Source organism: Monodon monoceros, unplaced genomic scaffold (genome assembly GCF_005190385.1).
Source record: "Monodon monoceros isolate NGI ecotype Baffin Bay Population unplaced genomic scaffold, NGI_Narwhal_1 Super_Scaffold_3, whole genome shotgun sequence".
Classification (NCBI taxonomy): domain Eukaryota; kingdom Metazoa; phylum Chordata; class Mammalia; order Artiodactyla; family Monodontidae; genus Monodon; species Monodon monoceros.
In genome coordinates, this window is record NW_021703780.1 from 16,588,461 (window position 1) to 16,867,673 (window position 279,213).

At 41.2% G+C, this 279,213-nt stretch overlaps 1 protein-coding gene across 2 annotated transcripts; it reads right to left on the bottom strand.

Moving 5' to 3' along the window:
* Window positions 1-28,252: 28,252 nt before the first annotated feature.
* Window positions 28,253-141,420, bottom strand: MBOAT1 (membrane bound O-acyltransferase domain containing 1). Of its 2 annotated transcripts, none has more exons than XM_029243732.1 (13): window positions 141,120-141,420; window positions 85,501-85,646; window positions 84,538-84,615; window positions 80,731-80,826; window positions 58,730-58,785; window positions 56,636-56,690; window positions 54,990-55,173; window positions 52,884-53,076; window positions 48,146-48,249; window positions 46,110-46,174; window positions 43,895-44,027; window positions 41,190-41,341; window positions 28,253-29,650 (listed from the first exon to the last, which is right to left on the bottom strand). In XM_029243732.1, exons 1-13 carry the CDS (start codon window positions 141,213-141,215, stop codon window positions 29,491-29,493), a joined length of 1,518 nt encoding a protein of 505 aa, XP_029099565.1. In that variant the 5' UTR covers window positions 141,216-141,420; the 3' UTR covers window positions 28,253-29,490. The 2 variants fall into 2 exon arrangements, with proteins under 2 accessions (XP_029099565.1, XP_029099566.1); XM_029243733.1 differs by lacking the exon at window positions 141,120-141,420 and adding an exon at window positions 138,365-138,415.
* Between the last annotated feature and the right edge of the window lie 137,793 nt (window positions 141,421-279,213).

Sequence of the window (279,213 nt, forward strand, 5' to 3'; positions counted from 1 at the left end):
ATGCCTCTGAGCTCAGTTATTGGTTAATTATTTTTATCTTTTGGTGATAACATGTTTTATTAATTTTTCTTTGAATTATTTTTAATTAAATTTTTAATTTTCATACCATTTTTAAAGGTTACTTTCCATTTACAATTATTTCAGAATATTGGCTATATTCCCTGTGTTGTACAATACATCCTTGAGCCTATCTTACACCCAGTAGTTTGTACCTCCCCCTCCTCCACCCCTATATTGCCCCTCCCCCTCCACTGGTAACCACTAGTTCTCTATATCTGTGTCTGCTTCTTTCTTATTATATTCACTAGTTTGTTGTATTTTTTAGATTCCACACGTGATATCATACAGTATTCATCTTTCTCTGTCTGACTTATTTCACTTAGCATAATAACCACCAAGTCCATCCATGTTGCTGCAAATGGCAAAGTTTTGTTCTTTTTTATGGCTGAGTACTATTCCATTGTATATGTATACACATTGTTGTGGTGTATAGTTTTATAGTAGCCTCATATGATCCTTTATATTTCTGTGATATCTGTTGTAATATCTCATTTTTCATTTATAATTTTGTTTATCTGGATCCTCCTTTTTCTTTGGGAAGTCTAGCTAAAAGTGTGTCAAATTTTTGTTAGATTTCAAGGAGCCAACTCTTGGTTTGGTTAATCTTTTTTGTTTGTTTTTCTATTCTCTATATCATTTATTTCTGCTCTTTTATTATTTCCTTCTGCTAACTTTGGGCTGAGTTTGTTCCTTTTCTCTAAGTCATAGAATTAAGTTGTTTATTTGGGATCTTTTTTCTTAATATAGGCATTTATTTTTATAAATTTCCCTCTTAGAAATGCATTTGCTGCATCCAAAACGTCTTGGTATGTTGTGTTTCCATTTTTGTTTGTCTCAAGATACTATTTTATTTCCCCTTTAATTTCTTTGACCTATTTGTGGCTCAAGAAAGTGTTAATTTCCATGTATTCATGAATGCTCCAGTTTTGCTCAGTTATTGATTTCTAGTTTCATACCATTGAAGTCAGAGAAGACACTGGGTATGAGTTCAGTCTTCTTGAACTTGCTAAGATTTATTTTGTGGCATAACATATGGTCTATCTAGAAAATGTTCCATGTGTACCTGAGAAGAATATGTATTCTTCTGTCATCTGATAGAATGTTCTGTATTGTCTGTTAGGTCCATTTGGTCTATACTGTTGTTCAAATGCACTGTTTTCTTATTGACTTTCTGTCCGGATGATCTGTACATTGTTGAGAGTGGGATATTAAAGTCCCCAACTATTGTATTACTGTTTATTTCTCCTTTTAGCTCTGTTAGTTTTTATGTACGTTATGTGTTTAGGTGCTCTGAAATTGGGTACATGAATATTTACAGTTACTATATCTTCTTGATGTATTGACCCCTTTATCATTATATAATGATGTTCTTTGTTTTTTCTCACTATTTTTAGTTTAAAGTCTATTTTGTCTTATAACTACACCTGCCTTTTTTTTTATTGCTATTTGCTTGAAATATCTTTTTCCATCCCTTTACTCTCAGTCTATGTGTGTCTTTAAGGCTAAAATGTGTCTCTTATAGACGACATATTGTTAGATCTTGTTTTTTAATCCATTTAGCTACTCTGTGTCTTTTGATTGGAGAATTTTGTCCATTTACATTTAAAGTAACTATTGATAGGTAAGGACTGTAGATCCATTGTTCCTTTTTTCTTGTCCTGCTGCTTTTTTTGTGTGTGTGTTGATATCTTTTGGTATCAGTATGTTTTGACTTTTTTGTGTAGTTACTACAAGTTTTCCCTTATGGTTATCATGAGTCCACATGAATAGTCTCTTCTTTCAGACTTTGCAGGTTTGCTTTGGCAGAGAGTTCTTAAAATTATAACACCCTATTTTAAACTGATAACAACTTCAGTAACATTCCTATGCTTTACACTTTTCCTCACACTTTATGTTATTGATGTTATAATTTGCATATTTTTTATATTTTGTAAATAATACCGATTATTGTGTTTATGGTAATTTTTACTACATTTCTTAACTTTTAAAAGAGTTGTAAGTGAATTACATACCACCATTACTGTATTACAGAATCCAACTCTGACTATATATTTACTATAACTAGTGACTTGTACACTATGTTCTTATGTTTTTTTGATGTTAATTATTATGCTTTTACTTCCACTCTAAGAACTCCCTTTAGCATTTCTTGTAAGGCAGGTCTAGCGGTGAGGAACTTCCTCAGTTTTTGTTTGTTCAGGAAAGCTTTATCTCTCCATTTCTGAAGGACAACTTTGCTGGGTATAGAATTCTTGGTTGACAAGGTTTTTTTCTTTCAATGTTTTGATATATCATCCCATTCTCTCCAGGCCTGAAATGTTTCTGTTAAGAAATCCTCTAATAGTTGTATGGTAGTTCCCTTGTATGTAACTTCTCTCTTTTCTCTTGCTTCTTTCAAAATTCTTCGTCTCTGACTTTTGACAGTTTATTTATAATGTGTCTCAATGTAGCCCTATTCTTGTTCAACCTATGGGGCGTCTTTTTGGCCTCTTGGATCTAGATTTCTATTTCTCTTCTCATGTTTGTGAAGTTTTCAGCCATTACTGCTTTAAATATACTTTCTTTCCCTATCTCTATCTCTTCTCCTTCTGGAATTTCCAAAATGCAAATATCATTCCTTTTCATTCTGTCCCATAAGCCTGTAGGCTTTCTCCACCCTTTTTCTTTCTGTTTACTTTTTGCTCCTCTGACTGAATAATTTCAAGTGCTATACATTGCTGATTCTTTCTTCTACATGGTCAAGTCTGCTTTTGAAGCTCCCTATTGAATTCTTAAGTCCCATTATTGTACTTTTCAACTTCAGGATTTCTGTGTGTCTGTTCTTATAGTTTCTGTTTCTTTGTTGAACTTCTTGTTTTGTTCATGCATTGTTTTTCTAATTTCTTTCAGTTGTCTGTGTTATTGTACACTAAACTTCTTTAAGAGGATTATTCTGAATTCTTTTTCTGACAGTTCATAGATCTGCACATATTTAGAGTCAGTTATTAGACGTTTATTAGTTACATTGGTGGTGTCATATTTACCTGATTTTTCATGATCTTTTATTCCTTACATGGTATTTGCATGTTTGAGTAAGTGGTCTCTTCTTTTGGGCTTTGCAAGTTTGCTTTGGCAGAGATAGTTCTTCAACAGTCAGCTCAGTTTGGGCTTCTGGACGTGTCTGCTGCTAATGTCCTTGGGCACATGGGGCCTGCTATTAGGGTCTATTTTTGTGAGACAACTGTTCAAGCTCTGAGATCAGGGGTGGGAGGTGCCACTTGCTGTCAACAACTGTATAGAACTGCTGGCTTGGTTCCCTGCCAAAGTGAGCCTGTAGGATGGACTTTGCAGTTGCCTGAATTCTCTCATCAGACTTACTGGATGGCCAGAACTGGATACTATACTCAGCAGTATGTGGGGCTATGAATTAGCTTCCCTGTCCTGGTAGGGCAAGAGGATGGGCTCCAGAGCTTTCACAACTCATTGTTTGGGGACCCAAATCATGCAAGAGCATGCATTGAATATCCTGGTCAGGTGAGGTCATTGGCTTTACTCTGCAGACAGGGAAAACCACAAGCTGTGCTGTCTGTTCAGAGTCCACTGTAAGCACAGATGTTGAATGGGCTTCAGCTACCCATGTGTTCTGGGCAAGGTTCCCTGGTCAGGTAAGCTGAAGTTTGTATTCAGCAATATATGGGGCTATGAATCACTTTCCCTGTCTGGGTGCAGCAAGAGAAGCAGCTCCAAATCCACTAAGGCTCTTGGTCTGTGATGTTGACTCAAACTGATCCATGCCCCAAGTTTCTTGTCTGAACAGGGCCACTGGCTTGCCTCTGGGGGCAATCACCACTGCTTACCTGTTTCTCAGCTCAAGCATTGCTGGGTTATACAGCAGCTTCCAGGTATTTTCATGGAGCCCTTCCTGTCAGATGGAGCTGGGAACCATACTCCACAATAGGTGGGGCTGTGAATTAACTCCCCTGCCTTGGTGTAGCAGGTGACAACTCCATGCCTGGTACTGGCTTTGCTTTGAGGGTGATCAGCTCCCCCTGCCTTCCTCTCAGCTTAAGCATTGCTGGGTTATGCATCTTCCAGGTCTGCAGCCCTTCATGTCAGATGCGGCTAAGAGTCAAGTTTTGTAGCAGATGAGGTTTGGACTTAGCTCTCCTGCCTGGGAAGGATTGGAGGGCCCACTTCAGGCAATTGTCAAATTTTTCCAAATACTCTTTCTGGTCAAGAGGGGCCAGGAGCCATGCTTATTCCACAGTGGGTTTGGCTATGACTCAGCAATTCTGCCTGGGCAGAGGCAGACCAGGCTGTAAGCCCGGCAAAACTCCTTATTTGAAGACCTGAATGAGGCAGTCCTGAAACCCGCTGAGTTCCCTGGTCAGATTATGCCCCTGATTTGGTTCTGCAGATGAGCAAATCCACTGGTTGGGACTACCACTGGGCTCTGCAGGTAGGAACTTTGTCTGCCAAGATCTGAATGCTGTTTGTTGGAAAACCCCTCCCAGTAGTTGAGCCCAGCAGACTCCCTTACAATCTCTATAGGGCAAAGCCGGACTAGGCTCCCACAAAGCAACCCACAATGCTATATGTCACCATGGTCTGTCTTTTCCCAGTGGAGGAACCATAGGCTCAGGGAAGACCTCTCAGCATGGTGCTGCAATGGCCTGGAAGAGGGGCAATGTGTTCAGCTTGTAGCCATTCCTCTTGCCCTTCTAATGTTTTGGTCTCTGTTGCAGAGGTTGCTTCAAACTCACACCCATATTCTAGAATTCTCAGTGGTATCTTGTCTGTGAATAGTTGTTAGTTATTGCTCTTGTGATAGGGAGCAAAGTCAGAAATGACCTACATCACCACCTTAGTGATGTCACTCCAGGCACTGTCTACTTCTGTGTCCACATTAGGTTTATACATTCTTGCATTATTGTGTTGTACTTCTGACACAGTGTGATGGTGGAGTTCTGTGGTTATAAATTAATCCTGGTTGGTTTTCTTCTAGTTGCATTCAGATCATTTACTGTTTCTGAAACCAAAATTATATTACATATATTTATAGATACCATTGCTTATTAAACTGACTAATCTGGCTTTTTATGTTAAATTTTAACATCATTCAGATAAATGAACAGAATGTAAAGGTACAGCTCAATTATCACAAAGTGAACATCTGTGTAACCACCATGTAGATCAAGAAATAGAGTGTTGCCCACTCTTTTGAAGGACCCCTAGTGCCCCCTCCATCTTTCTCAAAAATAATTACCATGACTTTTAATAATATACTTTGGGTTTTTCTATTTTTTGAACTTTTTATAAAATGGGATTCTATAATATGTATTTTGTGTCTAGCTATTTTTTAATTAAAAAATTTTTATTGAAATACAGTTGATTTACAATGTTGTGCTAATTTCAGGTGTACAGCAAAGTGGTTCAGTTATACATACATATATGCGGGATCTTAGTTCCCTGACCAGGGATCGAACCCGCATGCCCTGTATTGGAAGCACAGAATCTTAACCACTGGACTGCTAGGAAAGTCCCTGTGTCTAGCTATTTTCATTTTCTTTTGCTTTTCTGTTTATTATCACAGAAATACTTTTGTATATAGATCTTGTATTACCTGACTTTGCTAACCATCTTTATTGATCCTAAAATTTATCTGTATGTATTTTCTAAAGGTTTTCTGTTTATAAAGTTATAGCATCTGCATTTAATAAAAGATTTACTTCTTTTCAACGCTTACATCTTTCATTTCTTTATATTGCCTTATTGCATAGACTAAGAACTCCTGTACACCTTTTCCTATCTCCAATTTCAAAAGGAAAGCCTTCAACATTTCACTACTAAATATGACAATTGCTATAGGCTTTTATATGTTTATTAGTTACTTCCTTTCTATTTCTAATTTCTCAAGACTTTTGAGAGGGTTGAGCACTGGAATGATATACTTTTTTCATTTTTTCTGGTTTTAATGAGAATTAATTGATTCCATGGCAACCCATGGAATGGGAGAAAATATTTGCAAATCATATATCTGATAAGGAGTTTTTATGCTATTGAGTTGTATGAGTCCTTTATATATTTGGATATTAACCTCTTCTTCAATTTCTTTCATTAATGTCTTAGAGTTTTCACTGTACAGGTCTTTCACTTCCTTGGTTAAATTTATTCCTAGTATTTTATTCTTTCTGATGCAATTGTAAATGGGACTGTTTTCTTAAACAGTCCCATTTGCAACTGATAGCTCATTATTAGTGTATAGAAACACCACTTTTTTATACATTGATTTTGAATCCTTCAACGTTATTGTATTTATTAGTTCTAAGAGCTTTTTTGGTGGAGTCTTTAGGGTTTTCTATATATAATATTATGTTATCTGCAAATAGTGATAGTTTCACTTCTGCCTTTCTGATTTGGATGATTTTATTTATTTTCCTTACCTAACTGCTCTGGCTAGAACTTCCAATACTAAGTTTAATAAAAGTGGTGAGAGTAGGCATCTTTATCTTGTTCCAGATGTTAGAGGAAAGCTTTCAGCTTTTCACCATTGAGTATGATGTTAACTGTGGGCTTGTCATATATGGCCTTTATGACATGGAGGTACGTTCCCTCTATACTCTCTTTGTTGGGAGTTTTTTTTATAAATGGATATTAAATTTTGTCAAATTTATTTTTGCACTTATTGAGATGATCATGACTTTTATCCTTCATTTTGTTAACATGTTTCATGTTGACCAATTTGTAGATGTTAAACCTTCCTTGCAGCCCTGGGATAAATCCCATCTGATCATGATGTCTGATTCTTTAATGAACAATATTATTGAATTAGGTTTGCTAATATTTTGTTGAGGATTTTTGCATCCATGTTCATCAGGGATATTGGCCTGTAATTTTCTTGTGGTGTCCCCTTCTAGTTTTGGTGTCAGGATAATGATGGTCTTGTAAAATGCATTTGGAAGTGTTCCCTCCTCTTTTTCTGGAAGAGTTTGAGAAGGGCTGGTATTAATTCTTCTTCTTCTTAAATTAATTATTCTTAAATAAGAATTTAATTCTTCTTAAATTCTTCTAAATCGTTGGTAGAATTCACCAGTGAAGGCTTCTGGACCTGGACTTCTGTTTGTTGGGAGGTTTTTCATCACGGATTCAAACTCCTTACTACTAACCAGCCTGTTCAGATTTTCTCTTTCTCCCTGACTGAGTCTTGGCTGGTTGTATGTTTCTAGCAATTTATCCATTTCTTCTAGATTGTCCAGTTTGTTGGTGTGTAATTTTCATAGCAGTCTCTTATGATCCTTTGTATTTGTGTGGCATTGCCAAGGCTTTTTTTTTTTTTTTTTTTTTTTTTTTTGCGGTACGCGGGCCTCTCACCGCTGTGGCCTCTCCTGCCGCGGAGCACAGGCTCCGGACGCGCAGGCCCAGCGGCCACGGCCCACGGGCCCAGCCGCTCTGCGGCATGCGGGACCCTCCCGGACCGGGCCACGAACCCGTGTCCCCTTGATTGGCAAGCGGACTCTCAACCACTGCGCCACCAGGGAAGCCCGCCAAGGCTTTTAAAAATCATGAGCAGATAATGGAATGTTTCCAATTGTTTTTTATGCATCTGTTAACATGATCACTATCGTTTTTCTCCTTCATTCTGTAAGAATGTTAATCACACTGCTTATTTATTGAATACTGGACCAAGCCAGCATTCCAAAATATAACAATATGAGCAAGACTTATTACCTTTTTATATACTGTTCAATGCACTTTGTTAGTATTTTGTTTAGAATTTTTTGAGTGGATTCAACTATAGTTTTTCCTATAATGTTTGTCATGTTTTGGTATCAAGATTATTTAAGCATTGGGAATTATCTTTTTTTTTTTCCTTTCCTAATCTCTGAAAGAGTTTTTAAAGTTTACTATTCACTCTTTTTTAAAAGTTTGGCAGAATTCACGGGTGGGACTTCTGAGCCTACCTAAAGTCTTCTTTATGGGAAGCTTGTTAATTACAGACACAATTTATTTAATAGTTATAACATTGTTCTGATATTTCTATTTCTTCTTGGGTTCATTTTAGTCAGTCACCACTAATATGTTGAGGAGTGTATCAATTTTATCTAACTTACCTAACTTTAATAAGTTTAAAGCTGTTCATAATATACATAAAATCTTGCAGCAGTGTTGTTTCCTTTTTGATTCCTGACATTAGCTGTGTTTTCTGCCTGTTCTTTCAATCAGTTCCTACTAGAGTTTATGAATTATATTAGTCCTTTCCAAGAACCAACTTTCAGCTTTATTGATTATTTATTTATTTATGGCTGTGTTGGGTCTTCGTTTCTGTGTGAGGGCTTTCTCTAGTTGCGGCAAGCAGGGGCCACTCTTCATTAGAGTACGCCGGCCTCTCACTATCGCGGCCTCTCGTTGTGGAGCACAGGCTCCAGACGCACAGGCTCAGTAGTTGTGGCTTACGGGCCTAGTTGCTCTGCGGCATGTGGGATCTTCCCAGACCAGGGCTCGAACCCGTGTCCCCTGCATTGGCAGGCAGATTCTCAACCACTGCGCCACCAGGGAAGCCCTGATCTTCTTTTTTTGATTGTTTTCTATTTCATTAATTTTTTTTCTCTTACTATTTCCTTCTTTCTACTTTTGGGGAGAGTTTATTTAAGCTTTTCTTATTCTAACTTCTTGAAATTAATGCTTAGCTCATTTATTTTCAGATCTTATTCTTTACAAATACACACATTTAAAGCTATCAACTTTAAGCCTGGCTTTCACTGCAACCCACCCATCTGTTTTATCAGCAGTAGTACCTTTGTAGCTTTGTATGCATAAGCCTGTATTTTATCACTTATTTAAAAAATATTGGATCTATTTTTATTTACATCACATAATTCTCTAAACTCTTTTAAGCTATATGCATATAGTAATTTAATAAAATGGGGGTGGGGGGCTTTCAATTTCCCATTGTCTAGAGGACAGAGGAGAAATATGTACACACCTGCCTGTGCTTTTCATTCGATGCCACCTTCCATCTTCACTCTCCTACCTGAATTTCACCAGCTCTTGGAGTTCTTTCTCAGCAAGATTTTCTGATCTCTCCTTTCTCTGAACTCTTAAAGTATTTGATATCCATCTTACTCATTGTGACACTTGCTAATAAGTGTCTTACAGTGTTACTTGTTTCAAGTGTGTATGTATTTTAAATTAGCCTATTGTGATAGGTAGAGATTCTAGATCTTTAAATGTATTTTGTGTCTCCCTTCCCACATCGCATCGTGCTAGGCATGGGACTCACAGTCCTAATGACGCCAGATGCAGGAAGAGCAGGTGTAACTGATGAGGGTGCAGTGCCCTTCCCCATGCTCTCGGCACCTTTCCTGGGAGTGCAGCAGCTGCTTGTTGCAATCCCCCTGCATCTCTGCTGAGGACCATCCTTCCCTGCTGAGCATGCCTGGCCTGCTTGCAGGACCTGCCATGCCACTAAGGAGTTGTCCCAGTGACAAATGAGAGTTGGTCCATGAATACTTCAGTTTCCTGTTCTTGGGTGGGACAACTCTGGGGTGTGCTCTCCACCATCTCCCGGGGTCCCCAGCAGTCTGAGCCCCAGTTGCCCACAGTGGTAATCTACTAATGAGTGCACCCTGTATTAGCTTCTGTCTCTATCCTGTCTCACTTCCCCATTCCAAATCCTTCCTGGTATCACTTCCCAAACAAACTACTGCTACTCAACATGAAATCCTCATCTCAGGGAAGGTCTGCTTCTGGGAAGACACACTGCAAGACCATCTGTGGCCTTTCTGCCTTTCTAAAGGGATCATTCTCAGAGATGAACAAGGCTTCAAAAACAAATTCTAACTACAGTTTATTCAAGCTAATAGCACAAGAAGAGTTTTTGACACAATTCGTGAAAAGAGCTTACACAGTTTGGCGACACCAGACCTAAGCCCAAGAGGGCAGCGCAGGGTTCCAGTGCCAACCCTGTCTCTCACTGCATGTGTGACCACAGGAAAGTTACTCAATTTTTTCAGCTCTCAGGTTCCTAACGTAAAAATGGATAGTAACAACTGGTTCCACTAACCTCACTTTCTTGGTTTGGGAAACAAAGGAGAGAATGTATGGGAATGGGTTTTATGAACTGCCAATTACAAATAAAACATGGGGTGAAATGGAATATCACTTCTTTTCACGAGGGACTGAAACTACTCCAGTAATGTTTAGGAAACTAATTACAAGAAAGAAAGAGAGGGAAGGAGGGAGGGAGGGAGGAAAAAACAAATTTGTCCCAAAGATATGTTGGTTTCTAATATCAATATTTTTCCCTATGATAGTGAGGCATAAACTTGATTTGTGAATTTTTTTTTAATTTTTATTTTTTGGCCATGCAGCATGTGGGATCTTAGTTCCCCAACCAGGGATCAAACCTGCATCCCCTGCAGTGGAAGCGTGGAGTCTTAACCACTGGACCGCCAGGGAAGTCCCAATTTGTGAATTTGATCCAAGTGCCTTGTCTTGTTGAGAAACAAATGAGCTGGGAAGGGGAGACCTAGAAAGAAAGATCCACTTACTGCATTGCTCATCCTTTGGCCCTAGTAATCTTGGGCCAAAAGAGGAAGATGCCCATGACTTACTCACCTGGGTGAACAGACCTGTTGGACATACAGGGGAGATTTAAATATTTGCTAAAATATTTACCTGTTTCTTTCTAAATTAAGAAACTTGCCTAACTGCCCCCACTATAATACTGGAATATCAAGGATGAAAGATCGTACGTAAAATGCTTTTATTTTCCTTTTGAAATTGACCACCTAGAACGTATTACTCAGGCAACAAAATACTCCAAAGTTATAGGTCAAAAAATAAGTTAGCTCAGCCCAGCACTCCCACTGGCTGGGGAGCTTTACTCCTAGAAATAGAGAGACCCACAAGAGTGTCAAGAAAAATATCAAATCGTAGGTTGTTAGAAACCAAAGCAACCTTGCTGTCACCTTTTACAGATACTCACCTTTTACAGATGAGGAAGTTGACATCCAAAGAGCTTATATAGCCCCATATCACAGTGACTTGATTGTCTCTCCATGGTCACACAGCGAGTAAGAAGCAGAAACCTGGCTTAAACAAAGCTATTTCGCCTCCAACATCTGTGCTTCTTTGAGTCCACACAACCTCCTGTTTTTGTTTTCAGATAAGGAGAGGACAGAGCAGTATTTGACTCTACCGGAACAGTCATTAAAATCTGACCTCTGTGACTGTCATAAAGTCATAAATGACTGTCATTCACGGTTTAAAAGGAACACCAGAGGTTAAAGTGGCAATTGCTACATATTCAGAGAGTGAGTGAATGAATGAATGAAGGACTGAAGGAAGATCTGAAGAACAAATGAATGGACATTTGGATTTGTAAAGCAATATGAGTTGCCGGCAATTACCATAAATGTCCACAAGATGTCACTACTTCACACCACTTCAGAAGAGCCATCCACATTCAAGTCAAGAATGTTTTTGATCTTTGGACACAGAGGTGATTTATCTCTTATATTTGAAAGCAGCTCTGTCATTTCTAATGTCTTTTGACTGCTTCCTTGTTTTCTCTTACATCTACCTCGAGAGAGATTGCAAAAATGTAGACTTTAACTAAGGCCTGAGACTTACCCTGCTTATGCTGGGAAACATTAAGAAGTCACCCACACAAGGGGTTCCCAGGCTGCTCCAGGGCCGGAGACCTTGCACGAAGCCCTTTGCTCAGTTGCAAAGCTCCTGTCGGCACTTTCTTGTAATTCTACCATGCTCAGTGCGTCAGACTCATGGAAACAGTGATTCAGCAGCATCCAAAAGACGGGTTTTACAGTGTGATTTTTCTTGAAATATTACTCACACTTTTCCCTTACCAGGAGTGAAGTTCCAATGACTGTAGTGAGTTTATATGTGTCATATATGCGTTTAATACATATGCACAGACCACACTCATAATTCAGGTCCGGGATGTCTTGTGCTCGTTGGAGTTTTTTCCCAGGTATAATTAGAATCCAGTTTGCAAATCATTGTTTCAAGTTTTTACAAGTTTTTAAAAGACCACAATTATGTTAACCACGCTCACAATTTCCACTTCAGCTATACTGAGCATTGACAAACCTGAAGTTTAATTTAAATACTTTATTCATACGAGATCTATTGGTGCAGAATGTGCTTGTGGATTTTTTAAAGGTCCCAGCAACTTTTGAAGTTTACGTACTTTAATAGTGTTCTCTACTGAGATTCTTTCTCCTAATCTTTTTTTTTCTTTGTTTTTTTCTTTTTGGCCACCCTGAGAAGGCAGGGAACTCATTCTGTTAGAACGCTTTCTGCTTGGTAGCTTTCAGACGAGGGTTCCACGTTATAAAGAAAAGCGCTGCTTTGCCTTACAGGCTCATATTTCCTTCACATACACATCCTACTTACTGAGAGGCTCAATGGAGTCACGCAACAGGCAGTGGGTTAACAGGCTCAGAGACGCAGGCTTCAGCCTCCATGGGTTGTAGGGATAAGTCAAAGTAATTTCTTACTAATAATAATTTAAAGAGCTAAAGTTAGCAATTAATTTACCTTTTAAAAAATTAACTAAGTTATGAGCCCATGTTCAAGCCCACCCCCAGTATGTCCTCCCTGATTTTCATTCTTCGATGGGCTCACTGGAGCAGAAGAGGAAGGGATGTTGGATTTTATGACTCAAGGACATGCTCACACTGTAAAGTTGAATAAAAAATAGAATTCCGAACTCCATAGGAAGTCTTAGGCTTTTGTACAAATAAGTACCTATAAGAATATGAAAAACATTTTTAACTACAAAAAAACTAGAAATATAATAACATGTCAACAGGTACTGGGATTATAGATGCTTTATTCTTGAATTTTAAAATTTTCTGGAAGGAATATTTTTAACAAAGCAACAACCAGTGTCCAACCATTAGGGGGTGTTTTTCAAAACTATGCCACATTCATCCACAGAATACGATGCAGCCATTAAAAACAACTTTTAGGAAGTTTCTGCAATAACATGGAGAAATGTTCATGATATTTCTGAAAAGCTGGATCTGGGGGACAGAATTTGAAAGGCTGTATACAAAGAAGATAACAATGGCTGCCTCTAGGGAAGAAACAGGAGCACTGAGGACAGACCTAGGAAGGAGAATTATTTTTCTCTGTATATTTTTTCACAATGATCAGATTGGCACAAAACGATGGTCTGGTAATACCAAGTCTGATGTGACTGTGAACCAAGAACTGTTATACCCTGCAGGGCTATGGGAAAATTCCTATAACTGGTTGGAGAACAATAACACATAGACAGGCAATAATCCATTTCCTAGGATTCCTGCAATTCCATTTCCCTGTATCTACCTTATCAGCCATGTGTGCACGGAGAAATACAAAAGGATGTGCACTCCAGCTTGGTTTATTACCATGGAAACACTGAGGACGGCCTGAAGTTCTGGATGAGCTGAACTGTGTCCTCCCTAAATTCTTATATAAAGTTCTAACTCCAGTACCCCAGAATGTGACTGACTGTATTTGGAAACAGGGACTTGAAAGAGGTAATTAAGTTAAAATGTAGTTATTGTGGGTAGGCTCTAATCCAATGATTGTCGTCCTTGTAAGAGGAGATTAGAACACAGATATGTACCAGAGAAGCCCATATGAAGATCGAGGGAGAAGACGGCCATCTGCCGGGGAGGGAGAGAGGCTTCAGAAGACACCAACGCTGCCAACACCTCGATCTCGAACTTCTGGCCTCCAGACTGTGAGACAATAACTTTCTTTTGTTTAAGCCACCTAGTCTGTGGGACTTTGTGATGGCAGCCCAAGCAGCTGAAGACAAAGTCCATTAGCAAGGGATGGATAAATGAAGCCTTGGTTATGCAGACAACAGAAACTTAAATTACTCCAAGTTGTAAAAGATGAAGATCTCAGCAACACGGAGCCCAGTGAGTGGACACCCCCCAGGGACTTGGTTCCAGCAACACTGATCTTACCGCACCTGAACCCCAGTGGCCGGAAGAGCTTGGTCCAGCACCCCATGCAAGGGGAAACTTGGATGTGCAAGGACAAGGGACCGTGGAGCCTTTGGTCATGATTAGGGCTGGTCTCTAAACACAGGGGCCAGGGCTGCAACTCCAACCTGCCTCCCCAAGTTGCCCCCTCACCCCAGGGAAACAATACTGCCAGAGGGAGTAGAATCTATTCCTTCCCTCATTTGTTCAACTAACAGTTGGCTCTAGTCCCCATGTGAGTCAGTGCCTTGATAAGTATGAAGGTATAAAGATAAACACAACTCGTAGTGGTCAGGCAGCTGGCAGTCTGGTTGGGGAGAGACAAATGAAATCACATCACTTGGGACACAAGGTGGTGTTGGGCATCTCGGAGCAGAATCCAGAGGCCAGTGGAGGAAGCTGGCACAGTGAAAGCAGCATCTTATATGCTCTGTTTTCTCTGCTAGAAAGGCATGTCTCTCTTGCTCTGGGAAGTGCCGGCTCAGAAAAGGTAGGTCTTCAGGCAGTGACAATAAAAGGTACAAAGGCACGGAGTCACCAATGCCCCAGGCTGCCAGGACGGGGCTCTAAGTGGGGCAGCTGCATCGCGGGGCAGAAACCAGGCTGGTTCGGGTCAGAAGGGAAGGGGTGGGTTTTCTGCTGTTGACAGCAGGAGGCAACAGAAGGTTTTATGAAGAGGACCTAGGCCTGATGGGCCATCCAGGAAGGTTCTCTGGCAGCAGCTTGGAGAAGGACGGGACGGAGAAAGGGGCTGGTGACCAGGCAGGAAACTTGTCCCAGCTTCTGAGGCTTTTCTGCGCCAGTGAACACAGAGAGGGTTGCACCCCGGGACTGCAGCTGGAAATGCTGACACGTTGTTTTGCCTGTGAAACACAAGACAATGGACAGAAGGCCCGGAATGAATGGACGATTGTTGCTGGCAACTGCTTGGACCGTGTATATTTGTATGTCAAAAGTGCTTATTCCAGATGAATTTGTTTTGAGAACAAAAGAGGCCACTTGGTCCTTAGGGCTATGTGGATCCAGAAAGGCAGAGAAGAAGGCGCTGTACAGTCCAGAAAAGTGCTCCCCACCTGCCTCCACTGGCTGGATCACCCGTTCGGGAAAAACCACGAGGCGGCCTAGCAGCTGACATCATGCCACGACATGTGGGGGCCAACTGGTCCCCAGGGCGTGCAGATGTCCAGGTCCGAGGAAGCACACCCAGGGCTCACCTGTACTACCGCAGGCCTTACAGGGGCGTGCTAGTCCGAAGGATCCTCGTAGAAAACTTTAGAGGGCTCCTCTTAGCCCCATTCGTCCCATGAAGTTCAGGCCGCTGGGTGTCTGCCAGAAGCATACGTACCTGTGGGACGTACAGACTCTGCTGGAACAAGAGAATTAGTTCTACCCTCAACTCTGCTACAGAAGAGCAATGTGGTGGTGCCTTGGCAAGTCATGAAACCCCCCGCGAGTTACCTCAGATGTAATAATTATAATACTAAGCCAGGAGCTCCCATCCCAGGAGTGAGATAAGAGTACTGCTTCCTGGGCATAACTAACTCAACCAGAATATCTGCGGAGTGGGACCCTGGACTCTGTAGCCAAGTATCTGTCTAGTCCCTGAATATCCCCCAAGTCTCTCGCTTTCTAAGACACTTGACTGTCTAAGTACAGGGATGAGAGGAAGCATAGCACCCCCCCCACCCTATGGCCAATATTTTGATCAGTCATTTGGGGGATTCTCATAGGAGGCTTCGATCACTCCTGGGCTTATCTCGCTCCAATCTCTAGTGGCGACTGCATTTTTCTCTCTTAGTCTGTCCTCTTCTCTCCCCCCAGTGCCAGCCCAAACTGGAGCCAAGGTCCATCCCCACCTTCTTTAAGATGGAAGGTATCTCTAGCTATGGCAGTAAGAGGAACCTTCCAGAACAGCCCAGCAATTCTACCCCTTCCTATTCTTAAAAGTCACCCTGACCTCTGGGAATTCCCTTCTCAGGTCCCCAGATTCTGCAGCCTCATTCTTCTCCCAAGTAGGTACGGTGAATTCCCCCAACTTTCTGTTCATTTTTCCAGCAAAGCAGTTTGCTCCCACAAAATACATCAGGTCCCAAAAGTCTAGGCCCACCTGTGCATATTTCAAATTGGGCTGAGCATCATGTTAAACAAAAGGTCTTATGGCAGCACAGGCACTGACTGAAGCTTCAACATGCCATCTCTTGACCAGAGTCGAATGATTTGGTGTGGTTACACCCCACCAGTTTGCTCTTTCCCTCCAACCCACAGAAGGTAAGAGCAGAGGAAGGTTTCCATTACCTTCCATGGATAGGATTTCTGCTCCTCCCCTTAGATGGCAGTCAGCGTTTTGTCCACAGCAAATCTATCCCTCCTGCCCCTACCCCCTGCCTATTTAACAAGCTCCCCAAGGGACAGGGTCAGCCCACCTGCATTTGGAAACCACTGGACCAGGTGTCTTACAGAGTTACTTTCAGCTTTAAAATGCTTTGTTAAAGGGCTTCTGCCCCAGGAGGCAAGATGGACTTCAGAGTTAGCCGGACCAGGATCCAAGCCACAGCTCTAACAAGCTGGGTGACCTTGGGCAACTTACTTAGTCTCTGAGCCCTGGCTTCCACATTTGCAGAAAGAGGATATTAATAGCAAGTTCCCAGACTGTATTAAGTAATGTATGTGAAAGGAATTGCCAGTAACTGCTAGTTTTCTTCCTCTCAGCATGTGGGAGGTAGCCTTACATAAATTTATCTATTTTTTTGCTCTTTTTAATTGAAGTATACTTGATTTATAATGTGTTAATTTCTGCTGTATAGCAAAGTGATTCATATATATGTATACACACACACATATACATTCTTTTTTAATATTCTTTTCCATTATGGTTTATCATGGGATACTGAATATAGTCCTCTGTGACATACAGTAGGACCTTGTTGTTTATCCATTCTATATATAAAAGCTTACATCTGCCCAACCTCCCACTCCATCCCTCCCCTAACCCCCTCCCCTTGGCAACCACAAGTCTGTTCTCTATGTCTGCGAGTCTCTTTCTGTTTCATAGATAGGTTCATTTGTGTCATATTTTAGATTCCACATATAAGTGATATCATATGGTATTTGTCTCTTTCTGACTTCACTTAGTATGATAATCTCTAGTTGCATCCATGTTACTGCAAATGGCATTATTTCATTCATTTTTTATGGCTGAGTAGTATTCCACTGTATATATGTACCACATCTTCCTTATCCATTCATCTGTCAATGGACATTTAGGTTGTTTCCATGTCTTAGCTATTGTGCATAGTGCTGCTATGAATATAGGATGCATGTATCTTTTTGAATTAGAGTTTTGTCTGGATATATGCCCATAAGTAGGATTGCTGGATCATATGGTAATTCTATTTTTAGTTTTCTGAGGAACCTCCACACTGTTTTCCATAGTGACTCTACTAACTTACATTCCCACCAACAGTGCAGGAGGGTTCCCTTTTCTCCACATCCTATCCAGCATTTGCTGTTTGTAGAGTTCTTAATCATGGCCATTCTGACCGGTGTGAGGTGGTACCTCATTGTAGTTTTGATTTGCATTTCTCTAATAATTAGTGATGTTGAGCATCTTTTCAGGTGCCTATTAGCCATTTGTATTTCTTCTTTGGAGAAATGTCTATTTAGGTCTTCTGCCCATTTTTTGATTGGGTCGTTTGTTTTTTTGTTGTTGTTGAGTTGTATGAGCTGTTTGTGTATTTTGGAAATTAAGCCCTTGTCGGTTACATCAACTGCAAATATTTTCTCCCATTCTGTAGGTTGTCTTTTTATTTTGTTTATGGTTTCCTTTGCTATGAAAAAGCTTGTAAGCTTGATTAGGTCCCATTTGTTTATTTTTGTTTCTATTCCCTTTGGAGACTGACCTACGAAAACATTGGTATGATTTATGTCAGAGAATGTTTTGCCTACATTCTCTTCTAGAAGTTTTATGGTGTCATGTCTTATGTTTAAGTCTTTAAGCCATTTTGCATTTATTTTTGTGTCTGGTGAAAGGGTGTGTTCTAACTTCACTGATTTACATGTGGCTGTCCAACTTTTCCAACACTGCTTGCTGAAGAGACTTTTTCCCATCATATAGGATTGCCTCATTTGTCAAAGAGTAACTGACCATAAGGGTATGGGTTTATTTCTGGACTCTCTATTCTGTTCCATTGATCCATATGTCTGTTTTTGTGCCAATACCATGCTGTTTTGATTACTGTAGCTTTGTAGTATTGTCTAAAGTCTGGGAGGGTTATGCCTCCTGCTTTATTCTTTCTCTTCAGGATTGCTTTGGTAATTCTGTGTCTTTTATAGTTCCACATAAATTTTAGGATTATTTGTTCTAGTTCTGTAAAAAATGTCATGGGTAATTTGATAGGGATTGCATTAAATCTGTATATTGCTTTGGGTAGTATGGCCATTTTAACAATACTAATTCTTCCAATCCAAGAGCATGGGATTTCTTTCCATTTCTTTGAATCATCTTCAGTTTCCTTTATTGTTTTACAGTTTTCAGCATATAAGTCTTTCACCTCCTTTGTCAGGTTTATTTCTAAGTATTTTATTTTTGGGGGTGTGATTTTAAAAGGTATTGGGTTTTTTTTTTTACATTTCCTTTCTGATATTTCATTGCTAGTGTAAAGAAATGCAACTGATTTCTGTATGTTAATCTTGTATCCTGTTTCCTTGCTGAATTTGTTTCAGTTCTAGTAGTTTTTGTGTGGAATCTTTAGGGTTTTCTATATATAGTATCATGTCATCTGCATATAATGACAATTTTACCTCTTCCCTTCCAATTTGGATACCTTTTCTTTCTTTTTCTGATTGCTGTGGCTAGGACTTCCAATACTATGTTGAATAGAAGAGGTTAGAGTGGGCATCTTTGTCTTGTTCCAGATTTTAGTGGGAAGACTTTCAGCTTTTCACCATGAGTATTATCTTGGCTGTGGGTTTGTCATAAATAGCTCATGTTATGTTGAGATATGTTCCCTCTATACCCAGTTTGGTAAGAATTTCTATCATGAGTGGATGTTGAATTTTGTCAAATGCTTTTTCTGCAACTATTGAGATGATCATGTGGTTTTTGTCTTTTCTTTTGTCTATGGTGTATCATGTTGATTGATTTGCATATGTGAACCATCCTTGTGAACATGGGATGAATTCCACTTGGTTGTGACATATGACCTTTTTTATGTGTTATTGGATTCAGTTTGCTAATATTTTGCTGAGAATTTTTGCATCTATATTCATCAAAGATATTGGCATGTAATTTTCGTTTTTGGTGGTGTCTTTGTCTGGTTGTGGTATTAGGTTGATGGTGGTTTCATAGAATGTCTTTGGGAGTGTTCCCTCCTCTTCAGTTTTTTGGAAGAGTTTGAGAAGGATCAATATAAGTTCTTCGTGTGTTTGGTATAATTCTTCTGTGAAGCCATCTGGTCCTCGACTTTGGTCTGTAGGGAGTTTTTAAATTACAGATTCTATTTCACTCCTAGTGATTGGTCTGTTCAAATTATCTATTTCTTCTTGATTCAATTTTGGTGAACTCTATGTTTCTAGAAACTTCTCCATTTCTGCTAGGTTGTTGAATATGTTGGCATATAATTGTTCATCGTATTCCCTTATGATTTTTTGTATTTCTGCAGTATCAGTTGTTATGTCTCCTTTTTCATTTCTTATTTTGTTTATTTGGGTTCTCTCCATTTCTTGGTGAGCCTGGCTAGAGGTTTGTCAATCTTGTTTACCGTTTCAGAGAACCAGCTCTTGGTTTTATTGATTTTTCTCTATTGCTTTTTTAATCTCTATTTTATTTACTTCCTCTCTAATCTTTATTATTTCCTCCCTTCTGCTGACTTTAGGTTTTGTTTGTTCTTCTTTTTCTAATTCTCTTAGGTGGTAAGTTAGGTTGTTTATTTGAGATTTTTGTTCTTTGAGGAAGGCCTGTATTGCTATGAACTTCCCTCTAAGAACCGCTTTTGCTGCATCCTATAGATTTTGTATGGCTGTGTTTTCATTGTCATTTGTCTCAAGGTATTTTTTAATTTCCTCTTTGATTTCATTGTTGACCATTGGTTTTTAGTAGCATGTTGTTTAGTCTCCATGTAATCATTTTTTTCTCATTTCATTTTCTGTGGTTGATTTCTAGTTTCATGCCGTTGTGGTCTGAAAAGATGCTTAATTTCTGGACTCATATTTGTTGAGGCTTGTTTTGTGCCCTAGTACGTGCTCAATCCTAGAGAATGTCCCATGTGCATTTGAAAAGAATGTGTATTCTGGTTTGGGTTTTTTTTTTTTGGATGTAGTGTCCTGAAAATATCAAGTCTAACTGTTCTATTGTATCATTTAGGATCTCTGTTGCTTTATTGAATTTCTGTCTAGAAGATCTGTCCATTGATGTGAGTGGGGTGTTAAAGTCTCCTACTGTTATGGTATTCCTATCAATTGCTCCCTTTATGTCTGTTAGTATTTGTTTTATATATTTGGGTGCTTCTATATTAGGTGTATATATGCTGTATATATATGAGAGTAAAATCCTTGTATTGATCCTTTTATCATTATGTACAGTAAGCCCCCTACATACAAATGAGTTCCATTCCAACAGCATGTTCATAAGTCCAATTTGTTCATAAGTCCAACGAAGTTAGCCTAGGTAACCAACTAACCCAGTTGGCTATATAGTACTGTACTGTAATAGGTGTATAATACTTTTCACACAAATACTACATAAAAAACAAACACAAAAAATAAAGAGAACATTTTTAATATTACAGTACAGTACCTTGAAAAGTACAGTAGTACCAGCTACATCACCGCTGCTTTTACACTTGCTTCTGGACATCCTGGGCTTGAAATAAAGATACTGTACTACTGTACTCTATACAGTACTGTACAATAAAGTACACAAAAGCACAACCACTTGTAGAGGATGCACACATGTGACAATGTTCACCAGACACGTGAACAAACTTATGTGATTGGACATGTGAACGCATGTTCGCATCTTTGAAATTTCATAACTTGGAGGTTTGTATGTAGGGGACTTACTATAGTGTCCTTTTTTATCTTTCTTTATAACCTTTGTTTTAAAGTCTATTTTGTCTGATATGAGTATTGCGGCCCCCGCTTTCTTGTCATTTCTGTTTCACGAAATGTGTTTTTCCATCCCCTCACTTTCAATCTACGTGTATCCTTTACCCTAAAGTGAGACTTGTATAGGCAGCATATTGTAGGCTCTTTTTTTTTTTTTATCCAATCTGCCACCCTGTGTCTTTAGATTGGAACATTTAGTCCATTGACATTTAAGGTAATTATTGATAGATATGTATTTATTGCCATTTTAAACCTGATTTCCCATTGATGTTATGTTTCTTCTGTGTCCCTTTCTGTTCTTCCTTCTGTGGTTTGATGATTTCCTTTTGTATTATACTTATGTTCTTTTCTTTTTGTTTTTTGTGAATCTATTGTATGTTTTTGACTTGTGTTTACCCTGTTTTTCAAGTATTATTAACTGCTTCCTATATCTAGTTGCCTTAGACCGGTAGTCATATAGGCTCAAACACCTTCTAGGAAATGAAAAAAACCCTACATTTTCTTATTTTCTTACTCTCCTCCCCCACATTTTATGATTCTGATGTCCTCTTTTACATCTTCACGTTCATCCTTTTGCTGTTCACTGTGGTTATCTTCACTTTCACAGAAATTTTTTGATTTTTTTTTTTGTTTTTTGATTTGTGTACTGGCTTATTTGGGTGATTTGCTTCCCAATTGTGATTTTCTCTTTCCTATAGATTCTTACTACTTTTCTATTTAGAGAATAGAAATATTTCTTTTAGGATTAGTATTGCTGTATTCTTTTAGTTTTTGCTTGTCTGAGAAATTCTTTCTCTCCTTCTATTCTAAATGATAGTCTTGCTGGGTAGAGTATCCTAGGTTGCAGATTTTTCCCTTTCAGGACTTTGAATATATCTTGCCACTCCATTTCTGGCTTGCAACATTTCTGTAGAGAAATCAGCTGATAGCCTTATAGGGGTTCCCTTGTAATTAACCCTTTGTTTTTCTCTTGCTGCCTTTAGAATCCTCTCTTTATCTTTAACTTTTGTCATTTTTATTATAACATGCCTTGGTGTATGTCTGTTTTGGGTTTATCTTGTTTGGGAGTGTCCCTGTGTAGCTTTAATATTTTTGGTGTGAGGGCTGTTTTTAGTGTGGATGTCTGGGGCTGTCTCTGTGCTTCCTGTACCTGGATATGTTTCCTTGTCTAAGTTTGGGAAGTTTTCAGCCATAATTTCTTCAAATACATTTTCATTCCCCTTTCCTCCTTCTTCCCCTTCTGGAATCCCTATTATGCATAGATTAGCACATTCTATACTATCCCATAGGTCTCATATTGCTTTCATTTAAAAAATTTTTTAATTTTATATTGGAGTATCATTGATTAACAATGGTGTGTTAGTTTCAGGTGTACAGCAAAATGATTCAGTTATACATATACAAGTATCTATTCTTTTTCAAATTCTTTTCTCATATAGGTTATTACAGAATATTGAATAGAGTTCCTTGTGCTATATGGTAGGTCCTTGTTGGTTATCTATTTTAAATATAACAGTGTGTCTGTGTCAATCCCAAACTCCCAATCTATCCCTCCACTTCCCCTCCCCCTCCCCCCAGTAATAATAAGTTCTCTAAATATGTGAGTCTGTTTCTATCTTGTAAATAAATTCATTTGTATCATTTTTTTTCATTTGGCCTTCTGTCTGCTGTCCTGATTGGGTACTTTCCATCATTCTATCTTCCAGGTCATTTACTCATTCTGCTATTCATTGCCTTTAGCTCAGCTTTTGTCTCAGCAAATGAGTTTTCTAATTTTTCTTGGTTCATCTTTATAGTCTCTAGTTCCTTTTTACAGTACTCTGCATTTCTGTCAATAGCCTTTCTTAATTGCTTCAGTATCTTCATTATCTCCTTTATGAAATCAGTGTCTATTAGACTTAAGAGGTCTGTTTCACTGTTTGTTCTTTCAAGAGAATTCTCTTGGTCTTTTAACTGGAAGTGGTTCCTCTGCTTCTTCATTTTACTTATATTTCTCTTATTTTGGGGGTTTAGGAGAAACAATTATCTACTGTGGTCTTAGAGGGTTATATATATGTGGGAGTGTCCCTGTGTAGCTTTAATATTTTTGGTGTGAGGGCTGTTTTTAGTGTGGGTGTCTGTCGCCACTTTCCTCGGTGTGTGCTGACCATTATGCCCTTGGTAGGGACTGTGCAGATGAGGTGATTGGTGCTCTGTCCTGGGGTTTTCAGTGGCATCAGCAGCTCACGTGTACCCCCAGAGCACACGATGGAAATGGTGACAGTTCAAGACCTCTCCCGGAGTCCAGGAGTCCAGCGGCAGCGGCTTGCAACCACTCCTGTAGCCCAGGGGTGGGGGTGGGATGGCAGCTTGCGATTGTTCCTGGAGCTTGTAGCCTTATGTAAGTTTAGGGAGTCAGACAAAGCTCAGGTGGGCTGGGCCTTCTCTCAGCAAATGCCCTTCCTCTTGGGCCTCATCACATCATTCACTGAGCCTGGAACCTTCACTAAAGATCCTTCCAGGAGGGGACTAGCCACCCCACTATCTCTATGGGCAACTGTGAAAGCACAGCCTGCTCCTTTGGGTGGCCACTGCATTAACTGGTACTGATTTGATGCAAAGGCAGCATCCAATTTCAGGATAAGGGCAGGCTTAACTTCACCCGGACGAGAGGCTGGTGAGTGGTGATGGTGCTGTGCTGGGTAGCCTTCAGGCACTGTGAGATGAGGTAGCTCCAAACTTACAGGAAAACAAGGATACAGCAACCAATCACTCTGTCATTCTGCATGCTGGGATTCCCCCAGGTATTCCTGCAGCACATGCTCTGGATCTTGTCTTTCTGGTCACATTGTGAGCTCTTCAAGGGCAGAGAATGGGTCTTCAGCATCTTTACCTGCAGTGCCTAACAGAATGCCAGACCCATTCCAGACCCAACAAAATTTGATAAATATGAAAATGCATTAATTAATGGATGGGCAGATCAGGGGGTTTCAGACTATGTAAACTGCCTGCCTGAGTGGCTATTTCACATAATGTGCTTTCAGAATTCCCTGAAGACACATGCCTTCATTTCAAAAACTAATTGTGAAAAGCAGAAAAGATGTTTCCCAGCACAAAACTGACTCCATCAAAACTGTCAAACCCAACAACGCATTAAACATGCTTTCAATTCCTCATTCATTCAGTGAACACTTACTGACTCTTCATTACATGTCAAGCACTATGCCAAGTGCTGGAGACAAGAAGAGATAAGATGTGGTGTCTCGCGAGGCTGGGCATCGATCACTTCTTTTTAAACTTCCTGTTGTGGTTGTGATGTGCAGCCAAGGTGGAGAAGGGCTGGCCAGAAGGACCCTCTGCTCACCGCCCTCAGCCTGCAGAGTACAGAGGGCACACCCACCCCATTCTGGGACCACCCACCAACTCCTCTTTTTTCCTCCCGATTTCTGCCTTTTTCTCTCTCAGCCTGTCAAAATCTCAGACTGAAGCACTTACTGATTTTTTGCAACTACTGAATAATGTTCCTCTTCTTTATGGTAACCTTAAAACTAAAATAGAAATGTTTTTAATTGAATGAAATATTCTTTAAAGTCTATAGTGCTTTACAATTTTCAAAAGTTTCATATACATGATTTCATATAATCCCATAATAACCCCTTTTTTCTCCTACCCCTGTGTTGCCCCTCCCTTCCCTCTCCCTACTGGTAACCACTAGTTTGTTCTCTATATCTGTGAGTTTACTTCTTTTGTTTTATTCACTAGTTTGTTGTATTTTTTAGGTTCCACATATAAATGATGTCATACAGCACTTGTCTTTTTCTGTCTTATTTCACTGAGCATACATAATGCCCTCTAAGTCACTCCATGTTGCTGCAAATGGAAAAATTTCATTCTTTTTTATGGCTGAGTAGTATTCCAGTATGTGTGTGTGTACATATATATGTATATATGTTTGTGTGTGTATCTTCTTTACCCATTCATCTGTTGATGGACATTTAGGTTGCTTCCATACATTGGCAATTGTAAATAATGCTGTTGTGAACACCGGGGTGCTTGTTTCTTTTTGAAGTAGTGTTTTGGGGTTTTTTGGATATATATCCAGGAGTGGAATTGTTGGGTCATATGGTAGTTCTACTTTTAGTTTTTTGAGAAACTCCATACTGTTTTCCACAGTGACTGTACCAAATCTCACTCCTACCAACAGTGTACAAGGGCTCCCTTTTCTTCACCTTCATGCCAACATTTGTTACTTGTGTCCCTTTTTTTAATTAATTTTTATTGGAGTATAGTCGCTTTACAATGTTGTTGGTTTCTGCTGCGCAGCAAAGTGAATCAGTTATATGTATCCATACGTCCACTCTTTTTTAGATTTCCTTCCCATTTAGGTCACCACAGGGCACTGAGGTCACCACAGAGCACTGAGTAGAGTTCCCTGTGCTATACAGTAGGTTCTCATTAGTTATCTCTTTTATACATAGTAGTGTATATATGTCAATCCCAATCTCCTAACTCATCCAACCCTCTCCTTCCCCCCTTGATAACTGTAAGTTTGTTCTCTCCATCTGTGACTCTATTTCTCCTTTACAAATAAGTTCATCTGTACCATTTTTCTAGATTCCACATATTTGTTTTTCTCTTTCTGACTTACTTCACTCTCTATGACCATCTCTAAGTCCATCCACGTCTCTGCAAATGGCACTATTTTGTTCCTTTTTATGGCTGAGTAGAGTAATATTCCATTGGACATATGTACCACATCTTCTTTATTCCTCTGTCAATGGACATTTAGGTTGATTCTATGTCCTGACTATTGTAAATAGTGCTGTAGTGAACATCAGGGTGCATGCATCCTTTAGAATTCTGGTTTTCTCCAGATATATGCCTAGGAGTGGAATTGCTGGGTCACGTGATAGCTCTAGTTTTAGTTTTTTAAGAACCTCCATACCGTTCTCCATAATAGCTGTACCAATTTACATTCCCACCAAAAGTGTAGGAGGGTTCCCTTTTCTCCATACCCTCTCCGGCATTTATTGTTTGTAGACTTTTTGATGATGGCCAACCTGACCAGTATGAAGTGATACCACATTGTAGTTTTAACTTGCATTTCTCTAATAATTAGTTATGTTGAGCATCCTTTCATGTGTTTGTTGGCCATCTTGTATGTCTTCTTTGGAGAAATGTCTATTTAAGTCTTCTGCCCATATTTTGATTGGGTTGTTTGGTTTTTTTTGATATTGAGCTGCATGAGCTGTTTGTATATTTTGGAAACTATTCCCTTGTCAGTTGCTTCGTTTGCAAATATTTTCTCTCATTCTGAGGGTTGTCTTTTTGTTTTGTTTACGGTTTCCTTTGCTGTGCAAAAGCTTTTAATTAGGTCCTGTTTGTTTATTTTTGTTTTTATTTTCATTACTGTAGGCAGTGGATTGAAAAAGATCTTACTGTGATTTATGTCAAAGAGTGTTCTTCCTATATTTTCCTCTAAGTGTTTTATAGTATCCAGCCTTACATTTAGGTCTTTAATCCATTTTGATTTTATTTTCATGTATGGTGGTAGGGAGTGTTCTAATTTCATTCTTTTACATGTAGTTGTCCAGTTTTCCCAGCACCACTTATTGAAGAGACGATCTTTTCTCCATTGTATATTCTCACCGACTTTGTCATAGATTAGGTGACCATAGGCGCATAGGTTTATCTCTGGGCTTTCTATCCTTGTGTTCTTTTTGATGATAGCCATTCTGACTGGTGTGAGGTGAGATCTTGTCGTTTTGATTCACATTTCCACGATGATTAGTGATGTTGAGCTAAAATAGAATATTTCAAATCTGGCCTTTTCAAAAACAAACCCTAAAAAGTATTTCTTTTAAACTGAAAGCTCATCGACCCAAAACATATTTATTAAATGCATATTATGTTTAGGACAACTAGGAACTCTAAGGCAATAGGAACAGTCCCAATCTTCTGTTTAAACTTTAGTCCTAAATTGAAATTTTTTCTACGGTTAAATGTTCTCAGGGGAAAAAAGGTACCAATTGCTCTTGGAGGTGTTGTCCTTTTAGTACTGAATAAGGCCTCATAATATGAAAAGGGTGTCCCAGGACCTAGCACTGTCTGAAATAGAGAATCTATAAGCCCAGGTTCCACAGGCTTGGCTTCCATTCCATAACGAGTAATTGATTCTGAGTGGTCTCTTAAGGGACCAGTGGTCCCTGTTTGCCCAGGACTGAGAGGTTGGCAGAGTCTCTGCAAAGCAGGACTGCCGGTCTCCCTAATGATCACCTCTCCTCTCGCCACCAAAGTTCTTCTCTAAGAAATGAAGATACTAAATATAGAGAACCCCAGACATAAATCATATTGCAAGTTCAAAGATTTCATTGTAAGATGGATTATTCCACACACTCCATGCCAATGGTGATGTATACCATTTTTGCTGGTGTGCAAGATGGGTATTTTTCTTGGTCTTGCACCTCAAAATATTCCTGTTGGAGACAGACCCTGACAGATTTTAGGCACCTACATTCTCTTCCCTCTATCCACTATCTAATATTCCTCCTGGGACAGCAAAGTAGGGTTGCCACAAGGTTCCCTGGTTAAACTGGGGTAAGCCTCCTATGCTGGCACAAAAGTGCTACTTCTCAACTTCCATTGTCTCACATAAGGACTAGAGCTCAGGTTCTGAGCAGCATCAGGACCACACAAACTATTTAAGGGACAAGCACATCATTTCACATTTCATTGTCCAAAGAGACGCACCAGCAGGATACCTCATAGAAAGGTCCACGGCCATTGGCTCTCTTGGGACCGTCTTGGATTCAAATCTCAGCTCAAGCACTAAGTCTGTGACTCTGGGGCAGTTAGCAGCCATCTTCCTGATTCTGTTTCCTCATCTGTAAAAGGAGGTTAATCCTACCTGCACTGTTAGGAACGAAGATCAGAAATCAAACCAAAAACATCCAAGCACCTGACATGTAGTACAAATTGAACGTGTGATGCTCAAATTTTAAGCAAGTAAAACCCTGTACACATTTGTTAAAACACATACACACACACAAAATACACACACATGCTTCAGAACGGCAAGTCTGACACAAACAAAAAGCACTTCTTTTTAGAAATATTTCCTTTATGTAGAAATGCAGTATTGATTTAGTAAGAAACTCATTTTTAACCATCTGATTTGAACAAATTCTCTCCTCCCAAGGTATTTGATTGAGGGTACAACATGGTAGCATATATTTTATTATTATCATTATTATTTTCCACAACAGTTAATACCACGTTTCCTTCTCCCACATAGAATATCACCCAATAGAAGTTTCCCAAAGGAGCCACAGCACATTCATTACAAAGATAGAAAGGAAAACCGTTTTTCAATCTCTGCTTTCTAATAGGATGATTCAACTAAAACAATGTCGGATTTAATCAGCTATGAAACTGGAAAAAAATGGAGACCAGCCCGAGTGAACATCATGGGCTGTGATCATGAACACCTCTGAGAAGTGAGGGGAGAGAAGAGAAATATCTGCCTCTTCTTCCCAAACTTCAATATAACTTTAAATTACTTTAAAAAATATTTATAAAAAGACATCCCTCTGCCTTAATGGTGTGAAATCTGGGTGTCTTCTCAGGGCCATGCCTGGGCCAGCAGATGGCACATATGCAATGGAAAACAGTAGCCCCTCTGAGACTTCTGTTATGTGGACAGGAGACTTTCTGATTTCCAATCCTGGCTCATTTCAGAAGAAAGAAGGGTTACATCCCTGGGGAGGGGGGGTGGCGGGGGAAACGCAGCCACCTTCAGGGCACGTGCCTGACCTCCAGTCCATTCAAGTGTCCATTCACAGTTCTCCAGGCTCACTGAATTTTCAGTATTCTGCAAACCTTCCTCCACACGGTCCCTCCCCGGCAGTCTTCTGAGTGTAGTTAATGTGTTTGAGAACAGTAATGTCACAAGTCAAGGGACTGGCGGCTTCCCAAGGAACAACCGTCTTGCATATGTTCTGGAAGACAAGTCATCTCAGCTTTACCTTCTAACTTCTGGAGCAGACGCCCGGGTTCCCAACGTCCAGATTTCAGTGGTTGGAGATCATGCCAGAAAAGTGAAGACCCAGCTAGCCCAGAGTGGACTGCCTCTGCAGTTCTAGCACACTCTCCACACACCTCCATACTACTGAAATGTCCTAGAAAGTATTAAATCAACTGGACATGGCTGATTCAATGGTACAAAAAAAGCTTTATAAAAATACTCCCTGCACTTAAAAAATCAAAACAAAACAGAGGCATGTAAACATCACCTCTAAGTCACTGGAGAACTCTGGAGGCTTTTTATCTCCTCTGTCCAGTGATTTGCAGTCTTATGTGTTCAGCTTTTGTTTGTTTCTTTTCTTTGGAGGTATCGATCTATTTTTTGCTTATTGACAGAGTTCAGAGTCTGAGGCCGCCTTTGATTAGGAGCTTGTGGTTTGATTGGCAGGAACAGTATGATCAGGAGACTGATAATGTGTAAGTAAAAGTACACGGACCTAGGAATAAACACACAAATTATATTTCAAACAAGGGTGTATGTGGGAAATGTCACATGAGGCAATTACATCACCTTTTGGCACTGGCGGACCTGACTGCACTCAGGCTCGCCTTGATCCACTCCACAGATAACTCCCTTTGGTGGGTGAGTGGGCCAGGGGTGGACCAAAACCACAAAGCTGGGCAGAGCAAACCAACCAGCCCATCTGCAGGCAGATGTATGGCAATGTCCCACTGACGTAATAAGCAGATCGAGAGAATTAACCCTGACAGCTAGAAACCCACCATATTAAAAGTCTAAGGATGCATGGAATGAAATTGAAGCCCTACCCTATGTTCCCCAAACACAAATGCAACCGACACTTTAGCCAATGTGCTCCACTAAGTGTCAGGGGTTCCTGTATATATTATGAGCCTGAGGAATCCAGATTTCAAAAGCCTACTCCATAACTCGATTTTCATCCAAACTAAAACAAGTTTTGCTTTTGAGGTTTGTGGACTTATTGCCTAAGTGTGATACTGGACACAGGGTAGATGCTCAATAAATACTGTACACATCAATGAATGCAAGTAATTAGAAAGTAGCTTTTATAAGATTGTTCTATATCCATTTGGGAAAACTGAACTTACACTTTCTCCAATGCTTTTTCAAGGGCAAAGGAAAATAATGTTAAGGGGCAGGGGACCCACAATTGATTTACATATAATTCCCCAGCTTTTGTGATCATAATGTCAGGTCTATAGAATAGTTAAAAGCTCCAGCAGAACCAAACATATCTTCATTTCTTCTTTCAATAAGCATTTACTGCCTAGGATGTACGAAGCATTGAACTGGGATCTACAAAAAGGCAAAGACCCCACCCCTCCTTTGGGGAATGGAAAAGAAGAGACGTATAGACACAATGGTAGTAATTAGCAGAAGGGTGAAGAGCCACAGGTAAGTGACCATCTGATTTACTATTTAAACCAGGACATTAATGAGGGTGAATAACAGCTCTACAGAGGAACACACTGGTTCAGCAAGTGTAAGCTGGGATTCTCACAGGCACACCCCAGGCAGAGGGAACTCCAGCTTTCAGAGTCTGCTCTCGTAAAATGTACTTTGTTCTTGCATTTTGCCTTAATCTTTTACATGTGGCCAAATCTACACTAGAGCAATTTTGTTAGATTAAAGCCAAATATTCTGGAAGTCAAGGGAGAAAAACATCAACTTCCCAGGGAGGTTTAGTAACCTATTCTGACACTCCATACTTCTCTCAAATTTTAAGCAATACTTCCATCTTTTTGTTATGGAAAAACTCAGCTAACATTTATAGAGCATGCTAGGACTAAACTAGGTACTCCAGATACACAGATGAATAAAGCATAGTTCTACTCTCAAGGAGTTTGCTATCTACAAAAATTCCTACACAAATTCTAACATTCTTATACATTGCATTTAATAAAGTGCTATCTAGTTAAAGACAACAACACATGAGATTTTGCTTTTGAAAATGATTTCATAGAAAGGTTCTGCTCTGGCTAAATGTTTGTGTCCTCCCCCAAATTCATACGTCGAAGCCCTGACTTCCAATCTGATGGTATTTGGAGAAGTAGACATTGGGTGGTAATTTGGTTTAGATGAGGCAATGATGGTGGGTCCCCCATGACAGCATTAGTACCCTTATTAGAAAATAAAGGCAAATCAGAGCGTGAGCCATCTTTCTCTGTGTCCCTCTCACTGTCCCTCACCCCATCTCTTTTGCTGTCCTTGTCTCACTCCGTCTCTCTGCTATGTGAGGACACAGTGAGAAGGTAGCCTTCTGCAAGCCAGAAAGAGAGCTTTCATCGGAAACCAAATCTGCTGGCATCTTGATCTTGGACTTCCAGCCTCCAAGATTGTGAGACATAAATGTCTGCTGTTTAAGTCACCCAGTCTATAGTATTTAGTCATAGCAGCCTGAGCTAAGACAACTCCGTTCTTTTTAAAAAAATTTTATTGGATTATAGTTGATTTACAATGTTGTATTAGTTTCAGGTGTACAGCCAAGGGATTCAGTTTTATATATATATATATATATATACATTTTTATTCTTTTCTCATATAGGTTATCACAGAATATTGAGTAGAGTTCCCTGTGCTATACAGGAGGTCCTTGTTGGTTATCAATTGATATCTTATAGTAGTGTTTGTATGTTAATCCCAAGCTTCTGATTTATCCCCCCAACCTACATTTCCCCTTTGGTAAATATAAGTTTGTTTCTGATATCTGTAAGTCTTTCTGTTTTGTAAATAAATTCATTTGTATCATTTTTTAAAATTAGATTCTAGATATGAGTGATATCATATGATATTTGTCTTTCTCTGTCTGACTTCACTTAGTATGACATCTCTAGGTCCATCCATGTTGCTGCAAATAGCATTATTTCATTCTTTTTTATGGCTGAGTAGTATTCACTGTATATATGTACTATATCTTCTTTATCCATTCCTCTGTAAATGGACATTTTATGTTGCTTCCATGTCTTGGCTATTTTAAATAGTGCTGCAATGAACATTGGGGTGCATGTTCATTTTCAAATTATGGTTTTCTCTGGATATATGCCCAGGAGTGGGATTTCTATTTTTAGTTTTTTAAGAAATCTCCAGACTGTTCTCCAAAGTGGTTGTACCAATTTACATTCCTACCAACAGTGTAGGAGGGTTCCTTTTTCTCCACACCCTCTCCAGCATTTACTGTTTATAGACTTTTTGATGATGGACATTCTGACTGGTGTGAGGTGATTCCACATTGTAGTTTCGATTTGCAGTTCTCTAATAATTAGTGACGTTGAGCATCTTTTCATATACTTTTTGGCCATCTGTATTGCTTCTTTGGAGAAATGTCTATTTAACTCTTCTGCCCATTTTTTGATTGGGTTGCTTGTTTTATATATATATATTTTTTGACATAGAGCTGCATGAGCTGTTTGCATATTCTGGAGATTAATCCCTTGTCAGCTGCTTCGTTTGCAAATATTATCTTCCATTCTATGGGTTGTCTTTTTGTTTTATGGTTCCTTTTGCTGTACAGAAGCTTTTAAATTTAATTAGGTCCCATTTGTTTATTTTTGTTTTTATTTTTATTAGGAGGTGGGTCCAAAAAGATATTGCTGCAATTTATATCAGAGTGTCGTGCCTATGTTTTCTTCTAAGAGTTTTACAGGTCTTTGATGCATTTTGAGTTTCTCTTTGCATATGGTGTTAGAGAATGTTCTGATTTCATTATTTTACATGTAGCTGTCCCATTTTCCCAGCACCACTTACTGAAAAGACTGTCTTTCCTCCATTGTATATTCTTGCTTCCTTTGTCATAGATTAATTGACCATAGGTCCGTGGGTTTATTTCTGGGCTTTCTATTCTGTTCCATTGATCTATATGTCTTTTTTTGTGCCAGTACCATACTGTTTTGATTACTGTAGCTTTGTAAGTATAGTCTGAAGTCAGGGAATCTGATTCCTCCTGCTCCATTTTTCTTTCTCAGGATTGCTTTGGCTATTTGGGGTCTTTTGTGTCTCCATACGAATTTTAAAGTTTTTTGTTCTAGTTCTGTGAAAAATGTCATTGGTAATTTGGTAGGGATTGCATTGAATCTGTACATTGTCTTGGGTAGTATAGTCATTTTGACAATATTGATTCTTCCAATTCTAAGAACATGGTATATACCTTTCCATCTGTTTGTGTCATCCTTGATTTCTTTCGTCAGTGTCATAGTTTTCTGAGTACAGGTCTTTTGTCTCCTTAGGTAGATTTATTCCTATGTATTTTGTTCTTTTTGATGCGATGATAAATGGGATTGTCTCAATTTATTTTTCTGATCTTTTGTTGTTAGTGTATAGGAATGCAAGATTTCTGTGTATTAATTTTGTATCCTGCAACTTTACTGAATTCATTGATGAGCTCTAGTAGTTTTCTGGTAGCATCTTTATGACTTTCTACGTATAGTATCATGTCATCTGCAAACAGTGACAGTTTTACTTCTTCTTTTCCAATTTGGGTTCCTTTTATTTCTTCTTCTCTCTGATTGACATGACTAGGGCTTCCAAAACTATGTTGAATAAAGTGGCAATAATGGACATCCTAGCCTTGTTGCTGATCTTAGTGGGAATGCTTTCAGCTTTTAACCATTGAGAATGATGTTAGCTGTAGGTTTGTCATATATGGCCTTTATTATGTTGAGGTAAGTTCCCTCTATTCCCACTTTCTGGAGAGTTTATATCATAAATGGGTGTTGAATTTTGTCCAAAGCTTTTTCTGCATCTATTGAGATGATAATATGGTTTTTATTCTTCAGTTTGTTAATGTGGTGTACCACACTGATTGATTTGTGGATATTGAAAAATCCTTCCATCCCTGGGATAAATCCCACTTGATCATGGTGTATGATCCTTTGAATGTGTTGTTGGATTCAGTTTGCTAGTATTTTGTTGAGGATCAGTGATATTGGCCTGTAATTTTGCATGTGTGTGATGACTTTGTCTGGTTTTGTTATCAGAATGATGGTGACCTCATAGAATGAGCTTGGGAGTGTTCCTTCCTCTGCAATGTTTTGGAAGGGTTTCAGAAGGATATGTGTTTAACTATTCTCTAAATGTTTGATAGCATTTACCTGTGAAGCCATCTGGTCCTGGAATTTTGTTTGTTGGAAGTTTTTAATTGCTGTTTCAGTTACAGTACTTGTGATTGGTCTGTTCATATTTTCTATTTCTTCCTGGTTCAGTCTTGGAAGGTTGTACCTTTGTAAGAATTTGTCCATTTTATTGGCATTAGTTATCTGTAGTAGTCTCTTATCTTTTGTATTTCTGTGCTGTCAGTTTAACTTCTCCTTTTTCATTTCTAACTTTATTGATTTATAGAGTCCTCTTCCTTTTTTTCTTGATGAGTCTGGATAAAGGTTTATCAATTTTGTTTATCTTCTCAAAGAACCTGCTTTTAGTTTCACTGATCTTTGCTAATGTTTTCGTCTCTATTTCATTTATTTCTGCTCTGATCTTTATGATTTCTTTCCTTCTGCTAACTTTGGGTTTTCTTTGTTCTTCTTCCTCTAGTTGCTTTAGGTGTAAGGTTAGGTTGTTTGAGATTTTTCTTGTTTCCTGAGGTAAGACTGTATTGCTATAAACTTCCCTCCTATAACTGCTTTTGCTGTGTCCCATAGGTTTTGGGTCATTGTGTTTTCATTGTCATTTGTCTCGAGGTATTTTTTGATTTCCTCTTTGATTTCTTCAGTGATCCATTGGTTGTTTAATAACATATTGTTTAGCCTCCACGTTTATTTCTTACAGTTTTTTTCCTGTAATTGATTTCTAATTTCAAGTGTTGTGGTTGGAAAAGACGCTTGATATGATTTCAATTTTCTTAAAATTACCAAGGCGTGATTTGTGACCCAAGATGTGATCTATCCTGGAGAATGTTCCATCTGCACTTCAGAAGAAAGTGTATTCTGCTGCTTTTGGATGTAATGGTCTACAAATGTCAATTAAGTCCATCTGGTCTAATGTGTCATTTAAGGCCTGTGTTTCCTTATTGATTTTCTCTCCAGATGATCTGTCCATTGATGAAAGTGGGGTGTTAAAGTCCCCCCCCCCATTATTGTGTTACTGTCGATTTCTCCTTTTATGGCTGTTAACATTTGCCTTATATATTGAGGTGCTCCTATGTTGGGTGCATACATATTTACAATTGTCATATCTTCTTCTTGGCTTGATCCCTTGATCATTTTGTAGTGTTCTTCTTTGTCTCCTGTAAGTCTTTATTTTAAAGTTTATTTTGTCTGACATGAGTATTGCTACTCCAGCTTCCTTTTGATTTGCATTTGCATGGAATACCTTTTTCCATCCCCTCACTTTCAGTCTGTATGTGTCCCTAGATCTGAAGTGGGTCTCTTGCAGACAGCATATATATGGATCTTGTTTTTGTATCCATTCAGCCAGTCTATGTCTTTTGCTAGGAGCATTTAATCCATTTACATTTAAGGTAATTATCAATATTAATGTTCTTGTGGCCATTTTGTTAATTGTTTTAGATTTGTTTTTGAAGGTCTTTTTATCTCCCCTTCCTCTTTTGTTCTCTTCTCTTGTGATTTGATGTCCATCTTTATTGTTGTGTTTGGACTGCTTTTTCTTTTTGTGTGTGTGTATCTGTTGTAGATTTTTGGCTTATGGTTCCCATGAGGTTTTGATATCGCAGTCTATATATGTACAAGATTGTTTTAAGTTGCTGGTCACTTAATTTCCAGTGCATTTCCAATACCCTGCATTTGTGCTCTCCTTTTCTCACAATTGCTGGTTTTGATATCATATTTGTGTGCAGATGATTTCCTACCTTTACCTTATGTTTGCCTTTACTGATGAGCTTTCCCATTCTTAATTTTCTCGATTCTAGTTGTGGCCTTTTCTTTTCTGCCTAGAGAAGTTCCTATAGGATTTGTTATAAAGCTGGTTTGGTGGTGCTGAATTCTCTTAGCTTTTGCTTGTCTGTAAAACTTTTTCTCTGTTGAATCTGAATGAGAGCCTTGCTGGGTAGGGTATTCTTGGGTGTAGGTTTTTCCCTTTCATCACTTTACATAATATACCACTCCTTTCTGGCCTGCAGAGTTTCTGAGTTTCAGCTCATAACCCTATGGGGATTCCCTTGTATGCTATTTGTTACTTGTCCCTTGGTGCTTTTAATATTTTTTGTCTTTAGTCTCAGTGTGTTCCTCCTTGGGTTTATCTTGTATGGGACTCTCTGCATTTCCTGGACTTGATTGTTTCCTCTCTCATGTTAGGGAAGTTTTCAGCTATAATCTCTCCAAATATTTTCTCAGGCCCTTTATCTCTCTCTTCTCCTTGTGGGACCCCTATGATGTGAATGTTGGTGCATTTAATGTTGTCCCAGAGGTCTCTGAGACTGTCCTCACTTCTTTTCATTCTTTATTCTGTTTCACGGCAGTGATTTCTACCATTCTGTATTTCAGCTCACTTATTTGTTCTTCTGCTTCAGTTATTCTGCTCTCGATCCCTTCTACTTTATTCTTCATTCCAGTTATTGTTCATTTCTGTTCGCTTGTTCTTTAAATCTTCTAGCTCTTTGTTAAACATCTCTTGTAACTTCTTCATCTGTGCCTCCATTCTTTTTCTGAGATCTTGATCATCTCTACTATCATTACTCTAAATTCTTTTTCAGGTAGGTTGCCTATGTCCACTTCATTTAGTTGTTCTTGTCGGTTTTTATCTTGTTCCTTCGTCTGGAACATATTTCTCTGCTGTCCCATTTTGTCTAACTTTCTGTGTTTGTGGTCTTCTTTCTGCTGGCTGGAGGATCATAGCTCCTCTTGCTTCTGGTGTCTGCCCTCTGGTGGGTGAGGCTGGTCTTGAGGTTTGTGCAGGCTTCCTGGTGGGAGGGACTGGTGCCTGCCCACTTGTAGGTGGAGCTGGGTCTTATCCCTCTGGTGGTCAGGGCCATGTCAAGGGGTGTGTTTAGAGGTGGCTGTGAGCTCAGTATGGCTTTATGCACTCTGCTGATGGGTGGGGCTGTGTTCCTACCCTACTGGTTGTTTGGCCTGAGGCGTCCAAGCACTGGAGCCTGTAGGCTGGTGGGAAGGGCCATGTCTTGATGCCAAAATGGCAACCTCTGTGGGAGTTCACGCTGATCAATATCCCCTGGGGCCTCTGCTACCAGTGTCCTTGCCTCCCCACCCCCAACGAGCCACAGCTGACCCCTGCCTCCCCAGGAGACCCTCCAAGACTTGTAGGTAGGTCCAGCCCCAGCTCCTATGGAGGTACTGCTTTGTGCTGGGTCCCAGGGTACATGAAAACTTGTGCATGCCCTCCAAGAGTGCAGTCTCTGTTTCCCCCAGTCCTGTGGAGCTCCTGTACTCAAGCCCCACAGGCCTTGAAAGCCAAATGCTCTGATGCCAGACCCTCAGGTGGGGAGCCTGACGTGGGGCTCAGGACTCTCATTCTTGTGGGAGAACCTCTGTGATATAATTATTTTCCAGTTTGTGGGTCACCCACCTGACGGGTATAGGATTTATGTGGCAAAAGCACCCCTCCTACCGTCTCGTTGTGGCTTCTTCTTTGTCTTTGAATATAAAATATCTCTCTTGGTAGATTCCAGTCTTTTTTGTTGATGGTTGGTCAGCAGTTAGTTGTGATTTTGGTGTTTTCACAAGAGGAGGTAAGCTCAAGTCCTTCTACTCTATCATCTTTTCAGAATCACAAGTTCTTTCATAATACATTTAGATGTTCACTTGGGGCTCATTTACAACTTAAAGGAAAAAAATTAGACTAAGAAATTTAAAGCTGGGATTTGTAATCACTGTATATTGAAAAGTGACTAGCCAGAAAAATGAAGCCCATCTGACATTTAAATGTCAATCAGGGAAGGGTATCCTGAGAAATGGATTTGCATACAACTGCCATTCATTGCCAGTTATTTAAATTATCCCCTAGTGAGGAACAGATCTGGAATGCATCTAGACCCACCTTGACTAAAAAGATGATTCAATTTTTATTTCTTTTGCCAGATTCAGTGATTCTCTTAAGAGTTTCTGAAAAAAATTGTTTTTAAAAGATTCTGAAAACTTTTTTTTGAGAGGCAATCTATAATAGCCATTGGCAACATGTGGCTGTTAAAATTCAAATTAGATAAATTGAAAACTCCGTTCCTCAGTCACACTAGCCAAATTTCAAAAGCTCAACAGCCACATGCACTGGTGGCCAACATATTGGATGGCATTTTGGTCATTGTAGAAACTTCTATTGGACAGAGCTGATCTAGATAGGGAACTTAAATTATATACATAAGCAACTATGAAAACAAGATAACATATTAGGTTGACTTGCTTGTAATTGACAGAAGTGACAGCAATGTCAATTTCACCCTAAACAAAGGTGTTTTCTAAAAAAAAAAAAAATAGATTGTTTTTAAAAAAATGGAAATCTACATGAGTGATCTGGATTGATAATCATTGAATTCTTTCCCTAGAACTCCTGCCTAAATATAGAAATTAGCATACTTAGTTGGTTAAATGCATGTGATCACAAACAAATCACCACTCTGTGCTATTCCCCTAGCAGTAACATTCTTCCAAAATAGCTTCTCCCAGAGAAATTTTTAGTAACTGCACTACTGCTCTTGCTGTTTAAAAGAAAAAAAAGAAAAAAAATTTTGCATCTGAAACTCGGGCCTTGCTCTGTGAGTTTTAACTGCTCACCCTCTCTGAGCCTCCACTTCCATATATGATAAACAGGGACACGGATACCTACCCTTGTCTCTTCTCAGCTCACTACTCTCTACCTTGGATTGATTCTATATTCTGCCCACACTCATGTTTCTCGGGGCTTCCTCCTATCACAACTGCTCCCTGGGTCTGGAACACAACCCACAGCGTTCCATCCACCACTCTCACCACCCTCAGACTCCAGGACTCAAACGCTGCTTCCTCCCAAGAGCCGATTCCTGTTACATGCTCTCATAAATCTTTGTACCATTCACTCACAGTATGATCTTAGTGGGTATTTATAAATTTGTCAATTGTTTCCTGTCACTTCCACCAAGCTATCTCCTCCATGGAAGTAAGAATGATTTCTATCTTTTGCTCACCATCCCATCCCCCAGCTTCTAGAAAAGTGCCCAGCACACTGTAGGTATTAAATGGTACTGAGTTAAATACAGGCATTTCTGCTACAACATGATACATCTATTCCTGAAAAAAATCTTGCGTCTGGCAACATCATGTGCTTAAAACGCCAGGACTAGGGTGGTTTTCCTGTCTCTCTCTAGTTCCTGTTTATTAGTCCTCATAGGCACTTAGATTTTCCAAACACGGGGGGAAACCCTCAGCCCCATCCATCTTACTCAGGAATGCAAGTCAATGTGTTTCAATGCGTGTTATAAAAAAACAAGTACCTCTTTTTAAAAAATCTGATTTAATGGAACATTTTTTATTTCACTGTTCCACTTCTTTTATAAAAGTCATCTCCTCACTAGCAGCTCTCTGCCCTAGAGTAAGGAAGTGTGGAGGGGATTGGGCCACCTACAAAGAAAAGGGAGAGAAGGGCCCAGGGTTACAAGTTAACCTATGAAGACGGAAGCAGACAACTCAAAACCTATGAGACTTTGTAACACAATGAACACCCAAGCCAGAAACTTGGACAGCCTAGGCAGGTAGCTCAACGGGCTAAGGCTGCTTCAGGGGGCAATAAAAGTCCCAGATAATGAAGGGCAAATGCTGGCTAGAGGGCACTGAGACAAGAGAAAGGACAATAGAGCTGTGAGCAAGTGGGGCTGCCCAGAGGGAGGGTGCAGAGGAGGTAAACCAAGATGGTGCAGCTTGGGCGGGGCGCCTCTGAGAAGAGGAAGCCCAGCGCTGGGCGGGCACTCATGGCTCCTACCGCTGTAGCAGCTGAACTGAGGGCTATTTTTGGCTGAAGATTTCATCGTTTTTCCACTCTTCTGGCATCCCTTGTCTAGAAAAATTTGTGTATAAACCAGCTCAACTTCCATATTATACGGACATAACTCCTGTGACCTAACCGGCATTATAGAAACAGAATTCATTGAGGAGCACAGTGTACTTCCCTCTACCTTCTTTTCCTATAACCTAAAAAAAAAAAAAATCATCCTAGACATTGATACCTGTACCAAGTAGTAAAATTTCTTTGATCATTCCTGACCAGCGAGTCCAATCCCTGATGTACAATAAGGCATGTTTGCATGTTTATTTCTAAGCCACTTTTCTGACTGTAGCTATGGTCCAAACTCAATCTGCAAAAGTCTCTGCAAATCAGTAAAGAACACAAGTTGGTATTTATCCAGTACAGACTACACGCCAGACACTGGGCTGAGCCCCTTGCACGTTTGCCTCATTCAACCCTAACACCTAAAGGTGCTTGGAGGTGAATTCTATTCTTACCTTCATTGTACAGTTGAGAAAACACTGGTAAAAGAGGTTAATAACTTGCCAGAGGTCATGTAACCATTTCTCCAAGAGCAGTGAAACACGACTAGTTCAACAAAAGAGGGAAACAATAAAAGCACAAAGAGGTCTGCAGTTCATCTGGAGGGCTGGTGTTTGAATATAAGGGCCTGACACCCTTTCCCTAAGACACCCTTTCCCTAAAGGCCTCTTGTCTGTAGGGTGAACCCAGCCCCGGTTGCGGCCTGCTTCTGTCCCTCTCTGAGTGCCCCACGGCCTCCAACATAGCCTAACCCCAGGAAACAGAGGCAAAGGGCAGCGAACTCACCCTCTGAGTCTGTGATCTGGATACATCCCTTCAGAATTCATTGCCATAAGCATCTCTTACTTACATTAGTCATGGCTGAAGGGCTACCAGTCAGCTGTGCTCACTGTATTACTATTTGTCTGTTGGCATCTCCAGGACGGACACTTCCTCCTAAAGCTTTCTCTAGACATTTTCCCATCGAAACCATACATAGAGATTGTCAGTCCTGATTGATTCAATTTGCCAACTCCTAAGTCCAACACAGAACAGACAAGTTTACTATAGAGCAACCAAGAACAGTGGAAACTTACTTGTATAAACTGATGGTGGGTTCAACGGCCAACATAACGAAGGGGGCGACGGTATAAGAGACGGCCAGCTGAGTGGCAGCCCAGGTGACTATGTCGTAAACAACCTTGAGGGCTTTTGAAGAAAGGAAGTAATGTCTGTAGTTGTTCCTCACCTGCTCACCAAGGAAGTCATGGTGGATGGGGGGGGATACAAAAAAATAGAAACTTTTACTCCATGCATGCAGGTAATACCCCTCAGGAACATAGGAGGTAAAAACTACCAACCATCTGAGTTCTATTTTCAACGAAAAATACCACTATGGCTTTTCTTATTATTAAAAAAATATAAGTTCATTCACTGTAGAAAAATGTTTAAGGAGCTAAGCAGAATCAGATTTTTTTTTCCTTTAATATCTCCCAGAGAAAAGCACTGTTGAAAAACTTGGCACATACCTTCCAAGTCCTTTTATATTCATATATCCATATTTACGTTTCCAGTGGCGTCAATATATGTTTAGCCCGTTTTTTCATTTAGTAACATGATGAATGTTTTTCCATGTCATTAAATATTCATCTGATACAATTTTAATTATGGGAAAGTTAGTCTCCTATCCCCTGCTATTGTAAACAATTCTGTGATGTATACTCTTGTAGAAAAGTCTCTGCCCTGTTTCCTAATTATTTCCTCTGAATAACAGTAATAATATAATAGTATAATAACATGAGCTACCATTTATTGAGTGCTTACTGTGTGCCAAGCCTGTGTGAATTCCTTATGGGTATCACCTCTGTTGACTCTCCCGGGACACAGGCCTATCATGTAAGCATCAGTATGCCTATTTTCCAGACAAGGAAACAACATTCTTTGAGATGGAAAATGCTGGGTCAAAGGATACTCATTTGTAGGTCTTTTGACACAGATTTGGCTCCAGAAAGACACCTAATTTCCAGATGCCAGAACCAAACACAGAGCTGCAACAACGGCTGTGTTACAGGTAGGTCAGCCTCAAATCAGGAAAGACTTCCTAGGGCTGCCTGGGAAGCTGAGGGCACCTCCTAGGCTCTGAGTTCCTCAGGACAGAGGCTAGAGGTCCATCTGTGGGCAGTACTGAAAAGCATGTAAGAGATTTTACTAGGTAACTTCCTGGGCCTGAGACGCTTCATGACTGTTTGAGTTCATTCTCCTTTTGGAAAAAAAAATGGAAATACTGTTCTATCAACCCTCTCCCCTCCATCCCTTACCTAACTTATTTGTGAAAAACATTTCCAGGTCACCCAAGAGGCTTTACATAAGTTAATCCTTTTATACCCACTGAAGTCAACTAAAGACAGCTTAAGAAATAATACTCTGAAAGTATTAACAAAAATTCTGGCCTTTGTTCAAGCTTGTCCTCCCATCTGTTTTTCAGTTTTGTGATCCAAGTCAGTATATGTACGGGAGAAAAGAAGATGTCTTCTGTTTTCAATGCACAAATATGTAAAAGAGGTACTTTAAAGTGTGCTAATCAGGATAATCAATTATCCATCTTGTTCACACATGTATCCCCACAAACCTTCTTCTAACTAAAATAGAAATTCCATGAAGAACTTTTGTTCACTGCAATAGCCCAGCACCTACTAGCATATAGTAGGGCTCCTGAAACATTAATAGAACAGATGAATTCAAGAATCAGTGAATAGCTAAAAGAAATGGAAAAGAATTCCCACTCTACCTGTCTCTCCATTTAACAAATATGAAGAAGTTCTCCATTTCTATTCCCAGCATTAGAGCAGGAGCAGGGGCCACATGTGTTCTACCCTCCATTTTTTCTCCAGTGCCCGTCACAGTTCTTGGCACGTACTAGGCACTCAATAAATATATTTTTAAGATTAAAAAAAAAAAGAGCGAGTGAATAGCTGTGCTGGGGCTCCTAAATCCACATCTAAAAATACAGCTCAACAAATCTCATTAAAAGCTCTTGGCACCTGAATAAGGAATGCCACAATCATTATCAAGTATTGAAATGAAATAAAATTCAAAGCTCTGTATTTGACAGAATACAGTGAATTGTAATTACTTATATACATGTTCATCTCATTCTTTGAGAGCAGGCATATTTTTTAATTCTGTTATTATTCTTGCTCTACAGCCAGCAAATGGCAGGAACAGTCTAGGACAAACTGAAGGCTACCCCCAAAACCTAGAGAACCAAATTTATCAAATTCACAAAGGACTTTACACAAACGAATTTAATTGGATCCAACATGAGGGCTGAGAGCAATCTTTAAGAGAACAGTTCCTATGGCTGCAATTTTTCCGGTTGCTCTGAAACCAAATTATTTTTAGGTGTAGGATAATGAAAAGAGAAATTAAGTAGAGTCTAAGCAAAATGAAGTTTTACAGAGCCTACGTTAATAATCATTGTCACCTGTAATTAGTAGACTGTATGTTTACAGCCTTTAATGATTAAACATGTTTTCATCTCTTAAGGCACTAAACATTGTTCCTAAAAGTCCTTTTGTTTTGCAAACCCCCCCTGCAAGTAATATGAAAATAAAATGCTTAACCATTTTATGACCATAAGTTCCAATATATTTAAGTATTTCTCTAATGGGAAGACTTTTGTTGATTTTTCAAAACATCACTCCTACCATCACCCCCAACACCACTTCTGCTGGGACCTAAAAGACAAACACACAGGCATCCGATTACTAAGGAAAAGACCCCACAGCCAAAGGGAGCTTACCGTTCTGGCTGCTAGCGTGACAAGGATTCCAGTTAAGAAGGTAAAGTAGTATCCAGGGTAGACACCATGCCACAAGGCAGACAGGATGAAGGTTAGCACTGTGGGGTGCCAGGGAACCCGCTCATAGCACACTCTGTGAAGACAGGAAGGTACAACGGGCCATAGGTCAAACATACCAGAAACTTCCGCCTACACCTGCATCATTTTGGAACCAATCATGCAGAAATCATTTGATCCAATATTGATGGCGTGCCTGCCTCACCCTTTTCAGGCGCTTGCAGTGCAATCCAAGCAGCTTTGAGCTCTAGTTTTCTTAAACACTCCCAGATGGGCCATTCACACGGTCCAATCCCTTTGTAAGATGCATGAATGTTTAACCTCCATAGGACTAAATGATCTGGACCCCATCACACAATATCTAATAAAAGAGTGGTCGCTTTTCCCCAATGAGAGCTCCTGCCTTATAGAAGCTTATTCCACCAATGGCCTAATCTACCAGGGATACTTATGGATAAATAAGTGCCACTGGCACTAAAACTTTTAGAATCAGGGTCTTTAGAAGTGAGATCCTTATTTCGTCTAAATTAATTTACTTTTCCACACTGGCCCCAATGTCATCTAACTCATCAACACTGCAGCCTTCTCATCTCTCTTGGCCATGACTCCACAAAATCAATGTGTCAGTTATATGGCTTCTTCAGTCCTCAGTATCTATTGGATTCCAATCCATGAATTTGCCTTAAAGAGTGAGGACATCCTAAGAATCTAGAAACTGTCAGCAAATACCCTGGAGATCTTTGGCTTCTTGGTTGTTTATTAAAACAACGTGAAAGGGGACTTCCTGCCAAATTCAGTCCACGGATTGCCAGTGGCACCATAGGAGCAACTACATGGCTTCCTAAATGAGAGGGCCCAGATGAAAAGTAAAACAGAAATCCCAACAGTTAATACCAATCCAGCCTGCAAGTTAAACCCAAACTAAGGACTATGGCTCTCTCTTCATAGGAAGAAAGGGAATGCATTTGAGGAAAGAAACACAGGATGGGACTCCGTTTGTAATGTTCCTTTTTGAAATGAGAGGTAGCTTGCATGGGTATTTGTTTCTTACCCTCTGTATCTTTTTGTATGAATGAAATATTCCATTTTCTAAAATGATTTTTAAATAGTTTTTTTTTCATTTTTTTATGTGCCCACATGTATGTTCAGTCACATAAAAAATGTTTATGTAGAACAAACTCCTAGTGGAGACTGTAGGACTCTCCATACATTGGGATTATTCAATATACAGAAAGAGGTTTATGCTAAAATGACTTGCAAAATGAATAGCAATAACATTAAGGGCAAATTTTCAAAAACTGCATGTTCAGAGTAGTTGCATGAGTTTACTTTGTTGGAATTATTATACATTGTCTCTTCTTTTACCCCGATGTTTTAACTGATGAAAATTGCTACTTATCAAAATCAGCAGAACCAACAGCTTAATATTTTTATACTCTCCCTGCACTCATGTGATAGGAATATTCACGAGCTCAAGTTTGCCACTTCAAAGATAGCATATCATTAGTTCCACAATAACTAATGTTTCTAATTTTGGAATGTGTAGAAAAACAAAAGGACAGAGAAACAACAAAAATACAAAGTTGAAAAGCATAAGCATTTGGGGCACCATAAAGCTTTCAATACGGGGGATAAAATAAACACAGCAATCTTCAGTGATCTGATGCTGACACTGACTTTCCATGACATCTGAGCAATAGGCTCTCCTCTAGATAAGAGGCAGCACATCATAGAGCTTAAGAGCCTGGCTCTGGAGAGACACTCATATCTATTATCTATGAGATACGGGTTCATATCTATTGCTCATAAGCAATAGACTTTGGGCAAGTTACATAACCCCTCTGTGCCTCACTTTCCTCATCTGTAAAATGGGGATAATAATTACCAACACCTCATGGGATTGTTATGAGGATTAAATGAGTACCTGGTACACAGTAATGGCAGTATGAAGTATTTGGTACAGTAAAATAAATATGCTACATTGTGACCTTCTCAAATTACTGTATTTCTACTTTTTCATTTACACAGCATAGATGTTAATACCAAACACAAGTGTCAGATGAGGTTACCACTGGCAGACTATCGCTGTTCATCTAATGACACCCATCTAAACATATCCCAGTGCCATGAGTAATGAGGTCGTTTTTGGTTTCCTTACCGCTTTAGCCAAGTAGCTGTCTGAATATTCCAGTTTTCTAAGTACATTTTGAAACTTGTGGCAGTCTAGAAAGGAGAAAATAACACCTATCATTAGCTTTAAAAATACCCCAAGAAATGGAAAGTCCTCCCCAGAATTTCCCTGGCGGCAGATTAGACGTGCTATTCCAACAGTGAGTACTGACTCAGGAGCAGATCTGCTGTTCCATCACACACAGTCAAATTTTCGGGGGTTTATAAGATTTACTTTGCAACTAAAACTTGGCTCACAAAGTCTCAATTTTTCTCAATCTATTTTCAAATTATAGGACGACTGAAGGAATGTTTTGTAGGTTTTCCTTCCATTCTGGTGAAACACAAAATTTAAGTCATCTGAATTTTAAAACTAAATACTCTAAAATGGGATTTGCCACCGGAAAAGTTTCATCATGTGAATTTAGCGCCTTTACGGAGACGGCTTGAATTTAATTGTCATCTTTTCATTCTGTGGCCATCTGTAAACCAGGTCAGTCTGGTGAAGTTATTCTACAAATAGCACAGGTTCAAATGCTTCCAATTGTATCTAGAATAGTAAGGAGATTTTATGCAGGAAGGAGTCACAATACAGAAAAGGAAACAGATATCACCCAACTGGCAATGATGCAGGTAAATCAACCATTGAGAAAGAGAGATTCCAAAATAAGTCATCAACTGGGTTTTCTCATTCAAAAGAAAAAAGAAGAAAAAAGGACTTAATAAAGGCTGGTGGTAGAAAGCATGAAGCAAACATTTAAGAACCAGAATTCCTAACGAAGTTGAAAAGTGCAAATGTCACTGTTTTCTGTTTCAACCGTAAGAAAATCTTAGGCCACACACTGGCCTAACGTAATATATTTGGAAGGAAGGGAGAGAAATATCAGACCAATGATGGACGGACAGACAGACTTTTGTACTATGAGTTTTTAATGTCAAACCCCTACGGAGTTTTATTTATCCATTTAGACACCTTCTATGGCTGATAAAATGCTATACACACAGCTTCAAGGTGCCTTAAATAAGTCGGACTTCCTTGGTATCCTTTAGCTCCTTGCTCTATATCAACTTTATTGGAAATACAAGCTTTCTCCTTCTGGTTTTCTTTTATAATAAATACATAACTCAGCCCTTTACCCAGAACACAGGTCCCCTGAAGGCCTAGTTTCCACCAAATGTGGGTGGCAGGTGGTCAGTCTCCACATCCCGGGTTTCCTGCCCTATACGGCATCCCCTTTCTGCCCAAACTTTCCAGTGGCACTCTGCCTGCCCTGTGGCAGGTGGAAAATCAACCACCAGCAACCATGAGTCACGTGGCTGGAGAACCAACACTTTGGTATGTTGAGAATCATGCCCTTCCTCCCAACCAGCTGCCAGGAGGAAAAGGGCCCAAGACTTGGCATTCCTTTCAGCTCCGAGGGATGACAATGCCAAGGGAACCAAGAAGGATGGGGCCCCAGAGAGACCACCTCTAGAGACGGAAACATATCCAGAACTGTGGTCCAAGAACAAAGCCAGCGAAAAAGAAAAACCACGCTAATTCTAGTGGCCTAAAAGCTGTGCACCAATTACAATTCTTAAAAGCGAACGCATTACAAATGTTTCCAAAGGAACCACCAAGAACACTGGCAATGCTGAAATCTAAATACAACTGCTAGTCTGTACCCTTGACTGAGGAAAGGAGAATGTGAACAAGAGAAAATGATATCTGTACTTTCTAGTTGACGGAACAGGAATGTAAGCAACAAAAAGATTTTCCTGGCTCTTTTTCAGATTTTTCGTGTGTTGTTACTACTTGAACCATTAATACTGCCAAGAAAGTAGGCACCTTAAAAGAAAAGAAAAAAAAAAAAAAAGGAAAGAAGTTCCAAGATACAAAATGTCCCCGAGCCTGCTGGAGCCAGCATTTCCTGATAGCAGCTTTTCCTCGCACACTGATGATAAACTTCTATGGATACCACACTCATAGCAAACCATCTGCTTTATTCACAATGGCAGCTTGATTCAAAAGCATGATAAACTCACCTCAATTTTCCAGATGTTTAGGTTAGAAAGCAGATCCCAACAGAAATTTCCATTCTTATCCACTCCGCTGAACCCAAAGCCAGCTGCGTTATTCACTGCGTCAGCTGTGGTTTTTAAAACAACACATTAGGATGTGGAACAAAAGTCACATTGCTGCTTTAAAAGATACTAAATGTCTGTCTAGCTTTAAGATGAAGAGAGAGAGTTTCCTTGGAAAAGAAACCAAAATAAATTTAAAGGACCTGGCACCATTATCAATCAGTTTGGGCTCTTGGGTGACCTCAACTTTTATTCATTTTTATTCATTCACTAGCGTTTAGTGAGCACCTGCTAAGTAAGAAGGAAAGTGCTAGATGCTCACAGAATGCAAAATGAAAAAAAGAGAAATGAAGAAGCAAAACAAAGAAACAGGAAGATTTAGTGACCAACTGGTATAAGGGGAGAAAGGGAAAAAGGTGAAAATACATATAAGCTCAGAGACCAGAAGATATAGGGGACTCCGTCCAAGAGCTGTCATTAAAGATGGCGGGACACAGGCTGATATCATTATATCAGGAGGAGAACCAGCTCTGAAAGAGAAATTGGAGCTCATTCTGGACATGTTAAGCATGACATGCCAGTAGGATATCAGTTGGGGCAGCCAAGATACAGTTAGAAAAATTTAGAACCTAAGAAAAAGAACGGTTCTAGAGATGTGAATTTGGGACCAGCTGCCATAGAGGCCACATGTGGACACAATGACCAAAGCCACCCTACCCACAAAGTCAGTCCAAAAGCTCCTGTGTCCACCGTTATGTCACTTCACTGAACTCTATGAAAATGCCCCCCTGCTGTATTTCAGTTCTACTCAATTCCTTAATGAAATTTTTTACACTCAAAAAGAGATCTGATGAAATCAACACAGTTGTATTATGATAGCCAAGAGGCTAATTTTTTCTCTTCACTTATCTTCTTTCAAGTTCAGTCTGTTAGAATATTTTCCTAAGAAAAATAAACTAATGAAATTTTAAAGTCTGAGATCTGGGGGAGAGCTCAGAGAAACCTTTCCTTCGCTAGTTCTGTTCATTCCATTTCTATGGGAGTTCAGGTCCAACTCAAGCTGGACTTCTGAAGAAAAATCACCCGCTCTAAGTATGCCTCCTTTCCTTTTTGGCATCGTTGATGATTTAATATCGCTTATCTTATTTTTAGCTTCACTGTAAAATGATCTGGTTTCTTTTAGAAGAAAGGAGGAAAAGTACCGAGTCCTAATATGTCTTTCTCCCAAGCCGACCGGAGGGAAACTCAGTGGAAAAGAAAAAGAAGAACAAAGGCAGAGTGTACCAGTTAAGAAACCAAGAGTTTTAAAATGTGTGGGCACAAACTGTGAATGACAGAAATAAACTAAACCAGGAGAGGACAAGCCCTTGAGGGTTGTGTTGACAACTAAAAACAGGGCTGGGCTGACCATGCTGGGACCAGCATGGCAACCCAGGAATTCCCTCTCCCATCTCCAGCCTCAGATCTAAAAAAAAGAAGAATAATGACTTTTTTTTTTTTTGGTCCTTACTGTTTTCCCAGGATTCTGTAAAGCATTCCACAGACATTTCTCATTTAATCACACCATTGTGAGCAAGGTGGTGGTTCAGGGTGGGAATGACAGCTCTCCTGGGTTCCCTTCTCCACTTGGGAACAGGGTCAATTCACAGCCTTGGGAGAGTTGTCTAACTTCCAGAAACCTATTCCCCTGCGTAGAAAATGGATGTAATAACAGTACCCATTTTAAAGGGATGTTGAAAGGATTAAACCAAATTGAATATATGTAGAGTGCCTAACACAGGGCCTGGCCCAAGTCAGCACTCAAGAATGGTTAGCTGCCACCATTATTATCATTATGTATTACCACCCCCATCTTGCTATTAAGAAGATTAAAGCTTAGTAATGTTACCACCTGAGTGATCTTAATGTTAAACAGTGCTAGAATCTGAATACTAGAACTCTGGTTCCACAGCCTGAGTGGCTAGGAGTCGTCTGAAAGATAAATGTAAGAACCAGAAGTGGTGACTCTCCGAACTGCTGCATTTAGAGGAGGTCAGAATGCCCTGCTCCCCTGAGCGCATTCTGCTACCCTGTATCCAAGACTGGTTTTTGCTTTAGAGCAGTTAGAGGTTCTAATTTCACCAGTCTAAAACTGGCTTCGCTTGCATCGTACACGGCTCTAACATATGACTGAAGATAAATTCATTTAGACACGCACATTTTGGAATCTGTGATCTTTAGAACACAGCCTGGGCTAAAATTGAGTCTCACTCATTAGTACTAATTAGTAGAAGAAAAACAACCAACCAGCCTCCTATGCTAAGTCCAGAGAAAATAGCTGTACTCTTTCAACAGAAACGGTAACTAGAATTAGGCTTACACAGTGCAACTCAGCTGAGATTCATCAAAAGGCCAGCTTTAAGGATTAAATTTATAATCATGTATTATTAGTATATCAATTATATGTAAATGGTGTTTGAAAGATCTGGATAAAACAATTATTCAGTTAAGCAGTTTAAACATTCCCTGTTACACTATTCATTGCTTCTTTACTCATAAATAATACAAAGCTTAATTTCAGACCAGCCCACGCAATCTAAACTACAACAAACTTCAAATTGAGGCCAAAGTAATGAAGTGTTTCTATGGAAGCCACGAGAAACAATAAAGAAAGGGCAGTGGGGGAGAACAGACAAAGAGGTAAGTCCACAGAGAAAGCTGTCCATGGAAAGGGTCACTCCTCTATTCCAAATATCTGGGGTCACTCCGCAACGAGCAGACTGATGGCAGACACCCCTGTGCCCTGTAAGCCCCTCCCCACCCAGGTCCCCGCCAGCACAACCCACCTCGTGTTAGACTTTCCCTATGAGACTACGGCATGGCCTTTCTTTCCTCCTTAAATCAGGAGCTGCTTTACTCCAGAAGCCAGCCCATAAGCCCTGGGATACAGAATATGGCAGTGGGAAGGGGAGGGAGAGGGGAAAAGAAAAGGAGGAAAAGTGAAGAAGTAGAGGTTAGGAAAGGAGTGAGATTCTATTACACACACACACACACACACACACACACACACACACACACACACACACACACACACTCTCACTCTCTCTCTCTCAAGGTTGGAGCAAAGCAAAAACTCTACTTCACATACAAAAATATGCCCAGTATTCCATCCATAGTAGGCCCAATGCCTACCTACAAAGGAAATTATTTTTCAATAATAAAGCATCTGCAGAAAAAGGGATCAGATACACGGAGACTCTGGAAGCCCCTCCCCCAAGGACCAGTCCATATACATCATCCCCTCTGTAATCCTACTACTGGGGCAGCTCTTGACGTGCATTGCCTGGTTGGTGTACACGTCTGTGTCCTCACAGACTGCAACGGTCTTGAGGGCTGAGATATCTTACCCACCTTTGAGTTCCTCATAGCACACAGACTGGTACTCCACAAAAAAAACTCCTTGACTTAAACTGAATGGGACCAGAAACAAAATTTCCCCCGTGGCAAATTTTGGAAAAGCCCTGAAGTCTCTCTCTGGTCAAGCATAACATAAATACTGCGCTAGACTGAACTTGTCTCTGAACATTGTGACCTTTAAAAATAATTTGGACCAGGAGCAGGGAAGAAAGAGGAATGGGGGGTTATTCCTTTGTTTAATGGACAGTTTCTGTTTCAGGAAAAGGTCTGGAGATGGATGGTGGTGATGATGGTTGCACAACACTGCAAATGAACTTAATGCCATTAAATCGAACACTAAAGATGGTTAAAATGGCAACTTTTACATTATGTATATTTTACCGTAATAAAAATAATAAATGAAAAAAAACAGTAGCTACGAACTTGATTTGGGGGCTATAAACGTGGAGCATGAAATGAGAGAAGAGAACTCAATTAAGTGCTGTGCCCTTATGAAATATGGACTAAGCACTGGGAACTGAGTTTAATAATCTATTTGGCTTCATAAACCAAGTCACTGTTCCCTGACATCAAGCCCCAGGTCACTGGCAGCTAAGGTGTTAAACTTCCATTCCTGAAAGGGTTCCAAATGTGAAATAGATACGGTTACCATGCCTTATCAAAATACTTTACCATTCTTGGTAAGTAAACAGAAGGTTTATTGCTCACTTTAGCAAAGGTTTCAACTTTTCTGGTCTAAAATTATTTAAAAGGAAAGAGATGAAAGCTTAATATTGGCTAAAGATATCTCACAGGGGGAAAAAAAGTGTGATAATACCAAATTAAGTTGAACTTTCTACCTTTAAAAAAAAAAGTCACTTGAAATCAGTTTCTTTCTAAGGTATAAAGCTTAACCAACAATTTCTTAAAGAAGTGTAACCTAAATGAGCACATGTGTTGATACAATTAAGTCAGTGTATATCCTGTATTACAGACAAGCCAGAAAAATTACCAGAAAGCCAGATCATTCTGGAATTTTTCCCTAACTTTCCAAGTAGGGTTGGTAGAAGAAGCAGCTTCCAGGTTGTGACGTCTGTTAATAACAACAGCCGGGATTTCTTTCCTCCTTATCACAGATAATTGAGTTTATGGGCGGCGGGAAAGAAGAGGGTTACTCCGGAAGGTAGAAAGTGACCCTGGCTCAACTGCCTTCCATCATGCATTGGACTTTTTTTAGATTAGCTGACCCAAACGCTGCCCTGGCCAAGCCATCCAAGGAGTATCATTTTTCCCTCATTCATTTAGCACCCTCCAACAAACTCACCTAACGTCCAGGCAAAGTAATACTTGGGCTTCGAGGCTTGCATGACAACATATAAGTAGCAGAGTCGGGTCAGAAAGTTTGCTTTATGAACAAACCAGTCGTCAACCAGGCAGGTGACAGGGAAGGTCTTCGTAAGCGTCAAAAACAAAAGGAGAGACACCAAGGTCATGCACAATTTGTGTATCACGGCTCCCTGAAAATGGGGGGAAAAATGAGGTAACTATTCAGAAGACACTGGTATGAGGAAAACAATTTCAGCAAAGGCACATTGAGAACAAAGCCGTTTCAAAGCTGCTTTGGCAATATTCTCTAGAAGGAGTGGCAAAAGGCATTCTTCCTCAGGGCACGTATTGGGTGATGGGCATTATGTGCTATATTTAGATGCAGAACACACCTCTGACACCTGAGGTGGATGGATCTAAAACAAAAGAAAACTTTTACCGGCACATTCTACCAACAATGGGCAGGTGGTTTTATTACCCAAAACATAAGAGAAATCAGTAACATTACAGGGTGGCGATCTTCCATCAGAAAGAAAGAACCATTGGCCCTGCGGTCCTGCAGCCAGCAGAGCCAAGGAAATGGGTTTGAATCGCCAGCAAGGGGCACAGAGGCTTAGCTGGGAAGGATTATGTGCACATAATTACATGTCTGAGCCAGGACGTGGGCAGGTAGTAGAAAGCTTTAGAAAACCTTTCTGGTTGGTTTACATGTAGTCTGCTCTGGGGTCAAGCTATACAGAGGTTTTAAATTCCTCTGGATGGAATCGTTTTGCCTGGTTCCCCTGACATTCCAAACATCAACAGAATTATAGTTCCCAACTTTATAAAAACAGACTTCTTTTACTTGTAACATAGGGATAGCAGTAGCACCTCCCCCAGAGGGTGGCTTGGGGTTTCAGCGTGTGAATATTTACAAGGGGCTGAAAGCAGTGCGGGGCTCCCCGTTAAGTGCGCACCACGCTTAACTATGACGACACTGCTGAGGGGCCAGCAGCTTGTGTGCGCCAGCCCCTCCCATCCATGTGTCCTTAGCCAAAATGGAACCTTAACCGCTTCATGTTCTCTGGGCACAAAAAAATGCGAGAGTCTCCTTGGAGGGTCATGTGAAGACTCTCTAATAATGTTATTTTCCAAATTCAAGTATGTGAAACGCAGCACTCCTGTGACAGATACTCCCTAGAAACACCTGTGGTTACTTTGATGTCTCCCAGCCACAGTGACCTCACTCCTAGATTCTGTCAATAAAGCCCCTGGGGCTGAGACATCTAAGTAATCATAAAGTGCAGAGGACCCAAATGTGTCAAAACTCTCCAAAAATGCATGCTTTATTAATCAATCACTTAAATTTTCAAATACTTAATGTTGCCTGATGGTAGCACTTTAAAAATATTTAAATTACCCTCAATTTCTCCCTTTCCAATGTTCCCCATCCCTTCAATTAATTACAGGTTTCCCTTAAATATAAGATATTTGATCTGGATAAATTCAGCATATTTGTAAAGTTCAATGAATTAAGCGCATGTTGACTAATCTGAGGTTAATACACTTCAGATTAAAATTTAAATGTTGTTTAAAAAAACCACCTAAACTCTCTCAAAGTCAATATGACCAAACTACAGGCATGCCAGTGTAAAACTGGTTTCCCTTGCCATAAAAGCAGGATCTGCAATAAAAAGCACATTTATTCTGGTCCCACTCTTTCCTCCTCCACCATTTATGACATAGTATCTTTTGGCTGTCTATGAATTTCTATTCATAAAGAGAAAACACTCATAAATTTGAATGTGTTAACAAGCACAGTCATAGGCACATTGTAGGCACTAAATATTGGCTGGTTGGCAAATGGGTTAATTGCTTCAATATTCCCAGCCAATGAGCTGCGAATTGGCTCTGTGAAATAAACATCTGTTGCTCCAACACAGAGAACTACTGCAAATAAATACCAATATTGGTATTTTAAACAAACAGGGGGAAAATGTTACCAGCCAAGATTTCTGATAAACTGTTTGGCTTTTTAATTAGAACAATTAAAAGTGACAGTCGGCCCTGGCAGCAAAGCTCATTTTCTGGACCTCTGGGTAAATACTTGGCACTAAAAACTTACAGTGGGAGAAGGTTCTGGCAGGCTGTGGAAGCCTTTTTTCTTCCAGTTCACTTCCAGCAACTTCATGTGTGTATGTCTCCCCTCAATGAAGGCTATATACTCCTTGAAATTGTTACAAGGGCCTGCTATGACACTCATGAAGTTGAGAAGGTAGCTTACGTATTCCAAAAAGGAGGGTTTTGCTCTGCGAAAATAAAGTAAAAGGTTGAAGAGTCTTCAGTCTTTGATTTTTCGTTCATATTGCAAATATGCCGATCGTAAACACAGGTGTTGTCTCTGTGGGTTGTTAAACGCGGCATGATCTTTCCTTGTTCTGGTCCTTTAAAAATCCGTCCAAGGAGAAATCTAGTTGAAAGGAAGTTATTGAGGTGGGTGGCGCAGAGACGGCACAGCACTCCGTGGCGCCCTCTGCTGGCCACCCACAGCTATAAACGCGGAGGGCCAGGAGTGGGCCAAAGGCAACCCTGAGGCTGGGAAATGCTCTTTCTCAACAACAACCTTGGCTGTCTGTGTACCAGAGAAAATGAAGGTACTGAACATAAGGCAAGGTGGGAACCCGACCTAACGGGAGTTGGTTGAGATGCTTTGAAATGGGAAAGCTCCCTCCCAACTGCCAAAATAAATACAAAACAAATGATGGGTAGAACCAGTTTCCACTTGAGGCCACACAAACTACAGCTGTAACAGCCTCTTGTCTGCTTTGGCAACCAGGCACGAGGTCCCGGACAACGGACAAGGGAAGTGGCGGGAAAAAATTTTCTAGAGACCAGTTCTGTCTAGTGTTTTAAGGGCCTTTGAAAGGGCATGCTCTTCAAGTAGGACAGAATTGTGGGGAAAGGCTTCCTCAGATGCCATTGCTAACCAGTCACTGGAATTATGCCCTATAGCATTTACACCCCCATGATGCTTAGCAAAGAACTTGGTTCATTAGACTCTTCCAATGATAACTTTCTACATTGCTTCCAAGTCCCAATTTCTTAATGAAGGAATGAAGCTGGGACCCTCTCTTACATATCCCAGTTATTTCCCGCTACTCTCTGGTAGGAACCCTCCACCATGGCTGCACCACTCTTCCCCATATGCTACCCCATAAGCCATTTCTGCTCCTCTGTCAGCGTTATTCTCCTACTTTAGACGGCCTCCCTTCCTCTCCGATACCCATCCTCTTTCTACTACATATCAACACTGGCCAAAGACCACCTTCAGCTTCCTCCTTCATCCTATTCTCCAGCCCATATTTATCTCTCCAACCCCACATCCTATCTTTTTTCATGCCAGCATAATCATACTGATAGGCACTGATAATTAACTGTTTCTTGGCAACCCTCAGACACATGCCCAATAAAAATAATTTTGGAATAAAGAGAACAACCCCACTGAAGGAGAATCCTGTAAAACTAACAAAATACAGAGCCATTTACCCTTTGATCTAGCACTCTCAGTTCTGGGAATCTATCCCACAGCTACACCCAAACCCATTTAAAATGACCTATGGACAAGGTTATCATGGCTTACCGTTTATAAGAGCCAAAGACTGGTAGACAACCCAAGTGTCCATCAATAGCAGATTCATTCAATAAACAACATTAAGGAAGATCTCTGCATACTGATACCCAAGGGGCTCAAGAATATATTGTCAAACTTACTTTACAGCAAGCCGACGTTGCTCAGTGGAAAGATCTTCAGCCTTTCGACCTAATCCTATGAAAAGAAATATTGAGAAATAAGAAGTTTTAAGTGAAGTAGATAACTTAATCCTTAAAGAGGCTTATAAAAACTCATTTGAAAGAAGTGATTCGTTTTTGTTTCATCAATCATAAACAGTCCCCGTTCTCCATTTTTTTCAATGGATCAAAGGGCTGCCTGTAAGGACACGTGTGAGGAGGAAAGTCTCTATAGGTTATGAAGAGGGGAGAATTCAGGGGTTACCCCGATTTAATTCACACAGTATGAACATGGATCCCAGAGAACCCTTCACACCTCATACACTCCTTACCACGCTGTATATATTGCTCCATGAGAGACATAAGCCTGCCTTTGCAGCCAGCACCTGCCTAACTGCCTTCCTGATTATGCTGGGTGCAGATACCTGGTATAAGCTGGGAATGCAGTGGAATGGATGGGGAAAGGAATAGGGGACTTTCCTCTTCCAAAAAAAACAGGAAACGTAACCCTGAATGCATGGAAAACACAAAAGAATTAACAAGAGGTTTTTCTTCTTTTAAAACCCATCCATGCCAGAAAAACTCCCAACCAAATCACATTTGTGCTTCCTATAAAATCTGTATGTTAACTAATAGTCAAGGAAACCGAACTGTCATCTTAAGAGCAGAAGAAGTCGACTTTAAAACTGTATATTCAGCTAAGACTGATTAGGGTTACCGACCATCAAGGCAACTCAAAAACATGCCTGAGAGAAGGCAGAGAGTTTCTGGAGTTTACTTGTTCCTCCCACACACAAGAAAAAAAAAAGAAAAAGGCAAATAAACATTTTGCTGCATGTAAGGGATGTTCCAAAAAACAGGGTAAACTGAGAATGCTTTAAAAAGTAAATTTAGGCAAAAATCCTGTGTATTAAAAACAAAACAAAACCAAGAAGCAATGTTAATAAAAGAAAAAAATCACACTCACTTTTTTCTAAGATCTCATCAAATAGTACAGCTCTGGCAATCCCAGGAATTAAACTGATTTTAGCTATTGACTTACGGTGCTAATGTGAGTCTATAACAACTACCAAATGGTTTTCAGGTACAAAAATATTGACCAAATCACCCCATTTTGCCCAGGACTTTGCCAATGTGGGCACTAAAAATCTCATATCCTGGGAAACTTCTGGGTTCTGGGCAAACCAGGACAGTTGCTCACCCTAGAAAGACTCCATCCTCAGAATAAAATTACTCAGTTCTCTACAGAATGACTAAATCACCAAGTATGAACTAGGAATAAACAGGGTCAAAACGAAATTAAACCAGCTCCCCAGCTGTAAGGAAAAGCAGGAAGACTCGCTAGCAGAGACTAAATCTTCCCAACCCGTCAACACATAAAGAAATTTCAACAGTCGCAAAGTATTTGCCAGAGCCGTACAAATCCGCAGAAGATACCTTTACTAATTGCACCTGGCATCTCTTAAGCCCATATTGAAACCTTCCACATGGATGGAAGGGCCATCCTCCTTTCCTGGAACCCAGTATTAACGGTGGAAATAATCACACTTTCTGGCCATTATCAGGAAGGGCCTGAGCGAAGAAAATGTTCAGTTTTATATAAAGAAAAGATAATTTTTCTTCCCAGCTTTTTATAGGTTTGGGCTAATCTCATTAGATAATTTTCCAATCCCCCGCACCCCCAAAAAATGGTTAACTAGCCAATGCTGTTTAACATTTTACTACCTCATGAGCTTCTCAGAGATTAAACCAAAGAAAAAGGATTCCATTTCTTCTGAATGGATTTGGAAATGAAGGGCAGAGAGCACCACACATCAACTTAAATTTAAAACACTGTAAAACTAAACAGAAAACCCACCATTCTCAATATAAACATTTTAGCCAAGACTATGGATGCAGCAGGGAAATGGTAAATAATAGCTGGGAAAGTAAAAAGCTATGATTAAAGTGGGCTGCAATTTTTTTTGCAAGATCTGCCAGCCCTTGTCTAACCTTTGAACTGTGTATACAGTAGAAAAGAAGAGCTCTGAAGGTCAGGCTCACTCTTAGAACCAAAAGGAGGGCTGTTTTTCTCACCGTCATGAACTTGGAATGCCAAGGTTGTGATCTTCTGAGTGACAATCATCAAAGGCCTAAAAGGAAGATAGAAAAAAATCAAGATCGGCAGGACTGCCACTGGAGAAAACATTTCTTCCATTTCTGGGCATGGTAGTGTTTCATCTTGAAGATTATGAAATAAAATACAAAAATACAGAATTCAAACAATTGTTTTTCCCTTCCAAATCACTTTAAATAAGTAGATAGGCAACGGTGAACAAGAAGATCACCGGAGAAACTCCCTCTTGCATTCTTACTCTAAGCTAAGTTCTAGGACCAGCCCTGCCAGCATCGCCTGGAGCTTGTCAGAAACATAGACTTTCACACTCCATTCCCACCCCAGAAAATGAGAACCTGCATTTTAACAAGATCTCCATGGAACTCAAATGCACATTTAAATGTAAGTAGCGCTGGTTTGGGAGGTGACCTAATCCAGTGCCCTGGTTCCACCTGGATGGATATGTATCTTGGCTTCTTCATGCGAATATGCTCTAACATGCTTTGTTCTATTTAAAGGCAATTCTTTCATTCACACATAGTAAAAGATACATTTGTAAAATGTAGCTGCCTGTAAATAAACCATTTAGTGACCAAAAATAGCACCAATCTTATTTTGAAAAAAGCCATCAAATACAAGCCTAAGAAGTGACACCCATGTCAACAAGCATGTCAAGATAATTCAGTGTATACCTATATCCCCATATATATGTATACATACAGCTGATTCACTTTGTTATACAGCAGAAACTAACACAACATTGTAAAGCAATTATGCTGCAATGAAGATGTTCAAAAAAAATCACACACACACAAAAAGATAATTCAATGGAAGCAATAGTATTTTCAACAAATAGCGATGGGACAACTAGATATCCACATAAAAAGCACACAAAAAGTAACTAAAAATGGTTCAAAGACCTAAATGGAAGCGCTAAACTATAAAACTCTTAGAAGAAAACACAGGCATAAATCTTCATGACCTTAGATTTGGCGATGACTTCTTAGATGTAACATCAAAAGCACAAGTAACAAAAGGAAAAGATAGATTAAATGGATATCATTAAAACTTAAAATTTAGTGCTTCAAAGGACACACACAATCAAGAAAGTGAAATTCACAGAATGCATGAAAATATGTGCAAATCATATATCCGCTAAGGAACTCGTACTAGACTATGTAAAGAACACTTCCAACTCAATAATAAAAAGACAAAAGTAACAATTTAAAAATGGCCAAAGGATCTGAATGGACATTTATATTAAAAAAAGATATAGAAATGGTGAATAAGCACATGAAAAGATGCTCAGTAGTAATCAACCCTCAGAGAAATGCAAATCAAAACCACAATGAGATACGACTTCACAAACACTAGGATGACCAGAATCAAAAAGACAGATTGTTTTGGCCACAAGGTGGAGAACTGGAACCCTCACACATTACTGGTGGGAATATTAAACGGTGCAGTTACCTGAGAAACAGTCTGGCAGTTCCTCAAAACGTTAAACATAGAATTACCACATGACCAAGCAATTCCACTCCTAGGTATATACCCATGAGAAATAAAAACATGTCTACACAAAAACTTGTACATACATGTTCAGAGCAACATTATTCATAACAGCCCCCAAAGAAATAACCCAAATGTCCATCAACTGATGAATGAATAAAATGTGATATGTCCCTCTAACAGAATATTATTCAGCAATAAAAACAATAAAGTACTGATACATGCTACAACATGGATAGACCTTGAAAACACTATGCTAGGTGAAAAAAGCCAGGCATAAATGGCCACATATTGTATGATTCCATTTATATGAAATATCTAGACTAGGCAAATCCACAGAGAAATGGATTGCTGGTTGCCTAAGTCTCAGGGAATTGGGAGGAAATGAGGAGTGATAGCTAATGCATACAGGTTTCTTTGGGCTGGGTGGGTGATGAAAATGTTGCAAAATTAACTGTGGTAAAATGGTTACACTCTGTAAATTCACTCTGCATATGTGTTTAAACCTGCTGAATTGTATACTTTAAGTGGTTGAATTGCATTGTATGTGAATTATATCTCAATAAAGCTGCAATTAAAATGACACCTGAAAACTGAACAGCTACACGTAAAAGAATGAAACGAGAACATCCTCTAACACCATAAAAATAAACACAAAATAAGCCCAAAAATAAACTCAAAATGGATTAAAGATCTAAATGTAAGGCCAGACACTATAGAACTCTTGGAAACATAGGCGGAACACTCTCTGACATAAATTGCAGCAAGATCTTTTTTGATCCACCTCTGAGAGTAATGAAAACAAAAATAAACAAATGGGACCTAATGAAACTTAAAAGCTTTTACACTGTGAAGGAAACCATCAATAAAACAAAAAGAAAACCCACAGAATGGGAGAAAATATTTGCAAGCAAAGCAGCTGACAAGGGATTAATCTCCAAAATATACAAATAGCACATGCAGTTCAATATCAAAAAAACAAACAACCCAGTCAAAAAATTGGCAGAAGATCTAAATACACATCTCTCCAAAGAAGACATACAGATGGCCAAGAGGCACATGAAAAGATGCTCAACATCACTAATTATTAGAGAAATGCAAATCAAAACTACAATGAGGTATCACCTCCTACCGGTTTAGACTGGCCATCATCAAAAAAATCTACACACAATAAATGCTGGCGAGGGTGTGGAGAAAAGGGAACCCTCTGACACTGTTGGTGGGAATGTAAATTGGTACAGCCACTATGGAGAACAGTATGGAGGTTCCTTAAAAAACTAAAAATAGAGCTACCATATGATCCAGCAATCCCACTCCTGGGGATATATCCAGAGAAAACCATAATTCGAAATGATACATCCACCTCAATGTTCATTGCAGCACTATTTACAATAACCAGGACATGGAAGCAACCTAAATGTCCATCAGTGGAGGAATGGATAAAGAAGATGTAGTGTGTACATATATATATATATATATATATACACACACACAACACACACACACACACACACACACACACACACACACAATGGAATATTACTCAGCCATAAAAAAGAATGAAAAATGCCATTTGCAGCAACGTGGTTGGACCTAGAGATTATCATACTGAGTGAAGTAAGTCAGACAAAGACAGACAAATATCGTATCGCTTATATGTGGAATCTAAAAAATGGTACAAAGGAACCTATTTACAAAACAGGATAGAGTCACAGATGTAGAAAACAAACTTGTGGTTACCAGGGGGGAAAGGGAGGGAGGGATAAATTGGGAGATTGGGTTTGATATATACACACTACTGTATGTAGATCACATAACTAATAAGAACCTACTGAATAGCACAGGGAACTCTATTCAATACTCTGTAATGACCTATACGGGAATAGAATCTAAAAACCAGTGGATATATGTGTATGTATAACTGACTCACTTTGCTGTACAGCAGAAACGAACACAACATTGTAAATCAACTATACTCCAATAAAAAATTAATTTAAAAAAAGACATGTTTTTCCAATCATCTAGCCTAGCTTAGTACCTTTAATAGCTCTATCCTTGCCCAGTGAGACGAGATAAAATCCCACTGCCCAACTACCCTACTTTCCTTCAAACCTTCTAAGTTTAGCCTGGTTATCTGATCTCCATTCTCATAGCTTCTTATTGAATTTGCTGTCTCTGACCCGTATGGACTGATGACTCATTTACATAGAAAGCTGAGGTTTGGTCAACGTCCTATGACAGCATCCCTGGGATAAACCTAGGATGCCGCACAGCCTCTGTGCCCTGAGCTCAGGCCACGCTCAGGTGTGGCAGGATGGGATCAGAAGCAAAGCATCTTTAGGCCAAGGCTGATGTGTCCACTGCGCTCGGCCGCCTCTCTGTGAGTGCATTTTCTTTAATTCCTCTCGTTCTCATTTCCATTTTCCATCTCTTTAAAATAATAAGCATGTAATATTTTAAACTGTCAATATGAACTAATAAGATAAACTATTTTAAAGAAAGTGTCAACAAATGCCCTTTGACATCTTAACACCTACACCCAACTTTATATCTTATTTGTAAAATCCAGTGGCCAACGTTTGAAACAAGATTCCTAATGTTGTGTAAGGCGAAGAGAAGGAGAAGTGATTTGTCTGACTGCGGAAGGGAGGAGTGACTTGCTCTCCAGGACTGGGGGAGAAGTGGGGGGTGGCAGACAAGGGAGCCCCCAAAGTGGTCATTCTAGCGCAGCAAGACATGCTCATAGCTGACAGTAATTTTGACCATTCTCTTGTATAGTGAAAAAAATAACTGCTTCCAGAACACTGAGGTTTGGGTCCTAGAAATAAGGATTACATCAAAACTTTCTATAAGAGCAATTTCGTCTTACAGACAAATATATAACTTCACAGCTCATCTTCTTGATGTTCAACACCACCTCTGACCCAGAATGTATAAAAGATGCCGAGAGCTGTTTTTCTTGAAAGGGACTTACACTAAGCATCACATTCAATGTAGTTGCCAAATATGACTGTTTTTGTTTTCAAAGCCTCTTTGTGCTTTTTTTTTCCTGTAAGATTGTAAGCCTGAGGAATCAGTAATAGGACTTAAACTCCCAGCCTTCTTTACACAAAGCCCGGCACACATTTTTTGTGTTTTGAGACACACATTCTGGTAACCATGCAGCTTGCAAACCAAGTTCCTACCTCTGATTTAATTCACAACTTCATTTTAAAAAGGTCTAAAAAATTGATATATCCATAAAGGAAATGTGTCATGGAATTAGCCTGACCTTCAGCCTCTACAGAAATGTACCATTTGTTTTCCTCTTTCTGGGGTTAGATTTAATGTATTCCAATTAGGCACATGTTCAGCAAAGCATTTGGAGTCTATTCACAGAAGTGGTGGGCATGAGAAAGCACCTCTCAGGTTGGCTGCTGGGGGTGCGTAACTGACTGGCTACAGCTGCATCCTCTGATTCCACCACCTTGCTGGTGCTCAGCCCACGCCTCCCTGAGGCTACGTCCAGCCAATGACTGAGCACAGCAGGGTAGCCACGCCCTCCAGACCAGGCGCGGTGCTCCTCAGCCAGGGAATTCCAGCTCGAGGACTCATCCTTGAACTCGCTGAAACAGGCTCAGAACTGCACTGCAGTCCAAGACCTCCCTTCCTTCCTTCCCTCTCCCATCTCAGGGGTGAGACGTGCATTTTAATCTGATGGCTCTCCCAGCCTCATCCAGTTGCCTCCCTGTTTTCCCTCACAGGTATTTCGCCCAACAAATCTCATACATCTGTTCTCATCTTGGCGTCTGCTTCTCAGAGAACCCAGACTAATGTAATACACACTACTGAGTATCTAGATCAATGTAAATAAATAATAATTACTCCATGTTCAATCTGTACCTTTGGGCCTATATAAGAACCACACTGTTATCATTCTTTAAGGGAAAAAAATCTCCCTTTTGGGGGGAAAAAATAAGAAGCTATGGATCAAATTTTGTTACCCATCATCTAGACTATACTTTTAATAATATATTGTTTCTGTTTTAAACATCTGAAGAAGTTTCTAGCAACTTAAATAAGAAGCGACTCACACATGTGATCATGGGCTTATAAAAAACAACATACTGACAACTTGCAGAAAAGGAAATGGAGTTAGATTCCTCCTACATTCTTACTTTTCTGTGGGTGTAAGGAAGAGCGCCATACACTCCTGAACAGAGGAAGTCCATTCTGAACGCTTTTCACTGATCAATTTATTTAAACCAATGGGTAGATCAGATGCCAAACTCAGACTGCACAGCTTACTGAGATTTCAGAGTCAAATCCAGAGAGTTACCGACTTAGGATAAAACTCAAATACCAGGACTTCCCTGGTGGTACAGTGGTTAAGAATCCGCCTGCCAATGCAGGGGACACAGGTTCGAGCCCTGATCCGAGAAGATCCCACATGCCGCGGAGCAACTAAGCCCGTGCGCCACAACTACTGATCCTGCACTCTAGAGCCCGTGAGCCACAACCACTGAGCCCGTGTACCACAACTACTGAAGCCAGCGTGCCTACAGCCCGTGCTCCGCAACGAGAAGCCACCGCAATGAGAAGCCCGCGCACCACAACGAAGAGTAGCCCCCGCTCGCCGCAACTAGAGAAAGCACACACAATGCAGCCAAAGTAAATATATAAATATATTTTAAAAAACACTCAAATACCATCGATGTTGCATTTCAGTCAAAACATAATATAATCTAAGACGTGTTTGTTGGTCTGCGATCGGAATTCATGTTTTTTCCGGCAAAAATACAAAACCCAGGAGATCGAAGCACATACTACAAGCACACGAAGGGCACAGAAAGGCTCCTTGATGCAGCCAAAGGACTTCCTCAGGACAATGAGGCCTTAGAAGCTTAGCTGTACTCAGATTATCCACCCCCTGAGAAGTAGGCCCTGTCCTTGGATTTTTACACACTCACCAGTCAGAGGCCCCTGCCCTTGAATCTATGGGAACTACCTGACCAATCGGAAACCAAGGTTTGAATCCAGCAGGGTTGAGATGGGGCCATTTCTCTTTTGTCCTGTGAATTTTTTTCATGATAAAAAAAAAAAAAAGCTGAAGAAAATTTTTTCTTCCTGAACCTAAAATTATTAGTCTAATTTGGATAAAGAAATATAGGGGGAAATAAAGTATGGGGAAAACAGGCAGATGGAGATGTGTTTAGAGTAAAAAGAAAGAACTATGCCACTCTGCTCTCCCCACCACACACACACACACACACACACACAAACACATGCGCACACGCACACACACACACATATAAAATCAATGCCTTCTGATACAGACTTCGGGCAATTTACCAGTAGTGGTACCCATTCATCCATTTCCATTTCCCGTATCAACTCCCAACAAAAAATAACCTGTTTTTAAAACACTAAGCAAAACCCTGTTTTGAGCAGTATTCCAGTATAACCTGCCTATTGTACCTTAATCTTTGGACCTTAAGTGGTTAAGTTCTCTGTCCCGGTAAAGCTTGGATGGAACAATGAGATGATGCAGTCATCAGTTAGAGGTGTCAAAAGAGCCAACCAATCACAGCTGGCTGGACAGCATCAAGCCAAATCTGACATTCAAGGATCTTATTTTCCCTAACAGGTAATTTTAGATGCAAAAAGTTATACTTTATCTTTTCATCAATTCTTTGTTTATAATACAAATCCACTTACAATGCATACATACTAGGAAAGCAAGGAGTCAGGCCAGCAAGAAGTTTGACAGGATGGGAGAATCCAATGCAACAAACTTCCAATCAACCGCAATCTAGGACGGGGCTGGATCTTGCACAACAACTAGGGGTGCCAAGATACAATGCAAACTGCAGCCCGTGGCCCAGACCCAAGAGCTGAGGGCCAGACAGGAGGCTGTTGCTTCTGCCCCTCCAGTATCCCCCTGCTCCCGGGATTACTGAAGAGGGGGGTGATGATATTATACCTTTAGTACAATGCTCCCAAACTCCTATCAACTATGCCAGCCTGGGGGAAGAAAACAAGGGACTCCTGGAGTCAGAGCAAAGAAAGTACATGGTTCCACCAGGCTTCCTAGAGCTGCAAATGAAGGCAATGGAAACTCCTCTGGACTCACTTCAGAGTTCACTGGTATCTGTTCAGACCCATCTAATCTCTATACTTTGGCACTCAACAACAACAGAATCACCAGCTCTCCGTTTTAACAGGAACCCGCCAAATATACTTGGTATAACTTATACTCATGTCCTCAGAATTAAATTCCAAGTGATGGTGCTAATTACTGAAAAGCTGGCAGCAGACTGAAGGAGAAACATGAAATACGCTAATCTGGAAATCTCTTTGCAAATCTCTTCTTTTGTTCATATTACAGAACCCAGTTATTTGCACATACTGGGCTGGTTAGGTAGAGTGATCAGGATATCATAAACCAACAGAGGAAAACATCTCGCATGGAACAACAGGGCAATGATCTCCACTGCTCCAAGGGATGTGGGCAAGTGATACTTCTAGAATGCCCAACAGGATAACCAGGAACACAAACGACTATTGTCCCACTGGCTTAGGCTGCAGCTCAGCACGATGCGCATGCATAGTACGCGTTCAAACACATTTAAATAACATGTAGAATTTCTTATCACAATCATATAAAACAACTATTAAAATCCCCAATAAAGACCACCCCCAACCCCAGACAGAATCACTGTCTTAGCATGTATTATTTCCTTCTACTCTTTTTTCTACACATGTCCACATTCATAAAAGTGGAATCTTAGGGCTTCCCTGGTGGCGCAGTGGTTGAGAGTCCGCCTGCCGATGCAGGGGACACGGGTTCGTGCCCCGGTCCGGGAAGATCCCACGTGCCGCGGAGCGGCTGGGCCCGTGAGCCATGGCCGCTGAGCCTGCGCGTCCGGAGCCTGTGATCCGCAACGGGAGAGGCCACAGCAGTGAGAGGCCCGCGTATCACAAAAAAAAAAAAAAAAGGAATCTTAATACATGTATTTGTTTTGTGGTTTTGATTTTCCATTATATTGTAAGCATTTTCCAATGTCACTAAATATTCTTTGACGACATCATTTTTAATGGATGTATATTAGTACCATAATTTAATCATTCACCTCTTTTGGACCAATCAGGAGCTTCCAATTTTGCACTATTATCGACAACAGGTGAACACGCTTATGAATAAATTTGATTTCATTAAGGTAATTCAGTTCCTAGGAATTTATCCTATTATAGGATATAAACTTTAAAAAGATTCTTGCTTAAAATTTATGGCTAACTTGCCTTCCAGAACGGTTGTACCAATTCATACTCCCACTAGCAGCGTATGAGTTCTCATTTCATAATGTTTTCAAAAACACATGGGTAACTCAAATTGCCAACATGATGGGAGAGCAATTATCTGCCTGAATCTGGCCTTGCCTGCAAAAGGAATTAAGCTTCCTCCTTGCTGCTTCCCTCAGAAGAAAACTCGAATTGCGCCCTTCTGTGAGCAAAAAGGAATCAGTTCACCATCACCAACTTAAAAGGAATCAACTATCAGCTTTATTACAAGCAGTTGTTGAGCTTCCCCGGGGAGAACAGTAAGTGCTCCAGTATTGTTAATCACCCATATTCACAGAGAAAACACGGAGGACACTGGCTTCTACATGTATTGATACAAACTACATTAGCAGCACTAATAAAAGTGTATCTTGTGTGTCGTCCTCACCATTTAACATCAGTCTTGATTACTTTCAGAATGGTAACAAAATTGCGAGCCCCAGAATCATCCGAAGTACAAGTTTATGTGCTCCCCCCAAATTAAAAACATATATACGTCATCGGACACAAACACTAACATACTCCAATCCTGTTCAATTCCTGTCTGTGCTCTTACTCAAGTAAGTATGTTCAGCACATAGGTTCACATGCATGCTCAAAAGAGAACAGCTATCACATCAGGCTGCTTTAAAACGCCAAGTTCAACTTCAAATCACCGCTTCATTCCTCAACAAAACCCTAAATAAGATTTTTAGGCTGAAATAAATAGTAGTGTTAAACAAATTCCGTTCTGAAGGAGAACTGGTGGTTGCTTGCATGTTCTTAATGAGACTGGACACTGGAAAAGAATCTCTCTTATTGACCATTTGTGATTTAAAACATCTTGTCAATTTCAGTACGTACCCCTTCCATTTATGTTTCTGACATTATCCAAGAAGATGGATTTATATCAGTGAGGCACTGTGCATTTATGGCGACAGGAAAAAAAATAATTCTGCTGCTTAATGATGCCCTATAATTTTTTAAAAAAAAGACATACCCTCCAAGAACTGGATGAAGTATGGTCACTCCACAATCAGGGATCTAAATCACATTCTACTTACAGGAGCAGACACATTTTTGTTGTATCCTTTCCCAAACAAAAGTGTCCTTTCTCATTCAAACAGTCTACACTTTTGTGTGTAAAGTCAGAGATTTCTTAATACAAGAAGATCCAAAAAATAACAGAGAACAAACATCACCTAAGGAAATTTATCATGACTATGCCTATGCCGCTGAAAGCGGAATGGACAGGAACTGCTTTCCATCCTCCCCTGCTGTCAAACCCCAAATCCACCCCATTTCACAAGCACATGACTGTCTTCCCTTTATTTGCTCTTTATTTTTTCCTTTCGGTAACTTTCCACAATTCTGATTATATTAAAAATGGCATAACAGTCATTCACGAGTTTACAGTTTCATGGGCAAAACCACTGGAGGAGGAGATGTGACGAGAACAGAGTGAAACGTGGAGAGTGGAGGCATGACCAGGACCAGGGGACAGCTGTCAGCTCATCAAAGGGTATGGAATCATATAAAAATGGGTATTCATTTCCTAAAGCTGCCATAACAGATGACCACAGATTGGGGGGCTTAAAACCAGAAACGTAATGTCTCACAGTTCCGGAGGTCAGAAAGTCCCAATCAAGGTGTTGGCAGAGTTGGTTTTTTCTGGAAGCTCCGAAGGAGAATCTGTTCCATGCTTCTCCCTAGCTTTTGTGGCTGATGGCAATCTCTGGAGTTCCTTGGCTTGTAGCTGTATCACTCTTATCTCCACCTCCATCTTCACGTGACCATCTTCCCTATCTGTGTCTCTGTGTCTGTCTCTCTCGTGGCCTTCTTAGAAGGACACCAGTCATAATGAATTTAGGGCCCACCCGAATCTAGTATGCCCTCACTTTAGCTAGTTACATCTGCAAAGGTCCTATTTCCATATAAGGACATATTCTGAGACTCCAGGTGGACACGAATTTGGGGGAACACGTGTCAAGCCAGTACACAATGACATGCTCACATTTGACCTTCCTATACAAACCTGAAATAGGTAACTACATTCATTCCACAGTCTTTGGTCACCTCTGTCTCCTATAATTGTGCCTGCCATATATAGGTTCTCAGTCAGGTCTGCTGAATGATGAATGAATGAACCTTTCAATGCAGGACCAAAGCTCTTCCTTGTGGATCTGATCAATGGTGGCTACTCTCTTACATAAACCCCATCCACTGTCTCCAGAGTTGTTTCCTCTAACAAGGATTGAGAAGGTAAAAGGAAGTAAAGATGCTTGCAGAGCAATCTGTGTGCAGAATTTTTACTTGGTATAATCCTCCCTGAGATCCTTTCGGCTTTCTCAGCCACATTACATTTAATTCAACCACTATTACTTTTAATATACTAAATTTGCTTTGGTGGCTTTCCAAAGGACCCTACCTAGATTTAGAGAAACCACTCTCTCTCCTTTCACATCCATATATAATCAGCTTATTTATAATAAGTACAAACTGGAATAAACAAATTTGGGGGTAAACACATGACACTACCTAAGCGTACAAATCAATGAATGAGAGCAGAAGTGCCCATGCTCACCACCTACAAACACTCCGTGCACTGGGGTCTCAGTGAGTATGATTCACGGGCGATGGGCAGCACCAGCCAGTGAGAGCAGATGAGAGGCCTCCTGCTACACAGGTCCAAATGCAGGGACTCACGAGGTGGAAGGAAGGGGGCGCGGGAGGGAGGAGGCGGCCAGCAGGGAAAGCTCTGTAAAGCAGTAATCTTTGAGCTGGGTTATAAAAAGTGAAGTGAGAGATTTCCATGCAGTTAAGGATGGAAAAGGGGCTTCTAATCAGGGGAACGAGTAAGGCAGAGGCGCAGAGACATGAAGTAACCAAGCGCATGCACAGACCCTAAACTTTTCTGCACTGCTGCCACATGCCGTGCACGCAGGGAGGCGATGCAGCAGAGGAAGCAGTTCCAAATCACCATTGGCTTTGATACTCTAGAGAACATAGACTGGAGAAGAGGTTCAGGATGGAAGGAAAGATGGCCAATTAGGAAAGGCGCAGACATGGTGAGCCAGGGTGGTGGCACTGGGCATGAGGGGCAGTGGACGGATTCTAGGGACTGCCAGGCTGCTGACATAAGAATGTGGGTGGCAGGGAAAGGAAGGTGGCTTTCCGAGACCTCCACAAGCACCTCACATCTCTGTGCTCCTGCAGAGCTATTCCCTTTGCCAGGAATACCCCTCCTCCTGCTAAAATGCATGGTGTCTCTGACACCTGGCACTGTGCATAGCATATTGCAGACTAAAAAGTTGTTGTAGAAATGAATGAATGAATATACACTTGTGTCCTAAAAAGAAAGATGATATAGATGAGAAACAAGTAATAATCTACTTTAGGCTAAAGTCAAAGTTTTTTGTTCAATATCCCAACCAAATATGGCTGGAGGGGCTGTTTAATTGAGGCTCCTGGAAGCATTAAAAAAAAAAGGACAAATACTAGAGTATTTAACTCATTCCTTTAGTGAACATCTATGAAGAGCCAGGAACTCTTCTAAGTATGGGGAATGGGGTGTGGGGGCCCAGTTCTGAGGTTGAACCAAAAAAAAATAAAGTTTGTTGATTAAACACTAGGGAAAGTTATGACCACCATTTAAAACTACTTTTGAGACTTCCCTAGTGGTCCAGTGGTTAAGATTCCACCTTGCAATGCAGGGGACACGGGTTCGATCCCTGTTCAGGGAACTAAGATCCCACCTGCTGTGGGGCAATTAAGCCGGCTCGCAACTACTGAGTCCGCACACCACAACAAGAGAGCCCACATGCCGCCACTACAGAGGCTGCGCGCTCTGGAGCCCACGCGCCACAACTGGAGAGAAGCCTGCGCACTGCAGAGGAGGATGCGTGCCACAACTGAGACCCAATGCAGCCAAAAATAAATAAATATTGTTAAAAAGGGGCAAGATGGCAGAGGAGTAGGATATGGAGATCACCTTCCTCCCCACAGATACATCAAAACTACATCTACACGTGGAACAGCTCCTACAGAACACCCACTGAACCCTGGCGGAAGACCTCAGACCTCCGCAAAGGCAAGAAACTCCACACATACCTGGGCAGGGCAAAAGGAAAAACAGGGACAAAAGAATAGGGACGGGACCTGCACCCTGGGGAGGGAGCTGTGAAGGAGGAAAAGTTTCTAAACACTAGGAAGCCCCTTCACTGGTGAAGACGGGGCGGGGGGTGGGCAGGGGGGAAGCTTCAGAGCCACGGAGGAGAGCGCAGCAACAGGGGTGCGGAGGGCAAAGCGGAGAGATTCCCGCACAGAGGATCGATGCCGACCAGCGCTCACCAGCCCAAGAGGCTTGTCTGCTCACCCGCCGGGGCGGGCGGGGGCTGGGAGCTGAGGCTCGGGCTTCGGTCGGAGCACAGGGAGAGGACTGGGGTTGGCGGCGTGAACACAGCCTGCAGGGGGTTAGTGCACGACGGCTAGCCGGGAGGGAGTCCGGGAAAAACTCTGGATCTGCCTAAGAGGCAGGAGACCATTCTTTCAGGGTGCAAGAGGAAACGGGATTCAGGGCACCACCTAAACGAGCTCCAGAGACGGGCATGAGCCGCGGCTATCAGCGCGGACCCCAGAATCGGGCATGAGACACCAAGGGGGCTGCTGCAGCCACCAAGAAGCCTGTGTGCAAGCACAGGTCACTCTCCACACCTCCCCTCCCGTAAGCCTGTGCAGCCCACCACTGCCAGGGTCCCGTGATCCAGGGACAACTTCCCCAGGACAGCACACGGCGCACCTCAGGCTGGTGCAACATCATGCTGGCCTCTGCCACCGCAGGCTTGCCCCGCATTCCATACCCCTCCCCTCCTCCCCGAGTGAGCCAGAGCCCCCAAATCAACTGCTACTTTAACCCTGTCCTGTATGAGCAAAGAACTTATGCCCTCAGGTGACCTATACGCAGAGGCAGGTCCAAATCCAAAGCTAAGCCCCAGGAGCTGTGCCAACAAAGAACAGAAAGGGAAATCCCACCCAGCAGCCTCAGGAGCAGCAGATTAAATCTCCACAATCAACTTGATGTACCCTGCATCTGAGGAATACCTGAATAGACAATGAATCATCCCGAATTGAGGAGGTGGACTTTGGGAGCAACTGTAGACTTAGGGTTTGCTTTCTGCATCTAATTTGTTTCTGGTTTTATGTTTATCTTAGTTTAGTATTTACATCTTATTATCATTGGTAGATTTGTTTATTGATTTGGTTGCCCTCTTCCTTTTTTAATTTTTTTATATATATATTTTTTCCTTTTTCTCTTTTTGTGAGTGTGTATGCTTCTTTGTGTGATTTTGTCTGTATAGCTTTGCTTTTGCCATTTCTCCCATGGTTCTGACTGTCCTTTTTGGGGATTTGTTTTGGTTTTTTTTAGTATAGTTTTTAGCATTTGTTATCATTGGTGGATTTGTTTTTTGGTTGGTTGCTCTCTTCTTTCTTTCTTTCCTTTTTTTAAATTATTTTTTTATTTTTAAAAATTCTTTTCTATTTTAACAACTTTATTTAATTCTTTCTTTCTTGCCTTTCTTTCTTTCTTTTCCTTCGTTCTTTCTTTTTTTTCCTTCCTTCTTTCTTTCTTTTCCTTTCTTTCTTTTCCTTCCTTTCTTTTCCTTCCTCCCTCCCTCCCTCCCTCTTTTCTCCCTTTTCTTCTGAGCCATGTGGCTGACAGGGTCTTGGTGTTCTGGCCAGGTGTCAGGCCTGAGCCTCTGAAGTGGGACAGCTGAGTTTAGGACACTGGTCCACCAGAGACCTCCCGGCCCCAAGTAATATCAAACAGCGAAAGATCTCCCAGAGATCTCCATATCAACACTAAGACCAAGATCCACTCAACGACCAGCAAGCCACAATGCTGGACACCCTATGCCAAACAAATAGCAAGACAGGAACACAAACCCACCCATTAGCAGAGAGGTTGCCTAAAATCATAATAAGTTCACGGACACCCCCAAAAACACCACCAGACGTGGTCCTGCCCACCATAAAGACAAGATCCACCTCATCCACCAGAACACAGGCACCAGTCCCCTCCACCAGGAAGACTACACAACACACTTAACCAACCTTTGGTGTCTGCCTGGGAGCAGACACCAAAAACAACGGGACCTAAGAACCTGCCGCCTGCTAAACGGAGACCCCAAACACAGTAAGTTAAGCAAAATGAGAAGACAGAAAAACACACAGCAGGTGAAGGAGCAAGGTAAAAACCCACCAGACCAAACAAATGGAGAGGAAATAGGCAGTCTGCCTGAAAAAGAATTCAGAGTAATCATAGTAAAGAAGATCCAAAATCTTGTAAATAGAATGGAGAAAATACAAGAAACGTTTAACAAGGAACTAGAAGAACTAAAGATCAAACAAACCATGATGAAAACACAATAAATGAAATTTAAAATTCTCTAGAAGGAATCAAGAGCAGAATAACTGAGGCAGAAGAAAGGATAAGTGACCTGGAATATAAAATAGTGGAATTAACTACTGCAGAGCAGAATAAAGAAAAAAGAAGAATGAAAAGAATTGAAGACAGTATTAGAGACCTCTGGGACAGCATTATATGCACCAACATTTGAATTAAAGGGGTCCTAGAAGAAGAAGAGGAAAAGAAAGGGACTGAGAAAATATTTGAGGAGATTATAGTAGAAAAATTCATTAATATGGGCAAGGAAATAGTCAATCAAGTCCAGGAAGTACAGAAAGTCCCATACAGGATAAATCCAAGGAGAAACACACCAAGACACATATTAATCAAACTATCAAAAATTAAATACAAAGAAAAAATATTAAAAGCAGCAAGGGAAAACAACAGATAACATATAAGGGAATCCCTATAAGGTTAACAGCTGATCATTCAGCAGAAACTCTGCAAGCCAGAAGGGAGTGGCAGGACATACTTAAAGAGATGAAAGGGAAAAACCTACAACCCAGCAAGGATGTCATTCAGATTAGATGGACAAATTAAAACCCTTACAGACAAGCAAAAGTTAAGAGAATTCAGCACCACCAAGCCAGCTCTACAACAAATGCTAAAGGAACTTCTCTAAGTGGGAAACACAAGAGAAGAAAATGATCTACAAAAACAAACCCAAAACAATTAAGAAAATGGTAATAGGAACATACATATCGATAACTACCTTAAATGGAAATGAATTAAATGCTCCAACCAAAAGACAGAGACTGGCTGAATGGATACAGAAACAAGACCCATACATATGCTGTCTACAAGAGACCCACTTCAGACCTAGAGACACATACAGACTGAAAGTGAGGAGATGGAAAAAGATATTCCATGCAAATGGAAATCAAAAGAAAGCTGGAGTAGCAATTCTCATATCAGACAAAATAGACTTTAAAATAAAGACTACTACAAGAGACAAAGAAGGATATTACATACTAATCAAGGGATCAATCCAAGACACAACTGTAAATATTTATGCACCCAACACAGGAGCACCTCAATGCATAAGGCAAATGCTAACAGCCATAAAAGGGGAAATCGACAGTAACACAATCATAGAAGGGGACTTTTAACACCTCACTTTCACCAATGGACAGATCATCCAAAATGAAAATAAATAAGGAAACACAAGCTTTAAATGATACATTAAACAAGATGGACTTAATTGATATTTTTAGGACATTCCATCCAAAAACAGCAGAATACACTTTCTTCTTAAGTGCTCATGGAACATTCTCCAGGATAGATCATATCTTGGGTCACAAATCAAGCCTTGGTAAATTTAAGAAAATTGAAATCGTATCAAGTATCTTTTCCGACCCCAATGCTATGAGATTAGATATCAATTACAGGAAAAAGTCTGTAAAAAATACAAACACGTGGAGGCTAAACAATACACTACTAAATAACCAAGAGATCACTGAAGAAATCAAAGAGGAAATCAAAAACTACCTAGAAACAGATGACAATGAAAACACAACGACCCAAAACTTATGGGATGCAGCAAAAGCAGTTCTAAGAGTGAAATTTATAGCAATACAATCCTACCTCAAGAAATAAGAAAAACCTCAAATAAACAACCTAACCTTACACCTAAAGGAATTAGAGAAATTAAAACAAAAAACCCCCAAAGTTAGCATAAGGAAAGAAATCATAAAGATCAGAGCAGAAATAAATGAAAAAGAAATGAAGGAAACGATAGCAAAGATCAATAAAACTAAAAGCTTGTTCTGTGAGAAGATAAACATAATTGATAAACCATTAGCCAGACTCATCAAGAACAAAGGGAGAATACTCAAATCAATAGATTAAAAATGAAAAAGGAGAAGTAACAACTGACACTGCAGAAATACAAAGGATCATGAGAGATTACTACAAGCAACTCTATGCCAGTAAAATGGACAACCTGGAAGAAATGGACAAATTCTGAGAAAAGCACAACCTTCTGGGACTGAACCAGGAAGAAATAGAAAATATAAACAGACCAATCACAAGTAATGAAATTGAAACTGTGATTAAAAATCTTCCAACAGGGGCTTCCCTGGTGGCGGAGTGGTTGAGAGTCCGCCTGCCGATGCAGGGGACATGGGTTCGTGCCCCGCTCTGGGAAAATCCAACATGCCGCAGAGCGGCTAGGCCTGTGAGCCATGGCAGCTGAGCCTGCGCGTCTGGAGCCTGTGCTCCGCAACGGGACAGGCCACAACAGTGAGAGGCCCGCGTACTGCAAAAAAAAAAAAAAAAAAAAAAAAAAATCTTCCAAGAAACAAAAGCCCAGGACCACATGGCTTCACAGGTGAATTCTATCAAACATTTAGAGAAGAGCTAACACCTATCCTTCTCAAACTCGTCCAAAATATAGCAGAGGGAGGAACACTCCCAAACTCATTCTACGAGACCACCATCACCCTGATACCAAAACCAGACAAAGAGGTCACAAAAAAAGAAAACTACAGGCCAATATCACTGATGAACATAGATGCAAAAATCCTCAACAAAATACCAACAAACAGAATCCAACAGCACATTAAAAGCATCACACACCATGATCAAGTGGGGTTTATCCCAGGAATGCAAGGATTCTTCAGTATACAGAAATCAATCAATGTGGTAAACCATATTAACAAATTGAAGGAGAAAAACCACATGATCAGCTCAATAGATGCAGGAAAAGCTTTTGACAAAATTCAATACCCATTTATGATAAAAACCCTCCAGAAAGTAGGCAGAGGGAACTTACCTCAACATAATAAAGGCCATATACGAGAAACCCCCAGCCAACATCATTCTCAATGGTGAAAAACTGAAACCATTTCCTCTAAGATTAGGAAAAAGACAAGGTTGTCCACTCTCACCACTGTTATTCAACATAGTTTTGGAAGGTCTAGTCACAGCAATCAGAGAAGAAAAAGAAATAAAAGGAATCCAAATCGGATAAGAAGTAAAGCTGTCACTGTTTGCAGATGACACGATACTATACATAGAGAATCCTAAAGACGCTACCAGAAAACTACTAGAGCTAATCAATGAATTTGGTAAAGTAGCAGGATACAAAATTGATGCACAGAAGTCTCTTGCATTCCTATACACTAATGATGAAAAATCTGAAAGAGAAATTAAGGAAATACTCCCATTTACCACTGCAACAAAAAGAATAAAATACCTAGGAATAAACCTACCTAGGGAGACAAAAGACCTGTATGTAGAAAATTATAAGACACTGATGAAAGAAGTTAAAGATGATCCAAACAGATGGAGAGGTATACCATGTTCTTGGATTGGAAGAATCAACATTGTGAAAATGACTATACTACCCAAAGCAATCTACAGATTCAGTGCAATCCCTATCAAACTACCAATGGCATTTTTCACAGAAGTAGAACAAAAAATTTCACAATTTGTATGGAAACACAGAAGACCCTGAATAGCCAAAGCAATCTTTAGAACCAAAAATGGAGCTGGAGGAATCAGACTCCCTGACTTCAGACTATAGTACAAAGCTACAGTAATCAAGACAGTATGGTACTGGCACAAAAACAGAAATATAGATCAATGGAACAGGATAGAAAGCCCAGAGATAAACCCACGCACATATGGTCACCTTATCTTTGATAAAGGAGGCAAGAATATATAATGGAGAAAAGACAGCCTCTTCAATAAATGGTGCTGGGAAAACTGGACAGCTACACGTAAAAGAATGAAATTAGAACACTTCCTAACCTAACACCATACACAAAAATAAACTCAAAATGGATTAAAGACCTAAACGTAAGGCCAGACACTATGAAACTCTTAGAGGAAAGCACAAGCAGAACACTCCATGACATAAATCACAGCAAGATCCTTTTTGATCCACCTCCTAGAGAAATGGAAATAAAAACAAAAATAAACAAATGGGACCTAATGAAACTTAAAAGCTTTTGCACAGCAAAGGAAACCGTAAACAAGATGAAAAGACAACCTTCAGAATGGGAGAAAATATTTGCAAATGAAGCAACTGCCAAAGATTAATCTCCAAAATATACAAGCAGCGCATGCAGCTCAATATCAAAAAAACAAACAGCCCAATCCAAAAATGGGCAGAAGACCTAAATAGACATTTCTCCAAAGAATATATACAGATTGCCAACAATCACATGAAAGGATGCTCAACATCACTAATCATTAGAGAAATGCAAATCAAAACTACAATGAGGTGTCACTCCACACCAGTCAGAATGGCCATCATCAAAAAATCTACAAGGGCTTCCCTGGTGGCGCAGTGGTTGAGAGTCCGCCTGCCGATGCAGGGGACACGGGTTCGTGCCCTGGTCCGGGAAGATCCCATATGCTGCGGAGCAGCTGCGCCCGTGAGCCATGGCCGCTGAGCCTGCGCGTCCGGAGCCTGTGCGTCTGGAGCCTGTGCTCCGCAACGAGAGAGGCCACAACAGTGAGAGGCCCGTGTACCGCAAAAAAAAAAAAATCTACAAACAATAAATGCCAGAGAGGGTGTGGAAAAAGGGAACCCTCTGGCACTGTTGGTGGGAATGTAAATTGATACAGCCACTATGGAGAACAGTATGGAGGTTCCTCAAAAAACTAAAAATAGAACTACCATACAACCCAGCAATCCCACTACTGGGCATATACCCTGAGAAAACCATAATTCAAAAAGAGTCATGTACCACAATGTTCACTGCAGCTCTATTTACAATAGCCAGGACATGGAAGCAACCTAAGTGTCCATCGACAGATGAATGGATAAAGAAGATGTGGCACATATATACAATGGGATATTACTCAGCCATAAAAAGAAACAAAATTGAGTTATTTGCAGTGAGGTGGATGGACCTAGAGACTGTCATACAGAGTGAAGTAAGTCAGAAAGGGTAAAACAAATACCGTATGCTAACACATATATATGGAATTAAAAAAAAAAAATGGTTCTGAAGAACCTAGGGGCAGGACAGGAATAAAGATGCAGACGTAGAGAATAGACTTGAGGACATGGAGAGAGGGAATGGTAAGCTGGAACGAAGTGAGAGAGTGGCATGGACATATATACACTACCAAATGTAAAATAGATAGCTAGTGGGAAGCAGCCACATAGCACAGGGAGATCAGCTCAGTGCTTTGTGTCCATCTACAGGGGTGGGAGAGGGAGGGTTGGAGCGAGATGCAAGAGGGAGGAGATATGGGGATGTATGTTTATGTATAGCTGATTCACTTTGTTATACAGCAGAAACTAACACACCATTGTAAAGCAATTATACTCCAATAAAGATGTTAAAAAATATATTTAAAAAACCAAGGGATTACAATTACTCCTCTAAAGGACACATGTATGTTATTGTTTAAAATAAAATAAAATTACTTTTAACGCTATAACTTCACGACTATATTGTTATCTTTGTTGCTGCCATATTTTCCGTATTTTGTTAGCAGTACACATTGTTAAAAAGTAAAGAAGTTTGTGAACATGTTTCAGGAAAATTGAAAAGTTATGCTCTACAATCTGGGAGGAAAGGAATAAAGAAAGGAGGCAATTCAAAGAGAAAAAGGTAAAATCGAAAGGACTGAGGGTAAGAGGAACCGATGCCCAAAAAGCTAGTCTGAGACCAAACTACGGTTATCGAAATCCCAATGCAACAGTTTTTGTGTCCCAAACAACACTTTGCCTTCCGAAGCCTCTTCACAGTGGGACAGTTTAGTTGCACAACTTGCAAAGTTCACACCAATGGGCAGTAATCTGTAGCTCTTTATTTCATTGACTATTCTCTACCAACTCATCCAATGAAAGGCAATTCAACCTGAGAGGAGAACCCAGGCTCTCCCTGACTCCAGGCTGCCTGCGTAGACCATGACCAAACTCCTAAGGAGGTAACGTGGATAATGTACAATGTGTCATGAGAAGTAGCTCTGCTTTAGTACCCATTCCTCAAGATTCATAAAAAGTTGCTCCTAAACAAATACCAACAGAGCAATAGAATTTTCACTGATCCACCGCCGTCTTCACCCAGTGACCAATCAGGAGAGGGGTGGCCCCCAGGTTAAGGCCGTGGTAACAGACAAAATTTTTAGAAGAAGTATGGAGACCCTTGCTGTGCCAGGCATTGCCCTTCTCATCACTAGAAGTCTGGGGGATCTGGGGAGGGGGCCAGGGCAGCCAGGCAGCACTCACGGGGCTCAGGGTAGCAGCTGTTCATCAGCTAGTATGGAAGAATTTTGTATTATTAACCAGTAGGAGATAAACACCAACTCTGTGTTAAGGACCTTAGAATAGGGGTTGGCAGACCTTTCCTGTAAAGAGCAAGATTGTAAGTATTTTGGCTTTTGTGGGTCATATAATTTCTGTCATAACTACTCAACTCTACCACTGTAGTGCAAAAGCAGCCAGAGACAACACATAAATGAGTAAGTGCCTGGGTATGTTCCAGTGTAACGACCAAAACGGGTGGCCAGACAGATATAGCCCGTGGGCCATAGCAGAGCTCACCGTCCCACAGAGCAATCAAATCTTCAACCTCAACCTCATTAGCACAGTCTTACCAACTGATTTAATGAGCTGCCGATGACTCTTACGTGCATGCTTGATCTTTACAGACCCCAAGGGACCGAGTCAAGGGACTCAGCAGTCAAGGGGCTGCTGGACTGAGTCAGCAGTCCAACTGTCCCCACACAAATTGAGATACTCACCCAGAGAAATCTGTAGTGAGAATGCCATAGTGGAAGATGTATATTCGGCTGATGTGGCATATCGTAAGGTAGCCCATCGCTACAAAAAAGGAGTACCTGGAACCAAAAACACAGAGGATCAGATTGTTGCGCACCCACTCAGTCAACTTTCTCTTCTTTCTCTCCCTCACCCGCCACATGCAATTAGTCACAAAGTCCTATGTGGTCCATCTCCATCCCAGCCCATCCCCTCTCCTCACTCTCACACCCACTGCTCTGAGCCCTTCGTCTTTTCTCACCTGGACCACTGCAGTAGTTCTCAACTACGGCAGCGTAATGGAATCACCTGGGGAGCACCGGGCCCCACCCCCAGATACCCTGATTTCATTGGGATGGGGTGCACCTAGCAGGTATAATTCCAACGTGCAGCCAGCGCTGGGAACTGCTGGCCTGTAAGGTCCTTCACTCAGATTTTCCTCTTCACAAACCATCCTGTTTACACAATGATCTTCCTAAAATACAAACCATCATCATACTGCCAACCACTCCCTTCCCAAAACACTTTGTTCTCTTGGCTTCCATTCTCCTTGTTTCCTTCCCAGCTCTCTGGTCAGTTCTTCCAAGGCGTTTGCTCAGCTCATCTTCCTCAATCTACTCCTTAGGTGTTAGCATTCCCAGTGCTCTGCTTAGGACCCTCCCTGCTGATGCCTGAGGCTTCAATTACCACCTACCTGCTCATGTTCACTCCCCGGCCTCCTTCAGAGACAGGTCCTGACCATCCTATAGTATAAACCCCCAATGCACAGACACACACCATTCAAAACATTCATCAACTTGTACATATAAAGATCGGTGATAATCTGATTAACTACCATCTCCTTTACAAGCCTGAAAGCTCCATGAAAGCAAGGATGGTCATGTGTGTTTCATTCACCACTGTGTGCTGAGCGAACCTACTGTGTGTTGAGTGAACAAACAATAAATGAATGTTACTGGTCTTAAAAGTCTCCAGTGGATCCCACTATCTAATCACATCAAAACTCCTGAACACAGCATCCAAGGTGCTTCGCATGCTAAGCTCTACCTTTCCTTCTGGACTCATCTCCAACCATGTTCCATATCCACCCTGTGTTAAACCACAATGGACTGCTCCCTTTCCACAACTACATCCTGCATTTTCAGGCCAGGAATCTTTCTCCTTCCTCTGCCTGCAACTCCTTGCTCCCTCCTATGGTCTGTCTGGAAAGTAACTATCAGATAAGGCTCAGCTCCAGTGTCACCTGGCATAGTCTTGCTGTATCCATCCCACCCCCACTCCCAACACAATTCGCTGCTCCAATGCCTGTATTTCTCTAGTGCTACATGCTAACATATATAATTATAATGTTAAAATCATATGTATGGATCTGTTTCCCCAACTCTGAGCTTTCATTTTTCTCCATCTCAGGAAAAAAATCTGTATCCTATAGAGTTGTCCTAGAAAGAATATATTAGCAATAATGATAGGAAATAGTAAATGTAATAGTATATTAAGTGATATACTAAATAAGGGTCTATAGATCAAAATAATGAAACATAATATATTTACGAGTGCTCAGCCTAGCACCTGGCACGAAGCAAGTACTCCAAAATTGGTAACTGCATCACCAAGTTCCCACATGAGGCCTTCCATCCCAGGAGATATTATATTCTGTTCCAGTTGGTTCATATGAGGTAAGTGACTACCTGTGATTTCTGCCCAACAGAGTGGCTTGGGAAGGAAACAGAAATGGTACCCCAAGAACTCTCTAGATAAATCCTGAATAACAACAATCAGTCCTGAAATGGGTTCGTTCCACATAGCTGCAAATATTACCTGTCCCCTCCTATTCCCAGCTATGCACAGGACAGGGCTCATAACTCGGTGAAAGGAAGAGGAAAACAATTCACAAAGAACCCAGAAATTCTAGTCTTGCAGAGAACTTAAGCTCAAACCACCACAAACCCTACATTTCATAGGCAGGAAACCTGACATGCGAAGAAGCTGCCCGGCTTTTCCAAACCCACAGTGCTGGAAAGAGCCAGGCTTCCTGACTCCAGCTTCTTGTTCTTTCCCAGCGGCAATAGGAAACAACTTCCATCCATCGGGAAATGTGAACCACTCCCTATTTCTGCAGTATTGGCAACCACACAAGCAAAGAATGAGGGGAAGAACTTGTTCTGGCATTTTTTCTTTTCGGTCTTATGACATGGCTCTCTGCTACCACAACATTATTTGGGGGAAACAGTCAGAGCCTGTCTGTAAAGTCTCTGCCAAAGCTGGAAGATTCCACTCCTGGCCGGAGACTAACCCAGAGAACCTGGAAATGCAGCTTGACCCTCTGCAAAACAGACTGCACCTCACCAACATCACACAAGTGTGGGGAAAGGTGACAAATTACAACTGGTAAGGTAGCTGGAAATGTGCTCTAGAGATGCAACAACGCTTTTATAAATCATTTAATTGCTTCCAACATCAAGTGCAGGAAAAGCCAGGCATCTTTACCTCCCAGGGAAAAAAGCATTTTGTCATAATATGAAGCATTTCCAAAACCAAATTATAGAAGTACGGATTGCCTATTTCCCGTCTGAAGGAATGACTCTATCCCCTTCAAGGAGGGCACTTAGAAGAGAGATGATTAGAATTCAAATTTCCAGAGCTCCTTTGAATACAAAGTTGAATGACTATCCAAGTTAAAAGCAGGCAAAAATATTTTCCCTTACAAATCAGAAATTTATTGGAAGTAATTACAAGATTATACACTCAAAAATTAAATTACAGTGCTTTTAAGAAGGAAAACGATTGTGCTAATAGTCTCATTAATCAAAGAACTTTCTGAGGCTGAAAGAAGGCATCTGCTTTTTAAGAGAAGCCATCAGAAAGGAAGCCATAGAAGGGTGAAGCTCTTTTCAAGTATACTCAGTCACTCCATAAATATTTATTGAGCCTTTATTTGTGCCAGGTATTGTTCTAGGCTCTGAGGCTATAACAGTGAACAGGAGAGAAAAGTCTTTGTTCCCACAGAGCTTCCATTCCAGTGTTACTGAGGCTGAATTAATTCTGAGGTTTCAGAAAGACCATGGGAAACAGAGACAGTGCAAAACAGCTCTTCCAGGTATCTCCCTGGATTGTTCAAGCGTGTAGTTTGCAAGGGAGAATTAAATTACTTCTGCACTTTGAAGTCAAAATAGCATAGTAAGAATATTTCTTCCTTTTTTTTTAAACACTTATTGGACATATGTAAAGTATACAAAATTTTGACCTATTTCATACTCAGAAAATCTCAGCCAAGTTCAAGATAACAGACATATCCATCACCCCCCAGGTTGCTTCTTTCACATCTCCCTGAGCCATCTCACCCCTGGTTACCTCTGATCTGATTTCTGTCACTACAGATTAGCTTGCATTTTTGAGAACAGAATTTGTGGGTCCTCCTTCATTCAGCATGTTGATTTTGAAATTCATCCATGGCATTGTGTGTAGCAATCATTCATTCTTTTCTATTGCTAAGTAGTATTCCATAGTGTGACCATCTGGGTTGCTTCCAGGTTGGTGCTATCACAAATGAGGCTGCCTCATTCGGACAAACTCTCTTTCACCTGAGTCCCAATTCACATCACACTTTTTTTCCGTAAAGCTTTCTCTGAAGACTCCCAGCGTTTAAGGTCTCCCATCCCTCCTTTCTGATATCCCAAAGCACTTAGGATACGCCACGTGTGGCAAATGGGGAGGGCATCCCTTCATCCTAGAAATATATTTCAAAGATCATGAAAAGCCTCACCTTGCATCGTTCATTCCCAGGGTCTTACCTGTGAATATCGGATGTGCTTGCAGTGACCATGATTCCATAGCACATTAACACCAGCACAAAAAGATGCACAGAGTACCTGTAGGCCATCATGGGGAGGAAAGGGAAACACTGAATATATTTCATATTAACATACCTCTTGGCCACCCATACTGCACCTCCACCTCCACTCCCACAAAAAAGCAAGTGATCAGTTACCCCATGTTTATGTAGGAGAAAATAAATCAAGTATTTTCGTTCTATGTAATTAAGATACTGTGTGACACTAGGAAGACATGACATAGTCTGCCAACTGCAGTGAAGAGAGTTCTTTCTTTCAATTTTAAAGTATCAAGACCACAACTGAGCTGCCCCAGATACCAAAATACTCATCATCCTTTCTCAAATTTTCATTGAAGGAGGAAGAGCCATAATCTACTACCCTGAACAAAGTCACAAATTCCCTGAAGTTGTACTTCTAGAAATGTTCATTCCTAAAACTTCTTCCCCAAGAAGTACCCCTCCCAGGGGATTGGCCCAGCTTTCCTAGTAGAGAAAGTCTTAGACCACAGACTTTCTCTGTTAAAGAATGACACATTCCCTAACACCAGCACGAAAACTATTGTTCTACTCTAAATGCAGGATTAACACCAGTATCTCTAGCAGTGATGCAAGAAAAACACCAATATCTACAACAGTTAGGAAAGGGCCCTTGTTGGGAAAATGAAACCTTAGAACATTCCATTTACATGACCCAAGGTGAGATCAGCAGAAGTCTAATTTTAAGAAAAATTCACTGAATTGATTTCTAATAGAGTCTGTTTATTGGTTCCAGTTTCTTACAGTAAATGGAGATTTCTCAACATCCCCAACATTTTAAAATACGAGTAAATATCTTTTTTTTTTCCTTAGTGCCTGGGAAATGCCAAGAATATCGCTACAAAACCAAATGATAAATATTAGAATTCAGGAGGCTCATACTCACCAGCCAAAGCAAAAGATGACAAAATAGATGCCCAAAATGGTGGCGAACGCATGCCGGACATCAGGACTGGTTTTACCAGGACTCAAGTAGCTGCGGAACCAGAAAGCAGCAAACAAAGCAAAGAGCTGGCATGCCACAAAATTCACCTGTATGGGGAAAAAAAGAGAGAATCGAGACTTTTACTGTTTGGCCTGTGTGTGAGTTTTCCCTACTTCTTTCAGATTCTACGTCAAGGTGCATCTCAGACTTGGATGTTTTCCTCAGTAGAGCATTCGTTTGGAGGAGGTGCGAGAGACTGAAAAGATAACCATACCCTCATCTGGTATAAGAAGTGACAAACCCAAAACTTCCTTCTCCAGTCTCTGAGACTAGCCAAAGCTGCTTTCCCACCAACAAACAGGAGACTTTCTATTGGAAGGGGCCTTATCAGACTGTGAGATCACTTTGCTGGGTGTCTTCCCCTCCCCCACCACCCAGCATTATGTTCTTCTGGAGATGCAGATGAATCAAATCCATGAGGCTTCCCTCACTGGCACCTCAGAAAACACATGCTTCTCCAAAACAATCATCAGCTGTCTTCTGAGTCTAATTTTTCTCATTTTAAATTAACACGAAATAAGCAAGAACATTGCTCAAACCCAAGGTGCACCACTAAAGACCCACAAAGTAAGAACCAGCCCTGCATTGAAGTTTCAACACCAAAACTAACCAGTTATGCAAAATAGGCACCACATCTCCTTAGAAAAATCTCAGTGATCTCTCTCCCAAAAATATTTTACCTAAAAGAAACTAAAATTCCCCGATACCCTTAGAAAAGATCAGCTGATCTAACACAAAACCGAAATACATTAAGTGGTTTAACCATTAATTAACGTTGGAAAAGCAGTTTAAGCTTTGCAGAGTATTCAGCATGAAAACTTCGGTATCAATTTGCTTTTAGAACGGATGGAGGATATGAGTATCTGAATAAACCCTCAACTTCAGCCTCGACAGTTTTTCATGCTACGAAAAACTGTGGCTGTTAGTGAAATTCATCAGGGTTATGCTCCAAGGTAGGGCTGCAAGTAGCCGTCAGCTCCACCCAAAGCTCATTTGTTTTCCCAATAACAGGAATACTTTAAACTCCTTATAATTCATAGAAAATAACACTTTCAGAGAATTTCTTGTTTTTAAAATTGACTGCGCTGTGTTTCCCCTCTATTTGGAGATCACCCTTCCCCAGTCTTTCCAAAAACTTATTCCTACTAGTGTTCATACTCGATTTCTACCTTGAAAGACAGAAGGTGAACTGGGATCCTATCCTGCATGATGTGGTCATATCTCTTTATAGCCTAAATGCACAACCAACAACACACACACACACTCACACACACACACACACACACACACATATACACAAATAGAAAAATAACTGTCTTAGCAAGGTTCAGAATGTAAAGGAATTGGCAACTAGGAAGTCAAAGTTATGATTATTTGTAGACAATCGGTCACACATTCTTTCATTGTCTCAGCCTGCAGACCAGCCCACAGTGAGAGCAGAACATAGTTACTCAGAAGAGCAAGCGAGGGGAAATCTGCACCATTCTTTTTGGCTGGCCAGTAATTATTGAGCACCCTTGTGCATGAAGAATGGTTCAGGGGCTAGAGCAGCAGTTCTCAAAAGTATGGTCCCCAGACCAGCAGGAGTAGCATCACCTGGAAACTTGTTAGAAATGCACACTCCCCGGCCCCACCCAGACCTACTAAATGAGACATTCCCAGAGTGGGCCCAGCAATCTGTGTTTTATCAGGCCCCCCAAGTGATTGTGATGCACACTCGAGTTTGAGAGCCAACAGGACAAAGGAGAAAAAAGGCATGATCCCTGCCTCCAGGAGTTTATAATCTAACTGGCAAGAGAACACAAATAACCTACAAGAAATTGTAAAGTAACATCAACATTGTGTGCCTTTAGATCCAAAGTAAATGACAAGAAGTTCATCGTTAAGGAGGGATGAGATTCAGGCAGACAATCAGGAAAACTGTTGAAACAGGTGAAAATTGAGGGATGTTACGAACATTAAAAAATTAAAAAAATAATGCCTGCGTCCTATCCTCAATCATTCTGATTGATCTGGCCTGTCGTCAGGCCCTTTCAAAGTGTTCGGGTGATTCTAACATGCAGGCAGGATGGCGACCTCCTAGATTAGAAGAATAAAGAGAGAGACCTACAGAGGCACCCATTAGGAGCCGGGCTTTCCCAGAATGCAAAACACAAATACAGGACAGGGAGGTTGGACTGTGCAAGCTTGAGGCAAGGATGAAGTAGAAGAGATTTAAGAGTGATCAAAGCCTGACTGCCATCACTCAGCCAACCCAGGGCTCCTCAGGGCTCCTGAGCTGGGCTGGTCGTCTTCAAGACCCCTTCAAACCTATCTCCAAGGAAGAGAGGGCCTCACTGTGGGAAAACTACATCTAGTCTTGTCACGCCAGCAACTGAAAAGGAGAAAGAGAAGACTCACTTGGCCATTGAAGCAAACTGCCATTATTTAGTCACCATAATGTCATATGTAACCAACTGAATGCCCTAGTCCTGACACTGAAAAGCCAACTGGTCAGGCTTAGGTAATTCATGGATTAATTCCACAAACATTTAGTGGTTGACTCTATGTGTTAGATACTGGGGACAGTGAGCGAGACATTGTCACTACCCTCAAGTCAAGAAGAGGAGCTTTACATGCTCTGGGTTTCAATTTCCTTTCATGAACTGGTCTCTAATGCCTCTTCCAGCTCTAATGGTCTCTGATTCCATACATATCTAACCAGAATCTTTTCCCTTAACTGTTCATGGTAAATGTGCAAATGCAACACTTCAATATGGATTAAAAGCTTTCCCCTATATACAAACACAACCCACTCCCCCTGCCTCTTCCCAGGAGTAAGTCACAGATGGCTAGCTGAGGGTTCAGGGCAAACTGTTCCAAGGTAAAAGTAGAAATACACAATAGCAGCACTTAGTTCTAGCAGGAAGGTTCTAGCAGAATTGCTTTTCAATTACCAGAGGTACAGCTTAAAAGGTACGGGCTGAACCACAAGTAGACACCACTTCACACCATTAGGATGGTGATTATTTTAAAGACAAAATAATGAGCATTGGCAAGGATGTGGAGAAATTAGAACCCTTGTGCACTGCTGGTGGGAATGCAAAATGGTGCAGCTGCCATGGAAAGCAGTGGTTCTTCAAAAAATTAAAAACATAATTACGTACAATCCAGCAATTCCGCTCCTGAGTATATACCCAAAAGAACTGAAAGCAGGGTCTTGAAGAGATATTTGCCCACCATGTTTATAGCAGTATTAACCACAATAGCCAAAATGTGGAAACAACCCAAATGTCTATAAACAGTTGAAGGGATAAACAAAATGTGGTATATATACATACAGTGGAATATTATTCAGCCTTAAAATGGAGAAAATTCTGACACATGCTACAACATGGATGAACCTTGAAGATATTATGCTAAGTGAAATCATCCAGACACAGAAGGACAAGTATCTAATTCCACTTATATGAGGTACCTAGAAGAGTAAAATTCATCAAGACTGAAAGTAGAATACTGGTTGCCAAGGACTGAGGAGTGGAGAGATGGATGGTGGTGATAGTCTCATAACAATGTGAATGTACTTAATGCCACTGAACTGCACTATATGCTTAAAAATGGGTAAAATGGAAAATTTTACACTATGTATATTTTACTATGGTTTTTAAAAATGTACAGGCTGGAGCACAATACCAATTCCTTTGTGTTTCCTTGCTCATATCAATACTGGTAGCTGGTAGGAACTATGGCCATCTCTGCAGCCAAGAGTGGCTAGCTGCCGTGACAACAATTCGTATAGGAACATAATTAGATCTTTGTTCCCTTCCTCTCTAATGGACTAACAAAGTTGGAGACATTATATTTTAAAAATATATCCCCAAATGGGTTTGATTTAACGTATGGGATCTACTTCCAAATAATCTTGAGGGGATGGGAAGAGTGGAGTGAGCATAAATCCGTGGTCCTCAGCTAGGGATGAACTGCTCCCCAGGGGACACTTTTGGTTGTCATAACCAGAAAGGGGGTGGGGGGTTGGTGCTACTGGCATCTAGTAGGTAGAGGCCAGGGATACTGCTAAACATCCTGCAAGGCACAGGGCAGCCTCCCACACAAAGAATTTTCCAGTCCAAAATGTCAGTAGTGCCAAGGTTAAGAACTCCTGGTCTAGATGAAACAAGATTGGCCATGAGCTTCAAACTGCTGAGGCTGAGTGCTGGGCACATGAAGAGTTCACTCTACTCATCTCTCCACTTTCACATATTTTTGCCCTTTTCCCTAATAAACAGGTTTTTATAACTACACAACTCTGGAAAGCAGATCACTGGCCTGAGATGATACAGAGTTTAAACCCTAGTGATAAAGAAGTCTCTTTATCCACATCAGAGAAACAGCTAAGTTAGTGAGGAAATATACGTAAGTATAGAAACAAACCAAAACAATAAAGGGATGATGGCTTCCTAAACAGGAAAAGAACCACCTTTTATGAAAGGATCAAACTCCCGAAAGAGGAGAACCAAATTATAACAAATGCAAGAGAAAAGTATTTTTCAATAATAATCAAATTAAGTACTTGTGGCCTCCCAGCCCGTGACCAGCAACAGAACCAGCGGTTACCAGCAGAGGCAGACTACTGGGCTGCAAGACCCAGCTTCACCACTTACTGGCTGAAGAGTTACAAAGCTCGCTTCGTCTAGGCTCCGGGTTCATGTGATGGAGGCAGTAACAGTAGTACTACTTCTCAGGTTGTTTTGAGGGCTAAAGAAGTTAACGTAGAAAATCACTGGAAACAGTCCTGGCACTGACAGGCACTTGCTATTAATATTATTCTATATCCACTAAGTTAACACACAAATTGTGCACAGATTAAACTCAATATGCGGTCACCACTGTTGGGCTGTTAAGAATCGGCTTCCCCAGTCCCCTCCCTGCTGCTCTTGGACGGATGCCCTTTCGCACCCATCATTCAGGCAGCTGCCTGAGTCTTCCACGTACCCTTTCTTCCACAGGGAGAGGCAATGCAGCCTAGGACGAGAGAGTCAACCCCTGGGTTTTCCAGTTCCTGATTAGATTCTTCTAAACCTAAAGCAGAGGTAAATCTGAAAGTCAAAGCAGTCTCCAGAAATTTAGGAAAGCTCTCTTTTTCCTTTTTAATCCTGAAAGCTTATCTTCATAGATCAGGAGCAAAACTGAAGAATTTAAAGCATTGGAGTTTCTACCATAATCCCAGAGGGAAGAAAAGCTCTTAATGATATAAGAGCTGTTTTTCGGCACAAAAGTTGATAAAGAGCTTGGCCAGGGTGCTTCCCTGGTGGCACAGTGGTTGAGAGTCCGCCTGCCGATGCAGGGGACACGGGTTCGTGCCCCGGTCCAGGAGGATCCCACATGCCGCGGAGCGGCTGGGCCCGTGAGCCATGGCCGCTGAGCCTGCGCGTCCGGAGCCTGTGCTCCGCAACGGGAGAGGCCACAGCGGTGAGAGGCCCACGTACCGCGAAAAAAAAAAAAAAAAAAAGAGTTTGGCCAGGGATCTGAAGGAGGGATTCCGTGGGTCAGGACTACCACTTAGACATGGGGACAAAAGGGTAAGAGCAAAGATGCTCAGACCATCGAAACGGATGGCATCCCTAGAGAAGTCTGGAGGAAGGATGCAGGTTATCACAGAAGAGAGGGTGGCCCGGCTTCTCAGAACGCAGCCCGGGGAGATGGCCAGCCCTGTAGAGAGGCACTCCAGAGGACCACAAGATGGGCTCCTCTTGAGCAGAGGCCAGCAAGGTTCCAATGGCACGGGAACCCAATGCCTGCCAAGGCCACGGGGAAGGTCTGCTTCTCAGTCCCAGGTGCAGAGGGAGACGAAGCTTTACAGCCTTAAATGGGAGGTGAGCTGCCTAAAACTGGCAATTCAGCTTGAAAGGTAAATTAAGTTTAGTAGGGAGAAATTTTAGAAGTTCCGTTTTTGCATATCTGTCTGTGGCTGTAAATTTTAAACCCACTGTTATTACCTCTATTAGAAATGTGCACCAAATTTTTACACACAAAAAAAGTACACCTCAGTATTATTTCTAGTAGCAAGAAGAAGGAACCTAAAAGTTCAAGACGCTGGTTAACATATAAAACAAAGGATGCACCTTGCACTGCAATCCTTTTCAAAAGGAATATGGTAGTATTTGCTACAAGTCATACTTTTGACCAATTCCTGGAAATGTATTCATTGGTTGGTAAAAAGCTTAATGCTGAAAAACTGTCAAGGCATTATTTACAAGACAAAATAAAGCAAAATCTACCTACATATAGGATAATAGAGGGATAGTAATTAATGGTAAACCCGTTCAGTATAATAGTATTAAAATGGGCATTACAAAGCACCTATAATGAAATGAAAAACATTTGCTGTAACTAATAAAAAGCAGAATATAAAACTGTATGGACATGTACAACCATGTTTTAAAAAAAACAATAATGGCATATGGAAAAAAGGCAAAGATAACATGTAAAATTGAATATGGCGGTTTTATCAAGACAACAGGAATCCAGGCAAATTCTTTGTAAATTTTTTTTCAACTTTTTTCAATTTTTTTTTCAATAATGTAATTTCCATAACGAATTTCTCATACACACACACACACACACACACACACCACACAATCAGGGAACTCTAAGGAACTCACAACAATTCTTATTTAATTCTACTCTATCCTCAGGGTTGCATTTATTAGCACCTACCATAAATAAAGTTTAGGGAGGAGTTAGGCATAAATAGAAGTCAACTTGTAAAAAGCTTCACCTTAAAGAAAAACGCCCTTTTTACAGGCAGCAAAATGTCAGGAGTAACCGTGATGTGCATGGCCAGAGAAGATGAAAATACGCAGCTTTACACTTAATAAACTCTTCACATTTAAAAGGTAAGTGTTAATTCTCGATATCACTCTGCACAGTAGTCAGAGAGTCAAGTTTTTACTTTTAGTATTAGAAACTACATGAATAAATGTATTTATAAACATATTTGTTCTAGTAATGCTATATTGGATGCACTATTTAATTTTTAAAAATCGCTTTTAAAACCTCTTTTCCATTTCTTAAATTTTACTATTTTGAAACAAACATGCCAAGCGGCGAGTTAATTTCTAGCTCCATTCTACTATTTAAACTCATATGAAACGAACATGCCAAGCGGCGAGTTAATTTCTAGTTCCATTCTACTATTTAAACTCATATGAATATTACATTCTGTCAATAGCACAGACCACTGTATTTTCATTTAAAACATGTAAATTGTATTTGTATATTTCACTTGTGTATTTATAAATTTTTACGGAAAAACTTTGTTACTAACTAGACCTCTAAAATTACAAAATTATTTTGTTTTTGCCTTAGTAAAAAAATTAAAATTAAAAAAAAAAAGGAAGGTGTGCCAAGTTTTTATTTTTCTACTGATGCCCTCCCTCTAGAGCAGGAAAGAAAGCTGCGCTTTCATTCGTGATCTCCAACAATACGCCCTCCACAGTTAAACAATTATGTGGGCCCTTCTACAGAAGGAAGCAGTAGAGCACAGTTGTTTTGATCCAACATAACATGGATTCAGCAAGAGCTCAATTTTCACTGCTCTCGCAAGATTTCAAAGTCACGTACCCAAGGGTTTGACTTCTTATTTCACCAAAGCCCAATCACACTGAGCTGCAATTTTCCAGTGTAAGTTTTCAATCTTTGTGCTCTCACGTGCTGCTAGAAAGGCATTTCTTTGGGAGTTGTGTTCCATGGCCTTCATATGCTTCCCAAAAAAACCAAACTTTGCCAGGAGCACAAAACATTGCCTTCCTCCTAATGAAGAGATGCAAGCAAGATTTTTTTTTTTTTTTTTTTTAATGGCTGTGTTGGGTCTTCGTTGCTGCGCGCGGGCTTTCTCTAGTTGCGGCGAGCGGGGGCCACTCTTCATCGCGGTGCGCGGGCCTCTCACTGTCGCAGCCTCTCTTATTGCCAAGCACAGGCTCCAGACGCGCAGGCTCAGTAGTTGTGGCTCACAGGCTCAGTTGCTCCGCGGCATGTGGGATCCTCCCAGACCAGGGCTCGAACCCGTGTCCCCTGCATTGGCAGGCAGATTCTCAACCACTGCATCACCAGGGAAGCCCCCAAGCAGGCTATTTTAAACGAACAGCAAAGATTAACAGTCCAAAATGATTTCCCTGCTACAGTGATTTACCAGAGGTTCACCAGTGAGACTGAGGCAACTGTCCAGGCCTGGAATGCTCTTCTCAGCAACGCTGCCTTATATGTTCCCAGACAAAACCAATCTAATTAAGCAATTCCTTATTTAAAGGCGGGCTGTCCCTCCTCCACAAACAGTGCTTTTTGTGCACCGCCTCCTACAAATGCGTGTGGCCCAGGAAAGTATGAAAAATGCTATTCCCTTCTGTACCACAGAACAAAAAGTGGCTGTCCCATACTCTTTAGCTACTTTGCACTTTCAAAGACATCCTTGTTATACTTTAAATCTAAACTCCTTGGAATGTCAGCAAGAAATGCTTTTAAATCTGTAATAAGCCAGTGTTTTCCAAGCTTGTAGATGAACAAATATGATTTAAGACTGATAATGTGTGCAATGTATAACCACACAAACTTCTAGTTGATATTCTGTCTCATCGTAACAATAAGCACTTTTTTTCTGAGTGCTTACCAAGCGTCGGCCACAGTGATAAACTTTACATAAATGATGTAATTTCAGCTTCACAACTTTATGAAGTAGCTTACTCCCACTTTACACAGTAGGAGAAGGAAAAACAAAGGCTGAATTCACAAAGCTAGTGAGCGACACAGCCAGGGTTTAAAACCTGGCCTGAGTCCTCACTCATTGCATTGTACTGCTTCCCCTCAACTTCAAACATTCTCCCCAGAAATACTGTCACTCAGGGAGAATTTAGTAGCTGCCTGGATTAATTTCCTCAGGCTGCCATATCAAAGTACCACAGACTGGGGGGCTTAAACAACAGAACTTTATTATCTCACAATTCTGGAGGCTCTGAATTCAAGACGTCGGCAGGGTTGTTTTCTTCTGAGGCCTCTCTCCTTGCCTCTTTTTTATAAGGACATCCGTCATTGGATTAGGACCTACCCAAATGACCTCATTTAACTGAGTTACCTCTTTAAAGACACTATCTCCAAATGCAGTCATGTTCTGAGATACTGGGGGTTAGGACTTCAATATTTGGATTTTTCAGGAACACAGTTCAACCTCTAACACTTCTCAATAAAAATCCTCTACTCAAAGACATGGAATGAAACAGACCTCATTTCCCTTGCTCCTGCAGGTGGGAAGTTAGCAAGACCCAAACCAAACTGTGAGGGATGCTGAGTCTCAGCATAAGCTGGAGCCTCCTCCTCGCCTGGAGATACCTCTGTACAGGGAAGACTTGACAATTCAGAAGTATTTGAGGAATCCTGAAAAACACTGTCCACAAGCATGCTGTCACCCACCTCCTCTGGAGATATCACTTTGCCATTAGAATTAATTCCATTGTTAGCCAGTTAAAATATTAATAATAATAATAGCTAGTATTTAGGGTGCTTACTATATCCCAGCACTGCTCTAAGTCCTTCTGCCTGTAAGTCACAGACAGGTTAAGAAATTTTCCCAAAAATCACACACCTGGTAAGTGGCAACACTGCAATTTAGACTTGGGGATACTGGGTCCAGAGTCCATCTGCTCAGCCACCCCAGAATGATTCAGTTAGTTCAATCTTCTCACGTAATTCCAACATCTCATTTTCCGGATAAGGAAAGTGGAGCCCAGAGATGCCCACTCACTCAGCCTGGGTCACACAGTCACTGAGAATCAGACTGGGACAAGAACGAAGGAGGCCAGCACAACTGCCCAAAATTACCCACCAGCCTTGGGTATGGGATGGAAATAAAACAGGGTGCAGGGGGTCAGACAGGCCCATCTAGAAATAAGTTCTGAGTAAGAATCCCTGGACTGCCAAAGAGGGGAGGGGAAACAGGCTGCTGTAGAAAACACCACTGAACAAGCACGTGCAACGTCTGCAGGTGACTTTATAATCTTTTCTTTTTTTTATTGAGATACAACTGACATATAACATTATATTAGTTTCAGGTGTACAACATAATGATTTGATATTTGCATGTATTGTAAATGATCAATACAGTAATTCTAGTTAACAGCCATCACCACACACAGTTACAACTTATTTTCTTGTGATGAGAAATTTTAAGATCTATCTCATAGTTACTGTACAACACAGGGAACAATATTCAATATCCTGTAACAACCTATAATAGAAAAGTAATCTGAAAAAAATATATATATATGGTAGCAACTTTCAAATATACATTTCATTTTCTTATAAAATTAATAATTGCTCATTTGAACAAATACAGAGACATGCAGGGTAAAAGCTCAGTTTCCCCATTGCCAACCTTCCACACACACTCTCCACCATTCTTCTTAGCAAACTACAGTATGTTTTTAAATACTTTTTACTATTTGCAAAAATATACCCATATACACGGTTTCTCCTTTGAATATAATCACGGTATAAAAATTACCTGCAACTCAATTTTTCACTAACAAAATATCACAGATATCTTCCCAAGTCTGCTCACATTGAGCTAGTTTATACTTTAAAAAGTAAAAAGCTGCATGATATTCCAAAATACGTGTTGGGGGAGAGGGGAACACTCCCCACTTCGTAGATTTCCATAAGGACAAAATAATTCCCAGTCCATTCCCTAGGAGGGAAAATAAAAAAGGAGAATTTCCACCTTCTGTCCACCCTGACCCCTTGCTTCCTCCTCCCCAGGGAGGGAAGAATGACTTAGCCAACTGGTGAATCGCAGAGGAGACACTGGGCATGCCTGGTTCAGCCCCCTGGGATTTCTGTCTTTGGGGGCCAGTCTGCATTTAAACAAGGACATTCTCTGCTCTGTGCTCCCTGCCCTGCTGCCCTTCTCCCATGAGTACCAGTGGTTGGGGGCATAAGTCTTTCTCATTCAAGGGTAAAGAAACAGGAAACTTTTGGTCAATCAGCTTTATCACTAATAAAGATAATATTTTGATCTCCCTCTGGCTGTCTCTTGGGTCTTATTTCCTAACTGGTTCCACATCTAGGAGAGGAAGAAAAGGGTTTTGTTGATTAGTTTCCCAAAACGCCCATATTATGTATGTGACATAATTTATGCAAGCATCCTCCAACTGCCAAGTGGTTTCCAGTTTGGGACCATTACAAATAGCACCATTAAAAAAAAAAAAAAATCCTTGTACATACATCCTTATGTACTGGTGATTTTATGTCTCTAAGATAAATTCCTAGGAGTTCGATCAAACAGAATATTTATTTAAAATTTCAATAAATATGACCAGGTTACTTTCTCTAAAAGTTTAAGCAGTTTTGTAATAACTGCTGGCCCTCCCGCCAGCTACATATGAGTATGTGTCCTTTCCCCACACCCTTGCCTGCAGCAGATGCTATGAATCCGTTTAATCTTTCCGATCAGGTAGAGAACTGGTAGTGTATTAATTTCAATTTGCATTTTCCTGACTACTGGTTGAACATCTTTTCATTTATTATTGGCCTTTGGCCAATGAATTTATTAGCCACTGGATTAACATTTTCATTATAGTAGAAAGGGAGTGATGCAGATCAATTAAGCACTCAGATTTAATCAATAGTACAGGGTCCCTCAGTATCTGTGGGGAGTGGTTCTAAGACCCTAGCAGATGCCAAAATCTGGGGACTGTTGGCCCTCCTTATCCTCAGGTTCTATCCACGGATTCAACGACTTCTAATCCGCAGACAAAGGAGGGCACACTGTAACGAGAGCTAGCAGAGTATAGGGATAAGAGTACAGGCTCTGGAGCCAGACTACCGAGGCTTGAATCCCACCCTAACTTACCTCCTGGCTCTTCAACTTTAGCTAGTTATCTAATCTGTACTCCAATTCTGCTGTAAAATGAGGATAATAATATAGCTACCCTCATAGAATTAAATGAGTTAATACATGTAAAGTGATGAGCACGGTGCCTGACCAGCATGAAATGCTCCAAGTGTGCTAAATATTATCTTTTTTTCCCCATCAAGCTGTTTACCCAACACAGTAACAAGAAGAAGAGCTCAAATGTACTAATTAGAGTTGATCAATTTCTCTGCACATCCTTTAGTAAAAAGCATATAAATGATGAATGTCCGCCCCATCACTTATGGCCTACCAAATGCATAAGCTCTTATATAGTCAGCAGCTGTCCTAAACGTAAAAATGCAATTAGTCCATCTTCTCTCCCAAGTGAGATTCAACTGAGTACTTTAACGAGGCCACATTCATTACTCTAACATTTTAAAAAATCTCCTTATTATTTAAAAGTTCTTAGACATTACCGATCTGAAATAGTAGAATTAATCAATAAACATAAGCCAACCGGAATGGAGCATGAATCAATTACACTATGATACTATAGTGTCATCTTATAAAAAAAAGTAACTAGACACAGACACACACACACACACACACACGCACACTGTATTTGGTTATTTCACGTCCCTAGGGACGCAGTACGTACAAATATCATCAGTGTTTCCCCAGTGGGTAAAATGGAGAGGTTAAATAAGGTTTATTTAACGAAACAGAGGAAAACAGACTCCCAAGTCACCTCTTTCCCCAACAACCTATCACTGCCTCGTAAACAAAAAACCTGACCTGAACAATTTCTTTCCTGGTGGACTTAAGTAAAAACTTTACCACTCCAAAGAAAGTGCCTTCCACAGATGGATCTGCTTTTCCATCACCCATAATACTACTTGCTATTTAAGATGCTACTGTGAAAGAGATATGGGAACATATGTGTATGTATAACTGATTCACTTTGTTATAAAGCAGAAACTAACACACCATTGTAAAGCAATTGTACTCCAATAAAGATGAAAAAAAAAAAGATGCTACTGTGAGTGAGATCTTTGGGGACAAGGGAGAATGCAGAACCAGGGCTATATTTTCTTATGCAACACCCTAGGGTGTGACCGATTATCTCAGACTTATGAAATTCTCAAAAGTCTCGACACAGAATTAATTTTAGTTCAGTTTTAAGTTGAAAATAAAACATATCACCTTTTAGCTTTTATAAAACAGAGCTCTTGTGGAGCCAGACGGGATGCAACACAAATGCCACAATTCCAAGAAAGGACAGACCGAAGGCCTCGTGGCCATTGTACAACCAGGGAACATCAAAATAGGAATATCTGTGATTCTGCCTGTCCCTAAGTACTAAGCTATTTCCAGTTTCTATTATGTAATCACCTTCTCTAAAATATGTTTATAATAAAAGGGAAACTCCAATTTGGACCATGAGTCAAAGGAACTGTGCATCCCTTTTTAAAAAAACAAACGAACAAACAAAAAACAACCTTAGCCTACTCAACAGGAAACAAGACAACCGTTTTCAAAGGCAGGAAACAAATGACCAACTACAGGTTAAAAAAAAAATTCAAGTAGTGGGCAAACGTTTCTTTGGTGCTTATTAATTCTCCCACCTATAGAGTCATAGGGAGGGACTGGGGGAAGGATTTGTACTTTTAAAATTTAATTACAAAGAACCCCTAAAATCAGACTCTATTTCTTCCCCTCCCCTTCATGCCATAAATCACGACATCTCCCTAACACTCCAAAACAACTGCTCTGAGCAAATCGCCAACCATCTCCTTGTTTGCTAGAGTCAATGAACCTTACCCAGTCTGTGCCTGCCATGAGCTCTCAGCAACATCTAACACAGTGCCTTATCCTCTGCTCTTCTTGACTCCCTGACATTCCCTTGGTTGTCTTTACCTTCTGATCACTCCTTACCCCTCTGAGAGCTGCTCTCCTGCCGCCCACCCCTGCTGAGATGGTGCCCTCTGGGCCAGCTTCGCTTCCCATGCCGAGTGATTGCCAATATATGCCAAAGGATCTCTCTTACGCCTGTGCCTCCAATTACCAGCCGATGACTTCCAGATCTTTTTCTGCAACCCAGATGTCTCTCCTACATTCCCAGGCATACACCCCCGTGCCTACTGGAATCCTCACTTGGATAAACCACAGACGCCTAAATTTCACGAGGTCCATAACAGCTCATCATCTTCCACCTCACCTAGGCCTTTTCGCCAGGCCTCTTATCTAAGGGTGGGCCCTTCAACCATCCAATTATTCAGGCCAGAAACCAGAGAACTGTACCTCTCTCTTAAATCCCATAAACGGAATCAATCTCCTCACTATATTAATTCTACCTCCTAAGTCTCTCAAATCCATTTGCTTCCCCCGCTACATGTCTACCTTAATTCATTCATTTCACCTGGACAACTTCAACAGCCATTTAACTAATCTCCCAGCCTCTGACCATGCCCACCCACCCTTCCCTCCCCTCCTCCTCCATCCTCCTAATTGCAGCTTAGAAGTCACCTCCTACAGGAAGTCTTCCCTTCTGCCGCTCCCCAGCACCCAAGCTTCTGCGGTCACAGCACTTCTTGCACTGTGTTGTAATGATCTCATTGCCTGGGCAATAGCTTCAAGAAGGCAGAGGTCAGGTCTATCCTTTTGATCAGTGTATCCAGAGAGCCTGCTATATATTGGGTTCTCAATATTGGAATGAATGAATGAATGAATGAATGAATGAATGAATGAAAGGCTCAGGAGCAAGGGAGGTTAGTCAGCACATTAGGGGGATAAGAAAAGGTAGGTAAAGGAAAGGCAGAGCAGAGAATAAGTAATAAAGGGCTCTGAAGGCCATGCTTACTCTTTATCCTGTAAGGAATACAGTTCCAGGCCTCTACCAGGCATTCAGAAAACATTTACTGAAAAGCTGATGTGCAAGGATGGGCTGTTTCGGAGCCACGGGTGACTTCATCAGAAGTGGCCTTCTTTGAGACACAGGTGTCACTTTTTAAAATGATCAGTGTTATTTCACGTGCATACATTTAGAGGAAATTGATAGAAACCAAACCCAACAATCTCTTTCCAATCTAATCCTCCCTCCCAACTTCAACAGTAAACATTACAGTTAACCCCATCAATCCAACCCCAGCAGCACTGCTAACAGCAGGGGATTCTTACACATTCTTGAACAGAAGGAAAACAAAAGAGGAGATAATAAATATGCTGTGGTACAAACTGCTACGAGAAACTGATTCCTAGGAATGCCTCAATTTTCCAACACTCTACCTGCAAATCAGAGGATCTGCTGCCTTGCTTTCTCAACTTTTGCTCTTAAAACCAAACAGAACGTGAAATCAGCTTTCTTGCCTTTCCAAATCTGTAGTTCGCAAATACCATTTTCTTGTTCCAAGAAAAGGAAATTCCCAGAACTACAGTGAAAAGTCCTGCAAACACATAAATGTAAAATATGTGTGTGTAAGTATACACACATATACATATATATGTATATAACACCTTGGTGTAGATCTACAGATCATCAATCGTATATGTAATAAACATTTCAGTGTGATAGGATGCACAAAAACATATGGGAAAAAAGGCCAAAAATGTAAAAATGTATGAACACGGTTTAGCTTCCTGGATGGACTCTATGAAGAAAAGGCAAGGTCTCCTCCATGTCACACAAAACTGGAATTTTGTGGTCTCTGAGTAATAGAAACTGGTATTTTCTAGACCTCTGTTCCCATACAAGAGAAAAACTTCTGAAAGTTAATCCAGGATTTAAATCTTAAAATTCCATAAAATAATCATAGAGATTCAAACCGGTTTTTAAAAGACACCACAATTGAATGGAAACATTTCATCAGAAATGATTAATGACTCATTTTGGAAAATACCTGCAATAAAGTCAGAATACATTTGGCTGTTCCTAAGTAGGAGGACACAAAAGAGATTAAAAATTTTCTTTGACTTAGAAGAGACAGACCAGAAATCGGACAAATCTTTAAATCTGAGTATTACTTGAAGAACTAGGCAGTGCCAGTAAACATTTAGGAATACTGGGTTGAAAGTACAGAGAAAGGAGAAAGACAAAAATGTTGGGGAAGGGAAATAAACAAGAAGGGAAAAGACAAAAAGGATATGGTTTAACTGCTGCTTCTTACAAGACTGTTCCACAACTCAGATGAGGTCCTAGAATTGGCAGGATAGCGTAAACAATTAAAACTCTAGATAAAGTCTATTTTTCGAACAGAATGTGAGGGTCTCATGAACAGAAACCTAATGGCTTATTACTCTTTGGATCCCTGGCACCTAGCACAGTACCTGGCACATGATAAGCATTTAATCTCTGTAGAATGAAGGAATGAGAAAAGGCATAAAAAAGGAAGCTAAAGAAAACCTAGGAAAGAAAGAAGAAATACTAAGACAGCTACAACAGGTATCACTCAGTGGTGCCCACAACTGGTGGCTCCAAAGAATGACTGTAACTAGTTCCTCTCCCTTCTTGGCTTTACAGTAGATCACAGCTATGTGAGTAAAGGCAAAATGATACCCAGGCTTTGCTGACTGGAAGACTGCTGACTTCTTTTTTCTCTAGAGTTGAAAAGCAACGGTCAATCTACCCTGATGTTCTCAAACTCCACCCACCCCTTCTCAATGCCCAAGGGACCAACCAGTCCTATATCACAGTATGCACCAGGCCGGCGGGGCGGGGGCCGGGGAGCAGCTCTCTCTCCATCCTGAGGACCAAGCTCCACAGGCTACCTGTCCTAGTAACCTGGGGCCAGCCACTTACTGGGGCCTCTGCAGACTCAAATGAAAAACGGGACTAATAATAAACGTCAGGACTTCTGCAGAGATTTGCATGTTTTACAAAAAACAAAGGGTTTGAAGGAACCTTGGAAATGATAGCAGAGTAACTCAACAAATCTGTGATGGCACTAATTGCAATGCTTGTGGTGCCCTCCAGATCCAAGGCAGTCCAAGAAAGACGTGTGTGTGTGTGTGTACGCATATACACAATGTATGTGGATGTCAGTGGACCACCTCTTCCAGGTGGTAAGGACGTACTTGTTCTTAGATGAAAACTGAGCCTCATAATACGGTTCATGCTGTTTAGTATGCTCGAAAGAGGAAAATTAAAACATCTGAGGGAGAAATGGGGAAAAAAAAGTATCACGTGTCCAGGTGCCCAGGCCACCAATCTATAGAAGGGTGTGTAGCACGGCCACACCGGTCACCTCCAGGCGGCCCCTCCTGGTGTCACGCACAGCACCAGGTGCCCTGCTGTGTGCAACACTGGGGGGTCAAGAGTACTTGAAAACAGTTCCACTCATGGGATCCACACTGAATAAAAATAATACCAAGTAGCCAATTATGGAGAGGAATTTTCAAAGCAAAAATTTAGTTACTATTTTTAAATTCCTTCGATTTCTATTTTCATGTCTGACATGATGGGGACACACCAGAAGAGGGGCAGTGACATCCACAAGAGGCAAATTAATCTACCCTGGATATATCATTTACTAAGACAGTCAAGAAAAAGAGTTCACAGCAAAGCTGCTGCTTGGTAAGTTCAGAATGCAGAATGAAGATGGCTGCGGGCAAGGAGGGGAAACAGAGAAGTAACCAAAAACCATTCCCTCCCCTAAAATCTGGTCCCCTTTAAGAGCCCACAAAAATATGTCTTTTAGCTAATAAAAATAATATAGCCAGAAAGGTCCTAGGAGAGAAATTATCTGTAGCACAGACACTGCTTTCTCTTAAATGGAGAACTTTAAGCCTAGGTTCTTAAGAGAAATTTGTATTTTTCTCTTCAAGAGAAATTCAAGAAAAAAAATATTACATATTGAAAAAGATATATATAATTGCAACACATATCAAGCAGCCCAAGAGAGCATCACAACTGTTGCTGGCAAAGAACTATTTGGAGCGTGATTATGAGGGCACGCGCGTTTTTGGCTTTGTTTGTTTCAGGATTAACACAGTGTAGCGTTGTGGTTAAAAGCTAATTTTTTTTTAAGCTGAAGCTCTAAGCAGTCCCAAAGTAAGATGTAGAAGGGATACTGGCATTTACCATCAGTTTTTACTCCATTTCAAAGATGATAAAGATGTCTAGCCTCATAATTATTAAACATAAAAATGGATAGAACTGGACAGTTTACAAAGCTATCTCATACACAGTAGAAACCCTGAAATTTTTTTTAACAGTCTAGCCTACCATCAAGAATTACCGGCCCATAGTCACTACCGGGATGAAAACACTAATAAAGACCCTAATTGTGGGTGTTTCGGCAATTAAAAGTAGGCTGCTGCTTAGTCACCTTTCGCCAGTGAGCTGGCCTTTGATCTTCAGGAAGTTACATTCTCTCCTGCTTCGTGAACTTTTGCTGCAAACAGAAGGGTTCAGGCCTGCCTTGGGGACGCTATAATAACAAGTACGCCTATAAAAAAATCCACCAAGGTACGTCGATATGGACAATACAGTGAAGCACAACACGGGATTTCTTATGAAACTTGGCAAACGTTTCTGACACATCATCCTAAAACGTCTGCTTTCTCTAAAACTTTATTTTCTCACTTTTGTTTTTCCCCCCAAAGCTCAGCCTGTCTGCCGCCACCTCTACCACCTTGCTTCCCTCCTTCCCTTTACTCTGATGCCAGCTTCTCTAAGTCCCTGGTGGCAGGATGAATGACGATGGGGCAGATTAGCTGGCATCAGGTGTCACTCACAAGACTCACATCCCACAGTTGTCTAAAAGGTTCTACAGGTGCACGTGAGCATTACAGCTACTCCCTGTCAGTGTGGAGTGAAAAGACCTTTGGGTTTTATATGTAACCTATTCATCCTCTAAAGTATGTAATTTAATTTTTTTCAGTAGTGTAAACATAAAAAAAAAAATTACTCACCTCAGAAGCCTACTAAGCCAAGGTGCGACTTCCTGTCTCCCACTGTGGTTTTCCTATTTGTCTTACATTTAAATCTGACCGTTCCACAGTATAAGGCAGAAGTTACTGCCTCCTGCTACTGGCTTCCAATGATGTAAATTCTACGGGGAAAGAGGAAGAGGCAGAGGAAGAAGGGCACCTGCACATGATGACCAAGAAAGTCCCTACAATGTGTACGTACTGTACACACAGCCATGACTTGTTTATTCAATGAATGGACTCCTAACACCACCCCACACGACACCATTTTTCTTTAGAGCAAAAGCTAAGCTTGCCATGGCTAACTACTTCTATGAAGATTCCACTCTTGCAATACTTAGCAAGTAGCTAATGCTACAGAAACAGGACAGTGTTAGAGAAGGATCATAGGACTCTGGGAAATATGTACTTGTTGTTCTAAATGTGATGGCCCTTCCAAGGACACCTGGAATCAGAGTAAGGATCTCGATTCCCTGATCTTGGACCAGACACAGACTGGCTCTGAGATAGGCTCATCGTGGGCTGCAGTCAACGACTATTATACACTGAACATCAGACAACCCATCTAACCCCCGAGGTCCTAAGCTTTCCACGTGGAAAAATCAGGAGACCAACTAATGATCCATAAGATCCTTTCTAACTCAACAAATTCTTATAAATGTTTTCAGTGCTTTGGCTGGGATGAAGTGACTTAGCCTGTGGGAGCAGGCTGGCTGTCATCTGTCAGGCAATGATGAACTGATCCACTTCACGTAAAGTCACTGGTGTCTACACCGACAGCATGGGAAATAAATCCATTACACTGACACCAATAGAATGGTTAGAGCACAGTCATCCCACCGAACGACCACTCTCAGAAAACAAAACCTACAGTGGGTTCCTCGCTGGTATCAGGGACTTGCTAAGAGTTGGATTTTAAAAAAGAAAAAGCCAGTAGCTTCTCTCAAAGAATCAGAGAGAGGCAAGCATCGAATCTCTCCCTCCCTTCGGCGGCCACTGCAATTGCCTTATGCCAGCCTGTTGCACCCATCACATCCTATCTAGTCCCCTAAGTATCTGTGTACATGCTATCTCCACTACTAGGCTGTTTCTTCCTTGAAGAGTGGATCCTGTGGATCCTTACCCGGATGATCTTTGCACTGCCCAGAAAGTAGACACTTCTCGGCTCTTTTTGACAAACCTCTGATGTAGTTTAATACCCTCCGACCTGTTTTAATTTCCCCCTCATTCCTTTTTCCAACCACTTCCAATTCCCCTTGCTCTTACTACTGGCCATTCTCATATGTTCCCGATTCTCCTGCCCATCTTTCCCCACGCTGGCCCTGCCATTTTCCATCCTTTGCCCACCCCTGCCATCTCCCCAGGGCCTCCCAGTGTGGATTCTCAGGCCTCATGGGCAACTCACTAACCCCTTTCTTGTTCCAATAACCACCAGTGGCCCTGGATTGCCTGCACCCCACATTCTGCCCCTCACAGAATCAGCTGCTCTGATATTTTGCTAACTAAACTCAACAGTCATCTGCATTTGGTGAAACTGCCCACGAAATTCCGCTTTTGAGTTATACCCTAACATTATTTAAATTTCTGGCCTTTAAATATGACACCAACTCTCCCTTCTACCACCCAACAAATACCAATTATTTTTTAATACCAATTATTTGTTAATTTTCATTTTTTAACTTCAAAACATACAGTATCCATGGACAAGTGAATTTAATGAAAACTTCTATTTAATAAATGGCATCTCTTACGCAAACTTGTGAAATGTTTTCCAATTGGAGGTATAGAATTTTAAGTTCATTAGAACTTAAAATCTAAGAAGGAAAGAAAGTGAAATGACCAGAAACCAGTTTGATGTGGCCCAAACTGAGTTTAAGGAGACTATAATTAAAATAGAAATAGTAGCAAATGACTACCTTGAACTGATCAGTTCTAGGCAGTGCTAACAGCGGCTAAAAATAGAAACCAGATAATTTAATCTTGTCTACTTCACAGCTGCCAGAGGACTTGCCCGTTGAGGGCATTTCCCATCTTGGTGGCTGCAACAGAGAGGGATGAATTAGGAATGACCTCTGGCCACTGCTGTAGTGATTCCCCTCCCTAAACACCCACCCAACCCCGCTAAGACAAGAGTGATCAGAGCCACTCAAAAGGGTAGGACCATCTCAGGTGGAGGAGGAAGCACAACATCCCGGACCTGAGTCACTTCTTTCTTCTTTTTAAAAATTTCTTTTCTTTCACCTCCTCATTATCAGTTTCCCTCTGTCCTCCTCTTCCTGTTCCCACTTCATTCTGTTTTCAACTGCCGGCCTTTCCTCTCCATTATATTTTCTTCTCTCTTAAACTCTAAAGTAGATGAAAAGTAGTCACTTAAATTTATTCAACTAAACAACTAATCCCAGGGCTTCCCTGGTGGCGCAGTGGCTGGGAGTCCGCCTGCCGATGCAGGGGACGCGGGTTCGTGCCCCGGTCCGGGAAGATACCACATGCTGCGGAGCGGCTGGGCCCGTGAGCCATGGCCGCTGAGCCTGCGCGTCCGGAGCCTGTGCTCCACAACGGGAGAGGCCCGCATACCGCTAAAAAAAAAAAAAAAAAAAAAAAAAAAGAACAAGTTGACATACAGAGCTCTCCAGACACTGAAAATCCACCCACCTTATCTCCCACTCCACTTCGGAGAGCTGAGCTATAGCTACAGCCAAAGAGAACCCTCCGTCCTCTTCTCCCCTTTGTTACTCTCTCACTCAAGGTGACTGGAAGGCCATCTTGTCCTCCAGGCTGGAATGTAACTAAAATAAACTGTAATCTAATCCATGGTACTATGATCTAGATAATGTGTTTACAGAAAGGGGAGGTCTGCAAGGATTTCATTAAAAAACAAAAAAAGACAAAAGAGTTGACTACGTGAGCACCCTCTAGGTAAACTGGTACAAAAACCAGCTGACTCAGGTACAGCCACACTGGGTCCATCTGGCCAGCCTGGCTCAATCACCCGTGACCATGATGCCCACACCCAGCTGACTCCATTTATTTCTGATCCGACTTTGAATTTGCAGAGAAAGTCTCCTATATGGGAGATAAACAGAATGACTACCCAACATCAGTATTTCCATCCGGCTTACCAGTTGTATTAGTCACAGTGAATGGATAAGATGGCATTCTGTTTGGTTGGAGTCTATCACTGAGTCCCATCAAGTGTAAGTTCACCAACAAAAATCAAGATTCTAGACTAATTAGCAAAGCTAACAACAGGACCTGGACAGTTGTTACTACTGTTGACAGGGCCCTGCGCCAAAGGCTTGCCACTCAGCTCCAAAATCTTTGACATCGCTTCTCCTTAAATTGAACAGTATCTTAGGACTCCATAGGCAATAATTCACAGCAAGACAGAAGGGAAGGGGCAGGGACCTAGCATCAGAGTTACCCAGGAGGGGAGCATGCTGGGGACCATCTAGGGGCTGGTGTTAACAGGGAAGTCCAGCCTGGCTGCCAAAGCCAGCTCTGTTGATCACAGCATCCCTGGTCACTGTGCAGATGGGGTAGGTGGTGGCGCAGGGGGAGGACGGGACTCTGTCTACAGTGATGCCATTCACAACAGGTAGACAGAGAAGAGCTGGGACAATGCAGGTAGACTACACTAGACTGGAAGCCCACACCGGCAGACAGGCACACAAGGGATGGGCAGTTACCCTGGAGAGCAGGACTCTAGTCACTGAGCCAAGGCTGAGGGTTGGGCCTCAATCACTGGTTGGATAACTAGCCCCTGTGTGACTATAAGACTCGCCAAAGTTTGTGGTGAGCAATTCGTCTATACTTACCCAAACCATCCTCCACCAAATGAACTGCTTAGAACAACCCAGCCATGTCTCTCCCAGGCTTAAAGCCCTTCAGATACAGCCCAGCGTCTGCCATCATCTAACCCCCAACTCCCTACCTAACTCCATTCTTTTGGAAACCATCTCCTCATTCCCACCCTCCAACCCCCATCTCTGGACACACATATGCACACAGAGCTAGGTATCTGCCTCTACATTACCTCTGTACTACCGTATGTATCAAATATTTTAATTGGCACACATAATTGCAATGTTTGTGTGTGTGTGTGTGTGTGTATTCTAGCTATGTTTGAATTCTCTGTAGGCAAGGAACAAGTTTTACTCATCTCCGTAAGCCTACCACCTAGAAGAGTGCCCACCACGGGATAAGCAAAATTAATTTTATTCTCTATAGTCTCAGCACTTTCCATATTTTTTTCATTCCATCCTCTTAAGAAAGCTGTGAGGCAGGTATTCTCATATCCATTCAACAAATGAAAAGACTTAAAACTCAGGGAGGACAGATGGCCAGTAGGCACATGAAAAGATGCTCAACAACGCTAATTATCAGAGAAATGCAAATCAAAACTACAATGACGTATCACCACATGCCAGTCAGAATGGCCATCATCAAAAAATCTACAAACAAAAAATGCTGGAGAGGGTGTGGAAAAAGAGAACCTTCAGGCACTGTTGGTGGGAATATAAATTGGTATAACCACTATGGAGAACAGTATGGAGGTTCCTTAAAAGAGTAAAAATAGTTTCAGCTGCATCGCTCAAATATATGCATTGGGCATATATCTGGAGAAAAACATGGTTAGGAAGGATACATGAACCCCAATGTTCATTGCAGTGCTGTTTACAGTAGCCAAGACATGGAAGCACCCTAAATGTCCAACGACAGATGAATGGATAAAGAAGATGTGGTACAGGGGAGACCTTCAAGATGGCGGAGGAGTAAGACACGAAGATCATCTTCCTCCCCACAAATACATCAGAAATACATCTACATGTGGAACAACTCTGACAGAACACCTACTGAACGCTGGCAGAAGACCTCAGACCTCCCCAAAGGCAAGAAACTCCCCACATACCTGCGTAGGGCAAAAGAAAAAGACAAAACAGAGACAAAAGAATAGGGATGGGGCCAGCACCTCGGGGAGAGAGCTGTGAAGGAGGAAAAGTTCCCACACACTAGGAAGCCCCTTCGTGGGCAGAGACGGGGGGTGGCGGAGGGGGGAAGCTTCGGAGCCACTGAGGAGAGCGCAACCACAGGGACGTGGAGGGCAAAGCGGAAAGATTCCCGCACAGAGGATCAGGGCCGACCGGCACTCACCAGCCCAAGAGGCTTGTCTGCTCACCCGCCGAGGCGGGCGGGGGCTGAGACCTGAGGCTCGGGCATCGGTCAGAGCGCCGGGAGAGGACTGGGGTTGGCGGTGTGAACACAGCCTGCAGGGGGTTAGTGCACCACGGCTAGCCGGGAGGGAGTCTGGGAAAAGTCTGGAACTGCCTAAGAGGCAAGAGACCATTGTTTATGGTTGCGCGAAGAGAGGGGATTCAGAGCACCGCCTAAATGAGCTCCAGAGACGGGCGCGAGCTGCGGCTATCAGCGCGGACCCCAGAGACGGGCATGAGACGCTAAGGCCGCTGCTGCCGCCATCAAGAAGCCTGGTGTGCAAGCACAGGTCACTGTCCACACCTCCCCTCCCGGAAGCCTGTGCAGCCCGCCACTGCCAGGGTCCCGTGACCCAGTGACAACTTCACCGGGAGAACACACGGCAATCCTCAGGCTGATGCAACTTCACGCTGGCCTCTGCTGCCCCCGAATTCCATACCCTCCGTCCCCGCGGCATGAGTGAGCCAGAGCCCCCTAATCAACTGCTACTTTAACCCCGTTCTGTCTGAGTGAAGAACAGACGCCCTCAGGTGACCTACACGCAGAGGCGGGTCCAAATCCAAAGCTGAACCCCGGGAGCTGTGCGTACAAAGAAGAGAAAGCGAAATCTCTCCCAGCAGCCTCAGGAGCAGCAGATTAAATCTCCACAATCAACTTGATGTACCCTGCATCTGTGGAATACCTGAATAGACAACGAATCAACCCAAAATTGAGGCAGTGGACTTTGGGAGCAACTGGAGACTTGGGGTTTGCTGTATGCAACTGACTGGTTTCTGCTTTTATGTTTATCTTACTTTAGTATTTAGAGTTTATTATCATTGGTAGATTTGTTTATTGATATGGTTGCTCTCTTTTTTTTTGCGGTACGCAGGCCTCTCACTGCTGTGGCCTCTCCCGTTGCGGAGCACAGGCTCCGGATGCGCAGGCTCAGCGGCCATGGCTCACGGGCCCAGCCGCTCCGCGGCACGTGGGATCTTCCCGGACCGGGACACGAACCCGTGTCCCCTGCATTGGCAGGAGGACTCTCAACCACTGCGCCACCAGGGAAGACCTTTTTTAAAAAAAAATATAGATATATATTTTTTCTTTTTCTCTTTTTGTGAGTGTGTATGTGTATGCTTCTTTGGGTGATGTTGTCTGTATAGCTTTGCTTTTACCATTTGTCCTAGGGTTCTGCCTCTCCGTTTTTCTTTTTTCTAGTATACTTTTTAGCACTTGTTATTATTGGTGGATTTAATTTTTTATCTTAATAACTTTATTTCTTTTTATATCCTTTCTTTCTTTTCTCTCTCTCTCTCTTTCTTTCTCCCTTTTCTTCTGAGCCGTGTGGCTGACAGGTCTTGATGCTCCAGCCAGGTGTCAGGCATGTGCCGCTGAAGTGGCAGTGTGGAGCTCAGGACACTGGTCCACCAGAGGCCTCCCGGCCCCACGTAATATCAAATGGCAAAAGTTGTCCCAGAGATCTCCATCTCAATGCTAAGACCCAGCTCTACTCAACAAGCAGAAAGCTACAGTGCTGAACACCCTATGCCAAACAACTAGCAAGATAAGAACACAACCCTACCCATTAGCAGGGAAGGTGCCTAAAATCATAATAAGTTCACAGACACCCCAAACAACACCACCGGATGTGGTCATGCCCACCAGAAAGACAGGATACAGCCTCATCCACCAGAACACAGGCACTAGTCCCTCCACCAGGAAGCCTACACAACCCACTGGACCAACCTTAGCCACTGGGGGCAGACACCAAAAATAATGGGAACTATGAACCTGCAGCCTGCAAAAAGGAGACCACAAACACAGTAAGTTAAGCAAAATGAGAAGGCAGAGGAAACACACAGCAGATGAAGGAGCAAGGTAAAAACCCACCAGACCTAACAAATGAAGAGGAAATAGGCAGTCTACCTGAAAAAGAATTCAGAGTAATGATAGTAAAGATGATCCAAAATCTTGGAAATAGAATAGAGAAAATACAAGACACTTTTAACAAGGACGTAGAAGAACTAAAGAGCAAACAATGATGAACAAACAATAAAGGAAATTTAAAATTCTTTAGAAGGAATCAATAGAAAAATAACTGAGGCAGAAGAACAGATAAGTGAGCTGGAAAATAAAGTAGTGGAAATAACTATTGCAGAGCAGAATAAAGAAAAAAAAGAATGAAAAGAATTGAAGACAGTCTCAGAGACCTCTGGGACAACATTAAATGCACCAACATTCGAATTATAGGGGTCCCAGAAGAAGACAAGAAAACAAAAGGGACTGAGAAAATATTTGAAGAGATTATACTTGAAAACATCTTTAATATGGGAAAGGACATAGTCAACCAAGTCCAGGAAGTGCAGAGAGTCCTATATATGATAAATCCAAGGAGAAACACGCCAAGACACATATTAATCAAACTATCAAAAATTAAATACGAAGAAAAAATATTAAAAGCAGCAAGGGAGAAACAACAGATAACATACAAGGGAATCCCCATTAGGTTAACAGCTTATCTTTTAGCAGAAACTCTGCAAGCCAGAAGGGAGTGGCAAGACATATTTAAAGTGATGAAAGGGAAAAACGTACAACCAAGATTACTCTACCCAGCAAGGATCTCATTCAGATTCAATGGAGAAATTAAAACCTTTACAGACAAGCAAAAGCTAAGAGAATTCAGCACCACCAAACCAGCTTTACAGCAATTACTAAAGGAACTTCTCTAGGCAGGAAACACAAGAGAAGGAAAATACCTACAAAAACAAACCCAAAACAATTAAGAAAATGGTAATAGGAACATACATATTGATAACACCCTTAAATGTAAATGGATTAAATGCTACAACCAAAAGACATGGATTGGATGAATGGATACAAAAACAAGACCTGTATATATGCTGCCTACAAGAGACCCACTTCAGACCTAGAGACACATACAGACTGAAAGTGAGGGGATGGAAAAAGATATTCCATGCAACTGGAAATCAAAAGAAAGCTGGAGTAGCAATTCTCATATCAGACAAAATAGACTTTAAAATAAAAACTATTACAAGAGAAAAAGAAGGACACTACATACTGATCACGGGATCAATCCACGAAAAGGATATAACAATTGTAAATATTTATGCACCCAACATAGGAGCACCTCAATAGATAAGGCAAATGCTAACAGCCAAAAAGGGGAAATCGACAGTAACACACTCATAGAAGGGGACTTTTAATACCTCACTTTCACCAATGGACAGATCATCCAAAATGAAAATAAATAAGGAAACACAAGCTTTAAATGATATATTAAACAAGATGGACTTTATTGATATTTATAGGACATTCCATCCAAAAACAGCAGAACACACTTTCTTCTCAAGTGCTCATGGAACATTTTCCAGGATAGATCATATCTTGGGTCACAAATCAAGCCTTGGTAAATTTAAGAAAGTTGAAATCGTATCAAGTATCTTTTCCGACCACAACACTATGAGACTAGATATCAATTACAGGAAAAAATCTGTAAAAAATACAAACACATGGAGGCTAAACAATACACTACTTAATAACCAAGAGGTCACTGAAGAAATCAAAGAGGAAATCAAAAAATACCTAGAAACAAATGACAATGAAAACACGACGACCCAAAACCTATGGGATGCAGCAAAAGCAGTTCTAAGAAGGAAGTTTATAGCAATACAATTCTACCTCAAGAAGCAAGAAACATCTCAAATAAACAACCTAACCTTACACCTAAAGCAATTAGTAAAAGAAGAACGAAAAACGCCAAAGTTAGCAGAAGGAAAGAAATCATAAAGATCAGATCAGAAATAAATGAAAAAGAAATGAAGGAAACGATAGCAAAGATCAATAAAACTAAAAGCTGGTTCTTTGAGAATATAAACAAAATTGATAAACCATTAGCCAGCCTCATTAAGAAAAAAAGGGATGACTCATATCAATAGAATTAGAAATGAAAAAGGAGAAGTAACAACTGACACTGCAGAAATACAAAGGATCATGAAAGATTACTACGAGCAACTCTATGCCAATAAAATGGACAACCTGGAAGAAATGGACAAATTCTGAGAAAAGCACAACCTTCCAAGACTGAACCAGGAAGAAGTAGAAAATATAAACAGACCAATCACAGGCACTGAAATTGAAACTGTGATTAAAAATCTTCCAACAAACAAAAGCCCAGGACCACATGGCTTCACAGGCCAAGTCTATCAAACATTTAGAGAAGAGCTAACAGCTATCCTTCTCAAACTCTTCCAAAATATAGCAGAGGGAGGAACACTCCCAAACTCATTCTACGAGGCCACCATCACTCTGATACCAAAACCAGACAAAGAGGTCACAAAAATGAAAACTACAGGCCAATATCACTGATGAACATAGATGGAAAAATCCTCAACAAAATACTAGCAAACAGAATCCAACAGCACATTAAAGGATCATCACCATGATCAAGTGGGGTTTATCCCAGGAATGCAAGGATTCTTCAGTATACAGAATCAATCAACATAATAAACCAAATTAACAAATTGAAGGAAAAAAACCATATGACCATCTCAATAGATGCAGAAAAAGTTTTCGACAAAATTCAACAGCCATTTATGATAAAAACCCTCCAGAAAGTAGGCATAGAGGGAACTCACCTCAACATAATAAAGGCCATATATGAGAAACCCACAGCCAACATCATTCTCAGTGGTGAAAAACTGAAAACATTTCCTCTAAGATCAGGAACAAGACAACATTGTCCACTCACACCACTACTATTCAACATAGTGTTGGAAGTTCTAGCCACAGCAATCAGAGAAGAAAAAGAAATAAAAGGAATACAAATCGGATAAGAAGAAGTAAAGCTGTCACTGTTTGCAGATGACATGATACTATACATAGAGAATCCTAAAGATGCTACCAGAAAACTACTAGAGCTAATCAATGAATCTGGTAAAGTAGCAGGATACAAAATTGATGCACAGAAATCTCTGGCATTCCTATACACTAATGATGAAAAATCTGAAAGAGAAATTAAGGAAATACTCCCATTTACCACTGCAACAAAAAGAATAAAATACCTAGGAATAAACCTATCTACGGAGACAAAAGACCTGTATGCAGAAAATTATAAGACACTGATGAAAGAAATTAAAGATGATACAAACAGATGGCGAGATATACCATGTTCTTGGATTGGAAGAATCAACATTGTGAAAATGACTATACTACCCAAAGCAATCTACAGATTCAATGCAATCCCTATCGAAGTACAAATGGCATTTTTCACAGAACTAGAACAAAAAATTTCACAATTTGTATGGAAACACAAAAGAAAGACCCCGAATAGCCAAAGCAATCTTGAGAAAGAAACACGGAGCTGGAGGAATTAGGCTCTCAGACTTCAGACTATACTACAAAGCTTCAGTAATCAAGACAGTATGGTACTGGCACAAAAACAGAAATATAGATCAATGGAACAGGATAGAAAGCCCAGAGATAAACCCACGCACATATGGTCATCTTACCTTTGATAAAGGAGGCAAGAATATACAGTGGAGAAAAGACAGCCTCTTCAACAAGTGATGCTGGGAAAACTGGACAGCTACATGTAAAAGAATGAAATTAGAACACTCCCTAACATAAAAATAAACTCAAAATGGGTTAAAAACCTAAATGTAAGGCCAGACACTATAAAATTCTTAGAGAAAAACATAGGCAGAACACTCTATGACATAAATCACAGCAAGATCCTTTTTGACCCACCTCCTAGAGAAATGGAAATAAAAACAGAAATAAACAAATGGGAACTAATGAAACTTAAAAGTTTTTGCATAGCAAAGGAAACCATAAACAAGATGAAAAGGCAACCCTCAGAATGGGAGAAAATATTTGCAAATGAAGCAACTGACAAAGGATTAATCTCCAAAATTTACAAGCAGCTCATGCAGCTCAATATCAAAAAACACAAACAACCCAATCCAAAAATGGGCAGAAAACCTAAACAGACATTTCTCCAAAGAAGATATACAGATTGCCAACAAACACATGAAAGGATGCTCAACATCACTAATCATTAGAGAAATGCAAATCAAAACTACAATGAGGTATCACCTCACACCGGTCAGAATGGCCATCATCAAAAAATCTACAAAGAGTAAATGCTGGAGAGGGTGTGAAGAAAAGGGAACCCTCTTGCACTGTTGGTGGGAATGTAAATTGATACCGCCCCTATGGAGAATTGTATGGAGGTTCCTTAAAAAACTAAAAAGAGAATTACCATATGACCCAGCAATCCCACTACTGGGCATATACCCTGAGAAAACCATAATTCAAAGAGTCATGTACCACAATGTTCACTGCAGCTCTATTTATAACAGCCAGGACATGGAAGCAACCTAAGTGTCCATCGACAGATGAATGGATAAAGAAGATGTGGCACATATATACAATGGAATATTACTCAGCCACAAAAAGAAATGAAATTGAGTTATTTGTAGGGAGGTGGATAGACCTAGAGACTGTCATACAGAGTGAAGTAAGTCAGAAAGAGAAAAATAAATACCATATGCTAACACATATATATGGAATCTAAAAAAAAAAAAAAGGTTCTGAAGAACCTAGGTGCAGGACAGGAATAAAGACGCAGAAGTAGAGAATGGACTTGAGGACACGGGGAGGTGGAAGGGTAAGGTGGGACGAAGTGAGAGAGTGGCATGGACATATATACACTACTAAATGTAAAACAGATAGCTAGTGGGAAGCAGCCGCATAGCACAGGGAGATCAGCTCGGTGCTTTGCCACCACCTAGAGGGATGGGATAGGGAGGGTGGGAGGGAGACGCAAGAGGGAGGAGTACAGGGATATATGTATACGTATAGCTGACTCACTTTGTTATAAAGCAGAAACTAACACACCAGTGTAAAGCAATTATACTCTAATAAAGGTGTTAAAAAAAAAAAGACGTGGTACATGTATACAATGGAATATTACTCAGCCATTAAAAAGAATGAAATAATGCCATTTGTAGCAATATGGATGGACCTGGAGATTATTATACTAAGTGAAGTAAGTCAGACAGAGAAAGACAAATATCATATCACTTATATGCATTATCTAAAAAAATGATACAAATGAATTGTTATAAAACAGAAACAGACTTAGAGAAGGAACTTATGGTTACTGGGGGGAAGGGGGGATAGACTGGGAGTTTGGGATTGACATGTATACAGTGCTATATTTAAAATAGATAACCAACAAGGACCTACTATGTAACACTGAGAACTCTGCTCAATATTCTGTAATAACCTAAATAGGAAAAGAATTTGAAAAAGAATAGATACATGTATAACTGAATCACTTTGCTGTATACCTGAAACTAACACAACATTGTTAATCAACTATACTCCAACATAAAATAAAACATTTTTTTAAAAATGCAGGGAGGGTTAGCCAATTGCCCTCACAGGGAGTTAATACCAGCTCTGACTCCCTGCCTTTAACTACTATTGTACATCAATAAATGATTGGGAGGAAGGAAATGTGGGGAAGAGGGCTGGAGTTTGCCGGAAGCTTCCATACAGTGCTTATCTGTATCTGACTCATCTCACTTAGCATAATGCCCTCAAGGTTCATCGACGTTGTCACAAATGGCAAGACTTCCTTTTTTGGTGGGGGTGGGGGGCAGGGAGGGCTGGATAATATTCTATTGTACACGTACAAACCACACTTTCTTTATCCATTCATCTGTCATTGGACACAGGTTGTTTCCATGTCTTGGCTATTGTGAATAATGCTGCAGTGAAAATGGGGATGCAGATATCTCTTCGAGATAGGATCTCATTTCCTCTGTAAACATACCCAGAAGTGGGATTGCTCAATCATACAGTGATTCTATTTTTAGTTTTGGGAGGAACCTCCACATTGTTTTTCATAGTGGCTGTACCAACAAGTGTTCCATCTTCAGTGACGCTTCTAGCATGCCTGTTCCTACTGCCCTCATTCTCCAGGTCCAACCACTTACAAATCCACGTGTCCTGAGTTTCACCACCCTTCCTACAGCCTAGGGTAAGGGAATGAGAAACAGAAAGAGAGGCAATAGTGTGACCCTGTGTAGAATAGATAAGCACTTGCTCTTTGAAGCAAGTTTGCCGGGCAAGTTCTTCCCTGGCTGGCTGCCGGGCCTGAATCTGGAGGGTCAATGAGGCCAGACTGAAATGCCATCACTTTGAACCAGAGCCCTGGCGGAACCTTTGAAGAAGTAGCACAGATCAGAATATTCCATTAAAGGTACACCTTGGACAATGTAAAGGCCTTTTAACTCTATCTGAGTCTGGGACTTAAGAAAACCACATGAGAAAGAGAACATCGACTTCTGAAAGTAAATAAACTAACCAGAAATTCAGAAGAAAAAACATAGAACCTTGAGTTATTCCCAATGACTAATTTCTAGTTAATTAAACAAGTTCTACACTCTGACATGTGGAAAGCAAAGCATAAGCCACTCAGTTTTAAGCAAAACCTGCAGCCTGTAAATATGGTTATAAAACTATTTACCAAGTTGGTTGGAAACATTTATTTCAAACCTAAACACCTTTGGGATAAAAATACCTTCCTATGTTTTTCCGCTAAAACATCTTGGACCGTCACAACTTGTTCATTCAGATACGAATATAACGTCCTTCTGAGACATAAGAGAGGATTCCCAAGCTTCCTGGAATGTTTAAACACCGACCAACAGCAACTCTGTGTGCAATGACCATGTAATACAGAGGTCTAGCCTTCTCACCATGGCCACATTTTATTAATTCTGAAGATATGAACAAAATAGTAAGCATGCCATATAGGAAAGAGCATCAATTTTGGTGTCAGACAACCAGTTCTGCCACTAGCTAGCTAGGGTGTCCTTGGACAAGTGATCTAATCTTAATGAGCCTAGATCTGCTTGTCTTTAAAATGAGGAAGGGAAAAAAATAATTGTTAGGATAATTCTGAAAATTCCATAACAAAATATAGGGATCACATCTCGTACAAGCACCTAAATGGCTCTTCCACAGTTTATGGGGAGTGTTCTCCGGGGCAAATGTCTACTATGGTTCCATAGAGCTCACTTTCTTCTTCCCACTTCCCCTACAAAAATAGTTCCAAATTCTTATTTTACAAATTTAAAACAATTTACAACACCAGAAGAGGTTCAGCAATCTCTACCTTCGGCAAGAAGGAAGAAAAGAGAGTCTCGGCACTAAGAGTTAGACTCCTGGATTAATTAATGTGAAAGAATAAGCAGAAAAAGAAGAATTTCCATAAGTCAGGTCAAGAAAGGAAGAAACTTAGCGCACTGGTTTTCTACCTAAGTTTAAAAGTGAAATGGGAACACTATACAGGCGTACCTCGTCTGGTGGCACTGCACTTTCCTGTGCTTTGCAGATAATGTTTTTTACGAATTGAAGGTCTGTGGCAACCCTGTGTAGTCAGATGACGGTTAGCATTTTTTAGCAATAAGGTATTCTTTAATTAAGGTGGGCACAGTGGTTTTTTTAGACATAATGCTATTGCACATTTAACAGACTATAGCATAGTGTAAATATAACTTTTACATGCACCGGGAAACCAGAAAAAATTGCTATATTGAGATACTCGCTTTATTGCAGTGGTCTGGAACTGAACCCCCAAGATATCTGAGGTCTGCCTGTGTGAGGCGTAAGAGGCAACCCTGTGAACCTGGAAGAGCACCTAGAGAAAAGGACTCCACGGTGCTCAGAAATGCCTTGGAATCTTTGTGGGAACAAGACACAGCAGGCTAAGAACAGTAAACAACCAAACACATATCCACACCTACAAACGCCAGCCCAGCCTTAGAAATAGCAAGGTGCCTGATCACCATGGAAGACTTGACATCCCTAAGTGGCCAAAAATTCAGAACAAGCCCCCAGAGAAGTAAAGGCTCAGACAAACCTTCAGACAATATGCAAAGTATTTATGCTCCAGAAAGGCATGCTTCCTCTTAAATGACTCCTAGCATCCCAGGCAGATCCTGAAGTGTAGACTGAGTCTGGTTTTTTTCCTTCCAGTTTTATTGAGATATTATTGACATACAGCACTGAAGAAGTTTCAGGTGTACCACATAATGATATGACTTACGTACATCATGAACAACTATCACAGTAAGTTTAGTGAATATCCATCATCTCTTATAGATACAAAATGAAAGAAACAAAGATTTTCCTTGTGATGAGCAATCTTAGGATTTACTCACTTAACAGCTTTCACATATAACGTACAGCAGTGTTCATTCTATTTATCATGTGGTACATTGCATCCCTAGTACTTATTTGTCTTACAGCTGGAAGTTTGTAACCTTTGACCACCTTCATCCAGTTCCGCCTCTTTCCACCCCCTGCTTCTGGTAACAACAAATCTGATCTCTTTCTCTATGAGATCGTTTGTTTGCTTTTGAAGTGTAATTGACCTATCACACTATGCTAGCTCCATTTACACCATAATAATTCGATGTTTCTATACATTTCAAAATGATCAGCACAAAGAGTCTAGTTATATCACCATACAGTGATATTACATAGCTATTGACTATATTCCCCATTCTGTAAAATTTATACCTGTAACTCATTTTTGGTTACTGTAACTTTTTTTTTTAAACATCTTCATTGGAGTATAATTGCTTTACAATGGTGTGTTAGTTTCTGCTGTATAACAAAGTGAATCAGCTATACGTACACATATATTCCCATATCCCCTCCCTCTTGCATCTCCCTCCCACCCTCCCTATCCCACCCCTCTAGGTGGTCACAAAGCACCGAGCTGATCTCCCTGTGCTATGCGGCTGCTTCCCACTAGCTATCTATTTTACATTTGGTAGTGTATATATGTCCATGCTACTCTCTCACTTCGTCCCAGCTTACCCTTCCCACTTCCCATGTCCTCAAGTCCATTCTCTACGTCTGCGTCTTTATTCCTGTCCTGCCCCTAGGTTCTTCAGAACCTTTTTTTTTTTTTTTAGATTCCATATATATGTGTTAGAACTGGAAGTTTGTATTTCTTAATCTCCCTCACCTATTTCTTTTCTCCCTCCACTACCCTCCCCTCTGGCAACCACTTGTTTGTTCTCTGTATCTATAACTCTGTTCTGTTTTGCTATGTTTGGTCATTTGTTTTGTTTTTTAGATTCCACATATAAGTGAAATCACACAGTATTTATCTTTCTCTGTCTGACTTATTTCACTTAGCGTAATACCCTCTAGGTATACCCATGTTGTCACAAATGGCAAGATTACATTATTTTCATGGCTGAGTAATATTCCATTGTGTATATATACCATATCTTCTTTATCCATTCATCTATTGATAGGCACTTAGGTCACTTCCATATCTTGGCTATTGTAAATAATGTTGCAGTGAACATAAGGGTGCATATATCTTTTCTAATTAGTGTTTTTGTTTTCTCTGAGTAAATAGCCAGGAGAGGAATTGCTGGATTATATAATTCTATTTTTAATTTTTTGAGGAATCTCCATACTGTTTTCCATGATGACTGCACCGGTTTATATTCCCACTAACAGTGCAGAAGGGCTCTCTTTTCTCTACATCCTTGTCAATACTTGTTAATTGTTGTCTTTCTGAAATAGCCATTCTGACAGGGGTGAGGTTGTATCTCACTGTGGTTTTGATTTGCATTTCCCTGGTGATTAGTGATGTTGAACATCCTTTCATGTACCTGTTGGCCATCTGTATGTCTTTTTTGGGAAAATGTCTATGCAGATTGTCTGCCCCCCCATTTTTGGGACCCAAACAGGGATGTGAACATCTGCTTATTTTTTAATCAGGTTGTTTGGTTTTTTGACATTGAGTTTTCTGAGTTCTTTGTATATTTTGGTTACTAACCCCTTATCAGATATACTGCTTGTAAATGTCATCCCCAATTCATTAGGTGACCTTTTTGTGTGGTTGATAGTTTTCTTCAATGTGAAAAAGCTTTTTTTTTTTTTTTTTTTTTTTTTTGTGGTACGCGGGCCTCTCACTGTTGTGGCCTCTCCCATTGCGGAGCACAGGCTCCAGACGCGCAGGCTCAGCAGCCATGGCTCACGGGCCCAGCCACTCCACGGCATGTGGGATCTTCCCGGACCGGGGCACGAACCCGTGTCCCCTGCATCAGCAGGCAGACTCTCAACCACTGCGCCACCAGGGAAGCCCTAAAAAGCTTTTTAGTTTGATGTAGTCCCGTATGTTTTCATTTTTGTTTCCCTTGCCTGAGGAGACATATCAAAAAAAATATTGCCTAAGACCGATGTCAAAGAGCTTACTGCTTATGTTTTCTTCTAGAAGTTTTATGGTTTCAGATCTTACATTTAAGTCTTTGATCCATTTTCAATTTTTTTGTGTGCACGGTGAGAGAGAGTAGTCTAGTTTGATTCTTGTGCATGAAGCTGTCCAAAATTCCCAACACCATTTATTGAAGAGGCTGTCTTTTCCCCATTGTAAATTCTTACCTCCTTTGTCATAATTTCCCATTTAAGTGTGGGCTCATTTCTGGGCTCTCTATTCTGTTCCATTAATCTGTGTGTCTGGTTTTGTGCCAATATCATACTATTTTAATTACTGTAGCTCTGTAGTATAGTTTGAAATCAGGGAACATGACCTTCAGCTTTGTTCTTCTTTCTCAAGATTGTTTTGGCTATTCAGGACCTTTTGTTTTTCCATACAAATTTTAGAATTATTTGTTCTAGTTCTATGAAAAATGTCATTGGTTTTTTGACAGAGATGGCATTAAATCTGTAGACTGCACTGGGGAGTATGGTCATTTTAACAATATTAATTCTTCCAATCCATGAGCACAGTATATCTTTCCATCTGCTTGTGTCATATTCAATTTCTTTCAGCAGTGTATTACAGTTTTTCAAGTACAAGTCTTTTTCCTCCTAAATCTAACCAAGTTAGATTTATTTTTAGGTATTTTATTCTTTTTGATGCAATTATAAATGGGATTAATTTTGTAATTTTTCTTTCTGATAGTTCATTGTTAGTATGTAGAAATGCAACAGATTTCTGTATATTAATTGTATCCTGCAATTTTACTAAATTCATTAATGAACTCTAGTAGTTTTTGGTGGTGTCTTTAGGATTTTCTATGTAGAGTATCATGTCATCTGTAGTGTCAGTTTTACTTCTTCCTTTTCAATTTGGATTCCTTTTATTTCTTTTTCTTATCTAATTGCTGTGGCTAAGACTTCTAATAGTAGTTGAATAAAAGTGCAAGCATGGGCAGCCTTGTCTTGATCTTAGAGGAAATGCTTTCAGCTTTTCACCATTGAGTATGATGTTAGCTGTGGGCTTGTCATATATGGCCTTTATTATTTTGAGGTATGTTCCCTCTATACCCACTTTGTTGAGAGTTTTTATCATAAATGAATGTTGACTTTGTCATAAGCTTTCTCTGCATCTATTAGGATGATCATATGATTTTTTTTTTTTTTTTTGGCAGCACCGCATGGCATGCAGGGTCCCAGTTCCCCAACCAGGGATCAAACCATTGCCCACTGTAGTGGAAGCACGGAGTCCCAACCACTGGACCACCAATGAGTCCCAATCATATGATTTTTATTCTTCAGTTAATGTGGTGTATCATACTGATTGATTTGTGAATATTGAACCATATTGTACCCCTTGGATAAATCCGATTTGATCATGCCACTCCCTTCTTGCCTGTAACTTGTGTTTCCCTTGATGCTTTTAAGATTCTCTCTTTATCTTTAATTTTTGCCATTTTAATTACAATGTCTCTTGATGTAGTCCTCTTTGGGTTGATCCTATTTGGGACTCTGTGTGCTTCCTGGATCTGAATATATGTTTCCTTTCTCAGGTTAGGGAAGTTTTCAGTTATTATGTCTTCAAATATGTTCTCTGCCCCTTTCTCTTTCTCTTCTCTTTCTGGGACCAGTAAAATGTGAATGTTAGTATGCTTGATGCTGTCCTGGAAGTCTCTTAACCTGTCCTCATTTCTTTTTATTCTTTTTTTCTGTTTTCCTTCACTGATTTCCACTACTCTGTCTCCCTGCTCGCTGATGTAGGTCGATTCTTTAGACTCCCTCAGTCTTAGACTGGGACTTCTTAGGAAATTCTGACTCAGAAAGATCAGGGGTGGGGCCTAGGAATCCGTGTTTAAAGTGTTGCCCAGGTGATTCTGATGGTGACCACTGTAAACAAGGACAACTTGAGCCACCTCATGACACCTTATGTCCTTAGGATGCCTTAAGTCCTTATGATACTTTGAGCCCCGTCCCACCCTTTTGATGGTTCCCATCTACTCGGCTCTTTCTGAAGAACAAATGCTGATAAATCTGTTTTCACGTGTTCATCCAGGTATTCTTCAGTCAAATGAAGAACCAAAGCCAAGGCTATTCAGGAGGAGCACCCCATGCTTCTTCCTGTCTCCATCTTGAAGTGATTCAGGCCCACACCCACCCTTCCAGGTGCAGAGGGGACCTTGTCTCCGTGTCCTCAGCTGACCATGTGCTGGATCCTGTCCCCTCTCACACTTAACCCACTCTGCATCAAGTTTCTGTCAACTTCTTCTCCACAGGTTTTGTGATTTCTTCACTTCTGTCTTCAGATATGGATAACTCCCCTCTTTTTTTTCTTTTTTTTTGCGGTACGCGGGCCTCTCACTGCTGCGGCCTCTCCCGCTGCAGAGCACAGGCTCCGGACGCGCAGGCTCAGCAGCCATGGCTCACCGGCCCAGCCGCTCTGCAGCATGTGGGATCTTCCCGGACCGGGGCACGAACCCGTGTCCCCTGCATCAGCAGGCGGACTCTCAACCACTGTGCCACCAGGGAAGCCCTCCCCTCTATCTTTAAAACCGAAAACAAACCTCCCCTTGGCCCTTCCTGCCATTGTCTCATCTCTCTTCTTCAAAGCCATCAGATTCCTCTTATGAATGGTCTACACATATGTCCATTTCTTCCCTAAACACTGTATCATTTTCCCTCTTCACCACTTCTCTAAAACTGCCTTCTCCACCATCCCAAACAATATTTTTCTCAAAAATTTCAACCCTCCTCCTCCCTTGAGGGCCCTGCAACACCCCTCCCACCCTCACCCATTTCTGTGCTACTAAATTACCTTCCTAATGCTGCGCTCTCTCTGGGCTCCTCCACAGGCATTCAATGGGGAGTGTTCACCAGAACAAGTCTCTGCTGTGGTCTCATCTCATTTCCGCCCTCAGTGAGTTTGTTCCTTTTCCTGGTTTCATTCACCCCACCCCAACCCATGCCAATGACTTCCAAATCTCCATCTCCCCAGCTCTGATCTCTCATGCCTCACACTGCCTTCAGGGCATTTCTTTTTTGAAATCCTGCTCTCATCTTAATATGGCTCAAGCAGAAGTCATTAGTTCACCTCTTAGTCAACCTCTGTTTCCAGTTTCTCCATTTCTGTCAGAAGAAGTTCCGTTCACCAAGACACTCTTATACTCCCCTCTGCAACCCCATTGGCTTTATGCCTGGCAGAGCCCCAAAATAACCACCAGACAACCTGATATTTTGCACAATTATTTCATTCCTTTGGGTCTTGAAGATCTTTCCTTTTAATGTTTTTAAATACCCGAATACTATGTTTGCTTAAGAAAACACAGATGTAAAAAATTTAAAGTTTCCTTTATCCTCTGCAGCAATCGGGGTGACTGTTAAGAGGGTCAAGGTCACTGTGACCACTAGCTACACGTTGGTGACTATCATTCCAAAACCAGATAGATAAATAGATGAAAGAGAGAGCATTTTTAGTTTTTTTAATTTAAACAGGACATGGGATCATAATATACATACTGTTCTTCAACTTGCTCTTTTCACTCAATATGATGAATATCTTTCCATCTGACTTTATTTTCTCTAACACTTGTATATAATTCCACAGCTAGAGTATACCATAATTCAATCTAACTATTCCTCTACTGCTTAACATTTAGGGATCTTTCTATCTTTAAATGCCCATCGAGAAAGGTCACTCTTTAAACCACTGACTTACTTGTCAATTAATACTAAAACTAGGATCACTGTGGACTGACAGCTAGATAAAGAAAGAACTCAGGGCAAGCAGGGAGGGACATCAGGAAGGAAGGGAGTAGACCCTGACAATAGGAGTCATCACCACACAGCCTCTGCTTGAATACTGCCTGGGATGGGGGACTCATGAACTCCAATGATGATCAATTATTTTATCTACACAACTCTCATTAATAAGAAATTTCTGACAATTGAAACCTACCTTGCTAAAGTTTCCATCCCTTGAGTTTAATTCTGCAGAGGACACATCATAATTATATTCTTCAAATATCTGAAAACTACTATTATATCCTATCTAAGGCTTTTCTTCTTTAAGTTAAACACCTCTTCTTCCTTCTGTAATCCTCCTCATAGGAACTAGGTTCAAAATCTCTCACCTTCCCTCTCACCTTATCTGATTCCAACACAGGTAATGTTTACCTGATAAAAAGAGTCATTCCTATGCGAGATTCTTTCTCACTTCCTGGGTTCACTAAGTTTACTAATGTTTCAGCTTGGATCCCCACCTTCCCATTTCACTACAGTCAAAAAAAAAAGTTTTCTTTCCAGCTGTCACCCCTTTCTTTACTCACTGCCTTCTTCTGCCCCATCTTTTCTGCCTTGAAGTATGAAATTCCTTCATCCCATAGAATCCCCAAAGTCGAGTCTTTTCTTACTCTTCACCAGATTCTAACTGAAAACCCAACTTCCCCTCCAAATGCCACTACACTCACCTCACCTAAGCTCAGTGCTATGACATAAGCATTTTTCCCTATGAGCTTCAAAAATGTGACGAAGGTGGTGATGGGGAAATGATAGCAAACAACATCCACATAATTACTGAGCAGTTTACTAAAATCTTCCCTATGGATCACCTGCCTCATTTGAAATACACAAACACCCCTAATGTATATATATTAGCTCATTTTACAAATAAGGAATCAGGCTCTGAAAGGTTAAATAGCTTGTCCAAGGTCACACATCTACAAAAGACTGGCTCTAAGCCTAGAACCCAGCTCTTCCAAGTCTATTCCAGCATTGCCCCTACTATGTTAGAGCAAGGTAAGTTCACAGGACAGAACCCAGAAGGAAACACAAACATTCATTACACAGCCTGGGTCTAAAATTTAGTCACTTTTTACAGCTTGCACTCCATAATGCCTTGAGAAGATTTTCGCGTGAATTCTTGTGGCTTAAGCAATATACACTCAGAATGGTCCGGCTGAATGGACAACTGAGATGCAGAATAGCATTTCTGCGGTCAAAATAATGAGGAAATATCTCATTGAGCAATGGTAAATGCCTGGAGAGTTTTGTCCAGGGGTGGTTCTGCTGTTTGATGTTACAGGGAGAGAAATATTTATCTTACTAAACAACTATTCATTCATGAAGATTACCGGATGGATTCAGGATGAACCAAAAGTCCTTTATATCTTTACTGAAAGTGACTTAGATGCATGCAATGATTTTAATAAATCTGACTTTAAAGTAAAGCACAGACACATACCAGTGTAACTGTGTGCTTTCTTTCCATTCTTCTGACTCGAAAATTCTCTAAAAGCACGCTGGTCCCAATGTTCACAGACATAGCACAACTAACAATCCTTGATTTAAAATAAAAAGCATCATGTCTTAAATAAAATTTATTTTTCAGAACAGTTTTAGATTTACAGAAAAATTGCAAAGATAATACAGAGAGTTCTCATATATCCTACAACGTATTTCCTTTATTATTAGCACCTTACATATAAAGGTTTCATCTGTCATAGTTAATGAACCAATATGGATACACTAGTATTAACTAAAGCCCATACTTTATTCAGATTTCCTTATTACCCAATGCCCTTTTTCTGCTCCAGGATCCCATCCAGGACACCACATTGCATTCACTTGTCATGTCTCCTGAGACTTCTCTTGGTTATGCCAATGGTTATACAACCTGGTGAATATACTAAAAAAAACACTGACTGGTACACTTGAAATGGGTGAATTGTAAGGTACAGAATCCTCGACTAGAAAGAGGACATTAGTGGAAAAATTGGTGAAATTCAAAAAGTCTGGAATTTATTTAATGATTTTCTATCAGTGTTGATGTTTGACTTTTGACAAGTGTACCTAACATTGAGGAAAACCGGGGGAGGCACATATAAAAACTGTCTGTACTACCAGTACCGTTTTTCTGTGAATTTTAAATTATTCCAAAATAAGTTTGTTTTTCTTTAATTACCATAGAATGTGATCTATTATTATGAAGCAAAGGGCAAACCTTAGATGAGGTGCAAGTCGCTTCTTGAAATATTGGTGAGACCCTTAGTATTTTCCCTCGAGCTAAAGAGGGATAATTACAAAATGACACAACAAAGGACTTCTCTGAGGCCATCAAGTTCAAGGCCTTCTTCAGGAAATGAGGCGCATCAGTGGCACACCCCATCCATGGTTACCTAACCGGCATTTTATGGTCCTCATTGATGGCTACTCCACAGTCTGTGGCTCTTGCCATCCTTTGTCAACTCTTTTACTCAAGTTCATTTCCTTTTTTGTTTAGGAACCTTCAGTCCAGTTGTTCTTAGAACCATTTTTCCTGCTCATTTCTAACTTCTCCATATCATCTAGAAACTCTGCAACAGAGAATCAAATCTCGACGCATATAACTCTAATAAATATTTGAGGGTTGCCAAGCACACAAGAGCTGGTTTTCCAGCTCTCCTAAAAACTTTTAAGTGGTCAATTTCTAAATCATTTTACAGCCCACTACCGTCTTTCTAATTCTCTCTGCAGTTTCCACTAGCTAAGATGCACAGTCATAATTCATTATTGGTTATGACAGTGAAATTGGGTCTCACCTGGTATCTTGATGAAATGATTACTTTTAGTTTATAGCCTTCTTTCACCCTTCTTTCAAACTAAGATAACAAAACTGGCCATCGGGTAAAGATATCTATGAAGGCTCTCAATACCTCAGTAGAAAGATAAACACATAAGTCAGCTTAAGTTTTGCAACTTAGGCTCACTATAAAACTGAGGTAAATGTTAACTCGATAAGGCTGAGGTTACAAAATAGTCCTTTATTATACTCTTTTTGTAAACTCCACCCCCAGACCCTACACATTAAGAAAATGAAAAATCTTCTTGTTCTTCCCTCCACAATGTGTAGAAAACAGCTCTCTGAGTAGAATTTCATATACAAATTGATTTGCTTCCCTTTTGTTCAGTAACCTGCAGGCAGGTTAACACTTACTGTTTGGAGATGAATGGCGATTCTCTTTTGGAACTGAGAAGGGAGGAAAACCAGCTCAACATCTCTAGTAAACAAGAAACAGAAGCTCTTTTTCACACGGTCTTATTTCCATTGTAAAGCACACAAATTCCTAAGGCGTTCTGACCTTGCTCTAACGAGGAGGTGGAAGAAGAGAGATTCCAGAGCCCTGAAGGTCAATTCGCTTCAGCCAACATGCATGGAAATGCACTCATTTCACTGGGAGAAACAAGAAAGGAAAATATACAGATACAATCCTTTTAGCTACATCCACTGAAAAGTAAAAAGAGAAAGAAAAGGCCTTGGAGGGGGGCCTTTACCCTCAAGAAGTGTTTCTTTACAATCTAAAACCAAGCCTTCCTTGCTACTGTTGAAGATCTTGGAATCACAGAATTTTAGAGCTGCACTGGGCTTAAAGAGCATCATTTCCAGCAGACGGAGAGACCAAAACTTCCGCTGACACCGGGTCAGTGGGAGGCAGAACCATTTTCATCCCTGGGGCACAAGGGAAAGGGAATCTTTAACGTCCTCATGCCTAAGTCCAGAGTGTACGCTCTCCCTCCCAGGGAAACTGGAGGCAAAGCCCATCTTCTGCTCGCCCTGAGCTCAGTGCTCATCCCGCCGCCCCACCTGCCCCACTGAACGTGGTCCCCATGTTCTCCATGTTCCTGGGGACCATGCCAATGTGGGAGACCCCTCCCCAAACTCATCACCCACCCCCACCAGCGTCTTTCAGCGTCTGCTAAAGGACAAGGCCGTTCCTGGAAGCAGAGAAGCAGAACTCTCAGAAAAGGCAGAAAGGAAGTCAACGTCACAAGAACTCTGTAGATGCAGATATGAATCAATCCCTAAGAGACACTGTTAAGTTTTTTTAAAAAGGCGAAGAGTGGAAGAACCGTACACTCTCGTTTGTGTCAGAAAAGACAAAAAGATTCTGTGTACATGGCTGCCTCGCCTACCTCTGGCCACCAGCGCGGAGCGGATCTGAGCAGCTGCAAACTGGGGGCGGGGCGTGAGGGGGGTGTGCGCCACAGGGACTGACCTTTCATTATGCCCCCTTTTCTGCCTTGCGGTTTGATACTAAGTACATAAGCTACCCAGTCAGAAAACTCACTTTTTTAAACTGTATTTATACAAAATAAAAACCAAAAAAATTCATCAAACACAAAACATTACAGATAAATAAATATTTAAAATAAATGAAATTAAATTTTTAAAAAGACAGAGCAAAAAATGATGCCAGGGATAAAAAAAAAAAGTCTTTGGAGGAAAGAAGTCTCAACCCAGTGACACTCACAGTTAAACCGCTTCATAAAATTTCACAAAATGACTTTTGAATTTAGCAACTTCCTCTAGGCCTTAGCAACCTTGTGCTGTATACCTCTGCTGACTGTTTCAAATGAGAAGTACGGAATGATGAATGAGACAAAAATAGGGGTGGGGGAGACAACCACTCGTTTTTTAATTACTTGTTTGAAATAAGAAGTTAGAATTCCCTGAACAAAACTTTTCCAATGTACCCCTGCTCCTTTTTCAAATGAGGTTTTCAAACCCGAGCTTTGTGTTGTTGTTTTGGTAAATAGGCTGGAGAATGGAGTATCTGTAATAATATGATGGTTGCAAAATCCGCAGCACCGTCCCCCAGCCAGAAATCCTAACGCAACACTTAGAGCCCCTTTTATGCTGTGTGGACTTTCAAAACCATACTTCAAAAAATGATTAACCACTGATAACAAAGTTATAGGCAGAGCCCCACTATTATAAGGAAGTTGGTAAATGATTAACCGAGTGCCTATTTTTTGGCTAACTAAAACGGGTTAATGAGTTCATCTTGTGGCAGACGATCACATTTCTAAGCCCTATGGGATAGTGGGCTTTTAATAAAGCACATTTTTAACCCAAATAAACTACTTGAAGTTACTTTTCCCGCTGATTATTCTCTATCCTTCTGCTATCCTGGCAAAACTACTAGAAATTGTCATTAACAAGACTGCAGCAAGTTCTCCCTTTGTCTTGTTTACTGAAAGGGTTGACTTACTTAAAATAGAAAGCTTCTGAAAAGCATACAACCAAATACTGTTATTAAATTACACAGACTGAATTCTTTTTACAAGTTGCTGCTACAAAAAGATATTTCCAGATTGTATCTCCTTAGATATAATCTTTCCATGAAATTTTTCTTTATAAATGTAATTCAGAGGCTGTGCTTCAAAAACACTTGGGAGTACTTGGGTATACAGCACTTTCTATATGTAAGTGACTTGACTTCAAACTGCAAAAGGAAAACTGTACATGTTGTTCACACACACTTGAGACAACTGGTCCAAAAAAATGATATTAATATCTGCCTTTATAATGGTAAGTAATGCATCTATCAACTCCACGTAATGAAAACGGGAATGGAGAATTTTATATTTAAACAACCCAAGATTCACATTTAACTATCAGTAATTGGGCCATTAATTAACTCTCAAATCAGAAATTAGGCCTATTCGATCTGAAGTGTAGGGTCCAAATAATAAACAGGCCTAACCAGTTGGTAAAAAGAACCGGCTCCTAATTTATCATCACTTAGTCATCCATTCCAGTGCAAATTATGTAAATAAAATTCCACTTCAAGGGAACCAAGTTTATTTAGTTCTTACTTCGCACTAACAAGCATACCAAGATGACTAAGATTCAGCCTCACTCACTGCCCAAGAAGAAGGGTCATCTTTTCTCAGCCTCAGTACCTTTGCTCAGACAGCTTCCTCTTCCTGGCATATTCTGCCTGTCCCACCTGGCCTCACCCCTGCACTTTCCCCTTCTCCTTCTAAAGCAGCAGCTCCCAGGAAGCTCTCCTCACCTTCCCCAGGACAGGCCCAGGAGTGCTGAGGCCCACACGTACACATTTTCTGGAGCATTGAGCACACTGCTTTACAAGAGTTTACACGTAATAAAGTAATTTACCAAGTGCGTATTGGTTTGTCTCCTAGAAGGCAGAGATCCTAATTAATCTCTGTATCCCCCTTCTAGCCCAATATTTGGCATCCGGTACTCCATAAGCAACTACAGAGAGAAGCCTCTCAGAATCAGGCAGGGCAGCAATACGATAAATATCTGAGACATAAAGTAAGAGGCACCATGTGGGAGAAAAGAATGAAATATTGCCATTTGCAGCAACATGGATGGACCTAGCGTATATCCTACTAAGTGAAGTAAGTCAGACAAAGACAAATATTACATGATATCACTTATATATGGAACCTAAAAAATAATACCAATGCATTTATATACAAAACAGAAAGAGACTCACAGACATAGAAAACAAATTCATGGTTACCAATGGGGAAAGGGAGGGGGGAGGGATAAATTACAAGTATGGGATTAACAGATACAAACTACTATACATAAAATAGGTAAGCAACAAGGATGTACTGTATAGCACAGGGAATATATGTACTGTATATTCAATATATTGTAATAACCTACAATGGAATATACTCTGAAAAATATACATATAACTGAATCACTTTGCTATACAGCTGAAACTAGCATTGTAAATCAACTATATATTTCAATTTTTAAAAAAAGACAGAAACACACACATAACCAATATGCAGACAAGTAGATATGCATATACAAAGTCAATAAACATAATCTCTCCCACCAAAAAAAGAAGCACATAGAGTATGGAGAGAGTGTTATGGAGAAAAAAAGAAAATAAAATCGGATCCATTTGGCCCTGGGGGGGGGGGGGGGATGATCTATAAGGGGAGAGGAGAGAGCAAGGCCAGGGTTCCAGAGAGCAGACAGGAGGGGATGAAAAAGGAAATGAGGATGAGTATGAGGACTAATGTCAGGCAGAGGGAAAAGTGTGAGCAGAAGCTGGAAGGTGTGAACGACGCAGTGGATCTGAGGCACAGGAAAGAACTCATCCGCTGCGCTGATGGTACAGCGCCCAGGGAGGCAGTGGCTGGGATGCAGGGCAGTGACTACGAGCAAAGTCCGCAGAGGCAGTCCTGGGTTTGAGCCCTGCCCAGCTCCCACGCTGCCCACCCTCTTTGTGTGCAGCTCCAGGAAAGACCACAAGGCCCAGGGTCAGTCGCTGGCTGCGGCCTTACCAGGACTCTGGGCCCCCCGGGGACACCTCTACCTGCCAAGCACCCCGCCGCTCATCCCGGAGCCTCCTGTGCCCGGCATGCAGTCTTGCAGTCATGGGCTCCGAGGTCCTCCTCAAAGCCCTCAGTCTGCTCTGCTCCGGAAGCCTCGGTGTCTTCCCAGCTCTCTCCCTCCCTCTTAGCCTTGCGGGAGAACTGTCCGCCCCCAGGCGTCTGCTTTCCCATTTTACCACCACAAACGGCAAGGAAGGAGAGAGAAGAAAGTCACTGTTTTTCCAGATTCCCCTATTGCTGCTTTGGACCATTTTTCTTCCACCATCCTTCTGTCACTTAAGAATATACTTGTGGACTAAAAGATATAAGTGCTGTATAGAATCAGCCAATTATGTGAAAGTAGCGTATCTGCCTTTACTGTGTTTGTCATTAACCTGAATGGAAAGACCTTTAAAACTGACTTCTTTAGAAAGCATTTGAATGCATTTTGCTTGGTATTGTATTTATTCAATAGTGTTTAAGTAGTGCCAAGTGTGAACTGGGCCCTAGGATGGTGTCGGTTGGAGGGAACAGGGGGTGGTGGGACTGAAAGAACAGAGCAGGCTGACCCCCGCTCAACAGGCTCAGCTGCTGCCTCCCTTGATAAAGGGGCTAAGAGAGCTCTTCCAACTTCCTTTGAGAGGCACCGTCCTTCCAGCCAGGAAGTACCTCCCTCCAGACCCCACTCTGCGTCCTAACATTAAATGAGATGCGCCCTGGAGAGTGGCTGGCTGAGTGCCTAATAGCAGAGCCTGTCATACCCTCTCTGGTCCTTCTTCATTGTCAGGATCTACCAACCTACCTCCACATTCCTGGAGAGTTTAGGTACCACAGAGTCTTTCTCTCCACCTCACATCCTCAGTCACCTGGGCAGCTTCAATGTTTAGGACGATCAACCAAATCCCCCAGTTCCTCGGCTTGCTAAACCGAATCGACTTTCACCCCTTCTCCCATGACCACACCTTGACTTTTATCCTTGCCCAGGGAAGCTTCCCTAGGAATCTTCAGCTTAAATATCCTGGCCCCCGGCTCTCTCACTTCCCCTGCACCCGCCCCTCAAAGTCCCTCCAATCTCCAAATGTTTCCCTTTTCACTGCCATCACCTCCAGCCACTTGTCAGCATCTTTCAACACCCTTACTTCTTAACGTTCCAACAACCTTCCCTGCAAACGTCCAGCTATTTATTTTACTTTTGCTCCTACAAGGAGCTGCTGAAAGACAAATACCACATATTGGCACAAATCCTGAAATTTCTGATTTTCAGTGCGTTGATTATACTCAGCAACCCATTAAATTGACCCCAGGCCGCTCCTTCTCTGCTCCCCCATTAAGACTACTCTAAATATCCACTCATTGTCAAAAACCCCTGCTCCATCCCTGCATCCTTCAGCCATGACCTCCTGCCCCACTTCACAAAATGAAAATCCTTTCACATCTTAAACCCTTCAATGCCTTCCCTTGAATGGTAGTAATGCCTCTAAACTTCAGGTAGCACAAGAATCACCTGGGCAGCCCTGTCACTCGGATATGTATTTGGATTCACTAGGTCTGAGTCAAATCCCAGAAGCATATTTGGCAATAGATACTGATGACGGTCCATCCACCAAATGTGAGGAAAATTAGTCTATAACAGGGGTCTCAAACTCCAGTCCTCAGGCCAAATCCAGCCCTTGCCTGCTTTGTGTGGCCTGCATGTTAACTACATGTTTCTACATCTTTAAAGGGTTGGAAAAAAAATATCAAAAGAAGAAAATTTCACAACATGTGCAAATTACATAAAATTCAAATTTCAGTCCATAAATAAAGTTTCATGAGAACACAGCCAGGCCCAACGATTTACATATTGTCTATGGCTGCTCTCACCGCACAATGGCACGGTTGAGTCGTGCAACAAAGACTGTACTGCCTGCAAAGCCGAAAATATTTACTGTCTGGCCCTTTATAGAAATAGTTTGCTTCCCCCTGGTCTCTGCAGGGTGAAGTACAAACACCTCACCAGAGCCTCCCAGCTTCCTCATGATGTGACCCCTGCCTCCCTCCCCAACCTAGAGTCCCAAAATCTTCACAAGGGCAGCCTCACCAGCCACTTCAGTGGACTCCGTTCCTTGAACAAAGTGCACAGTTTCACACCTCCCCACCTCCGTATGTGCTGTTCTTTCTACCCACTTTGCCTGACAAATACCTCTTCGGCCTTCAAGACCCAGTTCGTGGTCCTCCCCACCTGTGAGATGCTCTCTGACAACCACACCTCACCCGCCTCCACTGCGCTTAATTAATTTGTATCCCATTTATCTGCATACAGCAGTGGTTCTCAAATTTTGGGGCATCCCAGCACCACCGAGAGGGCTCATGAAATCCCCCGCTGGATGGGTCTGTGCCCAGAGCAGCAGACAGGGTGCCAGGCAGAGAATAACTTTTCTAACAAGTTTCAAGGCTGATGCTGCAGGTCCAGGCACCACACAGGAGCAACATTGGTTGACTTCTGTGTCCCCACCCCACCCAACAATGAGTTTTTCGAGGATGGACCCTATTTTATTCATGTTTGAATGATAACAGCCTCACCCAGTCCCAGGAATTCCTGGAACATGGCAGAAACTCAGTATTTGCTGTTTGTAGTCTAACCAAATGATGCTCCTCCCATAAGCCAATGATTTCACTATCAGACAGTGAAAGGGAAATTAAGTGGGGAGAGGAGACCTAGCCTTGTAGGCCAAAAAAATGAATGAAGTGGCTCTCTGCAGGATGGACATTCTGTGACCTGCCATATGCATCCTGAGCCGGGGTCAGCTGGAAAGCCCCAGGGTGGAGAGTAGATTGTTCAAGTCAGAAACCCAAGAGTACAGCCTGGAGGCAGCACCAACAGGCGGAACGTTCGGTAGAGGACCCTCCCCACCCGTCCCACAAAGATCCATCTCTCTCCACTTTAAAAACAGAAGATTCTGTATCAAAGTCTGATCATGTATATCGTCAGCATTGGCATATATTGCTACTAATGATAAGCATTTGTTGAGCACGCTACTACTTGCTTGGAATACCAGGATAGATAAAACCTAGACTTCAAGGAGACTTTAAATTAGTTTGAAACTCAGTATTATAAACCAGGCAGGATACCTAACAAAATAAGGTAACATTTTGTGTCAAGTGTCAAATATAAACCGTGTCAAAGGTAAACAGTAAGTTCCACAAGAGTCCAAGGTGTCCTGTGGCTTTCCCTTCTCTGTTCCACTAAGGTACCACCTACAAACCTCTATTAGTACCTACATAGGTCTGTGAGGACACAGCACTTCTATAGGTCTTTTGTCTCCTCCATGGGCGTATAAACTCTTCAAGGATAGAAACCTTGATTTTTTTTTTTTTAAGCCCTATATTTCTAAGACGTGACCAAGTCCCTGGTACTACTAGTGTTAAATAAATATTTAATTGATTTAATAATGACTGTGGAATGTGAGCTGAGCTTTTAACCAAGGGCAAGACTTAGATAAGAAGAGAAAATTGAGGGTTGGGCTTTCCAAGAATAGGCAAAAGAACCAACCAGGTGACTGAAAGCTCCAGGCAGGTACAGAAACTGTGGTCAGAGGCCCCGGTGGAGTCATCAAAACCCACTGCTGATATCACCATAAGTCGAGAGGGTCAGGCCTTCAGAGCTGGTCTTCACTGATCTTGCCTTTTAAACTGTAACACAAGCTTACATAAATAGGCCTAAACCTGGACTGCTTTAATCTCAAAAATCATTTCCTGGCACTCAGAGTTCCCCACCACCAAATTGCAAATTCCTTAAAGCCAGGAATTCCTCCTCTTGCACACTCCTAGGATATGACCGTGTACCACACAAATTAGGAACGTCGGTATTACCGCGTCTATCCTGGTAGCTGAGTCAATTTCGCAAACTTCGAAGGCTGGGATAGTTTAAAGACAGATCATGCCATACCCCACGACCAAAACCGAGTGGAGAGGGCATGAGCAGATGATTTAAACAAAAAATCAAACAAAAGAGTCATCCTCAGTTCTTTGCCCGAGCTCCACATCTGCTCGAAAGAAACTCATTCTAGAAACGCAGTTTTCATCAAACTCATCTGTGAGGCACCTGTGAAGGCCCCTAAGTCATCCATTTCCTATACTCTGGATCTGAACTGCTGTGCTCTAGTCTCTAATTAAATAAGATGATTTTGCATTTAACATCTTGAGGAGGAGGCCAGGCTAGTAAAAGTCCCTGGAGACTAAAACCATAGACTTTTCCTGAGTATAGTCACAATTGCACACAGGCTCCCCCCATAAGCTAACAGAACAGATAAATGGAAGAATCAGATGAAAAATAATTAAAGACAGCCACTATGGAGAATAGTATGGAGGTTCCTTAAAAAACTAAAAATAGAGCTACCATATATACGATCCAGCAATCCCTCTCCTGAGTATATATCCAGAGAAAACCATAATTTGAAAAGATACATGCAACCCCAATGTTCACTGCAGCACTATTTACAATAGCCAGGACATGGAAGCAACCTAAATGCCCATCGACAGATGAATGGTTAAAGAAGATGTGGTGCATATATACAATGGAATATTACTCGGCCATAAAAAAAAAAATGAAATAATGCCATCTGCAGCAACATGAATAGACCTAGAGATGGTCATACTGAGTGAAGTAAGTCAGACAAAGACAAATATCATATGATATCGCTTATATGTGGAGTCTAAAAATAATGGTACAAATGAACCTATTTACAAGACAGAGTCACAGATATAGAAAACAAACATGGTTACCAGGGGGAAAGGGTTGGGGGAGGGATAAATTGGGAGATTGGGACTGACATATACACGCTACTATTTATAAAATAGATAACTAATAATGACCTACTGTATAGCAGAGGGAACTCTACTCAATATTCTGTAATAACCTATATGGGAAAATAACCTAAGAAAGAGTAGATATATGTATATGTATAACTGATTCACTTTGCTGTACACCTGAAACTAACATAACATTTAAATCAACTGTACTCCAGTAAAAATATTTTAAAAAAGAGTTCTTCACTCACATAGTAGAATGCTCAACAGATATTTCAGGTTTTGCAAATAATAAACAACTTGACACAGGGAGACCCAGAAGCCAAAGACATTCTCACAAGAGCAATCAATACAGAAATTAAAAATATACGTGTGAAATGTTAAGACATTAAGGATTCACTATCTTTAAGTGGCATATGAAGAACCACTTGGACAACTTGAAGTATATGTTTTATCACTGTTAGCAAATCGAAGGCCAATAAAAAGTCACTCTTTAATGGGCCAGGAGCAAACATGTATCAAGGACTGGGCTCTTACCCTAGGACTGTCCTCCAGACCTGGCTCCACTTTTCTCTTCCCAATTTTGTGCCCCAGGGGGAGCCCCTGCAGACCACATCGCCCAGGTGCCCCAGGCCAGCCACCCACTGGGGGCCACTGCAAGAGATGGAAGGGGGCTTCCCTGGTGGCGCAGTGGTTGAGAGTCCGCCTGCCGATGCAGGGGACACGGGTTCGTGCCCCAGTCCGGGAAGATCCCACATGCCGCGGAGCAGCTGGGCCCGTGAGCCATGGCCGCTGAGCCTGTGCGTCCGGAGCCTGTGCTCCGCAGCGGGAGAGGCCACAGCAGTGAGAGGCCCGCGTACTGCAAGAAAAAAGAGATGGAAGGGCCAGGAGATGGGGAGCAGAAGGGCTGAGGTTCTCTCTCCTGTATCTCTCTCCCCCCTGTATCCTGGCAAGAGGACTTTCTTCCCTTTCCCTTGCCCAGGTCTTGGTACCTGAACATCCTTTATTGGTTCCCTTAATGCCACCCACACCTCTCTAAGTAGTTCATCAAAGTTTCTTCATTGCCATCCATTGAGTTGAATTGTTTCCTGCCAGGACCCTGTCTGATACAAGGACTGTAGGGCATTTTATATCTATATAAAATGTCTCGGCTCCAAAATGTAGGTCTTTTTGTTGTCTCCCATTTTACATGTGAAGACTCTGAGGCTCCAGGAGGGTAGAATACCAGCCAGCAGTCATAAAGGAAGTTTTCTGGCAGAGCACAAATTGCTCCCAAGTCAGTCTAACAACTAAAAAGCCCCTGAAAGTGCGAGGGAGAAAAACACATCAAGCTTCCAAACTCTCAAGCCACAGTTTAGCCTCAAACCACATTATTTATGGTTTGGGATTCTCCCTCGGCCTGAAATGAGCCAGCTGGGGCATTGCCCTTTAAGTGCTTCTTCCACTGAGAGTCACTTAGATTTGACCCTGCTGGAGGGCAGTGGGGTTTCCTAAGATCTAAGAGATCACAGGTGCTCCTTCCTTGCCTATCTCCCACATTTTTCCTTCAGTTCATCCCAGAAATCCCTTCCTTCCAGCCTTAAACATCCCACAGGCTCTCTTGTTCTTTTTTATAAATTAAAACCAGAATTCCTTTGCCAGAAATCCAGGAGATGGAGGATGAGGGTGGATGCAGTTACAAAGCACTTAATAACATCATCCTAGGCACCTCTCAGTCGTCAATCTCTGGGATTCGTTAACAATCTAACTCTTTCCATACAAAAAACCTCCCTGGATTCCTCTTCTCTGTAGCTGTGCTGAATTGCTGAAAATGGAAAATGCAATTAAAATAAATTGTGATGGAGAGTAGAGGGGTAAGTACCAATGAACTCCCCTGAAGGAAATTCAGCTCTGAGTTATATTTCATTTCAGGGCTAAAGAATTTGCTATTATTTCTGCCTTTGCAGGTCCCTGGCGGTCACTACACTCTCACTACAAGAACAGGCGTTAGCAGCTGATACCTCTCCCAATTTCCTGACCGTCTGGATTTTACAATTGATGGCCCACAGTCAGATCAGGTGGAGTTCTGAGTCAGATCCTCAGAGGGAGCCAGGTGGAAGGGTGGCTCAGTAAACAGCATCTGAATACGGGAAACATCTAGGTCTCACTTCCTCATTGCTGAGGGAATGTGAGTGGAAAGAGCAGCAGGTATACTCTTGTTTGAAGGAAAGAAGAATTTTTTAAAAGATCACTAGTGGGCCGTCCTCCAGCATGCCTTACCCAATTCCATTTAAATAACATACAGCTGACCCTTGAACTACATAGGGGTTAATCTGTCTATAATTTACTGTTGGCCCCTTGTATCTGTGGTTCCTCGGAAACTGTGGATTCAAGCAACCTCGGATGGTACAGTACTGTAGTATTTTCTACTGAAAAATATACACATATTAAGTGGGCCCATGCAGTTCAAACCCGTGTTGTTCGCGGGTCAACTGTATATTTATTGACTCACTGCTAAATACAGGGCCTATCTAGCCTGCAGCACCTAAGGAGACAAGAAAAGGGGTTAAGATAGCCTCAGCCCTCGGGAAAATTTCTTACCTGGAATTACTGTTGTTTGCTACCATTTTCAGTTTTAATGGTAGCAGACAGTTGCTGGACAGTCCAAATACCTGCAACAGTGCCTCTCTTCTCCCACTAACCTGTCCTACTAGGGAGCCTGGACCCCCGAGGGTAGACTGACTGAATAACCTAAGGCCCTCGGAAAACCACAGCATCCTGTGTCCCTCCTCCCTTGACGATGTTGATCACAGGTGGTACAAAATAACTGTCAACCCGACTTCACAAGCCTCACTGCAGAAAACCCAGGTCTCTCATTCAAAAGCTACTTTTGCATATAGGCTTTTGCATATAGATCACTCAGGTTCAGTTTCTAAGTAGTTTCATCTAACTTAAAAATAATAAAGACTTGACTACACTGATGATAGAAACACTTGAGTCATTTATCAGAATGTTTTAGCCCTGGGTTACAGGAAACGAGGAAACCCAAAACTTCAAACAAAACAAAAAAGTTTATTCGAACCTTCTGTGCAAGGTATACCAATTTTTTTCACACTTACAGGAGAAAAACATCAATTTAAAACCAACAAACAAAACTCCACCTGTCTAGTTCGTAGCAGTGAAATCTGCTATGGGGGCGGGGACGGAGGTAGATAACATCCCCACCAACACCCCCGCAGGCTTCACGCCCGCTCCGGCTCAGGGAGGGTTCCCGCGCTCCCGCCCCAGCCGCGGGCCGCCCGCCCGCCGTTACCTGGTCCAGAGGGATGCCCAGGAGCTCGCTGAGCGGATGCAGACAGGTGGAGCCCGTGGTGCGGTAGGAGAGGCTGGGAGGAGGCTCTGCTGCCATCCTGCATCTTCGGGAGGCGGCAGCCCCGGCCCCAGGCCGCGCCACCCCGCTCGGCGTCCTCCCGCCCGAGTGCGCGCGGGTGGCTGTCCCGAGGGCCGCGCGGCCGCCTGGCTCGCGGGGACCGAGCGGCGAGCCGGAGGACGCGACCCAGCGCAAACTCTCAGGGCGCAAACTTGGCGTTGGCGCAGTGACCGCGGGCGCGGCAGGAGGGCTGCGGCCGAGAGCGTTTGCTTCCCGCTCCCCTCCTCTCGCCGCTCATTGGCCCGGCCGCCCGGGACTGCCCGGGAGGAGGGAGGAAGGGAGGGAGGAAAAGTGGGGACTCGGAGACCGGCCCTCGAGCGCCACCCGGGCCGCCCGGCCCGGGCCAACCCGAGAGGGAAAGCGACGACAAGGACGCCGCCGCCTAGCCCGGCGCCTGATGGCGCGCGGCCCCGGGGGCGGGAGGATCCTCTGCTCTTACTTCGCCCGAGCTCCCCATCCTCCCTCCCCGCCACAAGAAACGACCTCCATCCCGGTCACCCCGGCGGGCTCCTGTGCGCTAGGGAGCACCCTGACCCCACCCCGTTCTGGTTCCGTCGCAGCGTCGGCACCGCGGCCCTCCCGGTCCCCGCGCCGGCTAAGATTTCCTGCACTTTCCTTGCAAGGCTTCTCCCTCGCAGTCCTTGCGGCAAAGGGTTAATCTGCCAGGGGCTCGAAGCCCAAGGACACCCCGGGGCTCCCAGCCAGCACCCCAGCACCCAGCCTCCTCTTCTCCTTACATGCCTGTGGGCAAGACATAGTTTCCTACACCCTGATCTGACATGGTCTGTGTCACACAGGCGCAGACACTAGGGCTGCTAGCTTCTGACCATTAATGTTCGGCCCTTTGGATTGTGAATTCTTTTTACCCCTGTTAGAAACGGCGCTACAGTTATGTGCATTCTGATCAGCTTTTGCCAGAACCGGTTCTAAAAAGAGGTACCTGGCCCCTTCGCTTCTCTGTCCTCAGACACCCAAGTGTATCACTGGCACTTGGAAAACTTTAGTTGATTAATAGGTTTTGAGAATCATAAACGTCTTGATCCTTTCCAAGAACTGTTGTATGCTCGCTGATGAAGAAGGCTTTCAGGAAAGCAGGAAATCAGACGGGTAGGAAAAAACAAAGAAAACTGAGCTGGTGTCAATCTCTAGGCTTCACCAGGTAACCAAGCCCAAAGCTTTGCATCAGCAGTTTCCTGGGAGCTGGTAGGAGCCACAGAGCCGCGGATTAGTTGGTGGAGAATCCGACCTAACAGGGAGCCAGTAACTTTGGGGCAGAACTGACATTGTCATCAACATGGCTTCCAGCTTCAAATCCAACTGAAGGCCTGTCAGACGGTCACAACAACTTCCCCTCCAAGGCTGGGCCTCACCCTGGCCTTCTGGAAGAGCTTCATCACCAAAAAGCTGCACAGAACTTTAAATGGCCGGGCCAGAGTTTCTCAACTCATGTCCCCACCACTCCCTGTCCCCATGGAGATTTTATAGGAGGCCACCGCCACCAGATGACAATCTGCTTTTCACACCACGCACACATATACACACACTCACACACACATACATATACACACACTCACATACACACACAGGCATATGCTTGAGGATCAGTTAGGCTAGACAGGCTCATTAAATATCACACAGTTCTAGAAACTGACCAGAATTGAAGCAATGTTCCTCTTATCTTGAGCAAAATGACAGCTTACATGAGGTGTCTGAGGGCAGAAGGAGCTAGAAAGCGTTGTTAAAAGAAAAAAAAAATCAACACTTAAATGTGAACTGCCAGAAAAGAAAAGTAGGCCAGTTTGGGTAGTATTTATGAAGCACATGCTCAGACCACTCATAATTTTCCGCAAAGCTATGCTCTTCAGACTTCAAACACTAGTCTTCACATTGGTGTAGGTTTAAAAACAGAAGATTAGCCCTACACGGATTTTCTTCTGCTCAACAAAACACAGATTATCATCTAGTCTAAAATTTCCCCTTAAAAATGGAGGAACTACGCTTAGATCTTGAAAACAAAACATCACAGAACTTAAATCTTAATAATTCTGTTTTACTGATACTGTAGTACAATTAATGTTCAAAGAACTTTTAGGTGATGCAGCATCAAGAGAATGGATCAGTTACACTATATGTTAATTCAGCTGGCTTCTGGAGGATGGGGTATGATTCTAAGATGTATAAGAGCTGTACCATGGACTCATCACTCTCTTTTCCTTCCCCTTTATCTCTGTTTCCATCAGAGATCAATTCATAATAATAATTATTACATGTTAGATATACCTTTTAAAAAGCTCTCTCATTTACCAGTGACAATAACCCACATGGTTGTTATTATAATCTCTATTTTATAGATGAGAAGCCTGGAGTTTGGAGAGTTTAAGTATCTTGGCTGTGTTTAGGGAGGTTGAATAAAACATGCCTGTCTGATTCCAGAACCTGGGCCCTCAGTCATTATGCCACGTTGCCTCCTCTGAAACAAAACATTTCTCTCTTTATCAAGAGGCCCACTCATACACCCACAGGCCTGTCATTCCTGTGGACAAAGCACTGTATTTACTGTTCAAAAATGAGGTGGCTTGGGGTGATGCTACAGGCACTCCGTCTCACCTGTTTTCTGTCTGCCGTAGAATGAGGCTTGATATCAAGGTCAAGTTTCTAATCTCCTTTCTGAAGCTATACTCAGAATGTGAAGTCATCCAGAAGATCCAGTGCTTATCCTGATGACTGGTCTAAAATTAAAGGCCAGACAAAAAGACCTGAAAAAGGATCTGGCATATTTCAGGGAGGCAGCATGATACTGTCGACTGATAAAAATCCAACACCAGTCTCATGCCAATCCAGACCCAGCCAAAGATACTCAAACAACAAAACTGAATTAAAATCAGCCTCCAAGTTTACAAAGGTGTAACCCCTCAAGAAGATAAATTCTCATGATTCAATCAAAAATAATCACCAACAAAAACTAATTAAAACCATCTACAATGACATAACCCACGTAAAAATAAAATACCATGCTAATAATACCACATATTCGTGTAATGATATTGTGTATTCACAGAGCACACTCAGTTATATCATCCCTTTTGATCCTCCCAACAATTCTATGGGTTGAAAGGGCAGGTGTTATCACTTTTATTATTATGTCATCACCCTCTCCATTTTTATTCACGAAAGTACGAAGTTTCTGGTACATCGCAGCTAGCTTATCCAGCTGGTAAACAGCAAAAGTAGGATTCAAACTTGGCTATTCCATTGTTCTTTTTATTACACAGAGATCTTTTTATTATACTAGGAGTCCACCTTCAGGAAAACGGCAGAAACTGTTGCTTGCATAGAACATTTAACTCCACGCCCAACATTTGAGATCTGATCCGGAGAATGGTCTGAACTGACCCACGATGGGTATCACTCTTGCTTTTTAAACAGTTTCTTTAAGCATCATCCACACAAAACCATAGGGAATTTAGATTTTGCAATCAGTGCCCTACTCCATCACGTTTTAGCTCAACCATTCTGCGTTTGCTTGGAGCATCTGTTACCTCCTACCTGCCTAACATATTTTCTGAGTTGAGGTCACAGTTAAACATCGTTTTTATAATCGTTCATGTTCAGAAAAATTAAGAAATTAATATAACTGAACACCTACTAGATTTAGCTCTTACTGCTGTATAATATAGCATTTCCCCCTGAGAATACTATCATTTAGTCATTCCAGATAAATCGACACAAATCCTCTCAGCCTGCTAACCTCTGTACTTACATCAGGGAGATGCTGATATGTCTAAAGACAAAAGAATCCAAAATAATATGCCAACCTCTGAAAGAAGCCAGTTATGAGAAATACGAAGCAGAAATTAGTCACGGATAAGCAAATGTAGAAATAAATCTCACTAACAAAACACCATTAACTAAAAATACACAGAACGATATTTATAAATACGATTTTGCACAACTTCTGAGTGGGCAGGATTGGAGGCTAAAATGTAGAAAAGAAACAGGTAATGAAAATCTAAAGAACCCAGCCTTTAGAGCAAAGCAAAACTGGACCCGAAAACCAGTACTGCTTTCTACTAGTTTTGTGACTTTGAGCAAATCAATTATCTTCTTCAAGTCTCCGCTTCCTCCTCTATAATGTGGAAATAAGAATTACGGTCTCGGGCTTCCCTGGGGGCGCAGTGGTTGAGAGTCCGCCTGCCGATGCAGGGGACGCGGGTTCGTGCTCCGGTCCGCGAGGATCCCACATGCCTCCGAGCGGCTGGGCCCGTGAGCCATGGCCACTGAGCCTGCGTGTCCAGAGCCTGTGCTCCGCAACGGGAGAAGCCACAACAGTGACAGGCCCGCGTACCGCAAAAAAAAAAAAAAAAAAGAATTACAGTCTCTTGTGGCTGGTGTAAGGACTGAAGGAAAGATTATATATGAAATAACCCATCATCAAGTAATTGTTCAAAAAATATTAATTATCTCTGCTCAGCGGAGCTTACGCTGTACAAGCTAACATTTTATGTTTAACTTTAGCCTTTGGGGAAGGAGAGGTTTCTAAAATGCATCGCACATGTCCCTGCATACTTAAATGGAGTTCGTGACCATTACTGAGTTTTTTGCTGATAAGTCAAGAACCCATCCTGCAATAGAGTGATGTCTTGGAGTCCATTGACTTGTCAACAATTTGTCCGTACACTAAACTACGCCCAAAGAGGTCAGCTTTTTCAATTACTGTGTCTACTTTCTAGCTTTTCAATCTCCTCTCGTATTTCGGTTGTTGCTGCCTTGACTGCTATTCTGGTTCTCCTGTGAGTTAGGGAACTCTAAAATTGCTAGGCTTTGGCAGAATGCCTAAGGAGTTCTTGTAGAAGTCAAGTACAGTTGTCCCTCAGTATCCGGGGACGGTTGGTTCCAGGACGTGCGGCAGACATCAAAATCCATGGAAGCACGAGTCTTACAGTAGACTCTCCTGTCTGAGAGCTCCACATCCGGGGATTCAACCTACTGCTGATGGAAAACGTAGTACTGTATGCAAACTGTATGTACGGAGGGCCGACTGTACCTCGTTTTTAAGTAAGCTCTATGCTATCTATCTCGGATATTCAGAGGTTTTTTTTGTTTTTTTTCTTACTTCCTTTGGGTGTCCTGACATGCTTGGTGTCCTGATATGCTTTGGGTGTCCTGACATTCTCCATCCCGTGCCCCAGCCCCACTGTGGGTGTCGTTGCTGAGACCGCTGCCATCTTAGGCTTCAGGGAGCTGCCCAGCATTAATCCTTTAATCCTAGACCTCGTATTCAGATCAGAGGCCACTTGGACGCTCCCTCAACCCATATTTTTACCTTACTCTTCACTCTTTGTTCTGCTGCCTGATTCCTAGGCCCAATGATAGTGTCAAGCACAACAATGCTTTAGAATGAAGGGATGGATGGTTTCCTGGCAATCAGTGCAGCCAGTGGTACTCATGACTTCTCACTTAAATCCTCATGACCCAGCCTGTTGTTCAGAGCCTGTGTGGCTCTCCGTGTCAGCACATTAGGCTGGCCAGCCCTAAATGCTGAGTGTACACTGTAGTCTGTTATTTATAGGACTAAAGTAGGTATTTGTCCCTATTCCCTAAGCCTTTCCTATACTCCTATTGTGCCATTTCTGCAACTTTCATTTACTTTGAAACAATTTCCATCATTATTGGTCAATTATTTCAGAGTATCTCAAAAACATACTAGCAGGCGCTCCTGTTGGCAGTCTCTAAGAAAGGAACGTCAGGCTCCGTTGACCACAGGACTTTTTGTGTGTGTACGTGGTGCATCCTTCAGAATTAACATTCCCCAGATTCACTTGGGGAAACAGGGCTTTTGCTTGTGAAGGTTGAGTTGATATTCAGCAAATGTTTATTGAGGAACTGTTATTTATATAGCACTATTCTAAAGTACAAACAGACAAAAATACCTCCCCCAATGGAGCTTATACTCTAGCAGGGGAAGACAACAAAAACATTAAATATATATATATATATATGATATGTATATGCAGGGTACATATGTTGTAGTGTTTTATAGGGTGGCCAGGGTAGACCTCATTAAGATCACATTTAAACAAAGACTTGAAAGCAGCTAAGGAGTTAGCCAGGCAGATTTCTGGGCAAAGACTATTCCAGAAAGAGGAACTGTCTAGCACAAAGGCCCAACGACAGGAGTAGGTCTGGCAGAGTGGAGAAACAACAGGCTGCCAGGAAGCCTGGTGCAGAGTGATTGAGGGGAGAGAGGGAGGAGATGGGCCAGAGAGGTGTGGAGAGCCAGCCTATGGGGACCTTGGGGGCCATTACAACAATTTTGTCTGTTCCTCTGATTTTGATCGGGAGCCACTGCAAGGATTTGAGCAGAGGAGTGCCTATACTCCTTAAACAGCTCCCCTTTCCCCTCCCCCTAGCCCCTGGTAACCACCATTCTACTTTCTATTTCTATGAATTTGACTACCTTAGATACCTCCTATAAGTGGAATCACACGATATTTTTCTTTTGGTCACTGGCTTATTTCATGTCCTCAAGGTTGATCCATGTTGTAGCATGTGACAGGATTTTCTTTCTTTTGAAGGCTGAACAATATTTCATTATATGTAAAGGCCACATTTTGTTTATCCATTCATCTGTTGATGGACACTTGGATTGTTTCCACCTCTTTGCTATGGTGATAGTGCTGCTATCAAAATGGGTGTGTAAATATCTCTTTGAGACCCTACTTTCAACCCTTTGGATATATCCCCCATAAGTGGGATTGCTGGATGATATGGTAGTTCTCTCTTTAATTTTTTGAGGAACCATCGTACTGTTTTCCATAGCAGTCATGCCATTTTACAATCCCATCAACAGTGCACAAGGCTTCCAATTTCTCAACATTCTTACCAACGCTTGTTATTTTCTGTTTTGTTTTTATTCGGTAGTAGCCATCCGAGCGGGTGTGAGGTAATCTCATTGCGGTTTTGATTTACATTTCTCTGCTGGTTAGTAATGCTGAGCACATTTTCATATGCTTGTTAACCATTTTACATCATCTTTAGAGAAATGTCTGTTTAAGCCCGCTACCTATTTTTTGGTCATGTTATTTGATTTTTTGTTGAGATGTAGGAGTTCTCTGTATATCTGGCTATTAACCCTTTATGAGATATATAATTTTCAAATATTTTCTCCCATTCCGTATGTTGCCTTTTCACTCTGTTGACTGTGTCCTTTGATGCACAAAAGTTTTTAAGTTTGATGTCCCATTTCTCCCTTTTTACTTTTGTTACTTGTGCTTTTTTGTCATATATAAAAAATCATTGCCACATCCAATGTCATAACGTTTTTCCCCTATGTTTTCTTCTAGTTTTCCAGTTTTAGGTCTTACGTGTATGTCTTTAATCCATTTTGAGTTAATTTTTGGATATGGTGTAAGATAAGAGTCCAACTTCAGTTTTTTGCAGATGGATTTCCAGCTTCTCAACACAATCTTAGACTGTCCTTTTCCCATTGAGTAGTCTTGACACCCATATGTTGAAGATCATTTGACCATATGTGTGACGGTTTATCTGAATTCCCTCATTTTTTCATGTAAAACAATTAAACTATCTCTTTCCTTCCAAGCTCTTTAAAATCCAGCCTATAAAAGGACTTATTATTTTCCTACATAAAGATAATTTTCTCCCTGAAAGAGATTCTCCTGCCAGCTGTGAAAATTTTAGATTTTCCGGCAAATGTCACAGCTATGAATTCAGTCTTCCTGGGCTGCAGTTTCCATGTATGTGGATGAGAAATAAAACTGCCCTGCAACCATTGTAGATTTTTTAAACTATATTTATTGAGAGATACATTATATATGTAAATATATATATACACACACATATATATAATTTAAATTAAAATAACCAAATTAAAGATATATGCATGTTCCCACAACTCTTTTAAGAAATAGAACATCAGGAATATCATCAACAGTGCTCTCCAAACCAAGGCTTGTACCGCCCTCATCCCCCCACCCCACTCAGGTACATAAGGACTTTCTGGGGGTACCTAAGCATCCACAAGTTTAAGTAAATTATTTCTAGATACCCAAATTCCATATATACTCTTCCTTAACTCAATTTGCCTGAGAACTCTTGAGTTCCCAATAGTCCTTCTCCCACTTGACCAAAGCACCCATTGCAAATCTCACAGTGCACCAGGGTCCTGGGTGTGAACCCCTCTCATCTCCAAATGGGCCAGGTCTCCTGAGGATTAAGCAAGGTACCATAAACCCACAGGCCTTTCTGTGTTTCCCATTTTATGCATATTTCTGTCAATGGTAAAGCATGAATTTTAGAATCAAGTATTGTGGCTCCTGTCAAGATGTTCTGAAATCAGATCTATGGTAGTGATAAGGATGGGGGTGGCAATGATAATTTTCTACCTCTTTCTTCCCCAGTTTATTTTCAAAGAATGAGGAAGAGTCCTGGGAGAGAAAAACAAAGAAAGCATGGATGAGAAATACTCAACACTGAAAACTTGGGCTTTCTTTTTTCATATATTTAAAAACAAGCATTTCTTTTCAGCTATTTTCAATACTCTTTCCTAGGGTGTGTCATTTGCTGGAAATAAAAACATCTTGATCAGCTGAAGAAGCAGAATGATTCTGATTCTTTTCAGTGTTACTGGAATGTTTTCTGGGACTGCCAAAAATATCAGGATAACTTTGGATAAAATCCAAAGTTAAAATTTTTATGTAACTTCTTTCCATTTTGGTATGTGGTACTCAATGTAGTGATTAAAACCCATTTTATCAATTATATTATGAATTTTTTGTAATTACATTGCATCCTCATATTATTTCATCCTATGAAATGTTTATTATTTTATATCTCCTATTAATAAAAAAAAGTATATGAAATAACTGCTAGCCCCACCAGTTATTACCAGTATAAACCATTCTCTTTATTAAAAGCATAGAAGTAAGATCATGATTCTTCTTATAAAAGGATTTATTTCCAAAGCCAACTATACTTCAGTAAAATGTAAAATAGATAAATAAATAAGCCAAAAAAAGGATTTATTTCCAATAAATTTTACTTTTTGTGTTTAATGATTATTTATCAACAGTTATAACATATTTAAGAATTTTTGATAAAGTGGGTACTAATAATAATTACAAAGGTAATTTTTTTAAATCTTGGAGCCTTATGACTTCAGAAAATGAGATAAATGTTAAGATTACACGTATACGCATATTTTGTTTTGGATAAGTATGATAGAATAATCAAGAGAAGAGTTTCAATCATAAAGATATATTAGGACAAAAGCTTGTGGAGGAAGTAGGATAGAAATATTATTCAAAGAGAAAAAGGGAAGATTTACATATTTTAATGTTTTGTTTTACTGAAGATTAGTTGATTTACAACGTTGTGTTAATTTCAGGTGTACAGCAGTGTGATTCAGTTATACCTACTTATATACCTATTTTTTTCAGATTCTTTTCCCTTATAGGTTATTACAAAATACTGAATAGTTCCCTGTGCTATACAGTAGGTCCTTGTTGGTTATCTATTTTATATGTAGTAGTGTGTATATGTTAATCCCAAACTCCTAACTTATCCCTCCGCCCCTTCCCCATATTCTTTAACAAGTTAAAGAGCTTGTTTACATATGTTTTAAATGGTTGTTGGTAACAGTATAAAATTATTATAGTTTTATATCTTATTGAATACTTTTAAAAGCAAGATATGACAGTTTTATTTTTAAATGTCAAATTTTACAACACTGGAAATTACATTCTTTGCAACTCTTTCAACTTATAATGAACATTTTTAGATGGTAATTTTAAAATGTAGGAACAAATACATAGTTTCTCAAAATTCTTTACGGGAATAAGTGAACAAAAGATTTGAACTAAAAAGTCCTATGTGTCCCTTCTCAATGAATTACCATCTCACAAAGGTGACAATTATTTGAATTTTATGTTAAGTATGTACTTGCTTCTTTTTGTAACTTTGCCATGTATGTATATATCTCTAAGCATAATTGTTAGGGTTAGCTTGTTTTGACCTCTGTACAAGAATTCCCCATTCCTTGTGGGTTTTTTTTTAACACTCAAAAGGTTTTTGCAATTCATCCATATAGGGATGTGGTTAAAATACCTTAATCATTTTCACTGCTGTGTGGTATTCCTTTATATAAACTATATCACAATTTAACAATTATTTAACAATTAATTATCACAAGTTAACCATTAGCAGTGGTTAAGAATCCACCTGCCAATGCCGGGGACATGGGTTCGAGCCTTGGTCCAGGAAGATCCCACATGCCACAGAGCAACTAAGCCTGTGCACCACAACTACTGGGCCTGCACCCTAGGGCCCATGAGCCACAACTGCTGAAGCCCGCATGCCACAACTACTGAGCCCAGGTGCCTAGAGCCCGTGCTTCACAACACGAGAAGCCACTGCAATGAGAAGCCCGCATGCCACAACTAGAGAAAGCCCACACGCAGCAACGAAGACCCAAAGCAGCCAAAAATAAATAAATTAATAAATTAATTAACAATTATCTGGTTCGTTTGATATCTGGAAACAATGGATTCCAGATTTTTGCTTTTAAAAACACTAACATAAAACCATAACAATGCTGACGTAAATATTCTCAACCCCTGGTAAACATAGATAAGAATTTCTTTGTGGTAAAGATTTAGGAGTGAATATTGCTGGATCATAAGCTAAATGCACATTCAACATTTCAAGATGAGACCAAATTGTTTCCCAAAGTGGTTGTACCAAGCTGCCCTCCCCCAGCAGTGTATGAAACTCCCAGTTGCCACATCCTCACTCACACTTGGTATTTTTTTATCTTTATTGGAGTAAAATTACTTTACAGTGCTGTGTTAGTTTCTGCTGTATAACAAAGTGAATCAGCTATATGTATACATATATCCCCATATACCCCACCTGTGCCTCCCTCCCACCCTCCCTATCCCACCCCCTAGGTCCTCACAAAGCACCGAGCTGATCTCCCTGTGCTATGTGGCTGCTTCCCACTAGCTATTTATTTTACATTTGGTGGTGTATATATGTCCATGCTACTCTCTCACTTCGTCTCAGCTTCCCCTTCCCCCCCGTGTCCTCAAGTCCGTTCTCTATGTCTGCGCCTTTATTCCTGCCCTGCCACTAGGTTCATCAGTACCATTTTTTTAGATTCCATATGTATGCGTTAGCACATGGTATTTGTTTTTGTCTTTCTTACTTACTTCACTCTGTATGACAGACTCTAGATCGATCCACCTCATTACAAATAATTCAGTTTTGTTCCTTTTTATGGCTGAGTAATATCCCATTGTATATATGTGCCACATCTTCGCTCAACATCACTAATCATTAGAGAAATACAAATCAAAACCACAATGAGGTATCTATCACCTCACACCATTCAGAATGGCCATCATCAAAAAATCTACAAACAGGGCTTCCCTGGTGGCGCAGTGGTTGGGGGTCCGCCTGCCGATGCAGGGGACATGGGTTCGTGCCCCGGTCCGGGAGGATCCCACATGCCGTGGAGCGGCTGGGCCCATGAGCCATGGCCGCTGAGCCTGCGCGTCCGTCGCCTGTGCTCTGCAGCGGGAGAGGCCGCAGCAGTGAGAGGCCCGCGTACTACAAAAAAAAAAAAAAAAATCTACAAACAATACATGCTGGAGAGGGTGTGAAGAAAAGGGAACTCTCCTGCACTGTTGGTGGGAATGTAAATAGATACAGTCACTATGGAGAACAGTATGGAGGTTCCTTAAAAAGCTAAAAAAAAAAAAAAAAAAAAACACTAAAAACACACTTGGTATTGATAGCCTTTTAAGCTTTTGTCAGACTGGTGAAGGTTAGGTCCTTTTATTATTTTTTCTTATTAGTAATGAAGTTTAGCATCTTTCTATTTGTCTAGGGACCATTCATGTGTCCTCTTCTCTGAAATATCTATTCATGTTTTTTGCCTATCTTTCTATAACTTGTTTTGTGTTTTATCTATTTCTGTTTTATTTTTAGGAGTATTTTATATGTTCTGGATACCAGTACTAAACATTTATCAGTCATAATTATTGCAAATATCTTCTCCCAGGCTGTAGCTTGTGTTTCACTCTCTTCATGGTGTTTTTAAGTAAATGATCTTAATTTAAATTTAGTCACATATTCAACCTTTTTCTTTATTGTTGCACCTTATTTAAGAAATCTATCTTACCCATAATTCACAGATAAGCTTATTTTCTATTATCTCCTAAATTTTTAATTAATAGGGGTTTTTTTTGTTTTTGTTTTTGTGGTACGCGGTCCTCTCACCGTTGTGGTCTCTCCCGCTGCGGAGCAAAGGCTCCGGACGCGCAGGCCCAGTGGTCACGGCTCATGGGCCCAGCCGCTCCGCAGCATGCGGGATCTTCCCGGACCGGGGCACAAACCCGCGTCCCGTGCATCAGCAGGCAGACTCTCAACCACTGCGCCACCAGGGAAGCCCAATTAATAGATTTTTTAAGAGCAATTTTAGGTTTACAGAAAAATTGATTGGAAAGTACAAAGAGTTACCACAAACCCCTCTCTTCCCACCCACCCCCAGTTTTCTCTATTATTTACATCTTGCATTAGTGTGATACATTTGTTACAATTAATGAACAAATACTGATACATTATTATTAACGGGAGTCCATAGTTCACCTTAGAGTTCACTCTTTGTGTTGTACATTCTATATGTTTTGAAATATGTATAATGACATGTATCCATCACTACTGTATCAAACAATATGGTTTCACTGCTCTCAATATATTCTGTGCTCCACCTATTTATCCTTCCCTCCCCCATCTCCACCTCTGTAGATTTGCCTTCTCCAGAATGTCATATAGTAGAGATCCCACAGTTTGTAGTCTTTTCAGATTGGCTCTTTTCATTTAACAACATGCTTTTAAGGTTCCTCCCTGTTTTTTCATGGCTTGACAACTCATTTCTTTTCATCACTGTGTAATATTCCATTGTATGGATGCACCACAGTTGTTTATCCATTTACCTACTGAAAGACATCTTGGTTGACTAAAGCTTTTTAAAATTTTGCTTTATACTTAAGTCTCATCTAGAATTAATTCTTGGGTATGATGTGAGATAGAATTCAGGTTTCATTTTTTACATATGGATTATTAGATGTTTCAGAAACTTTTATCAACCTGTTCCTATTTTTCCCACCGATCCAGCTCTGTCATATATCGAATTCTCATTTTTGTGCTGATCTGTTTCTAAGCTCACTATATTATTCCACTGGTCTCTGTGTCTACTCTGGGCCAATACCACAACGTCATAATTACAGTTGATGTATGAAAGTCTTGGTACCTGGTATGATGTGTTCCACCACATAGTTCTTCAGGAGCATCTTGACAATCTGGGACCTTCTTCTTCCATATAAATTTTAGAACCAGCTTGTTAGTTTCATGAAAAACTCTTGGGCTTTGACTGGAATTATACTGAATTTCTTTCTCAACTTGTGGAGAAATTCTCATTTGTGGAGAACTGAAATCTTTATGATATATAGAATCTTGTGCTCTATGAGTATTGTATTTCTCTCGATTTATTCAGATCTTGATGTTTTCAATAAAGTCTTATTGAAATACCTTGATCATTTTTATTAGATTTGTTCCAGGCACTTTACATTTTCTTTTACACTTGTAAATGTTCTCTCTCTTTTTTTTTTTTTTACACTACATATTCTGTTTGTTGCAATTTACTTTTGAAATTGATCTATTATATATAGCAACCTTTTAAATTTTTATTCATTTTACTTATTTGTATATAGATTCAATTTTTCTAAGTAGAAAATCATATCTTCTTTTAAAAGTTACAGTTTATGTCCTCCTCTCTAATCTTTATATTTTTATTTCTTTTTTTTTTATCCTATTGAGCTAGCTAGAACCTCCAGTACTTTCATATGGAATCTGAGAAGACATAGTCCTTCTCCTTGAAGTGCTTTACTGAGGGAAGTAAACTCATCAATATGATACATCGTGACAGGACATAGGAATAGTTTGTATAAATTATATGGAAATTGAATATGGCTACATTTAATTCCTCCCTAGGAGACAGAGGTCAGGTCCTACTATGTATTGGGTTGGCCAAAAAGTTCATTCGGGCAACATGTTACCAAAAAACCTGAACAAACTTTTTGGCCCATGCAATACTTATCATTGTAGCTTAGAAGTATACATTAATATTTTGCTAACAAAAGTCAATTATATAATCATTCACAAAGTCTTAAGACAGGTAGAACATTGTTTTTGAAATGAGAAGATAGATTTTTAAAAACAATTATTTTATTCATACATGTATTGAACATATATTTATAACACCCTTAACCAACATTGTCCCCGACCATACAGTATACTGATGCACAGACAAACACAGTCTGCTCTCAGTTTTTAACTGGGGAAGGGGAGGGACTCTGTTTAAACAGTGAAACATTTTTGTGTCGATTGGTTCTTCCAAGAAAATAACAAATATATGGGGCTCATATGTAACCCATGACAGTCACTGTGGAAAAAGCATATTGGTTAAAAATTTTGCTCATATTGAGTTAAAATCTGCTGTCCCAAAACTCTTAACCACTATTCCTAGTTCTGCCTAATGAAATAAAGAATATTTTCTTCCAATTGACTGTGGTCAAAATCTGTGAAAAGAGCCTTTTTTTCTTTTCCCTTCTAAGCCTTCCTTTCCATTGGCTAAACTAGTCCTTCAATAATGGTATGATTTTAAGATCGCATACTATTTTAGTTACCCCCCTCCTGAGAAACTATTGTATGTCCCTGTCTCTCTTAAAAACCATTACACAAAACTGAAAATAATTTTCCAAGGAAGAAATGACCAGTGCGTTGTAGATGGAGACTATAAAATTGCTGTTTCTAGAAGTTAAAAATATCCCTGCCATGTAGAAGTAAATTTACATTATTTCTTTTGGTCCCTCAGTATAGAACTCAGACCTGTTGTCATCTATTCCAAGAAAACAAGTTTAAATTAATATGAATAAGAATTTCTCCTAAGAGCCTCTTCCATACAAATAACTATTAGGCCATGTCTCCCCAATCCTATCCTTATCTATTAGCTTTTGATCACATTTTCATTGTTTCTTTTAGTTGTAAATGACAGAAATCCCATTGCAAGCATCCTTAGGCAATTAAAAAACAAAACAAAAAAACAGGGTGATGATTTATTGGCTAATAAAGTGATTAGTCAAATAACTGAAAAGTCCAAGTGTATTCACACTTCAGACACATCTATATCCCAGGTCTCAGTGTTTTCAGGATTGGTCTTTTGCCATCTCTGGATTTTGTTTTCCTCTATGATGTTCCATTCTTATGCAATACTCCCCTTAAAATGGCAAGACGGCTGCCTGCAGTTCCAGGCTATTGTCCTATCCTCCCAACGGGAATCCCAGGATTGAGTCTCATTGGCTCCGGATGGGTCACATGCCCATCTCTGAACCAAATAAAGAATGTACCACTCTGACTGGTCAGGCCTGGGTCACATGCCCATCTGTGGAGCTGGAGACTGAATTAGCACAACTCAATCTTTTAACTGAAAGTGGGGGAAGAGTAATTTTCTAAGAAAAAAAAATAGAGTTCTGTTACCCAAAGAAGGAGGAGGAGTGGATTTCAGGCTTTCAATAAAAACAAATGTCCACTTTAGCTTTACAGTTCAGATATATTTATTTCTATTAAATTGAACCCATATTTCTATATTCTAATGTTGATGTCTTCACTAGCTAGCTGCATGCTTTTGGTTTAATAATTTAACCCCTTTAACTTAGTTAATTCATTGTAAAATGAAGGCGAGAAGGAGGGGAAATAGTCACTAAAGCTATTTCCACTTTTAATTCCCTCATTTCATGGTATATATGTTAAGTAAATGGAGGGAAATAGGACTTTAAAATGTATTCTCAAATGTGAAATTCTGCCATTTGTAGCAATGGGGACGGACCCAGAGAATATTATGATGAGTAAAATAAGTCAGAGTGACAAAGACAAATATTGTATATCATCACTTATATGTAGAGTCTCAAAGATAATGCAAATGAATGTATATAACCAAACAGAAACAAACTCACAGATACAGAAAACAAACTAGTGGTTACCAGTGGGGAGAGGGAAGGGGGAGGGGCAAATTAGGGTATAGGATTAAGAGATACAAACTACCATGTATAAAATAGATAAGCAGACTTACATTCTTCAAGATGGCGGAGTAGAAGGACATGCTGTCACTCCCTCTTGCCAGAGCACCAGAATCACACCTAACTGCTGAACAATCATTGACAGGAAGACACTGGAACTCACCAAAAAACATACCCACATCCAAAGACAAAGGAGAAGCCACAGTGAGACGGTAGGAGGGGCACAATCACAATAAAATCAAATCCCATAACTGCTGGGTGGGTGACTCACAAACTGGAGAACACTTATACCACAGAAGTCCACCCACTGGAGTGAAGGTTCTGAGCCCCACGTCAGGCTTCCCAATCTGGGAGTCCGGCAATGGGAGGAGGAATTCCTAGAGAATCAGACTTTGAAGGTTAGTGGAATGTGATTACAGGACTTCGACAGGACTGGGGGAAACAGAGACTCCACTCTTGGAGGGCACACACAAAGTAGTGTGTGCATCAAGACCCAGGGGAAGGAGCAGTGACCCCATAGGAGACTGAACCAGACCTCCCTGCTAGTGTTGGAGGGTCTCCTCCAGAGACAGGGGGTGGCTGTGTCTCACCATGAGGACAAAGACACTGGCAGCAGTTTCTGGGAAATACTCCTTGGTGTGAGCCCTCCCAGAATCTGCCATTAGCCCCACCAAAGAGCCCAGGTAGGCTCCAGTATTGGGTTGCCTCAGGCCAAACAACCAACAGGGAGGGAACTCAGCCCCACCCATCAGCAGTCAAGAGGATTAAAGTTTTACTGAGCTCTGCCCACCAGAGCAACAGCCAGCTCTACCCACCACCAGTCCCTCCCATCAGGAAACCTGCACAAGCCTCTTAGATAACCTCATCCACCAGAGGGCAGACAGCAGAAGCAAGAAGAACTACAGTCCTGCAGTCGTGTAACAAAAGCCACATTCACAGAAAGATAGACAAGATGAAAAGGCAGAGGGCTAGGTACCAGATGAAGGAACAAGACAAAACCCCAGAAAAACAACTAAATGAAATGGAGATAGGCAACCTTCCAGAAAAAGAATTCAGAATAATGATAGTGAAGATGATCCAGGACCTCAGAAAAAGAATGGAGGCAAAGGTCGAGAAGATGGGGCTTCCCTAGTGGCACAGTGGTTGAGAGTCTGCCTGCCAATGCAGAGGACACGGGTTCATGCCTGGGTCCGGGAAGATCCCACATGCCACGGAGCGGCTAGGCCTGTGAGCCGTGGCCGCTGAGCCTGCGCGTCTGGAGCCTGTGCTCCGCAACGGGAGAGGCCACAACAGTGAGAGGCCCGCCTACCACAAAAAAAAAAAAAAAAAAAGATCGAGAAGATGCAAGAAATGTTTAACAAAGACCTAGAAGAAGTAAAGAACAAACAAACAGAGATGAACAATACAAAAACTGAAATGAAAACTACACTAGAAGGAATCAATAGCAGAGTAACTGAGATAGAAGAATGGATAAGTGACCTGGAAGACAAAATGGTGGAATTCACTGCTGCGGAACAGAATAAAGAAAAAAGAATGGAAAGAAATGAGGACAGCCTAAGAGACCCCTAGGACAACATTAAATGCAACAACATTCACATTATAGGGGTCCCAGAAGGAGAAGAGAGAGAAAGGACAAGAGAAAATATTTGAAGAGATTATAGTTGAAAAATTCCCTAATATGGGAAAGAAAACAGTCACTGAAGTCCAGGAAGCGCAGAGAGTCACATACAGGATAAACCTAAGGAGAAACACGTCGAGACACATAGTAATCAAAATGGCAAAAATTAAAGACACAAAAATTATTGAAAGCAGCAAGGGAAAAATGACAAATAACATACAAGGGAACTCGCATAAGGTTAACACTTGATTTCTCAGCAGAAACTCTACAAGCCAGAAGGGAGTGGCATGACATATTTAAAGTGATGAAAGGGAAGAACCTAAAACCAATATTACTCTACCTGGCAAGGATCTCATTCTGATTCGATGGAGAAATCAAAAGCTTTACAGACAAGCAAAAGCTAAGACAATTCAGCACCACCAAACCAGCTCTACAGCAAATGCTAAAGGAACTTCTCTAGGTGGGAAACACAAGAGAAGAAAAGGACCTACAGAAACAAACACAAAACAATTAAGAAAACGGTCATAGGAACATACATATTGATAATTACCTTAAACGTGAATGGATTAAATGTTCCAACCAAAAGACACAGGCTCGCTGAATGGATACAAAACCATACACACAAATAACACAGCCCATAATAGACATCACAGTTATACCTCAGCTTACAAACTCTCTGGCTGTGGAAACCTAGTACTAATGTTTAGTCTTCTCACTGTTGTGCTCGTGAAAACAATTTTCTAATTTCCTGTATGCAAAAAGGGAGGGCACGGAACCGTTTGGGGCGTTGGACAACACAGAGAAAGTGATGTCCCAGAAGCAGGGGAAGCAGTGGCATGTGCTGGGGTGAAGTCACAGAGGCAGGGAAGGCTCAGGGAGGGTGATGGAAGGAGAGGTACTGTGGAGGTTGCAGGAGAGGCAGCAAAAGGCTCTGGTCAGGGAAGAACCGTTTCTGAGCACAGATGCCTCCTGAGCAGGCCAGAGCCTGGGCCCCTCCTCAGGAAACTTTGGACAAGAAGCGTACCCTCAGAATGCTTCTGCTTCGTTCGTTGTGATGGTAGCAAGTCTAGAGAAGGGAGAGAGCCACGTGGACCGAAATAGTCAAATTCTCAATGAAGTCATGAGAACTGAAACAGAGGATGGTTATTGTGGTCGCTGAGAGAGAACAGAGGGCAGTCCATGGCAGAAGTGACTGGAGAGAAAAGGATCTGAAGAGAGAATGGACAACCAGGAGAGCCTCTCATGGAAGGCTCTTCCAGTCACGGTTGCCAACTTCATCCCCAAGCCAGCTGTACTTTAAAAGCATCTTTATCACAGCCAGCGCTCTGCTGCCACAAGCCCTGAAGCAGGCTCAGACCCTACCAGTACCAGAACCCTCTGAGGTACTTGTCAAAAATGCAGATTTGAGGGCTTCGGGGCAGACCTTCCAGAGCAGAATGGCTAGCGCTGGGGACCAGGAATCTTCATGTTAACTAAAATTCCCCAAGGAGATGAAATTGAAAGCCAGGGAGGCAGGTGGCCCAAATCCTTCCCTGTAAGAAAGATCACTGAAAATAGATTAACACTCCACCATCAGGTGAAGGTCAATGAACTGGGCCAGTAGGAAGAAGATGTAAAGGAAAGAAGCTTTCTGTCTCCCGGTACTGTGGCCACTGCAGAAAGCAACCTTGAGAAACATAAATGGGATCGCTAACATTTAAACTCCTTAGATAGCTGTTTTCAGACCCAAACTTTTGTGGTGCCAACTACTTTGTAATTTTAAAAATAGGAAAAGGACTGTATTTTGCTCTGAAATAGTATTACTTCAATCATTCTGTCTTTTCTATAACTATGGGGGAAATATGTATTAATTGCAGTTAGGGGAAGACTTTCAACAGCATTTAAAGGGATAGATACCCCCTCAAGAACATAGTCATCTATTCACCAGTGGCAGCTATGAACTATAAGCAAATTGTAAGAAAAGTAATAACATTGATGCTCACTGAATACAGTTAAAAAGGCTTTCAGTTTAAAAAAGAAGAAGAATAGAAAGAAAATAACAATAAACATATTACTATGTGTGCCATTTTTAATTTTAGTCCAGAGGGACTTCTGAATGTGGCTCAAGATTCAAAATACCTTTTAAAATCCTTTAAAGTTTCGACACTTCTTTTTAGCACCATCTGCATAGAGGAAAAATGCCTTCACATTACTAGATTGTACCGCACCTATTTAGAGTATTTTGTCTCAAACAGGTGTGGCCTTGGCCACACCTAAGTCTTTTTTGTGTTCAAGCCAAGTGAGAATTCTGCGGCTGGAGACCAATTCCTTCCATTTTTGGAGCTTCATCAAGATTCGCTGAGCTACTTTTTCAAACCTAGGCTTCCTCCTACACGGATGGGCATTTAATAGAGACTACTTTACAGGGCTGTAAAGAAATTTCTGTCTTTCTCTTTTCCTTTCAATTTCATTTCATGGTCCATTGTCTTAGAAGATCCCACCTGTTCTTCAAACTTTCAAGCCAAGGCTTGAGTCATCTATTCTCTACTGGCAATTTTTGTTTATGTGTTTTTTATGTTTATGTTTAAGCTTTATGTTTAAGCTTTAAACCAAAGTTCACAACCTTGGCTATACATCAGAATCACCTGGGGGTGGGTGATAAGTTACTGATGCCAGGGCTGTATTCCAGGCCAATTAAAGTGAGGTGATCCCCAGCAAGACAAAGGCAAGCTTATTCTAAAATTGATATGGAAAAGCAAAGGACTTAGAATAACTAAGACAATTTTCAAAAAGAGGAATAAAGTGGAAGGAATCACTCCAGTTGATATTAAGGCTTATATAGCTACAGTGATCCAGATAGTGTGGTAATAAAAAAAAAAGATAATGTGGTACTGGTGGAAGGATAGATACATAGATCAATGGAACAGAAAAAAACCTGTGAATAGACCCACATAAATATGCCCAACTTATTTTGACAAAGATGGAAGAGTAATTCTAGTGAGAAAGAATAGACTTTTCAAGAGATGGTGCTGGAACAACTGGACATGCATAGGCAAAAAATGAATCTCAGACTAAACCTCATGTCTTATACAAAAAATTAACTTAAAATGGATCACAGACTTAAATATAAAATAGAAAACTACAAACCTTTTAGAAAAAACATAAGAGAAAATCTTCAGGACCGAGGGTTAGGTAAAGGGATCTTAGACTTGAGGCCCAAAGCATGATCCACTAAAAGTATTGAAAAATTGGATCTCATTGAAATTAAATTTTCTTACTCTGTGAAAGAACCTTATAAGAGAATAAAAAGACAAGCTACAGAGTGAGGGAAGATATTTACGAACCATATATCCTACAAAAGAGTTGTTTCTAGAAAATATAAAGAACTCAAAACTCATGGTAAAAAGCCAACAATCCAATTTCTAAATGCGCAGAAGTCATGAAGGGACATTTCACCTAAGAGGATATACAGACGGTGAACAAGCACATGAAAAGATGTTCAACATCGTTAGCAATTGGGAAACTGCAAATCAAAATCATGAAATATCACTACACACTTACTGGAATGGCTAATTTAAAAAAAAAGTGTCACCATCTAATGCTGGCAAGGATGAGGACAAACTGGACCATTCATATGTTGCTGGTGGGTATGTAAAATTGTACAGCAACTCTGGAAAATAGTTTGACAGCTTCTTATAAAACTAAGCATGTACTTACCATATGACCCAGGAATTCCACAGTTGGTCATTTATTCCAGAGAAATGAAAACGTAGGTTCACATGAAAACCTCTACATGATTGTTTATAGCAGCTTTCTTCATAACAGCCCCAAACTGGAAACAACCCAAATATCCCTCAGTGGGTAAATAGTAAAACAGACTGTGAAACACCCATCCCATGGATACTACACAACAATAAAAGGCAGCCAACTGTTAATACATCAACAACTTAGATGGATCTCAAGGGAGTTATGCTGAGTGAAAAAAGCCAACCTCAAAACATCACACAGTGTGATTCCATCCACATAACATTCTTGAAATACAAAATTATAGGGATGGGGAACAGATCAGTGGTTGCCAGGGGTTAGACGTGGAAGGATAACATGAGGTAGCCTTGTGGTGACGGCACAGCTCTGTATGTCGATTGTGATGGTGGTTACACAACTCTACAGGTGCTAAAATTGCATAGAAACACACACACATGCACACACAGGAGCATACTAGCACTGGTGAAATCTGAATAAGCTCCTGTAGACTGTACCAATGTCATTTTTCTGGAGTTGATATTGTACTATACTTAATGCAAGATTATCATTGGGGGAAACTGGGTGAAGAGTACACAGAATCTCCCTGTAAGTTTTTTCCAATTTCCTGTGAATTTATAACTATTTCAAAGTAAAATTTTAAGCAAAATTTTAAAAAAGTACATTAATAAAATGCTGATGCTTGACCCCTATTCCAGACAAATTAGATGAAAATTTCCTGAGGTAAGACAGGACACTAGTATTTTTTAAACTCTTTCCAGATTATTCTATAGTGCATTCAAGGTTGAACCACTGTTTTAAGCAAGCATGGATTTCCAAAAATATGTAAATTACAAAGATGATAACTTGCTTTATTAAAAGAATCTTTGCCCTACAATGCTAAATTGATCACAAGCAGTCTTTCAAGAATTGAGCCCTCTGAATCACTTAAGAAATCTAATTCACACATTACCTTTTAGGAACACATATTCTAGTGTTCATGCTGAAACACATGAGCAGTCATAAGTAGCTATTGCTATAAAGAAAAAAAACAAAATTCAAAAGGATATATGCACCCCTATGTTCATAACAGCACTATTTACAATAGGCAAGACATGGAAGCAACCTAAATGTCCATTGACAGATGAATGAATAAAGAAGATGTGGTATATACACAATGGAATATTACTCAGCCATGAAAAAGAATGAAATAATGCTATTTGCAGCAACATGGATGGACCTAGAGATTAACATACTAAGTGAAGTAAGTCAGACAGAGAAAGACAAATATCAAATGATATCACTTACATGTGAAATCTAAAAAAATGATACAAATCAACTTATATACAAAATGGAAATAGACCCACAGACATAGAAAACAAACTTACAGCTACCAAAGGGGATAGTTGGGGTGGAGGGTGAATTAGGAGCTTGGGATTAATGTATACACTACTCTATATAAAACAGATAACCAACAAGGACCTACTGTATAGCACAGGGAACTATACTCAATATCTTGTAATAACCTATAATGGAAAAGAATCTGAAAAAGAATATATATGTATATGAATCACAGTGCTGTACACCTGAAACTAACACAACATTGTAAATTGACTATACTTCAATTTTTTTAAAAATCTATTGCATTCAGCTCTCTGAGAAAATGTATTTGACTAGATTATTAATTTCTCTTTATGTCTACTGCTTGAAACTGCCTGTCTCTCCAAATCAGTGTCAGCAGAGTATCACTTGACAACATTTAAACATTTGCCTTTTGTTTCAAGAATCTCAAGGGAGATTGAGAAGTAGCCCCCTGGGGCTTCAACAGTGTTAATCACGAGGGCAGATATTTTAAGGATATGAGTTGTACTGACCGGCACTAGACCCTGAGTGATAGAGCCTCCACGGATTTTTAGAGCATTCGTGATATATGCAGGGCCCTCTAAATTATGGGCCCAGTATCCAGGCTCCTCTTACCCCGGACTAAGGTCAGTCTGGCACACATCCCATAAAATAAGTCTCATTTTATTGTCTGTATCTCAATTGTGCATGTGACCTGTTTGATAACCAACTTTATTTGCCATCCTGGGATCAAGGTAACTTTTGTTCGAAAAATTATGTCTGTCCACAAATGATGATATTTTATCATTGAAAGATCTCCAAAGAATACGCCAGAGACTCAAAAGAGGAATCCAAAACAATTTGAACAGTGGCAGCATCCCTGGAATATCAGTGTAGTTTCTCAAGGTAAACTGTTGCCAAATAAAAATACTGATTTGTTTGTTACATGTCTTGTCATTTTTAAATCCTACCTTGAAAACTCAGGGGTGCCTGGCTACTACCCTGCAGAAACTAGGTGAGGCTCAGAAAGCTACTGTGTTCTCCATCTGGTTTCATGTGGGGATTCGGAAAGATTCACACACTTCACCACTGCTGCCATCTTCCCCCTCTTACATTCTTTCCATTATTTTTCTGTCAACGTTATTTCACATAATTATGGTCATCAATATATACATAAAAATTGTATATTCTAACCATCAACAAACAACGTGAGAAGATAATCTACAGAATGGGAAAAAATATTTGCAAATCATGTATCTAATAAGGGGTTAATATCCGAAACATATAAATAACTCATACAACTCAATAGCAGAAAAATCAAATAACCCAATTAAAAAATAGGCAAAGGGGCTTCCCTGGTGGCGCAGTGGTTGAGAGTCCGCCTGCCGATGCAGGGGACACGGGTTTGTGCCCCGGTCTGGGAAGATCCCACATGCCGCGGAGCGGCTGGGCCCGTGAGCCATGGCCACTGAGCCTGCGCGTCCGGAGCCTGTGCTACGCAACGGGAGAGGCCACAACGGTGAGAGGCCCGCGTACCGCAAAAAAAAACCCAAAACAACAAAACAAAAAACAAATTGAAGTATAGTTGATTTACAATATTGTGTTACTTTCACGTGTACAGCAAAGTGATTCAGTTATATATATTTTTTCAGATTATATTCCATTATAGGTTATTATAAGATGTTGAATATTGTTTCCTATGTTATACATAAATTCTTGTTGCTTATTGATTTTATGTATGATAGTTTGTATCTGTTAATCCCATACTCCTAATTTATCCCTTCCCCCAAACTTCCCCCTTTGATAACCATAAGTTTGTTTTCTGTCTGTGAGTCTGTTTCTGCTTTGTATATAGATTCATTTGCATTATTTTTTAGATTCCACATATAAGTAATATTATATAATATTTGTCTTTTCTCTGTCTGACTCAGTATGATAATCTCTAGATCCATCCATGTTGATGCAAATGGCAATATTTCATTCTTTTTATGGCTCAGTAATATTCCATTGTATATAAACAAATCATCTGTTGATGTGCATTTGGGTTGTTTCCATGTCTTGGCTATTGTAAACAGTGCTGCTATGAACATAGGGGTGCATGTATCTTTTCAAATTAGAGTTTTCATCTTTTCCAGATATATGCCCAGGGGTGGGATTGCTGGATCATATGATAGCTCTATTTTTAGTTTTTTAAGAAACATCCGTATTCTTTTCCATAGCGCTGAGCCTATGATTAAAATAGGGAAACTCCTTCTCTTAAAGAATGGTGTGAGGATCAAATAAGGTAATGCACACAAAGAAACGCTTAGCACGGTCACCATCTCATTGGAAGCCCTCAATCTTCCACATCAGGTGGTAAGAACACCCCTCACGCATTTCACAAATTTGCCTGAAACCGTATCTGATAGCTATGAGGAGCCCCAAGGCTAGCATGTACTAAATTGTACTTGGCAGAGCTGTCAAATCAAAGAATACTAGTGAGAAATCTGGACATTTTCTGAAGTGCTTTCCCTTACCTACCATCCTTTTCCGTAAGGCCTTCTGCAGCTAAATCTCCTGCCCTCTCATCCAAAGCATACTATGAGACAGGAGGAAAAGCTAGTAGTAAAAGATGGTCAGGCATCCTAGTTGGGTATCATATACTTGGCCTTTCTTCCCTGTATCTTTGAAAATCTAAACTCGATGTGATATTTCACAAAATATTTGAGAGGTTCTCCCCAGTTTTGTGGGTAGGACACCTTTCCCAGACTCTTGGAAAAGACATTCTTTAGTCCTCCAATAGCCAAACCACCTCAGAAGGGGCCTAGCCAAACCTGCTGGTAAGGGAAACTGCTCTGAGGGAAGCTGACTCAGATCCCTCCCCGCCCGGCACCCGTCATGCACAATGACATCAACAGCACATCAAGAAGCTTTGGCGATGCTAAAGAATAGACGAGTTCTTGCCCCTCCAAATTCCCCACTCCTCTTCCAGTCACTTTCCCTACCTCCACTAATTGGTTGGAAGTTCTCATCACTCTATACTGTCATTTTTGTGGTATAATTTCCCCAGTGGTAAGTCAAAATGCTGATAGAAGAGTGGGTGTGCAGAATGATTTGATGACTTATAAAAATGATCAAGGCTTCATGAAGCCTGTGTACAGGTGTTTTATTACGAGGTATTTCAAACAGACAATAAACAAGGAGAACAAGATAATAGACTCTTAGTCACCACCATCCAGATTGTTCTCATTTTCCCCATGTTTACTTCAGATGTTTTTGAGGGGATAAAATATCACAGATGTACTTGAAGTCCTCTTTATACCTCTTTTGGAAGTTGCAGTTATTATTATTCTTTAAACTTTATAAATACTAGGTTGGGAGCATGGTGGTAATAAATCTGAAAACTGCATTCAAAGGTGAAGTGAAATTTTTCTTCTGTTGCTATGGGATTTAACTAGTCTTAGGGCATGTTTTCCTTCTCATTTATAGGGCCTTTTTCTTCTTCATTTTTTCAAAGAATCTCAAACCCAGAATTAGGATTCACTGTGCTATTAGGTTGTAAACAAAAAACAGACCTAAATGTGCTTTGAAATTTTTATCTGCCTTCAATCTAAGTTATTAAAGTTTAAGATGCCCAAAGACATGCTGAAAATCTTATGTAATTTCACAAGTTAAGATATTTGATTTTTTATTTTATTTCCCCATAGTGTAGCCATTAGAATTGTGAATTTCCTGCAAAAATAACTGATTGCTGCTCTTGCCCAATTGAATCTCTTCCTTTTCAACTTTTTGTTCATTTCTATCAAAATCTGAATGTTTACTTATCCACAAATTTCATAACTCAGGGTGAGAGCCCCGCAAATGTAATAACTATGTATTTTTAGTTACTAACTAAATTTTAGTTAGCATCTAAATTTTCACATACTAGAAGACTAGACTATCTAGAAGTTTAGAAGCTTTCTTGTTACTTTTCCAAGGACCCATCTGGAAAATCCAAACTTCCTCATCTTCCACTTAAGTTCATTAATCAAATTATTTTTCGATAAAGTTTTATGCCCATTCTTTCAGGAGGAAATCTCCATAGACATGCACTCCCTCTCTTTCGCCACCTAGAGGTCAAAGAGTAAACCAACTCATAATCTTTCCAAGATATTTCCTTCCCAACTGTACAAAATTATCTATTTTTCCTCCAACACAGGAATTTCTGTAATACTTTCTACCACTTTTAATTTGTCCATACATTCTACCTTATACAATAGTTATTTGTGAACAAGTCTTATGTCCCCTTACAGACATTGGATATCTTAAGGGGCAGGTCTATATGTTACCCATTTCTTTTCATCTTCCATAGCACCTAACTCAATGCTTTACAAGGAGAATAATGAATGAAAGAATGAACAAATAAACACACATATCGGTTTGGGGACAGAATCTCATTCATCTCCGTTCAGTCTTGGGTATATAAGAAAAGGCGACAACCATAAGAAGACACCCCCTGGGCAGCATGATGTAGGGTAGAGTGGTGCTGAAATATGAAAAGAATATGACCTTGGGAATTAGATTCTTGCCTTCTCGAGTCCTAGCTCTGTCACCAGCCAATCAGGAAATTGTTGGTTAAATAACATTTTCTCTTAGACTTGCTCTCCCTTTCTCTAAAGTAAAGAGAGTAATAGCTATTTTGCAATGATGTGTGAATATTAAGTAGTACAGTATAAGAGAAAGTGCCTTTGCTCTCATAATAAATAAACGAGAAAGCATACATGATTGTTCCTGGAGAGGGCGCTTGCTCACAGAAACATGCAAGATCTTTCTGGGCCCAGCTCTGCCACAGGCTGACCAGCTGTGCCACCTTGAGGAAGTCATTCACCCTCTCTGGGACTCCCTCTTCTCATTAGTGAAATTGAAAAGTTGTGTGCATAATCCTTGAGGTCTCTCCCAGCTCTGTGATTAGAAAATAAATGTTTAATGTATCAACTCATTATCACAGTATGTCTGGGTTGAGGAACTCCATAATTCCTCTCTTTTTTTAAAGAACAACACAGTTGACAAATTTATAGTAACCACTACTTCTAAATTTTGTTTCCCTCATGAGAAGAATAAGAATCCAACTTTAAAAACCTATGCATCTGGACATATATACACTACCAAAGTAAGGTAGATAGCTAGTGGGAAGCAGCTGCATAGCTCAGGGAGATCAGCTCGGTGCTTTGTGACTGCCTGGGATAGGGAGGGTGGGAGGGAGGGAGATGCAAGAGGGAAGAGATATGGGAACATATGTATATGTATAACTGATTCACTTTGTTATAAAGCAGAAACTAACACACCATTGTAAAGCAATTATACTCCAATAAAGATGTAAAAAAAAAACCTATGCATCTTTCAGAAAAGAATATTTAATTGCTTTTATATATGACATCATCCATTGAGCATATTTTTGCTTCAACATATTTTTGCTGAATGAAGGAATGAATAATACTTTAGTGGGTGTTTGCCAGAAGTTCCAAGAATGATAATTCATATTCTCTACTAGGCTTGATTCTTTATAAACAGCCAGCTTAGCTTTTTTTTCTCCCCAAACTGGCTTTGAGTCACTGATATGATTCACAACTTTAAAAATATAGGTTGAACCTGAAATTTGCCCTGGCAGGAAATGAGCTAAGGAACACAGTACAGGTGAAAGGGAGATGCCCTCCCACCAGAAAAAAAGATCGTTCTTCTTGTCATTTTCTAGTTCCCAATATGAAATGAGGAAATGTCAACACGTAGCTTTATTCCCATCTCTCTGATCACATTGGTTGAAATGGTAAAATCAAAGGTGAAGTACAAAGCAATTAAATCTCTAGGATCCAACAGGCACATTTTTTTTCAGGTGTGGCTGGCCTTCCCACTGCACCCCAGATGAGTCACTTAACAGGAGCTAAGCAAAGGAAGATGAATTGACATTCTGTCAGAGAAAAGGTACATACCAGGTCAGGTCTTGACCCACAAAGAAATCGTTGATGTCACACAGAAAGATACAGATGGCAAGAGCTAAGAGATGACTACCAGAGAGAGGTGAGGATGCTCTAGCACAGCTAGCCCTGCTGGCATCCTTTAAAAGGGAAGAGATGGCAGAGAGCAAGTAGCACAGGTGCCACTGGGAAGGAGGTCTGACTGACAGAAAGAATCAACGCACTTGTTTGTTTTAGAAAGTTTGCCTTGTTTGAAGAAGGATCCTGAAAGGTAAGAGGATGGTTTCAGTTCCCTGTTTTCAATATCCTCTCTGCAACTCAAACTTCCAGTATTATCCAGAAGCCACTTCGCCTTCTCCTGTCCTGTCTTCCCATGGATAATGGCATATTGTCATGTTTGTCCAGAAGCTTATAAAAGCAATTATCTTAGGGAAATAAACAAGACACACTGGAAGAATAGAACACTGCTAAATAGGAGTAGGGTGGTTTCAGCCCTTAGGCAAGTGCCAGGAAGTTATCTAGTGCCCACCCTATGACGTGCGCAAGAAAGGCTCCTTCCCTGGACTGCATGCTGACTCCCGCTCTTCTCGGCCCATGCCCTTCTCGGCCAAAAGGACACACCAATCTGGAGCTCGTAACCTCTCCCTAGATGACACTACAGGCACCCAAAACCTTGGAATTCCCTTCCCAAATGACCCTGAGCCCTTTTTCATGTCCTGCACAGGTCTCTTCTCTGGGTCTGTCCCAAAGGCAGACAGAACAGTTAGAATACCCACTCCTAGCCCTGCGGGACAGCTGTTCGGGGAGATGGTAGAAGGTAGACAGAGCTTGTATGCAAGACTAGGGTGTCCACATGTGCCTCATGCCACAAGGCCCTACAGTACAGGATGGAGCTAGTGATGAGAAGAGAAGAGGGATGGCCGGGGGACGGCAGACATTCAACACTAAGTGGTCTAGGAGTTCTAAATTTGACCTTGACTTCCGATCACGAAAGCACATTAGTCAATACACGTGGATAGAACATATTTTGTTTAGCAAGTTGTTAGCTTGGTTTAAACCTATGACTTGTGGGCTTCCGTTTGTGCTCTTGCCTGGGCCCTGTGAATATTGGGGGTTTCAATCAAAGGTTGGTTATTTATTGCTTTTATTATGATGAGTGATTTGCAGTTTGGTCAGTAGTGAAGGATTGTTTCTTTGATACATGTCAATTTTTCATTCTGTTAAAGGGATTGTTATGCTCTACATCCTAGAATAATTTGTAACCTAATGTGAATAATTCATAACAATACCAGAAGAGGGGCTATAGTTTTTAATGTAAAAGCAAATGAAGTTGTAAGTTTGGATTATGGTTTCAAGAAGTAATTCTAGTGACAGCTGCCCTTTTTCTTTACATTTCTAGACACTTTTTTCCTAAGTGTCTTTATGAAAGGACTTTGTGAGGTCTGAGTATTTAGTAAATTAATGAATTTTCTGTATTTTAGTTTATTTTAAAGAGAGAGCACTACCAAAATACTTAAACATCTTTAATACTAAAAAATGTTTAGTAGATCTCAAAATTTGCACTTATTATTACTATAGTAACTATCTTGGTGCCATGCTCACTTGCCTTGCTGTTCTACAAGTCATAAAAATACCAAATAGACACCAAAGTCTTGTTAAGTGCATCCTGACAGAGTACAGAATTCTCTTTTACAGTCTGTCTCTAACACTGTTTAAGGGACTTAGTTGCCAGGGAACCTCATTATCATAGGATCTTGCCTGTGCTCTAGTCCTAACAGCAGTCTTGGGGAACAGCATCATTGTAAACTGCCAATGACCATGAATCCAGATGTTCTGAAAGTCTTTGTGAAAAGGGGATAGGATATTTTTACTTTTCTTAAGCTTCCTCACCATATTATTTAGGCTTTGTGTATTTAATTAATTATTTGAAATAGATATTATATCCCATCATCTTATTGGTTTGGTCACACAATGTATAGTGGTAAAAGAATGTCCTGAAGGGGATAGAAGTTCACTCACCACCCAGATGAAACCCAACGCTATAAGGCTAATTCCCTTTCCAGTAACAAACGCCCATAGCCCAATCCAAAGCCTTCAGGAAAAGGGGACAGATTCTCCCTCATTTCTCCCCTTCCAAAGGAGCACAGGTACCTCAGGTAAATCCTTTTACAAACCCCAGGTATCGTTCAGGCTGCTCTTCCTTGCCCTCGGGTGCCGTGTTGCTTTCAGTCTCTCGGCAGCATCTCTTGGCCGCTAATTGCCTTGCCTTGTCAGTATAACGCCATACTGGCATTTACTCCCTGACTGCTGGAACACAGTCATGGCTGTCACAGCTAGCATCACAGACATTCCCCTGCCAATGACATTCCTCACTCTGACCCCTGCCAGCCATCACTGACTCTACCACCACTGGCTCTATTGACCCATAATAGTTCCTTGGAGAAGCTGAGAAGAGAAGGGACATCTGGGCTATAGACTTTCTGTTGCCCAATGCAGATCCTTGACATTGCTCTTTCACTGGAGAGGTATGAGTCAAGCCAGCTACCTACCCTTTTATACAGAAAGGTCAGACAGTTTCATTCATTTTCTTTGATTAGCAGGCTGTGTAATATCCTCTCCTCCAGGATGGTCTTTTACCATCTTATAAGTCCCTTATCATAACACTTGTCTGTATCTCCTTGTATTTACTTATCCACAAGTGCTATGAGGGCAGGGATTGTATCTACCTTGCAAACTGTTACATCTCTAGCACCTGGTCCTACCACACCCTACAAATCTTCCTTAAACTGAACCGAACCTCAAAAACTTAGGGCAAAAACTGTACAGGCATCTATCAACACTATAGTGTGTGCCTCCAGAACTTCTTCCCCAGCCGTCACCTACCTTCCCAGTCCAACCACCACGAATTATGATCAAAGAGAAACCCCCTCGGTCTTCAGGCCCAGCCTCCCAGGGTCTATGCAGGTTATTTTAGATGGCTGGGTTGAATTTTTGTCTTGAGGTTTCAAAACAACTACTCAAAATTAGGGGTGTGACTAGGAGACGAAGGGAAAGCATGTTTCTGTTTGGATCTGCAGGAGACAAAGCATAATCTCCCTGCTGTGGAAACCATTCTCGTCATTGAAAGGGCTTCAGCCTTCAGACCATGGCCCCACCATGGCTATCCACCTGTCTTGGTTGGGTGGTGAAAATGGGATCAGGAGAAATGAATATACAGAAATGGAATAGAAGAATGAGATGTAGAAAAGGTATGCCTACATGTTCATTCTTAACTCTTAGTCCAATAAAGTCATAATTAACTAAATTATAATTTCATTGCCCTCTAACAGGAGATAATTCTGACCTCTCTTCTGGCATTTGGCATTTGTAAGTGATACTACTCAGAACAATTCTTATCTGAGTGTGGCATGTGACCATACCCATCAAGACAAGCCCAACCATATTACCACTCTGAGGAGATGTAAAGATTGTTCCTTGGTTTGGGACCACAGCTGTCATTTACAGAATCATAGTGACTGCATATAAATCAGCCTCTTTGACAAAGAACCTTTGTGGGTCAAGCTGTCCCCTCCTAACCACCTCGGGCATGACTTTGGTGACAGTTCTTAGTAATTAAAAAGTAGCACTATTTAAAATTCTTCTTCAGAGGGTACTTAACAGTTTTTCTTTTTTGTCTTTCAACTTAGTGTGCTATAGTTCACAAGATGGAAAATAATGATATTTTCTTACTGATAATTCATTTCAGAATAATTCAGTATCGTGATGATAGCAGGAGAGAATGGAGGAGAGTCTATTGATATAAGACTCACAGATGTTGACCCCCAATGTATCATTCAACAAGCACGAATGTCTAACCGGGGTGGTGCTAGGTGGTAAGACTGTAGGAAGACACAGTCCTTGGTCTCAGGTAGCTAATAGTTTAATGTGGAGGAAAGGCTCAGGTAAACCAGCAATTGCAGCAAGTTTATTCGGTGAATGTTATGGTAGAGTTATATTTGGGTCGGGAAGAATATTTGGAGTACAAAAAAAAAGGGCATCCAATCAGACTGGGGTAGATGTTATCAGGAAATGCTTCCAAGATTCATGTTTAAACTGAATCTTTTTTTTTTTTTTTAGTCTGTGCCACGCGGCATGCAGGATCTTAAGTTTCCCGATCAGGGATCAAACCCGTGCCCCATGCATTGGGAGCTCGGAGTTTTAACCACTGGACCACCAGGGAAGTCCCTAAACTGAATATTAAAGGCCAAGTATGACATGGAGAAGATGAGGAGGGAGGAAGAGAGTAAGGGCATTCCGGGGAGAGGCCTTACTACATGCAAAAGCATGGAGGTACAAAATCTTGGTGTGTCCTGGGAACTACAAACATGGCTAGAGAAAAAGGCAGGTTGCAGAATGTTGCATGATCTGGAGCCAGACCATGTAGAAGCTACTATGCTAAGCTCAGTTTAGAGGACCACAGATTGGCTTAGGCTGTTCACTGTACTGTAAATGCTGCAAAGGGCAGAGAACATACCTTCCTTGTACATTTCTGTATCCTCTGTGTCTAGTACATGGTAGCCTCTCAACAGATGTGTGTTGGATAATTATATTAATTTATTAGTTAAACCCTATCACTGGAAGGAGAATACTTTTTAAATCAATTACAGGAAAGACAACTTTTATTTATAGTAGCATACAGTTACTACAAAATGAAAAAATGTAAAATACAAAAGATACTTTAAGTTAAAGATAATAAATTTTTTTGTTTTTTGTTTTGAAAAGATAAACAAAATTGCCAAGAAGCTAGACTCACCAAGAAAAAGAGAGAATTCAAATAAATAAAATCAGAAATGAAAGAGGGGACATTACAACTGATACCACAAAAGTACAAAGGACGATAAGAGACTACCATGAACAGCTACATGCCAACAAATTGGACAACCTAGAAGAAAAGGATAAACTCCTAGAAATATACAACCTACCAAGACTGAATCATGAGGAAACAGAAAATCTGAACAGACAATTACAAGTATGGAGATTGAATCAGTAATCAAAAATCTCCCCCCCCCAAAAAAAGTCCAGAAGCAGATAGCTTCACTGGAGAATTCTACCTAATATTTAAAGAAAAATTAATACCAATCTTTCTCAAGAAATTGAACTCATTTTACAAGGCCAGTATTACTCTGTTATCAAAACCAGACAAGCACACCACAAGAAAAGAAAATTACAGGCCAATATTCCTAATGACCATAGATGCAAAAATTCTCAACAAAATCTTGGCAAGCCAAAATTAATAATACATTAAAAAGGATTATACACCATGATCAAGTGGGATTTATCCCAGGGATGCAAGGATGCTTTGACATCTACAAATCAATCAACGTGATATAACACATTAACAAAATGAAGGATAAAAATCATATGATCATCTCAACAGATGCAGGAAAAACATTTGACAAAATTCAACATGTGTTTATGATAAAAACTTTCAACAAAATGGGTTGTTCTTAAGTGAATAGACATTTTTCCAAAGCAGACATGTAGATGAGCAACAGGTGCATGAAAAGATGCTCAAAATCACCAGTCATCAGAGAAATGCAAATCAAAACCACACTGAGATATCACCTTACACCTGTTAGAAGGCTATAATCAAAAAGAAATAACAAGTGTTGCTAAGGATGTGGAGAAAAGGGAAATTTTGTGCATGGTTGGTGGGAATTAAGTTGGTGCAGCCACCTGGGAAAGCAGTATGGAGGTTCCTCACAAAATTAAAACTAGAACTACCATATGATCCAGCAATCCCATTTATGGGTATTTAGCCAAAGAAAACAAAAACATTAACTTGAAAAGATTATGTATCCCCATGTTCATTGCAGCATTACAGTTGTCCCTTGAGCTACCTGAGGGTTAGGGGCACTGGCCCCTACTCAGTCAAAAATTTACATTACAACTTTATAGCCAACCCTCCACATCCAAAGTTCTGCAATGGCAGATTCAACCATCTGCTGATCATGCAGTACTATAGTACATATCTGTTGAAAAAAGTCCAGTACAAGTGGATCTGTGCAGTTCAAACCCATGTTGTTCAAGGGTCAACTGTATTTACAACAGCCAAGACATGGAAGCAATTTAAGTGTCCACTGACGGATGAATGGATGAAGAAAACATGGCATATATATACAATGGAGCATTATTCAGCCACAAAAAGAAGGAAATCTTGCCATCTGCAACAACATGGATGGACCTTGGGACATTATGCTAAGTGAAATAAGTCAGACAGAGAAAAGTAAATACCATATGATCCTGCTTATATGTGGAAACAAAAAACCAAACTCATAGATACAGAGAACAAATTGGGGAGGGGAGCAGAAGTGGGTGAAGGTGGTCGAAAGGTACAGACTTTCAGTTATAAAATAAATGTCATGAGGATGTAATGTGTAACATGGTGCATATTGACTGTAGTTAATAATACTGTATTGTATATTTGAAAGTTACTGAAAGAGGAGACTTTAAAGTTCTTATTACACACAAAAAAAGATAACAAGAATCAGCACCTACCACAATTATTATAAAGAGTTTTAAATTCCATCAAACAGATCTCTTAAGGATGCATGGAGTTCTGGTGAGTGGCATCCTTTTCTTGTCTCATTAGCACCACAGAAAATACCTTTGCTGTGTTGTCTCATTAGCAATATCTTTGAAGTTTAAAGAGCTGTCCAAGTGTTCCTCAGAATTCTATTATTAATTTCACATAGTATGTTCCATGCACTATCTTTTAATTCGTGGTTTATCTAAAAATTCAACTTTAAACTGGATGTCCAGAATTTCATCTGTCAAATCTATATTATGGCCACATAAAAATACCGACTTAAGTTAAACAAATATCTTTTATGCTGGTCTTCACAGAGCCACTAATAAATTCTGGTAAATAATGTTTCTCTGAGAGGGAACTGAATGTGCAGTTTTTCTCAACCTTATCTGAACAAAAATTCCTTTTTTAAATGAACATTCCCAAAGAGCTACTCTGAAGGGCAATTACTCAATTATCTCTGTAGTTTCAGTGTCCTATTCACTAAGTATTTCTACAGTTTCTTATTGGATTCTGAGCAAATCATTTCTCCATTTAATATCAGTAAATCATTCTTTCCAAGGGAGAGTGTAAAATCCTTAGCATGAAACACAGGGTCTTCTGCAATCTGTTATTTACCTTTCCAGCTTCACTCCCAGGTTTTCCTCATACACAATCCTACCCACATGTCTCACTGAGCTCCCCTCCACTCTCTGAACATTCCACACTCTTTCAGACCTCAGTAGTCTTTGCATGTGTTTCGTCTTCCGGAAGTGCCCTTCTCTAGGTCCCTACCTTCTCAATGAACCATTAATCCCTTAACTGAATAAAGATGTTGCTGACCCCCCACCGAGCAATTAGTCATTCACTCCTTCCTCTTCTCACAACACTGGATGCATTTGTCTGTTAGTACTTACCTTACTGTGCTATAATTATTCATTTACAGGTCTGCCCCCTTCCCCCAGTAGACAGGCAACTTTTCAAGGGCATTGCTTTATGTTATTCATCTTTGAGTCCTCAGCTCAAAGCATGGGATTTGACACATATATGCTCGATAAATGACTGGTGAATTAACGAATGAATGTAAATGTGATTTTTAAATAGAAGATTGAGGTTGTGGACCCTTCCCCTTTTTCCTCAATCCTCTCTGTTCTGCTTCTGCAGAAGACCTAGAATGTCTTCCAAGAAGATAACTATTTAACAAATAGGTACCATTTTATAGAAATTGACTCAGACTTCTAATACTTTCTGTGAAAAGAATGAGAGACAATGAAATTAGGTAAATGTCTTAAAACATAGTATTTATCTATGGATCCTTGCCTTCCCATGGGTTATGATTATATGATAAATTATTTAAAACATGTTTTTCTCTAGTTACATAGTAACATATTCAAAGAGGCTTATTGGCATTCAATTAACCCTTTATCTTCCACACATGAGGTATTATTATTTTCACTTTAAGAGGCATGAAAGTATAAGAAGCCACGCCCACATGAGAATAAACCCTCTCTGGGCATTAGTCTAAAGTTCTTGACTGATTTAACCACCCTCAGCAACCAATTAGAGACCATAAATGTTGATAGAGCTATCTGATTCAGGTACCTCTCTTAAAAGTATAGTGGAAAAAGAAGATGTGGTACATATATACAATGGAATATTACTCATCCATTAAAAAGAATGAAATAATGCCATTTGCAGCAACATGGATGGACCTAGAGACTCTCATATTGAGTGAAGTAAGTCACACAGAGAAAGACAAATATTGCATGATATCACTTATATGTGGAATCTGAAAAATGGTACAAATGAACTTATTTACAAAACAGAAATAGAGTTACAGATGTAGAAAACAATCTTATGGTTCCCAGGGAGGAAGTGGGGGAGGGATAAATGGGAGACTGGGATCAACACTACTATATATAAAATAGATAATATATAGATAATAAGGACCAACTATATAGCACAGGGAACTCTTCTCGATACTCTGTAATGACCTATCTGGGAAAAGAATCTGAAAAACGGGATTTATGTGTATGTATAACTGATTCACTTTGCCGTATGGCAGAAAGTAACACAACATTGTAAATCAACTATACACCAGTGGAGATTTTTTAAAAATAAAAAATAAAATTTAAAAAAGTATATGAAGAATTACTTCAAAACTCAGGACTTTATAAATGCAACAAAAAGATGAACTGAGACTAATGAACCCATTATATGGAATAAACTATATACAATTTACCAACGACAGACATATAGATAGAAGAAACAGGTGTGTGTAACCTCTTCCCGACTGGAATTTGCTCTCACACAAAGTTCTAATATATGAAGATTTATTTTCCAATATATCTTCAACAACTAGGAGAATTTTACTTCAAGTATTAAAAAGTTGTGTATTCAAAGTTGGGATTCCCTCCATAAAGGAAACTGAAAGAGAGAGAATTAAAGGCAGAGAAAAGAAAAAGGAAGTAAATGGAGTAACACAAGCACAGTTATTGGTAAATAATATTTGCTGACTTGAGTTGGATCAAGATAAGGATATAGAGGCTTGAGTAATAAAGTGAAGAGAAAGATGTATTTAAAAAAAAAAAAAACAAAGAAGCTGAGGGAAAGTAAACCCAGGCCTTAGAAACACACTATTAGCAATGAGAAGACTAATATGGGTAATGATGGGTAAAAGAGTGTCTGATAGTGAATTGATTGACATGAAGCCACCAAAGACAGTAGGAAGCAGAGTGAGCAGAGTCGGGAGGCTGCTCAGAAACCTGGGCCTGACCGGGGGAAGCAAGCTAAGCAAGGGTGACATAGCTCTGCTCACTGGCAGTTTGCAGTGATGCTTTATCTCTGAGGCCTCACAGGAACCCTATAATAAAAGTGTATTTAGTTGAGAAATAAACTGTCTGGGATCATAAAATGAGAAAGACACCCTGGGATGGAGGCCCAGAAAGACACTGGACGGCCTCAGAGCCCCACTGATCATCTGGCAGGCACAGCCTTCACAGCTGCTGGTGAGCAAACAATGATAAATGGAAAGTAACTCCACGGACCTCACAGTCTGTAACGGGCATGGACAGGATCATGAAAAGTGTCCTTATTTAGTGTGTTGTCTTTATGGTTTTATTCTTAGTCATAGTGACAGCTAAGCTTTCGTATTCCAGATTGTTCAAGGAGCTTTACGTATAAGTCATTTAATCCTATTAACGACCCCACGGAGTTGGTACGATTATTATTTTCATTTTATAAACAAGGAAACTGATACATAGAAAGATCACTTGGCAAGTAAATGGTGGAGGGAGGAGCCATTGGAATCTAGTCAGTCTGACTACACACATGCACACACGTACCCCCAGGGTGAAGTTCTCATAGTAACTGTCCAGCCATCCTCCTTGGAAGGGTGCTAGGAATGACCAGGGTGGTAACTGTCAGGGCCGCCTTGTAGGGGCTGTCCCACACAAACAAGTGTCTCATGGTCATGTCTGTGCTAAGCCATCACCCGGTATAGAAGCTACGCACTCTGGCCCAAAGAAGGAACATGACCCAGGCTAGGTCAACAGATGGCCCACGCCCTGGCCACAGTATAGTCCAATAATCCAAGTGGTGGGCATAAGAATCCCATCTGAACAGTCTGAGTCCTTCCCTAGGATCTTTCCAACTGAAATTCACAGATAAATAGACATCTCTGGCTGCAAATCTTTCAGGATGTGACTTTGACAGTTGCTGAAGGCCACTTTTCCTACTGGGCAGAAAATGTCCATCTCTATTAACAGAGAAGGAAGCTTAAGTGGAACAGATGAGAGAGAGACAGACAGACAGAGAGAGAGAGCTAACAATGTTTGGGTTCCTGGTTCCAGTCCGTGGGACCCCAGAATGACTCTAGGTCCTGTGATGGTCCTTTGAGCTACTTCCATGCTCTTCAGATAAACCACTCGTTTTGTTTAACCTAGTTCGGATTGGTTTTCTGTCACTTGCTGTTCAAAGTGTCCTGGCTGAAGACTCTTCTCTCATTTTGCATCTCCATCATCCCATCCTGGCTTCTTATCAGCTGCTGAGGTGCTTCTGAAGCCCACATGGACCACATGCCGTGGCAGTCCACCTCCTGTGCAGATTCACACCTGTCCACACCACACGTCCTGCGATCTGATCCGTGGATTGCAGAGGAGATTTTGGTCATCTATACGTACAATTTTCAAAGTTTAGCTTTCGGGAACATATGTATAATACTCATATTTCCATTTCTCTAGATATCCCCATTTTAATTGTTATTGCACAAATCTATAAAAAATGCGGAAATGCCCCCAAATTTGGGTACTTTTTCTTTCCGATGATGAAAAGCTTTAATCCTTGTCTTTAAGCAGAAAATGAGTGACTTACAGGTAAAGTGTAGGCTGGAAAATTTTTTTCCAGAAGTCTGTCCCACTCTGATGACAGTCTCTGGTTGTGACAGCTGGAGTTAAAAACTGGCCGCCTCCTTCCTCTTAGGAGTTCTGTTATTTAACTATTTCATCCCTACCATATGAGCCACAGTATGACTAAATATTTTGCCTACAGTACAGCTGATTAACAGATAAGCAGCTCTTCCCTCCCTCAGTTTATATTTGAGTAGACCACACTGTCTCTACATATACACACAAAAATTGACGTACTTGAAAGTATAAATGAGTCGAAGATGACAACGAAGAAAAGTTGAGATTTAATTCACCTGTATTATTTCTTCCCATAGTTTTGAATTAAGAGATGAATCTTGGATTCCAGCCATCTCAGTTGGTTCTGAGTTTCTTAGATGGCTTTTTACATGATAAACCAATAGAAGTCTTTTTAAAAATTTTATTTTATTATAGTTGATTTACAATGTTGTATTAATTTCAGGTATACAACAAAGTGATTCAGTTATATATATATATTCTTTTTCATATTCTTTTCCGTTATGGTTTTTCACAGGATATTGACTACAATTCCCTGTGCTATATAGTAGGACCTTGTTGTTTATCCATTCTATATATAACAGTGTGCATCTGCTAATCCCAAACTCCCAGTCTGTCCCTCCCCCTACACCCCCTCCCTCTTGGCAACCACAAGTCTGTTCTCTATGTCTGTGAGTCTGTTTCTGTTTTGTAGGTAAGTTCATTTTGTCGTATTTTAGATTCCACATATAAGTGATATTATATGATATTTGTCTTTGTCTGGCTTACTTCACTTAGTGATCATCTCTACATCCATCCATGATGCTGCAAATGGCATTATTTCACTCATTTTTATGGCTGAGTAGTATTCCATTGTGTATACGTACCACATCTTCTTTATCCATTCATCTGTCAATGAACATTTAGGTTGTTTCTATGTCGTGGCTATTGTGAATAGTGCTGCAATGAACATTGGGGTACATGTATCTTTTTGAATTAGAATTTTCTCTGAATATATGCCAAGGAGTAGGATTGCATAGCGGTTGCACCAATTTACATTCCCACCAACAGTGTAGGGGGATTCCCTGTTCTCCACACCCTCTCCAGCATTTGTTATTTGTAGACTTTTAAATGATGGCCATTCTGATGGCCAGTGTGAAGGGGTACCTCACTGTAGATTTGATTTGCATTTCTCTAATAATTAGCAATGCTGAACATCTTTTCATGTGCCTATTGCCCATCTGTATGTCTTCTTTGGAGAAATGTCTAAGTCTCCTGCCCATTTCTCCATTGGGTTATTCGTTAGGAGAAGTCCTCTCCTAACAAAGGCCATGTGTCCTTGAAGTCAACTTTCAGCATTCTCAACACGAGCACAGGAAGCTCCTGGTCCATCCCTCTCCTAGTAGATCTGAGGGCAAGCCTGCCCACGAAAGCAATCTGAAAGCTGATTCCATTTTCTGGGTGATGCAGGGGAAAAACTCTTATAATAACTTAATTAAGCTGTCAATCAATAAGTCTTTATCGAGAGCCACCTTCAGGACATTCAGGAAGGAAACTAATGTCCAAGGCAATAGCAGAGGCCAGTGATAAGGGGGTCAGCTATCCCAAAGGCTCTAAGTAAAATCGCAAAGTGGGAGAAATTTATCGGCCCTCTTCCTTTCTTTATGATCTCTTCGCCCCTCTGTACCTATTCTTTTTCTAATATAACCAGTATTTTATGCTGACCCACACACACCTAGACCTGCCATTCATTCATTCCTACGTGCATGCATTTATTTATTCAATAAATATATATTGGGCAGTATGTACTTGGCACTGTTCTGGGCAGTAGTGAAATAGCAGTGAATAAACACCATTCCTGAGCCTCAGGGAGCTTATATCCTAGTGGTGGTAAACAGTGAGAAAGAAACATACAGCAGATCAGATGTTAAGTGCAGTGGAGAAAAATTAATTAGGTTAGGAGAGACAGAGAGTAGGACTGTGTGTGCTGTTTCTTATTTTATTTTTCTTATTTTAATTTTAACGTTTAACTTCATTTTTGGTCAAAGCAGGACCTACTGCAACTGTGCTATTTGGGCAGAGACACAACAGAAGTGAGGGGGTCAGACTGTGGGGATATGGGACCCTGGGCTGAGGCCAGTGATTGCTTAGAAGGTTGTAGAAACTGTTGGGAATTGGTGTGGCTGGGGTCCCAGGAGTGCGGGAGTGAAAGGAGAGCAGCCATAGCCCAAGGGCACGGATGGGGGTGGGGTGTTCAGCTTCTCCCCCGTGTGAGATGGGAGCCCCTGAGGGGTTCTGAGCAGAAGAGTGTTCAGAAGCTGGTTTACACTTTAGCAGAATCACTTTGGCGGTTGTGTTGAGAAGAGATTGGTGGGTGTGACAGAGGCAGGGGCAGGCAGATTAACTGGAGGCTATTACATAATCCAGCAGAAGATTACGCCTTTGAGGCTGTTTTAAAAATCTTGAGGAATCATCAGACTTTGTTTATATTTTGAAGGCAGAGTCAATGGGATTGGCTGATGGAGGAGAAAACCATGCATAAATTATTCTATTAAGATAATAATTACTGTGGTGGAGGTTTATAGCATATAGTGGAACCACAGGGGAATCTGTGCCTTGATCTGGCTAAAATCTATGTTCTCTAATGAAATATAAATGCTATTCAACACTGTGTCCTAAGCTTCTAGGAAAGGGCCAGGTATATAAAAGGTGCTCAATAAATGTATGTTGAATTGAATTCCATTGGGATGGTTAGTAAAGACCTCACGGAGGAGAGAGTTTTAGGCTGAGATTCTAAGGGTAAAAGGATTTTTACAGGTGACAAATGGCCCATAGGCTAAATTTATCAGCCATCCTGACACCCCTTCCTCCTCCAGATAAAATGATCTTTCCTTACTTAGTACAAGCTTGGGGAAGGGGAGGAGAATTTAAATCAAAGATTTCCAAGATCTAAGATCTTTACAGCAGGAAGTATTCGAGATAGGTGTTAAGAGAAATGGGAGAATATATTTTTGATTTCAGAGTTAGAAAGAAGTCCATAAACAAAACCCAAAAGCACAAACCAAAAAGGAAAAGACTGGTTAATCTCTTGGGTATATTGAACAAAGTGGCATGACACAGAAGGGGAAAAGATAGTTAGAATATAACTGAAAAGAGATATATAAAGATATCTAATAAATCAATGAGAAAAAGACAACTATATCTAAAATGAGCAAGGGATATAAATTGTCAGTACCCAAAAAGGAATTCCAAAGGACGAATAAATGTGGAAAAGGCTTGATTATTGCTAATCAGGTAGGTACAAATTTAAACAATAGGCAGATGAGAAGCCTATCAGTTTCATTTACTTTTTCTTAGAACACGTCCTTGTGGAGCCCTTACATCACTGGTTCCAGTCTGCAAAGGTTGCTTTCAGGCAGCACATATACTGTCTCAGATATCCCTTCCCCACGGTTCTGGGAAACCCCTTTACTTCTGTTTAGATCTTATTTCCAGGGTCTTATGCCTACCGACTTGCTGACTGACTTTGCCTTGACAAACACAGGTTCCGTCATTAGGTTTTGAGACTCAGTGAAAGAAGAAACTCTCTGTGTTTCTCTACTCAACACACTACTCTTCATTCTCCCCAGCACACTTCTGACACCAGATGTGTGGGTTCTTTCCCCACACCAAGCAGTTCTCTAATTTTGTCGACAGCTGAGTGTCCTACAAATTAATTCAACTCTGGCACTGTCTACCTGGGGTTAGCGAAGACCCCATAGGTCAAGGGCTCAGTTTTACAAGACTCCCCCCTCCCACTTCAGATGCCAATCTCAAGTCCGGGTGGTTTCCCGTTCTTCTAACTGACCAGCTACAGATGGGAGGTTCCCATGACCCCCCTCCTTGGGTTCAACAATTTGCTGGAGCAGCTCACTTAGGAACACAGTTTACCTACCATATTACTGGTTTATTATAAAGGATACAACTCAGGAACACTAACAAAAAACTGTAAAAACAACACACAAATGGTAGAAAATATTTGCAAATCATATATCTAACAAGGAACATGTTATCTAGAATATATAAAGAACACTTACAACTCAACAATAAAAAGGCAAGTAAGCCAATTAAAATATTGGACAAGGGACCTGAATAGACAGTTCTCCAAGAAAGATATATAAATGGCCAACAAGCACATGAAAAGTTATTTGACATCATTTGTCAAAAGGGAAATGCAAATCAAAACCACAATGAGGGACTTCCCTGGTGGTGCAGTGGTTAAGAATCCTCCTGCCAGTGCAGGGGTGACGGGTTTGAGCCCTGGTCCGGGAAGACCCCACATGCTGTGGAGCAACTAAGCCTGTGCACCACAACTATTGAAGTCCGCGTACCTAGAGCCCATGGTCTGCAACAAGAGAAGCCACTGCAATGAGAAGCCCACGCACTGCAATGAAGAGTAGCCCACGCTCACCACAACTAGAGAAAGCCTGTGTGCAGCAACAAAGACCCAACACAGCCAAAAATTAATTAATTTAAAAAAACACACACACACAATGAGATACCACTTTACAACCATTAATATGGCTAGAATCAAAAATTCAGATAGTAACACATATCGATGAGAATGTGTAGAAATTGGAACGTTATACACTGCTGGTGGGAATGTAAAATGCTGCAGCCACTTTGGAAAACAGTCTGGCAGTTCACCAAATGATTGAACACGGAGTTACCATATGACCCAGCAATTCCACTCCTACCTATATACCCAAGAGTAATGAAAGCACGTGTCCACACAAAAACTTGTACACAAATGTTTATAGCAGCATTATTCATAATAGCCGAAAGGTGAAAACAACCCAAATGTTAATCGACTGCTGAATGGGTAAACAAAATTGGTATAACCTTACAATGGAATATTATTTGGCCACTAAACACAATGAAGTATTGATACATGTTACAACATAGATGGCCCTTGAAAACACTAAGTTAAAGAAGGCAGATACAAAGTACCACATTTTTATGATTCCATTTCTATGAAATGTTCAGAATAGGCAAATCCATACAGACAGAAACTAAATTAGTGGTGGCCAAGGGCTGGAGAAAGGGGGAATGGGAACTGTATTAGTTTCCTAGGGCTGCCATAACAAATTACCACAAACTGCATAGCTTAAAACCACAGAAATTTATTCTCTCACAGTACTAGAGGCTAGAAGTCAGAAATCTTAAGCGTTAGCTGGGCCATACTCCCTCTGAAGGCTCTAGGGAAGAACGTTTCCTTGCCTCTTTCTGGATGCTAATGGCTCCCAGCAACCCTTGGCATTCCTTGGCTTGTAGTTGCATCACTCTATCTCCGTCTCCCCCTTCACACAGCTTTCTTCTCTGTAGTTCTGTGTGCCCTTGTGTCTTCTGTAAGAACACTGGTTATTGAATTTAGGGCCCATGCTAATTCAGTATGATGTCATCTTAACTAATTACATATGCAAAACCTTATTTCCAAATATAGTCACATTCCAAGGTTCCAGGTAGACATGAAGTTTAAGGAGACACTATTCAACCCACTATAGGAAGTGACTGCTACAGGTATACTGTTTCTTTTCGAGGTTATGAAAATGTCCTAAAATTGACTATGGTGATGACTGCACATATCTACAAATATACTAAAAACAATTTAACTATATACTTTAAATGAGAGAATTGTATGGTTGTGAATTATATCTCAAAAATAAAAACTATCTTTGGGGGCTTCCCTGGTGGCACAGTGGTTGAGAGTCCGCCTGCCGATGCAGGGGACACGGGTTCATGCCCCGGTCTGGGAAGATCCCACATGCCGCGGAGCAGCTGGGCCCGTGAGCCATGGCCGCTGAGCCTGCGTGTCCGGAGCCTGTGCTCCGCAATGGGAGAGGCCACAACAGTGAGAGGCCCGCGTGCTGCAAAAAAAAATAAAATAAAAACTATCTTAAAAAGCAAAAAGCATTAAGATTCAACAAGCTCCCAGTAATGGAACTTCCAGAAGATGTACAGGAAGAAGAAAAATGATCTCAGAAAAAAGATATGAGGTGTAGGACGGAACAGTTACTGTGAGCTGGAAATTAAGTCCCTGAAGGTCAGAGACGTTGTTTTGTTTACTGGCTGAGTCCCTAGTTTGGAATAGATGTTCAAAAATTACACATTGGATAAATGGCTGAATTGGTAAATAGGGGCATAAATCTAAATAAATGTTTTCATTAAACAATAAATTCTAATTTTTATGATTAAAAACAAAAAAAGAAGATAAACCAAAAATAGTTGACAATAGCATGTAAGCTGGGAGAGTGTGATCAGAATTAGAGCAATGAAATGCCTTGGAATTTTTGAGGCATGGGCTAAAGATATTGATTGATTACAGACTTCATAAATTAAATATGCATGAAAATATTTCAAAAGGAACCATTAAGAGAATAAAGAGGTTATAACTTCCTAGCTAATTGAGCAAATACTTAAGAAAAAGAGAAAGGAGGCTCACTTAATCCAATAGAATGTTGGAAAGAAGGAAAGTACAGATAACGTGGGACAATTAAAAAGCAAAAAAGCGAGAGGACAGAAAAAAATCCAAATACATCAGAAATAGATGTACGTAGACTAAACCTTCCATTTAAAAGACAGATTGTTAGATTAAAAATAAATCCAGCTAAATGCTGCTTAAAGATACATATCTAAAACATGGGGAAAAATATACATATATAATATATTTTTATGTATTATATATGTAATTATATAGAATATATAGTACATATATTTTATAATTTATAAATATATTATACATATTTTATATATTTTAGTATGTTACATATGTAACACATATGTGTATTATATATTTTATATTATATATGCTATATAGTTTTTATATATTTTATATATCATAAATATTTTGTCATATAAAAAATGTATATATATATATACATATATATATATATATATACACACACACACATACACACAAGTCCTTAACCCAAACCCTAGAACAAAATGTGTTTCAAATTCACATTAATTTTATTTTAAGAAATATATACAGGTATATGTTACATCTGCATAACATCCCCAGTGGGGTTTGATGCAGCACTTCATAACCAAGCAGAGTAACATTTCTGAAAGAAACATTAATATTCACACTAAATAGAATAAATAAAGACTAAACAGATTCACATCAGCACAGATCAGGTTTTGCTGCCAAATGAATTATGAAAAAAAAAAAAACCTCTTTTTTCAGAGCTTTTTGGTCTTTGAAACTGCAGATATGGAATTACAGACTTGAAGCAGCAAATATAGCCAAAAGAACTGGGATACCTGCAGTAATATCAAACTAAATAGGTTCTGAGGCAAACAACATTATTAGGGGTTACCAAATAATATTTCTAAAGTCTTCAGTTCGCCAGTAAGGTACAACAATTCTAAATTTATCTATTCTTATTGAGATAGCCTCCAAACACAAAGAAAAATGGATAGTACAATAGGGAAACTTTCGTGTACATGCAAAATAATTTCAATGTGTTATATACTCTGTTCAGTACTTCAATGTGTCTTGTCATCCCAACTAGATTACAATAAATCAGTGATGAGTGGGTGTTTTCCTTCCAAGTGAAAGGCCCTTTACACTCATGACCTCCTTTGAGCTTCATGTGCCTATGAAGTAGGAACGGGTGTGCCCTTACTGCAACAAGGGAGATTAAGTAATTTGCCCAAAGTCTCCCTGATAAGTATCAGAGTTTGGATTTAGATTTAGTTCTGCTTGACTCCAAAGATCCAAGACCTTTTCAGTGGATCCTGAAATAAGCATAAGACATCATCCCCTGAGTTAGTGAAATTAAAATGGCAGCCATTATATAGCAGAATTTAAATCGCGATGGGTGATCTATACATAATATCTATCATTTTCCAGGAGGCATATTATCAAGTGTCCATGCACAGGAGACACGTTCTAAAGGCTAATACAGTCATCATCCCCCTTCATCTCCCGGAATACTGCCATTTTCTCCCTGACCTTCAGACAGCTTTGAAACGAGATGAACTCACAATCCCAAGACATTCTGAGATTTCTCAGCCTCTAACTCACATAATTCCTGTAACACAAAAATGCAGAGTTGTTTGGGTAACGAATGAATTTATAGTTTAAAATGTAAACCCTTTTAAAACCTGTTTATAATGGGTTTTCTACTTTCATTCACCAATTATCCTCCATGAAATAGAAAGAGAAAATAGTAACTAAAACCGGTGACGGGAACAGCAGTAGGCAGAAAAAGATACAGAGAAAAATAAAGTTTAGAAATAAAAACAACATATTTGTCCTTATGTTTCAAGAACACCAGAGACTACTCAAGACCGGGCGTGCTTCTCTTCACCAGGGGTATCGGAGGAAGCTCAAGACAAACCACGGCTCGTCCTGTGTCACAAAGAACGTAGGAGCAAGATGGAGACGTGCATACTCACAATCCACCACAAGAGGGCGCCCATCAAAAGGGAGTGAAAGGTCATCCTGCCCTAAATATGCACCGGAAGAGTAAATCCCTGTCTGAAAAGCTTGAGAATATTTTTATCATCAGGCGCGCTGCTGCTAGAATTGGTAAAACAACGAACCAAATTAAGATTTTTTCCTCCAATACTATTTTTGTGTTGTCAATCCCATTTCTGTAAAGAATTCTTAGAGACACTCTATAAGGAACGAAAACACATTTTCCTGTCTGTATGGTAAAACAGAAACCAAATGAATTGCTCAGATAAAACAATTCCAGTAAGCGTCAGTGAAAAAAATAAGTGAATTTTATTTTAGGTAGACTTTACTAAAAACTGGAGACTAAAAGGGATTCAGCCTGCCTTTCCCTTTTAGAAAGGAAGGAAGGGAAGATGTGAATTTCAATTTCAATTTCTTATGAACTATTGAAGAGTGAAAAACTCGAGTTCAAATTCCAGTTTTATCTTTCAAAAGTGTTGTTAGCAGCTGTCTCAGCCTCACTGTCTCCATATCATTGGTACAGGGTTTGTCTTGGATAACTCTTTTCTTCTAATGGCTTCCACTAACAAATCCATCCTATAGATCTAATCTGTCAACCAAGAATCTGTTAGGTGGCCAGGTGCCCAGGAGCCAAGAGGTGGTGTGTGTCCTAGAGGCCAGAAGAGTCTCTGGGATCAGGCATTTCTGTGTTTGAACGCTGGCTCCACTTCTTGCTAGGTATATGTAACTTTGGATCGGTCTTTCAATATGCCTCAGCCTCTGTTTCCTTATCTGTAAAATGCGAATAATAATAGAGCATAGATAGGGATAGGGGATTAAGAGGTACAAACTACTGTGTGTAAAATAAATAAGCTACAAGGGTATATTGTACAACACCGAAATACAGCCAATAGTTTATAATAACTATAAATGAAGTATACCTTTAAAAATTGTGAATCACTGGGTTGTATACCTGAAACATATAATATTACACATCAACTATACCTCAATAAAAAAAAGAGGAACAATTGTAAGGACTCAATGAGATTAAATAATATAAAGCATATAGTAAAGTGCTTAGTCTAAGAATGTGCTCAATAAATGTCAGTTAAAATAATTCATTAATATTTATTGATCACCTATGCTGTGCCAGGTACCATTTTGGGTGCTCGAGATGCATCCATGAACAAAATTCCAAATGATCCCTGACATTGGGAGTTTGCATTCTAGAGAGGAAAGGCAGATGGTAAACAACAGGCATAATGAATAAATAAAGTATGCTAGAAGGCAAGAAGGTAATCAGTGCTGTGAAAAAGAGAAGTAGAGCAAAGTATAGAGACTGGAGAGGGCAGTACAGTTTTAAACAGGGAGCTGGGTAGGCCTCATTTAGAAGGTGGGGCTTGAGAAAAGAATTGGAGGTGTGGGAGATACCATGTAGCAATGGTGGGAGGAGGGGCATTTCAGGTGAAGGTAACGAGACAAAACATGGCATCTTCCCCCTTCAAACCTTCTGTCATATTTTCCCTCTTTATCAATGTTAAATTCTTCCAAGATCATAACTTTGAAATCATTTTTTAAATTCCTTTTTTGGTTCATTCTTTGTGTTCTAGCTTTTTTTCTTTTTGGAGTCTTTGGATTTACTTTTTTTCTCTCTGCTGTCATGACACGAACACAGATTAAGACCTGGCCCTAAGACCAAAAAAATGCCTGGTGCCCTTTTTTATAAGTTGCAAAGGTATGTAAAGCTACATGAAAACTGAAGATTTCTCATTTTTAGGGGCCCCTCTTTTGTCCCTGGGTATGTGCTTAATCTGCCTCTCAGATATCCAAAACGACCATCCCCCTGTGTGCATTCTTATCACCCACCTCACTTGTAGGTTAGTTCCATTGTTTTTATTTATTTCTTAGATTTTACTGAAGTATAGTTGATTTACAGTGTTGTATTAATTTCTTCTGTACAGCAAAGTGACTCAATTATACATATATATATTCTTTTTCGTATTGTTTTCCATTATGGTTTGTCACAGGATGGATAAACAACAAGGTCCTACTGTAGAGCACAGGGAACTGTATTCAATATCCTGTGACAAACCATTGTTTCTTACCTGGTCTCCCCCTGCAGTTCCTCCCAGTATAATCTAGACCACACAAAGCTTTCTGATTGACCTTTCTAAGATGTTGCATTCATTTGTCATCTCTGTACTTAAGAACTTATAAAGTCTAAATTGCAACACCTGGGACTTCCCTGGTGGTCCAATGGTTAAGACTCCGTGCTTCCAGTGCAGGGGGCCCAGGTTCGATCCTTGGTCAGGGAACTAGATCCCGCATGCCGCAACTAAAAATAAAAGATCCCGCATGCCACAACTAAAGACCCAACGTGTGGCAACAAAGATCCCGCATGCTGCAACTAAGACCCAGCACAACAAAATAAGTATATATATATATATATATATATTTATTTATTTATTTATTTATTTAAATAAATAAATAAACTGCAACGCCTGTCCTTGTAATTATGAATAACTTGAGGTTGGAATCCTAGTTTGAAACTTCTGCTGTAGTCCCAGAAATGCTTAGCCTGGTGGATGCTACATGGAAACACTCAACACTTGTTCAATCGATTTGAAAAGAAAATTGAAAGAAAAGAAAGAGTGAAACTCACATAGCTCCAAGTCTTCCAGCTCTGAGGACCATCTTGATTTTTTTTAAGTCTGGTTTACTGAAGCATAATTTACGTACAGTAAGATTTACTCTGCATAGTGTACAATTCTGTGCGTTTTGACAAATGCATATGGTTACATAGCCACTGTCATCCTCAAGATACAGAACAGTTAGGACACTCTACTAAAACACTCCCTGTGTCCCTTTGTAGTCAACCCCTCTCTCTGCCCCCGGCAATCACTGATCTGTTTCCTGTTCCTATAGTTTTTTTTCTTTTCTGCATGTCATATAAATGAAATCATCCAGTATATGACCTTTTGAGCCTGGCTTCTTTCACTTAGCGTAATGTATTTGGATTCATCCATTTTGCTTCATATACCAGTAGTTTGTTCCTTTTTCTATTGTATGGGTGGACTACAGTTTGAAGAACATTTAAACTGTTTCCAGTTTGGGGCAATTATGGATAAAGTCACTGAAATCAGTCATGTATAGGTTTTTGTGCGAACATATGTTTTCATTTTTTCTTGGATAAACATTTAGAAGTGGAATTGCTGGAGCGTGTAGTATGCTTTTAAAGGAAATGCCAAACTGTTTTCCAAAGTGGCTGTTACCATTTTCCATCCCCACCAACAATACAGGACAGTTCCAGTTGCTCCAGATTCTTAACAGCACTTGGTATTAGCCGCTTTTTCTTTATTATTTTACCAATTCTAATAGGTATATTTCATTGTGGGGTTTCTTTTTGTTTTTTGGGTTTTTTTTTTTTTTGCGGTACACGGGCCTCTCACCGTTGTGGCCTCTCCCGTTGCGGAGCACAGGCTCTGGACGCGCAGGCTCAGCGGCCATGGCTCATGGGCCCAGCTGCTCCACGGCATGTGGGATCTTCCCAAACAGGGGCACGAACCCATGTCCCCTGCATCGGCAGGCGGACTCTCAACCACTGCGCCACCAGGGAAGCCCTCTCATTGCGTTTTAATATGCATTAATGAAACTGTTGAGCATCTTTTCCCATACTTATTTACCATCCATATATATTTCTTGGTGAAATATCTATTCAAATCTTTTGCTATTTTTAATTGCTTTGTTTGTTTTATTATTAAGTTGTGAGACTTCTTTATAATACTGAATACAAGGCCATTAACAAATATGCTTTGCAAATATTTTCTCCTAGTCTCTGGTTTGTCTTTTTGAAAAATGTTCATACAGTAGAGTTCACATGGGTGTACAATTCTATGTGTTTAACACATGCATGGATTCTTCTAACAATCACAAATAGGATATGGAACATGCCAGCACCCTAAAGAATTCACTCATGTCCCAATTTTGGTCAGACTCTCTCCCCACCCCAACCTCTGGCAACTTGTTCTCTGTTCCTATAGTTTTGGGGGGTTTTTTTTGCTTTTTTTTTTTTTTTTTTTTTTTGCGGTACGCAGGCCTCTCACTGTTGCGGCCTCTCCCGTTGTGGAGCACAGGCTCCGGATGCGCAGGCTCAGCGGCCATGGCTCACGGGCCCAGCTGCTCCGCGGCATGTGGGATCTTCCCAGACCGGGGCACGAACCCGTGTCCCCCGCATCGGCAGGCGGACTCTCAACCACTGCGCCACCAGGGAAGCCCTGTTCCTATAGTTTTATCTTTTCCAGTCTCCCAAGGAAATGAAATCATATAGCACGTAATCTTTTGGGACTGGCTTCTTTCACATAGCATAATGCTGAGCGATGGTCTATGGTATGGATACACCACAGCTTATTTGCCCACTAAAGGACATTTAAGTTGTTTCCAGTTTTGGGCAATGAGGATTTTTGGAAAATCAGTGCATTATTCTCATGATGAATAAACACAAAATACTAGACATTGTTGAAGAAAACAGATTAAAGCAACACTGTCGGAAAAGTCGGTGAAGAAGGGATATCAGGAAAGTGGAAAGAAAGGCCACCATGGGACCAGCTCAACTAGGATAATATACCCACGGGGAATAAGAGAAACTAAAATCAGTGTGAGAAGCAGTGTGGCTCAGAAAGGCAGCCCAGGGCAACACAGCTCTGCCTTGCACTTGAATGCAGGAAATGCAGCTGAATGCAGAACAACTGCTGATAACATTATGAAGCTAAAACCATAGTCAATATTTTACCTATATTTTTATAATTTTTCCTCCCTACTTCTTAGAAAATATTATAATAATTTAAAAGCCATTTGCACCAGAACAGCTAAAACCTAAATCAGAGAGAATGTTTAGAAGCCATATTGAGGAAGACGTAAGGAAAGAAATTCAGCTGAGAGCCTGCAATGAGATGCTTATTTGTTCTCTGAGCTTCCTATATATCTTTCAGGCAGGAAAATCAGTTTTTCAGGAGAGGAAAACATTTTCCTGTTACTAAATTCTCAGATAAATTTGTCACATAATTCCTTATATAGAAGACCCATGAGCAATATTGAACAGCATCATGAAAACAACAGTTTTGCCAGAGATGCAAAAATTTCTTCATAGGAAATTGCATTGTATTCCGTCTTCCACATAATCTCTCAGACCACAGTATGTAGGAAAATTTGATGTATTCACATCTAGTTTCTCAAACATAGTCAGTGGTACCCCCGGGTCAAAATCACTTAGTGCAGCTTGATACACATTCAAATCCCTAAGCTTTATCCCAGTCCAACTAAATCAAAATATGGATAGACAAGGCCCGGGAATCTGGTACATTAAAGTTTGAAAACCACCGCTATAGAAAAACATGGCTGCTTTTGGGTCATGTGGAATGCAGAAACAGAAATGGGAGAATTTGGGGAAATGAATAATTAACATGTCCTTTAAACCATCTCTCTTGATATTAATTGCTTCCACTGTGTTTTGGCAGCCAATTAAGTGCTGCGTTCTTTGGTAAGTGCCTGGGGTGCAAACCTTCAATATTATTGACTGAACCTTGGTAATTTTAATACTTTGAAGTGTGTAAGTCTACAAAGGAAGCCGTACCATTGCTCATCTCTTGAAAAAAAAAGTCTTGATAAGCACTTTAATAAAAAAAAAAAGAGGTTGATCATATTTTAATTTCTATTTGCCCGACCTATCTGCTGTAAGCATGTTAGCACACTGTGTGTTAGTGTCTTCGCTGTCTGTCACGAATGAGACAGACACACAAACCAGGAGGCCCTTAACTTGAAAACACCTTGCCTGAGGCGTTAGTTCATGTGTGTGCCAGAAAGTCATAAACTACAGTTCTTTGAAAATATTCTCGAGTTTAGATTGTGCTCCCACATTTAGTTGAGGTTACTGAAGTGTTACAGTCTATGTTTCATGAATCTCCTTATTCTTACTTCAGTAAACCACTAGAGGATTTGTCAATTTTCTCTTTAAAAGCAGGATAAACAGAAGAGGTGATCCAGTGAGAAATAAGTGGAAATTGCAAGTCAAGAAAACATACTGCGTTTATTTTATAACCCCATTTATGCTTAGATTTAGCGCATGCCCAGAAGACCTTGATATACATTTATTTCCTCGGGAGAAGATGCCAGCCTGTATAACGATATCCACAGTCATTATCTGTGTCTGGCAGCAAATCACATTTGTTAAGCCCTTGTGGGCATGTGTGAATGCTTGGTGAGTTACAACACCTCTATAAGTGTTTACATTTTAGGGGTAAAAAACCCACCATCTTCAGATTGAAAGACATATTGGAATGCCTTGGATTTCTAAAACCCAAGTAAAAAAATAGGAAGACGCCTCCCACTGAAAATAACACAATATTGAACTTTAAATCCATACAATTAAAAACACCATTTTGCCTATCAGAGTATACAAAGAAAACCAATTACCACAACGATTGTTTGCTTTGGAACGATTAGAAAAACAAAATATGTGAACATTATACTTGACTTATGATTAGATTTAACTTTCATTTCTATTTAACCCAATCCTTTTTGTCTCATGGGCTGAAAAGTTCTGTTTCTCATTCAGTACAGACCATCCTTTCTTCTCCCCACCCCCAACCTTCAACTCTCAAGGAATGCATTTCCTAGAGGAATGTTATGTATTGTCCATGTTCTCATTTCTGCCCTGTACACTGTATTATGTATACACATAAATATATACCTTGTGCTGTTTACCCATAAAGACCTTTGATTTGGCCAGTTACCCTAACACTTGATTCCTTTTCAATCATGTAGTTGATAATAGCTGGAAGTTCCCTTAGAGTACCCAATTTTTAAACATTAAATCTTTTAGAGTCATTCCAGGCCATTTCCTTTTCTAGTCCTTGACTCTTTCTTGAAATGACCCCTTTTAGTTCAGCCAAATGTAAACAGAACTAAATTTTAGCTCTGCTCTTACAAGACCTGTGTTTAGACTATGATTTGCTCCAGGCCAATGATTTTCAAAGGGGGAGATTTTGATCTCTAGGAATCCTTGAAGGTGAATGAGGACAAAGATCGGGAAGGCAAGATTAAAATTATATATGTACATGTATTTGTTCATCATACTTATGTTAAAGGGAAAAAAAGATTTAGGTGCAAGTAAAAGGCATCTAAGCATGAAGGGCCACTTATGTAATTCAAAAATGCAAAATTATCCTATAACTCATTAAATAACTTTTGAAATATTATTTCAAAATGGATTTTATTATATGGTTCTATTTATATGAAATGCCCCAAATAAGCAAATTCATAGAGACAGAAAGGAGATTGGCGGTTGCCTGGGGCTGGAGGGTGGAGACCGGGAGAAGTGGGGAGAGGCTGCTCAGGGTACAGGGCTTCTTTTGGGGATGATAAAAATGTTCTAAAACGAGGTAGTGGTGATGGTTGCACAAGTCTGTGCATATACTAAAAACCACTGAATTGTACACTCTAAAAGGGTGAATTTTATGGCTATGTGCACTGTATCCCAATAAAGCTGTTATTTTAAAACTGGATTTACATGGTTCCCATCTGACAATAAGAAGATAATAAATAATCCAATAGAAAATGGGCAAAGGATATGTATTGGAAACTCTCAGAAGAGGAACCACGATTTGGCAAATAAGAGGTTTCCCCGCAAGGGGTTGGGGAAAATGCAGAACAAAATGACAATGAGATATTTAAACCCATTATAATGGCAAAAATTATAACAATTCCAAATGATAGCAGGATGTGAAAGTGAGATTCTCATACATAGCTGGTGGGAATGTAAATTGGTACAAGAGTTTTGGAGGGCAATTTGGCAACATCTCAAAGTTAAAAATAAGCATACCCTCCCACCTGGCAGTTTGGTTTCTCAGCACACTCTCACACAACAGGGTGAAGATATATGTACAGGGACATCCATTAGCATTGTTTGTAATTGGGAAAAATGGAAACAACTCAAAGACCTACCAATAAAGGGACGGGGAATTTAACTATAGTACATATATACAATGGAATAGCATATAGCACTAAAATAAATAAATTAGATTCACTAGGGGAAATAATGCATTTACAAAACATGCCACAGAATTGTTTTAAAGAGAGATAAAATAGGAAAAATAAGATTAAGCTAAGGGTTTAATGCACAAAATGAGGTTTGGTTTACCTGTTAGTGCTGGATCACATTTGGCTCTAAAATTTTGGCAGCCAGTGTGAAAGGAAAATCTGATCAATTACAGAATCAGACCGTGATGGAAAAACACACAACCCTTCCTGACACTAAGATCAGAGGGAAATTTCCCCCAGGGTTTTCAGAAAGAGGCCACCAAGTAAGGTGGGTAATTAACATCCTCAATGTCATTCACCCATCCATTGTATGACCCGTATTTCCACAAAGACACATCTCCGTGCTTCAGTGTCCAAGTGTCTGGCTTTATCAGAAGATTCATTGTTGAGATCAGGGGTTAGAAACCGAGGTGCCAAAGTACTTTGCTTGGCCAGCACCATATTTAAGATTTTCTAATTTGAACGCCTTCAGGTGGCACATACATTCCTTAGAATAGCACTGTCAAATAGACCTTTCTGCAATAATGAACATGTTCTGTATCTGCACTGTCCAGTGTGGTAGCTGACAACCCTATGCAGCTACTTACTGAGTATGTGAAATGTGGCTGGTTTGACTGAGGGACAGAATTTAAATTTTATTTAATTTTAAGTAACTTTAATGTAAATAGTCACGTGTGGCTAGTGGGGACCCTATTGGGCAGTACAGCTCTAGAACACCACGGGTCCCACCATTCTCTACTTTATTAAACCCCACCTCAAAATCACACATTTAGGTTATCTGGCCCCTAGAGGTGTTTCTGTTTGTAACTCATGTTTTAAAGTACCATGTCTCTACTGCTATATTTAAAATAGATAACCAACAAGCATCTACCGTATAGCACAGTGAACTCTGCTCAATATTCTGTAATAACCTAAATGGGAAAAGAATTTGAAAGAAAAGAAAAAAAAGGAAGGAAGGAAGAAAAGAAAGAAGGAAGGAAGGAAGGAAGGGAGGGAGGACCGTGTCTCGAGGAAGGACAGATTGTCATTTTATGGTATATCCCCTTTTGTTCATTTATTCAATAAATGCTCTTTCTACATGTGCCAGGCCTGTTACAGACACAGCACTTACCATCTCAAGGGCAGCAGAGATCAATCAATCTATGACAGCCCTGCAAGGATGGGTGATGCAGATGGTGGGGGAAAAGCAAGGTCCAGGGAGCACACAGGATAGTGGCATTTGACACCTAACCTGAATTTGGTGGGACAGAGAGGTGCCCTGTAAGGGAGAACTAAGAATAAGTACAAATCAGCTGGAGTGAGGGGCAGTTCTCAGAAGAGGAAACAGCATGACCTACTCTATGGCTTCAAAAAAGTTCACTAGAATTTAGAATGTGGGGATGGATGATAGTGGAAGATTGGCAAAGGGTGAGATCATGCAGGATGTTAGAAGTGACTTTGGACTTTGTCCTGAACGCAGTAGAAAAACCACTGAAAAATTTTAAGCAGAGGAGTAGATCCCTGCCTTCTCTACATTCAGAATAAACCCGCAAGAATTACCACATGATCCAAAAATTCTACTTCTGTAGATACCCAAAAGAAATGAAAGCAGGGACTTGAACAGATACTTGTACACCTATGTTCATAGCACCGTATTTAAAATAGCCCAAAGGTGGAAACAACCCAAGCGTCCATCAACAGATGAATGGATAAACAAAGTGGGGTCTATACATAAATGGAATATTATTCATCCTTAAAAAGGAAGGAAATTCTGACTCATGCTACTACATGGATGAATCTTGAAGACGTTATGCTAAGTGAACAAGTCAGAGATAAAAAGACAAATATTATATGATTCCACTTATATGAGGTAACTAGAATAGTCAAATTCATAGAGACAGAAAGTAACATGGTGGTTGCCAGGGACTTGGGGGAGGAGGGAATGGGGAGTTATTGTTTAATGGGTACAGAGATTCAGTTTGGGAAGATGCAAACGTTCTAGAGATAGATGGTGGTGATGGTCGCACAGCAATGTGAATGTATTTAATGCCACTGAACTGTATACTTAAAAGGGGTTAAAATAGTAAATTGTATGTTATGTATATTTTGTCACAATAAAGAATAAATGAATAAAATAAAATAAACCCTTCATTAGTTCTTGCCAAAACTATGTAAAAGCCTCCTAACTGTTCTCCCTGTGACTCTTCTTGATCCCTTATATATAGTCTATTTTCTGTTCGACAGAGAGAGTGATGGATGAAACATGAGTCAGGTCCCCTGACTCCCCTGCTGAACAGCTTTCAGTGGCTGGACTGGCCTCTCGTGATCTGGTCCCTCGTCACCTCCCTGGCCTCTTCTCCTCCAATCTCTGATGGCTGACTCTACTCTAGCCTCACTGGCCTCTTTGAACTCACTAAGAAATCTCCCACTTTCGGGCTTTCTCATTCTGGAACATTCTTTCCTCTGATATTCACCTAGTTTGCTTCCTCACTTCCTTATGAAGGTAATATCACCCCTCAGACACCTTTCTTGACCACCCTATCTAAAAACATCCCTACCCTGCTTTCCTTGATAGAACTTACCCCCGCCCATCATTTTAGTATATATCCATCTGTTAACTTGTTTATTGTCAGTCTCTCTTGCAATGTAAGTTCCGTGAAGGCCAGGACTTAGTTTTGTGCGCTACTGAATCCCAGTCATTGGAACAGTGCTGGTCATGGAGGAAACATTCAATAAATATCTGGTGAATAAAAGAATAATTATATTTGTGTTTTAGAAAGATTGTGAGGATAGACTGCAGTGTGGACTAGAATGGGAGATACCAGCTTGGGTGGCTGTTTCTTAATCACACAAGCAGTTAAGATGGCCCAGATAGTGACAGGGGGTCACTGGGAGATTTGGGGAGACAGAGATATTTAGAAGAGTGAATCAAGAGGCAGGCTGGAAGGTTCATTCAAAGAAGTAGAAGACACAGAAAGAGGAGCAGGTGTGAGGGAGAAGTGAGCTCCATTTTAAACTCAGTGAGTGGACTTTCTTCATAGACATGCTCAGTGGGCAGTTGTATTTCTTCAACAGAGGGATCTGGGCTAGAAACGCCGATTTGGCAGTTCATAAATATGATCTCAGTGGAAATTTTGATAACCGTTGAGCAGCAGTTAGTTGGAGGTTATACTTTTTGAATAAGTACTTAAATGTACATATTCAATGGTGCCAATTAGCTTCAGACTCATGTGCTCTCGTAGTCAGCCGAGTTGGTCATATTTTTTAAACTGTAAGGAAGGAATGCAGAAAATGAAATTTCTATTTTTAAAAAAAGTGGAGTAATGCTACTCATTTTTTTTTTTTACTGTAACAGGGTCAATTTTAATGGATTATATCCAAACCTCAAGCCATATATTCTGTAATCCACCTAATTAAATATACAGATTAATGTTTGGCCTTTACGGGAACATCATTATCCTTTATATTTAAAAGCGATCTCCTAATCCAACTCCATCATTTCAAGTATGTGGAAATAATAGCCCTTGGACGTTAATGACCCACCCACCTAAGGTCACACAGTTGGACGTAACAGAATCAGAACTAGAATCCAGAGCTCTTAGTCTGTGTCTAAGTAGTTCATAACTGTGGGCACATTGTTTAGATTTCTGTTTTGGTTTATCTTTGGAAGGATTCCTTCAAAATTGTTCATCATGACCGCATGCAGTTTACCAAGACCAAAGCTACCTGGATATCCTTCAGTGACCCACTTGTCCCACCCAGGGAACCTGTTGTCAGACACTGAGTCTTCACTCTTTATTACTTTTCTGCGAAGTTGAATATGTAGCAGAACTGCTTGAGAATAAAGATCTGGGCTGCAAGGCACACTCAGATTTTACATAACTAAAAAGTACAAGCCATTTCTGCCTTCTAGATTTAAAGTCTGGACTTTGCTACCACTCCAAGGCTTTTCTCGAATGAGTTTCTCGCTTCATGGAAAAGCATTATTAGATCATGTCCCTAGGAACCAAAATTTAGTGACCGCTTGCAGCAATGAAATCTTACATTAACTGGCACAAAAACAGAAATATAGATCAATGGAACAGGATAGAAAGCCCAGAGATAAACCCACGCACATATGGTCACCTTATCTTTGATAAAGGAGGCAAGAATATATAGTGGAGAAAAGACAGCCTCTTCAATAAGTGGTGCTGGGAAAACTGGACAGCTACATGTAAAAGAATGAAATTAGAACATTCTCTAACACCATACACAAAAATAAACTCAAAATGGATTAAAGACCTAAATGTAAGGCCAGACACTATAAAACTCTTAGAGGAAAACATAGGCAGAACACTCTATGACATAAATGACAGCAAGATCCTTTTTGACCCACCTCCTAGAGAAATGGAAATAAAAACAAAAATAAACAAATGGGACCTAATGAAACTTCAAAGCTTTTGCACAGCAAAGGAAACCATAAACAAGACCAAAAGACAACCCTCAGAATGGGAGAAAATATTCGCAAATGAAGCAACTGACAAAGGATTAATCTCCAAAATTTACAAGCAGCCCATGCAGCTCAATATCAAAAAAACAAACAACCCAATCCAAAAATGGGCAGAAGACCTAAATAGACATTTCTCCAAAGAAGATATACAGACTGCCAACAAACACATGAAAGAATGCTCAACATCATTAATCATTAGAGAAATGCAAATCAAAACTACAATGAGATATCATCTCACACCAGTCAGAATGGCCATCATCAAAAAGTCTACAAACAATAAATGCTGGAGAGGGTGTGGAGAAAAGGGAACCCTCTTGCACTGTTGGTAGGAATGTAAATTGATACAGCCACCATGGAGAACTGAGGTTCCTTAAAAAACTACAAATAGAACTAACATGTGACCCAGCAATCCCACTACTGGGCACATACCCTGAGAAAACCATAATTGAAAAAGTGTCATGTACCAAAATGTTCATTGCAGCTCTATTTACAATAGCCAGGACATGGAAGCAACCTAAGTGTCCATCAACAGATGAATGGATAAAGAAGATGTGGCACATATATACAATGGAATATTACTCAGCCATAAAAAGAAACAAAATTGAGTTATTTGTAGTGAGGTGGATGGCCCTAGAGTCTGTCATACAGAACGAAGTAAGTCAGAAAGAGAAAAACAAATGCTGTATGCTAACACATATATATGTAATCTAAGGGGGAAAAAAAAGGTCAGAAGAACCTAGGGGTAAGACGTGAATAAAGACACAGACCTACTAGAGAATGGACTTGAGGATATGGGGAGGGGGAAGGGTAAGCTGGGACGAAGTGAGAGAGAGGCATGGACATATATACACTACCGAATGTAAAATAGATAGCTAGTGGGAAGCAGCAGCATAGCACAGGGAGATCAGCTCGGTGCTTTGTGACCACCTAGAGGGGTGGGATAAGGAGGGTGGGAGGGAGGGAGACACAAGAGGGAAGAGATATGGGGACATATGTATATGTATAACTGATTCACTTTGTTATAAAGCAGAAACTAACACACCACTGTAAAGCAATTATACTCCAATAAAGATGTTTAAAAAAAAAAAAGAAATCTTACATTAGAGGCAGAATTAAGAACCATCTCAATTGTGATGGCCACTCAGTCAGAGCTGGAAATTTTTCTGACCATAGTGGAAACTACCTGTGGCAGATTCTTTAAATGGCTACCCCAAAGCCTCTCCAACCTCTTCTCCTTACCCCATCCTACTATAAATTCCTCATTGAAGTGCAGATGGCCAAGTGAGCCAATTCAGAACCATGAGACATAAGCATAAGTCTTCCCAGGCCGCTGCTGCAAAGTCAGCATGACTCTCTTCCCATTTCCCTTCCCTCCTTATGGACAGGATGGCTTGAGCTACAGCAGCTTTCTTGCATTTATGAAGGAAAAGGCCAAGGGAATCACACAATAGAGGTCCTGCCATTGTCTAACTGCTGAACCAAAACCCACCAACGCCAGATTTCTCATGTGAGAAAAAGTATTCTCTTTTTGTTTAAGCCACTGTAGATGTATGTTCTGTTTCCCACATCTAAATACAGTTGTATTAGATTATTCAGTCTAATTATGGAGGGGGTAAGGGGGTAAGAGAAATGGGAGAATTGGGTTGTTTTAGTTTAACTAAATTGTTTTATTATTTTAATTTTAAAAAATAAGTACCAAAAATAATAATAAATAAATACAATTGTAGCCAAAACACTAATGAAATAACTCAAATTGAAAGGGTTGGGGATGGGACGGGGACTACCAGAATATTTGTGGGCGGAACCTAGTGTGTATATATGGACACACACGATATATATATATGGTCCCCAACACCTCCTCTCCCAATTGGGAATTATCTGTATATCATGTTTTCTTTACTAGGTGCAGTCTTATCTCTTTATACCATGATAATCAAGCATGAAAAAGAAATGACCTAGAAAGTTGGTATCCAAAGACAACTTTCGTGCACACAGGAACTTTTCTAATTTGCTAAACTCTGAACATTGCCAGCAAATTTCAGAAAATATCCTAGGAGCATGAAATTATATAAACCATTACAGACACTCTTAGACCATTTGTGAAGCTCTATAGGGCTGCACCCTCATGACCACGTGCTGAGGAGATTAGGGTAAATCTGCTTTGCCCAGTCCGGGAGTCAGGCTCCACTCTTGTCCTGACACGACCCTGTGACAGCCCACTCCCTCGTCTGTGAGGTATGCAGAGCCTCAGCTGACTAAGCAATTGCAAGCTCTGGACTCTGTTGCTATTAGTGCCTTGGCCGCATCGCTGCAAACCATCTGCCGGCTGTCCCCGAATCCATCACTCTGCAAAGATCATGGTTCAATCTATTCTACCACGGCGGGGCCAAAGCTCCCTGATTGACAATGTTAGTCAGTTCAAAACTCAAGATCTTGCCAACAGGGGGTTGTTTCTTAGATCCTTTGTGGGTTTCCCCCCAGTCCTACAAATAACAGTGATAGTAGGCCTGTGAAATCCAGAGGCATTTTCTGACTTTGCAGAAAACAGCTGGGCAGATGTCTCAACAACATTTTGTCATCCTTGATTTGACCACCAGCCTGGGAAACACTGAAACGGCTGAAGTTGGCCTGTCCTGGCTCTTTTAGAACACCCCTTAGTACCCTCAGAGCTTCTTCTTCTCCCAGCTTCCTCCTGGTGACTCTCTGCCCCCCGCAGAACCATCCCCTGGAAAGTCTATACACATGTGTCCCCAGCCAATCACCTGCCACACTGGGGAGAGAGGCCCTTCATGAATAACTTAGCCTAGACTTAAGGTGTTATGCCATCTGGGCACTGGCTCTTTAATAAGCACCTCAAATCCAAAGGAACGAATCTGGTGGTACTGTTTTGGGCACCAGTGACAGGCTGCTGGGAAACATTCTGCGGCAACACCAACCCCAAGCATGTCTACATCTCGCCTGCCTGCGTTAGGAAGCCTCTGCATTCTCACTCTTGTGAGACACTTTGAGTACTCTAGCACTTAAGAATAACAAAATAAAAATAAATACAGTCTGTACATGTTTTATTTGTCCTCTTCCTCTATCAGCTATTTCTTAAATCAAGTCATCTTTTTTCTAATGATAGGAGTTGGAAAACAGTGTCAATATTTCTGTAGTGGAAATCCTAGAAGCTCACCAAACCAGCCGACCTGTACGTACCACGCCGCCGTAACCACACACAGGAAAAATTTGTCAAAACAAGCCAGAAAAGCAGCCCATTGGGTCACTTTCCTTCATATCAGTGGCACTTTCCAGTGGCCACTAAGGGCATCTGGTTGGTCTCTCTGAGCATGAATGTTCCCTACTGTGACATAGTCTATATTTTTGCTTCATGAATTAATTTCTTTGTTTATTCTATTTAATACAAATGAAACGTCACCTGATTCTTCTCTCATTAAATGCAGAATTAGACTTCCCCACGAACTCTGCAAATTATTTTTTTCAGTGGTATGTGGAAGCTGGCAGAGTAAGCGATCTGTTACTTTTCCTGTTGTAGTGGCTTATGAAGAAAAAAGCATGACAATTATAAGAGCAATGTTTTGGGCACTTAAGGTTGATGTCGTAACTGATTTCAAAAGTCCTTCTGATCACAATCTCCTCTCCTACCTTCTGCCAGACCTTTTGGGTCCTGTTAAAAGAGCCTCTAAAATCATGGGAAGAGTGTTCAAAGTAATTTAAGAAAACAAACTGTACACCTTGCAAAAATAGTTCACTGGGAATTATTGGTGTCAATTCGCAACCCCAGCAGACTGCCTGGTGTGAATTTCACCTGCCACTTGTCAGTATCCCAAGGCTTGATTCAGGACAGCCCCGGGAGTCAACAGGAGACTTGTGGTAACATAATTAGAAAGGGACCCTTTGTCCCACTAGTATTTTTCTATTTCTTCCTTGCCCTCTGTAGAATGGGCTCCAAGCCTAAAAATGTTACTTCTTAGAAGAAGCCTAACAAGCAACAGGCAAATGCATTCTTGTCTGTGATGCAAAGCAAGCCCGAGCTGCTCATTCTTACTGGGATAAAAACAAACCAACATGTAAACAAAATACATTACGAGGCGTTATGAGGTCATGGGTGGAAGATTGCATCTTAGAGGCTGCTTCTGTCACATGATTGGCAGGTGCTTGAACACATCAGTTCTGTTAACCAGTCCTGCTGTGTACCCTGCTCTCCCCCTTTTTCCCTGGGTGAGACGTCAAAGGAGGCCTCTGCTCCTCCAGGTGTGAAACAAGCACGATGATAATCTCACACGTTCGGTACATCAGTGAGTGCTGGCCTCACAGTCATGCTACTGTCTACGTCTGTGTCACTTTCCCTGCCTGCGCCCGCAAAACCCACATGGAAATCTGCAAGGGGAATTTACGTTTCTTTCTCTGTCTTGATCACAGCCTCTTTTCCTAATTCCCACTGCTGACACTGTCTCTCTAGTTCTACTCACTTCCATCTGGCTGCCAATTCCTTCCCACAAAGCCAGATGGAATTACAACCCAACACTGCACAGTTCGAATGTGGATTCCCTATTTGTCCTATACATCCTATCTGTACTTTGATAAAATGGGAATCTTTGAACATCATAAAATGATGATTATTTGGAGTGTTACAGGTTCAAAGGTCAAAAAGAAATACAGGAGAGAGAATCTTATCCTGTTTCTTTTTTAAACTGTATGCTTCCAGTCAATCTGATAGGATTACATAGTAAAATTTTACAGGAAGTAATTTTGCATCTATTGCCTGCTAATCTGGAAAAAAATAGGGGGAATGATAGTGTTATGATGCAATGAATTAGCTCAGTCTTAACAATTTCCTGCTACAGCGGCTTTGTTAGGTAAATGATATCCTCAAATGCTTTAAGGATTAGAAAACCCCAGTGCTGGAGGGACAAAACAGATCCGTCAAACAACGTCAACCCTGTCAACCATTTTCCTTACCTTTGCATCTGAAGGGAATTGAATTAATTATTAATTTCGTGACGACTTTTCTTAAAGCTAGGATCAAATCATTGCTCTTCAAAAAACTTTGAGAAGTAATACATTTAACAACATAATATTTAGAGGCAGGTTTACCTGGTAGTATTTACAGGCTGATCAATGAAGCTTTAGACTGATGTAGGTTCAAATCCCAGCTCTTCTACTCACCAGCTGTATGAACTTGGACAGATTAGAAAGCCTTGGTTTCCTCGTCTGAAAAAAAGGAATGAGCATTTTTGTGAGATTTGTGGCACTGTGTATATAAAGACTTAGCATAAACAGTAGAGTTTCTGACTTGGGATCAGATCCTGGCATTGTTCCTTACGAGTTATGTAACCTTGACCTTGCTATGTAAATATTATAGCATCATTATAGCTTAAGTGGTGCTATGATACGCGTCTTACAAGGCTACTCTAGAATTAAATGAGACTGTATTAAAGGGGTCAGCAAACTTTTTATAGAAGTGTAAGATAGTAAATATTTTAGGCTTTGCAGGCCATGTGGTCTTTGTCACAACTACTCAGCTCCGTCCTGGTCACACAAAAGCAGCCACAGGTAATGCTGAAATGAATGAGTATGGCTGTGTTCCCATAAAATTTTACTCACAAAAACAGGTCATGAGCCAGATTTTGTCCATAGGCCATAATTTGCCAACTCCTGCTCTAGGAGATAATCAATACATGATAAAACTCTAGTAAGAAACACAATTTTTTTAATTCATGTAATTGATCATAGATGAGACAGAAAGAGAAAGAATTGAAGATGCAATCTTTCCCTAGACATCTATATGTTTTTACATAATTACTCCATGTTAGATATCCATATGAATTCTATGAACAATAATAGTACAATAAACAATAGAGATACGTGCATTCCAATGTTCATGGCAGCACTATTTTTTAAATAAATTTATTTATTTATGGCTGCACTGGGTCTTCGTTGCTGCGCACAGGCTTTCTCTAGTTGTGGTGAGCGGGGGCTACTCTTCATTGAGGTGCGTGGGCTTCTCATTGCAGTGGCTTGTCTTTGTTGCAGAGCACGGGCTCTAGGCATGCTGGCTTCAGTAACTGTGGCACACGGGCTCAGTAGTTGTGACACATGGGCTTAGTTGCTCCGAGGCAAGTGGGATCTTCCTGGACCAGGGCTCGAATCCATGTCCCCTGCATTGGCAGGCAGATTCTTAACCACTACGCCACCAGGGAAGTTCCTGCAGCACTATTTACAACTGCCAAGGCATGGAAGCAAACTAAATGTCCACTGACAGATGAATGGATAAAGAAGATGTGATATATAATATTCCATTGTTTTATATATATATATGTGTGTGTGTATATATATATATATATATAACAATGGAATATTACTCAGCCATAAAAAAGAATGAAATATTGCCTTTTGCAGAAACATGGATGGACATAGAGATTATCATACTAAGTGAAGTAAGTCAGACAGAGAAAGACAAATATCATATGGTATCACTTATATGTGGAATCTTAAAAAATGATACAAATGAACTTATTTACAAAAAAAAACAGAATCACAGATATAGAAAATAAACTTATGGTTACCAAAGGGGAAAGGTGGGGAGAGGGATAAATTAAGAGTTTGGGATTAATAGATACATCCCACTATATATAAAGTAAACAATAAGGCTTCACTGTATATAGCATGGGGAGCTATATTCAATATCTTGTAATAACCTATAATGGAAATAATCTGAAAAAGAATATATCTATAATCAGCTCAGTGCTTTGTGACCACCTGGAGGGGTGGGATAGGGAGGGTGGGAGGGAGGGAGACGCAAGAGGGAAGAGATAGGGGGACATATGTATATGTATAACTGATTTACTTTGCTATAAAGCAGAAACTAACACACCATTGTAAAGCAATTATACCCCAATAAAGATGTTAAAAAAAAAAGAATATATCTATACCTATATCTATATACCACTGAATAACTTTTCTGTACACCAGAAACTAGCACAATATTATAAATCAACTAAACTTCAATTAAAAAATGATTTAAAAATATGTTAATAGGCTGAGGCCAAATAAAGGGAGGTCATGTGGGTCATTATAATGTATTTTTAGCCTTCATCCTGAGAGAAATGGGGACCTGTCATAGGGCTTTAAGCAGGACAGTGGCAGGATGAGATTTGTGTTCCAGAAGACACAGTGGCTACAGTGTGGAGAATGGACCTGTTAGGACTCTATTGCATGGTCCAGGCATGACGTAATGGTGGTGGAGACAGGATTGGTCGTAGGAAGGGTGGGGAAGAGTGAATGGATTGGAGAAATATTTAGAAGGTGCAATTGACATTAATGTTAGATTGGTTTCTGAGAACTGGAAGGCATGGGAAAGACTGGAGTGAAAAGAGGATAACAGTCTGGGAGAAGATAAGGAGTGGATAGAGGGTCACATCATCTACTGAACTAGGGAAGAAGAACAGGTATGATTTAGGGACAAGAAGCTTCCGTTTTGCACATGTGTTGGGTGGACCCATGACATATCCAGCTGGAGAGAGCTCTTTTCATGCCTCCTCAGCTGCCCACCTCCTGCCAACCTCCTCTGACCTGCTTCCCTCCTCTTTCCTTGTCCTCTTTCCCTCCTGAGTTTAAGGCCTCCCAACCTCAGGTCTTTAACTCCCTTCAGAGGAAAAAAATAAAAACATACTTATGAGAAGGATTGATAACGGAATTCTCCCTAGAGAAGATATTTAACAATTTCATATCAGAGTCTGAAGCATCTGCTCCTATTGGATGGAATCCACTGGTCTCAAATGTTTCCACAATGATGAGTAGTTATTATGGGTCATCTTACATTTGCTGATTAAAAGTGGTCTCCAGTGGGCTCTTTCTCAGAAGACAGCAAGAAAATCACTGAAAGATGAATTCTAACTTCTTTCCTTAGAACCACCCAGGATTCTACTGACCCTGGTAGATGTATCACACCATATTTCCATTAGATTGATGATTTTTACACAGTGTTTAGTTATGGAACCCTTTTGTCTAAGGACAGGTTCCCTAGAAACAGAAGCTGAGATGGAGATTCTTGCACAAGTGAATTGTGGAGGATGTGCTCCTGGAGAAGAGGAGAGGGACAAACAGGATAGGGCAGGATGGAAATGCTGAACAAGGATGTGGTCTCAGCTGGAGCCCAGCTTCAGCCTGATCCCCAGGGAGCCAGGGAGCCAATCTACACTACAGACTCAATTACCTGCTAGGCAAGGGGTCAGCCTTTTGTATCCCATCAGGTGGTCTTTGGCTGAGGGCGGCTGAGTGGGGTTGTAACCTCCAGGCAGCCCCATGCTGAGGGCAATTCTTTGGACAAGAGGGCAGTGGTGGGTCACAAGCAGCCAATGTTCACAGCAGCTGGGGGATGGGTGCAGCAGACCTGGGAAAGGTAATCTAGATGGGGAACTAATGGCTTTCTTCAAACAAAATCTTACCTGGATGTCTAATAGATGTAAAGGAAAACACACACACACACACACACACACACACACACACACATACACATACACACACACACACACACACACACACACACACACGTGGTGCATGGCACCTTCACAGAAAAACTTTTGACTCCTCATAACCCCCAGAAGGAGAGAAAGCTCACCAGTTTCTATGAGAAATTTACAGGAGTAAATAGTAAATATTGTGTTTAAATATTTAATGTTTAAAAATGTTAGAAAAGTAACCAAATTAGATGATCATCATCATCTCAAAAAGGTATAAAGAGTTTAAAGTACACTTTTTTTTTTTTGCGGTATGCGGGCCTCTCACTGCTGTGGCCTCTCCCGTTGCAGAGCACAGGCTCCGGACGCGCAGGCTCAGCGGCCATGGCTCACGGGCCCAGCTGCTCTGCGGCATGTGGGATCCTCCCGGACCAGGGCATGAACCCACGTCCCCTGCATTGGCAGGCGGCCTCTCAACCACTGCGCCACCAGGGAAACCCTAAAGCACACTTTAAAAGCCCTATGAATGAAAGAAGAAAGAACAGCAAAAATAAATATACATTTTACAAGGAGATACAAAAAAAGAAAATGAAAAAAGAAAGAGTATGACTACCTCAATTACTAGACCCAATCCACATTGGGTACAGATTTGCTGAATTGAATGGAATTGAATTGATTATCCCTCCAAAACATCATATACTGAATGTTTTAACTTTTCCAATTCATATGTTGAAGTCTTAACCTCCAGTACCTCAGAATGTGACCTTATTTGGAGACAGGCCTCTACAGAGATAATCAAGTTAAAATGAGGTCATTAGCGGGAACACTAATCCAGTATTACTGGTATCCTTATAAAGGGGAAATTTGAACATAGACACATAAAAGGAAAACAATATGAAGACACTGGGAGAAGATAGTTATCTACAAGCCAAGGAGAGAGGCCTGGAATAGCTCCTTCCCTCACAGCCCTCAGAAGGAACGGAGCCTGCCAACACCTTGATCTTGGACTCAGCCTCAAGAACTGTCAGATAATAAATTTCTGTTGTTTAAGCCACCCAGTCTGTGGTACTTTGTTAAGGCAGTCCCAGGAGACCAATATATATGCCAAGGAATATGTTTGGGACAAACACTGAGGAAGCGGTTCACAAGGCTTGCCTGTTTGATTATAAGGAAAATAAGAGTTGCTATCTTACTGTTTGATTTCAAAGTGGAATAAAGTCATCATAGAATAGTAAAAGTTACAGTAAACAACAAAAGCCTAAGAACACTGGAACACCATGCAAGGAAAAAATAGGCGGAAACGGAATTGTACTTTGAAATGTCAGTGTTCCACATGACAAATCGGGAGAATCAAGATTTAACGAAGAAAGTGTGGGGTTGATTAGTATAATAAATTAGGTACAATTAACAGATATGTAGAATCACAGAACTTAATACATTTTTTTCTAGTGTAATGAGTCATAAAAAATATCAATCAAATAAGGCACAAAAAAATTTCTTCATTCAAACAACAGCAACAAAAAAGAGATTCTACATACCACATTCCCAAAGTAAAAAAGAGTGCAACTTGAAATAATGAACAAAAGCAGAATTGATTAAAATTTTAAATTAATTTCTTAACTAATAACCTACATCAGAGAAGAAATCTGCTATACAATTCCAATATAATTTAAACTACATATTTATATTGTGTAATACCCACATATGATCACGATATATAAAGTTTATATATGGCTGTCACAAAATTATGTAAATGCGAGTAAATGCATCAAAATAAACATAGTTGTCTTTGGGTTGTGGGACTCAGCCCTAAATTTCCTTATTTAATGAATTTTCTAAATTACCTGTTTTTTAAAAAGAAAGAAAATCATCAAGAAAAACTAGAAAAAGGAGACCTAATAAACTAAGCACAAATAAAGAAGGCGAAAGCTATAGAATCAATAACAGGAGGTTCTTGGACAATTTTTTAAAAGTGTTAATCATTGAAATAAAAGGAAAACCTGGATTAGTAACATTCTGTGCAAGAAAAAAGCTATCACAATTCAAACCCAAACTTTTTATTTCACTAAAATGGAGGACTATTATTTTCAACTGTACGTTAAACTTGATAACCAAAACAAAATGGACGACTTTTCAAAAATATAAAATATAAAAGATAACAGAACTAGCAGAAATACAATTTCTCATTTTGATCGGTGTAGCGTCCTGAAGAACATCTCATCAGGCTTTCTGGGAACATCTTTAAAGTACCTGTTATTCTACCCTTGAGTGAAAAATTAACAACAGGTGATTTACTATAACAGACTTATTGTAGTAGAGAAAAAAAAAAACAACAGAATTAAGCAGAAAAAAACAGGAAAAGCTGTTACAATATAATGAAAAGAAAGGAGGAGAAAAGGCACCTGGCCCTGGCCCTGGCCCTGCTAAATTTGCAGAGTTTTCAAATAACAAATAATTTTGTCACATATTGTTTCAAAAACTGAGAAAAACAGTATGTTTCAGAACTGACTTTATAAGTTAAACATGGATTTGTGTCCCAAACCTGAAGCCAATATCAAAGAAGAAAATTGTAATTATCAGCATAGATGCAAAGGAAGAAAGGGGAAAGGGGAGAGAAAGAGGAGGGGAAAAGGTGGGAGGAAATGCAGAAGCAGGAAGGGAAAAAAATGAGATCTTTCCAAACATCTAAATACAAATCATTGCTGATGACCAAGTTAGGTTTATTCTAGGAATGCAAGGGTAATATAACACATAAAACATGATCAAGACAATCATTATATTAACAGAAAAGAATAAAGATCATATAATTATATGAATAGGTACAAAGAAAGTATTTGATTAAGTACAAACCATTTTCTTGATTAAAACTCTAAGAATTTTTCTTTCTTAATTTGATAAAGAGTGCATACTTGGGACTTCCCCAGCGGTCCAGTGGTTAAGACCCCGACTTCCAATGCAGGGGCCGCGGGTTCAATCCCTGGTCAGGGAACTAAGATCCCCCACACCTGCAAGGTACGACCAAAAAAAAAGAGTGCATACTTAAAACTGATAGTAGCTATCACACTTAGCACAGAACTTAGCATTAGAAATGTTCAGCTTCAAAATAGGAGTATATCAAATTTCCCTTTGTCATTAGTCCTACTAAATATTGTACTAGAAAAGTCATCCATTGTTATTCTAAATAAAAAAGATGCAAATATAGACAAAGGAAAAAATAATATATGACTTTTTACAAAATATTATAAATGAGTTTCACGAAGAAGCAGGTTATAAGATCCATGCGTCTTAATTGAATTGCCGTAAATTAGTGACATACCTTAAAAAACAGCCAGTGAAGTAGATGTATTAGATGTTTGTTCTAGAAACCAGAAAACAATGATAATCAAAAAGAATAGAAAGCAGGAAAAGAGTCACTATTCATGAATATTATTGGGACCAAGAATTATACCAGGGCTTCCCTGGTGGCGCAGTGGTTCAGAGTCCGTCTGCCGATGCAGGGGACGCGTCTTCGTGCCCCGGTCCGGGAGGATCCCACATGCCGCGGAGCGGCTGGGCCCGTGAGCTGTGGCCGCTGAGCCTGCGCATCCGGAGCCTGTGCTCCGCAACGGGAGAGGCCACAGCAGTGAGAAGCCCACGTACCGCAAAAAAAAAAAAAAAAAAAAAAAAAGCATTATACCAATTACTACCTTATGTCATACAATGAAATAAAGCTTACTTTAAAAACTAGAAGTTATTAAGAGTACTACAGCTTATGGATGGTTTGTCATCACTGTTGTCAATCAAAGATGTCAAAAGAGATCAACAAGTATATGAGAAAATACAGCCAAACAATGTGGACAAAAGTCACGGGCTTACCATTCATTATGGCAATCAAAATTTAATAACTCTAGGATCCACCTTTTAAATTAGCTAAAATTGATTTATATTGTAAAAATCCAATACATTGGGACTGCATACAGACAGCTGTACTAACAGCTATCGAGTGGCATGTCTTTCCAGAAAGCAATTTGACAACATTTAAAAGCATTATTAAACTGTTTTGCATGTTGACAAAATAGTCAGAACTGGGAGATCTACTCTCACTCCCCTCAAAACTCCAAATTTTAGGAATAATAATTTATATGAGAATGCTCATGGCAGTAGTTTAATAGCAAGATACTACAAACAGCCCAAATGCTCAACTACGGGTAAATGCCTAAGGAGATGCCAGTAAATACTGTGTGGAGTGCTTGCTTTCTCTCTCATACCCTCTCAGCGAATGACAGCAACACCCACACACGAACCCCACAGAGAAGCCCAAGACTTCTTTCTTTACCGTATTCCAGCCCTTCCCCCAGCTATTAGCTTCCTAACTGGTCTCAGCCTCCAATATCATACTCCTTCAGCTCATTTTCCGCAATGGTGCCAGAGTGCTAATTCTGAAACTCGAATCTACTTAAAAATCCTTTAGTGCCCATCCCTGTCTCCCCAACTGCCCATCAAAATAAAATCCAAACAGCATGGCTTCCAAAGTTCTCCAAGACCTGACTCTACCTTCCAGTTTATTTCTTCACCCTGCCCCCCCAGCCCCTACACACACACACACCCTGTTCTCTAACCATTTGGACCATTTTCAGTTCAACAAGTGCATCACACTGTTGACAACCTACAATGCCTTTGCCTTTGCCTGGAATGCTCTCCCCTCCCCTCCCCTCTTGTCCTCCTGACACACACACCTTATCTTTCGACCTTAACTCAAGCTTCACTTCCTTATAAGTCCTTCCTCATACAGCAGGGGTGAAATGCATGCACTTCATCTCAGATATGCAAAAATGTACTCCTACATTTATTTTCTTTCACTTATATTATTCCTGCCCATGATAGGGGCAGTGCCAAAGTGTAATTCAGTCTCTTTGGGTTGAAAACTGCTGCTTTCAGGAAGACAGGGAAGGTTCCAGCACCTCACGAGACAATTTCTTCTCTTTCAAAGGAACTCATGCACCACCACTCCCAACAGTTCCCAAGATGACACCTGGTTGCAGGGATATTACGTATCTTCACTACCGTCTCAGTCTCTTCCCTGGCCTTGCTGAGATATCAGCTGCTTTGTCAGATCTCTGAACGTACTGAACTGGTAGCTACTGAGATACGGTTTGTTGACCTGGTTTTTGGACATTGTGATAATAACAGGTGCAGAAATCCACGACCTCTGGCATCATCCCCATCTTCTGAAGCCTCCTCAGTCTGAGCCCAGGAGCCTTTCCAGTCTCCTGGCTGAACAGCCCTGCTCTGACATGTGTGGAGCTTCTGGAATCCTCATGCCATGTGCAGGCTTTGGGCACCTGGTACCCTGCATCAGACTCAATGAATTTAGATCCACCCTCTGCCAATGCCATCCTATTGTTATTGTGTCATACAGGATGTGATGATGTGATAAGCTGCCCCCAAATAATACCCAAAGAAACAAGGGATCTGCCCCAATATTCTTGGTTGCCACAAAACTACCTGGCTGCTTCTACACCCTATCCCAACCCTGAAGAGTGAGTCCAACAGTTATAACTCAAGCCTTGTCCTTCACCTCCTCTCTCCTGAGCACCTTCTCTTAGTGCTGGAATGAGTTTCTGATGTCTCTTCCTGACCTACAGGAGTTACTTACATCAGTGCTTTTCAAACGTTGATAAATCACCTGGGGAATGCTATTAGAAAGCAGATTCTAATTCAATAGTTCTAGAATGGGGCCTGAGAGTCTGTATTTCTTACAAACTCCCAGGTGATGCCAGCCAAGCTGGTCAACCACCACTTTTTCAGGAGCCAGGCTGATCAATCCTCTTTCACTGGACTGTATTCGCTTCCCCCACTCCACTTCCCTGGGACAATAATAGCAGAGGTGGTGCATGGAAAGGAAATAGATGAGCAATGGGAAAATGTATCAGGGCGTGTTCCACAAATATCATCTCAATCACACCGACCACCATCACCTTCCCCTCTCCCACTGGAACCCTCCTGCTTCTCTGAGCGTCCTTATATGCTGTACAAATTTCAGACACTGCTCCTGTATCTGATTCTACGTGTTTCTTCCTAACTATACTATACGTTTCTTGAAAGTATAGAACAGAATTCCCAAGCTGGTGGCAAAAGGCTGCATATGGCCACACAGACATTTTGTTTTACCGCCGCAGTGCTTTTAAAATATGTGAATTGCTTGCCAAAGGCAAAGCACTGATTCTCAACCCCAACTGTACATTAAAATCACCCAGAAAACTTTCAAAATACGTCAGTGCCTGAGTCCTACCCTCTGAGCGATTCTGCCTTAGTTTAGTACAAATACATCAGTGTTTGTTTTTCAATAAACATTTTTGTTTTGGCTGCACCGTGGGGCATGCGGTATCTTAGTTCCCCGACCAGGGATCAAACCCGTGCCCCCTGCAGTGGAAGTGTGGAGTCTTAACCACTGGACCACCAGGGAAGTTCTTTTAATAAACTTTTTATTCTAGAACAGTGTGAGACTTAGAGAATTCTTGGAGTAGTTTCCTACGCCCCACACCCAGTTTTACCTCTTATTAAAAACATCTTATATTACCATGGTGCATTTGTTACAATTGATGAACCATATTGATACATTATTATCAACTAACGTCATACTTTATTCAGACTTCCTTGGCTTTTTTCCCTAATGATTCTCTTCTGTTCCAGGATCCCATCCAGGACACCACATTACATTTAGTGGTTATGTCTCTTTAGGCTCCTCTTGGTCGTCAGTTTCTCAGACTTACCTTGGTTTTGGAAACTTGACAGACCTGAAGAGCAGGGTCAGGGATTTGTAGAATGATCTTCCCCTGGGATTTGTCTGATGTTTTCCTCGTGGTTAGACTACAGTAGGCCTTGATATTTTTTTAGTTAATTAATTATTTATTTTTATCGAAGTATAGTTGATTTACAGTGTTGTGTTAGTTTTAGGTGTGCAGAAAAGTGATTCAGTTATACATATACATATATATATATATATATATTCTTTTTCAGACTCTTTTCAATGATAAGTTATTACAAGATATTGAATAGAGTTCCCTGCGCTATACAGTAGGTCCTTGTTGTTTATCTATTTTATAAATAGTAGTGTCTATCTGTTAATCCCAAACTTCTAATTTATCCCCCTTGGTAACCGTAAGTTTGTTTTCTATGCCTGTGAGTCTATTTCCATTTTGTAAATAAGTTCATTTGTATCACTTTTTTAGATGCCACATGTAAGTGATATCATATGACATTTGTCTTTCTTTGTCCGACTCACTTCACTTAGTATGATAACCTCTAGGTCCATCCATGTTGCCACAAATGGCCTTATTTCATTTTTTATGGCTGAGTAATATTCCATTGTATATATACACCACATCTTCTTTATCTATTCATCTGTCGATGACACGATAGCCAAGACACGGTTGCTTCCGTGTCTTGGCTATTGTAAACAGTGTTGCTATGAACACTGAGGTGCATGTATTGTTTTGAGTTAGAGTTTTCATCTTTTCCAGATATATAGACATCGGTATTTTTTAAAGATCCCTCAGTTATTCTAAGTCCAGCTAGTGCTAAAAAAAAAAGAAAATCATTGATTTTAAGAATGTGAAGAGTTCACATGAAAGTTCAGATCTGGCTTCTCTTGACATGTGGGGAGATCTGACAACACTGAGTCTGCTATCCTTCAAGGAAACCTGTTTGGCAATGAGAGGTGGTTACTGCACCCTCCAGGTCTCTGCAAATCACTTCACTATGGGCCTCCTCTCCTCACCCCCCGGGGTAGACCTTCACTTCTTATTCTTTTATGCACCGCACCTAGCACGGTCCCTGACACAAAGCACATACTCGATAAACGTTTATTAAGTAAATGAGTGACAATGAATTTATAAGGGAAAGAACATATAGTTACTGAAAATGGCAAAGCTGTATTATATGATCAGATTAAAATATTGGGGGAAGATGGCCAATTGACTTACTCAACATTCATTCTCACCTACTTTCTATATTATAGAGCCTATAGTTTTTATTACGGTCACAACTACATTTCCTAGACTCCCTCACAGCTGGGTTTCCTCAGGGGAGGGTGGTCCTGAGAAACTTACTTTGGTCAACTTGGAAGGAGGAATGAAGCCACAGAAGGAGGAAGCCATGCATAGGGAGAGGGGTTTTTCTGGCAAGCACAGCAGTGGAGACACTTGGTTATTCCAAGGCCAGCAGACCTGATTGGGGCCTGGAAGCAGCAGCCAATGGAGCAGGCCAGTCCTCAGCGTGGTTCCAGAAGTTGTCCCCCAAGCAGAGCGTCCTCAATCTGCTCTTGCATTTTCCCAACAATTTCTCCATAAATGTACAGTCTGGATTCTGTCATCTTCATTTATGCATCTTGAGTGATAGAATAATTGGTCAGAAACTGCAAATTGCCTACCCTGTATCCATTCTCTTCTTCACTAACTTCTATATTTGGGAGGTGTAAATATGTCATGCTTTACAAACATGTGCTCCATTTCCATATCCCTTTGAAGAATGGATGGCCAAGGAAATGAAATGGAAGAGTTTGGACAGAGCTTCTGGGAAAGACCTAAAGGCAGACCTCCGAGATATTGCAGGTTTGGTGCTAGACCACTGCAGTAAAGCATATAGCACAATAAAGCAAGTCACACGAATTTTTTGGTTTCCCAGGGCATCTAAAAGTTATGTTTACACTAGACTGTAGCCTATTAAGTGTGCAATAGCATTATGTCTTTAAAAATGTATGTACCTTGCGCTTCCCTGGTGGCGCAGTGGTTGAGAGTCCGCCTGCCGATGTGGGGGACACGGGTTCGTGCCCCGGTCCGGGAAGATCCCACATGCCGCAGAGCAGCTGGGCCCGTGAGCCATGGCCGCTGAGCCTGCGCGTCCAGAGCCTGTGCTCTGCAACGGGAGAGGCCACAGCAGTGAGAGGCCCGCGTACCACAAAAAAAACCCAAAACCAAAACCAAAAAAAATGTATGTACCTTAATTTTAATACACTTGATTGCTAAAAAATGCTAACCATCGTCTGAACCTTCAGCAAGTCGTAATCTTTTTGCAATAGTCTCAGTAAGTCACTGATCACAAATTACCAGAACCAATATAATCATAATGAACAAGTTTGAAATCTTGCAAGAATTACCAAAATGTGACACAGAGACACGAAGTGAGCAAACGCTGTTGGAAAAACGGTGATGATAGAATTGCCACAAACCTTCAATTTGCGGGGGGGGGGGGCGGTGGTGGCAAAGAAGCCAATATCTGTGAAGGGCAATGAAGAGAATTGCAATAAAACGAGGTGTGCCTGTACTCTCTGGCAAGCACTCATTTGTCCTCAGACCATCCTCCAACTTGGATGAGATGTTTTTAGCACCACCTCTTGTGAAGATGGAAGCCATGTGCTAAGGATGGCAGAGAAGAAAGCCAGGAGGAGGCTGGATATTGATGCCACTGTAGTGCCGTCACACCAGCCTTTGACTGCCTGCCTCTAGCCTCTTTGTTATGTGAGAGAGAAACAATAGTAGTAGCTAATAATAATAATAGTAGCTTATCGTGTTTAAGCTACTATTATTGGGGGCAGAGTGTGTGTGGGGGTCTCAGTTCCTAAGCATTTAAAGCAGTTCCTTCATAATAAAAATATAATGTAACAAAATATCCCACTGCAAATGAAACATTATGAGTGTTTTTAGCTCTAGAGAAAGGGGAACTAGAAAATCAACTTGGCCTTTTCACCAGCCCAGTCTAATCCCCTTCGAGCCATCGAAAGGCTCTCCCTCCATCTTGAGAGCCAATTTAAGGTCTGGTTGTTTATCTGGGGGGCCAAGGCTGAGAAGGTGAGGGTCAAGGCTATTACCTGGTAAGGGGACTCTAATCAGCCCTTTATCCAGAGGAAGCCCTGGGGAGAAATTGACGAAGGGAAGGCGGTCAGGGCTCTGGATTCATTTGTTTATACAGAGCTTCCTAACTATTCATTGTGTGTCAACTGTATGCCAGACACGGTCTGGGAATTTAGTCCCAGCAATGAAAGGAAGATCAGGCTCTGCCCTCAGGGAGCGTGCACTCTGGTGGAGCGTCTGCAAGCAAGCCAAGCCGTGTTACAGAATCAGCTAAGTGGAGGTGTCTGTGCAGGTGAAAATGGAGAAGAGATCTGCCACCTGACCTCCGCCCAAGACAGCTCTGCAGCCTGGAACAGAGCCCCTCTCCCTTTTAGGGAGGGCTTCTCTCTCAGACCAGCTGTCACTCTCTAATCTGCTCTCTACACTGTGATCCCAGCTGGACACACAGCTCACCAGTTTCCCTGTTACTTTGTAAATTATGGATAGGAACTCTAGCCTTCATGCTCTGGGAATGGAAGAGAGTAAAAGCTGGGGTATAGTGAGCTTGGAGAAGGGGAAGTAGAGGTCTGGTTAGATAGGTATTAAATCTTGGTTTTTAGAAGCAGAATTCGAATAGAATATACACACTGATTATAACCATTTATTTTATAATGAATACAGAACGTGACCTGCAATGTGCAAGGCACTGGATCTCACTCAGTCTTCACAGAAACACAGAGAGTGAGGCACTATTATCTTCATTTTACAAATGAGATCAATGCTCAGAGAAGTTTATTATCTTGATTGGGTGCAGTAAGAAATCAAAATCGATCCATCAGACTCTAAGGTCACTTTCTTCCCACTTCACTATTCTGGTTCCTCCATACCAGCCTACAACTAAAGACCTTGGGTCCTAGAGAATTATGCCAGTCTAAGTTTTGCCGAGCAAATCTTACAAATTCTAAACATAGCCACAGCAATCACCCCACAGGAACTGATGCTGAAGCCTGAAGTAGGCTGTCCAGCTTGGACGAGAGCACAGGAGCCATATGAACGCAGGAATTTGTGTTTCTCAGTCATCATCTTTCTCAAGAGTACATCCAGCCAGAAGAAACATTTGACAGTACAATAAGTTGCTTTTTTTTTTTTTGGTAATTTACATGACCTATTCTTGCTGTGGATGGGGGTTTAAGGCCAATTACTGCTTCCCTAAAGAGAGAAAAATATTTTCTCCTGCCATTTTCACCTTCTTAGTCTTTGATTAAGACTGTAGGGTCTTCAGCAATATACACCGGTTAACAGAAATGCACAGACAAGGGGAAATTGGAGAAGAAAAGAAGTTGCCAGAAAATTTTTTCCAGACCACTGGATCCTCCTCAAACTAATTAGCTTGAGGTACGTAGGAAGAGAGATTGTATGTCTTATGGTCAGTAGGAGTGTAGGTTAGTCACCAACTGTTACGCTCTCCAGGCTGGGGAAACTTACCCCGCCCCCGACAGAATCTGTGGCTCTATCCCCCTCACACTAGGAAGGTATCTCTAAATTTGTACTAACCACACGTCTGCCACCTCAGTATCAGGAATGACGTCTTTTCATCTATGTCTCTGTATCAAGACTCTGAAGTGTTGGTGGCAAAGGACAAAAAATTAATTCAAACTGGCATAAGCTAAGGGGAAGGGTGTTTGAAAAAACGAAAAAGGAAAGCTATAGGAACTTTTCTATAAAATTGAAAAGTTCAAGGCTAGTACCAGACTGATAAAGCCTAGATCCAGGGGCTCAAATGCTATCTTCAGAATTCCATTTTTATCCGTCTTAAATCTGCCTCCCACGGAGTGGGTTAGGTGCTGTGTGCTGGCTCCTGGCAACTCCAGGCTCGCTTCATTCTTACTGTTATGAATCCCAGGAGAAAGATATCTTCCCGGTGCTTCCCTCTTAAATTCTGGGTTCATTCTGATTGGAGGAATCGGAGTGACTCAGCCACTTCTGAACCAATCACTAGGTAGGGGAATGCAGTGCTCTGATTGGCCAGCCCTGAGGCACATGCTTCTTCTCTGAAGCTGGGGCTGGAGACCCGAGTCTAAACCACGTGGACTGAGCAAGGATGGGTGGGAATAGTTCCCTAAAAGAAATCCATGGAGTTGTTACTTGACGAAAAGGTGGAATGGATAGTAACCAAAAGAACGCATATTCCTGCAGTATTCCCACTCCCTAACACAGTGCTTGGCACGTAGTAGGAGCTCAGAAGTCATTATTCAATTTATTGTTGACGGAGAAGGTTCTGCCTAGTGTAGACCTGTGCTCGGAGCAGTGCCTTGACTCTGGTACCCTGTGGTGTTGGTAAGTGATGCCCACCTTGGCTTTCTTTACCCGCGGCTCCTCTCCTCTGAGTTCTGACTTGACCCACACTTGATCCTGGATAATTCCCTCTGCTTCACAACATGCCTTCTATTTCCAATCATGACCAGTCTACCCTCTTTCCACCGAGGTTGAGCTCTTCAGAAGGCAAGGTCTAAGTTGCCTCCCTCTCTGGTCTTCAGAACTCAACTGGACCTGAGCTGTTCTGGGTGAGGCACTAACTGGGATGAGCGCACTGCTGCACAAGGCTGAAGGACAGGAAGTAAAGGAATGCCAGAACGGAAGTTCTGTTCTCGAGCTCCCCCATTGCATCCTCTTTCCAAGCAACCCAGGGCTTCTTTTCCACAGTTTATGGGGCTGATATCCTGAGAATAAGTCCAGGGGCCTTTCAAGATGCCAGCAGTTAGTGTCTAAATAGTTATAACTGCACCGGTAAAGGTCCATCTCAGAGTATTTTACTAATTGGCCGGGAAATAATTGTGCCCTTGAAACAGTCAATAGTTAGACCCTATATAGCATCTGTAAGAAGATACACTCATTTCCTGGCTGCTGTGATATTAGAGGCTACCTTCTACTCCCAAAAGAACTTGGAGTTACTGAATCTTCCTGTATTATGAAACTCACATGCTAAGTTACCATAACAGGATGCTAGCAATCCTCTTTGTTTTCCTACAATAATTAATTTTTCTTAAATTTCTTCCTAATTGATGCACTCATTTAAAAAATTTACAATGTATATAACAATGACCTTTATCTTAAAAATTGTGCACCAGAAGGTAAACTATCCAATTTCCTATTTTCACCACCCATATTCTTTTAAATAAACCTGACATTTAAGACAGTAATTGTAGATATGTATTCCCGTTCGGGCATCATAGATGAACCTGGAGTAACTAATAAACTTTTGATTTCTCATGCATTCCAAATAAGAACTTGAAAAAAGGGAATCATCCAGGACAGGGGATTTTAACAGGTGCCTGAGGATTTGTCTTCAAGTATGTCTTTACAGTAAGAGGAAACTGAAAGTGAAATACAGCGTAGCTTACGATAAGGGACATATTCTATATCTGTACAGTGCACTTCTCCATAGAATGTTATCTCAGTGTTCTTTGTGACCACACGGGGAGTTGAGTAGGCGGTCAATGCCTCCATTTTACAGATAAAGAAATTGAGGCACAGAATAATTGAGTTTCTCAAAGCTGCATACATTAGGGATAATGCTGGGAATAAAATCCACTCTTAATTATCAGTCTAGAACCTACTCATATTTTTAAAAGCTAAGACCCACCCAGCTTGGTTATTAACCTTTATTCCACATGCTGCTGTTCTGTCTCCCTTGAAATTCTTGTTTTCTTCTCAGATGTCAATTCTCTTCCTGGCACCAGAATCTTTTTTTTTTTTTTTTTCTTTCCTAATCCTTGGTTGTCTCTCAGTATGAATAGATTTCCTGTTTGTGTTCCTGAGGCTCATGAGTGCATTTATTTTACCAGCTGAGAGACATGAGCCAAAATCCTTGTGACATATGTTGAAATGCAGTTAAGCTGTTAAGTGGAGCACAAAACGTTGTAAAGTCAAAATACAAAGGTTTATGGGTGCAGAGTGTACAGGTTTTATGCTATTCAGCCCTGATTTCCAGGAGGCATGTGGCTGCCCTTCCCTGATGTAGGGCTAAATTTGACAAATTGATTTTTTTCAACCAGGGTTAAATAATGATTAATTTCCCAGGAGCATAACTTTCCTTAGGGGTTGTAGTAAAATGTCCTTGTCGTGCCCTTTCATGGTTAGGTGACAGAAACGTTGAATCTTTGGTTTTTAAATATGCTTTTGACAGCAAATGTTCAGAAAGCTTCCTAGGGCTTGCACTAAAAACCAAACTCTACCTTAATCACATCACTTGCTCTTAAACATATCGCAGATTCTAAGAGGGGAAGCGTTTATTTAGCATTAATCACCTTCTAGGTGTCAGGGTCTTCTAGACACTGTTTCCCTAATCAAAAATGTATCGTTGAAAATTAAGTACAGAGAATAAAGAATCAATATTTGACTGGGCTTTTGATAGGAGGATAGAAAATTTTGATTAACAGCAATGGGTTTCAGAGAGATATGGATCCAGAGCTTAGCTCTCTGCTGCCTTGGGAAAGTCAGTTGATTTCCTCTGCCTGTCTCCTCACCTATGTAACGTTGCTAATGGTACCCAATCTCTAGCATCCAAGTGGAGCTGAACCGAGCATGTAAAGCATGCTTGTTGTACGCCATGAATAGCAACTATTTGAGGGTATGCTTAAAAATTGAAAAAGGCTGTTAATTGCACTTGTGTGTACGAGAATATTCAAGGCGATTTGTCACTGATGATTGGTGATAACTTGAACTCAGCATCCCGTTCTGTTCATTTTGTATATATTGTATAGATGAGGCACAAGCTAGCAAGTCACCACGTGTCCACTTATAATTTGAATGAGTGCAGACTGTCCGGTTCTCTGATCCGTGAGTGGTAGAGCTTTATGTTTCTATAAGAAATGAGAGAATTGATTTCCTATCTTTACAAAGAGGGGGGAGACAAGAGTTCCTTCCATTCTCTCCAGCTCACAGAAAGGTAGTGGTATATTCTCGAAGATTAGACAACTGAGCTGGTTACCTTTCTATAAGTAGAAAATCTCTGTAGATGTGATGGAATTGAATTTTATTTTTGCAAATGATCTAATTTGAAGCTCCGGAGTTAAGGCAAAAAAAAAAAGTCTCTCACTTACTAAAAACTGAACTAGAACTGGAACTTTCAATGCGTCTTGACACTGCTGTGGCCATAAGGTGGCTGAGCCATGAGGGCATGGATGAAACCCAAACTCAGTTTCTCTTCCATCTCTTGTTCTGTCTGGCGTATTCTGCAGATGTGCATAAAAACCCTTTGGCCCACCTGCACCTTTCTGCAACCAGTGAGGCAGATGGAATCACCAGCAGCTACCACTAGCAGAGCTTTATTCAGGAGTTTCCAAGTCTTTGCTTCAGGCTCACTCTGCTACAGGTGTATAAAGCCCTGCAGATTCCCTGCTGATCAGATCGCTGGTGCTCATGGCATGGATGGAGCTCATCAGCACTTTTCTGTGTGAATGGGGCCACGACCCTGGTGTTCTATTGGTGCAAGTCGGTTACCGCAGTCAGACCAATAACCACCTATGAGCCACACACACACACACACCTGCCACCAGCTGGCCTGCCTGTGAACAAGCAGCAGCATCACACCCCCATCACAAGGTCAACACCACCAGTAGGAAGCAAAACAACAGGACTCCTTCACGTTGGGGCAAGTGGGTGGTCCTACCAGAGGACGATCCTCAAACCATCATTATTGGGAACAGCAATGCTAAGTGTGTTTTAGGACGAAGGTAGGAAGAGTGAGGATGTTGAATGATTCAGGAAGCAGGAATCAGAGAGATAAGCATGAGGTCATGTTGGTTAGCTATTATTATGGTACCTTTAAAAAAAACCCACAGAATGTACTTGTGTGTACATGACAGCCAAAATCGTCAACTAGTATCCATTAAGCAACAGCAACAAAGTTGATCACAGCATTGAGCTGGATGAGGTTGGAAGTACCTTAGAAGTATATAAATTCCGCCCATCTTTTAAGGCTTAACTTAAGTACCATGGCTTCTAAAAACCTACCAAGAGGAACCTCTCTCTCCTCTGACCTTCCATTCTATCTCTTGTCTACCAAAAGGTTTCATACTTTTTAAAGCTGTAAATATCTTTATTGAGAAGAAAAATTCTTCACAAGCCAATATGAAAACCAGATATAAGCAGAGGCTCTGACAGTAGTGGGGATGTGCTAGCCCGAGCATCTCTCCACTGATAGCCTGAGGAACCCTGGGGTACCCTGGAACACTGTTTGAGAAATACTCGCCTCTATCATTTACTTGGCAGTTAACTGGCATACACTGTCTTATGTTTCTGCCTGATTCTTGTAGATCTGCCAACTAGATTACAGATTTCTAAAGGGCAACGATTCAAATGAAAACAACAAAACCAGCAAGAGCTAGGAGCCAGGAGGTGGAGGTTCTGGGCCTGGTGCTGTCACTTGGCAGGCCTTGCATATAGGCCCACTCAGCGTGCTGGGCCTGTAAAGGCCAAACTACATAGTATATAAGAAATGTGACCCTGATTCCCAGTTTCCAATGATAGCCCTGGTTTCCATGTGCTGTAGACCAATTAACTTAATTATTTTTAGGGCCGCTTTCACCCTCAGAAGTCTCCCAATTTGGGATGATAACCCTATGACTTCCCTCTATATAAGGCCTCTTTTGGATTCATGATGCGAAGCTTGTGCTTCACCTACACACTCACACCCCCTCCCCACGCCCACCAGCATAGGGCTTAGGACATAATAAGGACTCAATGTATATTAAATTAATCCAGAATAAGACATAGTTATTAACCTAAAGGGGCTTGAGACCTAACTGCGGTGATGACTTACACGTATGAAGTCTCTAGAAATCAACACAGACCAGTGTGCAGTGAAGGCTGGTAAATTGAGAGACACATGAGAAGGCCCACAGCCAGATCCCATGTTCTCAGTCCTGCAGGTGGTCATTCCCATCCTAGCACGTAAGGTTTTGAGCAGCAGAGCCAGGGAGAGAAGCCAGACGAGCAATGGCCAGGACCCAGACACGGGCAGACCGCCAAGTGGGAAACATGATTGGGACGACAGGGGTTACAAGGTAGTGACTTTCAGGGAAGCAGAGTGTGGGCCTGCTTAGCTGTCTGGCTGGCTGGCAGAGCTCCACAGACTGAGGCAATCGGCAGCAATCCAGCGAGGTCCACGAGTGGATGGGCCAACAGCAGTGGGGTTACCGTGGTAGGGGAAAGCCAGACATTGGGTCTGGACAACCCCATGCAACCACCAGCCCTGGAGAAGGGGAGTCCTGAGGCAGGAGCAGGGCATGGTGGTTTAGGCAGGAACTTTCTGAAAGTTGGGGGAAAGTGGATGCTATAATTTGGGCTGATTTGGCTAGGGGGCATGCTGGGATCTCAATGGTCGGTGAGAACTGAAAGAATGAGTTGAAAGCTGGCAGAGACCAAGCAAGAGGGATTAATTTGGTTTGGAGCATGACCCTGAGGAGAGGAGCCAGCTGTCCAAACCACAAACTAGGGTCTAACTTGCGTTGGTACCAGTGCTCATATCTGGCAGCAGGAGCCCAATCCCTGCCTCTCCTGATAGGCAGAACCAGGCAAAACGACTGGGGCAAATCCCATGAGTTACGGTAGGTCGCTGGGCAGAGCACAACTTCCCCAGGGTGATGGTTACAGTGGGTGAGGCTGAAGGTAGAGGCTTTGAATCATGTCAAATCTTAGTAATGTTCACAGCAGCATTACTTACAATAGGCAAGATATGGAAGTAACCTAAGTGTCCATCAACAGGTGAATGGATAGAGAAGATGTGGCGTATATGTATATATACACAATGGAATACAACTCAGCCATTAAAAAGAATGAAATTTTTCCATTTGCAACAACATGGATGGACCTGGAGGGTATTACACTAAGTGAAATAAGTCAGACAGAGAAAGAAAAATACTCTATATGATATCACTTATACGTGGAATCTAAAAAATAAAATGAATGAATGTAACAAAACAGAAACAGACTCGCAGATATAGAGATCAAGCTAGTGGTTACCAGTGGGGAGAGGGAAGGGGAGAGGGGCACAACAGGGGTAGCAGGTTAAGAGATACAAAACTACTATGTATAAAATAAAAAAGCTGCAAGGATATATTGTATAGCACAGGGAATAGAGCCAATATGTTATAATAACTTTAAATGGATTATAATCTATAAAAATTTTGAATCATTATGTTGTACACCTGAAAGTAATATAATATTGTAAATTAACTATACCTCAATTAAAAAGTAAAAAAAAATAACAAATTTCCACACACAAAAAATTTTAGACAGCAAATACAAAACTAGGTCATAAAACAAGAGTTTGATTGAGAACAAGTTTTGAGTTAAAGATCCCAATGGGAGATCAGGAAACTAGAGGAAAAGGTTGGAGAGTGGAGGGTCAGGGCACACAGGACAGCTTCCAGGGCAATTTCATGACAAAATGTGAGCCCTGATGGTGGCCTTGTATGTAGCAGTCCCAACATGGGCTGATGTAGATGCACTTGAGCCACTGAAAGAGGAGCTGATGATACATGGCAACACCACCTCCAGGTAGAGGTCATGCATGCAGTCACGCAGGAGAGGGGTTCATGGTTCTGGGAGAGCCTGGCCAGCAGAGCACAAGACTCCACCTAGCGGCTGGCGGGAACAGGTGCAGCCCCCCAGGAGAGGAGGTAGGCGAGGCCCCAGGCAGGATGTGAGGGCCTCAGCAAAGCAGACTGGGAGTCAGGTTGGGGCTTCAGTCCTGGAGTAGAAGTCAGGACCCAGCACAGAAGCACAGGCACACACATTCAAGGTTAGATGTGTAGCTGGAGTGTGTTGGACCCACCCACGTCCACCAGATATTAGCCAGGGGCAGCAAGACGGCAGGGTGGTGGAGTCTGGCCTCTGTCTCGACTCAGACTAATTGGGGTTTTAATCTTGATTCTACCATGAGCTGGCTGTGAGACTGTCAGCTAATTAACATCTCTGAATTGTGGTTGCCTCATCTTTAGGATGGGGATAACAACATGTACTTGGCACACGGTTGTTGTGAAGATTATGTGATGTAATGTGCATGAAGCCCCAAGCTTGGTGCCTCGCACCATTATAGATGCTCCGTAAACAGAACTATTACTATCACTAAGACTAAATCCAAACCACACCTATTGGGAGGGAGGCAGATGGAGCTTTTAATACACTGCCAGGTTGGTCCAGATCACCAGAGGAAATGGATGATGCCCCGCCTGGAGGTTTAAAGATGGATGGTGCTGAGATAGAGGGACCAGGAGTGGGCTTGGTCCTATGGAGAAAGCAAGGACTAAGTTTCTTAAAACAGGAGTTCAGGTTCAGAGAAGAATCAGCTATTGGGTACTGACTTACTGGCCTCTGTTTCCAACTCAAGGAGCACTGAGCCTACAGGCAGGGTCCAAACAACCCTTGCAGAAAGAGGGAAGGGATATGGGATTAGGCAACCAAACAGTTCATCACTCTGGGAGCCAGTGGGCCCTGTCATCCAAAAAATATCCCCTCTCCTTAATTCAGGACCAATGGTACCTAAAATTCCACAATTCTGTATTCATTTCTTTGCCTTAAATATTCTTCTCCCTAGGCATAATTGTTCAAAACGTAGGCATTGCAAGATGTGGAACACACCGAGTCACTCATAGTTCATGCATCCAGACCTGGTGGGATGCCTGCTGGGATGCCTGCAACCTGCTGGGATGCCTGCAACTCCCCCAGAGGATTCATGTGGGCACTGACCTTCTCCAGACCTGGGGCAGCCAGCTCCAGAGGAGGAGAGGAAGCATCTTTAGGACTGTGAAGACTTGGGAAGAAACTGGGAAAAGATGGAAGTTCACACAGCATTTGTTCTCTTCTTCCTGGTCACGTTGGGGTTTTATGAGACCTAGTTTCTAGATTCAGTTCTCAACAGGAGGACTACAGGCATCTGGTCATGGGCAAGATGGTCTGGAAAGGTAAGGGGAGGAACATTGTCTCCACCATTTCCTTTTTCTGGGGCCCAAACCTCTGATGGGACCTTCTTCCTTTGGTCTCCAGACTTCCCCTTAATACCTTTAAGCTTTGGGCATAATCTGGCTGAGGAGGCTTTCAATTTAGGCCCCAAAGCTACATGAGAAATGTATGAGTGTGGGAAAGGTGGGGGAGGGAGAGGGATAAATTAGGAGTTTGGGATTAACATGTACACACTACTGTATATAAAGTAGATGATCAACAAGGACCTACTGTATAGCACAGGGAACTCTACTGAATATTCTGTAATAACCTAAATGGGAAAAGAATCTGAAAAAGAAGATACATGTATAACTGAAACACTTTGCTGTACACCTGCAGCTAACACAACATTGTGAATCAACTATACTCCAGTACAAAATAAAATAAACTAAAATAAAAGTATGTGTATTGTTGGCTTGCAAAGGTAAGTTTTTGACCTGTGCTGAGCAACATACAATAACCCAAGCCACGCATGGCTCCTGAGCCCTTGAAATGTGGCTGGTCCGAACTGAGATGTGCTACAGGTATAAGATACGCACCAGACTTCAAAGACTCATTACAGAAAGAAAAAAGAACGTAAAATGCCTCTTTAATAATTTTGTACATTGATTCCATGTTGAAATGATATCAATAATACTCAGGATATGTTGGGTTAAATAAAATGTATTACTGAAATGGATTTTTTTTAGCTTTTTTAATGTGACTACTAATTTTTTTTAATTTCATATGTGGCTTGTGTTATGTCCTATTGGACAGCACTGTCTTAGACAAATTGATGACTTAGTTTTGTCCAAAGAGTCCCAGCCCGTGAAGGTCCAGCCACCCCCACTGTGATTCATCAGTCTGGTGAGTACCTGACCTCTGGCTGATCACAGAGGGGCAGCTCATCTGGTGAGAGGGAGGGTGGTGGCTCCAGGCAGGCAAAGATAACTGAACGTTCCCTACAGCAAAGGAAACCATCAACAAAACAAAAAGACAACCTGAATGCGAGAATATATTTGCAAGTGATATAACCAATAAGGAGTTAATATCCAAATATATAAACAGCTCATACAGCTCAATATCAAAAAAACAAACAACCCCACTTTAAAATGGGCAGAAGACCTGAATAGACAGTTTTCCAAAGAAGACATACAGATGACCAAGACACATGGAAAGATGCTCAACATCATCAACCATCAGAGAAATACAAATCAGAACCGCAATGAGATATCCCCTCACACCAGTCAGAATGGCCATCATCAAAAAGACCACAAATAACAAATGTTGGGGGGGAAGTGGAGAAAAGGGAACCTTTGTATGCTGTTGGTGGGAGTGTAAATTGGTACAGCTACTAAAACAGTATAAAGTTTCCTCAAAAATCTAAAAATAGAACTACCATATAATCCAGCAATTCCACTCCAGGGTATATATCTGAAGAAAATGAAAACATTAATTCGAAAAAATATATTCACCCTAATGTCCATAGCAGCATTATTTACAATAGCCAAGATATGGAAGCAACCTAAGTATCCATCAACAGAGGAATGGATAAAGAAGATGTGGTGCATAGATAATGGAATATTACTCAGCCATAAAAAAGAATGAAATCTTGCCATTTGAGACAACATAGATGGACCTAGGGAGTATTATGCTAAGTGAAATAAATCTGACAGAGAAAGGCAAACACCAAATGATTTCACTTATGTGTGGAATGTAAAAAGCAAAGCAGATGAAGGAACGTACCAAACAGAAACAGACTCATAGATCCAGAGAACAAACAGGTGGTTACCTGCGAGGAGAAGGAAGGGGGAGGGGCGAGTTAAGGGTAGGGGATTAAGAGGTACAAACTACTAGGTATAAAATAAGTAAGCTACAAGGATATATTGTACAGCACAGGGAACATAGCCAATATTTTATAGCAACTATAAATGGAGTATAATCTTTAAAAATTGTGAATCACTATGTTGTACACCTGAACTTGTATAATATTGTAAGTCAACTATACCGCAAGGAAAAAGATTTTTTAAAATAACTGAACATTCCCTTTATCCCTACTGTTGGGATCCGTTAAGGAAGTGCTGTCTTGCTTCTTGTCAGACACAAAGACACTTAGGCAGAGGGAGAATCTCTTTTTCCACCATCACCACCTTACGGTTCCTGCCTATGTGTTGAGAAACAGAAACTCTTAACTCTCTATTTTTTCACCAGCTGGTGCCTTGGAGGACAGGATCTCCAGTAAAACATCTTGTGCTTTTCTCTCTCAGGGAGCTCACGACTCTGTGTTAACACCCATCTACATCAAAAAACCTGCTTCTAGCTCCTCCTCTGAAGCTAGAAAATTAGACTTTTATTAAGACTACTAAGGACACAGACCTCACCTCATTTCTTTATTCATTCAACAAATATTTGTGTAATGTCTACTCCATGCCCAGCATTGAAGAGCTAACAAAGCAGACCTCTGGCTCTGTCTACCAGCAACATTTGATGTGTCCATCTTGAAGTTTCCTTCTTGAAAAACTTGCTTCTTTTTGCCCCTAGACATCCCTTTTTCTTAGTTCTTCCTATTTCACTGTCCAGTCCATCTCCTTAACTAGTTCCTAACTGCCCAGATCTTTGAATCTTGGAGTTCCCTCAGTCTTCAGACCTCATCTTTTTTATCATCAAAAACTCCCCAATTTATCGCTCTCTTCCAATGGCTGTGAATCCAATCTGTGCTCCAACAACACCTCGTCTTCTCCATGACCAAAAGCCTGGTCCCAACCTCTCTCTTGGACCCCAGACTCATATATCCAGCTCCCCCTTCAACATTTCCACTTGGATGTGTAGTAGGATCTCAAATGTAACACATCTAAAGCTAAATTCTGGTTTCTCCCCTAAAATCTGCTCCAACTTGGTATATTGAAAACCCATTCTTCCAGTTGTTTAGGTTAAAAAAAAAAATCTTGACACCGTCCTGACTCCTATTTCTCTCACATCCCATTTCTAATGTGTCAGCAAATCCTATCAGTTGTATTTCAAAATACATCCACTTTCTGACCATTCTCTCCAACCCAACCTCTACTCCCTTGGGTCAAGCCACAGTCGTCTCATATGGGGGATTATTACAATAGTTTCCTAATAGGTCTCTGTGCTATTATCCTTGCCTTCCTATATAGTCTATTCTTAAGTCAAAAGCCAGAGTGGTCCTTGAAAAATGTAAGCAATAGCATGTCATTCTCAGAACCCTCCAACACCTTCCATCTCTCTCTAAGTGAAATCCACAGTGTCTACTGCATCAACCAGGCCTACCATACTCTCCCCTGCGCTCTCCAACCCGGCCACCCTGGTCCCTGGCCCCCTTGCTTTCCTAAAACATACCAGCCAAGCTGCTCACACTTCAGAGGCTTTATTTGTTTATTTATTTATTTCTTATTTATCTTTGGCTGTGTTGGGTCTTCTTTGCTGCATGCGGGCTTTCTCTAGTTGCAGCAAGCGGGGGCTACTCTTCGTTGCGGTGCGTGGGCTTCTCATTGTGGTGGCTTCTCTTGTTGAGGAGCACAGGCTCTAGACACATGAGTTTTATTAGTTGTGGCATGAGGGTTCAGTAGTTGTGGCTCACAGGCTGTAGAGCACAGGTTCAGTAGTTGTGGCACGTGGGCTTATCTGCTCCGCAGCATGTGGGATCTTCCCGGACCAGGGCTCGAACCCGTGTCCCCTGCATTGGCAGGTGGATTCTTAACCACTGCGCCACCAGGGAAGTCCCTAGAGAGGCTTTAAATTTGCTGTTGCCTCTACCTAGAAAACTCTTCTCGCAGACATGTGCATGGTTTGCTTTCTTACTTCCTTCAAGTCTCTGCTCAGATGTCACCTTCTCCAGGAGGCCTTCCCTGACCACCTCTTATAAAATAGCACTCTGTACCTTGCTATCCCCTTCTTCTGCTTGATTTTTCTTCCTGATGCTCATCACCATCTGCTGTATGTTCACTTAAGTGTTAATCGCCTGCCTCCTATTAGAATGTCAGCTCTCTGACAACAGGGTGTGCATCATTTTGTTCACTGCTGTCTCACACCATCTGTTACAGCACCCAGCACGCTGTAAATGTTCATTCAATATTTGTTGAATACATGAAGGCAAAGAAATGGTTTCCTTCATGAAGATAATCATTATAAGAGGCAGATAATAAACAAGTAAAAGAATAAACACATATAATTACAAGTGGTGATGAGTGCGGTGAGGAAGCTAACAGGTACGGTGATGGAGAAACCACTTTAAATAGGGGGGGTCAAGAGGGATCTTCAAAAAGAATTGGGATTAGAAGAATGAGATAGGGCCAGCCCTGGAAATGGTGGTGGAGGACCATTCTGCACGGAAAAAATAACACATTCAAATACCTTGAAGCAGGAATGAGTTTGACATCTTCAAAGTTTTGAAAGTGGTCGGGGTAAAAGGAAAAATGACAAGAGATGATGCTAAAGAGGGATCCAGAGGCCAAATCATAAAGGACCTAATAGACTACGGTAAGGTTTAGATTTTTTTTTTTTTTTTTTTTTTTTTTTTTTGCTGTACGCAGGCCTCTCACTGATGTGGCCTCTCCCATTGCGGAGCACAGGCTCCGGACGCGCAGGCTCAGTGGCCATGGCTCACGGGCCCAGCCGCTCCACGGCAGGTGGGATCTTCCCAGACTGGGGCACAAACCCATGTCCCCTGCATCGGCAGGCGGACTCTCAACCACTGCGCCACCAGGGAAGCCCTAGACTTTTTTTTTTAATTTTACTTTTTATTGAAGTAGAGTTGATTGATTATATTAGTTTTGGTATGGGGCATACAGATTCAGTGTTTTTGCAGATCACACTCCATTATAAGTTATTACAAGATAATGACCATAATGCCCTATGATATACAAAATATCCTTGTTGCTTATCTATTCTAGACATAATAGTTTGTATCTCTTAATCCCATACCTCTAATTTGTCCCTCCTCCTTTCCCTCTTCCCTTTGGTAACCACTAGTTTGTTTTGTATAACCGTGAGTCTGTTTCTCCCTTGTACGTACATTCACCAGCATTACCTTTTAGACTCCACATACAAGTAACATCACCCACTATTTCTCTTTGGCTGACCCATTTCACCAAGCATAGTATTCTTGAGTCCATCTACATTGCTGCAAATGGCAGAGCTGCATTCTTATTTATGGCTGAATAATATTCCATTACACATACATGTACCACATCTTCTTTATCCATTTGTCTGTTGATGGGCACTTGGGTTGCCTCCAAGTACTGTTTATTGTAAATAGTGTTGCCGTGAACATTGGGTACGTGTATCCCTTCAAATAAGATCATTTTCTGAAGATATATATCCAGGTGTGGAATTGCTGGATCATATGGTAGTTCTACTTTTGATTCTGGAGGAACCTCCATACTGCTCTCCATAGGGGCTGCACCAATCTACATCCCCACCAACAGTGTCCGAGGGCTCCATGTTTTCCAAACCCTTGCCAACATTTTTTCTCTCTGTTCTGTTTTTTGTTTTTTTTAAGTAATTTTATTTTATTTATCTTTTTTTTTGGCTGCGTTGGGTCTTTGTTGCTGTGTGTGGGCTCTCTCTTTAGCTGCAGCGAACGGGGGCCACTCCTTGCTGCGGTGCACGGGCCTCTCACCGCGGTGGCCTCTCTTGATGCAGAGCATGGGCTCCAGGCGCGCGGGCCTCAGCAGCTGCAACATGCAGGCTCAGTAGTTGTGGTTCTTGGGCTCTAGAGCACAGGCTCAGCCGTTGTGGCACAGGGGCTTAGTTGCTCTGTGGCATGTGGGATCCTCCCAGACCAGGGCTCAAACCCGTGTCCCCTGCACTGGGGGACCACTTAACTACTGCGCCACCAGGGAAGCCCCAATCTGTGTTCTTATGGTTATAGCCATTTTGACAGTTGTGAGGTGATATCTCATTGTGGTTTTGATTTGCGTTTCTCTAACAATTAGTGACGTTGGGCATATTTTCATATGCCTGTTAGCCATCTATATGTCTTCATTGGAAAAATGACTATTCAGTCCTTTTGATCAGTTTTTAATTGAGTTCTTTGATTTGTTGACTTGTATGTGTTCTTTGTATACATTGGATATTAATCTCTTATCAGATATATCATTTGAAAATATCTTCTCTCATTTAGTATGTAGCCTTTTCATTTTGTTGATAGGTTTCTTTGCTGCGCAAAACTTTAAAGTTTGATGTAGTCCCTTTTGTTTATTTTTTCCCCTCTCCTGAGGAGATATATGTGAGAAAATATTGCTAAGTTCCTGTGGTGCAGAGTGAGCTGGACCAGGGCTTCAGCTCAAACAGGGCAGAGAAGCACGGCGAGGCAATCAAAGGTAACCTTCAGAGTGGAAGTGAAACAGCAGCTCTCCTGAGAACTCAGCCCACTGGTTTCCTAAAGTTTAGATTTTATTCACCGTTTTGTCTAAGGCAACACCTGTCAGCAGCAAGTTGAGAGGAATATCTGAGATGGTGTCCAGAGATGGAATTTAGATTTCTGGCCCATTACCTTAAGCTTCTTAGTTAGGAATGGAGTGGCCTTCACAAGGAGAGTGCAGACCAATCCTCCTACAACAAAACTTCCAAGATGCCATTTCCTGTGCAGGAAGCAACAGCATCCTCTCTGTATAAGAACCAGTCCCCCCCTGCACCAGCTCTTCTGTTATTTGGTCCCTCTTTAATGAAGTAGCCGGTTTCATCTCCCACTACAACAAAATATCACGTATGACATTTCCAGTCCATCTGGCCTAGTCCCTATTAACTTCTCTACATCCTCACAGCTGCCGCTAGGCCTTTACTTATGCTGTTTCCCTGGAAAGAAATACCCTGTGCCTCACCCACATCTCCAAATCCCAGCTCTAGTTCTGAGACAACCAGGAGATCAGATTTATAGGCCTGGATCATGATTTCAAATGTACTTTATTAGTGTAGAAACCTGAATAATGCTCCCTTCTGCCCCGCCCCCCCCGCAAAAAAAGAGATCCACATCTTAATCTCTGGAACCTGTGAATGTTATTTCCTGTGGCTAAAACAGGACTTTGCAGATGTGTCTAAATTAAAGATCTTGACATGGGGAAATTATCCTCCACTGTCTGGGCAGGTCCTAAATGCAATCACAGGTATTTTTACGAGAGAGAAGCAGAGAGAGGAAACCTAGACAAAAAAAGGGGAAGGCAATGTAACCATGGAGGCAGAGATTGGAGTAATGCGGCTACAAGCCGCGGGACGCCAGCAGCCACCAGAAGATGCAAGAGGCAAGAAACGGAGTCTCCCCTAGAGCCTCTGGAGAGTACGTCCCTTTGACACCTGATTTCAGCCAAGTGATGCTGAGTTCAGATTTCTGGGCCTCCAGAACTGTGAGAGAATAAATTTCTGTTGCTCTAAGCTACCAAGTTTGTGGTAATATCTTACAGCAGCCACAGGAAACGAATACAATTATGCTACTCTCTACCTTGGCCTGTTGTCACTTTGGAAGGTCACATCGCTTCCCTGTCGGCTTTCCTGGTGAACTGCTAGGTAATTCCTGCTCTTCTGCCTTCCTTGATGCTATGCCCACTCATATTTATTGCATCCTAGTTTCACAGGTTTATGTAGGTATGTTCTCCCTCCTGCTTTCTTCGTCATAAAGCCACATGTCCAGACTCCAGGCAAATACCTTTATGGTCTGGTGGCAGATCCAGGATGGATCGTGTTCAGCAGGCCTGGAGGCTAGTTCAGTAGTCCCTGGGTGAGGTGATGGAGTATGGACCAGTAGGTGGTTTGAGCTAGTTAGGCTGTCTTGTTCTTTTACTTTTGATAATACTGGCTGCCTGGAATTGTGATGACTAGAGACAGAAAACAAAGGTTCCAGGCATTATTGTATCCAGGGACTTGTGACCTGAAGGGAAAGGGAAGAACTACAAAAGGTAAGGGCTGAATGGCTCCAGGGCATGAAGAAAATAGAAACACAAGGTTTTAAACTTCAATCACTGGGAAGATAAATAGTAGTACTATTGACAGAAATGGAAATATTAGGACACAGCGAGAGTTGGGGAGAGAAAATTATGAATTTTTTATTTGAAGTGTTGAGTCTTAGGTAAGTGCAACTGGCCACTTGAAAGGTCATCTCCTACTGGGAAGTCTCCTCCTCAACTCTGGTGCTTCCAGAATCCTCTGGTTATGCCTTTATTATACCCTGATGATCTATATCATGATTACTGGTTTTTCTGTCTTCCTAACAGTCTAACAGTCTGTGAACTCCTTAGGGGAAGAATGGGGTCTTCTTCTATCTCCAGCACCAAATAGATGCTCAATAAATAAATTTTAAATGAATTAACGAATGAGATGGAACTCAGACAAGAGGTTCTTGATGGAGCTGAAATCCTTGAAGTTTATAGCCCACTTTCATGGGTGAGAGTGGAAGCCATGAAAAATAGTACAGCTAGATCTGTCATCAGTTGGGTTCTACAATAACAGGAAGTAGTTCTAGCTAAGTAGTTTTTAAACTTTAACCCAATATTCAGGTGTCAGGGATCATAATAATCAAATAAGGAAGAAGACAGGAGTCTGAGACATTATCATCCGTCTAGGGCTTTCTCGAAACTAGAAGTAATTTTTCACTAGCCAGGCAGTTCAAAGTTCACTCACCCTTATCCCAGTTGTCATGCGACCTTCTAATAAGCAGCCATCAGAGGCATAAAGATATTTTTTATGTGACGTGTCTGACTTCTGGGGACTGGTAATTATATTTTATGCCATATCAAAGATCTAGTCAGGCAGGAAGTTCTACAGGCAATATATCTTTTTGCTGGACATTTCTGCTCCTAAAAAGCTGCCAAAGGTATGGAGAATTCTTTAAAATGCATTTCAAGCACTATTGTAAAATGCTTTCCCTTATATGCCCAGCCAGATCCTTTTTGTACCTCTGTAGGCATCAATACATGGGGTCAACTTCTTCTGAATGCCAGAAGAGATAGATAATAATCCCAGCTGTTTTAGATACTGCTCTCAACCTTCATAGCCTGGGCCCATCATTGAATTTCCCTGGGCATTTTATGATATATTGACTGAACCTAATTAAGTCAAGAACTCGCTCTCTGTATCTGCCTTAGCAGCCTCTACACAGAGCTATTCAATTCAAACAACATTTACTAAGCTACTAATAAGTACAAAGCTCTGGGCTAGACACAAAGATAAATTAGACTTGGTATTATGTACCTCAGTCACTTTCTTCATGAATAACCGAGACACATTCTTCTGGTAACCACGTTTGATGCTCCTCCATTTCTGGAGGACACGTTTAGACAGACACAAAAATATGTGGGATTGTCTCCTAGGAAAATGTGGGAACATTTTTAGGATGACCTTGGGGAGCTTTTGTTTCTTTAGCTGGAGAATCCCTTTTTCATGCTCTCATTACTTGATTTCCAGTTCCAATAGTTCCATGCCATATTACCTGGAAACTTTTGAGAACTAAGTTTCAACAACTGTGTGTGGACGCTCCTCTCCGTAGGACTCTCCCTGGTACCTTAGCAAAGACTATGTGATGCTGAGTTAACATCCTTCACAATTCTTTCCCACTCCTTTCTCCTGAGAGAGGCTAATGTTCTGACATGTCTCCACCACTGCCAAGACTCCAAGACAGGCACTCAAGAATTGGATGAGTCCAAATCTTCAGGCAGACATTGCTGCACCCTAAATTTTGATAGAAAATTATGTTCATGGAAAATCATAGCTATTTCTCTAGAATATTATTTTACATAATATTCAAGGTAAGTGGTACTTGATTATGTGTGTGTGTCCAGATAGATTAAATAGATAGATAGATGGTGTGTGTGTATAAACTTGTAATTTCAAACTTCATGGTTATTTTCAGAAACTTGTACCTGCAATTAGAGCAGACTACAACTAGGCAGTAAGTGCTTTGACTGCATCCCACAGACTTCCAGACTTCAAACGTACATGTGGTTAATTTAGAAAGAAATGACCGTGCTTTTCCTACACATATTAGCTTGAGAAAGTCACTTAACCTAAACCTTAGTCACTTTTTTACAAAATGGGAATGATGATATCTGCCCTTCTGAACTTTCAAAGTGGGTTTGAGGAACAAATAGGATATTGGTAAAGCTACTTTATATAAAACAAAGGGCTCGTGATTATTATTATTCAAAAGTGTCTTCCAGACTCTTGGGTTCTTTGCTATCTGTAGACCACTAGGCAATCTAGCTATTGTGAGCATTGAAGTTGGACTTCTTTGTCTTTCCATTAAAATTACTTAAAATCTTGGACCCCAAATATCTAAGACTAGAAGTTATTCTACTCAGAAAATTCTAGAACCTTACCTGTCATTTATTCAATACATGCATTATTAATGTTCCTCTGTATCAGGAACAGAAATAGACCTTGGAGATGCTAAGACAAATAATTCAGAGTCCCTGCCTATAAAGGACTTAGAATATAACTGAAAGAAACAAATAAATGCAATAAAACTTTATAGGTACTATATAGAAGCATGTATCCTTCTCCCACACAGGAGGGAGAGGTTGAGTTTTGCCGTGGGCAGGGGTGTGTGACAAACCTTGCTTACTGCCTAGCTAACAGTCAAGCTTCCCCCTTCCCCCAAACCACCACCCACTAGACAGACTTGAAGGTCAAATACTCCCTTTCTCATCCTCCCTAGCAACTAAGCATGTATGTGACACAGATGTGTCAGTGAGATACAAGAGTAAATTTGCCGGTGGTTTCTGGGGAAATGTTGCTTTCTTAATAAAAGGGCTCACGGAAGATTGTTTTTTTCACAGACGGCCACAACAATGGCTTCCACCCATGTGCTCTTCTTACAATGTGATCGTAAATCTTCTCCCATTAAGAGATGGGGGTCGATGTCCTCTCCCCTTGATCCTGGAGCGAGCTTTGTGATTGTCTTAGCCAACAGAGCGCAGAAGTGGCACTGTGATGTCTGAGGCTAGATCATAAAATTGACACGCGTTTCCACCTTGCTCTGTTGAGAGACTTGCTTCTGGAAGCAAGGAAGCCCAGACTATGCCAAGAGACCACAGGGAGAGACCATGTCTAGATGCTCTGGACAATACAGTGGAGGTCCCAGCCCACAGTCAGCACCAACTATGAGACCTGTGAGGACATCTCTCAATGACTGTAGCCCCCACCAGGGAATCATGCCCAGCCTTGAGGTCTTCCTAGCTGAGACCCCAGACATGGTGGAGCAGAGGCGACCTCTCCCCACTGTGCTCTGTACAGATTCCTATACCACAGAATCTAAAAGCAAAATGAAATGGTTTTTTTTATGATGCTTAGCTTTGGGGTGGTTTGCTTTACATCTGGAATGTGGATATAGCCAGCATGACCCTTTCTTTCTTCTTTCAGCCTTGATTCTAGGAGCTGAGCAGAGTGGAAGTGGCAGAAATCTTACAACCACTAGTGAAAGCATAACCTTGGCCTTGACATTGTTGAGCTGCTGAACCAATACCCACAACTATCTATCACCAGACCTCTTGGAATGGGAGAAAAATCAATACACTCTTATTTGTTTGTGCTGCTATAAGCCAGATTATCTGTTACTTATAGTTAGAAGCACCCCTGACTCACACAAGTGACCCCTACTGGTAAGATTTGGTGGATTTATGGGGGATAAAATTTGATTGTAAAATATCAACGACTGTCTAATCAGAATAAGAGTGGAGATAGCAATTGCTATCTAGTCTTCTGAGAAATTTGGCTGTGAAGAAAATGAGAGAAATGAAATGGTAGCTACAGGGATCCTATGGGCAAATTTTATAATCCATGAGGCAATATCTAGTAGAGCCAGAGAGATTAAAAACCAGGAAGTGAATAACCTCAGCAATTATTGGTACAGTTCAACCCTACTTTGGCCCTTGCTGCCTTTAACCAGTCTCAAAGACTCTCTTGGAAATGTTAAAAACAGGGTCAGCTTCCTGGGCGTGCATCCCATACAGTGGCAGAGGGCTTCATGCTTAGAAGGGCCGCACATGTGATTTAATGCTCTACTGTCTCTGTCTTGAACTTCTTAATAATTTTTGAACACGGGGCGCCACATTTTCATTTTGCAGAGTCCTGCAAATAATGTAGACAGTCCTGCCTAAAAGTTTCCTGCTCCTACTACCCACTCATGTGCAGTGCTGAGAAACAACTTGGGCTTTTATTACCAGTGGATTTTTGTCTTAAGGGCACTGTGTTCCTCAGGTTTTAAATAACATGGCACAGGGTGTCATATAGACATGTCTTCAGATGGCCATCAAGAAAGTGGCCTTTTCCAGCTGGGAAATTTTCCAGCCCTGTGGAGTCCTGGGCCAAGTGATCACAAGCCCAGTGAGACTCTTGTAGCTCCTAATTAAGACCCTGCCATTCAAGCCCATGGATCTCCTGCCCAGCACTTGCATCACGATGTCAAATGCACTAGCAGATCTGTGAATTAATTCCTCAAGAACTATATCCCATAATATCCAGAGAATTGGGCAGCTGAGTGGCCCACTGCTGACTAATACCTTCCATATGACCAGCTGAAATATTCCTCCCACAGTAATTATGAATTCTCTCGTCTATCCTTCCCATCCACCCCAGAACCACAATTGTGCCTATAGGATGAGCTCCAGGTCAATCTCTGGGACGCGCTTCATGTCCCAGAGGCTTGGTACATGAAGCTCTTGTACGAAGAGCGTGGTATGAAGTCTCTGAAAACATGCAGCTACTTAAAGGGGATCTTATGTAGAAGGAATGACCTTGGTTGCCATACTCTTTATATTTTATCTCTCTAGCTGTTCAGAAGACTTCAGGATGTCTCTCAGAGGACATGGATAGCTAAAAATAGTTAAGCAAGTGATTTGATCCACTGTCACTGACGTGGATGAACAAAACACCATTCTCTCCTGCTTTTCTATGTGGAGATTCCCAGAACCTGGGACTTCACCCATTGCTTCCCAGAGACACCCCCTAAGGTGGGGCAAAGGGGACAGCAGAATATTCTGTGAAGCTGTCATTTTCAAGCCATCAGGCATGTGCCATAACTATGGATCAGGAATTCCAGCTGCAGGGTTCATTCCCTATCTAGATAAAGGCACGGTGATCAGGTCTTCAGCCAACTGGGCTGAGCTTTAGTCCTACCAAGAATGAAAACCAGGCATGGGGGTAGGAGGTCTGTTGGGTGGATGGGCCACATATGGTAAGGGTTTGATTAGAAAGAGGGCCTGCACATCCACAAGGGTGTCCATGGCCCCATGTTCCAGAAATAAAGCAGCAGATTCTTACCAAGCTCCTCATCCTCTCCATCAGTGGGCAAAGAGCCACTGACATACACCACCTGACCTGACTCTAATGGCTCAGGGCCTGGGGGGAATCAGATGGTCATTTCTTGCAGATGGGGGTGAGTGTGGCTGTGAGTTGAGGACAGTGAAAGCAGGAGCTTACCTCCTTTCCCCTCCCCTCTCCCTGTGCTAAGGGAAAAGGCTGTGATGAATTTATCCCTCCATTTTATTTTATTTTATTTATTTTTTTTTTTTTGCGGTACGCGGGCCTCTCACTGTTGCCGCCTCTCCCGTTGTGGAGCGCACGCTCCGGACGCGCAGGCTCAGCGGCCATGGCTCACGGGCCCAGCCGCTCCGCGGCATGTGGGATCTTCCCGGACCGGGTCACGAACCCGTGTCCCCTGCATGGGCAGGCGGACTCTCAACCACTGTACCACCAGGGAAGCCCCTATCCCTCCATTTTTATTAGCAGGGCTCAGCAACCTTTTTTTTTTTAATTTACTTTTGGCTGTGTTGGGTTTTCGTTGCTGCACGTGGGCCTTCTCTAGTTGCAGCGAGTGGGGACTACTCTTCACTGCGGTGTGCGGGCTTCTCATTGTGGTGGCTTCTCTTGTTGCGGATCACAGACTCTAGGCGCGTGGGCTTCAGTAGTTGTGGCACACGGGTTCAATAGTTGTGGCTTGCAGGCTCTAGAGCGCAGGCTCAGTAGTTGTGGTGCATGGGCTTAGTCGCTCCACGGCATGTGGGATCTTCCCGGACCAGGGATTGAACCCGTGTCCCCTGCATTGGCATGCAGATTCTTAACCACTGTGCCACCAAGGAAGCCCTCAGCAATCATTTTTTAAAAATAAAATGTAATGCTTGTTTTTTAATAAATGGCTAAGTACTAGCAGAAAACCGAAAAGCAGAAAACAGAATTCTACTCACTTAGAGGAAAAGCTGGTAAAAACCCTGGGTGTTTGATAAATATCTTCAAGACCCATTTCTATGCCCACAATAGAGAACCCCATGGTCCAATGCCCACATATCATAGCAGCCTGAAATCATTTCAGCCCAAATATCTTAGAGAGGTATATGGTCCACAGGCATACTTTTAAAAAGATCCTCTTTTTCTTCTCCCACCCAAGGTCCCACACACAACAGCTCACCTCTTGATTCTCAAAACCCTTCAGAAAATATCCTCCTAGGCCTAGCTAATGTGCCTTTCCTGTCAGTTCTCATCACAAAAGCCCAAAGGACTTCATCTGGCAAGACAGACCCTTCCATAGAGAATGAGAGAGAGAAAGAAACATATCAGGCAGACATAGAATTCTCCTTTGCAGGTGGAGAAAGGGGAAAGCCGAGCTCATATACACTGGTAATCATTTTCTTGTCGCATATGTGCATTTTTAAAAATGAATGTTTTTCTACATCAATCAACATTCTTCTGTGTCATGATTTTGACTAGCTTCATTGTATTCCATTGTACAGATAAACTATAATTTCTTTAACCAAAGCACTATTTAATTGATTTCCAACTTTCACATAAGGTCTGTGATAAATTTCACCGTTATTTAAATCTTTGCACGTAACCTCAATTATTGACTTAGGATAGATATCCACAGTAGGGATTCAGATGCATTTTGGGGGCCACGTGTGTCACATGCATTGACTTAAATAACATAAGAGTGTATTTAGGGCTTCCCTGGTGGCGCAGTGGTTGAGAATCTGCCTTCCAATGCAGGGGACACGGGTTCGAACCCTGATCTGGGAAGATCCCACATGCCGCAGAGCAACTAGGCCCGTGAGCCCCAGCTGCTGAGCCTGCACGTCTGGAGCCTGTGCTCCACAACGAGAGGCCGCGACAGTGAGAGGCCCACGCACCGCGAGGAAGAGTGGCCCCTGCTCGCCGCAACTAGAGAAGGCCCACGTGCAGCAACGAAAACCCAACACAGCCAAAAGTAAATTTAAAAAAAAAGGTTGCTGAGCCCTGCTAATAAAAATGGAGGGATAGGGGCTTCCCTGGTGGTACAGTGGTTGAGAGTCCGCCTGCCCATGCAGGGGACACGGGTTCGTGACCCGGTCCGGGAAGATCTCGCACAGAAAAGAAGACCCAACGCAGCCAAAAATAAATAAATAAATAAATTTAAAAAAAAAAATAAATAAATGTACGAAAGAAAATTTAAATCACCTATATTCCCACCACAGCTTAGATTCTGGTATATAGCCTTTCAGACATTTCTCTAATCATATATATTTTTTTCCTTGCAGAAATTGAGTCATACTGTATATCCTGCAGTATAATTTGCCTTTTTTTTCACTTAAAATACCTTGAGAAAACTCTATGTAAATAGCAACAAGATCGAAATATAGTTTTTAATTCAGAGTAAGGAGACTCAAATGAATTACATTTAAAGACAGTGACCAGTAGAGTAATTAATCAATGTTAGAGCAAAAATTGAGTCATTGTTTCCAGACCTATAGTCCTACCCATGAATAACTTCTACCAGTATATCTGAATTTCCATCTCTTTGTCTATATACCTGTCTACCTATATACATACCTATCCAGAGCTAGCTACCTACTTTACCAGTCATGATGGACTAAGTAATGCTCCAGTAACAAACAACCCTGAAATCTCAGTGGCTTAATAAATGTATTTCTTCATCCTACCACATGTCCAATGCAGGTTGGGGAGACTCTGTTTATCTAGGCTTCTGGGAACCAGGGTAATAAAATCTCCATTCAACCCAGCAGGGGCACAGAATATGGCAAAGCACACCCTGGTTCTCAAAGCCTCACCCAGAAGTGATACATCTTACTTCCAAGCATAATTCATTCACCAAAGCAAATCTCATGGCAATCTAACTCCAAAAATGTAATCCTGCCATGCAACCCTACCATGTCCCCAGAAGAACTAAAATATTTGTGAGTGGCAAGTGGCAAAGATGACACTTTGTTTTCTGGAGTTTATAAACAATTTAGTAGTAGAAATTGGGTTGGAATGGAGAATAAAATCTTTCCCGATTTGCAAATCCTTTAAGAGGATCAAATGATTTAACCATATTAGTCAGAGTTTGCATCATAATCATTTCCATTTCTATCTCAAACTATATTTTGTCCCTCCCCTAATCCTCTGTTCATCTAATACCAAACGAACCAGGAAGTAAGGGCATGGACAGCTGGCACTGGTAACTTGCACAGAAGACAATTTGGGGATATGCTAAAAAGCCCAGTGTTATTCATTCCAGGTGATCTAAAACAAATAGATATGATTATTTAAACTGCTTTAAAAATTATCCTGAGGAAATGAATATCAATATTAGAGCCCTATCATCAGTGATTCAGACCAGGAAACTATTGCGAAAATGCTACCAGTAATAATATGCAGCTCTGCAACCAGTTTATTTCAAGGGTCGCCTACTGAATATATTAACTGATTAAATTTAATTAAAATTAAAATCACTTTTTAAAAAAGTGATATATAGATTATGGGAGAACTACATCTTTAGCCATTGTATGATGCAACTAAGGTATATCAACCTGTTACATTTATTGAGGCATCCCAAGGGACCATGGCCTTGGGGAAGAGAAAGATGGACAGGGTCATCATCAGAGGGCACCTGAGCCTAGGACAAGTTGGGTACCACTGGAACCAAAGGATACAGCCCTCTGACTTTGGTGGAAGCTGAGATGGAAGCAAAGGTAGCCAGTTGAGTCATAGTGGAAGCTACGGATTTGAGGCAGACAGGTTCCAGGGATGAGACTAGACACAAATGCTCATTTATAACCAATCTTGTCAGCTCACTGGTAAATATGCATCAGGCATGGGAAAGAGCAGAAAAAGGAGAGACGATGGGACTCCAGGGACAACAGTTTGCAGACCTTGGAAAGTGGGGCTGAGCCAGCGGTGGGCACAGCAGAGGACTCCCTGAGGCCCAGGGCAAGTCCTATTGGGATGTGGGCAGTAAGGGACTTCCGCACCTGGGGTAGCACAGGATGATGTTTCCTAGAAAAAAAGCCATAAAGACACTGAAGACCAAAACTTATTGCAGAGGAAAACTCTTAGCTGCAGGCTAAGGGCTGGGCGTTCACTTCCTGGTCCTGCCTTCTGTTCACTGAGCAGCTAGGGAGGGTGAAACTGGCCTCTGTCGAATGCACACTCTCTTGCCAGACCTCGGCTACTCTGAGCAGAGAAGAGAGGGTCTCCCAGTCCTAAAAATGCAGGGGACAGGCTGAGGGAAGAGGTATAGATGGGGCGAAATTGGATTCAGAAAAATGCTGCCCATCCTGCTATTGTCCAATTAGTCCATCCCCCTTTTAGAGTCCAGAGTCTGTATGTTTGGTGATATATATGCAAGTTTTAATCAAGTCGATATATACGCAAGTTTTAATCAAGTCAGCAAATATTCTTTTCCGTTCAATATAAGAAGCAAAATGGTTGAGCTCACTATTTTTTAATGTATCAAATATATTGGAATTAAAAATTTTTTCTTGTAATTACAAAAGTAATACATGCAAATGTAGAAATTTTTGGAAAAGCAGAAAACTATAAAGAAAAAAATGTAAAGTAACCATAAGCTCACTGCCTGGAGATGGCTAGAGTTTAATGTTTAATATGTTAATATAATGTTTAATATATTTCCTTCTCATCTTTCTCTCTGCAATTTTTAATAATTTAGATTTGTAAAAACATTTTAAATTATATGTTATATATAATATGAACCCTATGCTTATCAATTTTAAATAAAATATGAATGTTTTTCTATGTATTAGAAAACTCCAGCACTAGCGGGTCTCTCACTGTTGCAGCCTCTCCCGTTGCGGAGCACAGGCTCCGGACGCGCAGGCTCAGCGGCCATGGCTCACGGGCCCAGCCACTCCGCGGCACGTGGGATCTTCCCGGACCGGGGCACGAACCCGTGTCCCCACCCGTGTCCCCTGCATCGGCAGGCGGACTGTCAACCACTGCGCCACCAGGGAAGCCCTCCAACACTATTTTAATGGCTTTACATAATCTTAGTGGTTCACCAGCACTTATTCATTTTCCTATTGTTAGTCATTAAGTTCATTTCCAATATTTCATTATTATAAATTATACTGAAATGCATTCATAAATATATTTCAGTATAATTTATATATATACTTATTAAACATAAATATATATTAAATGTAAATATATATAAATATGTATATATGAGCATACAACATTGTCCACATTTTGAATCATTTCATTAAGATAAATTCTGAAAAATGAAATCACTGAGTTAGAAGACAAACACTGAGGTAGTTTCGAAACACGACCCTGAAATTCTTTGACACTCTTCCTAGGGAGAGCTGGGGTCTATTATCCCCTCTCCTTGAGTCTCAGCAGGTTTGGGACAACTTCAACCAATAGAGTAAACAGAACTGGTGCTGTGTAGTCTCTGAAAATTGATGGCTGGGACATCCACACTTGGATCTCTGAGACTCCATATAAACAACCTTGACTACCCCACGGTTGCCATGCTGTGAAGAAGCCAACCCACGTGGAGACCAAGTAAGGCACTCCAGGGGACATTCCTAGCCTGTGCATTACTCCAGTCCAGGCACCAAACTTGTGAGAGATCAAACCTTCTGAAGGGCAAACGCCAGTCACTAAGTCACCCCCAGCCTTCAAATCTTACCAGCTGAAGCCCCACTTGTCTTAGAACAGACAAACCATCCCCACTGCTCAAATTCCTGATTCCCAGAGTCTGTGAACTTAATAAAATGATGTTTTAAGCCAAGTTTCTGGTTAATTTTTCATGCAGCAATAGTAACTGGAACAAACATTTTCAGGGTTCTTGATATATCCTGTCAATTTGTTTTCCAGGCAGCTTATAGCAATTTGGACTCCCACCTAGAGTACATGAGAACTCCCATAGCACCACACTTGATCCACACTGACACATTTCAGAATTCATCTCTTGTTTTATCTTTAAATTTTTACTATGGAAAATGAACATTCACAAAAATGAGGAACTAATATATTAATGAGCATGTACCCATCACCTAGCTCCAATAATTCCCACTCTTATTTCATCCATCTCTGCCCCTTTCTACTCACATCTCTTATTTCTACCAGCAGAGCAGTTATATTTCTACATCACTCTTCTTATATAAAAATATATTTGCTCCTGTTGGTCACTGAAGACCAGGACTTGTCAGAAATAGCTAGATTAAACAATAAACAACGGAGTAAGAAAAGAAGATTGCTAAATACATATTAAATAGTTACAACGAGTTAGGCGCTATTTTAAATGGATCACACATAATCACTCATTTAAGCCTCTTAGGAACTCTAAGAGGTAGGTAAAATTAATTACCATCATCCCATTTTACAGATGAGGAAATAGAGGCACAGGAAACTAAGTAACATGTTCAAGTTTGCATAGCTAGCTAGTAAGTGGTAGAGACAGAAATGGAATCTAAGCAGTCTAGCTCCAAAGCCCATGCTGATAACTACCTCACTGCTCTTGAGGGAGCCTAATTTCTGTGGCTGGTTATAGCAAATTAGTTTGTATGGCACACTGAACTGATTCTCTAATCCACCATTATCCCAGTTACTGGGGAGATATTTGAAGGTTGAAGATATATACGGTGCCATTTGACCAGATGGCTCAAGTAGAAGTATTGCTGGTTTACGAGTGGAGCCTTGTAAAGAAAAAGCCAGTTTGTGACCACCTAGAGGGGTGGGTTAGGGAAGGTGGGAGGGAGACGCAAGAGGGAGGAGATATGGGGATATATGTATATGTATAGCTGATTCACTTTGTTATAAAGCAGAAACTAACACACCATTGTAAAGCAATTATATTCCAATAAAGATGTTTAAAAAAAGAAAAAGAAAAAGCTAGGCTAGGAAAAAAGGCAACTGTGTTATAGTCTAGTAAAGTCAGGGTTTCTACTGCATATGGAATAGGTCTTTTTATACTGAAAAGGAAAAAAAATACAACTTCTGGATTAATACAGTGGAATAAAGCTGCATCTTACCTAATTCCTAAGGAAATAATGGAAAAAAGTAGAAGAAATTCCTCCAGAAATTCACCAGCAGCAATCAAATGAGGGAAGGCGCACATTCCAATGGTGTAAACCTTGACAAGGTGGTCCGGGAAGGACATAGATTTGGGAGTAAAGCAGGGCAGCATCTTGTTAGAGCAGCCAACCCCAATTCCTTGTGTCACAAGTTATAAAATCCTAAGCATTCTCATCAATACCCCAAATCTGCAAATCGGTGTGGTTATCCTTATTTTTTCTGTTTTCTGATTGCAGGGAATGGAAATGGCTGCTGAGGTGAATTGGGTGAAAGAGTCCATTGGAATAACACGGAGGGGAAAAGTCTAGGGCTACCCTCTTAACTGGAGAAGGGTCCAAAGCCTGTGGAGATGCAGGACACCAGGTGGGATGAACTGAGAAACACAAAGCTTGGGTTTTCCAAGAGGGCGCCAGCCTCAGCGGAGCCCCCCTACCATGCCCAGAAGGTGCAGAAAAACAACTGAGCCCGCCAATTTTCCAGCACCACGATGGAAACAAACTGGTCTCAGATAAGGTGGGAAGGCAGTCACAGAGCCACCCACACTCCATCAGGGCAAACAGGGGGTTTGACAGAGCTGCCCGAACCTCAGCAAGATGAAAAGACTCAGGCCTAGAAAGGAGGCACCGGTGCCTGTGGGGCTGGGAGTGGAGTAGGGGTGGAAGGAACCAACTGGAACAAAAGACAAACATGCACCGCAGCCTGCATGAAAATGTGACTCAAGGACAAGAAAGACTTGACCTTACCAGAGTGTCCGGGCAAGGCAGAGCCACGGCGGGATCAGGGCCTTCCAGAGACTGCCATAGAGAGGAGGGGTAGAGGAGAAGAGAACCAACCAGAGCGTGTCCACGTGAGACAGCCTCTGAAGGCCCAGCTGGAGAGGCTTGAGACCTTATTCCTTTGTGAGATTCAAGGCAGTGAGCCAGCTCCAGCCTTAGGACCAATACTGAACCCTTCAGAAAGAAGACAGCTATTTGAGTACCACAGTGTTTTAGGTACTAAGCTCCTTTCATGTATTAAATCATTGAATTCTTAAAGCAACCCTATGAGATATACTGTTATCATCCCATTTTACAGATAAAGAAATTTTACCCAAGGGTGCACAGCTGGTGAGGTGGTCTGGATCCAGAATCTATTCTCTTATCCACTAAACTCCCCTGGCTCTCCCTTACTCAAAAAAAGAAAAAAAAAAAAAAGTTGAATCTTCCTCCAGAGCTGGAGAAGCCCATGTGGTTTAATGGGTAGACCCAAGAGCTAACTGCAGCCTGCCTAATCTAGGAGAAGTTGAGCGTTTTTTTGATTTTTCCTCCCCACTCCTATCCCTGGAAAGTAGCTCAAGGAGGAAGACATCAGCCATCCAGTTGGTTGCACTTTCTTTTGCTAACAAATCTTATTTTCCAGGTAAATAACCAGGTGAAATTAATCTGATCTCTACTAAGTGTTAAGATCTTTCTCTTAGGTAAATGAAAATCCCTTCACCAACAGGTTTAGCCTCCCAGGCTGTGGACTACACCCATACATAAAACACCCACACAGGCACACACAGCTTGCAGCAGTGTTTTCACACAGACATAATTATGACTCACAAATAACCATGGCTGGAGCATAAAGCACTCAACCAGAAGTTACATAAGCATGGATGACATCCATTTTCTACTAGAGCAGTACTAACATGAGGCATAGTGGGTTGGAGAGTCAATTAACAGAAGGCAGAAAGAGGCCATTTACTGTAATGAATTCTTGAAGGGGGGTATCTGTCTTGTAATCACTAGTCCACTGCGGGGAGTGTAGTATTTCACCAATTAACAATAAACTCAGCCGATAAGCCCAAATGTTGCTTCCAGAGAGGCATTTGGTCTGCAAACCAGTGACTCTAGGAACTTTCTCTGACTCAGTATCTCGTGTTCTAGAGTTGATTGCCCTTAAATAATTCCCACATGTGAATGATGATGGATTTTTTTTTTTTTTTTGGTATCTCCAAGAAAGTACATAAATTGTATTAAACTCCTCAAATCAAAAATAGGAGAGGGGGACAAAGCCAGGGTTCTCAGCTCAGAAGCGTAAGGGACACATGAAATGCCTACAGCATGTGGGGCAGCAAAAGCGTTTGGCCCAAATGTTGTAACTCCCTCCCTATTTAACCCTCTCTGTCTTATTTGCTCCTTGATCTTTCCCTAAAGATGTTGATGTATGAGCATATGGAAAACTTGTGAGAATAGGAGGGGTAGAAGAAGTTGATTATTGGAGCGTTGATTATAAGAAGTATAAAGAATAGATTGTTGGATCTATTTTCTCTATTGCCCTACTTCCAGTGATCTAATCTCTATTATTATTAGTATTAGTATTGCTTTCTCTATGGTACACCCATCTGTTGGCACATGTAAAGGTGTTAGTTGAGAAGATAAGGAGGAAGAGAGAACAAGTGACATCACATGGAGGATAGTGGCTGAAAACTGTATTGGCACCAGTAAAATTTCTTCCTCCAGTGACAAGGTTTGGTGTAGGAAATGATCTCACATCTCTGCAGGCTCTGGGGCCATCCCTGAGGCAACCATGAGTGTTTAGATTCAATGTAGAACAAGTGGGTAAGGGACATCCCTGGTGACGCAGTGGTTAAGAATCCACCTGCCAATGCAGGGGACACGGGTTCGGTCCCTGGTCGGGGAAGATCCCACATGCCGCAGAGCAACTAAGCCCGTGCTACTGAACCCCACGCACCCTAGAGCCCATGCACGGCAACTACTGAGCCCGCGTGCTACAACTACTGAAGCCCGCATGCCTAGAGCCCGTGCTGTGCAACAAGAGAAGCCACCGGAATTAGAAGCCCACGCACTGCAAGGAAGAGTAGCCCCTGCTTGCCGCAACTAGAGAAAGCCCGCGTGCAGCAGCAAAGACCCAACACAGCCATAAATAAATAAATAATTAAAAAAAAAAAGTCGGTGAGAACTACTACTATTTAGAATCATCAAGGGTATTTAAGTACTTGTGGTGCTACATGTACGGGGACAGAAGAATGAAGTACATCAGTGGAAGAATTAGGAAGACTGAGAAAAAAAAAGGACCAGCGAAAAGCAACTACACAGAAGCCAAGAAATTAGGGAGTTGGAAGAAGAGAGAGCAGAGCTAAAAGTGTCCAAATATTAGGTTTCTTGAAATGTTTTCTCCTTTAAAAAAAAAAGTCCTTTCTGGATCCTACGTATCTCCCTTGTACTCTCCCCCAACTACTGTCTAACCACATTCTTCCTCAAGAGAAGTCCACTGTCCTTTTCCCACTCTCCGCCCCACCACTGACTAATTCCATCTACTTCTGTAACCAAGCAAGACCCTGTGGGTCCTCCCTGGACCAACTCCTCCCCCATATCCTCTGCTGAAGCTCCTCTCTCAAGTGCCCAGATAATAGTATCTGATGCACGTTTCCTGAGTTGTTTTACAGATGAGAAAACCCCCACCAAATGGAAGAAATTAACTGCTTGATGACCACGAGCACGTAGCCCTCACGCCTACTGGGGCCTAAGGATTGATCACTTTAACCCCTGTGACGCCTGTTACCTCACCATCAACCAATCAGAGAATTGTGCACGAGCTGATCGCGTACCCTGGGATGCCCCTGCCTCACCTGGCCTTTAAAAATGCTTCGTTGAAATCCATCAGGGAGGTCGGGCCTTTTGAGCACTAGTTGTCCCGGACCCTTTGCTTGGCGCCCTGGAATAAACACTGCACTTTCTTTCACCACAACGCGATGTCAGTAGATTGACTTTACTGCACGTGGGTAAGTGGACCCAAGTTTAGTTTGGTAACATTTCTCTTGTTTTAGCCACCTCTTGTCTACATGCTCAGGACTCCCAAATCTATTCCTCCTGTTTCAACCTCTCCCTGAAGTTTAAGCTCATTTTTTTTCGACTACTTGCTAAACAATTTCACCTGGACATCCCACAGACCCAGCTGAACTCTTTGCCATCCCTGGTCTATAGCTTTCAGCTGGACCCACCACTATCTAACAACTACCCACTCTGGAAGCCTGTGAGGCATCTTGGATAGTGCCTCTCCTCCAACCCTCATTTTCAATCCCTGAGACTTGCCTCTTTGGGCTCCTAAGCATTTCTCAGATTCATCATCCTTTCTCTACACTGAGTTCCTGTCACGTCATCTCTCTCCTCGACCACCACTGTGATCATCTGTTACTGGTCTCCCCTTCTCTGGTCCTGCCTCCCTCAAATCCATCCTTCCCACATTCTCAGAGTCAGCGGATTGCAAAGCTCACTCTCCTGTTTAAAACTTTTCATTTTCTGCCATTATCCTTGGACACTATGGAAACAACTTAAGTGTCCATCCACGGATGAATGGATAAAGAAGATGTGTTATCAACATACAATGGAATATTATGCAGTCATGAAAAAGAAGGAAATTTTGCCATTTGCAATAAAATGGATGAAGCTTGAGGGCATTAGGCTAAGTGAAATAAGTCAGACAAAGACAGATGTATGATCTCTCTTATTTGTGGAATCTTAAAAAAAAAAAAGCTCATAAATACAGAGAACAGATTGGTGGTTTCCAGAGGCAGGAGGTGGGTATGGGTGAAATGGCTGAAGGTGGTTAAAAGGTACAAACTTCCAGTTATAAAATAAACAAGTCCTGGGGATGTAATATACAGCATGGCAACCATAGCTAATAATACTGTGTTGCATATTTGAAAGCTGCTAAGAGAGATCTTAAAAGTTATCATCACAAGAAAATGTAACTGTGTGATAAGAGATATTAACTAGACTTATTGTGGTGATCATTTTGCCATATATGCAAATATCAAATCATTAAACTGTATACCTGAAACTAACATAATGTTATATGTCTATTGTATCTCAATTTTTAAAAACTGTTCACTTGCTGCCCATCATCCATTGGATAAAATTGCCATGGGCCCTCCATCATCCAGCCCCTGCCTCCCTCTTCCATCTCCTCCCAATGTCCCCCTCCCCAAACTCCAGCAATAATGAACTTTATGAGGTTCTAATTACACATGATGCTATTTATTCCTTCATTTCTCTGCTTATGCCCCTTCCCTGAACCCAGCTCAGCCTGACTATCTCACATGCACACTCTAAGATTCATCTCCACTTTGCTTTCTCCAAAAACCTTATCTGGTCCTTCCAGGCTAGTTTCCCTCCCAATACCTTGTACATTTTTTTAGTTCATGCAGTGAAACACTCAGAATTATGCCTAATAGTAGCTTAGAGTAATAACTCCAGTGTATGCTACACAGCTACTCCATCACATCCCACATCATATTATAATCGCCTGTTCTTATTTCTGTTAGATACTGAGCTCCTTGAGGACTTGCAGGATACCTTTCATTTGGTTGTCCAGATCCACTCTACCCTTCTCCCTCCTACTCTGCTCAAGGAAACTAATGTATAGACACATCAATTGGCTTCCTCGTCCACTGGCTTCTAATTGGTTTGGAAGGGACACAGCAGGGTGAGGAGAAGGTCAGGGTATTTATTCCTCAGCTCAGTCCTCGCTAGGTTGTCTTTGGCTGACTGCTCCCTTGACTGGAAGCCACACTGGACAGGAAGCATCTCTACATAGTTTCCTGGTACTTCTTCTCCTTCACCTCCCATGTTCCAGTAGCTTTGCTCGCCATCTCCCCCAGTTTGAGGCCTAAGGATGGTAAAGTGTTCCCACTGTTATTAGCTTTAGAAGACTACCCTATCCCGTGTGGTTTCCCTACACTCCGTCTACATTCTCTTCAAGTTCACCAATTTTAAATACCATCTGTTTTTTCTACTGGGATGCTAACTGATACAAGGATAAAGATGGATTCTTTTTTGTCTCTGAAGCCTCATATTAGGCATAGTGGCATACAGTAGGTGCTCAGCAATGACTGGGTAAATAAATGTGTCATCCTGCTGCAGTTCATCAAGTCACACCCAACTAAGTCTGAGATAACAGAAAACAGTGGTAATTAATGAACTAACTAAACTTTGGTTCAAGAGAAAATAGAAATGCTTTCAAAAGCCGAGGTAAGGGGAGTAGTCTCAACAGAGGGACTTGTAATCAGTTAGGATTAGAGAAAGCAGGGATGGTCTTGATCTTCCTGGTAAATTTAGGAGAAAGGAAGTTCACCTCTGGAATTTGTAAAAGGTTGGAACAATTGATGAGAGGAATGAGATATGGAAGATATAGAAAAAAGAACTGACAATTAGCAGAGAAAGCACAGTTGACACTAGTGTTTGTATTTGTGCGTATCTATAGTATGCCTGGATACAAGAAAAGAATTCAGATAAACATTATGTTGAGCAGTCCCATGGGCCAGGCATTGGAGTAGGATCTGGAAACGTGGTAATGAATGAGACATAATTTCTATCTTTGAGAAGTCTGCAGTAGAGAGAGGAAGACAAACACAAAAATAGATCATTTAAGGGCCACCTGGTAAGGACTATGGTCTGTGGAAAGCTCCCACAGACACAGGAAGGTTTATCAACCTAGCGTGGAGGAGAGAATGGGAAAGAAGTCCAGAAAGACTTCCTGAGGAGGTGAGCTCTGAGAGGTGTCCTCAGAGAGGCAGCCAGGTGAAGAAGGGCAGCCCAGGCTTGGAGTCAGTACGGTGAGCAGAGGAGAAGGTCAAAGGGGTAGAAGCACAGGACTCATACACCCAACCCCAGAGCCAAGATCCAAACACTATGACCTGCTTGGAAAACTATTGGTTTTTTGTAATTAGTTTTAATTACAAAAGATATCATTAAAACACGTCTGCAAATAATGTAAAGAAACTTAAAGAGGTTTTCAGAGTAAAAATAGAAAGTCTGCTTTCTCTTCACTATCAATTCCCCTCTGTTCCTCAGCGATAAACCTCGCTAACAACTAGGCAGGTTTCCCAAATATTCTTCTGGGTGTGGTAGAATAATATGTTGGTACATTAATCAATGTGATTTTGTCTTTGATATTTGTTTTTGTTTCTGACTTCTTTTCATAATTCTTTTTTATCTGATGACCCTTTTAGTTATACTCCCTACACACCCTACACACACACACACACACACACACACACACACACACACACCATGAAATCAGGACCATGAGGCAGGGGCATTGTAAGAATCAAGGCAACTCACGGCCAAAGCTTTAGATTCCAACGACCTGACATAAAAGTATTCTCAGTTCCCGAATCTTGATGTTATGTATCAAGATCAAAGCTCTAAGATATTTGGGGCTAAAAACTCATGGCATAAACAGTCATTTGCAAATAGAAAGGTTGCAGTGGCCAACTTTCCTGCCACCAGAGACTAGACAGGAAGTGGAGTGATGGAAGGGACGGGACATGACAGAGGGTGGGGACCTCAGGCTGAGGGGCAGGACCTGAAGCAGCCACATCTGTAGAAGAGGAGACTCCGCCTTCCTTCCCTGTGAGCAGTGGAGAGCCACCAGGGGGCCAAGGCAGTGTCTGCAGAGGGTCCAGCAGCCTCTTGAATGAGCAGAACCGAGGAACACTTCAGCTGTTCTGGTTGCCCTCTGGCGAGGGCTTCCTATGAACAGCAGCCAGCTGGACAGCCATCAGTTGTTCAGCAGATATGATGCCTGTTTACGCCCCAGAACTTTGCCCTTTTCAAAGGCCCAGGCCATTTATAGGCCTCCAAGATGGAGGGTGGAGCCAGGATACATAAGAAGTGATGTGTGGTCAAGCAAGCTCCAGCATCCACTTTGGGTGGCCTAACGAGAAACAGCTGGCCTCCCTGCTGCCTGGACAGAGGGGACCACAGCCCAACGTACGTCTGTACATAGATGCAGATCATTGTTTAACACTCACCTTACATTCCATAATTTCATACTTTTAACTTTCAACACCCAGAACAGTAAGGTCAAAGTAAATCCTCAATAAATATTTGTTGAATAAATGAACGATATATGGGTAATCTTTCCATGTAGAATGTATGGATTTCCATTATTCTTTGTATTGGCCGCTCAGTATTCTATCATATGATATAATCTATTTAACTATTTCCCTACTAACAGACATTTCAGCAAGCATATTCCTGTAGGCTAGATACAGAGTGCAACTGTTGAACCAAAGTATATAGACATTTTGATAGATACTGCCAAATTGTCCTCCAAAAAGATATGCCAATTTATGCTTGTAGCAAAGGCATATGACATGATAGCCAATGTTGACTGAGAGTTTATTGTACCCAAGGCAGAAATATTCTGCATGGATTGATTTTCTGATACCTTCAAATAGCCCTTTAAGATAGGTCTTATCTTCATTTTACATATTTAGAAACTGAAGCATAGATAAGTCAAATAATTTGACCAAAGTCATGGATTAGTAAATTGGACTCCAGAGCATATGTCCTTATCCATGTGCCTCTCTAAGGGAGGGTATCTATTTCCCCACACCTTTATTTATTTATTTATTTATTTATTTTTTGCGGTACGCGGGCCTCTCACTGCTGTGGCCTCTCCCGTTGCGGAGCACAGGCTCCGGGCGCGCAGGCCCAGCGGCCATGGCTCACGGGCCCAGCCGCTCCGCAGCATGTGGGATCTTCCCGGGCCGGGGCACGAACCCATGTCCCCTGCATCGGCAGGCGGACTCTCAACCACTGTGCCACCAGGGAAGCCGCTCCCCACACCTTTATTAATAACAGGGATTTATGCAATTTTGTCAATTTCATGAGCTAATGTAGGTGAGCATACTATATGAGCTCTGAAGTAGATGTAAAGGGTAAAACCTTAGAAAGTTGACTCCACGTGGCTACCGCTCCGGTAGACCCAGTTTTTAATATTTTTGTGACTGAAAGAAAAGTCCTGCTGCTCTTGCTGACAGTGTAAGAGTATTGGCGAGGGGTCCACATGGCCAGAAACTATGCCGCCGGGAGAAACGCCCAACCACACCAGGAGCCTGTCTACCGCCAGGAAGCCTCTCAGCTGCTGCTGGTACCACTGGAAACAGGACAGCTGTGCCGCCACCCAGCGGCCCCGGAAGAATCAGAGTCTCCACCACAGGATCCTGTCTCCCCGTGGGCTGCCAGCTCATATCATTTGCTCCACCTTCTAAGTTTCTGGTGGAAGCTACTGGAGCCTGCAAAGTGGATTTTTAGCTTTCTAGCCTCTGAAGTACCATCCGGAAGGGACTGAAGTGAGTTCTACACAACCGACAGATTCCACTACAAGGAAACATATGCTTTTTCTCCCTAAGGGTTCAATAAAGTTTTGTCCTCTGTGAATGAGAGGGGAAAATAGTTATTTATTTATAAATAAATATGATTTATAAATATGATTTATAAATAAATATGATTTATAAATATCTTTATTTTTCCTGATTTAGTACTCTTGCAATTTGTCCTAAACTTGAGGGCAGCGTTGTAAGTGAGAATTAGTGGCTCCAGCTATGAGAACAAAGTGAGAACTGGAAACCGGTGAAGGTTTAACATTCCCAAACCAAGACAATCGATCACCTGTTTATATGGATATAATGGGGGGAATTCCCTGGCGGTCCCGTGGTTAAGACTCTGCGCTTCCACTGCAGGGGGCCTGGGTTTGATCCCTGGTCGGGGAACTAGGATCCCGCATGCCACACGGCGAGGCCGATAGATAGATAGATAAAGGTAGATAGACAGATAAATGATATAGATATAACAGTAATGGATATCTGTGGCACTGTCCCCCCGCACTGACTTCTCTGCTTCTGAGAAGGGCTCTCCCCAGCACCACTCCTATCTACATGGCTACTATAAGACCTTCTTTGTTCATCTATGCTCTTGATAATTCTTGCATGACTACATCTCCCAGCCAAATGTGACAAAGCTAAGGGTGAGCAACTGACCCAAACCAAAATAACGAGTGCCTGTACTGGTGGTTTTGAATTTGTGACTCGGTGGTGGAACCCATAAGATATGACCCTAAAGAGCTGTTGGTAGCCCTGTCTCTTACTAGTCCGCAGTGAAAGAAATAAAGCCAATCCAATTGAGCGAAGCCACGGCCATAGACAGAGTTCCAGTAGCGTTGGAACTTCTGGTTCAAGTCGTCCCCAAGACGTACCTGCATTACAGCCCTCTTTGACTTACCATACCTGATCAAGTTTAAGACACCATCAGATAAAAGCTGCACCACTACGTTATGTATGTATTTGATGTAAATACACTTGTAATGAAATAGTAATGTGCTATCAATTGTTAGACTCATTTCGGAGCTGTTTTTTAAAAGTGTAATGCGAATTTTAGAATCAATGAGCTAGAGTAGTTATTCAACTCTTCCTTGGCATCTAAGCAAATTCAAGTTGGCTTGCCATGACTTACAATCACAAGACTAATATATTATGGACTTACATATGTGAATGTGATGCAGAGAGAAGTTCTGACCTGGGAATAAGATAATGTGAAAAACACACAGCAGTAAGTATTTCTTAAGGGAAAAATTATGTCATGTAAGAATTATAAAGAGCATAAATTACCCTGAAAGTAAGCATGATTGCCAGTGTCCTCATTTGCTCCAGTATTACTTGGAAGCATCCAGTGACCCATCTTGAGGTGAAGAACTAAAGACAGTAACAATCGTTTCAAGCAAGTCAATTAAGCCATTTTCCTATAATTATCAAACATAAACACAATTTCGGATATTGGTTAATATACATGAGCATCTTCTCAAGAGTGAGAGTCCCCAAATTCCATCCTCTTAATGTAACTAAATCATATTCTAACAACTAGTGAAGAAAGAATGATTCAAACTAAAGAAAGTTTTAAAACTCCACAAATCAGCAAACTTTTCTTTGGGAACAAAACAGTTTAGAAACTCAGATTTACCTTTGCCAGTACAGGTAACGGGCCCTATCCAAAAGGCTACAGAGATTTGCCAACTGTTCAAGGTGGTAGTTTGAATTTATGGAACAAAGCAAGAATTCATCCTTACAGGTTCAAGTGTCCTGTATCTCACTTTTATTTTAAATTTGGCTTGTGGTCTCCCGTCTGCCGTAGCATGAGTGGCGAACTCACACAGTCTGCCAGATGGCAGAGGGAAGCCCATTAGTTATGCATCACACATCCTGATCAAAACTGAAAGAAATTATGCTCAGATTGAGGAGGGATGCTCGAGAGTAAGGCAATGATTAGAATATTCTGTATTTCTACAGAAGATTTCACATCATCGTTGTCCATAAATAAACTCATTCTTATGATCTGCAGACCCAAATCTGGGATTGCTTCCAAAGGAACTTCTCTCATGGTTTGGGTCAAAACGCACACGTTCCTGTGATATTCATTAGAGAATGCCACAGAGCCGATGCCCTTTCAAGGTTATCTCGAGAAGTCTGAGAATTAGACTGAGATAATACATTAAATGTTGTGCCTTTCAGAGGAGGTCTGCTCTTTAATAGGTACTGGGGAGAAAGAAGAGGAATTCAGTTACAAAGGAAGCTTATTAGAAACTTCGAGAGAACAGGCTTGATGAAAATTAATGGGAAATGCAATGTATAAATACTGCTGATGAGAAAGATACTAAGAAGTACTCTAAAGGAGCTGAGGGACCCAAAAGTGTATAGAATAATATTAACTGATTGCTTTAAGGAAAACCAATCACTGTACATATGTCCATGGAAGCCAATCCCAGCTCCACTTGGAATTGTTCTTTTGACAAGGAGCGAATGAATAACTATTTCTAGTCCTCGGTTGCCCCATCTATAAAATAAGAATAAAAATACCTGTCTTCCCCCACCCACTAGGATTCTGTGAAGAAAAATGATAGAGAGAGACATTTCAAAGGGGGGAAATCTCTGTCTCAGTTGAAGAAAGGGAAAAAATCTTTCTTGCTATCCTGAACTTTCTGAAAAAGCTAGAGAAATCAACAGACATCCACTAAGCATCTATGATAAGTCCAGGTCAGCTCTGAGGGTAGCTTAGAAGACCACAAACATGCAACTGCAGCAATAGAAGTAGAGAAAATAGAATAGAAGTGGTCCAGGGTAAAGATGGCCCTCCAGTTGTGAGGGATGCAACATGTACAGTTCCTGTTCTCATGCAGTTTCTGGTCTAGTGCCCAGGGGAGCCCTGGGGCTGCAGTGTCCAAGCCTGGATCTCCATTAGAATTGTGTGGGAAGCTTCCTAAGATCAAAATCCCGGGGTGCCTCGCCCAAGATCCAGTGAATTGGAGCATCTGAAATGAAGAGGGATGTGACAGGTAGAGAGGTGATTGGATGACGACCCTGGACGTCTCACGCAAACTCGCATCAGTGTTGTTCTGCCCTTATTTACATTCAGCAAGATTTTGGTTGAATAGAGAATTCAACATCAAAAATAAAATAAGCCTTTGGTCTTGCAAAATCATAGGTCTAATGGGTTTCCTCATAGACAGGAAATTATTTCAAGAAATTCTTTCATTCATTCATTCATCATTCGTTCACTCAACAGACACTTCTTGTATGCCTCTTGTGGCCCTAGGGTCTCAGCAGTGGAAAGGACAGACAAAGTCCCAGCTCTTATGAAGCTATCACCAACATAAACTGAGCATCCAGACCCCCAGCTTTTGTTTTTTCAGGTTTGATTCTTTAACTGAACCAGATGTTCTTCCCATAATTCCACACATTCCTTCTCACCCTACCCCCTTTCTGCCACCCTTTCTTCCCTCCAGAAATTCATTTCTATTTATTTGCAAACACAGATTTTAACATTTGCTCATCTGAAGTCTATTAGTCTCTGCATATTTCTGCCCTTGATTCTGAACCAGGCAGTGCAGTAAAACAAGTACGTCTGTGTAACACGTGCTTGTTCCTTGCTTCATTTTCTTCTGTTTTATATTCAGGATGACAGGAGCTATATCTTGGAGCAGGATGTTTACATGTACATACCTTGGGTAGATAGGATCTGATGGGTGATGTAGACATGATCAATCGACAAATATTTATGAGACATTCCTGAACTTATAAAACAATCTCCTTATTCTCAAGAAGCGTATCAAGCTTCCTGTGATGGACAACTCAGTAAAGGTAACAGAGGCCTACTCTCTCCCTTAGGTAATGTGAGGAGAGGGGAGGAAGGATTTTCAAGGTGGCAGGCAAATTATCTCCTCTTGTAGTGCAAGGCCAAAATAATGCCTGCCTTGTATTGAACAGTTCCACATTAGGTACTGTGGGGGTGTGTGTGAGGCAAAAACAGGACTAGTGGTACCTAGAGGGATAAACTTTTCACTCTTCCTGGTGCATATCTCACCAGCTTTGCGCAGGATGAAAATAAGGGCAATTCTTGATAAAACCAACAAAAGGGAAGATGGGAAGTTGACCCTCTGAGCATCCTTTCCTCCTTTGTTCCTTCTGCTCCCCTCAAGTGGGCTTTCTCATCACCATCGCCTCATCAGGACCGCTCCCATCTTTCTGTTCCCAGAACATTGCTACCCAAGGCCCCACAGTTTGTCCCACCTCCTCGCTAGGGTATGAGGGCACAGCATTCTACCGAGCCCCCTCCTTCATTTGTCAACAGAGTGAGTCCAACTGCTCCTTGGCAGGTCCTCCCTGCTCGAGAACGTCCCCCCTAAAGCTGGCTGGCCAAAGGGAGAGGACGACCTTCCCAGATAGAGAAGGACTGTTGTCCATGTGAAGAGTCTACTGATCTCTCCAACAGCCCTCCAAGCTCACATTATTGCACTTTCTCCGGTACCAAATTTAGCCTCTCTGATCCAGATTCTTTGACATTGCTGGTAAATTTTAACAGATCAAGTAAATTATTCCAGGCTAATCAGCCCATGGGAAAACAGCCATGGAGAATCTAAACACTCATCTGTTACCTGTCTCAGTGTCATCTGTGAATTATTACAACCTCTCACGACAACGTCCTGACCTTTGTTCTCTTAACCCAAGGAAATGCCTCTAAGAGAAGGAATTTCAGGCTACGGTAAAAAGGGCAGGAGATATATTAGCACTGGAGGGTCCTTCACCTCATACTATTACCTGTAGGTCATCCTCCAACACAAAACTAGTTCAACAAAGAAAATTCAGTGACCTTCTTGCAAGGAGAGGAAAAAATTAATATATACTTCAAGTATTAGCCATGTTTTATACATTTTCTGCCATAGTTTAAGTTGAAAATGTTTTCATAGAACCATAATGTGTAAGTAGTTCTCTGTGCATTTCCCCCAAAATAACTCAGAGTTTAAAAAAATATCCATTTTTGTAATAAAATGTTGGGAAAATCACCTTAGAGATTAAATATCAACTACTTGCTCTTAAACCAGGGACATGCCATTCACCTTTAAACCCTTAAACCATCACTGAGTAACTGAAAGATACAAATCATATTGTTTCTGGTTTTTTATAAGAGCTTTGTTTTGTTTTGAGCAACTTAACATATAAACAGAAAATATTACCCTGAAGAAAAGAATGTGATCACTTTTTTTGGCAAGTAAGATGTTAGCAAAGACATTTACCTTTGTAGAATTTATTAGAAAGAAATTTACCTGCTGTACTAGTGTCCTAGGGCTGCTGTAATGTAGGATCTTAAAACAAATGAAACTTATGTCTCACAGTTCTGGAGGCTAGAGGTCTGAAATCATAGTGTTGGCCGGACCATGCTCCCTCTCAAAACTGTAGGGGAATCCTTCCTTGTCTTTTCCAGCCCCTGGGAGTTTTCTGGCAATCTCTGGCATTCCTCAGCTTGTATCCACACACTCCAAACTCTGCCTTCATTATCACATGACATTTTCCTTGTGTCTGTGTCTTCACATAGCCATCTTCTTATGCGGACACCAGTCTTGTTGGATTAAGGGGCCACCCTATTCCAGTATGACCTTGTTTAACTCAACTAATTATATTGCCAGTGACTCTATTTCCAAATAAGGACACATTCTGCAGTACTGGGGGTTAGGACTTCAACATATCTTTTGAGGGGGACACAATTCAAGCAATCATATCTGGAATCTGTAATTTCATTGGAGAATGACTTGGAAAGCAGGTCTTGCCCTCTGGAGAAGTTGGGTACTCGGTCTAAACCAGTGTTCCATTTTCAGAGCTATGTTCTTGATATATATAGGCCACTGGGCTCCCATTTAGGGTGGTATGAGTTGTAGAAGGATCATTGAATCAAGAGTAGGAATATCTGAGTTAGAAATTCAGCTCTGCCATCTAGCAGGTGTGTGACTTTGGGCTAGGTGTTTGATATCTGTAACCCTTTGTGTTAGAGAGGGTAAAAATACCTAGGTTTTTCAGAAGGTTAGAAACACCTATATACCAATACTGCATAAGGCAAAGGCACCTAGCCTTGTGGATTATTGTGAATATTTTTAATTATTCAAAACAAGACTGTATTCATGTATTACTTGTAAAATTAAAATACCTTCATTAAAATGCATAAGGCTTTATAATCTGTAAAGCACTCACAAATTAAGATATTATTACATTTAATAAATCATACCCAATGTCTTAAAAAATATTAATATTCCTCCCAAAATATCTACCATTCATCTTAGATTTCACTCGAGCAAGTAAATGGCATTTGAGGCAATTGTCCAAAGCACTCCCACAATTTCATATTCCATCCCTTTCTTTTTCTTCCTCTCACCTTTCGCCTTTCCCATTTGTTCTTCTTCTGCTTTTCCTCTGTTGTTTGTTTTAGGTCTTCTTCTCCGCTCAAGGGCATTCCTAAGAGCACACAGGATTAACAGAGGTTGCTGACCATTAACACAGAATAGGTCACATATGTGACCTGTCCACTCAGTGCCCTGTGTTATACTCACTTTCCACTCGTCTGTGATTTCAGAGTAGTTGTGGGGAGTTCCATGCACCCCAATGCTGTTGCACCTCAGGTGTAAGCCCAGCATCTCCCTACATTTCTGCTTGAAGTTCTCTCCAAAGGTAAGGCAGCCTACTCAACTGGGTGCACCAGCAGCTCCAAATTACAGATAAATGAGGGATGAGAGATGCTGGGTGGATGCCTCAGTTTCCCTTCCTTTGGAGGGACAATTCTGAGACACTCTACCCAGAGGGTCCCCAGGTCATTAACAAACCCCCTTTATTGGCTTTTGCTCTTTCACTCTCACTGCTCCTTCACCCCTGCTTTCTGATATCATCTCCCAGCACCCCAATACTTATCTCAGGCTCTGGAACCCAGACTAACACAGCACCTGATAGGCTTCAGCTCTATAAGCCTTTAGACAGGAATTATTCCATTTGAAGTAACAGAAACTCAACTCAGACTAGCTTAAGCAATGAGGGTCCTTATTAACACACATAACTGAAAAGCACAGGAGTCCATTTTAAAGTGCACCTAGACCGAGGGGCTCTAATTAAATTATTAACACTTGGATTCTCTTCTTTTTTTACTTCCATTGTCCTCTGCATTGACGTCATTCTCAGGCAGCCCCTTTCTAAATCATGATCTCTAGGTGACTTAGACTTATATCTTCCCAGTTTAGAATATAGTAGAAAGAAAGAGTTCCTTTTTTCCAATAGATAGAGAAAAACAAAATCCTGAGTTGAGTTTCTCTGGCTTAGTTTAATCCATATGCCCACCCACGACATTTGATTCTACCTCATCTTATCTTATTATTTTTGGTGCCACGCGAGAACAGGACAAGTGAGTACCTAGAGGGATAAATCTTTCAATTTTACTCATGGATCTCTCACCAGCTTTGGGTAGAATGAAAGTAAGGTCAACTCTAGGCAAAATCAACTAAAGGGAAAGTGACCCTCTGAGCTCCCAAGTAGGAAAACCTAAGGCTTAGAAAAGACTTACTGGCCAGGCCCAGGCCACGTTCCCAGTCTTGAAGTGGGGGTAAAAGTTTCCAGCTTCAAATAAATCACATGGTTCCTGGCAATGAGAAGTAGGGACCAGCAAGCAAAAGTAGCTGATGCTTTGTGTATAACTATATATGTCTCACACCCTTACAAATCCACATACATCTATTTATCCAACAAACACTTAACAAGCATGTACTATGTGCTAAGCATCAAAAAGACAAAACTGACTAAAGAAAAATATCTACTCTCAAGATGTTCACAGTCCACTGGAAGAGAGAAAAATAGAAAAACAATAAGAAATCAAGAGAGTATCATTTTAATTCACATGCTATGGAAAAGGAGAGAAGGAGACATCAAAGTCTGCCTGGGTTGTCTGGTCTAATTCACTATGATGTCTTACCTAAACAGGTCAGAGGTTGGAAAACTTTTTCTGGAAAGGGCCACATAGTAAATATTTTCAGCTGTGTGGTTTAAACTCTCTCTGTTGCAACTACTCAACTCTGCTCTTGTAGCCATAGACAATATGGAAACAAATGTGTTTGGCTATGCTCTACTAAAACTTTATTCATGGAAACCGTACTCTGGATTTCTTTTAAGTTTTCACATGTCATAGGATATATTCTTCTTTTAATTTTTTTCGATCATTCAAAAATGTAAAAAGTATGAAAATCACTCTTAGATTTCAGGCTGTACAAAGACAGAGTGGGCCAAGTTTGGTCCGGAAGTCAGATTGCCCATCCCTGGCCTAGATCATTGCCACAGTCCTGGCCACTCCAATACATTCCCCATCCTGCAGCCAGAAGAATCCTTCTAAGACCAAATGTTATCTTGTCACACATCTGTCTCAATGACTTTTCATTGCCTTCAGGATAAATTCCAAATATCTTGATCATTGTAAGTTTCTTCACAACTCCTTGCTGAACCGCTTTTATTTCCTCCAACAAACCATGCATCCCATATTCCCTGCTCCCATTCCATAGTACCTAAATAATCCCTACTCTTTCTTCTACCTATTTTTTTTTTCCTCCAAGAAATCTTCCTTAAACACTTCCCCAAGCCTGGGTTAGGTGTCCTTAGTGTTTTGATAGCACTGTATATTGCCTCACTTCACAGCACTTATTATATATTATAATTATTATCATAGTATATAATTACAATGATACCATTATTATAATTCCCTGTTTGCTAGCCTGCATCTTCAAGCTGGATGAGGACACCCTTAAGTCTATCTCTTTCTCACTTATATCTGCCATTTCTAATTTAGGGTCTGGCACAAAGTAGATGCTCAACAAACATTTATTGGATAAATGAATAATATGAAGAGGGGTATCTTAGGAGGCTTTGCAGAGGAGATGTTCCACGAGCAGAGTCTTAAAAGATGAGTAACAGTTTATAATTTTGACAGGGAGTGGTAGGTATTTTTAAGCAGAGTGACAGCTAGATCAGACGTGAAAGTGGGAAAGACCATTTGCGATACTCCAGACAGTGTGGTATGGCTGGAGTTCATGCTAATTGGAAAATGATGTGAAATGAGGCTAGAGAGAGAACCTGAGAACCTGTAGGCTAAGATAAGGAATTTAGTCTTAACTCTTCAGGTAATGAGGAGCCTTAGAAGAACAGCTGGTTGAATTTACATTTTAGAACGCTCTTTTACATCTCATTGCCCATGTAGATAGTTTGGATACAATTAAAGTGCCTGGGATAAAGGAGACAAGATCATTCTGGCAGTAGAGTTGACTGGAATTTGATGCCAACCTCCCATTAGGAAATAATATTGGAGTCTGCAGCAACAATGCATGTAAGAAATAAGGACCACGTGAGTCAAGGAAATGATAGTGGAAACTTAGTGGAAGTGTGTATTTAAAAGAGGAAAAATTGCGAGATTGAAAATACAGAATTAGAGGAAGTCACAGCCTATAGATATATGCTGTCCGATTCACTAGCCCACACGTGGCTATTTACATTTGAATTTAAATTAATTAAAATTATATAAAACTTTAATATTCAGTTCATTCGTCACACTAGCTACATTTCATGTGATCATCAGCCATGCGTGGCTAATGGCTACTGTACTGGATAGTGCAGAATTACAGAACATTTCCATCATTATAGAAAGTTCTGTTGGACAACATTACATAGACTTAGTTGAAGTTATAGCTAAAGTCAAGATCATCCCAGGAGTTCCTCAAAAAGCTAAATATAGAACTACCATATGACCCAGAAATTCCACTGCTAGGTGGAATACAGGCACAGCTCATTTTATATTGTGCTTTGCTTTATTGTGTTTCACAGACATCGCATTTTTACAAATTGAAGTTTTGTGGCAACACTGCATCGAACAAGTCTATCGGCACAATTCTTCAAGCAGCATTTGCTCATTTTGTGACTCTGTGTCACATTTTGGTAATTCTTGCAATATTTAAAGTCTTCCACCAACAAAAATATTATGCCTCACTAAAGGCTCAGATGATGGTTAGCATGTTTTACCAAAGAAGCATTTTCAAATGAAGATATGTACGTTGTTGCTTTAGGTATAATGCTATTGCACATTTAATAAGCTACAGGATAGTGTAAAGATAACTTTTATATGTGCTGGGAAAACAAAAAATGTGTGTGGCTTGCTTTATTGTGATATTCATGTTATTATGGTGGTCTGGAACCAAACCCACAATATCTCCAAGGTATACCTGTATATTCAAAATAATTGAAAGCAGGAACTTGAACAGATATTTGTATACTAATAGTCATAGGAACATTATTCACAATAGCCAAAAGGTGGAGGCAACCTAAGAGTCCACCAACAGGTGAATGGATAAACACAATAAGTGTATACATACAATAGAATATTATTCAGCCTTAAAAAAGAAGGACATTCTGACATGCTAAAACATGGATGAACCTCAAAGATACTAGGCTAAGTGAAATAATCCAGACACAAAAGGACAAATGTTATGTGATTCCACCTACATGAGCTACCTAGAGTACTCACATTCATAAAGACGAAAAGTAGAGGGCTTCCCTGGTGGTGCAGTGGTTGAGAGTCCACCTGCCGATGCAGGGGACGTGGATTCGTGCCCCGGTCCGGGAAGATCCCACATGCCGCGGAGCGGCTGGGCCCGTGAGCCGTGGGCGCTGAGCCTGCGCGTCCGGAGCCTGTGCTCCGCAACGGGAGAGGCCACAGCAGTGAGAGGCCCGCGTACCGGGGAAAAAAAAAAAAAAGTATAATAGTGATTACCAAGGACTGTGGGAAGAGGGAGATGGGGAGTTATTGTTAATGGGTGCAGAGTATTTGTTGGGAATAATAAAAAAGTTTTGGCTATAGATAATGGCAATGGTTATACAACATGTATTTAATACCACTGAATTTTACACTCACAAATGGTTAAAATGATAAATATTATGTTATGTAGATTTTACCATAATAATAATATAAAAGATTATCCAGAGAGAATGACTAGAACAGGAAAAGGGGAAAGAGATTTTTAAGGAAATAAAGAAGGAAATGAAGCCATCAAGGAAATCCAGGAAGTCAGAGGGGTAGAATGGGAAACCAGAGGGAGTGCTGCCAAGGAAACTAAGGTGAGAAAGAAAACAGTGATTTTCTACCCACAGGCCCATTTGTGATATGCTGCCAACCATGTTCCCTATTTAAAACCCACAAGCAAGAGGTACACCCACACCACCAAGTCTGAAAAAGTAGCTTGCGACCCTCTGCTTACTCCTGTCCCAGATCTCACTCTAACCATTGTCTAAGTGAATGAAGATCTTGATTCCACTTTTCTCCTTCGGTTTTTCAAGTTCTGTCTGAGAAACTGTGAAGAAAACAGCTCATAACTTTCTTTTCCCTTAATGCTTGTTGGAGACGTTTGCCTACGTGACATCATTTCAATGACACTTCAGTGTGGTAGATTCAAAACAAACGTTTAAAAAGGAAGGAAAGGTAAATCTGAATGGGCGATGAAGCAGCATCGTTCCTCAGTCTCTCCTTACTCCCACGTGAAAACAGAAAGGACGTCTAGATAGGAAAACCAAACACCACGGGCTACATTTACAACAAGACTTAGTGGCAGAGGTGCCTCTACGAATCCCAGGATATAAATGAACGTGAACCAACCACCAGCTGCCATGAGTTGTGTGGTATCAGCCCCTGTACATGAGGAAGAAGGAAAGACTTGGGTGGTGTTGGGTGCCTGTTGGACCTAAGAACAGGAGGAGCCCCCAGAGAGCCAGTAGATCTTCACTGGGATGTGAGTGGGCTGATGGGGCCATGGCAGCTGAAACTGAGAGGGGTTTTGCTCCCCAGAGGTAGATGACAGTAAGGGAGGGCAATAGGAAGGTCTAAAGGGACCACAGCAGTCTTATCCAACTCCCCTCAAAACTGACCCTCAGGGCTCCCTTTTCAGACAGGGAGGAAGACCAAGGAGGAACTGCTGGGGGTGGGAATCAAAATTGATCAGGACAACCTGGAATCAACCTAAATGTCCATCAATGGATGAATGGATAAAGAAGATTTGGTTTATATATACAATGGAATACTACTCAGCCATGAAAAAGAATGAAATAATGCCATTTGCAGCAACATGGATGGACCTAGAGATTATCCTACTAAGTGAAGTAAGTCAGACAGAGGAAGACAAATATATCATATCACTTATATATGGAATCTAAAATCTAAAAATGATACAAATGGACTTATTTACAAAACAGACTCACAGACATACAAACAAACTTATGGTTACCAAAGGGGAAGGGGGAGGGGGTAAATTATGAGTTTGGGATTAACAGATACACACTACTATATATAAAATAGACAACCAACAAGGACTTACTATATAGCACTGGGAACTATATTTAATATCTTGTAATAGCCTATAATGGAAGAGAATGTAAAAAAAGAATATATATATGTTATATGTATATATATATATATCTGAATCACTTTGCTGTACACCAGAAACTAACAGAACATTGTGAATCAACTATATTTCAATATAAAATTTTTAAAAAAGAGACTTAAAAGACATATCAACATTTTTTAATGGGCAAGACTAAACTATATTTCCTGGAGATGCATATTTGGGTGACAAACTTTTTTAAAAACAAGGAAGTAAAGACTAAAAGATATTAGGCTAATGGTACTTTGAGTGGGAGGGAAGATGTTGTGATCAGGATTAGGGTGAATGAAAGGGACTTCAGGGGTGCAATGAAAGGGACTTCAGGGGTGCAGGTCAAGTTCTACTTCTTGACCCGGGTCGGGGTTACAAGAGTGTTTACCTTATAATAATTCATTAATCCGTGATCTGTTTTGTTTAGGTTTCTGTATCTGTATTTTTTGTTTCGATAAAAATCTGTTTCAAAATGGCAAGGAAACACACACATTTGAGATAATACCTTTTTTTTCCTTCCAGTTTATTTTGTCTGAATCACATTACTTGTTAACTGAGCAGAAAGAGCTTTAGTAGAAGAGGCAATTTGCAACCACAGTACAGTCTAAATAGATAGTTACTAACAGTGGTAACATTAGTTGCCCTAAGATTCTATTAACAAGGGAGTTTTCCATGTCATCATTGCCTAGAAGCCAATTTGTAGAGCAGAGACTGCTAGGTCATGGGTGCCCGTGTGGCACTGTTTCCCAAGTGTACCGCCTGCATCACAATTATCCTGTTTATAATGCATATTCCTGGACTCCAACCAGAAATTCAGATTCAGTAGATGAGATGGGCAGCAATGCTCTATGCTGTAAGTTCATCCTAGATTTATTTAAAAACACAAAAGCTCTATCTAGACAGTACCTTCCTGGTCTGGTCAAAGAACTGAAGACAAGAAACTCTACGCTGGTGCCCAAACCACTATCTATAACAATATTGGTCAATTTTCTAGGATGAGCACCTAGAAATTTTGTTATTAGTGTTTGATGTGGTAATGGCTTAAGGACATACTCCTCTTTCTTCCTAACCAGGAAAATAAAACAGAGAATGTTATTTCTACGTGGGCAACTAACTGAATTGCAATAGAAAAGACTTAGACTCAGATTAGTTTTTTCCAGACCCTAAAACTTAAAACTTTACACTCTCAATCCAATGTGACAACCAGATTTGGCTAAACTAGAGGCACAATTTAAACTTTAGATGTTCCAAAGATTTTCTGGGCTTGTGAACAGTTTCCTTAATCTCAGAAACCTATAATATTTCCATCTGAAGATTTAATATTGAATTCCCCAAAAAACTGTTTAACAGTATTGTTTCTTGGGAGTTATTTATATAGATCTTATGGATGTTGGCAACACTGTATCCAAAATGGAAAATGAAAGCTTTTAGAGAAAACTGTAATGTCAAATTTTATATCTATAGTATGTATAATGTACATATATAAGTGTATATGTGTGTATATGTATATGTGTGTGTGTGAATAAAAATTCAGAGCTTGTTATGGTAACCAGCAGGGTGAGAAGGTGTAGTAGGGGATTGGAAACACCCATCAAGTTATTAGACAGAGGGGTGGCAACGCTAGCTGTAGCAATGGGATATAATGGGCGGAAGTCCAAAGTCATACAGCTGACTGTGGCCCTCGATCTCTAGAGCATAAAGGAATTACCTGGAGGGACTTGTTAAATGAGCTTCTTGGGTCCTGCCACAGGGATTCTGATTGGTTGCGAATCTGCACTTTTATAAGCTCCTTGGGTGAGTCTGCACCAGGTGGTCAAGAAGTGATGCTTTGAAGAATCTTCAACAAGCTGGCAATAAGCTTCATCGATGTCCAGTAAGGAATCATATCTTGGCAGCAATCCAGAACAAGTAAGTAGCAGCTAAGAGGTCTGAGGTGCAGGTAGGCAGGCTAACAGACTGCATTCGTTTCTCAGGGCTGCCATAATAAATGACCACACACTGGGGAGCTGAAAACAACAGAAATTTATTCTATCACAGGTCTAGTGGCCAGAAGTCTGAAAGGAGAGTGTTGGCAGGGTTCCGCTCCCTCCAGAGGCTCTAGGGGAGATTCTGTTCCTTGCTTCCTCCAGCTTCCGGTGGCTGTTGGCATTCCTTGTCTTCTGCTACTCATCCTAACCTCCGCCTCTGTCTTCATGTCTCCACATGGCCATCTCCTCCTCTCTGTATGTCTCTCTTCTGGGTGTCTCTCTCTCTCTTTTTAATTCAGAGAGGAGAACGAGGCTTTGTGTTTCTTTCTTTCTTTTTTATAAATTTATTTATTTTACTTACTTATTTTTGGATGCGTTGGGTCTTCGTTGCTGCGTGCGGGCTTTCTCTAGTTGCGGCGAGCTGGGGCCGCTCTTCATTGTGGTGCGCGGGCTTCTCATTGCGGTGGCTTCTCTTGTTGCAGAGCGTGGGCTCTAGGCGCGCGGGGCTTCAGTAGTTGTGGCTTGCAGGCTCTACAGCGCAGGCTCAGTAGTTGTGGCACACAGGCTTAGTTGCTCCACAGCATGTGGGATCTTCCTGGACCAGGGCTCGAACCCATATCCCCTGCACTGGCAGGCGGATCCTTAAGCACTGTGCCACCAGCGAAGCCCCTAGGTGTCTCTTATGAGAACATTTGTCATTAGATTTAGGGTCCATCCAGATAATCCAGAATGATCTCATTTCAAGATTCTTAACTTAATTACACCTGCAAAGACCCTTTTTTCCAAATAAGGTCACAACAACAGGTTCTAGAGATTAGGACAAAGACATGTTTTGGGGGGACGGGCACCATTCAAACAACAACACAGGCCAATTCTGGGACAATTAGCTGCCTTGGGTCACTGTCAGAGCAAGGGAAAGGGTGGCAGTGATTGGCAAGAATAGTCTGGCTCCAGTGCTAGAGCAGTCTGACCTTCGCGGGAAGGTCTTGGGGACTCAGACTAAGTAATCAACCAGAAGCTGCCTATGAACAGACGAGCAGGTTAGAATAGGATGAGCAGCAGAGCTGACTTCATTACCTTGAACTTCTGAGTCAGGATTCTATAATCGCTACTAGCCAAGACACGATTGTGCTCCTACCCTGTGACAAAGAGAAGCTGCCACAGTAAGTGGACATCTGGGGCAGTATGAAGATTAGAGGCTGGGAGTCAGCTTGGACTACAAAGAGCTGCAAACACAATCACACAAACAAGTAGAATCATAAATACCTACCACTTATTGAGCACTTGCTGTATACCTGGTAAAGTGCCATTATTATTGCCTCTTTTCATCATAATCTTGCAATACTGGTACTACAATATGGGTTCCCATTGAACATACAAGAACACAGGATTTTAAAGATTAAAGCTATATAGCCAATCAGTGGCAGAGCTAGAATTTAAACCAGATCACTCTGGCTCCAAAGCCCATTTTCTTTCTTCTAAAACATGCTACCTCTCCACAAATTAATAGCCTGCCCCAAATGTTAGCATCTTAAATTCTAACACCTCGTCTTCTCTCTTTGAACCCTTCCCACCCCATCCTATGGTTCACTAGGCATAAAATGTCAAAACATCTGTTTCTCTATCGAATACCCTACATGAAAAATTATAACTTGGCTAAGGTAGAATGGTAAATATTTCAAAGCTTTCTAAACCAGAACCACAGGTGTGAATCTAGATGGTGAACACTTGCTCCCTTGTGACTGTGTTATATCCATCTTACTGTGACCAGTGAAGAGAAGTGTGAGTTCAAGCAGAGATTCTGTGCACAGTCCCAGGTCCTAGGCTTGTCTCTAATCTTAAAATGCAGGTCTTATAATGACTGTGCATGTTGCACCATTCCCTCCTCCCACAATCCCAACAAGAGCCACCAAATGCATGCTGCCAGTGACGTTCTACAGCTGGTGATATCCAAGTAGTTACAGTACAAGTTTCCTCCATAGTGACCCACGGTGGAAAGTAACTTTGATGGAACAGGGTCAAGGAAGTTGCTAATACCTTATGCCTCTAGCCCAACCAGCAATTGATGCCCCTTGAATACCACCTAATCTGCCCTAAAGACAGTGTCAGTTTGATGACACATATCATTTATGTCAGTAAATGTTTGGCTACTGGGCCTTGGATCCTCAATTAGCTTGAGTGCAAGACCAAAATATTCCTGAGCCTGGTGCAAGGTGTAACAGTACTTTGAGTTCACCCTATTTCAGGTAACAGGACTGAAGTAGTAAGGACTCCTAGCCTGAACTGACATATCTTGTCAGGCCTTTCAGAAGACTGAGCATATGAGTTTTGAAAATTAATAATAATAATAATAAAAGTCTTGCAAAAGGGCTTGAGGTATTGCAATGCTCATCACCCAGTGAGCACCAGATCAGCGGCTATTTTGTGCAGTTCTCAGTGACCGGAACTGTAAATGATGACCTGACCTAGGTACACCTTTTCCCACAACCTGCCAGGGTCCCTTTTCCTGCTCAGTCTCACAGGCGCAATCTTCAATTTTAAGACCCATGAACACTTGCACCAACACAGAAGTCAATTTGACAATAATTTAATATTTTTCTGGTGGCAATTTCTAGTTTACTTAAAAAAATTCTTTTAAAATATTTTGGAATAGGTTTGGGTCATCGTGTCAGAGAACTTGGTAGGGTACCGAAATTGTAAAGTGCTCGTGGCCAGCGTGCAGTGTTTGTTAGGAGCAAGACGTCATCGTGGGAAGCACGTACTTCTTCGGATTACTGTTTGGCGGATTAGAAACCCGCAAATAAGTCCTAGGTTAGCCCAGATTAACTGCCCTGGGTGCTTCTGGGCCAGTGGGTAGGGTTTTGGGGGTGTCTGCTGGACTCAAACCAGTACTTGTGGTAAGATTTCACTCGGCAAAACATTCGGAGTTAATTTTTACTTAAACCCCATCCAGGCTAATAATGAAGCTACCGGTAATGATCTGGAATGGTAACTAAATGGTGCCCGCAATCACGTCAGTCGAACCTTCTGCCCCCACGATTCTGTCGGCCCACATGCTTCTGTCCATCAGCCTCGGCCTCGGGATCAGCTCTCGCCGCGGCATTGGTCGGATTTCAGGAAGAGAGAAACCCGCGATTTAAAGGGCTCGGTTTCCACCTGCCAGGCGTCGTTCGCAAGGTCCAACTTGCCTTTGGCACATACTTGGGAGAATCTCTCGCTGTTGTTCATCTATTACACTGACTGGTCAAACAGAAGAGAGTTCCCAAAAGTGTCCCCTTTAGTCACCTTGACAATTTACAAAAGCGAAACTTGCGCTCTAGGTTAGATCCACACTGAGTCTGCGGGGCGCGGAGTCCCTGCCCAGGTCAGCAGTGCCCGCCCGGCTGGCGGGCGGGGACGGGGGCGGAGCCTGCACCAGGCGTGGTCTTCCGTGGGAGAGAAGGCGGACTTTACCCCCACCTCCTAAAACCCCTACTCCCTCCCAGCCAATCAAGGAAGCATATGCAAATAGGGCTCCTGTCGCCCCGGCAACCATGATGCACGGTAGCCAATGGAAACCGGCAGGTTGCGACCCTGCTCCGTGATTGGGACGGAAGGAAGGAGACAGAGGCCCAATGGGCTGTGGGAACGGTCCTCGGCGGGTTGAGGGGCGGGGATATGCAAATATGGTTTGAAAAGCCGGCGGGAAATCTGAGTTTCGCGGGAGGACCTTGGCGCGTAAACCGTATCCCTTCATTCATTGTCAGCAGCAGCTTCCTGGAGCCATTTTTCAGCTGCCGGCCGCAGCACCCGTGCTGCCGCCGCCGCCTCGCAATCCATTGCATCGGCCGCCCCCGACGCCTCCATCCCCCCTCGGGGCCCGATATCCGTGCGCCCGGGACCCTCCTCTCTCCAGAGCCCCGATTATTTTTGGCCCCCGGGGCCCGGGCGGTGCGGAAAAATAAAAAGAAAAGGGAGAGAAGGGGCTCGGAAGCGCCGGGCGGGGAGGAGAGAAGGAGAGACTTGGAAACTCCGACTGCAAATAATAAAGAAATTGAAAACAATACGTTAATATACCATAGCAATAAAAAGAGCAGGAGCGAGAGATGAGAAAGGGGATCCAGCCCGCCCTGGAGCAGTACCTGGTGACCGCCGGGGGTGGGGAGGGGGCGGCTGTCGTCGCCGCCGCCGCTGCAGCCTCCATGGACAAAAGGGCACTGCTAGCCAGCCCCAGCTTCCCCGCCGCCGCCACCGCCGCTGCTGCCGCCGCCCCGAGCGCGTACATCCAGATCCTCACCACGAACACTTCCACCACCTCCTGTTCCTCCTCCCTCCAAAGCGGCGCCGTCGCCGCCGGCCCCCTCCTCCCCAGTGCCCCCGGCGTGGAGCAGACCGCCGGCAGCCTCCTCTACACCACGCCGCACGGACCCTCCAGCAGAGCCGGGCTGCTGCAGCAGCCACCAGCGCTGGGACGCGGCGGCAGCGGCGGCGGCGGCGGCCCTCCGGTAATGCCCTCCCGTTCCCACCGTCCCCAGCCCGGGCGGGAGGTGGGCTCGCACCGCGCGGGGTGGTGGGCGCGCTGCGGGCCGCCCTGGGAGAGCGCGGGGCCGAGCGTCGTGGGCCTCGGCGGCTGCCCCTCCAACAAGAGTTTATTGTTAGACTTGTGTGTTCCCCCCGAACCCCCGAAGGGTCTGGGGGGCTCCGCCAGGCAAGCAGGGCAGCGGGGATCGCCATGGCGCGAACCACATCAAACACTCCTAAACTTTTCGCGGCCCCCCCTTCCTTTCCTGCACTTTTCCCTACCCCCACTCTCCCCTCCCCTCCAACTCGAAGCTTCCTCTTTCTCGGGCGTAGGAAGGGGTCACGCCCCGGATGGAGAAGGGGGTGGGGGAGGGAGTAGTGAACTGGGGAGTGGGAGACTCCAGGGGGGTGGAAACCGGGGGGCCCTGGGGGTGGTGGCCGCCCGCCGGCCTCGGAGGCCCGTTGGCAGCCGGGGGTCCCTAAGGCGTGCTCGGAGTGCAGGGGCTCTGCCAGGCTGCGCTTGACACATTTTGGGATCTGTAACTGCCGGCAACAAAGGGGCTGGGGGAAGCCGAGGGGAGAGGTGGAGCTGGAAGCCGGCTGCAGGCCGGGGCGTGGGCTGTCTGGGGGTGAGGGGCTAGCGGGCGGGCACCC

What these genes read in the sequence shown, in the direction of transcription:
- MBOAT1 (XM_029243732.1), bottom strand. Translation starts at nt 141,215, where the DNA reads ATGGCAGCAGAGCCTCCTCCCAGCCTCTCCTACCGCACCACGGGCTCC. An exon ending in CAACGTCGGCTTGCTGTAAA is followed by an intron (nt 55,174 to 56,635) that starts GTAAGTTTGACA and finishes TTATTTTCGCAG; the next exon opens with AGCAAAACCCTCCTTTTTGG. An exon ending in CCCACCATCAGTTTATACAA is followed by an intron (nt 29,651 to 41,189) that starts GTAAGTTTCCAC and finishes GTTTATTCCTAG; the next exon opens with GTCCGTGTACTTTTACTTAC.